The sequence below is a fragment of the Pseudophryne corroboree genome, chromosome 2 (genome assembly GCF_028390025.1).
Source record: "Pseudophryne corroboree isolate aPseCor3 chromosome 2, aPseCor3.hap2, whole genome shotgun sequence".
NCBI classification, from domain to species: Eukaryota; Metazoa; Chordata; class Amphibia; order Anura; family Myobatrachidae; genus Pseudophryne; species Pseudophryne corroboree.
This window is the reverse complement of record NC_086445.1, coordinates 17,693,614-17,948,922: the sequence shown is the minus strand read 5'-3', so window position 1 is coordinate 17,948,922 and position 255,309 is coordinate 17,693,614. Positions and strand designations below refer to the sequence as shown.

At 48.8% G+C, this 255,309-nt stretch overlaps 2 protein-coding genes and 1 long non-coding RNA gene across 3 annotated transcripts; all 3 read left to right on the top strand.

The window, feature by feature from the left end:
- The first annotated feature begins 14,801 nt into the window (after positions 1-14,801).
- On the top strand, positions 14,802-159,392 carry LOC135050458 (uncharacterized). The gene is made up of 5 exons (XR_010241615.1): positions 14,802-14,879; positions 21,268-21,369; positions 22,490-22,594; positions 144,086-144,118; positions 159,182-159,392. It is a non-coding gene; the product is annotated as an uncharacterized LOC135050458 (long non-coding RNA).
- LOC135050418 (ecto-ADP-ribosyltransferase 5-like) lies at positions 100,199-102,339 on the top strand. Its single transcript, XM_063956919.1, has 2 exons — positions 100,199-100,207; positions 101,623-102,339. The coding sequence occupies exons 1-2, from the start codon at positions 100,199-100,201 to the stop codon at positions 102,337-102,339; spliced, it is 726 nt and encodes a 241-aa protein (XP_063812989.1).
- A 33,896-nt stretch (positions 159,393-193,288) lies between the features above and the next one.
- Positions 193,289-195,429, top strand: LOC134989160 (ecto-ADP-ribosyltransferase 5-like). Its single transcript, XM_063950591.1, has 2 exons — positions 193,289-193,297; positions 194,713-195,429. Exons 1-2 carry the CDS (start codon positions 193,289-193,291, stop codon positions 195,427-195,429), a joined length of 726 nt encoding a protein of 241 aa, XP_063806661.1.
- Positions 195,430-255,309: the final 59,880 nt, after the last annotated feature.

Here is a 255,309-nt window from a genome sequence, read left to right as displayed (position 1 = left end):
TCCTGCAGCATAATCCTATCCACCCCTTACTGCAGCCTAACCCTATCTTCCTGCAGCATAATCCTATCCTCCCCTTTCTACAGCCTAACCCTCCCTTCCTGCAGCATAATCCTATCCTCGCCTTACTGCAGCCTAACCCTCCCCTCCTGCAGCATAATCCTATCCACCCCTTACTGCAGCCTAAGCCTCCCTTCCTGCAGCATAACCCTATCCTCCCCTTCCCGCAACTTTACCATCATCACCCCTTCCCGCAGCATAACGTATCCTCCCCTTCCCACAGCAGATCCCTAACCCTCCCTTCCTGCAGCATAATCCTATCCTCCTCTTTCTGCAGCCTAACCCTCCCTTCCTGCAGCATAATCCTATCCACCCCTTACTGCAGTCTAACCCTCCCTTCCTGCAGCATAATCCTATCCTCCCCTTACTGCAGCCTAACCCTCCCTTCCTGCAGCATAATCCTATCCACCCCTTACTGCAGCCTAACCCTCCCTTCCTGCAGCATAATCCTATCCACCCCTTACTGCAGCCAAACCCTCCCTTCCTACAGCATAATCCTATCCTCTCCTTACTGCAGCCTAACCCTCCCTTCCTGCAGCATAATCCTATCCACCCCTTACTGCAGCCTAACCCTCTCTTCCTACAGCATAATCCTATCCTCCCCTTTCTGCAGCATAATCCCATCCACCCCTTCCTGCAGCCTAACCCTCCCTTCCTGCAGCATAATCCTATCCACCCCTTACTGCAGCCTAACCCTCCCTTCCTGCAGCATAATCCTATCCACCCCTTACTGCAGCCTAACCATCTATTCCTACAGCATAATCCTATCCACCCCTTACTGCAGCCTAACCCTCCCTTCCTGCAGCATAATCCTATCCACCCCTTACTGCAGCCAAACCCTCTCTTCCTACAGTATAATCCTATCCTCCCCTTACTGCAGCCTAACCCTCCCTTCCTGCAGCATAATCCTATCCTCCCCTTACTGCAGCCTAACCCTCCCTTTCTGCAGCATAATCCTATACTCCCCTTACTGCAGCCTAACCCTCTCTTCCTACAGCATAATCCTATCCTCCCCTTACTGCAGCCTAACCCTCCCTTCCTGCAGCATAATCCTATCCACCCCTTACTGCAGCCTAACCCTCCCCTCCCGCAGCATAATCCTATCCTCCCCTTACTGCAGCCTAACCCTCCCTTCCTGCAGCATAATCCTATCCTCCCCTTACTGCAGCCTAACCCTCCCTTTCTGCAGCATAATCCTATCCTCCCCTTACTGCAGCCTAACCCTCTCTTCCTACAGCATAATCCTATCCTCCCCTTACTGCAGCCTAACCCTCCCTTTCTGCAGCATAATCCTATCCTCCCCTTTCTGCAGCCTAACCCTCTCTTCCTACAGCATAATCCTATCCTCCCCTTACTGCAGCCTAACCCTCTCTTCCTACAGCATAATCCTATCCTCCCCTTACTGCAGCATAACCCTCCCTTTCTGCAGCATAATCCTATCCTCCCCTTCCTGCAGCATAACCATCCCTTCCTGCAACATAATCCTATCCTCCCTTTACTGCAGCCTAACCCTATCTTCCTGCAGCATAATCCTATCCTCCCCTTACTGCAGCAAAATCCTCCCTTTCTGCAGCATAATCCTATCCTCCCCTTTCTGCAGCATAATCCTATCCTCCCCTTCCTGCAGCATGACCCTCCCTTCCTGCAGCATAATCCTATCCTCCCCTTACTGCAGCCTAACTCTATCTTCCTGCAGCATAATCCTATCCTCCCCTTTCTGCAGCATAATCCTCCCTTTCTGCAGCATAATCCTATCCTCCCTTTTCTGCAGCATAATCCTATCCTCCCCTTACTGCAGCCTAACCCTCCCTTTCTGCAGCATAATCCTATCCTCCCCTTTCTGCAGCCTAACACTCCCTTCCTGCAGCATAAACCTATCCTCCCCTTACTGCAGCCTATCCCTATCTTCCTGCAGCATAATCCTATCCTCCCCTTTCTACAGCCTAACTCTCCCTTCCTGCAGCATACTCCTATCCTCCTCTTTCTGCAGCATAATCCTCCCTTTCTGCAGCATAATCCTATCCTCCCCTTTCTGCAGCATAATCCTATCCTCCCCTCACTGCAGCTTAACCCTCCCTTTCTGCAGCATAATCCTATCCTCCCCTTTCTGCAGCCTAACCCTCCCTTCCTGCAGCATAATCCTATCCCCTTACTGCAGCCTAACCCTCTCTTCCTGCATCATAATCCTATCCTCTCCTTTCTGCAGCCTAAACCTCCCTTCTTGCAGCATAATCCTATCCTCCCCTTACTGTAGCCTAACCCTCCCTTCCTGCAGCATAATCCTATCCTCCCCTTTCTGCAGCCTAACCCTCCCTTCCTGCAGCATAATCCTATCCTCCCCTTACTGCAGCCTAACCCTCCCTTCCTGCAGCATAATCCTATCCTCTCCTTACTGCAGCCTAACCCTCACTTCCTGCAGCATAATCCTATCCTCTCCTTACTGCAGCCTAACCCTCACTTCCTGCAGCATAACTCTATCCTCCCCTTCCCACAGCATAAAACCTCCCACCTCCCTTCCTACAGCATAACCTTAAGGCAGAGATGTGTATAAAGTGCACTACTATTGTGGGCATTATGTGTAAGAGCCATTACTCCGGTGGGCATTCTGTATATAAGTGGCACTTAAGTGGCCATTATGTGTATAAGTGGCACTACTGTGGTCATTATGTGTAAGGGGCATTACTGTGGGAATTGTGTATAAGGAACACTACTGTGGGTACTGTACATAAGGGGCACTACTGTGTGGCATAACATATATAGAGGGTACCGCTGTGAAGTGCAATGTGCATAAAGGGCACTACTGAGTGATGTAACCGGAATAAGGGGTATTACTATGCGGTGTAATGTGAATAAATTTGTGCTACTGTATTGTGCAATTTGAATTGAAAGCACTATTATGTAACCACTTTGCCTCTTTGTGAGATTAATGTCCCTTTAAAAAGTATGGGAAGTAGGGCACTAATTTATATTTTGTAGGGGGGGGGTGCCGAAAACACTACCACTTGCCCTGGCTCCACTTAATGTGGGGGAGGGGGGGGGGGGGGCGGGTAGCTGGGTAAATGAGTTCCACCACCTCTCCAGGACCACTTTAAGCCCTGTATACACACACACACACACACACACACACACACACACACACACACATATAAAAAAAAGTCCAGAAATGAATCACACCCACTTGTATAAGCTCCAAGGGTGCCGTGTCAATTCATTAAGATACAATCCATTCCCTGCGTATACCAAAAACGGTCAAACACAAGGAGCCAGCACACCACCATATAGCAAAAATGAAAAAGGAGTTTAATTTGATAGCAACATTATAAGCAGAGCCGGCCCTAACCAATATGATGCCCTAGGCAAGATTTTGGCTGGTGCCCCCTAGCAGTGCCACTAGTTTTCTACTCTCACCCTGCACCCCTTTCCCTAAACCATCACCCCTCACCCATAGCAGTCATAATTTTGGTGTTCCTACCCCCTATATTTTAAATAAGAACATTGCGAATTTGGTGCACAGTCCAAAAAGGGGTGTGTTCTTGCTGGGAAGGGGCATGGCCACACAATAATACCCCCAATTCAAATTATGCCACATAGTAGTGCAACGTTATTCACACACATAATGCTCCTTACACATATGCCGAACACTACTGCACAACCAACGCACCCGCACACAGCACTTATATGGCCACTGATAAAGCTAAATATTTATCGCATATAAAACCCTTTATGAGGTCTAAGAACACTGTACGCTAATTATGTATGGAGTACCGTAAGGGTACGCAAGTTGCGTAACAATCACTTAGCCGTAGTCGAGACGCTCAAGCGTCACCGACGCTCTGAGAATACTAAACACTATAAGAAATACACAGATACCTGGGCTTAGGGTCCAACGCCTAATATATATATATTATGAATGATATACTTGCAAAAGAATTAACACAATACAAGTCATACACTACAATATAACATAGACTACCTAACCAGATAACTACACAGGAAATACAATACAATACAATTATGTTTTAAGGGAAAATAAGAGAGAAAGAGGAGAAGAGAGAGAGAGAGAGAGAGAAATGGCTCACAATAACAGTAAGAACAATATGGTTGCGGAGAAACACTTACGCACAAGGGGAACGATCGCATGCGCCTCTGGACATCCAGCTCCCGATTTTCAGCAATGATAACCGTTGAAGAGTGAGCTGGATGTGATCGGCTTGTCTATTTATGCCCCACACACAATACAATTCAATGGTCCCTACAATCTCATTGTTCATTGGACACAGGAATTCCTCCTCGCACTATAACAAAAGGTCATAGGTTGATTCATACAGGTGGGCTGTGACGATTTCCAACAGCTCAGGTGGGTGGGATACTGGGTTTCCCGCCACATGGCTAAGTAAGAGTAAATAATAGTAAATGGACATAAACTTCTTATGTCCATAACTATTCGCACGAACGATTAATCCGCTCCAAACCAACACCGGAATATTGCTAATTAAATACTCTTCCGATGGGTACTAAACACCACTGTATGACTCCTGTTAGACCCTTCGTACAATACAAAGAGGGATCCCTCTGTCCAGGAACATGCTATATTAACTAAACTTTCAGAATCTATCAAAGGGACCATGATCTACAAAATACATTATATAGTTAAAATATGTAACGATTGAGTCGCACGCTACGATCACATAAACTCAACCGTAAATACGCATACCGTGCGCCTGCGGGTGCCCGCGACTGTGAGTATGCGCACGCACGGGTGAGCGTACACATGCGCAGCGCGGACGTATATGAGGTGCAAATATGGCAGTGTGTATAGAGATATTTTTCTGACTTTGACAGTCCACCCTTTGGCAGTCAATAATAACTGCCACCTTCTAAAACATTTCAAAAAGAGAAAAATATATGTCAGGGGTTAATACATTTCCATGGTTGGGTAAGGGAGGAGAGAGGAGAAGGTGTGAAGAGGGTATGACCTAGTGAGATAGTAGAAGCATGTGTGTATGAATCCATGTTTGGGGGGTCATGTATCATCGTTCCGTACGTGTTGTACATCAAGCTTCGAGGTATTGCGAAGTATACATTTGAATTCCTTCTTATCCCGTGGTACGGGTCTGTGGATGGGCTGTCAAACTTTACCGAGCTCTTTTCGGCTTTTGGTTGTAACAAAATGGGGGAGCACATTTTAGTTGATGATACATGAATGGGGGAATATGTGATTGCTGATATCTGTGCCTGTATTCCCTATACTATGTGTGTAATTACCTGAAGGTTGTAGAGATGAAGAAAATACATAATTACGGTAAATGCAGTGGTATTCTATGTCAGGTAAATGAACATTTGTCGGTTGAAGTCTTGTTCGGTGTCTGTTGAATGCAGTCTTCTTTGTGCTTTTGCCCATAAGGTGCGAGCAAAAGCTTTGTCAATGTCCATAGATTTACAAAAGTGTTGGGCTAGCGTAATTTTAAAATTTCTAGGGAAACTGGGGATCTATGGCAAAGTTCATCAAAAATCTGTGTATCAGGTTGTCAAAGCTTCTTCTTTAATCCATCTGTTGTCTGTATATCGGCTCATCAAATTCCTCGTCCAAGTGGGTCTTTTTACCTTGGAGGAAACGGAAAAACAGGTGAAAGAAACGGACCGTAGAAATTGCATTTTCATCACATCATTGTTTCTACATTTGGGTCATAAATCAAATCCATTGGAATTACAGTTTCCTCACTCCTCAGACTCATTACCCTAGTACGACGTTTACACTTCGTTAAAGCCTGACCGCATCTAAATATCAAGCCAATCGTTATGATAACACCTAAGATACATAGGAGAAACTTCCCAACATCCATTATGACTCCTTGAGCCCAGTCTCCTAAACCAGAGAACCAATTTCGCGGGTTCAACCATGACACCCAACCAGTCAGCTCATTACCTACAGCAGCAAGAGTGAGATTGTGTCTCCTGCGAAATTCCCACTTCAGTTGGAGAATATCGTCCATCTTTTGGTCTATGACCTCGACCGGGTCCTCGGTGCTATTCGTAATATATGTGCAACATTTCACGCCGTATTGTGTTGCCAGTGTGACACAATATCCGCCTGTCACTGCTGTGAGGTAAATAAGAACCATTCTATGCTGTACCAGTTCTGTTTTATAAGCTTGAAGTTCTCTTCCAGTATACCTAAACGTGTCGTCATACATTTCAGTGATATTATCTAACAAATTTGCAAGCGCAGATATGTATTTATAATTCAACACTCCTCTGGCGGTGCGAGTGATGTCTAACGTGATTAGAAACTGAATCCCGGTGGATTCATGGATCATGTCAGAGGCCAGATGCTCTGTTCTTTCTATCAGGTGCCGTTTAACTACGTGCTCGTAATGGGTGTGAGTATAAGGAGTTTGGGCAACACGGTGTATGTCTTTCATTTTGTCATGTGATACAGTCATTACTTCAGGCAGTACTTTTCCAATATAACACAATCCTTCAGAGTTTGGGGCAAGCCACTTATACGCCTTTCTCCCGCATATGAAATATGCATCATCGGGGAGAACATATGGGACGGAGTAGGACATAACCATATTACACACCTTCCATGTGAAATCTCCTAACCCTAATTCTTCCATCTGCTTAGTACACGTATCAGGTTGTACGATATGTGCACAGTATCCTGGTGATACCTCTCCAACTCTCGTAATCCTATTTCCTAAGGTATACCTATACCGGAAAGATTTTCCTCTACTGGCTATGTGGCGTATAAGCTCTGTATCTGTAGGCATTCTATCTGCTCTATGCGAAAAGGTCATGGTTTGGTTACTCCATGATACTTCCCAATTTCCCGGCTTTCGGGGATTGGAGATGTTAAAACATAATAGGGACCTATCCACATGGTATTGGTGGAGCTTCAAACTAGGAGGGCTGGAGATATTAAACCTCCTGTCCACCGGTCTCCCACCACTTAACTCAAGTACCTCCCCTAACGTTAAAGGAAATGGTACTAGCCCTGATTTGCTATGACCTTGAGGTACTTGAGAGCATACCCAACAATCTGTTTTATTGTCTCTAATTGCTTGAATTCTATCAGCGGTCAGGTGTCTCAGTCCTTGTGTTAGACAGTGTCCCAAATATTTTACCTTAGTTTGGCATAATTGCAACTTGTCTTTGGAAACCTTGTGTCCTGTGTCTGAAAGATGAAACAGGAGCTGTTTCGTATCCTTCAGGGATGCTTCCAATGAATCAGAACACAGTAGTAGATCATCCACGTACTGTATTAATACTGATCCACTCACTGGTTGGAAAGACTGTAAACAATCATGCAAAGCCTGGGAAAATATACTTGGACTATCTATGAATCCTTGTGGTAATCGAGTCCATGTGTATTGGACTCCTCTGTATGTAAATGCGAACAAATATTGGCTGTCAGGGTGCAGAGGTACCGAAAAGAAAGCGGAGCAGAGGTCAATAACAGTGAAAAATTTCGCAGTGGGAGGGATTTGCATTAGGATGACAGCTGGATTTGGCACTACGGGGAACTGACTCTCAACTATTTTGTTAATCCCCCTTAGATCCTGCACTAGCCGGTAACCCCTCCCCCCACTCTTTTTCACAGGGAAGATGGGACTATTGGCAGTGCTGGACGTTCTTACCAGAATGCCCTGTTGTAACAAGCGCTCTATTACTGGGTAAACTCCTAACTCCACCTCTGGCTTCAGAGGGTACTGTGGGATTTTTGGAGCTATCCTACCATCTTTTACTTGTACAACTACCGGAGCTACGTTTGCCATTAATCCAGTGTCCTGTCCATCTTTAGTCCAAAGTGACTCTGGTATCTGAGATGTCATTTCTTCTACTTGGGAGGGAGTCCTATTTGTCATAATGGTATGTGACATTAATTTTGATGGGGAGTCTAACATGTCTCGCACTTCCTGAGCGTGATTCTCAGGTATGTCCAAGAATACACCTTCAGGAGTACAATAAATGATGCACCCCATTTTACACAGTAAGTCTCTTCCCAGGAGATTGGTCGGTGCCGATGCAGCCAGCAAAAAGGAATGCTTGGTATGTAAAGGCCCTATTGTAATCTCGGCTGGCTTGCTAACAGGGTAATGCTGGACTACTCCTGTTACTCCCATGGCTGGAATTGTCCTACCAGTGGTTCTCATGCCCACTGTCGAATTTATCACTGATTTGGCCGCCCCCGTATCTACAAGAAAGTTTAATGATTTACCAGCTACATTAATTGCAACTTCAGGTTCACTTCCAAGGCTTGCAATCAATTTTACTGGCTGCAGATTACAGGTATGGCCACACCCCTATTGGGTATGGTGACCTCCCTGAATCCCGCTGGCAGCAACTACTTGTGAGGGAGTTAGCTGGGAACTACCAGAGGCGTGCCAGTCTCTGTTCGGGGGGTATCTTTTTGTTTCCCCTGTATGTGGCTCATAACTCCGTCTCTGTGGACCCTGATCCCAATGTCGTGTGTCGTGTCGTTGTCTAGGGGGTTGATAAGATTTTTGTACATTTCTCGATCTACAGTCTCGTGCAAAGTGTCCCTGTTTGTGACAAAAATAACATGTTACCACATTTGACTTACCCACAGGGTTTGGTGATATTAACACAGGCTGTTTTGTGGTCAGGGCCTGTATACTTACTGACATTAACTTATCACCTTGTGACTCCCTGTGTCTGGTGATATTCCGGTCGTGATCAATAGCAGCCTCTCTCAAAGTAGCCACAGACAGACCTCGCCAACATGGTTGTGTGGTCTGTACCCTAGTCTTTAATGACTCTTTTAAACCATCCATCAGTACCGATACTGCTACTTCTCGATGGTTTATGTTTGTTTTAATGTCCTCTATGCCTGTGTATTTTGCCATCTCTGATAATGCTCTGTGAAAATACTCTGCAGCTGTTTCTGACTCCTTTTGTTTAATGGAGAATATCTTGTTCCATTTAACTACCGCTGGGAAATACTCCTTTAACTGTAAGCTTATTCTTTTTACATTATCTTTGTTGTACACATCTGTAAGAGGTACATCCTGATCTAATCCACAGTCAGCTAAAAATTGAGCTGCGTCGACATTGGAGGGTAAACAAGCTCTTAGCAGTACTTGCCAATCTTTATTATTGGGCTCTAATGTGTTTCCTAGGTCTCTGATGTATTTTTGGCTAGCAACTAAATCTTTTCTAGGGTCAGGGAATTCAGACACTATGGTCCTTAATTCCATTCGGGTAAACGGGCTATACATGGCGATGTTCCTAACAGGGGTGACTCCTGAAGTGTCCGTTTTCCCATTTGGCACTACTATTACCTTAACAGGATTAATTCTAACAACATCATTCTGTGTAGATTCTGCAGTTTGTGGTGAAATAGTTTCAGCATAGTGTATGGTGCCGTACTTACCCGTTGATACGACCTCACCTGTCCCTCCGCTGGGGGCTTTGTTACTAATTTTATGGGTTGGGCCGTGCCTACTGTTGTTTCTGATATGGTGGCTGCTAGAGAGAGCGCTGATATTGTTGCCGATTCGTCCTCTTGATCACACTCCTGGGGAAAGTTCAAAACAGGGTACAACTTGCACGGGTTAATACTTGCATTGGTTAATTGGTTAACATTATCTTTAACATTTACACAGTTGCTAAGTGTTTGTTTGTTACACCTTAGTGCGTCATTCTCCGCAACCAATTTCTCTCCTGATATGTATGGTGGCGGTGGGGCCGTGGCTATCAGTTTCCTGATCGAGCCAGATCCCGCCGCCTGAGCCAATCCTCTCTGTATGTCACCCTCCTGTTGCCACAACTGCAAATAATCATAATGCTTGATTCATCTCTTTGCTGATTTAATGAGACATATCCTTCTCCTTAAATTCGTTAACACTTCTGTGCTGAAGCTACCTACTCTTGGGAATTTCTCCCCGTCATGTACTGTCATTCTCTCCCATTCATCACATAAAGCTTCTGTGTGACTTCCGTACTTTTCACACATTACGTACCTTGCCGACCCGACTGGTCGGTTTATAGAATCAACCCGAACCGAGGTTGATCGCCCCCTTCCTGAACAACTGGCCCCCATAATTTGCAGGTGTTACGGAACCTTACAAAAAACCAAGATATTCACGATAGGTTGGCGGTGAAGTTTACCGAGCACCTCACTCACTCACTCGCCCACGCCGACCAATGCGACCTGATCACACTGATATAGTGCTGGCGTACTCGACCCAGGGCCCCTATTAACCTTTGTTTACTGGAACATGTGAGTGTGATCCGCAGAGCATTAACCCTTTCCAGTAAAGGTGTGGTTGCCAGATAGTTCCTGAGTGACCAGCGAACTTCCCTTTTTGAAAAAATAAAAAATTACACAAATCACGTTAGAATGTACAAATAGCGTTTATGACCTTCGTACACAAATAGTACCGGTCAGGTTTACTAATGCACACAATTACGTGCGGTACAATCGTTCAGCACATAAGCAACTAATCTTATGTACGGAGCGACCAGCGGAATCGAAAATTGCGGCTGCGAATTCCTTCAGCAAGAGCTTGTATGGCCTATATGGGTGTTGCACCAACCCTTTTTTTGGTGTTGTGCCTGTGGACTCTATAGCGGACTTCCTTGTCTGCTGTACCTAGACCTCCTGGTCTGTTATGACCTCCTGGTCTGCTACAGTATGACCTCCTGGTCTGCTATACTTTAATGCTCAAATTTTATGTTTAACCAAGGATGCCTCCCTAGCCACCGTGCATGTCACTTACACGTATGTACCTCACGAGAACTCGATGATTTCTTTTGGTTCAATCCTCAAAATTGTAAAAACACACTCACTCACCACATATACACTTTTGTTTCTATTTCTATTTCTGCGCAGAAATTTCTCTTTAGACCAGATGTGTTACAAATTAGGAGAAGGATCTATTAATTTAAATTTCGAATTTAAAATAGATTTGCGCTACTTATCGCCTGTTGCGCTATTTATCGCTTGTTGCGCTATTTATCGCCTGTTGCGTTACTTAAAAATCAACACTATCGTGTGACTTGAGTTACGTGGGCGTACCCAGACGCTCCGTTGCGTAATTTACGCTGCGTGCGTCGGCCCTTTGCGTACGCGAGTCTCTCCCTTTGTTAGAGACACGTGTACACCAGTCTTTGTCCACCGTAACCCAACTTACACGTTTATCAATGTAGATGATCCTCGATCATCTACCGCACACCACACCAATCTCTCCTTTTACCTTTAGGTAGAGCTGTGTGTATTTCTATACCTTAACTGTATTACCTTTACTTTTTAACTATGAAATAGCGGCAAATCTCTCTTAGTACGTTTATCAATTATACAATGGCAAACAGGAGAGTGATATATGAAAATACACGAATGAAAAGAAATGCAGATATGCGTGCGTGTGTACGCAAGACAGAAATAAACAGTTTTAAAAAGACACTATCGTTTTGTTCTTACCTCCGGTCCCGGATTCCTTCAGCACCCTTTACTAAGTGAAGCAGACGCTTATCCAAACAGCACTACGAGGAATATGACCTCCCGCCCTTTGCTGCTGGATAATGTCTGCTGAAATTACCTAGTGCAGATATGTGAAGGACGGGCGAGCCGCCAATTGATAAAGCTAAATATTTATCGCATATAAAACCCTTTATGAGGTCTAAGAACACTGTACGCTAATTATGTATGGAGTACCGTAAGGGTACGCAAGTTGCGTAACAATCACTTAGCCGTAGTCGAGACGCTCAAGCGTCACGTTCGCTCACGGCCAAGAGATCACAGGCAGGCACGCTATTGGCTGCCGTCTAACGTAATGATTCGCTATAGCGTAGCGGACGCTCGGGACCACGAGGAGATCACCAGCGGCGCTGACGCTCACAATGTTAAACCTTTATATCTAAACCATAAACCGTATATTATGCAGTAAAACCTTAGTGTAGTGATAGAGTGTAAATGCAACACAGTATAACCTTATTAACTCAAATGCTGTTCGAGCGTCACCGACGCTCTGAGAATACTAAACACTATAAGAAATACACAGATACCTGGGCTTAGGGTCCAACGCCTAATATATATATATTATGAATGATATACTTGCAAAAGAATTAACACAATACAAGTCATACACTACAATATAACATAGACTACCTAACCAGATAACTACACAGGAAATACAATACAATACAATTATGTTTTAAGGGAAAATAAGAGAGAAAGAGGAGAAGAGAGAGAGAGAGAGAGAGAAATGGCTCACAATAACAGTAAGAACAATATGGTTGCGGAGAAACACTTACGCACAAGGGGAACGATCGCATGCGCCTCTGGACATCCAGCTCCCGATTTTCAGCAATGATAACCGTTGAAGAGTGAGCTGGATGTGATCGGCTTGTCTATTTATGCCCCACACACAATACAATTCAATGGTCCCTACAATCTCATTGTTCATTGGACACAGGAATTCCTCCTCGCACTATAACAAAAGGTCATAGGTTGATTCATACAGGTGGGCTGTGACGATTTCCAACAGCTCAGGTGGGTGGGATACTGGGTTTCCCGCCGCATGGCTAAGTAAGAGTAAATAATAGTAAATGGACATAAACTTCTTATGTCCATAACTATTCGCACGAACGATTAATCCGCTCCAAACCAACACCGAAATATTGCTAATTAAATACTCTTCCGATGGGTACTAAACACCACTGTATGACTCCTGTTAGACCCTTCGTACAATACAAAGAGGGATCTCTCTGTTCAGGAACATTCTATATTAACTAAACTTTCAGAATCTATCAAAGGGACCATGATCTACAAAATACATTATATAGTTAAAATATGTAACGATTGAGTCGCACGCTACGATCACATAAACTCTACCGTAAATACGCATACCGTGCGCCTGCGGGTGCCCGCGACTGTGAGTATGCGCACGCACGGGTGAGCGTACGCATGCGCAGCGCGGACGTATATGAGGTGCAAATATGGCAGTGTGTATAGAGATATTTTTCTGACTTTGACACCACTAATACTGTGACCTCTGCCTCTGCTTGGATACAGATGTGTCCTCATACATCTTGCCTCAATACGCCATGCAGCAGGAGATGCCCGGTGCGAGTCAGCTGGCAGCTCTGCTAACGCTGGGTGCCTTTTTTGTTATGAAAATGCCTCTTATTTGCATTACTATGTGGCTAGAATGCACAAGCATCTTCTGCTGATTAAAATGATATGCAGCATAGCTATATTCTGTGTGCAACTGTGACTGTAGCTGCATCCGAAATGCTACGTTACAGTGATATCCAGGAATACACTGTAACGTAGCATTTCATATGCAGATACAGCCGCAATCACTCACAGAATATAGGCATGCTGCATATCATTTTCATCAGCAGAAGCTGCTGGTGCCCCTAGGCCAGGCATTCCCAACAGCAGTCCTCAAGGCACACTAACAGTGCAGCTTTTAGTGATATCCAGGCTGCAGCACAGGTGACTTAATTAGCACCTCAGTTAGTTTGATTTAATCATCTGTGCTGCAGCCTGGATATCACTTAAACCTGCACTGTTGGTGTGCCTTGAGGACCGTGGTTGGGAAAGCCTGCCCTAGGCATTTGCCTAGTTTGCCTATGCCTAAGACCGCCTCTAATTATAAGGCCTTTAGTAAACACATGTTATACTCATCAGTGTTATGTGGAAAAAGTCCATAAAGAGACAAACAGCCATCCCAACGGACCGTTTCGATTGTCACACCTTCATCATGGGGTCAGCTACAACACCACGTTCAAAAGCACGACCTTATGTAGCAGCAAAATTAATGTAAACCACATCCACCTGCTCAACCCAGCCCACAAGTGAAGGAGAGGGCCTCACTGCTCACGTGGCAAGCCGAAGTGGAACCCCAGTGTCAGGACACTGTTCCCAACGACACTGACGTTGGTTCCGCCGTACCGGAAGTGATGTCGCGCAATCGCGGCTGTCAACATCCGCCCGGTCAGGAAACGTCCTCAGGTCGTGGGCAGTGGCTCGGCACCTAGGCTCAATACACAGGGTCTGTCACAGGACCAGGGAGGGGCTGACCAATACATAAACAAAACTAATTGAATCAAAAACAAACAAAACATATAATAGTTCCACCTATAAGAGAATGCATATCCTTAACATCTACATCTATGTAAAATATATTCCTCTAATATTTTACATAGATGTAGATGTTAAAGATCCCGCCCCCCCAGCTTACCTTTATATAAATAGATATAGATAAAGGAGAAAAAAGGCACAGTACTCATATACACAGTCACAGAATGATAAGTATACACATATCTATGTAATGAGAGACAGATCTGAGCCACGCACTGCCTCACATCAGCCAGGTACCTGCCCCCATCTTTCTCTGGCAGTGCTCTCTCTTGTCACTCGCCGCTGGACAGCTAATGTGGGAAAGGAGAGACTGAGCTCAGTGGCGGGCAGTGGACAGGAGACTCGGGTCTGCGCACCGAGAGAAGGAAGCTACTGTCAGGACCGGGAGCATAGCTCATCAGCACTTGCCTGCGCGCTGGTGTGCAACTCTCCAGAGATCCTGGAGCTAATTCCAGGGTCATTCCTGCAGAGGGCGCTGCTGCCTGCAGTGCACCCTATCTTCCCTGGTGTGTGCCTCATGATCCTTCCCACCAACTCCCGACACTGAGCGTCACCATGTTACCTGCAATCAGCTGATCATGATTCAACCAACCACAAGCTCTGCTCCAGTCAACTGACACACTCCTCCAATCACTGCTCAGCAAGGGGGATAAACGGACTGGACTGACACTCAGCAATTGCCGTGAATGTCGCTGTTCCGAGGCTCCAGGTTACTGTGCCCCCTGTAGCTATGCCCCTAGTAGCTATGTCCCCATTAGTTGTGCCCCGTCGCTTGTTGCTTTGCCCCCAGTATTTGTGCCCTCTGTTGCTGTGCCCCCTGTTGCTTTGCCCCCAGTAGTTGTGCCACCTGTTGCTGTGCCCCATTTTGCTTTAACCCCAGTAGATTTGCCCCAGTAGTTGTGCCCCCTGTTGCTTTGCCCCCAGTAGTTGTGCCCTCTGTTGCTGTTACCCCTGTAGATTTGCCCCAGTAGTTGTGCCCCCTGTTGATTTGCCCCCAGTAGTTGTGCCCTCTGTTGCTGTGACCCCTGTTGCTTTGCCCCAATAGTTGTGCCCTCTGTTGCTTTGCCCCCAGTAGTTGTACCCTCTGTTGAGGAGACCCCTGTTGCTTTGCCCCCAGTAGATTTGCCCCAGTAGTTGTGCCCCCTGTTGCTTTGCCCCCAGTAGATTTGCCCCAGTAGTTGTGCCCCCTGTTGCTTTGCTCCCAGTAGTTGTGCCCCCTGTTGCTTTGCCCCCAGTAGTTGTGCCCCCTGTTGCTTTTCCCCCAGTATTTGTGCCCTCTGTTGCTGTGCCCCCTGTTGCTTTGCCCCCAGTAGTTGTGCCACCTGTTGCTTTTCCCCCAGTATTTGTGCCCTCTGTTGCTGTGCCCCCTGTTGCTTTGCCCCCAGTAGTTGTGCCACCTGTTGCTGTGCCCCATTTTGCTTTGACCCCAGTAGATTTGCCCCAGTAGTTGTGCCCCCTGTTGCTTTGCCCCCAGTAGTTGTGCCCTCTGTTGCTGTTACCCCTGTAGATTTGCCCCAGTAGTTGTGCCCCCTGTTGATTTGCCCCCAGTAGTTGTGCCCTCTGTTGCTGTGACCCCTGTTGCTTTGCCCCCAGTAGTTGTGCCCCCTGTTGCTTTGCCCCCAGTAGTTGTGCCCCCTGTTGCTTTGCTCCCAGTAGTTGTGCCCCCTGTTGCTTTGCTCCCAGTAGTTGTGCCCCCTGTTGCTTTTCCCCCAGTATTTGTGCCCTCTGTTGCTGTGCCCCCTGTTGCTTTGCCCCCAGTAGTTGTGCCACCTGTTGCTGTGCCCCATTTTGCTTTGACCCCAGTAGATTTGCCCCAGTAGTTGTGCCCCCTGTTGCTTTGCCCCCAGTAGTTGTGCCCTCTGTTGCTGTTACCCCTGTAGATTTGCCCCAGTAGTTGTGCCCCCTGTTGATTTGCCCCCAGTAGTTGTGCCCTCTGTTGCTGTGACCCCTGTTGCTTTGCCCCCAGTAGTTGTGCCCCCTGTTGCTTTGCTCCCAGTAGTTGTACCCTCTGTTGCTTTGCCCCCAGTAGTTGTGCCCCCTGTTGCTTTGCCCCCAGTAGATTTGCCCCAGTAGTTGTGCCCCCTGTTGCTTTGCCCCCAGTAGTTGTGCCCTCTGTTGCTTTGCCCCCAGTAGTTGTGCCCCCTGTTGCTTTGCCCCCAGTAGTTGTGCCCCCTGTTGCTTTGCCCCCAATAGTTGTGCCCCCTGTTGCTGTGACCCCTGTAGTTGTGCCCTCGGCTGCTGTGCCCCCAGTAGATTTGCCCCAGTAGTTGTGTCCCCTGTTGCTGTGACCCCTGTAGTTGTGCCCTCTGCTGCTGTGCCCCCTGTCGCTGTCAAACACACACAAAAACAATACTTACCACTGCCCCGCTCCTGCTTCCCGACCACTGCTGCTGCTGCTCCGTCTGGCCGCCGCGGCTCCTCTCTATGGGAGATAATGACCTCTAGTGCCTGTCACTGGAGCCGGCTGCAGCGGACGCCCACACAGCCCATGGCGTCTGCTGCAGCCGGGGAGCAGGGTGCAGGTAGGCGGCGGTGACTGCGCCCGTGCCCCCAGGCCGCAGCGCCCCGGGCGCAGGCACTGCTTGCCCGCACCAAGAACCGCTCCTGCTCAGGACCTAATTCAGATCTGATAGCTGTAGTGCAGTTTCGCAAGGCGACTGATTATCGATCGGCTGCACATGCCTAGGGATCATAATGCGCGTGCGCGAGGCCAAACTGTGCACAATTGCAGCGTCTTTTTTGATCTCTAGGCGTTCGCAAGTTGATTGACAGGAAGCGGACATTTGGGGATGGTAACTGCCCATTTTCTGGGAGTGTCTGGAAAAACGCAGGTGTTCCTAAGCATTTTCAGGGAGGGTGTGTGACGTCAGCAGAGCCGGGCCCTAACCAATATGATGCCCTAGGCAAGATTTTGGCTGGTGCCCCCTAGCACCACCGCTAGTTCTGCCTCTGAACCTGCATACCTTTACCAGCACCATCACCCCTCACCCATAGCAGTCCTTATTTTGGTTTTCCTACCCTCTATATTTTAAATAGGAACAAAAAGGAGTGTGTTTTTGCTGCAAGGGGCATGGGCACACAATAATACCCCCAATTCAAATTACGCCACACAGTCCTGCAACTTTATTCACATTTTATCATGCAATGATGTTTCTTATTCATGGTATATCACACAGTAGTACCACTTATAAACGTTACTCCTCACAATAGTGCCCCTTATTCACATTACATCACACTGAATTGATCCTTATTCACATTACACACCATATTTCTCTTTATTCACATTAGACGATACAGCAGTGCCCTTTCTATATGTTACGCCACACAGTAGAGCACCTACCCATCCCCCCCTCCACATTAAGCGGAGCCAGGGCCAGTGCTCGTGTTTTTGGCACCACCCCAACTAAAAATCACTGCCCTACTTTACATACTTTATAAAGTGACATTTATCTCACAATGAAGCATTGTGGTCACATAATAGTACCTTCTGATTCATATTACACCACATAGTAATGCCACTTATTCAGGTAACATCACTCAGTAGTGCCCTTTATTCACATTGCACGTGTAGTGCAATGTGAATAAAGGGCACTCCTGAGTGATGTAACCCTCTATACATGTTATACACCACACAGTAGTACCCCTTAGATACAATTCCCACAGTAGTGCCCCTTATACACAATTCCCACAGAAGTAGTGCCCCTTACACATAATGCCAACAGTTGTAGTGCCCCTTACACATAATGACCACAGTAGTGATACTTACACACATAATGCCCACAGCTGTAGTGCCCCTTACACATAATGACCACAGTAGCGATACTTATATACATAATGCCCACAGCTGTAGTGCCCCTTACACATAATGACCACAGTAGTGATACTTATATACATAATGCCCACAGCTGTAGTGCCCCTTACACATAATGACCACAGTAGTGATACTTATACACATAATGCCCACAGTTGTAGTGGCCCTTACACATAATGACCACAGTAGTGATACTTACACACATAATGCCCACAGCTGTAGTGCCCCTTACACATAATGACCACAGTAGTGATACTTACACACATAATGCCCACATTAGTAGTGCTACTTATATACAGAATGCTCACTGTAGTAGTGCCCCTTACACACAATGTCCACAATAGTAATGTATTCAAGATGCACAGAGCCTGCTCCTCTTCATGGCACATCTTCACTTCAGCAGCGGTGACAGCATGACATCACATACGCCGTGCCAGAAAATAATCCACTGGGACCTGAGGAGGGGATGAATGCTGTCCAACAGACACAGTGTGTGTGAGTACCAGGAGGTGTGGGCTGTAAATGGAGGAGGACCATGGAGCCACCAGGACCTGAGGAAGAGGATATAGGCATGCCGCATATTATTATAATCAGCAGAAGCTGCTTGTGCCCCATGGCATACCAAATGCCCTAGGCATTTTCCTTGTTTGCCTATGCCTAGGGCTGGTTCTGGACGTCAGCTCCAGCCCGATCATCCCGTCTCGATCGAACTGTAGGAGTAGGTCCTGGGCTTTGCACAGACTGGAAAAAACATTTGATGGTGAGTGAGTTGCGAACGGATTTGCAGCTGACTCCCCCTGCAGCATTAACATATTTTTGCATTATCGACGCAAATAGCGTTTACGTTTGAGTCAGGCCCATAGGTGGCGGTAGTTTACTGCCCTGGCACAAGGATTTTATTACAATTAAAGTAAGAATAATAACAAGGAATGGGGATTTGAAATCATATGTTCTTGCAATTCAGCAAGGCAGAACCACCATACTCTTGAATATCTATTAAACAAATTGTACCTTATTAATGTAAGGGGTACAGCTTCATGAACCCTGGTTCAAAATCAACTAAAAACATAAAATAAGTGCACCACCAAAAGTCTGGCCAAACAGAGACTTGCAACCTGTTTAGTCTTTAATGTGTTCTAGAATTTAGTATATTATAAGAATAGTAATTTTGGTGCGGTGGATGTGTGGGGGCCTGAGTCACGGGTAACCCTCCTACTTCAAGATCTTTGCCTTGGGGAGTGAAGTGTAAGAACCAGTATTAGTATGAAGTAATTTTAGTATTAATATTATTCTTCTTCCATACACTCACTGTACATTCTTTGAATATTTACTCTTCCTTTTAGGGGTGATAATAATTATTATTATTATTCTATCTAACATATTGAAGTGTTAAACAGTTATATAGAAGCACAAACATTGCAATGTGATATATAAATACATATTGTGATAACACTCAGAGTCGGCCATAGGCATAGGCAAACTAGGCAATTGCCTAGGGTATTTGATATGCCTGGTGGCACAAGCAGCTTCTGCTGATTAAAATGATATGCGGCATGCCTATATTCTGTGTGTAGCATTTCATATGCAGATACAGCCACAGTCTCACACAGTATATAGGTATGCTGCATATCAGTTTAATCAGTAGAAGCTGCTTGTGCATCCTAGCCACATAGCAATGCAAATAAGATGGATTTTCATAAAAAAAGGTGCCCGATATTAGCATTGAGGCAAGATTTGTGAGGACACATCTGTATCCAAGCAGAGGCAGAGGTCACAGTGTTAGTGGAAGTGTGAGTGCTGTGTGCATGTGAGTGGGTTGGTTGTGCAGTAGTGTTCGGAATATGTGTAAGGAGCATTATGTGTGTCATGTAAAAATGCATTAATAATGTGCAGCAAATGTGTAGGGGGCACTATGTGTGTCATTATGTGTATAGAGGCACTAATAATGTACAGCAAATGTGTAGGGGGCACTATGTGTGTCATTATGTGTATAGAGGCACTAATAATGTGCAGCAAATGTGTAACAGGGTACTACTGTATGTGTGTCATTATGTGTATAGGGGCACTAATAATGTACAGCAAATGTGTAGCGGGCACTATGTGTGTCATTATGTGTATAAGGTCATTATTAATGTGCGGCATATGTGTAACAGGGTACTACTGTATGTGTGTCATTATGTGTATAGGGGCACTAATAATGTGCAGCAAATGTGTAGGGGGCACTATGCGTGTCATTATGTGTATAAGGGCATTAATAATGTGTGGCATATATGTAAGGGACATTATGTGTAAAAGGGCATTAATATAGGTTGTCATAATGTGTAAGGCGCATTATGTTTATAAGGACATTAGTAATGTGTAAGGGGCATTACTGTGTGGAATTATGTGTATAAATGCATTACTAATGTGTGGCATTATGTGTATAAGGTGCTCTACTATGTGGCATTGCGTATAGAAAGGGCACTACTGTGTCATCTAATATGAATAAAGAGCAATGTGTAATGTGTAATGTGTAATGTGTGAATAAGGAGCAATTCAGTGTGACGTAATGTGAATAAGGGGCTCTACTGTGAGGAGTAATGTTTATAAGGTAAAGTGATACTACTATGGAATGTAATATGAATTATGGACACTATTGCATGATCAAATGTGAATAAAGTTGCAGTACTGTGTGGCGTAATTGGAATTGGGGTTACTATTGTGTGGCCATGCCCCTTGCAAGCAAAAACACACCCCTTTTGGGCTGTGCGTCAAATGGGCAAACTGTTCCTATTTAAAATATAGGGAGTACAAACTCCAAAATAAGGACTGCTATGGGTGAGTGGTGATGGTGCTGGGAAAGAGGTGCAGGGTCAGAGGCGGAACCAGCGGTGGTGCTAGGGGGCACCAGCCAAAATCTTGCCTAGGGCATCATATTGGTTAGGGCCGTCTCTGATAACACTGATACTTGTAGAAGTGAGTGTCATTGGATTTAGGGTGCAGCGTTCTTGTGTATTCATACTCTTGTGTCAGTTACTACGTGTACTACTATGCATAGAGGACGAGTGAGAGAGAATAGAGGGGATTCCTGAGGTAATATTCTGTGTACTGAGAAGGGGAGAGAGGTAACTTACCTGTTGGAGTGTCCCCAGGTATACTTCAGTAATAGCGAAAGAGAAGAAAATAACAATTAGATCCTTGGTAATAAACACTATATTATTATCCCTGTAACAGAAAGCAGGTTACAGTACATATTGTGCAATGGCTGCAGCAGCTGTTACACTGAGCTCTAAATATAACGTCTCAGGCACAGGGAGGAGAGATCACTCATTGTTACCATCTACCTGTAATACCGGGACCTGAGAGACGGATCCGAGGACGCTGCAGCTTTAGGGTCACTGCCCACCGGGTAACTAATGTCTTTCTTCTCTGCTCTCTCCCATACTCACCCACTGGGGGGAGATTCAATTGTTTGAAAAGTCAGTTGGGTGTCCGTTATTTCCTATCTAATAGACAGACACCCAACCCACTTTTCAAACATTTGAATTCCCCCCAATATCTGTCTCTCTCTCTCTCTCTCTCTCTCTCTGTGTGTGTTTGGCTGTCTTTTTCTCTTGCTCTCTGTGTCTCTGTCTGTCCCTCTCTGTGTGACTGTCTGCCTGTCCCCCTCTGTGTGACTGTCAGTCTCTCTCTGTGTGGCTGTCTCTCCCTCTATGTGACTGGCAGTCTCTCTCTCTCTCTCTCGGTGTGGCTGTCTCTCCCTCTGTGTGACTGGCAGTCACTGTCTCTCTGTGTGGCTGTATCTCCCTCTGTGTGACTGGCAGTCTCTCTCTCTCGGTGTGGCTGTCTCTCCCTCTGTGTGACTGGCAGTCACTGTCTCTCTGTGTGGCTGTCTCTCCCTCTGTGTGACTGGCAGTCTCTGTCTCCCTGTGTGGCTGACTCTCCCTCTGTGTGACTGGCAGTCTCTGTCTCCCTGTGTGGCTGACTCTCCCTCTGTGTGACTGGCAGTCTCTCTCTCTCTGTGTGGCTGTCTCTCCCTCTGTGTGACTGGCAGTCTCTCTCTCTCTGTGTGGCTGTCTCTCCCTCTGTGTGTGTGGCTGTCTCTCCCTCTATGTGACTGGCAGTCTCTCTCTCTCTGTGTGGCTGTCTCTCCCTCTGTGTGTGTGGCTGTCTCTCCCTCTATGTGACTGGCAGTCTCTCTCTCTCTGTGTGGCTGTCTCTCCCTCTGTGTGTGTGGCTGTCTCTCCCTCTATGTGACTGGCAGTCTCTCTCTCTCGGTGTGGCTGTCTCTCCCTCTGTGTGACTGGCAGTCACTGTCTCTCTGTGTGGCTGTCTATCTCTCTGTGTGACTGGCAGTCTCTGTCTCCCTGTGTGGCTGACTCTCCCTCTGTGTGACTGGCAGTCTCTCTGTCTCTCTGTGTGGCTGTCTCTCCCTCTGTGTGTGTGGCTGTCTCTCTCCTTCTCTGTATGTCTCTCCCCCACTTTCCCTGCCCGTGTCTCATGCCCCCACCCCTCTTGTGTTTGTACAGCTCCTGTCACATTGCAGGATATTTGGGGTGAGCACGTAGCAGGGACCCCCCTTACTGATGACGTGTTTCCAGCTCGCAGCATGGTGCCTCTGGGTCCTCTACATGGTAAATAACCGGGTATAATCTTATCTATATCTGTGATCAGGGGCGGATTGGGATGGGAAAACCAGCCCGGGAAATGGCCGGAAGCAGCCCTACTGTGGGTGGGGCTGTTGAGGGTGTGGTATCTAGTGATGGGTGGGGTCTGTTGAGGGGGGTGGGGCATGCTTACCTCAGATGATAGAGCTTTTACAAAACTGAAACTGCCAATGTGTTTTTGCTGACAGGGCTCTTTTATAGGACTAAGGGGTCATTTACTAAGCGGTGATAAGAGCGGAGAAGTGAGCCAGTGGAGAAATTTCCCCATCAACCAATCAGCAGCTCTGTATCATTTTATAGTATGCAAATTATAGATGTTACTTCAGTGCTGATTGGTTGCCATGGGCAACTTCTCCACTGGCTCACTTCTCCGCTCTTATCACTGCTTAGTAAATGTAACCCTCAGGGGTCTATTTACTAAGTCTTGTATGGAGATAAAGGGGACGGAGATAAAGTACCAGGCAATCAGCTCCCACCTGTCATTATTCAAACATAGCCTGTGACAGTGTGACATGGTATTTAGGAGCTGATTGGCTGGTCCTTTATCTCTGTCCAAAGCTTAGTAAATAGACCCCTAAGAGTAATTCCATAAAATAGGGGATTACATTTAATGGTCAGGTGGCAAATAAATCAAATTTACAATTAGAGATGAAGATTTTGATATCACAAAGGCTTAAAACTACACAACTGACAAAATACTACGTTACATGCATACTGCAATCACACCAGGGCCGGCTCCAGGCCTACTAGTACCCTGAGCGAGAACATGTAAAAGTGCCCCCCCCCCAACCCCTATGCGCGCCCCGAAGGCGCGTGCTCCAGGAAAAGTGGGCGTGGCCTCATAACTTCATATTATTAGACTATAAATAAATTTATTTTCACACCACCTCTACGCACACAATTAGCAGCCTTACACGTAACAGCCACAGTAGTGTTCCTTACACACAATGTCTCCAGTATAGTGTCAGATACACATAATGTCTCCAGTATAGTGTCAGATACACATAATGTCTCCAGTATAGTGCCAGATACACACAATGTCTCCAGTATAGTGTCAGATACACATAATGTCTCCAGTATAGTGCCAGATACACATAATGTCTCCAGTATAGTGCCAGATACATATAATGTCTCCAGTATAGTGCCAGATACACATAATGTCTCCAGTATAGTGCCAGATACACATAATGTCTCCAGTATAGTGCCAGATACATATAATGTCTCCAGTATAGTGCCAGATACACATAATGTCTCCAGTATAGTGCCAGATACACATAATGTCTCCAGTATAGTGCCAAATACACATAATGTCTCCAGTATAGTGCCAGATACACATAATGTCTCCAGTATAGTGCCAGATACACATAATGTCTCCAGTATAGTGCCAGATACACATAATGTCTCCAGTATAGTGCCAGATACATATAATGTCTCCAGTATAGTGCCAGATACACATAATGTCTCCAGTATAGTGCAAGATACACATAATGTCTCCAGTATAGTGCCAGATACATATAATGTCTCCAGTATAGTGTCAGATACACATAATGTCTCCAGTATAGTGTCAGATACATATAATGTCTCCAGTATAGTGCCAGATACACATAATGTCTCCAGTATAGTGCCAGATACACATAATGTCTCCAGTATAGTGCCAGATACATATAATGTCTCCAGTATAGTGCCAGATACACATAATGTCTCCAGTATAGTGCCAGATACACATAATGTCTCCAGTATAGTGTCAGATACATATAATGTCTCCAGTATAGTGCCAGATACACATAATGTCTCCAGTATAGTGCCAGATACATATAATGTCTCCAGTATAGTGCCAGATACACACAATGTCTCCAGTATAGTGCCAGATACACATGTCTCCAGTATAGTGCCAGATACATATAATCTCTCCAGTATAGTGCCAGATACACATGTCTCCAGTATAGTGCCAGATACACATAATGTCTCCAGTATAGTGCCAGATACACATAATGTCTCCAGTATAGTGCCAGATACACACAATGTCTCCAGTATAGTGCCAGATACACATAATGTCTCCAGTATAGTGCCAGATACACATAATGTCTCCAGTATAGTGCCAGATACACATAATGTCTCCAGTATAGTGCCAGATACACCCAATGTCTCCAGTATAGTGCCAGATACACCCAATGTCTCCAGTATAGTGCCAGATACACATAATGTCTCCAGTATAGTGCCAGATACACATAATGTCTCCAGTATAGTGCCAGATACACACAATGTCTCCAGTATAGTGCCAGATACACATAATGTCTCCAGTATAGTGCCAGATACACATAATGTCTCCAGTATAGTGCCAGATACACACAATGTCTCCAGTATAGTGTCAGATACACATAATGTCTCCAGTATAGTGCCAGATACACATAATGTCTCCAGTATAGTGCCAGATACACATAATGTCTCCAGTATAGTGCCAGATACACATAATGTCTCCAGTATAGTGCCAGATACACGTAATGTCTCCAGTATAGTGCCAGATACACGTAATGTCTCCAGTATAGTGCCAGATACACATAATGTCTCCAGTATAGTGCCAGATACACATAATGTCTCCAGTATAGTGCCAGATACACATAATGTCTCCAGTATAGTGCCAGATACACATAATGTCTCCAGTATAGTGCCAGATACACCCAATGTCTCCAGTATAGTGCCAGATACACCCAATGTCTCCAGTATAGTGCCAGATACACATAATGTCTCCAGTATAGTGCCAGGTACACATAATGTCTCCAGTATAGTGCCAGATACACACAATGTCTCCAGTATAGTGCCAGATACACATAATGTCTCCAGTATAGTGCTAGATACACATAATGTCTCCAGTATAGTGCCAGATACACACAATGTCTCCAGTATAGTGTCAGATACACATAATGTCTCCAGTATAGTGCCAGATACACATAATGTCTCCAGTATAGTGCCAGATACACATAATGTCTCCAGTATAGTGCCAGATACACATAATGTCTCCAGTATAGTGCCAGATACACGTAATGTCTCCAGTATAGTGCCAGATACACATAATGTCTCCAGTATAGTTCCAGATACACATAATGTGCAGTGCCAGATACACATAATGTCTCCAGTATAGTGTCAGATACACATAATGTCTCCAGTATAGTGCCAGATACACATAATGTCTCCAGTATAGTGCCAGATACACATAATGTCTCCAGTATAGTGCCAGATACACATAATGTCTCCAGTATAGTGCCAGATACACGTAATGTCTCCAGTATAGTGCCAGATACACATAATGTCTCCAGTATAGTTCCAGATACACATAATGTGCAGTGCCAGATACACATAATGTCTCCAGTATAGTGCCAGATACACATAATGTCTCCAGTGTTGAATTCTTCTTGTAAGGTTAACTAAAGTAACCATCTTGTTGCTGTTTGGGTTGTTAGGTAAAAGAATGAATTGAAAATGGATTTATAAAAATCAATTATTATTTATTCAAAGGGCCACGCCCGTATACAGGGGAGAGGTAGCATTCTCTCGTCCTGTGTCAAATCATTTAACAACAACATACACGTATCAACAATGAGTTTTATATAATACAAAGTAACGCCCCTTTTGTATATCCCTCCCATATGATTTCATTCTTCTGGAATACAATGTTAGGCAATATTGGGACAATTGTCAAGAATACTAACAAGATACTCGTGATATATTGAACTGTGTCCATATTAGGAATTACATCTGGTCTCTATGAGCTTTTAGAAAGTGCGTAGTTGGAAACAATACTCAGCCAACAAAGTTGTTTTTCTCTCAGGGTGTGTATAAAGTTCAAGATGAATTTGCTATATCATCTAGCTAGAAACAAGATGGATTCTGTTATGCTTTCATATTATACTAGTGAATATGAGAACCCTTTGCTTATTGGATGTATACATAATATACGTACTATCCCGTAGTGCACACACATAACTGTTAGGCCTTCAGCAGGTTGCCTCAGTCACAGTATTCGACACCAGTATAGCGCCAGATACACACAATGTCTCCAGTATAGTGCCAGATACACATAATGTCTCCAGTATAGTGCCAGATACACATAATGTCTCCAGTATAGTGCCAGATACACATAATGTGCAGTGCCAGATACACACAATGTCTCCAGTATAGTGCCAGATACACATAATGTCTCCAGTATAGTGCCAGATACACATAATGTCTCCAGTATAGTGCCAGATACACATAATGTCTCCAGCATAGTGCCAGATACACATAATGTGCAGTGCCAGATACACACAATGTCTCCAGTATAGTGCCAGATACACATAATGTCTCCAGTATAGTGACAGATACACATAATGTCTCCTGTATAGTGCCAGATACACATAATGTCTCCAGTATAGTGCCAGATACACATAATGTGCAGTGCCAGATACACACAATGTCTCCAGTATAGTGACAGATACACATAATGTCTCCTGTATAGTGCCAGATACACATAATGTCTCCAGTATAGTGCCAGATACACATAATGTCTCCAGTATAGTGCCAGATACACACAATGTCTCCAGTATAGTGCCAGATACACATAATGTCTCCAGTATAGTGCCAGATACACATAATGTCTCCAGTATAGTGCCAGATACACACAATGTCTCCAGTATAGTGTCAGATACACATAATGTCTCCAGTATAGTGCCAGATACACATAATGTCTCCAGTATAGTGCCAGATACACATAATGTCTCCAGTATAGTGCCAGATACACATAATGTCTCCAGTATAGTGCCAGATACACGTAATGTCTCCAGTATAGTGCCAGATACACATAATGTCTCCAGTATAGTTCCAGATACACATAATGTGCAGTGCCAGATACACATAATGTCTCCAGTATAGTGTCAGATACACATAATGTCTCCAGTATAGTGCCAGATACACATAATGTCTCCAGTATAGTGCCAGATACACATAATGTCTCCAGTATAGTGCCAGATACACATAATGTCTCCAGTATAGTGCCAGATACACGTAATGTCTCCAGTATAGTGCCAGATACACATAATGTCTCCAGTATAGTTCCAGATACACATAATGTGCAGTGCCAGATACACATAATGTCTCCAGTATAGTGCCAGATACACATAATGTCTCCAGTGTTGAATTCTTCTTGTAAGGTTAACTAAATTAACCATCTTGTTGCTGTTTGGGTTGTTAGGTAAAAGAATGAATTGAAAATGGATTTATAAAAATCAATTATTATTTATTCAAAGGGCCACGCCCGTATACAGGGGAGAGGTAGCATTCTCTCGTCCTGTGTCAAATCATTTAACAACAACATACACGTATCAACAATGAGTTTTATATAATACAAAGTAACGCCCCTTTTGTATATCCCTCCCATATGATTTCATTCTTCTGGAATACAATGTTAGGCAATATTGGGACAATTGTCAAGAATACTAACAAGATACTCGTGATATATTGAACTGTGTCCATATTAGGAATTACATCTGGTCTCTATGAGCTTTTAGAAAGTGCGTAGTTGGAAACAATACTCAGCCAACAAAGTTGTTTTTCTCTCAGGGTGTGTATAAAGTTCAAGATGAATTTGCTATATCATCTAGCTAGAAACAAGATGGATTCTGTTATGCTTTCATATTATACTAGTGAATATGAGAACCCTTTGCTTATTGGATGTATACATAATATACGTACTATCCCGTAGTGCACACACATAACTGTTAGGCCTTCAGCAGGTTGCCTCAGTCACAGTATTCGACACCAGTATAGCGCCAGATACACACAATGTCTCCAGTATAGTGCCAGATACACATAATGTCTCCAGTATAGTGCCAGATACACATAATGTCTCCAGTATAGTGCCAGATACACATAATGTGCAGTGCCAGATACACACAATGTCTCCAGTATAGTGCCAGATACACATAATGTCTCCAGTATAGTGCCAGATACACATAATGTCTCCAGTATAGTGCCAGATACACATAATGTCTCCAGCATAGTGCCAGATACACATAATGTGCAGTGCCAGATACACACAATGTCTCCAGTATAGTGCCAGATACACATAATGTCTCCAGTATAGTGACAGATACACATAATGTCTCCTGTATAGTGCCAGATACACATAATGTCTCCAGTATAGTGCCAGATACACATAATGTGCAGTGCCAGATACACACAATGTCTCCAGTATAGTGACAGATACACATAATGTCTCCTGTATAGTGCCAGATACACATAATGTCTCCAGTATAGTGACAGATACACATAATGTCTCCTGTATAGTGCCAGATACACATAATGTCTCCAGTATAGTGCCAGATACACATAATGTGCAGTGCCAGATACACACAATGTCTCCAGTATAGTGCCAGATACACATAATGTCTCCAGTATAGCGCCAGATACACATAATGTGCATTGCCAGATAGACCTGATAAGCCCCCCAGCAGTGCCAGCTACACATGACATGCCCTGCAGCCATGCCAGCTACACACAATATGCCCCCAGCAGTGCCAGCTACACACAACATGCCCCCCAGCAGTGCCAGCTACACATAACATGCCCCGCAGCCATGCCAGCTACACACAATATGCCCCCCAGCAGTGCCAGCTACACATGACATGCCCCCCCAGCAGTGCCAGCTACACATGACATGCCCCCCAGCAGTGCCAGCTACACATGATAGTGTTCACTTTTAAGGGCAGGGTGCTGATCACAGGGAGGGCACATTTTTAAGTTAGGAGGGCAAAATGACGTACATACTGTAATGCTTTGTGCTCATCAACCTACATGGTAAAGCATGGACAGTGCGTGCCTTCGGCGCGCAGCAAAAATTTAGGGGCGTTGCTTCGTGGGGAAGGTGCGTGGCCACATAATAGTGCCAATTCGCATTACACCACACAGTAGTGCAGTTAATACACATTGCACCAGGTAGAACCTCCTACACACTTTGCGCCAGGCAGAGCACGTTAGACACTTTGCGCCAGGCAGAGCACGTTAGACACTTTGCGCCAGGCAGAGCACGTTAGACACTTTGCGCCAGGCAGAGCATGTTAGACACTTTGCGCCAGGCAGAGCACGTTAGACACTTTGCGCCAGGCAGAGCATGTTAGACACTTTGCGCCAGGCAGAGCACGTTGGAGACTTTGCGCCAGGCAGAGCACGTTAGACACTTTGCGCCAGGCAGAGCACGTTAGACACTTTGCGCCAGGCAGAGCACGTTAGACACTTTGCGCCAGGCAGAGCACGTTAGACACTTTGCGCCAGGCAGAGCACGTTAGACACTTTGCGCCAGGCAGAGCACGTTAGACACTTTGCGCCAGGCAGAGCACGTTAGACACATTGTGCCAGGCAGAGCACATTAGACACTTTGCGCCAGGCAGAGCACGTTAGACACTTTGCGCCAGGCAGAGCACGTTAGACACATTGCCTAGCCACAGACGCCTTGCGGGAACACTAAATGATCTGCTCCCCAGCCGTGCCAGCTACACATGACATGCCCCCCACAGTGCCAGATACATAAATGCCCCCACAGTGCCAGATATACCCCCACAGTGCCAGATAAGTGCCCCCACAGTGCCAGATACATAAATGCCCCCACAGTGCCATATACATAAATGTCCCCACAGTGCAGATATGACCCCACACAGTGCAATCCATAAATGCCCCCCCCCCCCCAAAAATAAATAAATATATATATATATATATACCTGCGGCGCTGGGAGGAGTGCTGCTGTCTGCGGGTGCGGGCGGGGATCCGGGTGCTGGGCCGGGCGGGTGGCCTCCAAAGCGCTTGTGTGCGCTATGTGCACTGCCCGGCGCCAGCGTCTGACGTTAGACACCGGCACCGCTCAGCGCGCATAGCACACACAAGAGTTCAAGGCCCTGTGCAGCATTACCCGGCCGGCTCCAGGTTCGAATATGGCGGCGCCCATTAAGGGTGGCGCCCTGCGCGGCCGCTCTATTCGAACATGCCTGGAGCCGGCCCTGATTCACGCCACGTCAGATGTCACATGGGAACAGCCATTCAAAAAGGGTGTAAAATTATTACAAAAAGTATTTCTTTTATTTTTTTAAAGGATATGAGACATTAATTTCCTGAGGAGAATTTCTTAATGCACAAAAAAAATATTTTATATAATAAAAAAGAAACAATAAAATATAGCAAATATAAAGATATATATAGCAGGTGAACAATATTTAAGAGACGATATGGCTATATATTGAAATGATTCATGCATGCAAACAGGTGTGTTTCAATCAACAATACTGTGTTGTATCCAGTAGCGGATGTTGCCACGGGCAAGCAGGACTTTTGCCCGGGGCACCTCCTTCCGGAGGGTGCCGGCGCAATCCGGAGGGCGCCGCACCGTGGCAAGATCCGCTACTCTGCCCCCCACCGCTGTGCCCCCCACTGGTCCCCCGCTCTGAAGGGAACCATACGCTACGCATCTAGTTTCCCTTCGTGGAGGGGATCTTTGCTGTGCAGTGCGCGATGACGTCATCGCGCACCGCACAGCATTGTGGCCAAGACGCTAGGGGTCATAAGTGACCTCTAGTGTCCGAGGAGAGGAGCGGCGCCGGCGGCTGTCTGCAGCGGTCTGGAATCAGGAACGGGGATAGTAAGTATACTTTTTTTTTAATTCTCTCCCAGCGGCGCTACAGGGGGCACAAATGGGGGTGTAACTGACCACGCCCCCGTGTGAAGCCATGCCCCTATAGTTTTGCCCGGAGTACAACAATAGCAAGAACCGACCCTGATTGTATCCGTGGTCACAGATATGTGCATGCGACCAGGTGAAAATGTCAGGTTACCTTGTATTTCTTTAAAATAGTCCAGACTTTTAGGGGACTAATTTCCCCGTCTTCTGACTTAAAGAATCTTTGTTTACAAGGCACAAATTAACGGAAAATAGAATATATGTATTCAGTACTTAACAGACCTAGTGGCGTCCAGCTTCCCTATCCCCCGTACCGGTAAGGTTTTATTCCAGCGTTGCGAGATGCTGTGCTGTATAGTGCTGCTTGACCTCTCCCATCCGGATGTGCTGATTACCAGCTCCGTGTTGGCCCGGTGGGTGTAGACGAGGCTTCTTTTCAGTCTAGCCCCTGCTCCCGAATGTGGACACACCGCCGGTTCCTCTCCTTTCTGGCTGCTGAGTTTGCCAGCGCAACATTGGTCTGGTAGGGTGCGAAGTGCAGATTTTTCGGCGCGTGCTGGCAGCTTGGCAGTGCTTGTGACGGCGGGATTGGAGATAACTCCTGATTGCTCCCAAATGCTTTCTTCTTTAAGTTAGAAGACGGGGAAATGAATCCCATAGAAGATAGATACACCTGTTTGCATGCACCAGCATTTCTGTGGCTATGGATACAATATAGTATTGTTGATTGAAACACACCTGTTTGCATGCATGAATTATTTGGATATACTGTGAATCCATATCGTCTCTTACTAGAGATGTGCAGCGGGCATTTTTCGTGTTTTGTGTTTTGGTTTTGGATTCGGGTCTGCGGTCGTGTTTTGGATTCGGATGCGTTTTAGCAAAACCACCCTTTTGGGTTTTGGATTCGGATGTATTTTGGATTCGGGTGATTTTTTAAACCCCCCCCCCCACAAAAACAGCTAAAATCATAGAATTTGGGGGTAATTTTGATCCTATAGTATTATTAACCTCAATAACCATAATTTCCACTCATTTCCAGTCTATTCTGCACACCTCACATCTCACAATATTATTTTTAGTCCTAAAATTTGCACCGAGGTCGCTGGATGACTAAGCTAAGCGACACAAGTGGCCGACACAAACACCTGGCCCCTCTAGGAGTGGCACTGCAGTGTCAGACAGGATGGCAGATTTAAAAAATAGTCCCCAAACAGCACATGATGCAAAGAAAAAAAGAGGTGCACCATGGTCGCTGGATGGCTAAGCTAAGCGACACAAACACCTGGCCCATCTAGAATTAGACTCCAGTATCATGTGATTTATAATGCAATATCACTGGAATTATTCGTTATAATCAATGGAATTTTTGGTCCAAATCACGGGAAGAAAATGACAAAATCACTGGCATTAAATGGCAGTAATGTTGGGAATTATATAAAATGGCAGTACCACTGGACATATATACGGAAGTGTCAGACAGGATACACTTTAAAAGAAAAAAGTCCCCAAACAGCACATGATGCAAAGAAAAGAGAAAAAGAGATGCACTGACACTGAGCACTGACCAGTGATACTGAGCACTGATGATACTACTGAGCAGTTATACTGAGAACTGACACTGAGCAACACAAGACACTGAGCACTGACCAGTGATACTGAGCACTGATGATACTACTGAGCAGTGATACTGAGAACTGACACTGAGCAACACAAGACACTGAGCACTGACCAGTGATACTGAGCACTGATGATACTACTGAGCAGTGATACTAAGCACTGATGATACTACTGAGCAGTGATACTGAGAACTGACACTGAGCAACACAAGACACTGAGCACTGACCAGTGATACTGAGCACTGATGATACTACTGAGCAGTTTTCACAACTAAAAAACACACACAAATACAGACAGCGCTCACAGACTCCTTTAAGAAGAAAATGTTTCTTTATTTTTATAAAAATTATATACTTTCTTAATATTCTAAAAAACCTTCCCTATTTCTCCTAGAGTAGACCAAACCTGTATGGACATACAACAATATACTACTTAGCTCAACAAAGCAAACATGTATCAGTTTGTCACTAGCAAAATGATAGTTTTAAATGTATCTTTTGCACAAAACCAAGTTTCCTCTTATATCTCAAGCAGCACAATTCCTATTCAGCGTGTTATTATTGATGGCATATACACTTTATAAATAACAAAGCAGCCCCACAAGTTTCCCATGCAGGGAATGCACCGGCATTCAATTATTTCTATGCAGCTGATATTAGTAGCAAATTCTTACCCATCTGCAGTCCTTTAGTAAAGTGACATTTGCGCACACATCAAAGTGGTTATATCCCAGCTGAATATCGTTATGCAAAGAAAACGAAGATGTTTCTTAGGAAGTTCAAAATACTTTTCTGTTTAAATTGCTGATTAGTGTATAGGCATGCAGACGTTTTGAGAGTAACTTGCAATTAGCACTTATCAAGCTTAAATCATGCAAAGCAGTGTTCAGAGCAAAGCTTTTTGCCTACATAGCATGCATGTTCATGCAGATCAACATTTGTTTAACATGGCCATGTTATTCCTATATAATTTTACCACTCTTTCCTCCTGGGTCATGGATCTTTCAAACTCCCGGCTCTGGTGCTGATATAACCAGGGGTTAAAGTGAGCCGGAACGGGGCGGAACTGCGTTCCGTCAGTTCCACCAGGAGACGGAACGCAGTTCCGGCTCACCTAACCCGATGTCCCGGGCGGCACTGCAGGGAGATGCCGGGCGCCCGCTGAGATCGCGTTACCAGCGGGCGCCCGTCTCCCTCTCCGCAGCGGCAGCCGGAGCTCAGTACTGAGCTCCGGCTTCCGCCTCTGTCAGTGCGCGCTATGGGAGAGACGTCATGACGTCTCTCCCATAGTGCCGAGGAGCGGGCGGCGAGAGAGGACTGCGGCGGGAGCGGGGCTTGGTAAGTATGGTGCTCCCCCCCTCCTCCCTCCTATATGTGTACCACTAGCGGCGTTTCTACTGGGGGCTAGTTACTGGGGGGCTTTTACTACTGGGGGGCTTTACTACTGGGGCAAACTACAGAGGGGCAAAACTACTGGGGGGCTTTACTACTGGGGCAAACTACAGAGGGGCAAACTACTGGGGGGCTTTACTACTGGGGCAAACTACAGAGGGGCAAACTACTGGGGGGCTTTAGTACTGGGGGCAAACTACTGGGGGGCTTTACTGCTGGGGCAAACTACAAGGGGCAAACTACTGGGGGCATTACTACAAGGGGGCAAGCTACAAAGGGGCAAACTACTGGCAGCATTACTACTGGGGGCTAAACTACAAGGGGGCATAATTACAGGAGATAAACTACTGGGGGTATAACTACAAGGGGGCAAACTACTGGGGACATTACTAACTTTGGCAAACTACATTGGGGCTAAACTACAGGGGCTAAACAACTGGGGGCACAACTGCAGGGGGCATTACCACTGGGGGATAAACTACATGGGGCAAACTACATGAGGGCAAAACTACTGGGGGCATTACCACTCAGAGGCTAAACTAAAGGGGGGGGGGAGTAAATTGCTGGGGTCATAACTGCAGGGGCATTACCAGTATGGGCATGACTACTGGGGCTAAACTACAGGGGCTAAACGACTAGGGGCAATACTACACAGGGGCATTACCATTAAGGGCATTACTGATGGGGTGCACAGCTAATGAGGGCATTGTAAAGGGGGCACTTCATAAGGGGCACTACTGTTGGGGGCATTGCATAAGGGGCACTACTACTGTGGGCATTGTATAAGGGGTGCTACTGCTGGGGGCATTACTGTATGGGCCGACAAAGAAGCTGCGTTCCCGGTCCGCCCTCCGTCGCTCCACCCCTACCATCGCCGCTGCAGCGGATCTGGGACCAGGCCGGCTTTATTATCCCTGCCGCTGCATCGAGCTCCTGTGACCGCGGCGCTACTAGTTCAAATCTGTCGCTGATTGGCTGCCGGTCCGCAGCAGTTTTGAAATATTAGCGCCGTGGTCACAGGAGCTCGATGCGGCGGCAAGGATAATAAAGCCAGCCTGGTTCCAGATCCACTGCAGCCTCCCTCAGCCTCTTCTGCCGCCCCGCCCTCGGACCTCTGCGCACCTACAGCCTCCTCCTCCGCACTATCTCCGAGGCCCACAGCCTCCTCCACGTCACGCCTACCACAGCCTACTCATCCACAGCACCGCAGACCACCGCCGCTGCTAAACAGGTAATCTAACCTGCTGCCTTTCTCTCTCCCTAGTCCCTACTGTATTCCCCTGCTGTCACTTTCCATGTCCCTGCTGTCACTTTCCATGTCCCTGCTGTCACTCTCCCTGTCACTCTATAATGTGAATTTCGGCTCATACCGTGTGCTATAATGTGAATTTCGGCTCATACCGTGTGCTATAATGTGAATTTTGGCTCATACTGTGTGGTGTAATGTGAATTTCAGCTCATACCGTGTGCTATAATGTGAATTTCGGCTCATACTGTGTGGTGTAATGTGAATTTCGGCTCATACCGTGTGCTATAATGTGAATTTCGGCTCATACTGTGTGGTGTAATGTGAATTTCGGCTCATACCGTGTGGTGTAATGTGAATTTGGCTCATACTGTTTGGTGTAATGTGAATTTGGCTCATACTGTGTGGTGTAATATAATTGTGGCTCATACTGTGTGGTATAAATGTGAATTTCGGCTCATACTGTGAGGTATAATGTGAAAGGGGTCCTACTATTGTGGTGCATAATGTGTATAAGGGGTATATGGTGTGGTAAACTACACTGAAGGGCACGCCCCCTTTTGCGTGGCCACGCCCCCTTGTCAGGAGTGCGCGCGCCTTCGGCGCGCACATAATTGCACCCTTCACTTTTACATACCCCCACTTCAAAATTTCCACTTGGATACTACTACTGTGGGCATTATTACTATTGTGTGACCACGCCCCTTTCTTTTTGAGGCCACACCCCCTTTTTACGGCGCGCGCAATACCTTTATTACGTGGGCACCGTGGGGAGGGGGTGAGTTCCACCACCTCTCTAGGACCACTTTAAGCACTGGATATAACCTTTTGTAAGGAGCCTTATATGGAGGTCCCAGATGAATTCCCCGGCAGACAGTGGAGTGGTAATCACATACAGGAAGGTGAAGGAGCTTTAGGGTCCTCTAAAACGCGTTTCTCCACCTGTACGTAAAATCGTCGGCTTCCTCAGTCAGATAACTGCACTCTGTTTGGCCTCCTATTATCCCCGGCTTTTTGCCGCGGGCGCCTGCGCACACCATGCGCTCCGTGTCTCGTTTTCACTCGCAGCCATAGCAGGCTGTCAGCGGCTCCCCGCCGGTCGTTTATCAGTAATTAGAAGTTTTATTTCTCTCCTCCCAGCTGCATCAGTATTTCTCCCATGCTGCAAATCTACAGACATACTTTGTATATCTCCATAAAACTTATAGATTCTAATTACATATATAGAACAGTTATTGCCAAACACAAAGTGCAGATATATATTTTTACTTATAAAACTCTATTGTAACATAAATAAATATACTGTATATATTCTAAGCCATTATCTAGCCTGTCCTGGAACATTTACATCTTTAATATTTATATAATAAGGACTTATTTTATCATGCTTTCTTGTATTTTTTGGTTCAGACTATTATCATGTCCTAATAAATATAGGACTCTATATCATGTTCTTCGACACATCCAGTTATCTCTATATATAGTTCCCAATAAACAAAGATACCCCCATTTTAACCACCTCTAATCCCCTCTAGACAGAAACAGAGAAGGGGGAGGGGGGGGGGGGATTAAAGGAGGGGTGAAAAAAAAGGAAAATTACAACCCAAAAAGGCTGCAATTAATAATATTTGAACCATGGATATTTCTCTTGTTCTACTCCCTACTTTGGAAGCCCCTGGTTCTAAATATATCCCCTGTTGTTGATATGAAAAATCTTCCTTTCTCACCAAAACAGCCAAAGTTTTTAATATACATACTTTTTACTTGTAACGGTTTTTCAAGACCTAAAATGGCCTTCTCTCTATACACCTATTTACCTACCCCTACCCCTCTTTACAAAAAAAAAAAAAGGGGGGGGGAACTTTCACTTGATATGGTTAAATTCCACCATATCGTTCAAACCGTCAGGATACAGTGTACCCAGTCGGTATATCCAAAAAGCCTCTCTCCGACACAGAGTATTGAACCTATCTCCTCCTCGTATAGTGGGTACAACTTGCTCAATTATAGTTTCAGGTGCAGAGATATTACAGTGTGTCATGTGGCTTGACAGGGGATGGGACCTTACATTTTTATATATATTTCTCCAGTGCTCCATAAATCTCGTGTGGAGCATTCTTGTAGTCCGCCCCACGTATTGCTTGCCACAGCCACATTCCACAATGTAAATCACAAATGTTGATCTGCAGTTAATAAAACTTTTTACTTTAAAATTTTCTCCATTTTTATTTGAGACAAATTCAGTTTTTCTATTTGTATGCATACATGTGTTACATTTGTGTTTTCCACATTTATGAAAACCTATAGGTCTAATAGGTAACCACATATTGCTTGTCTCAGATCTTTCTGTTTTTTGTTTTTTAAAATGACTAGTTGTTAGTTTTTGTTTTAAATTCTCAGACTTTCGAAAAATAACCTTACCCTCCAAATTAACCGTTTCTCTCAAGACCGAATCAAGTTTCAACATTTCTGAATTCTTTTTGATTATCTTCTTAATATCATGTGAGTAGTTATTATATTTTGTCACATATATGGATGATCTATCTTCCCTGGGCCCATCTCCACATTCTACACCGCCATGTAGATCTTCCCCATTTCTTTTTTCTAATAGTTTTACCCTTTCTATTTTTTCCACCTCCCTCCTAGCTCTTTCTAGAATTTCCCTTGGGTAACCCTACCCTAGGAACGAGTCAAATAACACACCTGCATGTCTTTTAAATGATTCCTCTGTTGAACAATTCTGCCTAATCCTAATAAATTGTCCCTTTGGGATATTTATATTCCATGTCTTAGCATGGGAGCTCTTAAAATTTAAGTACTTACTCTGGTCCACCGGCTTTACATATGTCTCTGTCATAATTTCCCCGCTCTCTGTTGATCGTGCAATATCCAAAAAACTTATGCTTGTCTTACTCTTATTCAATGTAAATTTGAGACCAAACTCATTTCTATTTAAACTGTAAAAAAAAGTGTCTTTAGAATGTGTATCCCCATCCCAAACAAAAAATAAATCATCAATAAATCTGCCGTAGAGGACAAGATTTGCGTCGAACCCGCCCCCCCACACACATGTTCCTCCTCAAACCTCCCCATGTATAGGTTGGCGAAGCTCGGCGCGAATCTCGTCCCCATCGCGGTCCCCCGTGTCTGTAAATAAACTTTTGTGTCAAACAAAAAATAATTGTGTTTTAAAATAAACCTTATTGATTCCAATACAAAGCCACGTAGGGAGTCCGAAATTTAAAAATCTCTATCCAAATAATATTTAACCGCTTTCAGTCCCAAATCATGTGGGATATTTGAATAGAGAGATTCAACATCACATGTTTTAAGGGAATACCCCTCTTTCCATTTTACAGTACCTATTAAATTTAGAAAATGTTTGGCATCCTTTATATGGGACTTAAGTTTCCCTACGTGGCCCTGCAAATAATAATCTACAAAAAAGGATAAATTATTAGTGAGTGACCCAATACCCGAAATTATAGGACGACCCGGGGGTGAAATAAGTGTCTTGTGAATTTTTGGTAAAAAGTAAAATGTGGGAGTGACAGGATGTGAACTAAAGAGAAATTTTGATGTTTCATTTGTTATTGCACCATCACAGAAGGCCTTATCAAGGAGATCTTTAAGCTCCTTTTGATATTGGGCGGTGGGATTGTGATCTAATTGCACGTAGAACAGGCCACCATCCAGTTGTTTATAGGCCTCAGTTATATAGTCCTCCAAGTCGAGAATCACAATCCCACCGCCCTTATCTGCCGGTTTGATTATTATATTTTTATCTGAATATAGGGTTTTCAGAGCTTTTCTTTCTCCCTTCTGTAGATTATCTCTGAAGCCCCCCGTTCAGCTTTCTCACACAAGTTCTTAAAGTGACTAAGAGTACTGTTATAGAAGCTCTCAATATACGGGCCCTTATATTGGAGGGGATAAAATTCTGATTTAGCCTTGAATCTGTTCATCCTCCCTGCATCATATATTTTTAATTCCAGATTTTCTGGTTCTTCTATATTATCCTGTAAATCCTCTAAGATTTCCAAAGCCTCTTGATCTCCCACATCCAAAAGGATGGGTGAACCAGCGGTTCTACTTTTTTTTATTGCTTTCAGTGCAAAATATCGTTTCCGACTTAATGTTCGCACATATTTATTAAGATCCACAAAAAGGGTGAACAGATTGGGCTTACTAGCAGGTGCAAAATGTAGCCCTTTTTAAAGCAGTTTTAACTCTTCCTCACGTATTTTTCTAGAGGAGAGATTAAATACCCCTTTTTTTCTTTCGCTACTCTCATCTATCGAATACACTGATTTTTTGTGGGATTTCCTCCTACCTCCTCTCGTTCCCCTTCATCCCTGTCTCTTGTTCTTTTTAGCAGGCCTCTTGTATTCTCCCATTTTTCTAGCGGGCGTCTCCCTAAAAAAGACTTATTATAAGGGGATTCAATTTCCTCATCGCTCTCTGATCTTTTATAACCACGTCTATTTCTCCATCTTGGGGTTCCTATCTCTTGTTATGATTCTAGATTTAAAGGCTCATATCTATTTCCACTTTCATAGCGCCTGTCTTGTTTATTATTTTTGTATTGATGCTGGGGTTTAACATGAAATTTGAAGTTTTCACAACTGAGGGGTGGTGCTGACTGCAGGAAGCCTCAGTTGTAGGGGCTGAGGAATACTTAGACTTAGAAGGCAGGATAGGATTCATGAACATGCGTGTACACTTGTAGTACCAGTGCCCGAAGGCGTGACCACAACAACCAGAGGATAAGTTTCAAAGGTTTTATTAAGTAGACAGCTCACAGGTATATTAGTAGTTGCAGTATGAAAGTCACAAACAATAAGTCACAGTTCCTTAGAGTGCAGTGGATTCTCTAGGTGTGGTTTTAACAGGAGAAAGTCTTAAAGGACCTTGAGGTCCTTACCAACACCCTGCACTGAGTGGTGACTTTGGGAACAGAAGCTGGTGAGTGTGTAACTGCCGGGTTTTACTAGATAGGACTGGTCCAATGGATGAGCTGTGTTGATAGTGCTAGTGAGCACTAATGTAGCTAGGGAGCGGAGATATATACTGATTTGTTCATATGTTTGTAAATCCAGTCATCAGGACACAGAGACATGTGAGTTCACTGCTGTGCTGTTTATTCCATCACCAACTCCAGACACACTGCACACTGGACCACCCACTTCCCAGCATCCCCTTGGTCCCAGGGACCATCACTGAAGATTCAGGCTTACACATATTTGTAAGAGAGTGTCTACAAATATTAAGCATTCCAATACACTAACATCACATCCTCTTTTCTTTAAAGATAAGCCCTGTACGCTTCAATGCAACAATTAACGACGTCATATTAAGAACATCATCTAACACGTTTCAATGAGTCTCTCAGGTCTTCGTATTTCCCTTTTGGGTCTTTCATACACAGTCTATGTTTCATCGAACATGTTGGACCTTTCTAGAATCATGGTTTGTTCACCATTATGAGGATCATCATACATGTCAGCTGAAGGGTATTCTTCAGTCATGTTGTCTTCATTATGCTTAGGTTGAGATCTTAAATCCACCCGATTTCTTCTTACTTCCGTTCCACGCTCTGTACGTATAGTATAAGATCTTGGTGCTACTTGTGCTTGCACAATACCTTTCTACACCCAAATACCTTTCTCGTGATCTCTGAGACGGACTTGGTCACCCGATTTTAGATCAGATAAGCTTTTTGCTCGCCTGTCATGGAACAGTTTCTGTTTCGCCTGTTGACGTTCCTTACTCAGTCTGACCAACGCTGAGTTATGTGTATTAAGCAGTTCATCATGTATCGGGAGATTTGCTCTAATCCTCCTTCCCATCAGCATTTGTGAAGGAGAAAGTCCATTCTGTAAAGGTGTACTGCGGTAGATTAAAAGACTTCTGTAGAAATCTTCTTTCCCTTCTTTAGCTTTATTCATGAGACTCTTTACAGTTTTTACTGAACTTTCCACCAACCCATTTGAGTGTGGATAGTGGGGACCTGACGTAGTATGGACAAATTCCCACTCATCAGCAAATTGTATAAATTCAGCACTGGAGAACTGAGGACCATTGTCAGTGAACACTTCCATAGGAACACCATGCCTTGCAAAGATTGACTTCATGCAATTGACTACGGCCTTACTAGTAGTTGTATGTAGTGTCTTCAACTCAGAGTAGTAAGAGTAATAATCAGTCACGACAATGTACGTTTTTCCATTACAATCAAACAAATCTGCGTCAACTTTCTGGTACGGTCTCTCTGGCACTGCGTGAGGACTCAGTGGCTCGACTTGTTGTTTTGGTCTATACGTAAGACATAATTCACATGTAGCTGTAGTCTGTGCTATGTCTTGGTTCATTCTTGGCCAATACATAACTACACGCGCTCTCCGCTTACATTTTTCTTCTCCTAAGTGGCCTTCATGTATCTTGCACAGCATAGTTTTTCTTAGTCGTGCAGGTATGACAAACCTATTGCCTTTGTAAATAATACCATCGACAACTGTAAGGTCACTGCGGTACATCCAATAATCATGGATAGACAGCGGGCACGCATGTTTTTCTGCTGGCCAACCTTTCAGAATGATATCTTTCAACACTTTCATTGTGTCATCTGTCTCCGTTTCTTTCCTAATCAGTTCTTGTCCATCAAGAGACACTGGTAGAGAAGCTACGATCAAATTAACATAGGCTTTTGTCTCTTCCTCCATCAGACTTTTGGAACCTTCATTTTTGTCCACAGCACAAGAAAGTGTATCAGCAATGTACATGTATTTGCTGGGACAGTACAGCAAGTGTACATCATATTTATGTAGTCTGATAAGCATTCGTTGAATTCTCATGGGACAGTCATGTAATGATTTAGTCATGATAGCTACCAATGGCTTGTGGTCAGTTTCCACTGTAAATGTTTGACCATACACAAACTGATGAAATCGCTCACATGCATATGTGATCGCTAGAAGTTCTTTTTCTATCTGAGCATACCTTGTTTCAGCACTTGTCAGTGCTCTTGATGCATAGATTACTGGTTGCCATGTATCCTCATGTTCTTGTAACAGCACTGAGCCTAGGCCAAATTGTGAAGCATCTGCTGACATTCTTATTCTTTTTGCAGGATCAAAGAATTTTAGCACTGGTTGCTCTGTAATGATCTGTTTCAAGTTTTGCCAACTTTCTTCTTGTTCATGTGACCACATCCACTCGTTATCTTTGTCCAACAACCATCTAAGAGAGGCTGTTCATTCAGAGAGTTGAGATGAGAAATAAACTTTCCTAAGTAAGTAATCATTCCTAGGAATCTTCTGATGTCGTCTTTGTTGTTAGGACGTTCCATGTTCACTATGGCTGATATTTTCCTTGGGTCTGGTTTTACACCTTGATCCGAGACCACGTCGCCCATAAAGGTAAGTGTATTCACGCCAAATTCACACTTGTCCTTGGTTAGCTTTAGATTCACTTTCTTGATAAGTTCCATTACTTGTCTCAATCTAGAATCATGTTCTTCCTTTGTAGATCCCCAGACAATAATGTCATCTATCATTGTTTCAACAGCTGGAATATATTCAAAAATCATGTGTATCTTTTTGTGACTGTTAGGCGCCGGGGTCCGCATGTCCGCGCGGCTCGGCGCCTAGCAACTAGGGACGCCGTGCGCTTTCAGCCGCCGGCTCCCTAGCAACGCTAGACACTGGGCGCGCTGAGCCGCACGGACCCTAGCAACAGGGACGCCACGGGCGGACCGCGTTCCCCGTTGCAGGGCCTAATTAACAAGCACACACACTTGTCCTCTGGCCGTGCAGGAAGGCAGCTGCACGGCATTTATTCCCAATCAGGCTCTAAGCAGCTGATTGGAGGACTCCCTGCTAAATACCTTCCCAGTTCTTCTCACAGACACTGGTAATAGCTTCCTGCATGCTGCTTTGATTTGCTGAGAGTCTGTTCCAGTCCTGCTGTATCCGGTCATTTCTGTCCTCAGAAGTCCTGTATTCGGGAGTTGTCATCTCATCCCAGGAAGTCGTTTGGTCCCCAGTAGTCCTGACTGATCACCTTTGAATATCGAGTGGTGTTTCGTGAGTTGCGGCTCTGCCGTGTGTTGCGGCTCAGCCGCTTTATCTTTATAAGTTCTGTTTTTGGAGCATTTGCGGAGGGTTCCACTTCCACAAGTCCTCTCTGGAACTCGGCGGTGCCGGGTTGGAGAAGTGGACAAGTGGATATTTTGGTTGTCCTTTTCCCTGGCGGTGTTTCCGCACATATTCTAGTTTTAAGTTAGCTTGTAGCCCCTGGCCTGGTTGTTTAGTCAGAGGGACCCTTGTTATCACCCTGTCTCGGATTTCCCTTTGTCTCTCATTAAGACCTGGGGGGGGCATCGGAGTTGGGCAGACATAATCCGCCCTTCAAACGCGGCTGCCATGGGCTCAAGCAACCATAGTCTCGCAGGGGATTTCTGACAGCACGGGTGAGACAACGGAGTTAGGGCGCAAGGGGCTATTTTCCATTCCCGCTCCCTTTCCCAGCATTTCGTTCCAGTGCTCCGGTCCTCGCAATAAGATCTCCTCAGACCAGAGTTCTGGAATCATAACATTATTACCGGCCATACCAAAAAATTAAAATTAAACAGGGCTTTAATTTTTTCCTCTCATTCAGTTTTTGTTAACATTTTTTGGCCTCATGAATCCGAGGTTTAGGGCCAAACCCAGGCCAGCTCTTAGTCAATCAGATTCAAGAACTTACTCAGATGGTTCAGGATCTTTCTCTTCGGGTGAGGTCGCAGGAAGATCTTTTGCGAGCCTCCCCAAAGGTAGTCCCTGAACCAAAGATGCATTTTCCTGACCGTTTTTCTGGCGATAGAAAATAATTTTTTAATTTTAAAGAATCCTGTAAACTTTATTTCCGTTTAAAACCTACTTCCTCTGGTACTGAATCTCAGCGGGTTGGGATTATTATTTCTTTACTCCAGGGGGATCCTCAGACCTGGGCATTCGGTTTAAGGGCAGAGGATCCTGCGTTGTTGTCAGTAGACGCTTTCTTTAAGTCTTTAGGGGTTTTGTATGATGACCCAGATAGAGAGGCGTCCGCTGAAAGTCAGCTGCACGCTCTCAAACAAGGAAGAAATCCTGCAGAGGTTTATTGTACTGAATTTCGCCGTTGGTCGAACGATTGTGGCTGGAATGACCCAGCCCTGCGCAGTCAGTTTCGCCTCGGCTTATCAGAGTCTATTAAAGACAGTCTCCTCCAGTACCCTGCTCCTGAGACTCTCGATAAACTCATGGAGCTTTCTATTAAGAATGAGCGTCGTCTCAGAGAGCGGAGGGCTGAAAGAGGAACACCTATAAGGTCAAGTCCTTGTGTTTATTCCATTCCCGAAGACGTAGAGGAGCCCATGCAGATGGGTCTCTCCCGGCTGTCTCCTGAGGAAAGGGCTAGAAGGCAAAATTCCGGTCTTTGTTTGTACTGTGGTGGTAAGGGACATTTTGCTCGTAACTGTCCGAACAAGTCGGGAAACGCTTTGACCAGGTGAATTGTGAGGGGGTTCACCTAGGTCTGCAGCTTATCTCCTCGAATAACTCTCTTTTAGTCCCAGTTAAGGTTTCCTTTGGCAGCCTCAGTTCTTTGGTGTCGGCTTTTGTTGACAGTGGAGCTGCAGGAAACTTTATGGATTTAACTTGGGCTAAGGCCTTAGGCATTCCTCAGTTACCATTGGGTAGGTGTGTCACCATGCATGGCTTAGATGGGAGTCTGCTTTCCAATGGGGTTATTACTCACCGTACACCTCCCGTAGTACTTACAGTAGGAGCTTTACATTCCGAAAATATCGAGTTCTATCTAACACATTGCCCAGCAGTTCCAGTTGTTCTGGGTCACCCTTGGCTGGCCTTTCATAATCCCACCATTGATTGGCGGTCCGGGGAGATTTCACAATGGGGTACTTTTTGTGCTAAGGAATGTATTTAGTTTCCAGTCAGAGTAGCAGCTATCATTCCAGAACTCATTCCTGTGGAATACCAGGAGTTTGCCGATGTATTCTCCAAAGGCAATGCGGACATTCTGCCTCCCCATCGGCCTTATGATTGTGCTATTGAGCTAATTCCTGGTGCCGCATTGCCAAAGGGGAGATTATATGCATTGTCCGTGCCAGAAACTTCGGCTATGAATGACTATGTTCAGGAGAGCTTACAGAAAGGTTTTATTAGACCATCAAAATCCCCTTTAAGTGCTGTTTTTTTCTTTGTGGAGAAAAAGGATGGCTCGCTTAGACCATGCATAGATTTTAGAGCCCTGAATAAGAACTCAGTCAAAAACACCTATCCTTTGCCGTTGATTTCTGTACTCTTTGATCAGTTACGTTCTGCTGTGATTTTTTCTAAAATTGACCTGAGAGGAGCTTACAACCTCGTCCGAATTAAATCTGGAGATGAGTGGAAGACGGCTTTCAGTACTCAGTCGGGTCACTACGAATACCTGGTGATGCCGTTCGGCCTGTCTAATGCTCCAGCAGTTTTTCAAGACCTCATTAACGATGTGCTCTGTGACTTCCTAGGGAAATTCGTGGTCGTTTATTTAGACGACATCTTGATTTTTTCTGAATCGATGGAACAACATATCACCCAGGTGCGTCTGGTTCTTCAAAAGTTACGTGAGAATCATTTATATGCCAAGCTGGAGAAGTGTGAATTTCACGTCACGAAAGTATCTTTTTTAGGGTACATAATTTCCCCTCAGGGATTTTCCATGGAACCTAAGAAGCTCCAGGCCATCCTTAATTGTGCTCAACCCACCAATTTAAAAGCAATTCAGCGCTTTTTAGGGTTTGCAAATTATTATAGGAGGTTCATTCATTCTTTTTCTGACCTGGTTGCTCCCATTGTGGCTCTGACAAAGAAAGGAGCGGATCCTACCAACTGGTCGCATGAAGCTGAGTTGTCCTTCCGGGCCCTGAAACAAGCCTTTGTCTCAGCTCCAGTCCTCAGACATCCTAATCCGGAATTGCCCTTTGTTGTGGAGGTTGATGCCTCAGAGGTTGGAGTGGGGGCTGTCCTTTCTCAAAAGGATCCGGAGTCTTTGGACTTACATCCTTGTGCCTTTATGTCCAGGAAGTTCTCCTCCGCTGAATCCAATTATGATGTTGGTAATCGGGAGTTACTGGCGGTAAAGTGGGCTTTTGAGGAGTGGAGGCATTGGCTGGAAGGAGCAAAGCATACTATTTCGGTATTGACTGACCATAAGAACCTGCAATGCATTGAATCAGCTAAACGGCTTAATGCCCGGCAGGCACGTTGGGCATTATTTTTTACTCGTTTCAAATTTATAATCACTTTCAGGCCTGGTTCCAAGAATACTAAAGCTGATGCCCTGTCACGTAGTTTTCTTCCGGTTCACAATAACAATCCTGTTGTTACCCCAATACTTCCATCTTCGGTCATCCGGGCAGGCCTCACACAGGATTTATTTACCCAGTTAAACCAGCTTCAACACCAAGCTCCTAGATTTACTCCTGCTGGTCGTCTTTACGTTCCTGAAATTTTGAGAGCTACTGTTTTAACTGAATTCCATGACAGCAAGGTTTCAGGGCATCCGGGAATCACTAAGACATTGGAGTTAGTCTCTCGCTCAGTATGGTGGCCTAGTATGTCTAAAGACGTTAGGGAATTTGTTTTTTCATGTCAGGTTTGTGCATAGCATAAGGTTCCCCATTCCTTGCCTATCGGGCAACTTATGCCCTTAAGTGTCCCTCTCAGGCCATGGTCTCATATTTCCATGGATTTTGTGGTTGACCTTCCCCTTTCAGCCGGATTCCGAGTCATATGGGTGGTAGTGGACCGTTTTAGTAAAATGGCTCATTTTATTGCTCTTCCCCGATTGCCTTCTGCTCAAGGGTTGGCAGTTTTGTTCCTCCGCCATGTGTTTAGGCTTCATGGGTTACCCACTGATATTGTTTTTGATCGGGGTCCACAATTCATCGCACAATTCTGGAGATGTTTTTGTGCTTCATTAAAGATGAAACTGTCATTAACATCCGGTTATCACCCACAATCCAACGGGCAAACCGAACTAGTTAACCAGTCATTAAAACAATATCTGCGCTTGTATTCAGCCAAACTCCAGAAGGATTGGTCCGAGTTTCTTCCTTTGGCTGAATTTGCTTACAATAATTCCTGTCATTCCTCCACTAAAGAGTCTCCATTCTTTTCAGTTTTTGGTTTTCACCCCAGAGCTAATTCTTTTTTTCATCATTCTCCAGTCTCCTCGCTGGCATTGACCTCCCATCTCAGAGCAATTTGGAAAAAAGTGCACCTTGCTCTCAGAAAAGCGGCCTTTCGAGAGAAGAAATTTTCTGACAGGCTCCGACCACCTTGCACTTTTAAGGTGGGAGATAAGGTGTGGTTGTCAACTCGCAATATCAGGCTTCGACAATCCTCGGCTAGACTGGGACCCAAATTTATTGGACCATTTCTTATTATTAAAAGAGTCAACCCAGTTGCCTTTCGGCTACGTTTACCAAGATCTCTCAAGATTGGAAATATGTTTCATTGTTCCCTGTTAAAACAATACGTTTCTTCCAGTAGATTTCCTCGGAGGATCTCTCAGGGTAGATCTCCAGTGGATGTACAGGGACAACAGGAGTTCTTGGTAGAGAAAGTTCTTGATTCCAAATTGTCCCGGGGTCGGCTTTATTTTTTAGTTCACTGGAAAGGCTATGGTCCAGAGGAAAGGTCTTGGGTCCTAGATAAGGATCTTCATGCCCCTAGGCTCAAGAGGGCATTTTTTTGGGAATTTCCTCAGAAACCTGGCTTTAGGGGTTCCTTGACCCCTCCTCAAGGGGGGGGGGGTACTGTTAGGCGCCGGGGTCCGCATGTCCGCGCGGCTCGGCGCCTAGCAACTAGGGACGCCGTGCGCGTTCAGCCGCCGGCTCCCTAGCAACGCTAGACGCTGGGCGCGCTGAGCCGCACGGACCCTAGCAACGGGGACGCCACGGGCGGACCGCGTTCCCCGTTGCAGGGCCTAATTAACAAGCACACACACTTGTCCTCTGGCCGTGCAGCAAGGCAGCTGCACGGCATTTATTCCCAATCAGGCTCTAAGCAGCTGATTGGAGGACTCCCTGCTAAATACCTTCCCAGTGCTTCTCACAGACGCCGGTAATAGCTTCCTGCATGCTGCTTTGGTTTGCTGAGAGTCTGTTCCAGTCCTGCTGTATCCGGTCATTCCTGTCCTCAGAAGTCCTGTATTCGGGAGTTGTCATCTCATCCCAGGAAGTCGTTTGGTCCCCAGTAGTCCTGACTGATCACCTTTGAATATCGAGTGGTGTTTCGTGAGTTGCGGCTCTGCCGTGTGTTGCGGCTCAGCCGCTTTATCTTTATAAGTTCTGTTTTTGGAGCATTTGTGGAGGGTTCCGCTTCCACAAGTCCTCTCTGGAACTCGGCGGTGCCGGGTAGGAGAAGTGGACATGTGGATATTTTGGTTGTCCTTTTCCCTGGCGGTGCTTCCGCACATATTCTAATTTTAAGTTAGCTTGTAGCCCCTGGCCTGGTTGTTTAGTCAGAGGGCCCCTTGTTATCACCATGTCTCGGATTTCCCTTTGTCTCTCATTAAGACCTGGGGGGGGCAGCGGAGTTGGGCAGACATAATCTGCCCTTCAAACGTGGCTGCCATGGGCTCAAGCAACCATAGTCTCGCAGGGGATTTCTGACAGCACGGGTGAGACAACGGAGTTAGGGCGCAAGGGGCTATTTTCCATTCCCGCTCCCTTTCCCAGCATTTCGTTCCAGTGCTCCGGTCCTCGCAATAAGATCTCCTCAGACCAGAGTGCTGGAATCATAACAGTGACATACTTCTGGAGCACACAATATTCCATATGGTAGTCGAAGAAATCTGTATCGACCTACTGATGTTTTAAATGTACAAAGCTTTGAGCTGGCATCATCTATCTTCATTTGCCAGAATCCTGAAGATGCGTCCAATTTACTGAACCATTTTGCTCCCGCAAATTGCGACATGATTTCACCTCTGGTTGGTAGTTTGAAATGTTCTCGTTTAATAGCTTTGTTTAAATCTCTGGGGTCTAGACATATTCTGAGTTGTCCATTTTTTCTTTTCAACAATTACTAAGGAGCTTACCCATTCAGTAGGCTCATCAACTTTCTGTATCACACCCAAGGCTTCCATGCGATTTAACTCTTGTTTCAGTTTTTCTCTCATCGCAAACTGCACTTTTCTACAGGGGTGTATCACTGAAGAAACTTGCGTGTCTATATTTATTTTATGCTCTCAAGGCAAACAACCTAGACCTTCAAACAAGTCTCTGTATTCTGTAAACATCGATTTGCAGTCATCTTCTACTTGTGATGTGACCATAAAAACTTTCTTTAGCAAGCTTAGTTTCTCACAGGAACTTAATCCTAGACTTGGTTGCACATTTTTATCCACAATCAGTAGAGATGTTTTAAACTATTGTCCCTTATATTTCAGTGTCACTAAGCATGTACCTTTCACAGTAATTTCCTCCCCAGGGTACCCTTTAACTTTCACTTTGGCTGGATGAATTTTAGGTTTTACTCTAAAAGTCTTATAGGTCTTATAGTTTTGAAACTATATTAAATTCACCTGCATGCCAGTATCAAGCTTAAAGGGAATGACAATCTCGTTCACAGTTAAAAGGACAATCCATTCTTTCTTATCTGCACTGCAAAGTTCAATGCAATCCACAAAGAATTCCTCTGTTTGTTTAACAGCATGCACATTGGTTGTTTCACTTTTCATTTTACAGCATTTGGCAAAGTGATTAAGGCTACCACATTTCATGCAGGTTTTACCATAAGCCGGGCACATTTTAGGATTGTGAGCATTTCCACATCTACTACACATTTCCTTATTAGACTGTGGCTTAGACTGCTTCATTCTTGAGAATGGAGGTTTGCTTGGCTCTGTTTTCTGCACTACATGGACAGCAGCATCAACTTCCTTGTGTAACGTTTTGGCTTGAAATCTAGTTATTTCTGCAGATCTACACATAGTCACTGCCTTGTCTAGTGTTAGGTCTTGCTCACTCAGCAGTATCTCTCAGAGTCCATTATAAGGTATTCCACAGACAACACAATCTTTAATCAGTGAATCCTTTAAATCACCAAACTCACAGGTTTTACTGAGTGATTGCAGCTCTGTAACTTACTGATCAAATCCATCTACAGACTTCTGATCACATGTGAAAAACATATCTTTCATATGTCACATTTTTCCTTGCCACAAAATAATGTTCAAACTTTTGCATTATAGAAGATAGCACCATATTCTGCCCCTCGTCAAACTGAAAACTATTGTAAATGTCCAGCACATCCTCTCCTATCACATGGAGGAAAATGGATACCTTAGTTTTGACAGCCTCTGCAACAGCTCCACATGCAGCAAGATATATATCAGTGGCGTGCGGTGAGGTCAGTGGCTGGTGAGGCACTACAGCCATAATGTCCACCGGATCCTGCCGATGACCCCTACCGCTGCCGAGCCAATGCCCGCTACTGCCCATGAGCTGATGCCCGCTACCACCGCCAGTGGCATACAAACTTGCCCACCATCAACTGACCCAGCCCTCCGCTACTAATTTGCATCTCAGTCCGATGCCGCCAATGCCCGTTGCCTGCCTGCTCACCATACATGTGATATATTGTACATTTTTATAGAAAATAAAAATAATAATTAGTGTTTGGTACTGGGAAAGGAGTGGGAGGAGGACACAAATGCAATTTTGTTGTCCAGGGCTTCCATTAACTTAATGGAGAACGGTCAGAATGGGTTAAAAAATTAAAAAAAAAAAATGCATGAGGTCCCCCTTCCTAAGTGTAACCAGCCTCGGGCTCTTTGAGCCGGTCCTGGTTGTATAAATACTGGGAAAAAATTGGACAGGGGTTCCCCGTATTTACACAACCAGCACCAGGCTCTTAGTCCGGTCCTGGTTCCAAAAATATGGGGGACAAAAGATGTAGGGGTCCCCCATATTTTTAAAACCAGCACCGGGCTCCACTAGCCAGGGACATAATGCCACAGCCGGGGGACACATTTATGTAGGTCCCTGCGGCCGTGGCATTACCCCCCCAACTAGTTACCCCTGGCCGGGGATCCCTGGAGGAGTAGGGATCCCTTAAATCAAGGGGTCCCCCCCCCTCCAGGCACCCAAGGGCCAGGGGTGAAGCCCGAGGCTGTCCCCAGCACCCCTGGGCGGTGGGTGCCGGGCTGATAGCCATAAGTTTGTAAAAAAAAGAATATTGTTTTTTGTTGTGGAACTACAAGGCCCAGCAAGCCTCCCCCGCTTGCTGGTACTTGGAGAACCTCAAGTACCAGCATGTGGGGAAATAACGGGCCCGCTGGTACCTGTATTTCTACAACAACAAAAAATACCCAAATAAAAACACAACACACACACCATGTAAGTAAAAATTTATTAAAACACACTTACACACTCACACATACTTACCTACATCCAACGCTGAGATTCACGTCCACTTGTCCAGTAGAATCCAATAGGGGTACCTGTAAAAATGAGAGAGATTACTTACCTACATCCCACGCCGGTCACGTCCACTTGTCCAGTAGAATCCAATAGGGGTACCTGTAAAAATGAACATTAAACTTACAAACAAAGTAATCCACAGGAGGTGAGAGAGAGAGAGAGAGAGAGAGAGAGAGAGAGAAATTAATGAATATTATGCACTCGCTGATACGGGAGGACGTTAGCACAGACAGGAGAGAGTGCTGCTGCTGGCTGGGAGGATGGAGCAGGCGCCCCCAGTAGTTGTGACCCCTCTAGCTGTGCCCCCAGTAGAAGTGCCTGAGTAGTTGTGCCCGCTGTCGCTGTGCCCCCTGTCGCTGTGCCCCCTGTCGCTGTGCCCCGAGTAGTTGTGACCCCTGTGGCTTTGCCCCCATGTACCCCTTGTGGCTGTGCCCCCAGTAGTTGTGACCCCTGCAATTGTGCCCCGAGTAGCAGTGCCCCGTCGCTGTGCCCCTTGTAGCAGTGCCCCTTGTGGCTGTGCCCCCAGTAGTTGTGACCCCTGTGATTGTGCCCCGAGTAGCAGTGCCCCCAGTCGCTGTGCCCCAAGCAGTTGTGACCCCTGTAGCTTTGCCCCCAGTAGCTGTGCCCTTTGTGGCTGTGCCCCCAGTAGTTGTGACCCCTGTGATTGTGCCCCCAGTCACTGTGCCCCGAGTAGCAGTGCCCCCAGTCGTTGTGCCCCGTCGCTGTGCCCCCTGTAGCTGTGCCCTTTGTAGCAGTACCCCTGTAGTTGTGCCCCCAGTCGCTGTGCCCTGAGTAGCAGTGCCCCGAGTAGCAGTGCCCCCTGTAGCTGTACCCCCTGTAGTTCCACCCCCAGTCACTGTGCCCCTTGTAGTTGTGCCCCAGTTGCTGTGCCCCATATAGTTGTGCCCCCAGTCGCTGTGCCCCTTGTAGCTCTGCCCCCAATAGCTATGCCACCAGTCGCTGTGCCCCTTGTTGTTGTGCCCCCAGTCGCTGTGCCCCTTGTAGTTGTGCCCCAAGTCACTGTGCCCCATATAGTTGTGCCCCCAGTCACTGTGCCCCCAGTCACTGTGCCCCATATAGTTGTGCCCCCAGTCACTGTGCCCCCAGTCACTGTGCCCCATATAGTTGTGCCCCCAGTCACTGTGCCCCCTGTAGTTGTGCCCCCAGTCACTGTGCCCCATATAGTTGTGCCCCCAGTCACTGTGCCCCATATAGTTGTGCCCCCAGTCACTGTGCCCCATATAGTTGTGCCCCCAGTCACTGTGCCCCATATAGTTGTGCCCCCAGTCACTGTGCCCCATATAGTTGTGCCCCCAGTCACTGTGCCCCATATAGTTGTGCCCCCAGTCACTGTGCCCCATATAGTTGTGCCCCCAGTCACTGTGCCCCCAGTCACTGTGCCCCATATAGTTGTGCCCCCAGTCACTGTGCCCCCAGTCACTGTGCCCCATATAGTTGTGCCCCCAGTCACTGTGCCCCATATAGTTGTGCCCCCAGTCACTGTGCCCCATATAGTTGTGCCCCCAGTCACTGTGCCCCATATAGTTGTGCCCCCAGTCACTGTGCCCCATATAGTTGTGCCCCCAGTCACTGTGCCCCATATAGTTGTGCCCCCAGTCACTGTGCCCCATATAGTTGTGCCCCCAGTCACTGTGCCCCATATAGTTGTGCCCCCAGTCACTGTGCCCCCAGTCACTGTGCCCCATATAGTTGTGCCCCCAGTCACTGTGCCCCATATAGTTGTGCCCCCAGTCACTGTGCCCCATATAGTTGTGCCCCCAGTCACTGTGCCCCATATAGTTGTGCCCCCAGTCACTGTGCCCCATATAGTTGTGCCCCCAGTCACTGTGCCCCCAGTCACTGTGCCCCATATAGTTGTGACCCCAGTCACTGTGCCCCTTGTAGCATTACCCCTTGTGGCGGTGCCCCCCAAAGCCCAAACACATAAAAAAATAAAAAAAAACACACACACACACACACACACACACACACACATACTTACTTACTGATCCTGTAGCGCTGTCCGTCTCCGTCCGCCGGGCGGCTCGTCTCTACTATGGGAGAGACGTCATGAATCATGACGTCTCTCCCATAGTAGCGGCGCTGGCTGCAGCGGGCGCCCACACAGCCCACGGCGCCTGCTGTAGCCGGGAATCGCTAGTGATTGGACAGCGGATCCAGCACTGGATCCGCTGGGCCAATCACATGTGGGGGACTGACAGGGGCGTGCATTCATCGGGGCTGAATGCACGCCCCTGTCATTGCGGCACCAGTATAGGTGCCGCTTCCCCGTGCATTTTCAATGGGCTTTCACAGCCCATTGCTGCACTCCGCCCCCTGCCCGCCCCCCGCTGCCCGGACTGTAATGGTAGCAGCGGGAGGCACCTCTCCCGCTGCCTCCCAGCCCAAGGATGCAGCACAGTGACAGGGGACAATGATTAAAATAATAGAAGAAGATATTTATAACAGACGCTGTGTCATAAATATCTTCTTTTTATTATTTAAATCATTATGACAGGGGAGGCACTGCCTCCTGCCTCCCCTGACTGCACGTCCCTGGTATATATTAAACCTTTGCTTAAATCTTTTCCAGTTTTCAGACATCAGCATGCCTGTTTGAGGAGCCAGTTCTTCCATGGTTACTCACTGTTTGAAGAGAGGAGCACACGGCAGGCTTTGCAGACACTGAGTATCACAACCTTACAGACTTCTGCAAGATTCTTTCACACTCTGAGAGCACTAGCAGTCCCAGTTAAACTTCTTCTGACACCATGTTTTGTTCATATGTTTGTAAATCCAGTCATAAGGACACAGAGACATGTGAGTTCACTGCTCTGCTGTTTCATTCCATCACCAACTCCAGGCACACTGCCACTGGACAACCCACTTCCTAGCATCCCCTTGGTCCCAGGGACCATCACTGAAGATTCAGGCTTACACATATTAGTAAGGGAGTGTCTACAAATATTAAGCATTCTAATACACTAACATCATATATACAGGTGACGCTTGAGAGCATATATAGAAGATGCTTGGGAGCATATATAGGTGATGCTTGGGAGCAGAGCTGTAACTACGTGTGTGCCAAGTGGGCTTGGCACACAGCGCAGTTGCCCGCCGTGCTGTGGAGGGAGAAGAGAGCACAGAGCAGCGCCGGGCATCGGACAAGGAGAAGGAGGGAGGGGGACTGGAGCCGCAGCAGCGCTATTTCATTGGTTGTAAGCACCGCTGCATCAGCCCCCTCTCCTTCCGTATTGGCTGCCCGGCGCTGCTGTGGATGCTGGGATGCGGTTCCTTCATCCCAGCATCCACAGCAGCGCCGGGCAGACAATACGGAAGGAGAGGGGGCTGCTGCAGTGGCGCTTACTACCAATGAAATAGCGCTGCTGTGGCTCCAGTCCCCCTCCCTCCTCCTCCTTGTCCGATGCCTGCACAGAGGGAGCTGCACGAGGAGCCTGACTGCCAGCGGGGAGATGGTAAGTATATCTCTCTTTCTCTCTCTCTATCTCTCTCAGGGGGACACCGTCTGCCATAATGTGTAAAAAGAGGGACTGGCTGCCGCAATGTGTAAAATGGGGGACCGGCTGCCGCAATGTGTAAAAAGGGGGACTGCCTGCCGCAATGTGTAAAAAGGGGGACTGGGGCTGCTGCAATGTGTGAAAAGGGGACTGGCTGCCGCAGTGTGTAAAAAGGGGGACTGGGTGCTGCAATGTGTAAAAAGGGGGACGCTGTCTGCCGTAATGTGTAAAAAGGGGGACGCTGTCTGCCGTAATTTGTAAAAAGGGGGACTGTCTGCTGTAATCTGTGAAAAGGGGGACGCTGTCTGCTGTAATGTATAAAAGGGGCTCTACCTGGAGTAGTGGCGCTACTGTGCAGCGTAATTTGAATAATGGAGACTACTGTGCACCATAGTATGAATTGCTATTATTTTGTGGCCACGCCCCTTCCCCATAAAGCCACGCCCCTATATATTTTTTCACGTGCCTACGGCGCGCACTGCCCCAGTCTTACATTGGGGGGGGGGCGCCAATGTCATTTCTTGCACATAGCGCTAAAATGCCTAGTTACGGCACTGCTTGGTAGCATATAAGGGAGATGCTTGGGAGCATATACAGGAGATGCTTGAGAGCGCAGATAACCGGGAAACTTACTAAGATATGACTTAAGTACTTTATTAGGGATATGAAAAACCTCTTCTGGGTTTAACCAGGATCTTTCAAATAGGGTATTCAACTCTTCCGAAACCTGGAATGTCACTAATGATTTTGCAGTTAGCATACAAGAATTTTCCTCTATTTGTATAGGTATTTCTAACACATCCCTAATGGGGTGGTCTTCTGTATGCCGAATGTCGGGATCCCGGCGCACAGTATACCGGCGCCGGAATCCCAACACCCGGCATAACGACAACTGGAGGGAGAATAAAATAGTGTGGCACGCGTAGCACGCCACCGTGCCCGCAGCGTGGCGAGCGCAGCAAGCCCGCAAGGGGCTCCTTTGCGCTCGCCACGCTGTTGGTATGCCGGCGGTCGGGCTCCCGGCGTCGGTATGCTGGTCGCCGGGAGCCCGACCGCCGGCATTCCATACTACACCCCCCTAATGGCATTGATAAATTGCTGAATTTTATATTCCAATCTATCATATTGTCCCCCTCTAACTTCTGTGTTGATCCCGGTGTCAGCATCGATGTCCGCGTTGGCCTGCAAGACCTGTGTATCAGGAGCTGAGGGTGTCCTAGATGAAATGGACTGATCCATATCTAGAGCATTCTTCGTAGCTTTTTTCCAGCAACTTAATAGAGTATGCCCTAATGAACTCTGAGGAATCTTATTTCCTAGGCTATCCAGCCATTCTGTCTCCATCCTAATGGGATGAAACCTCTCAAGGCAATACTGAGTACCTGGTACAGACTCCTCTGAGGAAGACACCTCCACAACCTACAAAACATTTTGTTCTGACATGACACTGACCAGTGATACTGAGCACTGATGATACTACTGAGCAGTGATACTGAGCACTGATGATACTACTGAGCAGTGATACTGAGAACTGACACTGAGCAGCACGATGCAGCACAAGACAATGAGCAGTTATACTAAGCAGTGAGCACTGATGAGGATACTAGAACTGACAACGAGCAGCGAGAACAGCACTGGACTATTGTACTGTAATATACTGGTCACCACAATGCAGCAGCAAGACAATGAGCACTGGTGATGAGGATACTAGAACTGACACTGGGGAGTGTGTAAAGTACTGGACTATAGTACTGTAATATAATGGTCACCACAATGCAGCAGCAAGACAATGAGCACTGGTGATGAGGATACTAGAACTGACACTGGGGAGTGTGTAAAGTACTGGACTATAGTACTGTAATATACTGGTCACCACAATGCAGCAGCAAGACAATGAGCACTGGTGATGAGGATACTAGAACTGACACTGGGCAGTGTGTACAGTACTGGACTATAGTATTGTAATATACTGGTCACCACAATGCAGCAGCAAGACAATGAACACTGATGAGGATACTAAAACTGACACTGGGCAGCGAGAACAGCACTGGACTATTGTACTGTTATATACTGGTCACCACAATGCAGCAGCAAGACAATGAGCACTGATGAGGATACTAGAACTGACACTGGGCAGCGAGAACAGCAAAGGATTATTGTACTGTAATATACTGGTCACCACAATGCAGCAGCAAGACAATGAGCACTGGTGATGTGGATACTAGAACTGACACTGGGCAGCGAGAACAGCACTGGACTATTGTACTGTAATATACTGGTCACCACAATGCAGCAGCAAGACATTGAGCACTGATGAGTATACTATAACTGACACTGGGCAGCGAGAACAGCACTGGACTATAGTATTGTAATATACTGGTCACCACAATGCAGCAGCAAGACAATGAACACTGATGAGGATACTAAAACTGACACTGGGCAGCGAGAACAGCACTGGACTATTGTACTGTTATATACTGGTCACCACAATGCAGCAGCAAGACAATGAGCACTGATGAGGATACTAGAACTGACACTGGGCAGCGAGAACAGCAAAGGATTATTGTACTGTAATATACTGGTCACCACAATGCAGCAGCAAGACAATGAGCACTGGTGATGTGGATACTAGAACTGACACTGGGCAGCGAGAACAGCACTGGACTATTGTACTGTAATATACTGGTCACCACAATGCAGCAGCAAGACATTGAGCACTGATGAGTATACTATAACTGACACTGGGCAGCGAGAACAGCACTGGACTATAGTACTGTAATATACTGGTCACCACAATGCAGCAGCAAGACAATGAGCACTGATGAGTATACTATAACTGACACTGGGCAGCGAGAACAGCACTGGACTATAGTACTGTAATATACTGGTCACCACAATGCAGCAGCAAGAGAATGAGCACTGGTGATGAGGATACTAGAACTGACACTGGGCAGCGAGAACAGCACTGGACTATTGTACTGTAATATACTGGTCACCACAATGAAGCAGCAAGACAATGAGCACTGATGAGGATACTAGAACTGGCACTGGGCAGCGAGAACAGCACTGGACAATTGTACTGTAATATACTGGTCACCACAATGCAGCAGCAAGACATTGAGCACTGGTGATGAGGATACTAGAACTGACACTGGGCAGCGAGAACAGAACTGGACTATAGTACTGTAATATAATGGTCACCACAATGCAGCAGCAAGACATTGAGCACTGATGAGGATACTAGAACTGACACTGGGCAGCAAGAAAAGCACTGGACTATTGTACTGTAATATACTGGTCACCACAATCCAGCAGCAAGACAATGAGCACTGATGAGGATACTAGAAATGACACTGGGCAGCGAGAACAGCACTGGACTATTGTACTGTAATATACTGGTCACCACAATGCAGCAGCAAGACAATGAGCACTGGTGATTATGATTTTAGAACTGACACTGGGCAGTGAGAACAGCACTGGACTATAGTATTGTAATATACTGGTCACCACAATGCAGCAGCAAGACAATGAGCACTGGTGATGAGGATACTAGAACTGACACTGGGCAGCGAGAACAGCACTGGACTATTGTACTGTAATATACTGGTCACCACAATGCCGCAGCAAGACAATGAGCACTGATGAGGATACCAGAACTGACACTGGGCAGCGAGAACAGCACTGGACTATTGTACTGTAATATACTGGTCACCACAATGCAGCAGCAAGACATTGAGCACTGGTGATGAGGATACAAGAACTGACACTGGGCAGCGAGAACAGCACTGGACTATTGTACTGTAATATACTGGTCACCACAATGCAGCAGCAAGACATTGAGCACTGATGAGTATACTATAACTGACACTGGGCAGCGAGAACAGCACTGGACTATTGTTCTGTAATATACTGGTCACCATTATACAGCAGCAAGTAATGAGCACTGATGAGGATACTCGAACTGACACTGGGCAGCGAGAACAGCACTGGACTATTGTACTGTAATATACTGGTCACCACAATGCCGCAGCAAGACATTGAGCACTGATGAGTATACTATAACTGACACTGGGCAGCGAGAACAGCACTGGACTATAGTACTGTAATATACTGGTCACCACAATGCAGCAGCAAGACAATGAGCACTGATGAGTATACTATAACTGACACTGGGCAGCGAGAACAGCACTGGACTATAGTACTGTAATATACTGGTCACCACAATGCAGCAGCAAGAGAATGAGCACTGGTGATGTGGATACTAGAACTGACAATGGGCAGCGAGAACAGAACTGGACTATAGTACTGTAATATAATGGTCACCACAATGCAGCAGCAATACATTGAGCACTGATGAGGATACTAGAACTAACACTGGGCAGCGAGAAAAGCACTGGACGATTGTACTGTAATATACTGGTCACCACAATGCAGCAGCAAGACAATGAACACTGATGAGGATACTAGAACTGACACTGGGCAGTGAGAACAGCACTGGACTATTGTACTGTAATATACTGGTCACCACAATGCAGCAGCAAGACTGAGCACTGGTGATTAGGATTTTAGAACTGACACTGGGCAGTGAGAACAGCACTGGACTATAGTATTGTAATATACTGGTCACCACAATGCAGCAGCAAGACAATGAGCACTGGTGATGAGGATACTATAACTGACATTGGGCAGCGAGAACAGCACTGGACTATTGTACTGTAATATACTGTTCACCACAATGCAGCAGCAAGACATTGAGCACTGATGAGGATACTAGAACTGACACTGGGCAGCGAGAAAAGCACTGGACGATTGTACTGTAATATACTGGTCACCACAATGCAGCAGCAAGACAATGAACACTGATAAGGATACTAGAACTGACACTGGGCAGTGAGAACAGCACTGGACTATTGTACTGTAATATACTGGTCACCACAATGCAGCAGCAAGACTGAGCACTGGTGATTAGGATTTTAGAACTGACACTGGGCAGTGAGAACAGCACTGGACTATAGTATTGTAATATACTGGTCACCACAATGCAGCAGCAAGACAATGAGCACTGGTGATGAGGATACTATAACTGACACTGGGCAGCGAGAACAGCACTGGACTATTGTACTGTAATATACTGTTCACCACAATGCAGCAGCAAGACATTGAGCACTGATGAGGATACTAGAACTGACACTGGGCAGCGAGAAAAGCACTGGACGATTGTACTGTAATATACTGGTCACCACAATGCAGCAGCAAGACAATGAACACTGATGAGGATACTAGAACTGACACTGGGCAGCGAGAACAGCACTGGACTATTGTACTGTAATATACTGGTCACCACAATGCAGCAGCAAGACAATGAGCACTAGTGATTAGGATTTTAGAACTGACACTGGGCAGTGAGAACAGCACTGGACTATAGTATTGTAATATACTGGTCACCACAATGCAGCAGCAAGACAATGAGCACTGGTGATGAGGATACTATAACTGACACTGGGCAGCGAGAACAGCACTGGACTATTGTACTGTAATATACTGTTCACCACAATGCAGCAGCAAGACATTGAGCACTGATGAGTATACTATAACTGACACTGGACAGCGAGAACAGCACTGGACTATAGTACTGTAATATACTGGTCACCACAATGCAGCAGCAAGACAATGAGCACTGATGAGGATACTAGAACTTACACTGGGCAGTTAGAACAGCACTGGACTATTGTTCTGTAATATACTGGTCACCACAATACAGCAGCAAGACAATGAGCACTGATGAGGATACTCGAACTGACACTGGGCAGCGAGAACAGCACTGGACTATTGTACTGTAATATACTGGTCACCACAATGCAGCACAAGACAATGAGCACTGGTGATGAGGATACTAGAACTGACACTGGGCAGCAAGTAGAGTACTGGACTATTGTACTGTAATATACTGGTCACCACAATGCAGCAGCAAGACAGTGAGCACTGATGAGGATACTAGAGCTGAAACTGGGCAGCGAGAACAGCACTGGACTATTGTACTATAATATACTGGTCACCACAATGCAGCAGCAAGACAATGAGCACTGGTGATGAGGATACTAGAACTGACACTGGGCAGCGAGAACAGCACTGGACTATTGTACTGTTATATACTGGTCACCACAATGCAGCAACAAGACAATGAGCACTGATGAGGATACTAGAACTGATACTGGGCAGCAAGAACAGTACTGGACTATTGTACTGTAATATACTGGTCACCACAATGCAGCAGCAAGACAATGAACACTGCTGATGAGGATACTAAAACTGACACTGGGCAGCGAGAACAGCACTGGACTATTGTACTGTTATATACTGGTCACCACATTGCAGCAGCAAGACAATGAGCACTGATGAAGATACTAGAACTGACACTGGGCAGCGAGAACAGCACTGGATTATTGTACTGTAATATACTGGTCACCACAATGCATCAGCAAGACAATGAGCACTGGTGATGTAGATACTAGAACTGACACTGGGCAGCGAGAACAGCACTGGACTATTGTACTGTAATATACTGGTCACCACAATGCAGCAGCAAGACAATGAGCACTGATGAGGATACCAGAACTGACACTGGGCAGCGAGAACAGCACTGGACTATTGTACTGTAATATACTGGTCACCACAATGCAGCAGCAAGACAATGAGCACTGATGAGGATACCAGAACTGACACTGGGCAGTGGATCCCCTTGATGAAGTCCTGTTGCTGACGGACGAAACGCGTTGGGAGTACCTGCAGACATCTCCTTTTATGGACAGATAAGCTACAAACAATCTTAAATTCTGTACGCATGCATTCCAGCCATTGTTATGGACAGATAAGCTTGACATAATTTTTTATTCTGTACGCATGTTATCCAGCCATTTAATGTGTATTTTTATGTGATTATGTTATTAAATTCTTTGTATTTTTAATATATACACTGCCCAGGCTATATATTTATCTCCTTTGGGAATAAGCTAGTTCCCTAATTAGGCCTGTGAAATTAAGCAGTAACATAATACGAAATATAAACGGTATACACTATGTCAGTTTTCTTCTGTTTTATCCGCATGTTTTTAAGCCACATAAAGAGTGCTGCTTGAGCCGAGTTTCTCTCTACCAGATAAGTGTTTTAAGCTTATCCTTATCATCCCTTCCTCTACACCTTCATTCCCCCTGAATTTAATCACTACACTCTTGGGCGCTTGTTCTCACCTATTCTTGCAATATATATATATATATATATATATATATATATATATATATTAGTGATGAGCGGGTTCGGTTTCTCGGAAACCGAACCCCCCCGAACTTCACCCATTTTACACGGGTCCGAGGCAGGTTCGAACCTTCCCGCCTTGCTCGGCTAACCCGAGCGCGCCCGAACGTCATCATCCCGCTGTCGGATTCTCGCGAGATTCGGATTCTATATAAGCAGCCGCGCGTCGCCGCCATTTTCACTCGTGCATTGGAGATGATAGGGAGAGGACGTGGCTGGCGTCCTCTCCGTTTATTGTTGAACTTGATTGCTTTATTGCTTAATTGTGGGGAGGACTGGGGAGCAGCTGTTAGGAGGAGTACAGTGCAGAGTTTTGCTGATCAGTGACCACCAGTTTTATCCGTTCTCTGCCTGAAAAAAACGCTCCTTATCTGTGCTCAGTGTGCTGCATAATATATCTGTGCTCACACTGCTTAATTGTGGGGACTGGGGAGCAGCTGTATTATATAGCAGGAGTACAGTGCAGAGTTTTGCTGACAGTGACCACCAGTATACGTTGTCTGCCTGAAAAACACTCCATATCTGTGCTCAGTGTGCTGCTTTATCGTGGGGACTGGGGACCACCAGTATAATTAATATTATATAGGAGGAGTACAGTGCAGAGTTTTGCTGACCAGTGACTACCAGTATACTATATATAGCAGTACGATAAGGATGGCCACTGCTGGGCCTACCTCTGTGTCGTCATTAAGTATACTATCCATCTACATTCTATACCTGTGGTGCATTTTAGTTTTGCAGTTTGCTGACACAGTGACCACCAGTATACTATATATAGCAGTACGATACGGAAGGCCACTGCTGTGCCTACCTCTGTGTCATCATTAAATATACTATCCATCTACATTCTATACCTGTGGTGCATTTTAGTTTTGCAGTTTGCTGACACAGTGACCACCAGTATACTATATATAGCAGAACGATACGGAAGGCCACTGCTTTGCCTACCTCTGTGTCGTCATTAAGTATACTATCCATCTACATTCTATACCTGTGGTGCATTTTAGTTTTGCAGTTTGCTGACACAGTGACCACCAGTATACTATATATAGCAGTACGGTACAGAAGGCCACTGCTGTGCCTACCTCTGTGTCGTCATTAAGTATACTATCCATCTACATTCTATACCTGTGGTGCATTTTAGTTTTGCAGTTTGCGGACACAGTGACCACCAGTATACTATATATAGCAGTACGATACGGAAGGCGACTGCTGTGCCTACCTCTGTGTCGTCATTAAGTATACTATCCATCTACATTCTATACCTGTGGTGCATTTTAGTTTTGCAGTTTGCCGACACAGTGACCACCAGTATACTATATATAGCAGTACGATACGGAAGGCCACTGCTGTGCCTACCTCTGTGTCGTCATTAAGTATACTATCCATCTACATTCCATACCTGTGGTGCATTTTAGTTTTGCAGTTTGCTGACACAGTGACCACCAGTATACTATATATAGCAGTACGGTAGGCCACTGCTGTACCTACCTCTGTGTCGTCATTAAGTATACTATCCATCTACATTCTATACCTGTGGCGCATTTTAGTTTTGCAGTTTGCTGACACAATGACCACCAGTATACTATATATAGCAGTACGATACGGAAGGCCACTGCTGTGCCTACCTCTGTGTCGTCATTAAGTATACTATCCATCTACATTCTATACCTGTGGTGCATTTTAGTTTTGCAGTTTGCTGATACAGTGACCACCAGTATACTATATATAGCAGTACGATACGGAAGGCCACTGCTGTGCCTACCTCTGTGTCGTCATTAAGTATACTATCCATCTACATTCTATACCCGTGGTGCATTTTAGTTTTGCAGTTTGCTGACACAGTGACCACCAGTATACTATATATAGCAGTACGATACGGAAGGCCACTGCTGTGCCTACCTCTGTGTCGTCATTAAGTATACTATCCATCTACATTCTATACCTGTGGTGCATTTTAGTTTTGCAGTTTGCTGACACAATGACCACCAGTATACTATATAATATAGCAGTATGATACGGAAGGCCACTGCTGTGCCTACCTCTGTGTCATCATTAAATATACTATCCATCTACATTCTATACCTGTGGTGCATTTTAATTGTGCGCAGTATATATAGTAGTAGGCCATTGCTATTGATACTGGCATATAATTCCACACATTAAAAAATGGAGAATAAAAATGTGGAGGGTAAAATAGGGAAAGATTAAGATCCACTTCCACCTCGTGCTGAAGCTGCTTCCACTACTCATGGCCGAGACGATGAAATGCCATCAACGTCGTCTGCCAAGGCCAATGCCCAATGTCATAGTAGAGAGCATGTAAAATCCAAAAAACAAAAGTTCAGTAAAATGACCCAAAAATCTAAATTGAAAGCGTCTGATGAGAAGCATAAACATGCCAATATGCCATTTATGACACGGAGTGGCAAGGAACGTCTGAGGCCCTGGCCTATGTTCATGGCTAGTGGTTCCGATTCACATGAGGTTGGAAGCACTCATCCTCTTGCTAGAAAAATGAAAAGACTTAAGCTGGCAAAAGCACAGCAAAGAACTGTGCGTTCTTCTAAATCACAAATCCCCAAGGAGAGTCCAATTGTGTCGGTTGCGATGCCTGACCTTCCCAACACAGGACGGGAAGAGCTTGCGCCTTCTACCATTTGCACGCCCCCTGCAAGTGCTGGAAGGAGCACCCACAGTGCAGTTCATGAAAGTCAAATTGAAGCTGTCAGTGTTGAAGTACACCAGGATGAGGATATGAGTGTTGCTGGCGCTGGGGAGGAAATTGACAAGGAGGATTCTGATGGTGCGGTGGTTTGTTTAAGTCAGGCACCCGGGGAGACACCTGTTGTCCGTGGGACGAATATGGGCATTGACATGCCTGGTCAAAATACAAAAAAAATCAGCTATTCGGTGTGGAATTATTTCAACACAAATGCGGACAACAGGTGTCAAGCCGTGTGTTGCCTTTGTCAAGCTGTAATAAGTTGGGGTAAGGACGTTAACCACCTCGGAACATCCTCCCTTATACTTCACCTGCAGCGCATTCATCATAAGTCAGTGACAAGTTCAAAAACTTTGGGAGACAGCGGAAGCAGTCCACTGACCACTAAATCCCTTCCTCTTGTAACCAAGCTCCTGCAAACCACACCACCAACTCCCTCAGTGTCAATTTCCTCCTTACCCAGGAAAGCCAATAGTCCTGCAGGCCATGTCACTGGCAAGTCTGACGAGTCCTCTCCTGCCTGGGATTCCTCCGATGCATCCTTGATTTTAACGCCTACTGCTGCTGGCGCTGCTGTTGTTGCTGCTGGGAGTCGATCGTCATCCCAGAGGGGAAGTCGGAAGACCACTTGTACTACTTCCAGTAAGCAATTGACTGTCCAACAGTCATTTGTGAGGAAGATGAAATATCACAGCAGTCATCCTGCTGCATAGCAGATAACTCAGGACTTGGCAGCCTGGGCGGTGAGAAACGTGGTTCCGGTATCCATCGTTAATTCAGAGGCAACTATAGACTTGTTTGAGGTACTGTGTCCCCGGTACCAAATACCATATAGGTTCCATTTCTCTAGGCAGGCGATACCTAAAATGTACACAGACCTCAGAAAAAGAGTCACCAGTGTCCTAAAAAATGCAGTTGTACCCAATGTCCACTTAACCACGGACATGTGGACAAGTGGAGCAGGGCATACTCAGGACTATATGACTGTGACAGCCCACTGGGTAGATGTATTGCCTCCTGCAGCAAGAACAGCAGCGGCGGCACCAGTAGCAGCATCTCGCAAACGCCAACTCGTTCCTAGGCAGGCTACGCTTTGTATCACGGCTTTCCATAAGAGGCACACAGCTGACAACCTCTTACGGAAACTGAGGAAGATCATCGCAGAATTGCTTACCCCAATTGGACTCTCCTGGGGATTTGTGACATCGGACAATGCCAGCAATATTGTGCGTGCATTACATCAGGGCAAATTCCAGCACGTCCCATGTTTTGCACATACATTGAATTTGGTGGTGCAGAATTATTTAAAAAACGACAGGGGCGTGCAAGAGATGCTGTCGGTGGCCCGAAGAATTGCGGGCCACTTTCGGCATTCAGGCACCGCGTACAGAAGACTGGAGCACCACCAAACACTCCTGAACCTGCCCTGCCATCATCTGAAGCAAAAGGTGGTAACGAGGTGGAATTCAACCCTCTATATGCTTCAGAGGATGGAGGAGCAGCAAAAGGCCATTCAAGACTATACATCTGGCCACAATATAGGCAAAGGAGGGGGAATGCACCTGACTCAAGCGCAGTGGAGAATGATTTCAACGTTGTGCAAGGTTCTGCAACCCTTTGAACTTGCCACACGTGAAGTCAGTTCAGACACTGCCAGCTTGAATGAGATCATTCCCCTCATCTGGCTTTTGCAGAAGAAGCTGGAGACATTGCAGGAGGAGCTAAAACAGAGCGATTCCACTAGGCATGTGTGACTTGTGGATGGAGCCCTTAATTCGCTTAACCAGGATTCACGGGTGGTCAATCTGTTGAAATCAGAGCACTACATTTTGGCCACCGTGCTCGATCCTAGATTTAAAACCTACGTTGTATCTCTCTTTCTGGCAGACTCAAGTCTGCAGAGGTTCAAACACCTGCTGGTGAGAAAATTGTCAAGTCAAGCGGAACGTGACCCGTCAACATCTCCTCCTTCACATTCTCCCGCAACTGGGGGTGCGAGGAAAAGGCTAAGAATTTCGAGCTTTATTTTACCTAAGTTGCCCTCCCTCCAGTGTGTACTCCGAAAGAGTGTTTAGTGCTGCCGCTCATCTTGTCAGCAATCGGCGTACGTGGTTACTTCCAGAAAATGTGGAGAAGATGATGTTCATCAAAATGAATTATAATCAGTTCCTCCGTGGAGACATTCACCAGCAGCAATTGCCTCCAGAAAGTACACGGGGACCTGAGATGGTGGATTCCAGTGGGGACGAATTAATAATCTGTGAGGAGGGGGATGTATACAGTGAAAGGGGTGAGGAATCGGAGAATGATAATGAGGTGGACATCTTGCCTCTGTAGAGCCAGTTTGTGCAAGGAGAGATTGATTGCTTCTTTTTTGGTGGGGGCCCAAACCAACCAGTCATTTCAGTCACAGTCGTGTGGCAGACCCTGTCACTGAAATGATGGGTTCATTAAAGTGTGCATGTCCTGTTTATACAACATAAGGGTGGGTGGGAGGGCCCGAGGACAATTCCATCTTGCACCTCTTTTTTCTTTCATTTTTCTTTGCATCATGTGATATTTGGGGACAATTTTTTTGAAGTGCCATCCTGCCTGACACTGCAGTGCCACTCCTAGATGGGCCAGGTGTTTGTGTCGGCCACTTGTGTCGCTTAGCTTAGTCACACAGCGACCTTGGTGCGCCTCTTTTTTTCTTTGCATCATGTGCTGTTTGGGGACAATTTTTTTGAAGTGCCATCCTGCCTGACACTGCAGTGCCACTCCTTGATGGGCCAGGTGTTTGTGTCGGCCACTTGTGTCGCTTAGCTTAGTCACACAGCGACCTTGGTGCGCCTCTTTTTTTCTTTGCATCATGTGCTGTTTGGGGACAATTTTTTGGAAGTGCCATCCTGCCTGACACTGCAGTGCCACTCCTAGATGGGCCAGGTGTTTGTGTCGGCCACTTGTGTCGCTTAGCCATCCAGCGACCTCGGTGCAAATTGTAGGACTAAAAATAATATTGTGAGGTGTGAGGTGTTCAGAATAGACTGGAAATGAGTGGAAATTATGGTAATTGAGGTTAATAATACTATGGGATCAAAATGACCCCCAAATTCTAGGATTTAAGCTGTTTTTAAGGGTTTTTTGAAAAAAACACCCGAATACAAAACACACCCGAATCCGACAAAAAAATTCGGTGAGGTTTTGCCAAAACGCGTTTGAATCCAAAACACGGCCGCGGAACCGAATCTAAAACCAAAACACAAAACCCGAAAAATGTCCGCTGCACATCACTAATATATATATATATATATATATATATATACAGTAGTGATGTGCACCGGAAATTTTTAGGGTTTTGTGTTTTGGTTTTGGGTTCGGTTCCGCGGCCGTGTTTTGGATTCGGACGCGTTTTGGCAAAACCTCACCGAAAATTTTTTGCCGGATTCGGGTGTGTTTTGGATTCGGGTGTTTTTTTCAAAAAAACCCTCAAAAACAGCTTAAATCATAGAATTTAGGGGTCATTTTAATCCCAAAGTATTATTAACCTCAATAACCATGATTTCCTCTCATTTTCAGTCTATTCTGAACACCTCACATCTCACAATATTATTTTTAGTTCTAAAATTTGCACCGAGGTAGCTGTGTGACTAAGATAAGCGACCCAAGTGGCTGACACAAACACCTGGCCCATCTAGGAGTGGCACTGCAGTGTCACGCAGGATGGCCCTTCAAAAAAATACTCCCCAAACAGCACATGACGCAAAGAAAAAAAGAGGCGCAATGAGGTAGCTGTGTGACTAAGATAAGCGACCCAAGTGGCCGACACAAACACCTGGCCAATCTAGGAGTGGCACTGCAGTGTCACGCAGGATGTCCCTTCAAAAAAATACTACCCAAACAGCACATGACGCAAAGAAAAAAAGAGGTGCAATGAGGTAGCTGTGTGACTAAGATAAGCGACCCAAGTGGCCGACACAAACACCTGGCCCATCTAGGAGTGGCACTGCAGTGTCACGCAGGATGGCCCTTCAAAAAAATACTACCCAAACAGCACATGACGCAAAGAAAAAAAGAGGCGCAATGAGGTAGCTGTGTGACTAAGATAAGCGACCCAAGTGGCCGACACAAACACCTGGCCCATCTAGGAGTGGCACTGCAGTGTCACGCAGGATGGCCCTTCAAAAAAAATACTCCCCAAACAGCACATGACGCAAAGAAAAATTAAAGCAAAAAGAGGTGCAAGATGGAATTGTCCTTGGGCCCTCCCACCCACCCTTATGTTGTATAAACAGGACATGCACACTTTAACGAACCCATCATTTCAGTGACAGGGTCTGCCACACGACTGTGACTGAAATGACTGGTTGGTTTGGGCCCCCACCAAAAAAGAAGCAATCAATCTCTCCTTGCACAAACTGTCTCTACAGAGGCAAGATGTCCACCTCCTCCTCATCCTCCGATTCCTCACCCCTTTCACTGTGTACATCCCCCTCTTCACAGATTATTAATTCGTCCCCACTGGAATCCACCATCTCTGGTCCCCGTGTACTTTCTGGAGGCAATTGCTGCTGGTGAATGTCTCCACGGAGGAATTGATTATAATTCATTTTAATGAACATCATCTTCTCCACATTTTCTGGAAGTAACCTCGTACGCCGATTGCTGACAAGGTGAGCGGCTGCACTAAACACTCTTTCGGAGTACACACTGGAGGGAGGGCAACTTAGGTAGAATAAAGCCAGTTTGTGCAAGGGCCTCCAAATTGCCTCTTTTTCCTGCCAGTATACGTACGGACTGTCTGACGTGCCTACTTGGATGCTGTCACCCATATAATCCTCCACCATTCTTTCAATGGTGAGAGAATCATATGCAGTGACAGTAGACGACATATCAGTAATCGTTGGCAGGTCCTTCAGTCCGGACCAGATGTCAGCACTTGCTCCAGACTGCCCTGCATCACCGCTAGCGGGTGGGCTCGGAATTCTTAGCCTTTTCCTCGCACCCCCAGTTGCGGGAGAATGTGAAGGAGGAGCTGTTGACGGGTCACGTTCCGCTTGACTTGACAATTTTCTCACCAGCAGGTCTTTGAACCCCTGCAGACTTGTGTCTGCCGGAAAGAGAGATACAACGTAGGTTTTAAATCTAGGATCGAACATGGTGGCCAAAATGTAGTGCTCTGATTTCAACAGATTGACCACCCGTGAATCCTGGTTAAGCGAATTAAGGGCTCCATCCACAAGTCCCACATGCCTAGCGGAATCGCTCTGTTTTAGCTCCTCCTTCAATCTCTCCAGCTTCTTCTGCAAAAGCCTGATGAGGGGAATGACCTGACTCAGGCTGGCAGTGTCTGAACTGACTTCACGTGTGGCAAGTTCAAAGGGTTGCAGAACCTTGCACAACGTTGAAATCATTCTCCACTGCGCTTGAGACAGGTGCATTCCACCTCCTTTGCCTATATCGTGGCCAGATGTATAGGCTTGAATGGCCTTTTGCTGCTCCTCCATCCTCTGAAGCATATGGAGGGTTGAATTCCACCTCATTACCACCTACTGCTTCAGATGATGGCAGGGCAGGTTCAGGTGTTTTTGGTGGTGCTCCAGTCTTCTGTACACGGTGCCTGAACGCCGAAAGTGGCCCGCAATTCTTCGGGCCACCGACAGCATCTCTTGCACGCCCCTGTCGTTTTATCAATAATTCTGCACCACCGAATTCAAGGTATGTGCAAAACATGGGACGTGCTGGAATTTGCCCAGATTTAATGCACACACAATATTGCTGGCATTGTCCGATGTCACAAATCCCCAGGAGAGTCCAATTGGGGTAAGACATTCTGCGATGATCTTCCTTAGTTGCCGTAAGAGGTTTTCAGCTGTGTGCGTATTCTCGAAAGTGGTGATACAAAGGGGTTCACTACGGCTGGCCGGCGGTCGGGCTCCCGGCGACCAGCATCCCGGCGCCGGGAGCCCGACCGCCGGCTTACCGACAGCTTGGCGAGCGCAAATGAGCCCCTTGCGGGCTCGCTGCGCTCGCCACGCTACGGGCACGGTGGCGCGCTACGCGCGCCACACTATTTTATTCTCCCTCTATGGGGGTCGTGGACCCCCACGAGGGAAAATAATTGTCGGTATGCCGGCTGTCGGGCTCCCGGCGCCGGTATACTGAGCGCCGGGAGCCCGACCGCCGGCAAACAGAAGACCACCCATACAAAGCGTAGCCTGCCTAGGAACGAGTTGGCGTTTGCGAGATGCTGCTACTGGTGCCGCCGCTGCTGTACTTGCAGCCGGAGGCAATACATCTACCCAGTGGGCTGTCACAGTCATATAGTCCTGAGTCTGCCCTGCTCCACTTGTCCACATGTCCGTGGTTAAGTGGACATTGGGTACAACTGCATTTTTAGGACACTGGTGAGTCTTTTTCTGAGGTCTGTGTACATTTTCGGTATCGCCTGCCTAGAGAAGTGGAACCTAGATGGTATTTGGTAACGGGGACACAGTACCTCAATCAAGTGTATAGTTGGCTCTGAATTAACGATGGATACCGGAACCACGTTTCTCACCGCCCAGGCTGCCAAGGCCTCAGTTATCCGCTTTGCAGCAGGATGACTGCTGTGATATTTCATCTTCCTCGCAAAGGACTGTTGAACAGTCAATTGCTTACTGGAAGTAGTACAAGTGGTCTTCCGACTTCCCCTCTGGGATTACGATCGACTCCCAGCAGCAACAACAGCAGCGCCAGCAGCAGTAGGCGTTACACTCAAGCAGGGCCGGTGCTAGAGTGTTTGGCGCCCCCCTGCAAATTATAAATTGGCGCCCTCCCATCCTTAAAAAAAGAACACATTACTCTGCACAGTAGCGTCCGTTATTCACATTACACCACACAGTAGTGTCCGTTATTCACATTACACCGCACAGTAGTATCCGTTATTCACATTACAACACACAGTAGTGTCCGTTATTCACATTACACCGCACAGTAGCGTCCGTTATTCACATTACACCACACAGTAGTATCCGTTACTCACATCACTCTGCACAGTAGTGTCCGTTATTCATATTACACCGCACAGTAGTGTCCATTATTCACATTACACCACACAGTAGTGTCACAACTGAGGGCCTGAGCTGACGGGAGACAGCCTCAGTTGTAGGGGCTGAGATGTAACGGAACCTGGGAGGTTGTATCAGACCCCTAGACATGTAAGTAACATGTAGAATAACTGCCCGAAGGCGTGACCACGACAACCAGGATAAAAGTCAATGATGTTTATTATGACAAACTCCGTAACACAGCAGCAGTAAAGGAAACACAAAAGTCAACAGAGGATAAATACAATTCCTGGGTACTACAGGGTGGCAAGGGCCACAGGCACTGGTAGTGTGAGACAGTTCTTATAATCTTCTAGTTGGAAAGTCCTTACCAGGCCTGACTGTAGCAATGGAGAGAACCCAGGATCGTACCAGCTGGTGTTCCAGGAAAGGCTGGGCTGCTGAAGATAAAACGGCAGCTGTGGATACTGGCTGGAACCAGACTGTTGTTGGTACGGAGTGGATACTGGCTGGAACCAGTTAAATAATAGACGAACTTGAGAGCGATGAAATAATAATGAAGTTTGGAGTTTGAGAGCGGTGAAATAATAATACCGGTGGAGAGTGGTAAACTGCAGAAAGGACACCGGCCCTTTAAGAGAAGCTGTACACTGCTGGAAGCTGGGCTGGAAGCAGGTGGTTGATAATGAAGTTTGGAGTTTGAGAGTGGTGAAATAATAATACCGGTGGAGAGTGGTAAACTGCAGAAAGGACACCGGCCCTTTAAGAGAAGCTGTACACTGCTGGAAGCTGGGCTGGAAGCAGGTGATTGATAACTGGAAACAGGTGAGTCCAGAATGGATCGGAGAGTCAGGCTACACCGCAGATGGAATGCTGGTGCGGGTCTCTATAGCAGAAGTCTGGAGACAGGAGCTGGAACCTGGAAGACAACCACAGGAGAGAGACAAACTGGATCTAGGTTAGACAACCAAAGCACTGACGCCTTCCTTGCTCAGGCACAGCTTACTTATACCTGCAGCAAGGAAGGGGTTGGCTAGGCAATTATGCAAATCAACAATACAGACAGCAGATTGGTGGAAATGCTCAGATGACAAAATCCAAGATGGCTGCGCCCATGCAGACACTTGGAGGGAAGTTTGGTTTGTAATCCATGTGAGAATTGAAACAGTAATGGCGACGCCGGCCACAGGAGACAGGAGATGCCAGACTGACAAGCGCACATTTAACCACGCGGGCACAGCGGAGGCCGCGGCTGATGAAATCACCACTCTGACATTCTGCATGTGGAAACTCAGGAACAGCGGGATCCGGTCCTGGAACGCTGAGCCAGCCTTAGGAGGCATCTGAAGGGTAAGTAATGGCGTCCAGATACCCGGATCGTGACAGCACCCCCCCCTTTAGGAGTGGCCCCAGGACACTTCTTAGGCTTTAAAGGAAACTTTGCGTGGAAATTTCGGACCAAGGCAGGAGCATGGACGTCTGAGGCATTGGTCCAAGAGCGTTCTTCAGGACCATAGCCCTTCCAGTCAATGAGGTATTGTAACTGACCGTAACGGAAACGTGAGTCCAAAATCTTGGCCACCTCGTACTCGACTCCCCGTTGAGTCTGAACTTTGGGAGCTGGAGGAAGTGCGGAATGAAACCGATTCAGGATCAGCGGTTTCAACAAAGAAACATGAAATGTCCTGGGTATTTTCAAGAAGGATGGTAACTGTAACCTGTAGGCAACAGGATTGATGACTTGTTCAATCTTGAAGGGTCCGATGTAGCGAGGTGCAAATTTCATGCTGGGAACTCTCAACCTCAAATTCTTCGTGGACAGCCACACACGATCACCCACCTTGAGAGCAGGAACCGCTCTACGCTTCCTATCGGCAAACTTCTTATACCTGAATGAGGCTTTAAGCAGGGCTGCGCGGACGTTCCTCCAGTTATTTGAAAACTGACGCAAGGTGACATCCACTGCTGGAACAGAAGTTGCGGGAAGCGGTTGGAATTCTGGGACTTTAGGGTGGAATCCATAATTAATGAAGAATGGTGTAGAAGAAGATGAGGAATGGTATTGATTGTTGTGGCTGAACTCGGCCCAAGGAAGGAGTTGAACCCAGTCATCTTGAGAGGAAGACACATATATACGGAGGAAGGCCTCCAAGTCCTGATTCACCCTCTCGGTTTGACCATTGGTCTGAGGATGGTAAGCCGTGGAAAACTTTAACTTGACTTGGAGGGCTTGACACAAACTTCGCCAAAATTTGGCTACAAATTGTACTCCACGATCCGAGATGATCTCTTCAGGAAGACCGTGAAGTCAGAAGATCTCTTGTATAAACACTTGAGCCAACTTGGAAGCTGACGGAAGACCGGTGAGAGGGATGAAATGTGCCATCTTGGTGAACCGGTCAACTACCACCCAGATGGTATTAAACTTGTTGCAGATAGGTAGATCGGAAACAAAGTCCATCGACAAATGGGTCCAAGGTCGACGGGGAACAGATAATGGAACCAGTTGCCCCGCAGGCGACTGGCGGGAGACTTTGTGTTGGGCACACTTTGGGCAGGAGGCAATAAATTCCATAATGTCCTTCTTCAGAGTTGGCCACCAGTAGGACCTAGAAATAAATTCAAGGGTTTTCTGAATGCCTGTATGTCCAGCAAAACGGGAAGCATGGGCCCAATGCATGAGCTTCTTCCTTAGAACTGGCTTAACAAAACTTTTTCCTGGTGGAGGCGTAGAGTCCATCCCTACCGTGGAGAATGCCAACGGATTAATAATAGGATGCTTGTCTGCAGACTCGGACTCATTTTCTTGCTCCCATGAGCGGGAAAGGGCATCGGCCTTACGATTCTGAGAACCCGGACAGAACTGGAGTTTAAAGTCAAACCTAGAGAAGAAAAGTGCCCATCTGGCCTGACGAGGATTCAGACATTGTGCGCCTTTGAGATATAAAAGATTTTTGTGGTCGGTAAGTATGGTGATTGAGTGGGAAGCTCCCTCCAACAGGTATCTCCACTCCTCCAGAGCGAGCTTGATGGCTAGCAACTCCTGATCGCCAATGGCATAGTTGCGCTCAGCTGGGGAGAACTTCCGGGAGAAGAAACTGCAAGGATGTAGATGTCCATCTTTGGCCCTCTGGGATAACACTGCTCCTACTCCAACGGAGGAGGCATCTACCTCTAAGATAAAAGGAGAGTCGGTGTCGGGCTGTTTCAGAACTGGTGCAGAGATGAACCGTTGCTTCAGAAGGTGAAAGGCTTGTGTAGCTTCCTCGGACCACTTGGACGGATTAGTACCTTTCTTGGTTAATGCAGTGATAGGCGCCACAATGGTGGAAAAGTCTCATATAAATTTTCTATAATAATTGGCGAACCCTAAGAACCTCTGGACCCCTTTGAGGCTTAAGGGTATAGGCCAATTCTGGATTGCTTGGAGTTTCTCAGGATCCATCTCTAGTCCGGAACCGGACACAATGTAACCTAGAAACGGAATGGTTTTAACTTCAAACACACACTTCTCCAATTTACAATAGAGGTGATTGACACGGAGACGGGAAAGAACCTCTTTTACCCAGAAACGATGATCTTCGAGATTATTAGCAAAGATGAGGATGTCGTCTAGATAAACCAAGACATGGCGGTACAAGATGTCCCTGAAAATCTCATTCACGAAGTGCTGGAAGACTGCTGGAGCGTTGCTCAATCCGAAGGGCATGACGAGGTACTCATAATGTCCGTCACGGGTGTTAAAGGCGGTCTTCCACTCGTCACCCTCACGGATTCGGATGAGATTGTAGGCACCCCTCAAGTCCAGCTTTGTGAAAATAGTTGCACCACTAACTCTATCAAAGAGCTCGGTAATCAGGGGTAAAGGGTATCGGTTCTTGACGGTAATGTCGTTCAGACCTCTGTAGTCGATGCACGGACGCAGACCACCGTCTTTCTTCTTAACGAAGAAGAAGCCTGCGCCGGCTGGAGAAGAAGATGGTCGGATGAAACCCTTCGCCAGGTTCTCTTTGATGTACTCTTCCATGGAGTGTGTCTCAGGCAGAGACAACGGATAAGTTCGGCCTCGCGGTGGAACCTTCCCTGGAATGAGGTCGATTGGGCAGTCCCATTCTCTATGAGGAGGAAGGATATCAGCAGAGGCTTTACTGAACACGTCCGTGAAGTCTTGATATGGAGGAGGCGGAACATCAGATGACCTGGGGAAGGAAGAACAAACAGGAAGAACTTTGGCTAAACAAGTCTCAGCACAGGAGGGACCCCATGCCAGTATTTGCGTAGTCGTCCAGTCAATTGATGGGTTGTGGAGACGGAGCCATGGAAGGCCTAAAACCACTGGATATGTGGCTCTTGGAATCACTAAAAAAGAAATATACTCAGAATGAAGAACTCCCACTCTCAGACGAACTGGAAGAGTCCTTAAGGAAATGACTGCGTCAAAAATCTTGCTGCCATCCACGGCAGTCAAAGAGATGGACGAGGACAGTCTCTCGGTGGGTAGGGACCACCGTTTAACATAAGCTTCGGTTATGAAATTCCCAGCTGCTCCGGAATCAAGGAGGGCAATGACGTTCCTGTAACGTTGAGCAATTTGGAGCGACACTGGGAGGTTACAGTCATGAGGAGATGGAGAGGAGATCATTACTCCTAGCCGGCCCTCTCCTTGGCGAGCTAGGATCTGGAGTTTCCCGGACGTTTGGGACAGGCATTGATAGTGTGCGACGGAGCTGCACAGTAGAGACAGAGAGACTCAGAGAGACGTCTTCGGCGCTCAGCGGGAGATAGACGGGAACGACTAATTTGCATAGGCTCATCCTTGGATGGAGATGGTTGACGAGGAGGAGGAGCAGAAGATTTAGGAGTAGATGATCTTCCTCGCTCGGTTGCTCTCTCTGAAACGTAGATCAACCTTCGTGCAAAGAGAAATTAGCTCATCCAACTTAGAGGGCAAGTCTCTGGTAGCTAACTCATCCTTGATGCGTTCTGATAAGCCATGCCAGAATGCAGCATACAGGGCCTCGTCGTTCCATGCCAGTTCGGATGCCAGGATTTTAAACTGTATAAGATACTGTCCCACAGTACGTGTTCCCTGGCGTAAACGGAGAATCTCAGATGAAGCAGATGTTATCCGGCCTGGCTCGTCGAAGATGCGCCTGAATGTAGCTACAAAGTCAGTATAGGAGGATAGCAGGGGATCAGACTTCTCCCATAAAGGTGATGCCCAGTCAAGGGCTGAGCCACTGAGAAGGGAGATGATATAGGCAATTTTGGTACGGTCACTGAAGAAATTGCCAGGTAGAAGCTCAAAGTGGATTTCACATTGATTGAGAAATCCCCTGCAGAACCTTGGAGATCCATCAAATTTTGCTGGCGTTGGAAGATGAAGATGTGGACTGGAAATGGGTAAGGTGGTGTCACTGTAGTGGATGCACCGGACGTGCCAGGTCCACGGAGGGTCGTTTGAACCCCATCCAGCCGTGTAGAGAGATCCTGGAGACAGCGGATGATGTGGCCCTGTGCAGCCTCCTGATGTTCAAGTCGGGCTGCCAGTTCTTGCATCGGCCTGGCCGCTTGATCCTGGTCTCCGGCTGGATTCATTAGGTCAGTGCTTACTGTCACAACTGAGGGCCTGAGCTGACGGGAGACAGCCTCTGTTGTAGGGGCTGAGATGTAACGGAACCTGGGAGGTTGTATCAGACCCCTAGACATGTAAGTAACATGTAGAATAACTGCCCGAAGGCGTGACCACGACAACCAGGATAAAAGTCAATGATGTTTATTATGACAAACTCCGTAACACAGCAGCAGTAAAGGAAACACAAAAGTCAACAGAGGATAAATACAATTCCTGGGTACTACAGGGTGGCAAGGGCCACAGGCACTGGTAGTGTGAGACAGTTCTTATAATCTTCTAGTTGGAAAGTCCTTACCAGGCCTGACTGTAGCAATGGAGAGAACCCAGGATCGTACCAGCTGGTGTTCCAGGAAAGGCTGGGCTGCTGAAGATAAAACGGCTGCTGTGGATACTGGCTGGAACCAGACTGTTGTTGGTACGGAGTGGATACTGGCTGGAACCAGTTAAATAATAGACGAACTTGAGAGCGATGAAATAATAATGAAGTTTGGAGTTTGAGAGCGGTGAAATAATAATACCGGTGGAGAGTGGTAAACTGCAGAAAGGACACCGGCCCTTTAAGAGAAGCTGTACACTGCTGGAAGCTGGGCTGGAAGCAGGTGGTTGATAATGAAGTTTGGAGTTTGAGAGCGGTGAAATAATAATACCGGTGGAGAGTGGTAAACTGCAGAAAGGACACCGGCCCTTTAAGAGAAGCTGTACACTGCTGGAAGCTGGGCTGGAAGCAGGTGATTGATAACTGGAAACAGGTGAGTCCAGAATGGATCGGAGAGTCAGGCTACACCGCAGATGGAATGCTGGTGCGGGTCTCTATAGCAGAAGTCTGGAGACAGGAGCTGGAACCTGGAAGACAACCACAGGAGAGAGACAAACTGGAACTAGGTTAGACAACCAAAGCACTGACGCCTTCCTTGCTCAGGCACAGCTTACTTATACCTGCAGCAAGGAAGGGGTTGGCTAGGCAATTATGCAAATCAACAATACAGACAGCAGATTGGTGGAAATGCTCAGATGACAAAATCCAAGATGGCTGCGCCCATGCAGACACTTGGAGGGAAGTTTGGTTTGTAATCCATGTGAGAATTGAAACAGTAATGGTGACGCCGGCCACAGGAGACAGGAGATGCCAGACTGACAAGCGCACATTTAACCACGCGGGCACAGCGGAGGCCGCGGCTGATGAAATCACCACTCTGACATTCTGCATGTGGAAACTCAGGAACAGCGGGATCCGGTCCTGGAACGCTGAGCCAGCCTTAGGAGGCATCTGAAGGGTAAGTAATGGCGTCCAGATACCCGGATCGTGACAAGTAGTGTCCGTTATTCACATTACACCGCACAGTAGCGTCCGTTATTCACATTACACCACACAGTAGTGTCCGTCAGTCACATTACACCACACAGTAGTGTCCGTTACTCACATTACACCGCACAGTAGTGTCCATTATTCACATTACACCACACAGTAGTGTCCATTACTCACTTTACACCACACAGTAGTGTCCGTCAGTCACATTACACCGCACAGTAGTGTCCATTATTCACACTACACCACACAGTAGTGTCCGTTACTCACTTTGCACCACACAGTAGTGTCCGTCAGTCACATTACACCACACAGTAGTGTCCGTTATTCACATTACACCACACAGTAGTGTCCGTTACTCACATTACACCACACAGTAGTGTCCGTCAGTCACATTACACCACACAGTAGTGTCCGTTATTCACATTACACCATACAGTAGTGTCCATTATTCACATTACACCGCACAGTAGTGTCCGTCAGTCACATTACACTGCACAGTAGTGTCCTTTATTCACATTACACCACACAGTAGTGTCCGTTACTCACATTACACCACACAGTAGTGTCCATCACTCACATTACACCGCACAGTAGTGTCCGTTATTCACATTACACCACACAGTAGTGTCCGTTACTCACATAACACCACACAGTAGTGTCCGTTATTCACATTACACCGCACAGTAGTGTCCGTTACTCACATTACACCACACAGTAGTGTCCGTCAGTCACATTACACTGCACAGTAGTATCCGTTATTCACATTACACCGCACAGTAGTATCCGTTATTCACATTACACCGCACAGTAGTGTCCGTTATTCACATTACACCACACAGTAGTATCCGTTATTCACATTACACCGCACAGTAGTGTCCGTTATTCACATTACACCACACAGTAGTGTCCGTCAGTCACATTACACCGCACAGTAGTGTCCGTTATTCACATTACACCGCACAGTAGTGTCTGTTATTCACATTACACCACACAGTAGTATCCGTTATTCACATTACACCGCACAGTAGTGTCCGTTACTCACATTACACTGCACAGTAGTGTCCATTACTCACATTACACCGCACAGTAGTGTCCGTCAGTCACATTACACTGCACAGTAGTGTCCACACAGGAGAGCACCTTATACACATTATGCGGCCAGGTAGAGCCCATTATACATATTATGCCAGGTACATCCCTCATTACTTCCACAGAACTGCCCCAGTACCTGCAGGAGGTCCCGACTCCGGCGCTGCTCCTCCTCTTCCTCCTCCTCATGTCTCCCGGAGGCACCGTTATCCCTGCAGCAGCGGCTCTGTAGGATGTCGGCAGTTATGCCGAGAGGGAGGGAACGGGTACTAATTACTCGGGCCACGGACTGATGGAGGGCTCGATGGGGCCCTGGTCCACCGCACTCCCTACCCCCTCCCTCCTTATTGGGCAGCAGCATAAGCAAGCATTTTGGCAGCACAGCACATGCTGCAGTGTGCTGTGCTGCAGTGAGGCTGCTACTACTGCTAAGCCTCTGCCTATTTGGGTAGTGGGGGGAAGTGATCACACTCCCCCCTCAAATTGACTCGGTCTCAGGGCTCATCGGGGCTCATCAAGGCTCAGGCCTCATCAGGGCTCAGGCTCAGGGCTCATCAGGGCTCAGGCTTAGGGCTCATCAGGGCTCAGGCTCAGGGCTCAGGCTCCGGGCTCATCAGGGCTCGGGCTCAGGGCTCCCTCCCTCCCCGGAACCCTACACCCTGCTCGGCACTCCAAAGTTATAAAAAAACAAACTTTCCCATAAGGGGGCGTGGCCTCACCTCCCGCGATTAGGCCATGCCCCCGAAATTATGCCCTGCTCTTCGTTGTGTCGTGTGTGGGCTGAGGCCGCTCTCTGGGGAAGGATGGGGGGAGAGAGCCGCGCTACACGCTGCCAGCATCAGCTGGGTTGCAGAGCAGGACGGTGTCTCCCTTCAGCACAGCGCCTCCCTGCACTGCATCCCCTTGCTGAGCGGGTAGCGCCGGCTCTGCACTCAAGGATGCATCGGAGGAATCCCAGGCAGGAGAGGACTCGTCAGATTTGCCAGTGACATGGCCTGCAGGACTATTGGCTTTCCTGGGTAAGGAGGAAATTGACACTGAGGGAGTTGGTGGTGTGGTTTGCAGGAGCTTGGTTACAAGAGGAAGGGATTTAGTGGTCAGTGGACTGCTTCCGCTGTCGCCCAAAGTTTTTGAACTTGTCACTGACTTATGATGAATGCGCTGCAGGTGACGTATAAGGGAGGATGTTCCGAGGTGGTTAACGTCCTTACCCCAACTTATTACAGCTTGACAAAGGCAACACACGGCTTGACACCTGTTGTCCGCATTTGTGTTGAAATAATTCCACACCGAAGAGCTGATTTTTTTTGTATTTTGACCAGGCATGTCAAGGGCCATATTTGTCCCACGGACAACAGGTGTCTCCCCGGGTGCCTGACTTAAACAAACCACCTCACCATCAGAATCCTCCTTGTCAGCGTCAGCAACACCCATATCTTCATCCTGGTGTACTTCAACACTGACATCTTCAATTTGACTATCAGGAACTGGACTGCGGGTGCTCCTTCCAGCACTTGCAGGGGGCGTGCAAATGGTGGAAGGCGCAAGCTCTTCCCGTTCAGTGTTGGGAAGGTCAGGCATCACAACCGACACAATTGGACTCTCCTTGGGGATTTGTGATTTCGAAGAACGCACAGTTCTTTGCTGTGCTTTTGCCAGCTTAAGTCTTTTCTTTTTTCTAGCAAGAGGATGAGTGCTTCCATCCTCATGTGAAGCTGAACCACTAGCCATGAACATAGGCCAGGGCCTCAGCCGTTCTTTGCCACTCCGTGTCGTAAATGGCATATTGGCAAGTTTACGCTTCTCCTCAGACGCTTTTCATTTTGATTTTTGGGTCATTTTACTGATCTTTTGTGTTTTGGATTTTACATGCTCTGTACTATGACATTGGGCATTGGCCTTGGCAGACGACGTTGAGGGCATTTCATCGTCTCGGCCATGACTAGTGGCAGCAGCTTCAGCACGAGGTGGAAGTGGATCTTGATCTTTCCCTATTTTTTTAACCTCCACATTTTTGTTCTCCATATTTTAATGCGCACAACTAAAAGCCACCACAGGTATACAATGTAGATGAATGGATAGTATACTTATGGACGACGAGTGACGACACAGAGGTAGGTACAGCAGTGGCCTACCGTACTGCTATATACAGTATAATGGACCTGGTGGACAATGTCAGCAGACTGCTAAACTAGTACTACTAGTATAAAGAAAATAAGACACCACAGGTATAAAATGTAGATGGATGGATAGTATACTTATGGATGACGAGTGATGACAAAGAGGTAGGTACAGCAGTGGCCTACCGTACTGCTATATACAGTATAATGGACCTGATGGACACTGTCAGCAGACTGCTAAACTAGTACTACTAGTATAAAGAAAAAAAGACACCACAGGTATGCAATGTAGATGGATGGATAGTAAACTTATGGACGACGAGTGACGACACAGAGGTAGGTACATGTTACGCACACCAGTGCTAACAGGAGTATACCGGTGTATGAACAGAGAGGGATGCGAAGCAAACGAACTCACAGACAGTATAACATAACATACACAGGAGGTGATGGAATAACTAATAAACACAAAGTGAACGGAGAAGCCCAAAGGCTCAGGAACTGGGTGTCTCCCTAGTGCCAGGAATGCTCAGATGGAATAGAGCGGACAATGAAGCGAGATGTAGTGATTTAACATGTGGAGCACCCGAAATGATGTTGCTAAGAGCAACAGAAAGAACCCCAAAGGGTTACCAATGGGTGTGGGAATAAACTCCTTGGTCAGAGATAGTAATATAGACACAAGGAGAGTATCCACAATCCTAACCCCCACTTGCAGGGCACAGGTTAAGCTTACTGCCACTAAACTGACACCTGGACGCCCTGCACAGTGAGGGAGGATTAAGCAAGCAGGTCTGAGAGTACAGCCGCAAACCTGCTGGGTTCACAGAATAGCAAAAGAACCCCAGCAGGTTAAACAACTGACTCCAGTCTTACTGCTAGGTCCGGATTGGCAGAATGAAGTACCGAATCCCAAGGCCTATTTGCAGTAAGCAACAAGTAAATACAAAGTCACACAGTACTAGCTAACTCTCTGGAACTGACTAACAAACAAAGATTCAGCAGCATTTGCCTAGCCTGAGAGGATGGTTTATATAGCAGGTGCTGTCCACGCCCCACTCAGACCTCACAGACTGTGAGCACAAAACCAGCGCCGGATTCCCTGCCGTGCACAGAGCCTGTAACCACTGCACAGTAAAAACCCGGACCGGAGTATAAGCTGCGCTCAGGTTACTTCGCTAACACGTGCCTCCCGGTTGCCATGGTGACATGGCAGCACAGAGCAGGAGATCCTAACAGTAACCCCCCTCTGACGAGGGGTCAAAGAACCCCTACCACCGGGTTTATCGGGGAACTGCGAGAAGAAAGAGCGTATCAGTCTGAGGGCATGAAGATCACAACTGCGCACCCACGACCGCTCCTCCGGGCCATTCCCCTTCCAGTGCACCAAAAATGACAGCCGACCCCGAACCATCTTGGAGTCAAGAACCCTTTCAACCACAAACTCCCTCTGACCCCGTATCAGAAGAGGAGAAGGTCTTCCACTGGAAGAAGGATTACTAACAGCCAGTTTTAAAAGGGAACAATGAAATGTTTTATTGATACCCAATGAACGGGGCAGATCTAACTGAAATGCCACCGGATTGATAACCCTGGCGATCTTATAAGGGCCGATGAACCGGGGGCCTAACTTATGAGATGGCTGTCTCAACTTCAAATTCTTGGTGGACAACCAGACGAAGTCTCCTAATTTGAAGCTGCAGGGTCTTCTCCGCTTATAAAAAACCCTTTTGGTCACTAATGACACAGACACAAGGGCTTTCTTCACTTTCCTCCAAATACCCCTAAGGGCCGAAACCACAGAGGAACCACCAGCCGTGGAATCCAGGGGGTCAAAAGAATTGGCCTTAGGATGATGCCCATACACACAAAGGAAGGGAGAGATCCCTGTAGCAGAGTGAGCCGCGTTGTTATAGGCAAACTCCGCCATGGACAGATGAGTAACCCAGTCAGTATGACACTTGGAGACATAACACCTGAGGAACTGCTCCAAGGACTGGTTCACCCTCTCAGTCTGCCCATTAGACTGTGGATGGTAGCCTGACGACAAGCTCACAGAAATCTGGAGATCAGAACAAAATGCCCTCCAGGACTTGGCCACAAACTGGGATCCACGGTCAGAGACCACATCAAGTGGCAACCCGTGGAGGCGCACAACATGCTGCATAAATAACTCAGACAGGCGTCTGGCCGATGGCAACCCAACCAGTGGAACAAAATGCGCCATCTTCGAAAACCTGTCAACGACAACCCAAATGGCTGTCATCCCCGAGGATTTGGGCAAGTCCACCACAAAATCCATGGAAATGTGGGTCCATGGCTTCGATGGAATAGAGAGTGGATGTAATGGGCCGACAGGAACCCCTCTAGGAGTTTTATTTCGGGCACAAACGTCACATGCCCGAACCCATTGATCCACATCCCTAGCCACCGAGGGCCACCACACCGCCCTAGACAGTAACTCCCGAGTTCTGGCAATACCCGGATGCCCTGCCGACCTCTTGGCATGGAATTCCAGGAACACTCGCTGTCTTAACCTAGGAGGCACAAACAAGAGACCTACCGGAAGGTCTGGAGGAGCCTGCTCCTGTGCTCTAAGGACTAATGAAAAGAGGTCCTGGGTAATACCCACTTTAATACATGATGGGGACACAATGGGCAATGGCTCCTCGGTGGTCTCTTGGACTGGAGCAAAACTCAGCGAGAGCGCATCAGCCTTGATGTTTTTTGACCCAGGGCGATATGTTATCAAAAAATTAAAGCGAGCAAAAAACAAAGCCCATCGTGCCTGCCTGGCATTGAGCCGCTTCGCTGACTCTAAATATGCCAGATTCTTATGGTCGGTGAGAATTGAGACCACAAACTTAGCCCCCTCAAGCCAGTGTCTCCACTCCCCGAGTGCATCCTTTATAGCCAACAATTCCCGGTTACCCACATCATAATTCATCTCGGCAGACGAAAATTTACGGGAAAAGTAAGCACAGAGATGATGGCGATTATCAGACACCCCCATCTGAGAGAGCACTGCCCCAATAACTATCTCAGAGGCATCCACTTCTACCACAAAAGGAAGCTCTGGATCTGGGTGTCGCAGCACCTTGGCCGAGACAAATGCCCTTTTGAGACGGGCAAAGGCCGCTTTGGCCTCACAAGACCAGTGAGCTACATCCGCCTCTTTCTTAGTGAGTGCCACCAAGGGGGCCACTATAGACGAAAATCCAGCGATAAATCGTCTATAAAAATTCGCAAAGCCCAGAAAACGCTGAAGCGCCTTCAAACTAGGGGGCTGCACCCAATCCAGGACTGCCTGTACCTTAGAACCCTCCATTTGGAAACCTTCTGAGGAGATAATATACCCTAGAAATGCGATTTGCTGGACTTCAAATTCGCACTTCTCCAGCTTCGCCCCAAGCTGGTGGTCTCTGAGTTTCTGGAGGACTAAGCGTACATGCTTCCGATGTTCCTCCAGGGAATGGGAGAAGATTAGGATGTCATCTAGATAAACAACTAAGAATCTATCCAAATATTCCCTGAGCACATCGTTCATGAATTCCTGGAAGACTGCCAGGGCATTAGAGAGCCCAAAAGGCATCACCAAATATTCATAATGCCCTGAGTGGGTATTAAAAGCAGTCTTCCATTCATCCCCCTCTCTTATTCGGATTAGATTGTAAGCACCGCGTAGGTCAATCTTAGAAAAAATGGTGGCAGTACGAAGCTGGTCAAACAAAACCGAAATGAGAGGCTGTGGGTACGAGTTTTTAATCGTGATACGGTTCAATTCCCTGAAGTCGATGCAGGGTCGCAACGAACCGTCCTTTTTACCCACGCAGAAGAACCCCGACCCAACTGGGGACTGTGAGGGTTTGATAAATCCCTTAGCCAAGTACTCCTGAATGTACTCTGTCATAGCCTGAGTCTCAGGATGTGACAGGGAGTACAACCTGCTCTTGGGAAGCTTAGCATCCGGCAACAAATCAATGGCACAGTCATAGGGGCGATGGGGAGGTAGTACCTCCACAACTTTTTTGGAGAACACATCCGCAAAATCTGCATAACATCCTGGCAATCCTGGCAAAGTTAGCTGCGAGAGCCTGACTAGAAGGCTCAAGCAACTCCTGAAACAATCACTACCCCAACTAAGAATCTCCCCAGAGACCCAGTCAAATTGAGGGTTATGGGCCCTTAACCAGGGTAACCCCAAAACCAATGGGGCAAAAGAACAGACAGTCACATAGAAAGACAATTTTTCAGAGTGTGTGTCTCCAATAAACAAAGGAATTTGGCTGGTGCAGGAGGTAATTTTACCCTGGGACAATGGTTCCCCGTTTAACCCACAGATCTCAATCTCTGATGCCAAAGGTACTGAGGGAACAGAGTGTTCCAGGGCGAATTGACGGTCCATGAAAACCCCATCGGCCCCACTGTCAACAAAGGCCTCAGTCTTGACAGTTTGGCCGAGGATCTCCAAAGTCACCGGAATGAGAAAAGTCTTTTTGGGAAGTTCTGACTTCTGGCCTGACAGGATATTTCCCACCACCCTCAGGCCCTGAAGTTTTCCGGCTTTTCTGGGCATGATACTACAACATGACCTTTATTCCCACAGTACAAACACAAACCCTGCTTTCTCCTCCGCGTCTTCTCACGCGAGGAGAGGCGGGTAGCCCCAATCTGCATAGGCTCCTCGGAATATTCCTCAGAGTCTGAGGTTCCCTTGGGAAAAAAGGAAACTGCGGTCTCCCTTTCAAGCCTACGCTCTCTCAGCCGTCTATCCACTCGGATGGATAACTGCATGAGCTGATCTAAGCTATCAGGCAAGGGATATTGTATCAGTTGGTCCTTTATCTGGTCAGAAAGGCCCCTTCGGTACTGGTTTCTCAGGGCTGGGTCATTCCACTGGGTATCATGAGCCAACCTCCGAAACTCCGTACTATAAACCTCAGCTGGCAGTCGCCCTTGCTTAAGGACCGTAATCTGAGCCTTGGCTAAAGCCATCTTGTCAGGGTCATCATACAAAATGCCCAGTGCTGTAAAAAAAGCATCAACACTTTTAAGCGACGGACAGTCAGGCTGCAACCCATATGCCCAGACCTGTGGGTCTCCTTGTAGCAAGGAAATCACCATGCCCACCCGCTGAATCTCCGACCCAGAAGACTGGGGCCTAAGCCTGAAATATAGCTTACAGCTCTCCTTGAAACAAAAGAACTGCGAGCGATCTCCAGAAAAACGATCCGGGAGATTTACTTTCGGCTCCTTAACCCCTGAACTTGCCGCTGCTGCTGCGGGAGCTCCGCTAGCGGCCTGCGGGGTGTTCATTTTAATGGACATCTCATTAAATTGTCGAGTCAGGAGTTGCACCTGATCGACCACCTGTTGCAAAGTATTATGAGGGGTATGCTCCATATTCCCACAAAATTTCAACAGGAGGAGGGCTGCTGAATATGTTATGCACACCAGTGCTAACAGGAGTATACCGGTGTATGAACAGGGAGGGATGCGAAGCAAACAAACTCACAGACAGTATAACATAACATACACAGGAGGTGATGGAATAACTAATAAACACAAAGTGAACGGAGAAGCCCAAAGGCTCAGGAACTGGGTGTCTCCCTAGTGTCAGGAATGCTCAGATGGAATAGAGCAGACAATGAAGCGAGATGTAGTGATTTAACATGTGGAGCACCCGAAATGATGTTGCTAAGAGCAACAGAAAGAACCCCAAAGGGTTTCCAACGGGTGTGGGAATAAACTCCTTGGTCAGAGATAGTAATATAGACACAAGGAGAGTATCCACAATCCTAACCCCCACTTGCAGGGCACAGGTTCAGCTTACTGCCACTAAACTGACACCTGGACGCCCTGCACAGTGAGGGAGGATTAAGCAAGCAGGTCTGAGAGTACAGCCGCAAATCTGCTGGGTTCACAGAATAGCAAAAGAACCCCAGCAGGTTAAACAACTGACTCCAGTCTTACTGCTAGTTCCGGATTGGCAGAATTAAGTACCGAATCCCAAGGCCTATTTGCAGTAAGCAACAAGTAAATACAAAGTCACACAGTACTAGCTTACTCTCTGGAGCTGACTAACAAACAAAGATTCAGCAGCATTTGCCTAGCCTGAGAGGATGGTTCATATAGCAGGTGCTGTCCACGCCCCACTCAGACCTCAGAGACTGTGAGCACAAAACCAGCGCTGGATTCCCTGCCGTGCACAGAGCCTGTAACCACTGCACAGTAAAAACCCGGACCGGAGTATAAGCTGCGCTCAGGTTACTTCGCTAACACTTGCCTCCCGGTTGCCATGGCGACATGGCAGCACAGAGCAGGAGATCCTAACAGTACAGCAGTGGCCTACCGTACTGCTATATACAGTATAATAAATGGACCTGGTGGACACTGTCAGCAGACTGCAAAACTAGTACTACTAGTATAAAGAAAAAAGACACTATAGGTATACAATGTAGATGGATGGATAGTATACTTATGGACGACGAGTGACAACACAGAGGTAGGTACAGCAGTGGCCTAAAGTACTACTATATACAGTATAATAAATGGACCTGGTGGACACTGTTAGCAGACTGCTAAACTAGTACTACTAGTATAAAGAAAAAAAGACACCATAGGTATACAATGTAGATGGATGGATAGTATACTTATTATTCTTAATGGATGACGAGAGACTGACGACACAGAGGTAGGTACAGCAGTGGCCTACCGTACTGTGCTATATACAGTATAATGGACCTGTTGGACACTGTCAGCAGACTGCTAAACTAGTACTATTAGTATAAAGAAAAAAAGACACCACAGGTATACAATGTAGATGGATGGAAAGTAAACTTATGGACGACGAGTGACGACACAGAGGTAGGTACAGCAGTGGCCTACAGTACTGCTATATACAGTATAATGGACCTGGTTGACACTGTCAGCAGACTGCTAAACTAGTACTACTAGTATAAAGAAAAAAAGACACCACAGGTATACAATGTAGATGGATGGATAGTATACTTATTATTATTAATGGATGACGAGTGACTGACGACACAGGGGTAGGTACAGCAGTGGCCTACCGTACTGTGCTATATACAGTATAATGGACCTGTTGGACACTGTCAGCAGACTGCTAAACTAGTACTATTAGTATAAAGAAAAAAAGACACCACAGGTATACAATGTAGATGGATGGAAAGTAAACTTATGGACGACGAGTGACGACACAGAGGTAGGTACAGCAGTGGCCTACCGTACTGCTTTATACAGTATAATAAATGGACCTGGTGGACACTGTCAGCAGACTGCTAAACTAGTACTACTAGTATAAAGAAAAAAGACACCACAGGTATACAATGTAGATGGATGGATAGTATACTTATGGATGACGAGTGACGACACAGAGGTAGGTACAGCAGTGGCCTACCGTACTGCTTTATACAGTATAATAAATGGACCTGGTGGACACTGTCAGCAGACTGCTAAACTAGTACTACTAGTATAAAGAAAAAAAGACACCACAGGTATACAATGTAGATGGAAGAATAGTATACTTATGGATGACGAGTGACGACACAGAGGTAGGTACAGCAGTGGCCTACCGTACTGCTATATACAGTATAATGGACCTGGTGGACACTGTCAGCAGACTGCTAAACTAGTACTACTATTATAAAGAAAAAAAAAACCCACAGGTATACAATGTAGATGGATGGATAGTATACTTATTATTATTAATGGATGACGAGTGACTGACGACACAGAGGTAGGTACAGTAGTGGCCTACCGTACTGTGCTATATACAGTATAATGGACCTGGTGGACACTGTCAGCAGACTGCTAAACTAGTACTACTAGTATAAAGAAAAAAAGACACCACAGGTATACAATGTAGATGGATGGAAAGTAAACTTATGGACGACGAGTGATGACACAGAGGTAGGTACAGCAGTGGCCTACCGTACTGCTATATACAGTATAATAAATGGACCTGGTGGACACTGTCAGCAGACTGCTAAACTAGTACTACTAGTATAAAGAAAAAAAGACACCACAGGTATACAATGTAGATGGATGGATAGTATACTTATGGACGACGAGTGACGACACAGAGGTAGGTACAGCAGTGGCCTACTGTACTGCTATATACAGTATAATAAATGGACCTGGTGGACACTGTCAGCAGACTGCTAAACTAGTACTACTAGTATAAAGAAAAAAAGACACCACAGGTATACAATGTAGATGGATGGATAGTATAATTATTATTATTAATGGATGACGAGTGACTGATGACACAGAGGTAGGTACAGCAGTGGCCTACCGTACTGTGCTATATACAGTATAATGGACCTGGTGGACACTGTCAGCAGACGGCTAAACTAGTACTACTAGTATAAAGAAAAAAAGCCACCAAAGGTATACAATGTAGATGGATGGATAGTAAACTTATGGACGACGAGTGACGACACAGAGGTAGGTACAGCAGTGGCCTACCGTACTGCTTTATACAGTATAATAAATGGACCTGGTGGACACTGTCAGCAGACTGCTAAACTAGTACTACTAGTATAAAGAAAAAAAGACACCACAGGTATACAATGTAGATGGATGGATAGTATACTTATGGATGACGAGTGACGACACAGAGGTAGGTACTGCAGTGGCCTACCGTACTGCTATATACAGTATAATAAATGGACCTGGTGGACACTGTCAGCAGACGGCTAAACTAGTACTGCTAGTATAAAGAAAAAAAGACACCACAGGTATACAATGTAGATGGATGGATAGTATACTTATGGATGACGAGTGACGACACAGAGGTAAGTATAGCAGTGGCCTACCGTACTGCTATATACAGTATAATAAATGGACCTGGTGGACACTGTCAGAAAACTGCTAAACTAGTATAAAGAAAAAAAGCCACCACAGGTATACAATGTAGATGGATGGATAGTATACTTATTATTATTAATGGATGACGAGTGACTGATGACATAGAGGTAGGTTCAGCAGTGGCCTACCGTACTGTGCTATATACAGTATAATAAATGGACCTGGTGGACACTGTCAGCAGACTGCTAAACTAGTACTACTAGTATAAAGAAAAAAAGACACCACAGGTATACAATGTAGATGGATGGATAGTATACTTATGGACGACGAGTGAAGACACAGAGGTAGGTACAGCAGTGGCCTACCGTACTGTGCTATATACAGTATAATAAATGGACCTGGTGGACACTGTCAGCAGACTGCTAAACTAGTACTACTAGTATAAAGAAAAAAAGACACCACAGGTATACAATGTAGATGGATGGATAGTATACTTATGGATGACGAGTGACGACACAGAGGTAGGTACAGCAGTGGCCTACCGTACTGCTATATACAGTATAATGGACCTGGTGGACACTGTCAGCAGACTGCTAAACTAGTACTACTAGTATAAAGAAAAAAAGACACCACAGGTATACAATGTAGATGGATGGATAGTATACTTATTATTATTAATGGATGATGAGTGACTGACGACACAGAGGTAGGTACAGCAGTGGCCTACCGTACTGTGCTATATACAGTATAATGGACCTGGTGGACACAGTCAGCAGACTGCTAAAGTAGTACTACTAGTATAAAGAAAAAAAGCCACCACAGGTATACAATGTGGATGGATGGATAGTATACTTATGGACGAGTGACTGACGACACAGAGGTAGGTACAGCAGTGGCCTACCGTAATGCTATATACAGTATAATGGACCTGGTGGACACTGTCAGCAGACTGCTAAACTAGTATAAAAAAAAGCCACCACAGGAGTGTTTTTCAGGCAGACAAACGTATACTGGTGGTCAAGGTCAGCAAAACTGTGCACTGTACTCCTGCTATAACTGCTCCCCAGTCCCCACAATTAGGCAGTGTGAGCACTCAGCACAGATATATATCATGCAGTACACTGAGCACAGATATGGTATGGAGCATTTTTTTCAGGCAGAGAATGGATAAAAAAAAACTGGTGGTCACTGTTAGCTAAACTCTACACTGTACTCCTCATAACAGCTGCTCCCCAATCCTCCCCACAATAGTAAAATAAACAGAGCAAAAGCAATCAACTGTCTCGTATAACGGAGAGGACGCCAGCCACGTCCTCTCCCTATCAATCTCAATGCACGTGTGAAAATGGCGGCGACACGCGGATGCTTATATAGAATCTGAATCTCGCGAGAATCCGACAGCGGGATGATGAAGTTCGGGCACCCTCTGGTTAACTGAGCCATACGGGAGAATCCGAGTATGGCTCGGACCCGTGTAAAAAGGGTGAAGTTCGCGGGGGTTCGGTTTCCGAGAAACCGAATCCGCTCATCACTAATACACAGTGGGGCAAAAAAGTATTTGGACAGCCACTGATTGTGCAAGTTGACCCACTTAAAAAGATGAGAGAGGTGTGTAATTTCCATCATAGGGACACTTCAACTGTGAGAGACAGAATCTGAAAAAAAAAACAGGAAATCACATTGTATGATTTTTAAACAATTTATTTGTATATTCCTTTGGAAAATAAATATTTGGACAATCAAAAAGTTTAACTCAATACTTTGTAATATAACCTCGGTTGATAATTACAGAGGTCAAACGTTTCCTGTAGTTCTTGACCAGGTTTGCACACACTGTAGCAGGTATTTTGGCCCACTCTTCCATGCAGATCTTCTCTAGATCTGTCATGTTTTGGGGCTGTCGCCGGGCAACTCCAGGACCTTGAAATGCTTCTTACGGAGCCACTCCTTAGTTGCCCGGGCGGTGTGTTTGGGGTCATTGTCATGCTGGAAGACCCACCCACGTTCCATCTTCAATGCTCTTACTGAGGGAAGGAGGTTTTTGCTCAAAATCTTACGATACATGGCCCCATTCATACTCTCCTTAATACGGATCAGTCGTCCTGTCCCCTTTGCAGAAAAGCAACCCCAAAGCATGATGTTTCCACCCCCATGCTTCACAGTGGGTATGGTGTTCTTGGGATGTCATTCATCATTCTTCTCCCTCCAAACACAGCGAGTGGAGTTTACACCAAAAAGTTTGATTTTGCTCTCATCTGACCACATTACATTCTCCCAATCCTCCTCTGGATCATCCAGATGGTCACTGGCAAACTTTAGATGGACCTGGACATGTGCTGGCTTAAGCAGGGGGACCTTTCGGGCGCTGCAGGATTTCAATCCATGACGATGTAGTGTGTTACTAATGGTAACCTTTGTGACTGTGGTCCCAGCTCTCTTGAGGTCATTGACCAGGTCCCCCCATTTAGTTCTGGGCTGATTCCTCACCGTTCTCAAGATCATTGATAAGCCACAAGGTGAGATCTTGCATGGAGCCCCAGGTCGAGGGAGATTGTCAGTGATCTTGTATTTCTTCCATTTTTTTATAATTGCGCCAACAGTTGATCTCTTCTCACCAAGCTGCTTGCCTATTGTCAAGCAGCTCATCCCAGCCTTGTGCAGCTCTACAATTTTGTCCCTGGTGTCATTAGACAGCTCTGTGGTCTTGGCCATGGTGGAGAGGTAGCAGTCTGACTGTATGAGGGTGTGGACAGGTGTCTTTTATACAGATAACCAGTTCAAACAGGTGCCATTAATACAGGTAACGAGTGGAGGATAGAAGAGCTTCTTAAAGAAGAAGTAATAGGTTTGTGAGAGACAGAAATCTTGCTGCTTGGTAGGTGTCCAAATATTGATTTTCCACAAGAATATACAAGTAAATTGTTTAAAAATCATACAATGTGATTTCCTGGGTGTTTTTCCACAGATTCTGTCTCTCACAGTTGAAGTGTCCCTATGATGGAAATTACAGACCTCTCTCACCTTTTTAATTCGGTCAACTTGCACAATCGGTGGCTGTCCAAATACTTTTTTGCCCCACTGTGTATATATATATATATATATATATATATGAAATGTGTTTATGTATGTATATATATGTGTGTGTATATGTTTGTATGGGTGTAGTATGGCTGACTGGCGGTCTCCTGACCGCCGGTCAGCTTACCGACGCCGGGATCCCGGCGGGGAGGGGCGAGTGCAGCAAGCCCCTTGCAGGATCGCTGCGCTCGCCACGCTGCAGGCTCGGTACGAGTTCTATTCCCACTCTATGGGTGTCGTGGACACCCACGAGTGGAAATTGTCCCTGTTGGTCGGCATGCCGACCATCGGGATACTGAGCCGTCGGGATGGTGGAGGAGGTCATGTGACTGTCAGTCAGCAGACCGCCGGTCACATGAATACCACCCGTTTGTATATATACACTGTGTTATATATACACAGTTAGTTTGGGTTTTGTGTTATAGCAGCATAGCACCTTGAAAAAAACGCCATATCGCCATTGAAACGTCGGTGATTCTCACTATGCCACAGTCTGATTGTTTTTGTTCACCATACCTGTTGAATGTATTGTTGAAAAATCTCAGGAGCGCCGCCTGGTTCTTTTACTGTAAGGATAGGAGCAGCCATACATTCAAGAGATCCCCTTCATCTCTCTCTCTCTCTCTCTCTCTCTCTCTCTCTATATATATATATATATATGTGTCTGTGTGCGTATATATGTAAGTATGGGATCAGGTCCCGGCAGTTGAAATACCAACACTGGAATCCCGAACAAATGTTTGCCAGGCCACCAGAGAAGTAAACCTGGGGGGGGGGAAGGGTTAGGGTTAGGCTGCGGGAAGGGGGTGAGGTTTAGGCTGCCGAGGTGGGGGAGGGTTAGCTTTAGTCTGCAGGAAAAAAAAGGGTTAGGGTGGCATTGGGGAAAGTAATTATACCTACCTTGCCCCTGTCGGGATTTTCATCATCAGGATGCCGCCGAAATATCAGACCCACCCCATATGTGTATATATGTGTGTGTATATATATATATATATTAATGATGTGCACCGGAAATTTTTCGGGTTTTGTGTTTTGGTTTTGGATTCGGCTCCGCGGCCATGTTTTGGATTTGGACGCGTTTTGGCAAAACCTCCCTGAAATTTTTTTATCAGATTCGGGTGTGTTTTGGATTCCGGTGTTTTTTTACAAAAACCCCTCAAAAAGATCTTAAATCATAGAATTTGGGGGTCATTTTGATCCCATAGTATTATTAACCGCAATAAACATAATTTCCACTCATTTCCAGTCTATTCTGAACACCTCACACCTCACAATATTATTTTTAGTCCTAAAATTTGCACCGAGGTCGCTGGATGGCTAAGCTAAGCGACACAAGTGGCCAACACAAACACCTGGCCCATCTAGGAGTGGCACTGCAGTGTCAGACAGGATGGCCGATTTAAAAACTAGTCCCCAAACAGCACATGATGCAAAGAAAAAAAGAGGTGCAATGAGGTAGCTGTGTGACTAAGCTAAGCGACCCAAGTGGCCGTCACCAACACCTGGCCCATCTAGGAGTGGCACTGCAGTGTCAGACAGGATGGCCGATTTAAAAACTAGTCCCCAAACAGCACATGATACAAAGAAAAAAAGAGGTGCAATGAGGTAGCTGTGTGACTAAGCTGAGCGACCCAAGTGGCCGACACAAACACCTGGCCCATCTAGGAGTGGCACTGCAGTGTCAGACAGGATGGCCGATTTAAAAACTAGTCCCCAAACAGCACATGATACAAAGAAAAAAAGAGGTGCAATGAGGTAGCTGTGTGGCTAAGCTAAGCGACCCAAGTGGCCAACACAAACACCTGGCCCATCTAGGAGTGGCACTGCAGTGTCAGACAGGATGGCAGATTTAAAAACTAGTCCCCAAACAGCACATGATGCAAAGAAAAAAAGAGATGCACCAAGGTCGCTGGATGGCTAAGCTAAGCGACCCAAGTGGCCGACAAAAACACCTGGCCCATCTAGGCGTGGCACTGCAGTTTTCTAGCGAGAGGATGAGTGCTTCCATCCTCATGTGAATCTGAACCACTAGCCATGAACACAGGCCAGGGTCTCAGCCAATCCTTGCCACTCCGTGTCGTAAATGGCATATTTGCAAGTTTACGCTTCTCATCAGACGCTTTTAATTGAGATTTGTGGGTCATTTTACTGAACTTTTGTTTTTTGGATTTTACATGCTCTCTACTATGACATTGGGCATTGGCCTTGGCAGACGACGTTGATGGCATTTCATCGTCTCGGCCATGACTAGTGGCAGCAGCTTCAGCACGAGGTGGAAGTGGATCTTGAGCTTTCCCTATTTTACCCTCCACATTTTTGTCCTCCATTTTTTAATGTGTGGAATTATATGCCAGTAATATATCAATAGCAATGGCCTACTGTACCGTACTGCTATACAGCAAAATTCTGCACTGTCCTCCTACTATATATACTGCGCACAACTAAAATGCACCACAGGTATGGATGGATAGTATACTTGACGACACAGAGGTAGGTAGAGCAGTGGCCTACTGTACCGTACTGCTATATATTATACACTGGTGGTCAGCAAAATTCTGCACTGTCCTCCTACTATATAATACTGCGCACAACTAAAATGCACCACAGGTATGGATGGATAGTATACTTGACGACACAGAGGTAGTAGAGCAGTGGCCTACTGTACCGTACTGCTATTTATTATATACTGGTGGTCAGCAAAATTCTGCACTGTCCTCCTACTATATATACTGCGCACAACTAAAATGCACCACAGGTATGGATGGATAGTGTACTTGACGACACAGAGGTAGGTAGAGCAGTGGTCTACTGTACCCTACTGCTATATATTACATACTGGTGGTCAGCAAAATTCTGCACTGTCCTCCTACTATATACTACAATGCAGCACAGATATGGAGCGTTTTTCAGGCACAGAAAGTAGATATTTTCAGCACATTGAGTACCGATATTTGCAAGCACACTGAGCACATATATTTGCAGCACACTGAGCACAGATATTTGCAGCACACTGAGCACAGATATTTGCAGCACACTGAGCAGATATTTGCAGCACACTGAATACAGAAACTGAGAGAACGCTGCACGTCCTCTCCCTATCATCTCCAATGCACGAGTGAAAATGGCAGCGACGCGCGGCTCCTTATATAGAATACGAATCTTGCGAGAATCCGACAGCGGGATGATGACGTTCGTGCGCGCTCGGGTTAACCCGAGCAAGGCGGGAGGATTCGAGTCTGCCACGGAACCGTGTTTAATGGGTGAAGTTCGGGGGGGGGGGGGGGGTTCGGATTCTGAGGAACCGAACCCGCTCATCACTAATATATATACACACACACACACACACACACACACACACACACACACACACACACACAAGTCCTGCACTCTCACCCAGGAGACAACTGCTGGGGTGCCATACTAATGAATATAAAAATATCCACATAATATATAGATCTGCAATCCCCAAAGGGGAATGAGATGGCACTCACCAGACTTCAAACCAAATAATTTCAATAATTTATTCAAAGATCACGCCAGCCAACGTTGCGGTCCATACATAGACCTTTATCAAGGCTCCAGCAGGTGCAAAAGTCAAACCAAGACAGGGGGAAACAGGTACATCCATACAGAGACTGCCACAATTTTTTGTAAATGTAATAAATAGACTCCAAAACCCCATGAGCCATAAGGATATTGCCCCGCAATGCGCCTATTTGTCTGCGTCTCAGAAGACACGCCCACTTCCCAATCCTCTGCGCTGCACCTAGTCTTGCTGAATCCACATGAAAGAAGGGTAAATGTTTCCTGGTACGACCTGTTGTCCCTTTATAACCGTCCCATCCTTTCTGAGCTACAATAATGACTGGGCTGAGGGCCTGATTGTCATGACTGAGGTTTTTGTGAACCCGGTGTAGTGAAGTCTGTGCGGGCGACTGGAGGACTATGTGAATACTACCACTGACCTGGTTTGGAAATGTTGTGGACTCGAGGATTCTTCCGATGACTGGGAAGAGGAACCGCGGCAGAGATGGCTGAATCTAGGCTCTCCTCATACAGGATTAGATCGGCAGACAGGAAGCACGTGGGGGCGCTGAAGGTCTCCTGAAAGACAGAACTGGAAAGGCTCTGATGAATCAGTGAAGAATACCAGGTTCAACTGTGCTAAAGGGCACGGGGTGCTTGGAGGCACTGAGGTGCTTGGGGACACTGAGGTGCTTGGAGACACTGAGGTGCTTGGAGACACTGAGGTGCTTGGAGACACTGAGGTGCTTGGAGACACTGGGGTGCGTAGAGGCACTGGGGTGCGTAGAGGCACTGGGGTGCTTGGAGACACTGGGGTGTGTAGAGGCACTGGGGTGCGTAGAGGCACTGGGGTGCTGGAAGCACGGAAATGCTGAGGCACGGAGGTGCTGGAAGCACGGAGATGCTGAGGCACGGAGGTGCTGAGATACTGAGGCACGGAGGTGCTGGAAGCACGGAGGTACTGAGGCACTGAGGTACGGAGGTGCTGGAGGCACGGAGGTACTGAGGCACAGGGGTACTGGAAGCACGGAGATGCTGAGGCACGGAGGTGCTGAGATACTGAGGCACGGAGGTGCTGGAAGCACGGAGATGCTGAGGCACGGAGTTGCTGAGATACTGAGGCACGGAGGTGCTGGAAGCACGGAGGCACTGAGGCACGGAGGTGCTGGAAGCACGGAGGTACTGAGGCACGGAGGTACTGAGGTACTGGAAGCACGGAGGTACTGGAAGCACGGAGGTACTGAGGCACTGGAAGCACGGAGATGCTGAGGCACGGAGGTACTGAGGCACAGAGGTGCTGTGGCACGGAGGTGCTGGAAGCACGGAGGTACTGAGCTCTGGCGATCCCAACTACAACAGTAGTAAAACTGAAACACGACAGCTGTGGTTTTCAGTGGAGAACACGGAATTCAGTACTGTACCTTTAAGACAAAACATTGCAGCTGTGCCTTTACATTGAGACTCAGGGAAATGGTGAAATCAAATGGCGACACACAAGTAAACCAAACGGTAACAAGGGAACAGAGTTTCCACAGGAACTTAGGTACAAAGGTTACCTTAAGGGAGCTCAGCTTTTCAGACTCACACAAGGCTGTATGTGACACAAGGAACTGGCCCAGATTCCAACTCAGCCTCCTGATTTATACTTCCTGGTCCTTGATGATTGGTGGGCAGGATTAGGTGATGTCACTGTCATGTGACTACTCTAGCCAAGGCTGTGATGTAGAATGAGGCCTAGCAGGCCAAGAGAACACTGAAGCCTGGACTTCTGCAAAACACAGGATGCTTGCTTTTAGATTACTGAATTCAGCCTCACACAGGAGATCACCACAGGTGGAGCTGATTACCTCTCAGGCAGAGAACTCAGGAAAACTCATAGTGCTGACAAGCTGTTTAACTCCGTGAGTGAAAAGACACAGGATCCAGGACAGATGGCAGGGGTAAGTCACCAAATATAAACCTACAGTCAGGATTGTGACACTGATTCAGCAACAGTGGTAAAAGTGCTGAAATCACTATGCTCAAACGCCACTGCACGCATGAATGAGGTCTTAAATTGCGATCGCAGTTCTAGTCCCTGCGGGGGGCGGGAACAGGGCATTGATGCGTTTTGTAGGCATCGATGTGCCGTTCAGGGGGGCGGCGCGGTCTGCACAACAGAGGTGTGTCTGAACCATTTGTGGGGTGGGCAGTGGCGTCACAAGGGGGGTGCGGGGGGTGCGGCCCGCTCCCGGGTGTCACCCGCCGAGGGGTGACACCAAAATGCCAGCTCCTGCTTAGAGACAGGAGCTGGGTGCTGCACTGTTACATTATGTGCAGCACTCGGCTCCTGTCACTCTGTAGGAGCCAGCACTGCAAGCACAGCACTCCCCGGGAGTGAGCCTACACCTCCTAAACCCCCCAAGTGACAAAAAAAACCGGGTGTCGGGACGCGAAGCTCCGCCCCTTCTCAGAAAGCACCGCCCCTTTCCAGTCATTCAAGCAGTGAAAACGGATGCCAGCCCGTGAAGCCCCGCCCCTTCTCGCGAAGCCCCGCCCCCTCTTTTGCCGCCGCACCGGGTGTCCAAGAGGTGAGTGACGCCTCTGGGGGTGGGCCACAGTGGCTGCGTGATGTCACACGCAGCCACTGCGACCCAAAACATGGCTGCCCGGCAACTGCCTTCGTAGATAGGCTACGTAGGTAGGGGGTAACCCTTAAGATGTGAGCGCATCGCTGTATAGCGATGTCCTCGCATTTTAGCATAGGGGTGGACCTGGCATGCGGGGCGGCCTTTTCCCTGTTCTCGCCGGACCCCCACATGCTAGAGACATAAGTTGAAGTTTTGCGATTTCTCCCAAAACTACAACTCACGCTGAATCTGACCTTTAGCCTCATACATTCCTTTCTTTCTTTACTTACTTCCTTTCTTTCTTCCCACTCACTGCTTGACCCATTCCAGTCTGGCTTCCGTCCTCTCCACTCATCTGAAACTGCCCTCACAAAAGTCTGCAATGACCTCCTTTCTGTTAAATCTAAGGGCCACTACTCTCTACTTATTCTTCTTGACACTCTCTGCTGCTCTCTCTGTTGCTTTTGACACTGTGGACCATCCTCGCCTACTGCAAATCCTTCACTCCATTGGTCTGCCTGATGCTGCCCTCTCGTGGCTGTCTTCCTACCTCTCTGACGGTTCATTCTCCCCAACCCACCCAGACACAAGATGGTGTACTCCCACAGACACTGTTACCTTGGCCTACAAATATGTGCCCTTGTCTGTAACCTCAGAGTTGGGCACCTAATGATGATGTCAGTGTTTGCACGTTGATAAATAAGCCTTAAAGAGCCTGAACACAATAATGACACTTGTTTTCACAGGTGGACGCTCAGTGGGGGCAGCTGGGAATGTTTGAGTATTCCTTTGACGACCAATATGTTGGATGCCTCAACCAAATGGAGGCCCTAGTGCCAGATTTACTGAGGAAGGAAAGGCAGAATGACAAGGCATTGGACAATGCTTGGAAAAATGCTTCTGAAACTTGGCTGATAAAAAAGTCCTCAATGAAAACTCTTCCTGAGGGATTTAAAGATGAACATGGGATAGCACTATTAGTGCACGTCAATAATGAAACTAAGTTAAAACACGCTGTAGTGCAATATGAAATGGATCCCCAATCATTCATGTACCACTCATTCCATTTTTACCTCACCAGAGCCTTGACTTTGCTCCGAGCCGGGTGTGATGGGAAACCACTGACCACCTATATGGGGACCAACATTATCAGTTATCCGCCTCTTGGGTCCCTGCACCATGTCAGACTCGAACATTTTCTTTCTACAACTGCTGACCTCAGTCTGGCGCAGACGTTTGCAAACGGGTCTTTCTTCAATATCACCACATGCTTCGGGGTAGAAGTACACAACTTCTCCATTAGACCTTTCGAGAAAGAGGTGGTGATTCCAGTGAATGAGGTGTTTCATGTCTCTGAAAACATCAAGGAGGGGAACATATTCATCCTGCAGAGCAGTAAGAAGAGGTGCAGCTACTACAACTGTGCCTACCTGGGAGGTAAATTACTGAGTAATGAGGTCTAACAGACACAATAATGTCAGTGTCACCAACCACTACCTCCCAACGTCCACCATGCTTTGTGGGGTTTGACTGGTTGTCGGCCCCTTGCCATTACCAAATGGTCCTACTGGGCACTCAGGTGTCATTCCAGTGGGTTTTTTTTTTCTGCACTAATTATCACAAGGTGCATACTGTATATGGCTGAATAAACATTAAATGAATGAGCAAAAAACAGGTTTTATTACTACAACAGTAAAAACATATACAGTATGTAGGCAATCGATTGCAACAATTAATAATATCAAGTTAATATCATGTGGCCTTTCATCAACAAAAGTATCCAGTATTACCCACAACTCTTCTATTCCTGATTTATATTTGCAAACGGATAGAAGTATTGCACATGAATATTTAAAAAGCGTGCGTCTCTCCTTGGACACGTTCCTGAATAAAAATTTTCCTCTGCGGTGGCTCAGCCGTTTATGGAGGTATATATTATAAGGGCACGGTCGTGCCCTTATATTAAGGCTGAATTGAACAAACAGAATTCTCCCATAGGGAACTTCTGAGATAGGGACATGGTGTTTGAGGGACTACACCTTAAAAGTGATTGGACGTACTCAGCTGAAATTTGGCATGGACGCGTAGAATCGTCACCCGGTGCTGCATGCCAAATTTCAGGGCAAAATAATAAAAAAAATAGGAATTGGGAGCAACCTAAAGTTTCAACTGTCAGTTTTTTTCTGCTACTTCCTGTATGGCTTTTTGGCACCGTTTTCCCATGTAGTCTATGAGAAAGATTTTTGGGAAGGCATAACTCATGGTAGAGTAATAATTAAGACTCTGGGTTTGTTTTATTAGATAGAGCATGTCCCAGTGTAGTGCCTTTTGGGGTTGTGGTTTTTCAGAAAGTTACAGTTTTTTTTAATTAAGTAAAATATGCCCCATTTTAAAGATAGGGCAAATCAATTTGTTGCGCCTGCGCAGTGCTGCCTGGAGGGAGTGTACTAAGAGTACCTTCAAATGGGTGTACAAATATGGACGACTTTGAAGATTTACGATTTGCACAGAAGCGGACATTTGATCTGCCATCCTCCTCGCAGCCAGAACACTCTGCCGGTCCCCTCCTTAGACTGTCGCTTGGCCAGCAATAAGGTATCCGGGGGTGGGGCAGTAAGTGAGCTGCGCTGGCGGATCATTTATACACCGGGCGCCCTGGTCTGTGGTGTAATATTCCCCCCCTCTGCCGCGTGTGCTCTGACCCGGGAGTGGAGATGTGTGCATTGCTGTCACAGGAGTGCAGACTACCTCTCTGGCTGATGGGTGATAAGAGGTATCTGTTGTGCATGGGCGGCACCCCAGCCCCGCTGCTAGTGCGGAGTGAGTGCGGCTGTACAGTATGAATGAGGAATGTTGCTGGGTCTTTTGGGTACAGCCGCCTGCCTGTAGAGAGAAGGATGGCTTGCACTATGACATTGCAGTGTCACCTGGTGGCCTCTCGCAGCGGAGAGGTGTGCATTGCTGGCACAGGAGTGCAGACTACCTCTCTGGCTGATGGGTGATGAGAGGTATCTGCAGTGCATGTGAATTGGCTGAGTCAAAGTTTGAAACATAGTCAGATCCTGATAATGAAGGGGTTAATGTAAGCACTGGTTCAGAGTTAGAGGGTGACATGCGAAAAGGTTAAGGAAGCTCTTCAGCATGGCATGCTGGCAGTGAGGCTCCACTGTGCTGTGTGATACTGATACATGCATGAGCGTGGTAAGGGTGCACTGAGTGCAGCACCCGCACTGGCAGTGTAGGGGTGATGAGATCTGCTGCACTTTGGATGCTCTCCTGTGGCAGAGAAGGCCGCTCTCTGCTTGCTCAGGGCCAGGCTGCTGTGGGATGAAGACATCTATGTATGAAGGGTACTGGGTACACACTGGCAGATATATTGGCCGATCAATTGATCGGCCCATATATCGTTAACCATACCTCCCAACATCGAACCCTGTGGACGAGGGACATCAACGCGGTGAAACCACGCCCGTTTTTGTCACTGAGGGCTGCTGGCATGCCATCTCTCCCTCTGTCACCTGTGAAAAGACGCTGTGCGCATGCGCACAGTGTCTATTCACTGCTGCTCTGCTAAGCTCTGCTCTATTCACTGCTGCTCTGCTAAGCTAAGCGGGTGGGACAGCGGGACAGTCACCAAACACCGGGACTGTCCCGCAAAAATCGGGACAGTTGGTAGGTATGCGTTAACTGTTCGGCCAGTATGTAGTGTACAAATGATATGTCTGTGAACAAAGTCGTTCACAGACATATCGCGTCGGCCCTGCAGCACAGCCCATGACCAATATATCTGTAGATACATTGGTGCATCGTGCTGTGTGTATGGCCGACCTGTGATAGGTCAGCCTTTATGCCCATCATAAGGTGGGCTGGGTTATGTAAATACATAACCCAGCCAGCTCATAGTGTTGCGAGGAGAGCAGTACGCTTCTGGCAGGGAGCGGAGCGCTGTTACTGCCGGCGGGAGGCTGTTGTTGGCTGGGTTACCTGGCGGAAGCCTTGGTCATCATTCCAAGCACTGTTGAGAGATAAGCTGGACTCCTCTTCCAGTTCCTTCAGCGCCACAGGTCTGCCAGGCATGCAGTCCCCTTCCAGGTCCACCGGTGCCACAGCCATTGCCAGGTCCGCCGTTCCCCATTCAGGTCCGCAAGGTCAGCAGCTCCCTCTAAGGTCCTTAGTTCCTCTTCTGGTCCATCAGGCCACCAGTTCCCCTTCAGGTCCAAATTTCCCATTAAGGCCTGCAGTTCTCTTTAAGGTCCGCAGTTCCATTTCAGGTCTGTCTGCCAGCAATTTACTAGCAGATCGCATTTCAATTTAAGGTCTGCAGCTCCCTTTATGGTCCGCAGTTCCCCTTCAGGTCCACAGATCCTCTTGAGGTCACCAGGTCCCTTTACGATCAGTAGTCCAACCCCCCTCAAGGTCCGCCAGGTCCGCAGTTCCTCTTCAGGTCTGCATGCAATGCAGTTCTCTTACAGCATGGGGTGCATGAGCACAGAGAGGAGTAGTGGGGGTGCATAAGCAGTGCGAGATGGCAGTGAGGGTGGCAAGTAGTGCGGATGCAAGAGAACCGTGAGGGAACAGTGTGGGTGCCGTGAGCACAATGATGGGACGAGATAGATTTCCCATCCCAATGGATGGGATAGTGGCGGTCAGGTGACTGATGCCGGAATCCCATCACTGATCGCAGGACCGGCGCTGGAAACCCTGACCGCCGACACCCCCCACCCCCCATGAGTATTAGGGTTGCTTTTAGGGTTAGGGTCCTGGGGAGGGTTAGGCATCATAGTTGGGTTAGGATTAGGCACTATGGGGGTGGTCACCTGTAGCCGCCACCGCCTGAACTTTAGCAGTAGCTGCCACCCCACTAGATTTAGCCCTAGCTGCCACCAAGGTAGAGGGTGGGGGTGGAGGGTGGAGTGTTAGGTTAGTTATCCCCCAAAACAGTCGGTATTATAACATTCGGGATTCCGGGTCAGTCATCGCTGGCATCCCAAACACCAGCAACATGTATCACACCTGATGGGACAATGTGGGTGTATGAGCACAGGAGGGCGCAGTGTGGGTGTATGAGCACAGTGAGGGCGCAGTGTGGGTGTATGAGCACAGTGAGGGCGCAGTGTGGGTTTATGAGCACAGTGAGGGCGCAGTGTGGGTGTATGAGCACAGTGAGGGCGCAGTGTGGGTGTATGAGCACAGGAGGGCGCAGTGTGGGTGTATGAGCACAGTGAGGGCGCAGTGTGGGTGTATGAGCACAGTGAGGGCGCAGTGTGGGTGTATGAGCACAGTGAGGGCGCAGTGTGGGTGTATGAGCACAGTAAGGGTGCAGTGTGGGTGTATGAGCACAGTGAGGGTGCAGTGTGGGTGTATGAGCACAGTGAGGGCGTAGTGTGGGTGTATGAGCACAGTGAGGGCGCAGTGTGGGTGTATGAGCACAGTGAGGGCACAGTGTGGGTGTATGAGCACAGTGAGGGCACAGTGTGGGTGTATGAGCACAGTGAGGGCACAGTGTGGGTGTATGAGCACAGTGAGGGTGCAGTGTGGGTGTATGAGCACAGTGAGGGCGCAGTGTGGGTGTATGAGCACAGTGAGGGTGCAGTGTGGGTGTATGAGCACAGTGAGGGCGCAGTGTGGGTGTATGAGCACAGTGAGGGCTCAGTGTGGGTGTATGAGCACAGTAAGGGCGCAGTGTGGGTGTATGAGCACAGTGAGGGTGCAGTGTGGGTGTATGAGCACAGTGAGGGCGCAGTGTGGGTGTATGAGCACAGTGAGGGCGCAGTGTGGGTGTATGAGCACAGTGAGGGTGCAGTGTGGGTGTATGAGCACAGTGAGGGCGCAGTGTGGGTGTATGAGCACAGTGAGGGCGCAGTGTGGGTGTATGAGCACAGTGAGGGCGCAGTGTGGGTGTATGAGCACAGTGAGGGCGCAGTGTGGGTGTATGAGCACAGTGAGGGTGCAGTGTGGGTGTATGAGCACAGTGAGGACGCAGTGTGGGTGTATGAGCACAGTGAGGGCGCAGTTTGGGTGTATGAGCACAGTGAGGGCGCAGTGTGGGTGTATGAGCACAGTGAGGGCGCAGTGTGGGTGTATGAGCACAGTGAGGGCGCAGTGTGGGTGTATGAGCACAGTGAGGGCGCAGTGTGGGTGTATGAGCACAGTGAGGGCGCAGTGTGGGTGTATGAGCACAGTAAGGGTGCAGTGTGGGTGTATGAGCACAGTGAGGGTGCAGTGTGGGTGTATGAGCACAGTGAGGGCGTAGTGTGGGTGTATGAGCACAGTGAGGGCACAGTGTGGGTGTATGAGCACAGTGAGGGCTCAGTGTGGGTGTATGAGCACAGTAAGGGCGCAGTGTGGGTGTATGAGCACAGTGAGGGTGCAGTGTGGGTGTATGAGCACAGTGAGGGCGCAGTGTGGGTGTATGAGCACAGTGAGGGCGCAGTGTGGGTGTATGAGCACAGTGAGGGTGCAGTGTGGGTGTATGAGCACAGTGAGGACGCAGTGTGGGTGTATGAGCACAGTGAGGGCGCAGTGTGGGTGTATGAGTACAGTGAGGGTGCAGTGTGGGTGTATGAGCAAAGTGAGGGCGCAGTGTGGGTGTATGAGCACAGTGAGGGCGCAGTGTGGGTGTATGAGCACAGTGAGGGCACAGTGTTGGTGTATGAGCACAGTGAGGGCGCAGTGTGAGTGTATGAGTACAGTGAGGGCGCAGTGTGGGTGTATGAGCACAGTGAGGGTGCAGTGTGGGTGTATGAGCACAGTGAGGACGCAGTGTGGGTGTATGAGCACAGTGAGGGCGCTGTTTGGGTGTATGAGCACAGTGAGGGCGCAGTGTGGGTGTATGAGCACAGTGAGGGCGCAGTTTGGGTGTATGAGCACAGTGAGGGCGCAGTTTAGGTGTATGAGCACAGTGAGGGCGCAGTGTGGGTGTATGAGCACAGTGAGGGCGCAGTGTGAGTGTATGAGTACAGTGAGGGCGCAGTGTGGGTGTATGAGCACAGTGAGGGCGCAGTGTGGGTGTATGAGCACAGTGAGGACGCAGTGTGGGTGTATGAGCACAGTGAGGGCGCAGTTTGGGTGTATGAGCACAGTGAGGGCGCAGTGTGGGTGTATGAGCACAGTGAGGGTGCAGTTTGGGTGTATGAGCACAGTGAGGGCGCAGTGTGGGTGTATGAGCACAGTAAGGGCGCAGTGTGAGTGTATGAGCACAGTGAGGGCGCAGTGTGGGTGTATGAGCACAGTGAGGGCGCAGTGTGGGTTTATGAGTACAGTGAGGGCGCAGTGTGGGTGTATGAGTACAGTGAGGGCACAGTGTGGGTGTATGAGCACAGTGAGGGCGCAGTGTGGGTGTATGAGTACAGTGAGGGCACAGTGTGGGTGTATGAGTACAGTGAGGGCGCAGTGTGAGTGTATGAGTACAGTGAGGGCACAGTGTGGGTGTATGAGCACAGTGAGGGCGCAGTTTGGGTGTATGAGCACAGTGAGGGCGCAGTGTGGGTGTATGAGCACAGTGAGGGCGCAGTTTGGGTGTATGAGCACAGTGAGGGCGCAGTGTGGGTGTATGAGCACAGTGAGGGCGCAGTGTGGGTGTATGAGCACAGTGAGGGTGCAGTGTGGGTGTATGAGCACAGTGAGGGCGCAGTGTGAGTGTATGAGCACAGTGAGGGTGCAGTGTGGGTGTATGAGCACAGTGAGGGCGCAGTGTGGGTGTATGAGCACAGTGAGGGCGCAGTGTGGGTGTATGAGTACAGTGAGGGCGCAGTGTGGGTGTATGAGTACAGTGAGGGCGCAGTGTGAGTGTATGAGCACAGGAGGGCGCAGTGTGGGTGTATGAGCACAGTGAGGGCGCAGTGTGAGTGTATGAGCACAGGAGGGCGCAGTGTGGGTATATGAGCACAGTGAGGGCGCAGTGTGGGTGTATGAGCACAGTGAGGGCGCAGTGTGGGTGTATAAGCACAGTGAGGGCGCAGTGTGGGTGTATGAGCACAGTGAGGGCGCAGTTTGGGTGTATGAGCACAGTGAGGGCGCAGTTTGGGTGTATGAGCACAGTGAGGGCACAGTGTGGGTATATGAGCACAGTGAGGGCGCAGTGTGGGTGTATGAGCACAGTGAGGGCGCAGTGTGGGTGTATGAGTACAGTGAGGGCGCAGTGTGGGTGTATGAGTACAGTGAGGGCGCAGTGTGGGTGTATGAGCACAGTGAGGGCGCAGTGTGGGTGTATGAGCACAGTGAGGGCGCAGTGTGGGTGTATGAGCACAGTGAGGGCGCAGTGTGGGTGTATGAGCACAGTGAGGACGCAGTGTGGGTGTATGAGCACAGTGAGGGCGCAGTGTGGGTGTATGAGCACAGTGAGGGCGCAGTGTGGGTGTATGAGCACAGTGAGGGCGCAGTTTGGGTGTATGAGCACAGTGAGGGTGCAGTGTGGGTGTATGAGTACAGTGAGGGCGCAGTTTGGGTGTATGAGTACAGTGAGGGCGCAGTGTGGGTGTATGAGTACAGTGAGGGCGCAGTGTGGGTGTATGAGCACAGTGAGGGCGCAGTGTGGGTGTATGAGCACAGTGAGGACGCAGTGTGGGTGTATGAGCACAGTGAGGGCGCAGTTTGGGTGTATGAGTACAGTGAGGGCGCAGTGTGGGTGTATGAGTACAGTGAGGGCGCAGTGTGGGTGTATGAGCACAGTGAGGGCGCAGTGTGGGTGTATGAGTACAGTGAGGGTGCAGTGTGGGTGTATGAGCAAAGTGAGGGCGCAGTGTGGGTGTATGAGCACAGTGAGGGCGCAGTGTGGGTGTATGAGCACAGTGAGGGCACAGTGTGGGTGTATGAGCACAGTGAGGGCGCAGTGTGAGTGTATGAGTACAGTGAGGGCGCAGTGTGGGTGTATGAGCACAGTGAGGGTGCAGTGTGGGTGTATGAGCACAGTGAGGACGCAGTGTGGGTGTATGAGCACAGTGAGGGCGCAGTTTGGGTGTATGAGCACAGTGAGGGCGCAGTGTGGGTGTATGAGCACAGTGAGGGCGCAGTTTGGGTGTATGAGCACAGTGAGGGCGCAGTTTAGGTGTATGAGCACAGTGAGGGCGCAGTGTGGGTGTATGAGCACAGTGAGGGCGCAGTGTGAGTGTATGAGTACAGTGAGGGCGCAGTGTGGGTGTATGAGCACAGTGAGGGCGCAGTGTGGGTGTATGAGCACAGTGAGGACGCAGTGTGGGTGTATGAGCACAGTGAGGGCGCAGTTTGGGTGTATGAGCACAGTGAGGGCGCAGTGTGGGTGTATGAGCACAGTGAGGGTGCAGTTTGGGTGTATGAGCACAGTGAGGGCGCAGTGTGGGTGTATGAGCACAGTAAGGGCGCAGTGTGAGTGTATGAGCACAGTGAGGGCGCAGTGTGGGTGTATGAGCACAGTGAGGGCGCAGTGTGGGTGTATGAGTACAGTGAGGGCGCAGTGTGGGTGTATGAGTACAGTGAGGGCACAGTGTGGGTGTATGAGCACAGTGAGGGCGCAGTGTGGGTGTATGAGTACAGTGAGGGCACAGTGTGGGTGTATGAGTACAGTGAGGGCGCAGTGTGAGTGTATGAGTACAGTGAGGGCACAGTGTGGGTGTATGAGCACAGTGAGGGCGCAGTTTGGGTGTATGAGCACAGTGAGGGCGCAGTGTGGGTGTATGAGCACAGTGAGGGCGCAGTTTGGGTGTATGAGCACAGTGAGGGCGCAGTGTGGGTGTATGAGCACAGTGAGGGCGCAGTGTGGGTGTATGAGCACAGTGAGGGTGCAGTGTGGGTGTATGAGCACAGTGAGGGCGCAGTGTGAGTGTATGAGCACAGTGAGGGTGCAGTGTGGGTGTATGAGCACAGTGAGGGCGCAGTGTGGGTGTATGAGCACAGTGAGGGCGCAGTGTGGGTGTATGAGTACAGTGAGGGCGCAGTGTGGGTGTATGAGTACAGTGAGGGCGCAGTGTGAGTGTATGAGCACAGGAGGGCGCAGTGTGGGTGTATGAGCACAGTGAGGGCACAGTGTGGGTGTATGAGTACAGTGAGGGCGCAGTGTGAGTGTATGAGTACAGTGAGGGCACAGTGTGGGTGTATGAGCACAGTGAGGGCGCAGTTTGGGTGTATGAGCACAGTGAGGGCGCAGTTTGGGTGTATGAGCACAGTGAGGGCACAGTGTGGGTATATGAGCACAGTGAGGGCGCAGTGTGGGTGTATGAGCACAGTGAGGGCGCAGTGTGGGTGTATGAGTACAGTGAGGGCGCAGTGTGGGTGTATGAGTACAGTGAGGGCGCAGTGTGGGTGTATGAGCACAGTGAGGGCGCAGTGTGGGTGTATGAGCACAGTGAGGGCGCAGTGTGGGTGTATGAGCACAGTGAGGGCGCAGTGTGGGTGTATGAGCACAGTGAGGACGCAGTGTGGGTGTATGAGCACAGTGAGGGCGCAGTGTGGGTGTATGAGCACAGTGAGGGCGCAGTTTGGGTGTATGAGCACAGTGAGGGTGCAGTGTGGGTGTATGAGTACAGTGAGGGCGCAGTGTGGGTGTATGAGCACAGTGAGGGCGCAGTGTGGGTGTATGAGCACAGTGAGGGCGCAGTTTGGGTGTATGAGCACAGTGAGGGTGCAGTGTGGGTGTATGAGTACAGTGAGGGCGCAGTTTGGGTGTATGAGTACAGTGAGGGCGCAGTGTGGGTGTATGAGTACAGTGAGGGCGCAGTGTGGGTGTATGAGCACAGTGAGGGCGCAGTGTGGGTGTATGAGCACAGTGAGGACGCAGTGTGGGTGTATGAGCACAGTGAGGGCGCAGTTTGGGTGTATGAGTACAGTGAGGGCGCAGTGTGGGTGTATGAGTACAGTGAGGGCGCAGTGTGGGTGTATGAGCACAGTGAGGGCGCAGTTTGGGTGTATGAGCACAGTGAGGGCGCAGTGTGGGTGTATGAGCACAGTTAGGGAACAGTGTGGGTGTATGAGCACAGTGAGGGCGCAGTGTGGGTGTATGAGTACAGTGAGGGCGCAGTGTGGGTGTATGAGCACAGTGAGGGCGCAGTGTGGGTGTATGAGCACAGAGTTATGGTGAAATTATATAAGGCTAAAGGACCTTTGACATCACTACCACGTGATCCACGACAAGAGGGGGAGGAGCAAAGTCGGAACATGGAACCCAAAATTTACCCTCGCAGGGTTCACTTTGCTCACCACACTTTGGGCTGGGTGGCTCACTTCACTTGCCACCAGGTTACTAACTGGAATAGTTGGTGATGTGGATAGTGAAAGTACTATCCCACCAACCTCGCTCCTCTCCCTGATGTCAATGGCCCTTTAGCCGACTAGGAACTAGCACCTACCATGAGCATAGTGACAGGGCAGTGTTGCTGCATGCGCACAAAGGGGGGGTATCAGTGTGGTGCTATGAGCTGAGCAGTGTCAGTTTCCCAGGATATATCATTTTATCTTTCTAGATATGGAGGGGTGGGGGGGCATCCACAGTCACCCACACTAAAAGCTCTATAGCAAAGTGACAGGGAGACAGTTGGTTAGCCACAGTTCCTGTGACTGCCCAGCATCTGTACTGTTACCATGGGGGGGAGGGGGGTTGTGTCCACTAGGGCGAGGAGTGCTGCAAGCGGATGTATGAGTGTGTTAGCGTGCGGATGTATGAGTACGTCAGCGTGCGGATGTACGAGAGCGTCAGCGTGCATGATGTATGAGTGCGTCAGAATGCAGGATGTATGAGTGCGTCAGCGTGCAGGATGTATGAGTGCGTCAGCGTGCAGGATGTATGAGTGCGTCAGCGTTCAGGATGTATGAGTGCGTCAGCGTGCAGGATGTATGAGTGCGTCAGCGTGCAGGATGTATGAGTGCGGCAGCGTGCAGGATGTATGAGTGCGGCAGCGTGCGGATGTATGAGTGCGGCAGCGTGCGGATCTATGAGTGCGGCAGTGTATGGATATATGGATGTATGAGAGCGGCAGTGTATGGATATATGGATGTATGAGAGCGGCAGTATATGGATGTATGAAAGATGCAGTGTACGGATATATGGATGTATGAGAATGGCAGTGTACGGATATATGGATGTATGAGAGCGGCAGTATATGGATGTATGAGAGATGCAGTGTACGGATATATGGATGTATGAGAGATGCAGTGTACGGATATATGGATTGTCAAAGTCGAAAAATATCTAAACCTACATTGCCTTGTTTTCTCTCCATGCGTGTGCACGCTGCACGTGCATGAACCCTCCCGTGCATGCGCATACTCGCCGTCACGGGCGCACGGTATGCGCATTTACGGTAGAGTTTGTGTGCGTCTAGCATGCGACTCGATCGTTACATATTTTAGTCATATAATGTATTTTGTAGATTATGGTCCCTTTGATAGAATCTGAAAGTTTAGTTAATATAACATGTTCAGAGACAAAGAGATCCCTCTTTGTTTGATACGAAGGGTCAGACAGGGGTTACGCAGTGGTGTTTAGTATCCATCGGAAGAGTATATAATTAGCAATATTCCGGTGTTGGTTAGAAACAGATTAATCGCTCGTGCGTATAGTTATGACTATAAGAAGTTTATGGACATTTACTATATTTGCAGTTTATTACCCATGCGGCGGGAAACCTGAGTTTCCCTCCCACCTGAGCAGTTTGAAATAGTCACAGCCCACCTGTATGAACCAACCTATGACCTTTTGTTATAATGCGGGGACGGATTCCTGTGTCCAATGAACAATAAGAATGTAGGGACCATTGTACTGTACTGTGTGTAGTGTATATAAAGACAAGCCGACCTGGGCCAGCTCCACTCTACTCTTCTCAACGGTTCACATCACTGATAATCGGGAGCTGGATATCCAGGAAGGCGCTTGCGATTGTTTCCCCTTGTGCGTAAGTTCTCTGCAGCCATTTTACTTCCTATTTGTTGTAAGCCATTCTCTCTCTCCTTCCCCTTAAATGTAATTGTGCCACAATTGTATTTTAACGTGTAGTAATTCTGTTAGGTATTTATGTTAGCATGGTAGTATATAAACTGTATTGTATATTCTTTTGCAATTGAACGTTCATTCTCTCCCTTAAAGGTGTTAGAACCTTAGACCGGTATTTGAGTGTTTATTATATTGCTAAGGGTTCTCTGAGCGTCTCAGTTGCTCATACAGCTTTTGAACTAACAAGGTTACACTGCATTGCATCTACACATTATCACTGCACCAAGGTTTACAGTATAAGTACATTCCTTAAGGTATAGTTATTAAGGTTTTATTCTGTGAGCGTCAGCGCCGCTTGTGATCTCCTTGTGGTCTCGAGCGTCCGCTACGCTGGTAGCGTATCATTACGGTAGTCGTCAGCCTATAGCGTGCTTGACTCTACGCATTAAGCCGCGAGCGAAAGTGCCGCTCGTGCGTCTCGACCACGGCTAAGCGTCTGCTACGCTAAGTGCGTACCCTTACGGTATCTCATACGCCAATTGCGTACTGTGTCTATTAACCTTTTAGAGTGTTTAATATAGGATACATATTAGACTTTATCAATTGGGGGCTCCTCCGCTCTTCACATATCTGCACTAAGTAACTTTAGCAGACATTATCGGTCAGCAAAGGGCGGGAAGGTGCTATCCCTCGTAGTGCTGACCAGATAAGCGTCTACTTCGCTTAGTAAGGAGTGCTGAGGGAATCCGGAACCGGAAGGTAGGAACAGTACGTTATTGTCTTTTAAAACTGTTTAGTTTCTGTTTTGCGTACGTATGCATAAGCACACACACCTGTATTTCTTGCTTAGTAGTATTTGTCCGTATCTTATTCTCCTGATTGCCACATACCATTGATAACGTGCTGAGAGATTTGTTGTTATTAATAGTTAAAAGATAAAAAGTAATATTTAAGGGAATAGTTGTAAAGGCACGCACACAGTCTCGCCTAGAAAGACAAGGGAGATTTGGGTGGTGTCCAGTAAATGATTACACTTAAAGATCATTTACATTGATAAACGTGTAGTTGTGTTACTGTGGACGTACTTGGTCTGTGTACACGTGTCCTTACAAGGGCGGGGCGTACACGACGCAAGGGTCGACGCACGGAGCGTATATTACGCAACGGAGCATACGGATACGCCCACATAATACAAACCGCACGATAGTATTGTTTTAGTAGGCGATAAGGAAGTAATGCGATAATAACGCAAATCTATCTCAAATCCAAAAGTTAAAGTTAAAAGAAAAAAAACCTTCTCTGTTGCAATTCTTCTGGGTTAGACTAATACCGAATAAAAGGAATTCTGTACAGAAATAAGAGTGTTCGAATGTAAGAGTGTGTATATATAAGATTTCTCTCTTTTTACGGACGTGGGAACCATAGGAAATTAGAAAGAGGTACACCAGCGAAAGTGATAGCGTGGGGTGGCTTGGGAGGCGTCCCTTGTTAGTCTCGACATATTATGAGCAGTAGAGTCTGCTGTACATAACAGACCAGGAGGTCACGGACCAGGAGGTTCAGGTACAGTAGACTAGAAGTAGAGAACACAACCGAAGAGGGTTGGTGCGAGACCCATATAGGCCAACAAAGCTCATTGCTGAAGGAATTTGCAGCCGAAATTTTCAATTCCGTTGATCGTTCCGCACATAAGATTAGTTGCTTGTGTGCAGATACGATTGTACCGCATGTGATTATGTGCATTGGCGTGTCTTGAATATTCATAAGAACGCTACTTGCACATTGTTAACGTGATTTGTGTAATTTTTTTTATTTTAAGGGAGGTAGCCTGATCACTCAGGGACACTCCAACGACTGATACTTGCTGGGGAGGGTAACATACTCCCACACGCCCGAGAAAGTAGACGTTCATAGGGGCCCTAGGTTGGGTACGGAACCTCTGGGAACTTTGGTCGCCGTATTGGCCAGCGTGGGCGGAGTTTAGTGGGCGGACCTCGGTGCAAAACCCCCACCGCAGCCTTACCCCGGACATCTTGGTTTTTGTAAGGGTTGCCGAAGACCCTGATTTGAAGTCAGAGGTAGTGAAAGCAGCACCTGCAAAGATGGGGGCCAGTTGTTCAGGTAAGGGGCGATCAACCGAGGTTCAGGTTGATTTGGTAAACCGACCAATCGGGTCGGCAAGGTATATCATGTGTGAGAAATATGGTCATCACACAGAGATGTTGTGCAATGAATGGGAAAGGATGACTGTGCATGACGGGGAGAAGTTTCCCCGGGTAGGTAGTTTTAACCCAGAAGTATTACAGAATTTAAGGAGTAGAGTTTGCCTGATTAAATCTTCAAAAAGGCGTATTAGACATTATGACTATTTAGCATTGTGACAACAGGAAGGTGAAATACAAAGGGGGTTGGCGCAAGCCGCTGGATCTAACCCTATCAGGAAACTGATAGCCACTGCACCCCCACCACCATACATACCTGGAGAGAAATTGGTTGCAGAGAATGGCACACAGGGTTATGATAAATGTATAGAAGTTAAAGATAATGTAACCAAAGTAATTAATGCTAAGACTAATCCGTGCAAGTTGTACCCAGTTTTGAACTTTCCCCAGGATTATGACCAAGAGGATGAGCCCACTACAATATCAGCACTCTCCCTAGCAGCCACCATAAGAGAGACTACCGTTGATACAGCCCAACCCCCCAGAGCGGTAACAAAAGCCCCTAGCAGAGGGATAGGTGAGGTATCGTCGACTGGTAAGTACGGTACTGTACATTATGCAGAAACCATTACACCAAATATTGTAGAATCTACACAGAGTGATATAATTGAGCTTAATCCTGTCAGGGTAATTGCGGTCCCAAATGGGCGAACTGACGCTTCAGGAGCAACTCCTGTCAGGAACATCGCCATGCACTGTCCCTTTTCCCGAGCAGAATTAAGATCAATGATTATAAAACGAATAACAAGTGGCGCTAGACAACCAGAATGTGATAAAACATTTATTTTCTAAAATGCATATAGAAATTACAACAACCTCCCGGGGGTAATAAATCTTAAAACATCACAATATGTGAATTAGCACTAAATATGCCTTATTTGTTTATAAACAATAATAATTAAAGCATCAATAGTGGATAATCCTATTATCATATAATTAATTTATAAGTAACACCTGGAAGGTAAAAAGCCTTTTGTGGGTTCTGTATGTGCACACTGATACTGCTAGTTGATAGAGCAAAAAGTCACTAGCAACTGTGTTCTATTAGACAGTTGCAAAAATCATAAGTTCATGGCAATGGATGGCTATTGCAAAAAAAAGACACGTGTATTAATAGCTGTGTGCACACAGTTACCACTGGGCAGGAGTTCCTTCGGTCTCTGCTCCCTGGTGCTGTCCCGCAGTCCGGATGGAGACACTCACCAGAGCCTCAGTGGACAATCTGGAAGCCGCGCCGTGCGGGGTATCTCAATGAGCCGTCCTAGCTCAATCCACACCGTCTCCGGTACCTCCGTGTTTTGCAGACGGGGACTAGTAGCTGGTCGATCCGGAGTTAAATGGGATGAACGTTCCTGGTGTGTATGACCCGCAGTGAGCCTGTCTTCTATTGGGCGGGCATCCGACAGGGGCTCCGTTCGCCGGTCTGCGCCGGACTTAAAGAGAAGGCACCTGCCTTTCGAAAAAGACGCCCTGCTGGCGTTGAAACGCGTTAAGGATACAGGCTTCCTACTATAAGGATTTACACCTTAAAGTTACGGGGAGCTTTATTCACAACAGTGACAAGCCCTGCTTATTTGGATTCACTGCCTACTCTTGCGGTTAGGAACACCTGTGCTGCATCTTCTCATCTCTGCAGCCCGACCGCATACTCCAAGTTGGAGCGGTGGAAACTACGGGTGCCTTCTCTTCAAGTCCGGCGCAGACCGGCGAACGGAGCCCCTGTCGGATGCCCGCCCAATAGAAGACAGGCTCACTGCGGGTCATACACACCAGGAACGTTCATCTCATTTAACTCCGGATCGACCAGCTACTAGTCCCCGTCTGCAAAACACGGAGGTACCGGAGACGGTGTGGATTGAGCTAGGACGGCTCATTGAGATACCCCGCACGGCGCGGCTTCCAGATTGTCCACTGAGGCTCTGGTGAGTGTCTCCATCCGGACTGCGGGAGAGCACCAGGGAGCAGAGACCGAAGGAGCTCCTGCCCAGTGGTAACTGTGTGCACACAGCTATTAATACACGTGTCTTTTTTTTGCAATAGCCATCCATTGCCATGAACTTATGATTTTTGCAACTGTCTAATAGAACACAGTTGCTAGTGACTTTTTGCTCTATCAACTAGCAGTATCAGTGTGCACATACAGAACCCACAAAAGGCTTTTTACCTTCCAGGTGTTACTTATAAATTAATTATATGCTAATAGGATTATCCACTATTGATGCTTTAATTATTATTTTTTATAAACAAATAAGGCATATTTAGTGCTAATTCACATATTGTGATGTTTTAAGATTTATTACCCCCGGGAGGTTGTTGTAATTTCTATATGCATTTTAGAAAATAAATGTTTTATCACATTCTGGTTGTCTAGCGCCACTTGTTATTCGTTTTATAGTTTCTGTTTTAAGGGACTGGCAATTCCCTTTTTCAAGAGGCTGCTGACAACCATAGTGCAGTGCTATCCACCTGAGCGCATAGTTTTTTTTCTATTTTTAAGATCAATGATGTCTGAATTCCCTGATCCTAGGAAAGACTTAGTTGCATGTCAAAAGTATATTAGAGAGCTAGGAAATTCTGCAGAGCCAAATAACAAAGATTGGAGGACAGTTTTGAGGGCATGTTTACCCCCCAATGTTGATTCATTAAAGTTTATCGCTGATTGCAAGTTAGATGAGGAAGTACCACTAACAGACGAGTATAATCAGGATAATGTAAAGAGAATCAACTTACAGTTAGGAGTATATTTTCCTGCAGTAGTAAAGTGGAACAAAATCTTTACAATAAAACAAAAAGAAGGTGAATCCACACCAGAGTATTTTCACCGGGCTCTGCAGGATATGGCTAGGTACACTGGTATAGATGACATTAAAACTAATGTACACCACAGGGAAGTAGCTGTTTCTGTATTAATGGACGGTTTAAAAGAGGTTTTAAGGAATAGAATACAAACCACTAGGCCTGATTGGAGAGGTATGTCGGTGGATGCATTGGGAGAGGCTGCTGCTGGGCATGATCGGAATATCATCAGACACAGGGAGTCACAGAGTGATAAGTTAATGGCTGTGAGCATACAGGCCCTTACTACCAGGCCACCTCAGCCCAGAACTGTGACCCCTGAGGGTAAGTCAAGAGGTATAAAATGTTATTGTTGCCACAGAGAGGGACACATGGCACGTGATTGTAAAGCAAGACAAATACAAAATTCATATCAATCCCCTAGACAACGACCTGATACGAGACATTGGGATCAAGGACCACAGAGGCGGAGCTATGAGCCACATGCAGGGGAAACAAAAAGGTATCCCCCAAGAAGAGACTGGCAAATCTCTGATAGTTCCCATCTACCCCCACCACAAGTAATTGCTGCTAGCACGATTCAGGGAGGTCACCATACCCAATAGGGGTGTGGCCACACCTGTAATCTGCAGCCAGTGAAATTAATTGCGAGTCTTGGAAGTGTAACCGAGGTCACAATTGATGTAGCTGGTAAACCATTAAATTTCCTTGTAGATACAGGGGCGGCCAAATCAGTGATAAATTCAACAGTGGGCATGAGAACCACTGGTAAGACAATTCCAGCCATGGGAGTAATGGGAGTAGTGCAGCACTACCCTGTTAGCAAACCAGCAGAGATTACAATAGGGCCTTTGCATACCAAGCATTCCTTTTTGCTGGCTGCATCGGCACCGACTAATCTCCTGGGAAGAGATTTATTGTGTAAAATGGGGTGCGTCATATATTGTACTCCTGAAGGTGTATTCCTAGACATACCTGAGAACCACGCTCAGGAAGTACAAGATATGCTAGACTCCCCATCAAAATTAATGTCACATACTGTTATGATAAATAGGAGTCCATCCCAGGTAGAAGAAATGACATCCCAAATACCAGAGTCACTTTGGACTAAAGATGGACAGGACACTGGATTAATGGCAAACGTAGCTCCAGTAGTTGTGCAAGTAAAAGATGGTAGGATAGCTCCAAAAATCCCACAATACCCTCTGAAGCCAGAGGTGGAGTTAGGAGTGTATCCCGTAATAGAGCGCTTGCTACAACAGGGCATTCTGGTAAGAACATCCAGCACTGCCAATAGTCCCATCTTCCCTGTTAAAAAGAGTGGGGGGAGGGGTTACAGATTAGTGCAGGATCTAAGAGGGATCAACAATATAGTTGAGAGTCAGTTCCCCGTAGTGCCAAATCCAGCTGTCATCCTTATGCAAATCCCTCCCACTGCGAAATTTTTCACTGTAATTGACCTCTGCTCTGCCTTCTTCTCGGTACCTCTGCACCCTGACAGCCAATATTTGTTTGTATTTACATACAGAGGAGTTCAATACACCTGGACTCGCTTACCACAAGGTTTCATTGACAGTCCGAGTATTTTCTCACAGGCCTTGCATGATTGTTTACAGTCTTTTCAACCTGAGAGTGGATCAATATTAATACAGTATGTAGATGATCTACTTCTGTGTTCTGATTCACTCGAATCGTCCCTGAGAGATACAAAACAACTCCTGATTCATCTCTCAGAAACTGGACACAAGGTTTCAAAAGACAAGTTGCAATTATGCCAGACTAAGGTAAAATATTTGGGACACTGTCTGACACAAGGACTGAGACACCTGACCGCTGATAGAATTCAAGCAATTCGTGACATGACTCTGCCACAAACCCAGCAACAGATCAGAACGTTTTTAGGAATGTGTGGGTATTGCCGTAACTGGATCCCAGGTTTTTCCATACTAGCATTACCTTTGCAGGTCTCATCAAACAAACCTGATCGGATTTCGCATACAGACGAGTCCGAGATGGCATTTGAGAGACTTAAACAGTGCCTAACGCAGGCACCAGCATTAGGTATGCCAGACTATGGGAAACCCTTTGAGCTGTACGGAACAGAAAGTGCTGGTTGTGCGGCAGGCGTCCTAACCCAAAAGCATGGTGATGCCAGCAGGCCGGTAGCATACTACAGCGCTCAGCTAGATACGGTAGCGCGATCCCTCCCCACATGCTTGCGAAGTGTTGCTGCGATAGCATTGCTAGTAACGAAAAGCGAAGATGTAGTGCTAGGACACAACCTCACAATCCATACACCGCATGCAGTGTCAGCCTTACTGAATTCTGCCCAAACCAGACACGTCTCATCAGCGCGGTTTACAAGATGGGAATTGGCATTAATGGCCCCCGTAAACATCACCATAAGGAGATGCAGTGCATTAAATCCTGCAACATATCTCCCAGGTGTGCCTGGACAGGCACAAAGGGTGGAGGATGAGAGTGATGGTGAAGGAGGATTTAGTATAGGAAAAGACATGCATGATTGTATGGAATATTTGACCCAAAATTTCACGGCAAGGCCTGACATCAGTGACAACCCACTGGAAGATGTAGATTTTACTTTCTACACTGACGGTAGTTGTCACAGACAGACGGACTCGGGAGACTTGTGTACTGGATACGCAGTCGTAGATGACCAAGGCACCATAGAAGCAGAACCGCTAGGCCCACCTCACTCAGCCCAGGTTGCTGAACTGGTCGCCCTAACCAGAGCATGTGAATTGGCTAAGGGAAAGTCAGCCAATATCTATACGGATTCTAGATACGCCTTCGGGGTAGTCCATGATTTCGGAGCCCTATGGCGCCTCAGAAATTTCATGACGGCAGCTGGTACACCGGTAGCGCATGCAGCCCACATCAAAAGGCTTCTAACAGCGATACAGGAACCCGACAGAGTGGCTGTTATCAAGTGTAAAGCACATACATATAGCCAAGACCCGGTATCACTTGGTAACAGCCGAGCAGACAAAGCTGCTAAGTTAGCAGCTGGCACCCCCAGACAGACAGACATCACACAACTGATGGTATTTAATACTGTCAATACACAGAAATTGTGTGAAATGTAAAATTTGTATTCCCCACAGGAAAAGGCAGTTTGGAGGGCAAAAGGATATGGCCAGGAGTCCTCAGGACTCTGGACAGATGGACAGGGTAAACCAGTGGCACCAAGAGCATACCTTCCAAGTCTAGCGGAAGCAGCACACGGGCTGACTCATCTGGGCAAAGAAGGGATGTGTAAGCTAGTAAGAGCTTATTGGTGCGCCTCAGGATTTTCTTCCCATGCGGGTAAGAGAGCGATGACATGCCTCACCTGCTTGAGGAAGAATATCGGAAAGGCAATACCAACAGAGCCATCTCATATCCCATCTACAGACGGCCCTTTTCAGGTAATACAAATTGATTTCATACAATTACCCCCTTGTCGAAATTTGATGTACTAGTTTGTATAGATGTGTTTTCAAATTGGGTCAAAGCATTTCCTGAGGCCACAAATACCGCTATGTTTACTGCTAAGAAAATTGTGCAAGAACTTGTGAGTAGATACGGTATCCCTAGAATAATTGAAAGTGATAGGGGTACCCATTTTACAGGTGATGTCTTTCAAGGAATGTGTAAGTTGATGGGAATTAATAGTAAGCTGCACACTCCGTACCGCCCCCAGGCGAGTGCGAAGGTAGAAAGAGTGAACAGCACTATTAAAAACAAATTGAGCAAAGTTATGGCAGAAACAGGATTGACATGGCCAGAAGTTTTGCCCATTGTACTATACAGCATCAGAACCACTCCCAGGTCCCCTCTTAATCTGTCCCCCTTTGAAATTCTGTTTGGTCGACAACCGCATGTTATGATTAACCCTCAGGATGATTTGAAGTGTAACAATGAAGTGACTGTAAAGTATTTGGTTAAGATGAGTAAACAGCTAAGGAATCAGAATGATAATTTGAAGTTGGTGATTCCTGATCTGCCAGATAGTAATTGTCATGACATTGAACCTGGGGATTATGTAATTATATGGAATTTTCTACGCTCAGGTTGCCTTATTGACAGATGGGAAGGACCATACCAAGTCTTATTGATTAGCACAACAGCATTGAAGGTTGCCGAGAGAGAGACTTGGGTTCATTCGTCCCATTGTAAGAAGGTTGCTGATCCAGAGAGGTCTCGTGATAAAGAACAGACGGTAGAGGAAGTTGTATCACTGGAGTGTCTGTTTCAGGAAGATTGAGACGGCACCTGAGCATTGAGAATAATAAGATCGGAGGCAGTTGTCGATCCCGTGTTCCCTTTTATTGTTTTCCTCCACTTCCCATCCCATCTCCCTCAAATTATTTCTTTCCCCCTTCTCATTTTTCTCCATTTCCTCCTATAAGATGGACTTGCCCCAAGAGACTGTGATCCGGATTTTCCTGTTGACCATAATGTTGACCAGAGCAGTCTGTTCCGGCGAGAGTACCATGGAGGTCGAGAGAGGTTCTGGAATGGGTTCTGATGACAGAGATGGAGGCTTAGATTTCCAAGAACAACATAATCACCAAGCAAAGGCGAGTATCAGAAAACGATCTGGTAGCATTGACCATAGAAGGAATTGTGAAGGAATGTTAGCTGAAGAAAATTGCATCTGTAGGCATTGTGATAACTTAGTTGAGGATGGGTGTATCAAGAAATGTCAGTCCAGTTTTAACATTAACATGGACCGGCATCCATTGGGTGACTATCACTCATTAGTGGGTAAGGTGTTAAACCAAACAGACTGTTGGGTATGCTCTCAAGTACCTCAAGGTCACAGCAAGTCAGGACTAGTACCATTTCCTTTAACGATAGGGGAGGTACTTGAGTTAAGTGGTGGGAGGCCGGTGGACAAGAGGTTTAATATCTCTAGTCCTCCTAGTGTGAAGCTCCACCAATACCATGTGGATAGGTCCTTAGTGTGTTTTAACATTTCCAATCCCCGAAGGCCGGGAAATTGGGAAGTGTCATGGAATAACAAAACCATGACCTTTTCATATAGAGCCAATAGAATGCCTACAGATACAGAACTTATACGCCACATAGCCGGTAGTGGAAAATATTTCCGATATAGGTATACCCTAGGAAGTAGGACCATGATAGTTGTAGAAGTATCACCAGGATACTGTGCACTTATCATACAACCGGATACGTGTACTAGACAGATGGGAGAATTAGGGTTAGGAGGGTTCACATGGAAGATGTGTAACATGGTTCTAACATATTCAGTCCCATATGTTCTCCCCGATGACGCATATTTCATATGCGGGAGAAAGGCGTATAAGTGGCTTGCCCCAAACTCAGAGGGATTATGTTATATTGGAAAAGTATTGCCTGAGGTAATGACTGTATCGCATACCAAAATGAAAGATATTCACCGCAGTGCCCCAGCTCCTTATACTCACACCCATTACGAGCACGTAGTTAAAAGGCACCTGGTAGAAAGGACAGAGCATCATGCCTCTGACCTGATCTTTGAGTCCACCGGGATTCAGTTTCTCCTCGCAATGGATATCACTCGTACCGCCAGGGGGGTGATACATTTCAAATACATAAACGCGCTCGCGTATTTGATAGACAATATCACTGAAATGAATGACGACACTTTTAGGTATACTGGAAGGGAGCTCCAAGCTTATAAAACAGAACTGGTTCAGCATAGGATGGTTCTCAATTATCTCACGGCAGTGACAGGTGGATATTGTGTCACACTGGCAACTCCGTACGGCGTAAAGTGCTGCACTTATATTACAAACAGCACCGAGGACCCGGTCGAGGTTATAGACCAAAAGATGGATGACATTCTTCAATTAAAGTGGGAGTTCCGCAGGAGACACAATCTCACCCTTGCTGCTGTGGGTAATGAGCTGACCGGTTGGGTGTCATGGTTGAACCCGCGAAATTGGTTCTCCGGTTTAGGAGAATGGGCTCAAGGAATTATAATGGATGTAGGGAAATTTCTTCTGTGTATCTTGGGTATCGTCATATTGATTGGTTTGGTATTTAGATGCGTTCGGGCTTTAATGAAGTGTAAACGAAGTACTAGGGTGATGAGTCTGAGGAGTGAGGACATTGTAATTCCAATTGATTTGATTTACGACCCAACCATTGAGACCACGCTGTGATAAAATGTGATTCCACGACCCGTTTCTTTCACCCGTTTCTCCTTTGTTTTCCTCTAAGGTACAAGGACTCGCTTGGAAGAAGAATTTGAGGACTACATTTATACAAAGATTTTCTTTTATGGACTATGCTGCCAGCCCCAATATCCCTAGTGACTTTAATGAAAACGCTAGCCCAGAACTTTAGAGTTAGTAAAAAAAATTTTATGGACATTGGAATGGCTTTTTGCTCGCATTCTAGCAAAAGCCCAAAGAGACATCCGGCAACATATACATCGAGACCAGACTTCAGACAAGACTTCAGTTGGAGAAATGTAAATTAACCTCACATAATGGTATCTCTACCCCGCAACGACACTTCTCATTTTTCACCTTTACAACCTCTAGGTAACGACACACATAGTTGATAGGGAATATAGACACAGATATTAGCACTCACATATTCCCCCATTCATGTATCACCAACTAAATGTGCTCCCCATTTGTTGCAACCAAAAGCCAAGAAGAGCTCGGTAAAGTTTGACAGCCCATCCACAGACCCTTAATACGGGATAAGAAGGATTCAAATGTATACTTCGCAATACCTCGAAGCTTGATTTAAAACACGTATGGCACGATGATACATGACCCCTCAAGACATGGATTTCATACACACACGCTTTGCTATCTCACTAGGTCATAACTTTTCCCACCTTCTCCTCTCCTTCTCTTCCCAATCATAAAAAGGTATTTGATGATGACATATATTTTTCTGTTTGAAATGTTTAGAAAGTGGCAGTTATTGGTGACTGCCAAAGGGTGGACTGTCAAAGTCGAAAAATATCTAAACCTACATTGCCTTGTTTTCTCTCCATGCGTGTGCACGCTGCACGTGCATGAACCCTCCCGTGCGTGCACATACTCGCCGTCACGGGCGCACGGTATGCACATTTACGGTAGAGTTTGTGTGCATCTAGCATGCGACTCGATCGTTACATATTTTAGTCATATAATGTATTTTGTAGATTATGGTCCCTTTGATAGAATCTGAAAGTTTAGTTAATATAGCATGTTCAGAGACAAAGAGATCCCTCTTTGTTTGATACGAAGGGTCAGACAGGGGTTACGCAGTGGTGTTTAGTATCCATCGGAAGAGTATATAATTAGCAATATTCCGGTGTTGGTTAGAAACAGATTAATCGCTCGTGCGTATAGTTATGACTATAAGAAGTTTATGGACATTTACTATATTTGCAGTTTATTACCCATGCGGCGGGAAACCTGAGTTTCCCTCCCACCTGAGCAGTTTGAAATAGTCACAGCCCACCTGTATGAACCAACCTATGACCTTTTGTTATAATGCGGAGACGGATTCCTGTGTCCAATGAACAATAAGAATGTAGGGACCATTGTACTGTGCTGTGTGTAGTGTACAATGTACAATGTAGTGGCCACCTGGGCCAGCTCCACTCTACTCTTCTCAACGGTTCTCATCACTGATAATCGGGAGCTGGATATCCAGGAAGGCGCTTGCGATTGTTTCCCCTTATGCATAAGTTCTCTGCAGCCATTTTACCTCCTATTTGTTGTAAGCCATTCTCTCTCTCCTTCCCCTTAAATGTAATTGTGCCACAATTGTATTTTAACGTGTAGTAATTCTGTTAGGTATTTATGTTAGCATGGTAGTGTATAAACTGTATTGTATATTCTTTTGCAATTGAACGTTCATTCTCTCCCTTAAAGGTGTTAGAACCTTAGACCGGTATTTGAGTGTTTATTATATTGCTAAGGGTTCTCTGAGCGTCTCAGTCGCTCATACAGCTTTTGAACTAACAAGGTTACACTGCATTGCATCTACACATTATCACTGCACCAAGGTTTACAGTATAAGTACATTCCTTAAGGTATAGTTATTAAGGTTTTATTCTGTGAGCGTCAGCACCGCTTGTGATCTCCTCGTGGTCTCGAGCGTCCGCTACGCTGGTAGTGTATCATTACGGTAGTCGGCAGCCTATAGCGTGCTTGACTCTACGCATTAAGCCGTGAGCGAACGTGCCGCTCGTGCGTCTCGACCACGGCTAAGCGTCTGCTACGCTAAGTGCGTACTCTTACGGTATCTCATACGCCAATTGCGTACTGTGTCTATTAACCTTTTAGAGTGTTTAATATAGGATACATATTAGGCTTTATCAGGATGTATGAGAGCGGCAGTGTATGGATATATGGATGTATGAGAGCGGCAGTGTATGGATATTTGGATGTATGAGAGCGGCAGTGTATGGATATATGGATGTATGAGAGCGGCAGTGTGTGGATGTATGAGAGCGGCAGTGTGTGGATGTATGAGAGCGGCAGTGTGTGGATGTATGAGAGCGGCAGTGTATGGATATATGGATGTATGAGAGCGGCAGTGTATGGATATATGGATGTATGAGAGCGACAGTGTATGGATATATGGATGTATGAGAGCGGCAGTGTGTGGATGTATGAGAGCGGCAGTGTGTGGATGTATGAGAGCGGCAGTGTACGGATATATGGATGTATGAGAGTGGCAGTGTATGGATATATGGATGTATGAGAGCGGCAGTGTATGGATATATGGATGTATGAGAGCGGCAGTGTGTGGATGTATGAGAGCGGCAGTGTATGGATATATGGATGTATGAGAGCGGCAATGTGTGGATGTATGAGAGCGGCAGTGTATGGATATATGGATGTATGAGAGCGGCAGTATATGGATGTATGAGAGCGGCAGTGTACGGATCTATGGATGTTTGAGAGTGGCAGTGTACGGATAAATGGATGTATGAGAGCGGCAGTGTATGGATGTATGAGAGCGGCAGTGTACGGATATATGGATGTATGAGAGCGGCAGTGTACGGATATATGGATGTATGAGAGCGGCAGTGTATGGATATATGGATGTATGAGAGCGCCAGTATATGGATGTATGAGAGATGCAGTGTAAGGATATATGGATGTATGAGAGTGGCAGTGTGTGGATGTATGAGTGCGGCAGTGTATGGACATATGGATATATGAGAGCGGCAGTGTACGGATATATGGATGTATGAGAGCGCCAGTATATGGATGTATGAGAGATGCAGTGTATGGATATATGGATGTATGAGAGCGGCAGTGTACGGATATATGGATGTATGAGAGCGGCAGTGTATGGATATATGGATGTATGAGAGCGGCAGTGTATGGATGTATGAGAGCGGCAGTGTGTGGATGTATGAGAGCGGCAGTGTATGGATATATGGATGTATGAGAGCGGCAGTGTATGGATGTATGAGAGCGGCAGTGTGTGGATGTATGGATGTATGAGAGCGGCAGTGTATGGATGTATGAGAGTGGCAGTGTACAGATATATGGATGTATGAGAGCGGCAGTGTACGGATATATGGATGTATGAGAGCGGCAGTGTATGGATGTATGATAGCGGCAGTGTACGGATACAGTATATGGATGTATGAGAGCGGCAGTGTACGGATATATGGATGTATGAGAGCGGCAGTGTATGGATGTATGAGAGCGGCAGTGTACAGATATATGGATGTATGAGAGCGTCAGTGTACGGATATATGGATGTATGAGAGCGTCAGTGTACGGATATATGGATGTATGAGAGCGGCAGTGTATGGATGTATGAGAGTGCCAGTGTATGGATGTATGAGAGCGGCAGTGTACGGATATATGGATGTATGAGAGCGGCAGTGTACGGATATATGGATGTATGAGAGCGGCAGTGTATGGATGTATGGATGTATGAGAGCGGCAGTGTGCCTCACAGTTACCCACTAATTCCCTGTCACCCCTGCCTCAGTCACTCACTGTCTCCCTGTCACCCCTGCCTCAGTCAACCACTATCTCCCTGTCACCTCTGCCTCAGTCACCCACTATCGCCATGTCACTCCTGCTTCAGTCACCCACTATCTCCCTATTACTCCTGCCTCAGTCACCAACTATCTACCGGTCACTCCTGCCTCACTCGCCCACTATCTCCCCGTCACCCCTACTTCAGTCACCCACTATCTACCGGTCGCTCCTTCCTTACTCGCCCACTATCTCCCCGTCACCCCTACTTCAGTCACCCACTATCTCCCTGTCACCCCTGCTTCAGTCACCCACTATCTCCCTGTCACCCCTGCTTCAGTCGGGATCCGGTCTGAAGATCGACAATGTTTAGGTCGACCACTATAGGTCGACAGTCACTAGGTCAACAGGGTTTGAAGGTTGACAAGGTTTCTAGGTTGACATGTTCTAGGTAGACAGAACCTGTGCTGAGCGCACGCCAGCCACGCGAGGGGACGCGGTGCACTAATTGGGCTTCCTGGTTGACCTTTTGACCTGTCGACCTAGAACATGTTGACCTAGAAACCCTGTTGACCTTCAAACCCTGTCGACCTAGTGACTGTTGACCTATAGTGGTCGACATAAACATTGTCGACCTAGACACTGTCGACCTAATGATCCACACCCCTCCTGACACCCACTATCTTCCTATCACCCCTGCTTCAGTCACCCACTATCTCCCTGTCACCCCTGCTTCAGTCACCCACTATCTCCTTGTCACCCCTGCCTCATTCACCCACTCTCTTTCACCCTGCCTCAGTCACCAAGTCTACCTGTCACCCTGCCTCAGTCACCAACTCTACCTGTCACTCTGCCTCAGTCATCTACTCTATACTTGTCACCCCTGCCTCAGTCACCCACTATTTCCCTGTCATCCCTGCTTCAGTCACCCACTATCTCCCTGTCACCCCTGCCTCAGTCACCCACTATCTCCCTGTCATCCCTGCCTCAGTCACCCATTCTCTGTCACCCTGCCTCAGTCACCAACTCTACCTGTCACCCTGCCTCAGTCATCTACTCTCTACTTGTCACCCCTGCCTCAGTCACCATTGCATCAGTCACCCACTATCTCCCTGTCACCCCTGCCTCAGTCACCCATTCTCTGTCACCCTGCCTCAGTCACCAACTCTACCTGTCACCCTGCCTCAGTCACTAACTCTACCTGTCACCCTGCCTCAGTCATCTACTCTCTACTTGTCACCCCTGCCTCAGTCACCCACTATCTCCCTGTCATCCCTGCTTCAGTCACCAACTCTACCTGTCACCCCTGCCTCAGTCACCCACTCTCTGTCACCCTGCCTCAGTCACCAACTCTACCTGTCACCCTGCCTCAGTCACTAACTCTACCTGTCACCATGCCTCAGTCATCTACTCTCTACTTGTCACCCCTGCCTCAGTCACCCACTATCTCCCTGTCATCCCTGCTTCAGTCACCAACTCTACCTGTCACCCCTGCCTCAGTCACCCATTCTCTGTCACCCTGCCTCAGTCACCAACTCTACCTGTCACCCTGCCTCAGTCACAAACTCTACCTGTCACCCTGCCTCAGTCATCTACTCTCTACTTGTCACCCCTGCCTCAGTCACCCACTATCTCCCTGTCATCCCTGCTTCAGTCACCAACTCTACCTGTCACCCCTGCCTCAGTCACCCACTCTCTGTCACCCTGCCTCGGTCACCAACTCTACCTGTCACTCTGCCTCAGTCATCTACTCTCTACTTGTCACCAATGCCTCAATCACCCACTATCTCCCTGTCACTCCTGCCTCACTAGTCACCCACAATCTCCCCGTCACCCCTACTTCAGTCACCCACTATCTACCGGTCGCTCCTTCCTTACTCGCCCACTATCTCCCCGTCACCCCTACTTCAGTCACCCACTATCTCCCTGTCACCCCTGCTTCAGTCACCCACTATCTCCCTGTCACCCCTGCTTCAGTCGGGATCCGGTCTGAAGATCGACAATGTTTAGGTCGACCACTATAGGTCGACAGTCACTAGGTCAACAGGGTTTGAAGGTTGACAAGGTTTCTAGGTTGACATGTTCTAGGTAGACAGAACCTGTGCTGAGCGCACGCCAGCCACGCGAGGGGACGCGGTGCACTAATTGGGCTTCCTGGTTGACCTTTTGACCTGTCGACCTAGAACATGTTGACCTAGAAACCCTGTTGACCTTCAAACCCTGTCGACCTAGTGACTGTTGACCTATAGTGGTCGACATAAACATTGTCGACCTAGACACTGTCGACCTAATGATCCACACCCCTCCTGACACCCACTATCTTCCTATCACCCCTGCTTCAGTCACCCACTATCTCCTTGTCACCCCTGCTTCAGTCACCCACTATCTCCTTGTCACCCCTGCCTCATTCACCCACTCTCTTTCACCCTGCCTCAGTCACCAAGTCTACCTGTCACCCTGCCTCAGTCACCAACTCTACCTGTCACTCTGCCTCAGTCATCTACTCTATACTTGTCACCCCTGCCTCAGTCACCCACTATTTCCCTGTCATCCCTGCTTCAGTCACCCACTATCTCCCTGTCACCCCTGCCTCAGTCACCCACTATCTCCCTGTCATCCCTGCCTCAGTCACCCATTCTCTGTCACCCTGCCTCAGTCACCAACTCTACCTGTCACCCTGCCTCAGTCATCTACTCTCTACTTGTCACCCCTGCCTCAGTCACCATTGCATCAGTCACCCACTATCTCCCTGTCACCCCTGCCTCAGTCACCCATTCTCTGTCACCCTGCCTCAGTCACCAACTCTACCTGTCACCCTGCCTCAGTCACTAACTCTACCTGTCACCCTGCCTCAGTCATCTACTCTCTACTTGTCACCCCTGCCTCAGTCACCCACTATCTCCCTGTCATCCCTGCTTCAGTCACCAACTCTACCTGTCACCCCTGCCTCAGTCCCCCACTCTCTGTCACCCTGCCTCGGTCACCAACTCTACCTGTCACTCTGCCTCAGTCATCTACTCTCTACTTGTCACCAATGCCTCAATCACCCACTATCTCCCTGTCACTCCTGCCTCACCAGTCACCCACTATCTCACTGTCACCCCTACTTCAGTCACCCACTATCTACCAGTCACTCCTTCCTTACTCGCCCACTATCTCCCCGTCACCCCTACTTCAGTCACCCACTATCTCCCTGTTACCCCTGCTTCAGTCACCCGCTATCTCCCTGTCACCCCTGCTTCAGTCACCCACTATCTCCCTGTAACCCCTGCTTCAGTCACCCGCTATCTCCCTGTCACCCCTGCTTCAGTCACCCACTATCTCCCTGTCACCCCTGCTTCAGTCACCCACTATCTCCCTGTCACCCCTGCTTCAGTCGGGATCCGGTCTGAAGATCGACAATGTTTAGGTCGACCACTATAGGTCGACAGTCACTAGGTCAACAGGGTTTGAAGGTTGACAGGGTTTATAGGTTGACATGTTCTAGGTCGACAGATCAAAAGGTCGACCTGAGTTTAAAAAATAATAATAATAATCTTTTTTGGAACTTTTTAATTCTTAACGAACCACACGGACTACGATTGGGAATAGTAACCTGTGCCGAGCGCACGCGAGCCAAGCGAGGGGACGCGGTGCACTAATTGGGCTTCCTGGTCGACCTTTTGACTTGTCGACCTAGAACATGTCGACCTAGAAACCCTGCTTACCTTCAAACCCTGTCGAACTAGTGACTGTTGACCTATAGTAGTCGACCTAAACATTGTCGACCTAGACACTGTCGACCTAATGATCCACACCCCTGCTGACACCCACTATCTTCCTGTCACCCCTGCTTCAGTCACCAACTATCTCCCTGTCACCCCTGCTTCAGTCACCCACTATCTCCCTGTCACCCCAGCCTCATTCACCCACTCTCTTTCACCCTGCCTCAGTCACCAAGTCTACCTGTCACCCTGCCTCAGTCATCTACTCTCTACTTGTCACCGCTGCCTCAGTCACCCCTGCCTCAGTCACCCACTATCTCCCTGTCACCCCTGCCTCAGTCACCCACTATATCCCTGTCACCCCTGCATCAGTCACCCACTCTCTGTCACCTTGCCTCAGTCACCAACTCTACCTGTCACCCTGCCTCAGTCACCAACTCTACCTGTCACCCTGCCTCAGTCATCTACTCTCTACTTGTCAACCCTGCCTCAGTCACTCCTGCCTCAGTCACCCACTATCTCCCTGTCATCCCTGCTTCAGTCACCCACTATCTCCCTGTCACCCCTGCCTCAGTCACCCACTATCTCCCTGTCATCCCTGCCTCAGTCACCCACTCTCTGTCACCCTGCCTCAGTCACCAACTCTACCTATCACCCTGCCTCAGTCACTAACTCTACCTGTCACCATGCCTCAGTCATCTACTCTCTACTTGTCACCCCTGCCTCAGTCACCCACTATCTCCCTGTCATCCCTGCTTCAGTCACCCACTATCTCCCTGTCACCCCTGTCTCAGTCACCCACTCTCTGTCACCCTGCCTCAGTCACCAACTCTACCTCTCACCCTGCCTCAGTCATCTACTCGCTACTTGTCACCAATGCCTCAATCACCCACTATGTCCATGTCACCCCTGCCTCAGTCACCCACTATCTCCCTGTCACTCCTGCCTCACCAGTCACCCACTATCTCACTGTCACCCCTACTTCGGTCGCCCACTATCTACCGGTCACTCCTGCCTTACGCGCCCACTATCTCCCCATCACCCCTACTTCAGTCACCCACTATCTCCCTGTCACCCCTGCTTCAGTCACCCACTATCTCCCTGTCACCCCTGCTTCAGTCACCCACTATCTCCCTGTCACCCCTGCTTCAGTCGGGATCCGGTCTGAAGATCGACAATGTTTAGGTCGACCACTATAGGTCGACAGTCACTAGGTCAACAGGGTTTGAAGGTTGACATGGTTTCTAGGTTGACATGTTCTAGGTCGACAGATCAAAAGGTCGACCTGATTTTTCACATTTTTTTCTTTTTTGGAACTTTTTCATTCTTAACGATCCACACGGACTACGATTGGGAATAGTAACCTGTGCCGAGTGCACGCGAGCCACGCGAGGGGACGTGGTGCACTAATTGGGCTTCCTGGTCAACCTTTTGGCCTGTCGACCTAGAAAATGTCGACCTAGAAACCCTGTTGACCTTCAAACCCTGTTGACCTAGTAACTGTTGACCTATAGTGGTCGACCTAAACATTGTCGACCTAGACACTGTCGAACTAATGATCCACACCCCTGCTGACACCCACTATCTCCCTGTCACCCCTGCTTCAGTCACCCACTATCTCCCTGTCACCCATGCTTCAGTCACCCACTATCTCCTTGTCAACCCTGCCTCATTCACCCACTCTCTTTCACCCTGCCTCAGTCACCAAGTCTACCTGTCACCCTGCCTCAGTCACCAACTCTACCTGTCACCCTGCCTCAGTCATCTACTCTCTACTTGTCACCCCTGCCTCATTCACCCACTCTCTGTCACCCTGCCTCAGTCACCATCTCTACCTGTCACCCTGCCTCAGTCATCTACTCTCTACTTGTCACCCCTGCCTCATTCACCCACTCTCTGTCACCCTGCCTCAGTCACCATCTCTACTTGTCACCCCTGCCTCAGTCACCCCTGCCTCAGTCATCCACTATCTCCCTGTCATCCCAGCTTCAGTCACCCACTATCTCCCTGTCACCCCTGCCTCAGTCACCCACTCTCTGTCACCCTGCCTCAGTCATGAACTCTACCTCTCACCCTGCCTCAGTCACCAATTCTACCTGTCCCCCTGCCTCAGTCATCTACTCTCTACTTGTCAACCCTGCCTCAGTCACCCACTATCTCCCTGTCATCCCTGCTTCAGTCACCCACTATCTCCCTGTCACCCCTGCCTCAGTCACCCACTATATCCCTGTCATCCCTGCTTCAGTCACCCACTATCTCCCTGTCATCCCTGCCTCAGTCACCCACTCTCTGTCACCCTGCCTTAGTCACCAACTCTACCTGTCACCCTGCCTCAGTCACCAACTCTACCTGTCACCCTGCCTCAGTCATCTACTCACCCCTGCCTCAGTCACCCCTGCCTCAGTCACCCACTATCTCCCTGTCATCCCTGCCTCAGTCACCCACTATCTCCCTGTCATCCCTGCTTCAGTCACCCACTCTCTGTTACCCTGCCTCAGTCACCAACTCTACCTGTCACCCTGCCTCAGTCATCAACTCTACCTGTCAATCTGCCTCAGTCATCTACTCTCTACTTGTCAACCATGCCTCAGTCACCCACTATCTCCCTGTCATCCCTGCTTCAGTCACTCACTATGTCCCTGTCACCCCTGCCTCAGTCACCCACTATCTCCCTGTCATCCCTGCCTCAGTCATCCACTCTCTGTCACCCTGCCTTAGTCACCAACTCTACCTGTCACCCTGCCTCAGTCACCAACTCTACCTGTCACCCTGCCTCAGTCATCTACTCTCTACTTGTCAACCCTGCCTCAGTCACCCCTGCCTCAGTCACCCACTATCTCCCTGTCACCCCTGCCTCAGTCACCCACTCTCTGTCACCCTGCCTTATTCACCAACTCTACCTGTCACCCTGCCTCAGTCACCAACTCTACCTGTCACCCTGCCTCAGTCATCTACTCTCTACTTGTCACCCTTGCCTCAGTCACCCCTGCCTCAGTCACCCACTATCTCCCTGTCATCCCTGCCTCAGTCACCCACTCTCTGTCACCCTGCCTTATTCACCAACTCTACCTGTCACCCTGCCTCAGTCACCAACTCTACCTGTCACCCTGCCTCAGTCATCTACTCTCTACTTGTCACCCCTGCCTCAGTCACCCCTGCCTCAGTCACCCACTATCTCCCTGTCATCCCTGCTTCAGTCACCCACTCTCTGTCACCCTGCCTCAGTCATCCACTATCTCCCTGTCATCCCTGCTTCAGTCGCCCACTCTCTGTCACCCTGCCTCAGTCATCCACTATCTCCCTGTCATCCCTGCTTCAGTCACCCACTATATCCCTGTCATCCATGCCTCAGTCACCCACTATCTCCCTGTCATCCCTGCTTCAGTCACCCACTCTCTGTTACCCTACCTCAGTCACCAACTCTACCTGTCCCCCTGCCTCAGTCATCTACTCTCTACTTGTCAACCCTGCCTCAGTCACCCCTGCCTCAGTCACCCACTATCTCCCTGTCATCCCTGCTTCAGTCACCCACTATATCCCTGTCATCCCTGCCTCAGTCACCCACTATCTCCCTGTCATCCCTGCTTCAGTCACCCACTCTCTGTTACCCTGCCTCAGTCACCAACTCTACCTGTCACCCTGCCTCAGTCATCAACTCTACCTGTCAATCTGCCTCAGTCATCTACTCTCTACTTGTCAACCATGCCTCAGTCACCCACTATCTCCCTGTCATCCCTGCTTCAGTCACTCACTATCTCCCTGTCACCCCTGCCTCAGTCACCCACTATCTCCCTGTCTTCCCTGCCTCAGTCATCCACTCTCTGTCACCCTGCCTTAGTCACCAACTCTACCTGTCACCCTGCCTCAGTCACCAACTCTACCTGTCACCCTGCCTCAGTCATCTACTCTCTACTTGTCAACCCTGCCTCAGTCACCCCTGCCTCAGTCACCCACTATCTCCCTGTCACCCCTGCCTCAGTCACCCACTATATCCCTGTCATCCCTGCTTCAGTCACCCACTATCTCCCTGTCATCCCTGCCTCAGTCACCCACTCTCTGTCACCCTGCCTTAGTCACCAACTCTACCTGTCACCCTGCCTCAGTCACCAACTCCACCTGTCACCCTGCCTCAGACATCTACTCTCTACTTGTCACCCTTGCCTCAGTCACCCCTGCCTCAGTCACCCACTATCTCCCTGTCATCCCTGCTTCAGTCACCCACTCTCTGTCACCCTGCTTCAGTCACCCACTATATCCCTGTCATCCCTGCTTCAGTCACCCACTATCTCCCTGTCATCCCTGCTTCAGTCACCCACTCTCTGTTACCCTGCCTCAGTCACCAACTCTACCTGTCACCCTGCCTCAGTCACTAACTCTACCTGTCAATCTGCCTCAGTCATCTACTCTCTACTGGTCAACCCTGCCTCAGTCACCCACTATCTCCCTGTCATCCCTGCTTCAGTCACTCACTATCTCCCTGTCACCCCTGCCTCAGTCACCAACTCTGCCTGTCACCCCTGCCTCAGTCACCCCTGCCTCAGTCACCCACTTTCTCCCTGTCATCCCTGCTTCAGTCACCCACTATCTCCCTGTCACCCCTGCCTCAGTCACCCACTCTCTGTCACCCTGCCTCAGTCATCCACTATCTCCCTGTCATCCCTGCTTCAGTCACCCACTATCTCCCTGTCATCCCTGCTTCAGTCACCCACTATCTCCCTGTCATCCCTGCCTCAGTCACCCACTCTCTGTCACCCTGCCTCAGTCACCAACTCTACCTGTCACCCTGCCTCAGTCACTAACTCTACCTGTCACCCTGCCTCAGTCATCTACTCTCTACTTGTCAACCCTGCCTCAGTCACCCCTGCCTCAGTCACCCACTATCTCCCTGTCACCCCTGCCTCAGTCACCCACTCTACCTGTCACCCTGCCTCAGTCATCTACTATGTCCATGTCACCCCTGCCTCAGTCACCCACTATCTCCCTGGCACTCCTGCCTCACCAGTTACCCACTATCTCACTGTCACCCCTACTTCGGTCGCCCACTATCTACCTGTCATTCCTGCCTTACTCATCCACTATCTCCCTGTCACCCTGCCTCAGTCACTAACTCTACCTGTCACCCTGCCTCAGTCATCTACTCTCTACTTGTCATCCCTGCCTCAGTCACCCCTGCCTCAGTCACCTACTATCTCCCTGTCACCCCTGCTTCAGTCACCCACTATCTCCCTGACACCCCTGCTTCAGTCACCCACTATCTCCCTGTCACCCCTGCTTCAGTCACCCACTATTTTCCTGTCACCCCTGACTAAGTCACCCACTATCTCCCTGTCACTCCTGCCTCACCAGTCACCCACTATCTCCCTGTCACTCCTGCCCCACCAGTCACCCACTATCTCCCTGTCACCCCTACTTTGGTCGCCCACTATCTACCTGTCACGCGTGCTATCCCTATTTTTAATAAAGGAGAGGGGCCCAATGCATATTTTTGCACCTGGGCCCACCATTCTCTAGTTCTGCCACTGCCCTTGTCTGTCTCTGTCTCTCTCGCTGCCCCTGGTACCTCTGTCTCTCTTGCTGCCCCTGGTATCTCTGTCTCTCTCGCTGCCCCTGGTCGGTCTGTCTGTCTCTCTCTTGCTGCCCCTGGTCTGTCTGTCTCTCTCTTACTGCCCCGGTCTGTCTGTCTCTCTCTCTCTCTCTTTCGCTGCCCCTGGTCTGTCTCTCTCTCACTGCCCCTGGTCTGTCTCTCTCTCGCTGCCCCTGGTCTGTCATTCTCTCTCTCTCTCACTGCCCCTGGTCTGTCTCTCTTACTGCACCTGGTCTCTGTGTGTATGTGTGTATGTGTGTGTGTGTTTGTGTGTGTGTGTGTGTGTGTGTGTGTGTTTCTCTGTCCCTGGTCTTTCTGTCTCCTCTCTCTCTTCCCCCATGTCTCCCAGTATCTCTCTGGCCCTGGTCTCTCTGTCTCCTATGTCTCCCAGTCTCTGTCTGGCCCTAGTCTGTCTCCCTCTCTCTCTCTACCTCTAGTCTGTCTCTGTCTCCCCCACCTCTCTCTCTCCTATTTCTTCCATTGGCCTTCTCTCTGGCCCATGTCTCCCTCTCTTTCTGTCCATCATCTCTCGCTGTCTCTGCCCCTGGTATCTCCCCCATGTCTCCCTCTCGCTGTCTGGCCCAGGGCTCTGTCTCCGTCTCTCATGTCCCCTCTCACTGCCCCTGGTCTCTCTCTCTCTGCTCCTGATCTCTCTCTCATGTCTCCATCTCTTTCTGCCCCTGGTCTGTCTCTTGCTGCCCCTGGTGTCTCTCTCTCTCTGTCTCTCTCTGTAATGGCCCCCGGTCTCTCTCTGTTTCCCCCTCTCTCTCCCCATCTATCTCTCGCTCTAGTCTCTCTCTCTGCCCCTGATCTCCGTCTGTCTCTCCTCCCCTGGTCTCTATCTGTCTCCCCCCCATGTCTCCCGGTCTCTTTGCCCCTGGTCTCTCTCTGTATCCCCGTCTCTCTCTTCCCCCACGTCTCCCAGTGTCTCTCTGGCCCTGGTCTCTCTCTCTGTCTCTGCCCTTGGTCTCTCTCTGTCTCTGCCTCTGGTCTCTCTCTATCTCTCTCTGTCTCTCTCTATCTTCCCCATATCTCCCTCTCTCTGTCTGGCCCTGGTCTCTGTTTTCCCTCTCTCCCATGTGTCCCTCTCACTGCCCCTGGTCTCTCTCTCTCTGCTCCTGATCCCTCCCTCTCTCTCTGTCTCCATCTCTCTCTCTCATTTCTCCATCTCTTTCTGCCTCTGGTTTCTCATCTCTTTCCAGTGTCTCCCCCTCTCTCTTTGCCCCATGCGTCTCCCTCTCTCTCTCTGCCCCATGTGTCTCCCTCTCTCTCTCTGCCCCATGTGTCTCCCTCTCTCTCTCTGCCCCATGTGTCTCCCTCTCTCTCTCTGCCCCATGTGTCTTCCTCTCTCTCTCTCTCTGCCCCATGTGTCTCCCTCTCTCTCTCTGCCCCATGTGTCTCCCTCTCTCTCTCTCTCTCTGCCCCATGTGTCTCCCTCTCTCTCTCTGCCCCATGTGTCTCTCTCTCTCTCTGCCCCATGTGTCTCCCTCTCTCTCTCTCTGCCCCATGTGTCTCCCTCTCTCTCTCTGCCCCATGTGTCTCCCTCTCTCTCTCTCTGCCCCATGTGTCTCCCTCTCTCTCTCTGCCCCATGTGTCCCCCTCTCTCTCTCTCTCTGCCCCATGTGTCTCCCTCTCTCTCTCTCTGCCCCATGTGTCTCCCTCTCTCTCTCTCTGCCCCATGTGTCTCCCACTCTCTCTCTCTGGGCGAGATTTACTATAAGTTATTGCCACCTCTCGCCGCCTACCGCAGCGATACTAATCGCATATGTACTAATATATGCGATTAGTATCGCAATGCGGTCTAGGAGACCCCCGCGATGTGGTCTGCGGGGGTCTGCGGGGGGTCAGCGGGGGTCTCCGTCACCTCCCAGACTCGGGAGGTGACGTGGGCAGGGAGTCCCCGGCTCCTCCTCCTCCCCCTGCAGCCGGAAGGAGACAAGGCTGTGATGCGGGGGAGAAGGAGGAGGGGGGCCGCACCAGCAGCACAGGTATGCGGGGGTGGGGGTCGTCGTGAGTGGCGCGGGGCGGCGGCGGCGGTAACAATCCCATAGGCTTCCATAGGGTATCGCCATACAAAGATGGCGATACCCTATGAGGCGAAAAAGCGGCGGTCGGGACTTAGTACATATGAAAATGTGGTAAAACGGGGGTTTTACCGCATTTTACCTTTAGTAAATCCCGCCCTCTGCCCCATGTGTCTCCCTCTATCTCTCTCTGCCCCATGTGTCTCTTTCAGTTACTCACCAAAACAGTGATAATGCCCATCTCCAGCTGACCATGTCTGTTTTTTGGAAGTGCGCAAATTATTTTTTTTGGGTGGGGGGAGGGGGGCATTCTTCAACTTGCCCTGGGCACCAAAGACCCTAGTTACGCCCTTGTCTTGGCGTATATATATGATAGATGCAGCACATGTCCGATTTCAGAAAACTACCGAATACCACTAAAACCAGTACACTGTACTGCTGCTGGAAGTCAATCTTCCAGCATCCAACAATCTTAGAGGAATCTCCTGGTCCCTCTGCACCATGGCTTCTCTCCCAGTGTGTCCCTGATCTCAGTAATCGGGCAGCCCAGGGGAGCTGGAGACACCCCCTCTCCACCCAGCACTCTGCTGCTGTTGAAAAGAGAAGCAGCCACCTGGGAAATGGAAATACACAATGAGCTGCCCCCAGTGTATTCCCAGCAGCCATTGGGGAAATGTAAAAGCTGCAGAATGCTCTGCCCCAGGCAATGGGCGTGGTCTCGCTAAAATGGGCGTGACCTCACTGGAAAAGACTACCTTACACCCCAGTTTTTGGCCCTGTACCAACAAACCTTGGCCACCACAGGGAAAGAAAATGTCACCATATTAAGCACCATACAGTAATGTCCCCTGCACAATATGCCCTACACTGCAATGCCCGTGATACATTATGTCCTACAGTAAAGCTTCTACACGCTGGGTGTCATGCTCGTTACCAGGGGTTTAATGGGCTGGGTGTGGTGTCATACTCATTGCCAGGGGTTTGTAATGCTTGTGGCCAGGGGTAATGCTCGTTGCCAGGGGTGTGTTATCGTTAAACATTTTTAAAAAAATCAAATGTTTATTCTTACAGGGAAATTTTACATTTCTGAATTTAAAATAAATAATTGAAAAAAAGCGATGAAATTCCATAGACAAAAAATCTTACGGTTTCACATGTCCCATTAAGGCTTTTTACACATGATCTGGCATTTCAGAAACCTGTTGTAACTCTTCCAATCAAACTCCAAAAAGCAATGAAATTCCGATCATTAAGGCTGATGCCTTAATGGACTTGTTCCTTGCACAATACAGATATGGTATGCCTTCACAGCCTGTGGGTAAGTGCAGATTCAGCACTCTCACAGAGTGAGATTGCTGTCACTCACACAATGGTGGAGCTGCTAAATCACACATGCAGTCTATGCAACTGAAGGTCTTAGCAGAAGACAGCTGCTCAGATGAGGTAAGAGTGGTGTTGAGTGGAGTGAGGAGACAGAGAAGTGTGGATGGGGGAACAGAAATGTGTGGATAGGGGGAAGACTAGGCTGCACTGATGGGGGGACAAACCAACAAAGATAGGTGGAAAACAGTGATGCAGTTGGGGGGAGGTAAGACAGTGATGCAGTTTGGGGGGAGACAGAGCGCAAGAGATGGGGAAAGAGAGTGCCACAGATGGGGAAAGAAAATACTGCAGATGGGGGAAAGACAATGGAACAGATGGTGGGGAGACAGAGCGGTGTGGATGGGTGGACAGTGTCGTATGGATGAGGGCAACAGAGCAGCACAGATGGATAGGGGTGAGACCAGTACAGATGGAAAGAAACAGTGGCACAGATGGTGGGGAGACAGAGCGGTGTGGATGGGTGGACAGAGCAACACGTGGGGATAAGGGCAACAGAGCAGCACAGAAGCAGAGGGGTGAGAGAAGTTCAGATAGAAAGAAACAGTGGCACAGATGAGGGGGGCAGAGCAGAATGGATAAGAGGAATACAGTCCGACATCGGAGGGGTTAAGTATTTTCAACTACCCTTGGTGGGTGGCAGCTAGGCCTAATCCTTGTGGGTGGTGGCTAGGGCTAACCCCCCCAATCCCACCCTGGGCCATGAACCTAACAGTGACCCCAATACTTACCATCAGGATGTCAGCTACATGAATGGGGTAAGAGTGGTGAGAATAGGTGGGAGATTAAGCAGCATGTATGGGAAGGGAGACAGAGTGGTGCAGATGAGGGGCAATGATGCAGATGGGTTGAAAACACTGGCATGGATGGGTAGAAAACTAGTACAGATGGGAGAGAAGACAGTGTGGCGTATATGGGAGGAGGCAGAATGACGTTGAAGAGGGAAACACTAAGCAGCGCAGAGAGAAGGAAACGGTGGTACGGTCAAGGCACAGGTGGGGAAAGACAGAGGGTGCAGATAAATTAGTACAGACTAGCACAGATCGGAGAACACAGCAGTAGGGATGGGGGAAGACATAGCAGCATGGAAGTGTATAGGGGAAGTAAGTGTAGATGCATAGACCTTAGATGGGGTATTATAGTTTTAGCAATTGTATTCTAAATGAGATGGATGTATGGAGTGAGAAGGATGTTGGAACAAGGTGGGGTTGCTGTGGTGACTGAATGGGATGGTTGTGGGGACTGAGTGGGATGGGAGCACCACATAACTGCTCAGACCTTCAGTTGCATAGACTGCATGTGTGTATTCCAATGAGCACACAAATCTGTGGATTAGCAACTCCACCATTGTGTGAGTGACAGCAATCTCACTCTGTGAGAGTGCTGAATCTGCACTTACCCACAGGCTGTGAAGGCATACCATATCTGTATTGTGCAAGGAACACGTCCATTAAGGCGTCAGCCTTAATGATCGGAATTTCATTGCTTTTTGGAGTTTGATTGGAAGTGTTACAACAGGTTTCTGAAATGCCAGATCATGTGTAAGAAGCCTCAATGGGACATGTGAAACCGTAAGGTTTTTTGAGCAGTGTATATATTGTTTTGGACTGGTTGGTTGGTGACCTTTGCACAAATGTGCTCTGTTCACATGAATCTAGGGCACTTTGGTCCACGGTCTCTCTCTGCGCTCCCGGCATGACTAGGCGGATGGATCAACTAGTCATGCCGGGAACGCTGGTAAACATGGAAACATAGAATTTGTCTGCAGATAAGAACCACTTGGCCCATCTAGTCTGCCTTTTTTTTTTTTTTTTTTTTTTTATCTCTAACCTTATTTGATCCTTATTTCTATGTAAGGATATCCTTATGTCTATCCTATGGTATGCGATGGAGCCGCATCAGATGAGCGCGGCTCAATCTGTAGATTACTATCAGTTTAGAGAAGAGCAACAACATACTAGTGCAGCAGATGCTGCCACCAGTCATGATAACAATGCTAGTCCAGCAACGTCATCTACTAAAGCTAATGCCCAAGTGCATAGCGGGTCTAAGTCAAGGCATCTAAAATCAAAAGCCCAATATACAGCATTAAAGACAAAGACACCTCTTATAAAGGGAAGGTTTGGTGCAGAAAAACATACAATTGCCAACATGCCATTCACCACACACAGTGGCAAGGAAAGGCGCTGACCATGGCATTTATTTCTGAGTCATGGTTCTGCAACTGTCAGTGAGGCATCTTCATCTGCCTCTCATGATGATGCAAGAACTTTTTACTTTTTAAGGCAGTAGAACAAACTGTGCATTCAGAACTGTCAGACATCCCTGAGGAGAGTCTAGGAGTGTCCATGTTAGCGATGTGTGAGCCTGACATTTCTCACACTGTACTCATAGAGAAGCCTCTTTTGCTTCCTTCCTCCCTTTCTACAATATCTGCACATGTGGGGAGTAGAACAAGTATAGTTATTATGAGGACATGATAGAAATTGAGGATTCTTGTGTGGAAGTGGAACATTAAGATGTACGTGGACACATCTGTACTTCATATTGTTACATATTTCTGTCTGCAGGAAAAGCAGCCACAGACTCTATGTAATTATCCCAAACTGACTGTGTCTCCTTTGTACTTTCAGGTAATAAGAGCCGATACTGCAAACTCAGAACAGGTTAGCAGCTGTTATCTCCTTATAATACCTTATAACCGGTGCAGTGATCACTGTTGTAGTTTTATCATTTCCAACATGTTATGTAGTTGCTGAAGGACATTTCACTGGTAACAGAATCTCCTCTTACAGTTATAACCTCCATTCATCATACAGCTGCCACCTCTAATGTCACCAAATCATAACCAGGGGCAGAACCTCATACCAGGAGACCAGGAGCTAAATAGCTGTTGGTGCCCCCATCCTCGCTCACATTCACTACCAACACCAAAGTCTCAGCAGCACCCAGATACACACTGCCCCAAACCCACATTCTCTACCAACACCCAAACAGATACACCCATACACGCCTTCACTACCAACACCCACCCAAATACACCCTAACCCACATTCACTACCAACACCCCAGCACCCAGATACACCCATACCCGTCTTCACTACCAACACCCCAGCAGCAGCCAGATACACACTGCCCCAAACCCACATTCTCTACCAACACCCAAACAGGTACACCCATACACGCCTTCACTACCAACACCCAACCAAATACACCCACCTTCATTACCAACACCCCAGCAGCACCCAGATACACCCATACCCACCTTCTCTACCAACAACCCAGCAGCATCCAGATACACCCATACCCGTCTTCACTACCAACACCCCAGCAGCACCCAGATACACCCATACCCACCTTCACTACCAACAACCCAGCAGCACCCAGATACACCCATACCCACCTTCACTGCCAACACACCAGCACCCAGATACACCCATACCCACCTTCACTACTCACACCCCAGCAGCACCCAGATACACCCATACCCACCTTCACTACTCACACCCCAGCAGCACCCAGATACACCCATACCCACCTTCACAACTCACACCCCAGCAGCACCCAGATACACCCATACCCACCTTCACTACTCACACCCCAGCAGCACCCAAATACACCCATACCTACCTTCACTACTCACACCCCAGCAGAACCCAGATACACCCATATCCACCTTCACTACTCACACCCCAGCAGCACCCAGATACACCCATACCCACCTTCACTACCAACACATCAGCAGCACCCAGATCCACCCATACCCGCCTTCACTATCAACACCCCAGAAGCACACAGATACACCCATACCCACCTTCACTACTCACACCCCAGCAGCACCCAGATACACCCATACCCACCTTCACTACTCACACCCCAGCAGCACCCAGATACACCCATATCCACCTTCACTACCAACACATCAGCAGCACCCAGATCCACCCATACCCGCCTTCACTATCAACACCCCAGAAGCACACAGATACAGTGGCGGATCCAGGGGGGGGGGCACTCAGTTCCATACCTCCCTGTCTTTTGTGGCCTCTGTCCCTCCCAGTGCCGGAGCCGCACAGGGAGATGATGGGCGCCCGGTGAGATTGTGTTACAAGCGGGCGCCCGTCTCCCTGCACAGCGGCAGCCAGAGTCAGGAGCTCAGTACTGAGCTCCGGCTTCCGGCGCTGTCATTGTGCGGTATGTCTCTCTCATAGTGCTGACTGAGGAGCGGACGCCCAGGGAGGAGGAGGACTGCAGCGGTCTGGAAGCGGGAACGGGGCTTGGTAAGTATGTGCTATTTTCTCTTTCTCAGTGCAGCGGGGGCATCTACTGGGGGCAAACTACGGGGGGGGGCATTACTACTGAGGGGCATCAACAAGGGACATTACTATTTGGGGGGGCATTACTACTGGGGACATTATTACTGGGGGAGCATCTACTGGGGGCATTACTACTGGGGGCATCAACAAGGGGCATTACTACTGGGGGCATTATTACTGGGGGGCATCTACTGGGGGCATTAATACAGGGGGGTCATCTATTGGGGGCATTACTACTGGGGGCAGCTACTGGGGGACATTATTACTGGGAGGGAATCTACTGGGGGCACACTACTGGGAGACATTATTACTTGGGGCCAACTACAAAGGGGCTAACTACAGGAGGGCATTACTACTGGCGGCGTAACTACAGGGGCATTACTGCTAGCGGCATAACTACAGGGGCATTACTACTTGGGGGCTAAACTACAGGGGTGCATAACTACAGGGGCCACACTACTGGGGGATAACTACAGGGGCCAAACTACTGGGGGCATTACTTCTGAGGGCTAAACTACAAATGGGGCATAACTACAGGGGCTAAACTACAATGGGGCAAACTACAGGGGGGCATTGCTACTGGTGGCTAAACTACAAGCAGGCAAACTACTGGGGGCATTACCACTAGGAAGCTAAACTAAAGGGGGGGGAGGTAAACTACTAGGGTCATAACTGCAGGGGCATTACCACTGGGGGCATAACTATTAGGGCGCTAAATGACTGGGGGCATTACTACAGGTAACATTACCACTGGGGACAATACGGGTATTGCATAAGGGGCACCACTACTATGGGGTCTATATAAGGGGGAAGATAAGTGGACATTGCATAATGAGCGCTACAACTGTGGGCATTGCATAAGAATAGCCACCTCACATGCAGCGAAGCCGCACGCAAATGTACTTGCCCCTTCCATGGTGCCCCCCCTATCATTTTCTTCTGGATCCGCCCCTGCCCAGATACACCCATACCCACCTTTACTACAAACACCCCAGCACCCACCAAGATATACCAATACCCACTTTCACTAATAACATCCCAGCACCCACCCAGATACACCCATACCCGCCTTCACTACCAACCCCCAGTATCACGCAGATACACCCATACCCACCTTCACTACCAACCCCCAGCATCGCCCAGATACACCCATACCCACCTTCACTACCAACCCCCAGAATCGCCCAGATACACCCATACCCGCCATGACTACCAACACCCCAGCAGCACCCAGATACACCCATACCCACCTACACTACCAACACCCCAGCAGCACCAGATACACCCATACCCGCCTTCACTACCAACACCCCAGCATCACCCAGATACACCCATACCCACCTTCACTACCAACCCCCAGCATCACCCAGATACACCCATACCCGCCTTCACTACCAACACCCCAGCAGCACCCAGATACACCCATACCCACCTTCACTACACACACCCCAGCAGCACCCAGATCCACCCATACCCGCCTTCACTACCAACCCCCAGTATCACCCAGATACACCCATACCCACCTTCACTACCAACACCCCAGCAGCCACCCAGATACACCCATACCCACCTTCACTACCAACCCCCAGCATTGCCCAGATACACCCATACCCACCTTCACTACCAACCCCCAGAATCGCCCATATACACCCATACCCGCCATGACTACCAACACCCCAGCAGCACCCAGATACACCCATACCCACCTACACTACCAACACCCCAGCAGCACCAGATACACCCATACCCGCCTTCACTACCAACACCCCAGCATCACCCAGATACACCAATACCCACCTTCACTACCAACCCCCAGCATCACCCAGATACACCCATACCCGCCTTCACTACCAACACCCCAGCAGCACCCAGATACACCCATACCCACCATCACTACCAACCCCCAGCATCACCCAGATACACCCATACCCGCCTTCACTACCAACACCCCAGCAGCACCAGATACACCCATACCCGCCTTCACTACTAACACCCCAGCAGCACCCAGATACACCTATACCCACCTTCACTACCAACACCCCAGCAGCACCCAGATACACCCATACCTGCCTTCACTACCAACCCCCAGCATCGCCCAGATACATCCATACCTGCTTTCACTACCAACCCCCAGCATCATCCAGATATACCCATACCCACCATCACTACCAACAACCCAGCACCCAGATACACCCATACCCACCTTCACTACCAACCCATAGCATCACCCAGATACACCCATACCCACCTTCACTACCAACCCCCAGCATCGCCCGGATACACCCATACCCGCCATCACTACCAACACCCCAGCAGCACCAGATACACCCATACCCGCCTTCACTACCAACACCCCAGCAGCACCCAGATACACCCATACCCGCCTTCACTACCAACCCCCAGCATCGCCCAGATACATCCATACCTGCCTTCACTACCAACCCCCAGCATCACCCAGATATACCCATACCCACCATCACTACCAACACCCCAGCACCCAGATACACCCATACCCACCTTCAGTACCAACCCATAGCATCACCCAGATACACCCATACCCACCTTCACTACCAACCCCCAGCATTGCCCAGATACACCCATACCCGCCATCACTACCAACACCCCAGCAGCACCAGATACACCCATACCCGCCTTCACTTCCAACACCCCAGCAGCACCAGATACACCCATACCCCCTTCACTACCAACACCCCAGCAGCACCCAGATACACCTATACCCACCTTCACTACCAACACCCCAGCACCCAGATACACCCATACCCACCTTTACTACCAACCCATAGCATAACCCAGATACACCCATACCCACCTTCACTACCAACACCCCAGCAGCACCCAGATACACTCATACCCACCTTCACTACCAACACCCAGCATCACCCAGATACACCCATACCCACCTTCATTACCAACACCCCAGCAGCACCCATATACACCTATACCCGCCTTCACTACCAACACCCCAGCAGTACCCAGATACACCCATACCCGCCTTCACTACTCACACCCCAGCAGCACCAGATACACCCATACCCGCCTTCACTTCCAACACCCCAGCAGCACCAGATACACCCATACCCCCTTCACTACCAACACCCCAGCAGCACCCAGATACACCTATACCCACCTTCACTACCAACACCCCAGCACCCAGATACACCCATACCCACCTTTACTACCAACCCATAGCATAACCCAGATACACCCATACCCACCTTCACTACCAACACCCCAGCAGCACCCAGATACACTCATACCCACCTTCACTACCAACACCCAGCATCACCCAGATACACCCATACCCACCTTCATTACCAACACCCCAGCAGCACCCATATACACCTATACCCGCCTTCACTACCAACACCCCAGCAGTACCCAGATACACCCATACCCGCCTTCACTACTCACACCCCAGCAGCACCCAGATACACCCATTCCCACCATCACTACCAACACCCCAGCAGCACCCAGATACACCCATACCCACCTTCACTACCAACACCCCAGCAACCAGATACACCCATACCCACCTTCACTGTCAGTGAGGACAGGGCTGCATGTGACAGGGGCAGTGACATGATGTGAGGAGGGGAATGGAGGCAGCAGGAAGCCACAGACTGAGAGTTATATAGTGGGAGGAGCAGGGTCCTCAGCAGCACAGAGTATATCAGGAGATGAGTGATGTGTCAGTGAGGACAGGGCTGCATGTGACAGGGGCAGGGACATGATGTGAGGAGGGAAATGGAGGCAGCAGGAAGCCACACACTGAGAGTTATATGGTGTAAGTAGCACGGTTCCCCAGCAGCACAGAGTATATCAGGAGATACATAATGTGCTGTGCTATTTTTAAATTGGGTTTTCATTTTATTGATGTGTATAACATTTTACATTCTTTTTTATACTATGTTATTTATACTGTGTGTTTAATATTTAAATACATTTTTGTAAACAAACATTCTGAAAATCCCGGGCAACGCTGGGTACTCCAGCTAGTATATATATATATATATATATATATATATACTAGGTGCTTCATCGTGCCCTACGGGCGCTCTTCACACCGTTGCAAGGGGCTACACCCCCTTAACCCTTGCATGCCTTTCTGGGGTTCAATATTTGTATTATATGGAGTATTACCTGCATTCCTTTATTAGTGGTTAAATATTGCACAATGAAAGGGCGTGCGATGGTGAAGGAGGCACAGCCCCTTGCGATGGCGTGAACAGTAGGGGGTCTGGAGGCGCCGTGGGTTGGGGAGGGGCAGGTACGGGTTGTGCGGCGGATGGGGAAGGGGGTCTGGAGGCGGTGGAGGGGTAGGTGCGGGGGCGCCATGGGTGGGGGAGGGGTGGGTGAGAGGGGACCGCAGATGGAGGAGGGTGTCTGCAGATGCTGCGGGTGGAGGGGGGCAGGTGTGGGGGAAGACATATATGGGGGGTGGATGGTGGAGGGGGTCTGGAGGTGCTGTGGGTGGTGGGGGAGTGAGTGGGAGCCACGGGTGGTGTAGGGGTTCTGGAGGCACAGCGTGTGGGGGAGGGGTGGAGTGCCGCATGTGGTGGAGGGGAAGGTGCAGAGGTGTGGTGCATTGCGGAGGGGTCTGAAGGCGCTGCGGGTACTGTATCTGCCAAAAAGGTAGATGGAGGGCATGCAGTAACAGGGCCAGGACAGGAGTGACAGGGTCAGAACAGGGATGACAGTGCCAGGATAGGGGTAACAGGGCCAGCATAAGGGTGAAAGGGCCAGGATAAGGGTGACGGGGCAAGGCCAGGGGTGACAGGGACATGACGGAACACAGGGCACGGGAGAGATTGGTATTAGGGACAAAACAGTGGTGACAGACAGATGTGTCTTACCGGAGTCACTGCTGCTGGCTGCTGCTGTTCCACTCCAACCTGTTGGGATCTGCTGCTGGTGGAGACTTGGCATGGCTGACTCTCTCAGGCTGGAGTCCTGCTTCCCCTGCCCGTCCGCGTCCCTACCCCCCTCCTCAGTTACACACCGCAGACCTCGCGCAGCTGCCAGGCACTGCGGCTTGAGGGAGGAGGGGGTCGGAGCCTGCAAGCAGCTCGGACTTCTGCAGCGCTACCCACTGGCTAAAGTACAGAACCTGCACAGCGACAGGTGCCCCACAAAACTGCAGCTAAGAAGTGTGGAGTGTGCTAGAAAGTGACGCTCCTCCGCACCAGAGAGACCCTGCTGAGTATGCTGATGTGGGGGGTCAAGCACACAGTGAGCCGGTGCCCGTCTGTCTGTCCGGCATACCACCTCACACACCCCCATACCTCCCAACTGTCCCGGGGTTCCGGCAGCAGAGCCGGATATAGGGGGGGCCAGGGGGTACGTCATACTTGCCTACAGTTTAATTCTCCTCTCCGGGAGAAGCCCGGAGAGGAGACGCAGCTGGTGCCTTCGGGGGGCGGGGGCGGATGGTGACATCACTAAGCCCCACCCCCGCATCGGGAAATGCCGCGATTCGTGGGTCTGCGGGAAGGGGGCGGGGCTAAAATGACGCGATTTGCGTCAATTTAACCCCTTCTCCACCCGCCGGACCCGCGGGAGGTTAGCTCTCATCCTGCCCGCATCACTAGGGTGCGAGCAGGATGCGGGAGACCTGCCCACTCTTCCGGGGGTGCGGGAGGCTACCCCAAAAAACGGGAGCCTCCCGCAGCTTCCGGGAGAGTAGGTAAGTATGGGGTACGTACCATGGGCCCCACAGTTTTAGGGGACCCCCCGGCTGGAGTAGCTCTGTCCCAGCTCAGAAGCTCCTCCGTCCTGCCAGTAACAGCGGCAGCATTGTGCTACAGTCAGCACACGCTGCTGCGTGTTGGCAGGTCTGTGGTGTTGCATGGAGGCAGCAGCCTCCCTGCTTTCTTCTGCCTGTGCGGGTGTGTAGGGGATAGCGACCACCTCCTCTGGATTTACCCCTAGCTGAGGGGCCAAAATTCCATAAAAAATAAAAATCCCGGAATTTGAATAAGGGGGCGTGGCCACGCGGGGCGCGATTAGGCCACGCCCCCAGTCCCACAGCAGATACAGCCATGAGATATGGCTCCCCTGTCTCAAGTGCCCTGGCCCCCCCGGACTCATAATCAGCCCCGGGGGGCATGCCAGCAGCTCACAGAGCGCTGGTCATGCCCCCTCACTGACGAAAACGGGGGCCCTCCCGTGAAGCCACGCCCCCTTTTCGTCGAGAGCGAGTGTGTGTGCGCCCTCCTTCTGCCTGAAGAAAGTTGGGAGGTATGCACCCCTGCCTGTGCCATGCCCATACCATCTGCTTCTGCTCCTAGTCTCCTATAGATTTGCCCAGATCTGTGACTCATTTGACTAACTCCACCCAGTTTTGTGACTCCGCCCAGCGTTAGCAAATGAAGCACAAAGTCACAGATCTGGGCTATTATATAGGAGATATATATATATATATATATATATATACTAGGTTCTTCATCGCGCCCTACGGGCGCTCTTCACACCGTCGCAAGGGGCTACGCCCCCTTAACCCTTGCATGCCTTTCTGGGGTAGAATATTTGTATTATATGGAGTATTACCTGCATTCCTTTGTTAGTGGTTAAATATTGCACAATGAAAGGGCGTGCGATGGTGAAGGAGGCACAGCCCCTTGCGACGGCGTGAACAGCACCTGCAGGGCACGATGTACAGAATGTAGCGGGTGCGGGGGGGACTGCGGATGGTGTATGTAGATGCTGCGGGTGGAGGGGGGGCAGAAGTGGGGGTGGGGCCCGGATGGGGAAGGTTCGGGAGGTACTGCGGGTGGGGGAGAGGCAGAGGAGTGGGGGATGCAGATGGGGGAGGGGTCCGGAGGCACTGCAGGTGGGGGAGGGGCAGGGGTGCCACAGGTGGGAGAGGGGCAGGTGTGGGGATGCTGTGGATGGGTGAAGGGTTCCGGAGGTGCTGTGGGATGGGAAGGGATGGGAGTGCCGGGGGTGGGGTAGGGGACCGCAGGCACCATGGGTAGGGTAGGGGCAGGTACGGGTGGTGCGGTGGATGGGAAAGGAGGTCCGGAGGTGGTGGAGGGGCAGGTGCGGGGGTGCCATTGGTGGGGGAGGGGTGGGTGAGGGGGGGACCGCGGATGGAGGAGGGTGTCTGCAGATGCTGCGGGTGGAGGGGGGCAGGTGTGGGGGGGAGACATATAAGGGGGGTGAATGGTGGAGGGGGCCTGGAGGTGCTGTGGGTGGTGAAGGGGGCGGAGGAGTGGGAGCCGCGGGTGGTGTAGGGGGTCTGGAGGCACAGCATGTGGGGGAGGGGTGGAGTGCCGCATGTGGTGGAGGGGAAGGTGGGGAGGTGTGGTGCACTGGGGAGAGGTCTGGAGGCGCTGCGGGTACTGTACATGCCATAAAAGGTAGTTGGAGGGTATGCAGTAACAGGGCCAGGACAGGGGTGACAGGGTCAGAACAGGCTTGACGGGGCCAGGACAGGGGTGACAGGGTCAGAACAGGGGTGACGGGGCCAGGACAGGGGTGACGGGGCCAGGACAGGGGCGACGGGGCCAGAACAGAAATGACATAGACAGGATAGGGGTGACAGGGCCAGGGTAGGGGCGGCAGGACCAGGACAGGGGTGATGGGGCCAGTATAGGGTTGACAGGGCAAGCACAGGGGTGACAGGGCCAGGATAGGGGTAACAGGGCCAGGATAAGGGTGACAGGGCCAGGATAAGGGTGAAAGGGCCAGGATAAGGGTGGCAGGGCAAGGCCAGGGGTGACAGGGACATGACAGAACACAGGGCATGGGAGAGATTGGTATTAGGGACAAAACAGTGGTGACAGACAGATGTGTCTTACCGGAGTCACTGCTGCTGGCTGCTGCTGTTCCACTCCAACCTGTTGGGATCTGCTGCTGCTGGAGACTTGGCATGGTTGACTCTCTCAGGCTGGAGTCCTGCTTCCTCTGCCCGTCCGCATCCCTCCCCCCCCCCTCCTCAGTCACACACCGCAGACCTCGCGCAGCTGCCGGGCACTGTGGTAAGGTGAGACTGGAAATGACTGGTTAGCCCCCAGGAGATGCTGCGGCTGGAGGGAGGAGGGGGTCATAGCATGCAGCTTGGATTTCTGCAGCGCTACCCGGCAGCTAAAGTGTGTGAATGAGCTGGGCGCACCTCACTGCGGGTGGCAGCGCTGCAGCTAGCGGTGGGGTTGCCGGGGCTGGAGATAACAGAGGCAGTACGGAACCTGCACAGCGGCAGGTGCCCCACAAAACTGCAGCTAAGAAGCGTGGAGTGTGCTAGAAAGTGACGCTCCTCCGCGCCAGAGAGACCCTGCTGAGTATGCCGATGTGGGGGGTCAAGCACACAGTGAGCCGGTGCCCGTCTGTCTGTATGACATACCCCTCACCCACCCCCATACATCCCAAATGCCCCAATTTTCGCGGGACAGTCCCATTTTTTGGGGTCTGTCCCGCTGTCCCACCCGCGGGTCGCAGTGTCCCGCGGTGGGGGGGCAGTTGGAAAGCTCCTGTACTCGTTCTGCTTAGCAGAGCAGCGGTGAATAGTGGAGACAGAGGGAGAGGGGGCATCAGGGGGTACGGATTAAGGGGGGGTTCCAGCAGCAGAGCTGGATTAGGGAGGGGGGGGGGGCAGGGGGTACGTACCGTTGGCCCCACAGTTTTAGGGGGCCCCCCGGCTCGAGTAGCTCTGTCCCATCTCAGAAGCTCCCCCGTCCTACCAGCAACAGCATTGTGCTACAGTCAGCACACGCTGCTGTGTATTGGCAGGTCTGTGGTGTTACAGGGAGGCAGCAGTCTCCCTGCTTTCTTCTGCCTGTGCGGGTGTGTAGGGGGGAGCGACCACCCCCTCTGGATTTAGCCCTAGCTGAGGGGCCAAAATCCCATTTAAAAAATAAAAATTAAAATCGGAATTTGCATAAGGGGGCGTGGCCGCGCGTCCCGCGATTAGGCCACGCCCCCAACCCCACAGCAGGCACAGCAATGAGATAGGGCTCCACTGTCTCAAGTGCCCTGGGCCCCCCGGACTCATAATCAGCCCCTGGGGGCATGCCAGCAGCTCACAGAGCGCTGGGCATGCCCCCTCACTGACGAAAACGGGGCCCTCCCGTGAAGCCACGCCCCCTTTTCGCCGAGTGTGTGTGTGTGTGTGTGTGTGTGTGTGTGTGTGTGTGTCCCTCCTTCTGCCTGAAGACAGCTCCTGCAGAAAGCTGGTAGGTATGCACCCCTGCCTGTGCCATGCCCATACCATCTGCTTCTGCTCCTAGTCTCCTGTAGATTTGGCCAGATCTGTGACTCATTTGACTAACTCCGCCCAGTCTTGTGACTCCGCCCAGCGTTAGCAAATGAATCACAAAGTCACAGAATAGGGCTATTATATAGGAGATATCTCCACAACCTCTTCATCTCCCACTCTCTTAAGCTGGTACACGCGGCATAATTGCCTACTTTTGAAAACTAGTTTCAGGGAGATTGTAGGTGTAAGCAGAATGCAGCGTGTCATGCTCCTCCCAAAGGGCGTGTCTAACTCCACCTATGGGCATGTCTATTGCCACAAAGGGGCGTGTCCTTCATTGTTAGGCGCACATTCCGGTGACTATATGGGAATTAATATGTTTTGATTGTTTTTGTCTCACCCAAAATGTGAGACAATGGTGGTCATTCCGAGTTGATCGCAGCCAGCAACTTTTAGCTGCTGCTGCGATCAATAGCCCACACCTATGGGGGAGTGTATTTTAGCTTAGCAGGGGTGCGATCGCTTGTGCAGTCCTGCTAAGCTAAAAAAAATTTAAAGCAAAACTAGACTAGGCCTGTACCTATTGCGTGCGAATGGGTCGGAATGACCCCCAATATCCTTAAAACATGGATTTTCGGAGGGCAGCATTTAAACCTAGCTTTTACTACAGATCTGCTAACACATAATAAGCCATGTTTAGGGATATCCATGCTTGAAAACAAACCGTGACATCACATATGCTAAAAAAAACCTCTATTAGGTCACCTGTGCTCAAGCAGGGCTAGACTTAAAACATGGATTTTCAGTGGCAGCATTTTAATATAGCTTTTACAACAGACCTGCTAACACGGTATGCAGGTAAAATACCGCCCGTCGGGATCCTAGTGATCGCAATACCGACTCCTTTATACCGACAGGGCTACAATCCCGCCGCCAGAATACTGGTGAGGTAAGTGTTTCATCCTCTGTGGGTGTCCACGACATCCATAGAGGGACAATAGAACCTGTGGTGAGCGAAGCAAGCCACCATGCCTGCAGCATGGCGAGTGCGAGCACGCAAGGGGCCTCGATGCACTCGCCCCCCTGCCGGCATTCTGGCGGACGGGATGCTGCTGTTGGTATAGTGACAGCCGGCATCCCATATGCTGGGATACCATACCGATCCCGCTACCACATGACAATCCTAACCAATGACAGAGCATCACTTTCCAAACGCTCACCCTAGTACCCTAACATAACCATAAACATTTACCCTAACACCCTATCCCTGGTCCTAATAGCCTAACAACCCTAACCCAACTGTAATTCCAAACCTCTCCCTTACCATAACCCCTAACCCAACTGTCATTCCAAACCTCTCCCTTACCATGACCCCTAACCTTACTGTCATTCCAAACCTCTCCCTTATCATGACCCCTAACCTTACTGTCATTCCAAACCTCTCCCTTACCATAACCCCTAACCCAACTGTCATTCCAAACCTCTCCCTTACAATGACACCTAACCTTACTGTCATTCCAAACCTCTCCCTTACCATAACCCCTAACCAAACTGTCATTCCAAACCTCTCCCTTACCATAACCACTAACCCAACTGTCATTCCGAACTTCTCCCTTACCATAACCTCTAACCTTACTGTCATTCCAAACCTCTCCCTTATCATGATCCCTAACCTTACTGTCATTCCAAACCTCTCCCTTACCATAACCCCTAACCCAACTGTCATTCCAAACCTCTCCCTTATCATGACTCCTAACCTTACTGTCATTCCAAACCTCTCCCTTACCATGACCCCTAACCCAACTGTCATTCCGAACTTCTCCCTTACCATAACCTCTAACCTTACTGTCATTCCAAACCCTTCCCTTACCATAACCCCTAACTTTACTGTCATTCCAAACCTCTCCCTTACCATAACCCCTAACCCAACTATCATTCCAAACCTCTCCTTTACCATAACCTCTAACCTTACTGTCAATCCAAACCTCTCCCTTACCATGACCCCTAACTTTACTGTCATTCCAAACCTCTCCCTTACCATGACCCCTAACCCAACTGTCATTCCAAACCTCTCCCTTACCATAACCCCTAACCCAACTGTCTTTCCAAACCTCTCCCTTACCATAACCCCTAACCTTACTGTCATTCCAAACCTCTCCCTTACCATGACCCCTAACCCAACTGTCATTCCAAACCTCTCCCTTACCATAACCCCTAACCCAACTGTCTTTCCAAACCTCTCCCTTACCATAACCCCTAACCTTACTGTCATTCCAAACCTCTCCCTTACCATAACCCCTAACCCAACTGTAATTCCAAACCTCTCCCTTACCATAACCCCTAACCTTTCTGTCATTCCAAACCTCTCCCTTACCATAACCCCTAACCTTACTGTCATTCCAAACCTCTCCCTTACCATAACCCCTAACCCAACAGTCATTCCAAACCTCTCCCTTACCATAACCCCTAACCCAACTGTCATTCCAAACCTCTCCCTTACCATAACCCCTAACCTTACTGTCATTCCAAACCTCTCCCTTACCATAACCCCTAACCCAACTGTAATTCCAAACCTCTCCCTTACCATAACCCCTAACCTTTCTGTCATTCCAAACCTCTCCCTTACCATAACCCCTAACCCAACTGTAATTCCAAACCTCTCCCTTACCATAACCCCTAACCTTTCTGTCATTCCAAACCTCTCCCTTACCATAACCCCTAACCCAACTGTCATTCCAAACCTCTCCCTTACCATAACCCCTAACCCAACTGTCATTCCAAACCTCTCCCTTACCATAACCCCTAACCTTACTGTCATTCCAAACCTCTCACTTACCATAACCCCTAACCAAACTGTCATTCCAAACCTCTCCCTTACCATAACCCCTAACCCAACTGTCATTCCAAACCTCTCCCTTACCATAACCTCTAACCTAACTGTCATTCCAAATCTCTCCCTTACCCTAACCCCTAACCTTACTGTCATTCCTAACCTCTCCCTTACCATAACCCCTAACCTTACTGTCATTCCAAACCTCTCCCTTACCATAACCCCTAACCTTACTGTCATTCCAAACCTCTCCCTTACCATAACCCCTAACCTTACTGTCATTCCTAACCTCTCCCTTACCATAACCCCTAACCCAACTGTCATTCCAAACCTCTCCCTTACCATAACCCCTAACCTTACTGTCATTCCTAACCTCTCCCTTACCATAACCCCTAACCCAACTGTCAATCCAAACCTCTCCCTTACCATAACCCCTAACCTTAATATCTAAACCCCAACCGCTGAACCAACCCTAATATCTTATCCCTAATACCCAAACTTCTAAAACCAAACTGAACCTAATACCCTACACCCATCCCCTAAACTAACCCTTATACCCTAACCCAAACCACTAAACTAACCCTAATACTCTAACCCTAAAGGGCACAGTGGATGGACCATTGGTTCTTATCTGCCGTCAATTTCTCTGTTTCTCAAAAAACTATAATACAAAGAGCAGCATACCACAGAGTATATGTGTGTGTGTAGCATACTACCAGAGAATACTGTAACGCTGACCCTGTCCCTATAACACAGCACTGACCCTGTCCCTATAACACAGCACTGACCCTGCCCCTATAACACAACACTGACCCTGTCCCTATAACACAACACTGACCCTGTCCCTGTAACACAACACTGACCCTGTCCCTGTAACACAACACTGACCCTGTCCCTATAACACAACACTGACCCTATAACGCTTACTATAATACTGACCCTATTCCTGTAACTCTGACCCTATTCCTGTAACACTGGTCCTGTCCCTATAACCCTATCCCTCTTACACTGCCCCTGCCCCTATAACGTGACCCTATCCCTGTAACACTGCCCCTGCCCCTATAACGCTGACCCTATCCCTGTAACACTGACCCTGCCCCTATAACGCTTACTATAACGCTGACCCTATTCCTGTAACACTGACCCTGCCCCTATAACGTGACCCTATATGTTATATGTATATGTTTTTATTCAGTATTTTCATGAATACATTTCTTATGATTCGTACAATCAAGAATTGATTTTAGTGTAAGCAATTATCTAAACAGTACTACACTCTTAGCGCCCTCAGATTTGTTTTATATATATATATATATATATATATACTGTATATATATATACTGTATATATTAATATAAGTTGTATCTTTCAGATCCAAATACAGCAAAGTCCAGTGAAGCAGCGACGGTGCCCCTGCTGGTTGGTTTGGGTATTGGTGTCAGTTTCGTGACACGCTGATTCTATAACGGTGGTTCTGATCCACGCTGGATAGAGATGTAGGTGGCTGCATCGTAGTGGAGGTCCCGCAGCAGTAATCCACCGAATGGGACGGCTTCTATCTTCTGATACATAATAAAGATTTCTGCATAACGTTCATTTGTCGGAGCTTATTTCCTCCTCTTCCTCATAGCTGTAACACAAGGAAATATTATACTAGAAGATAAATGTGTGGTAGTGATTGTAAGTAACACGTTACTAACATTACAGCACAAATAGCTGAATTCAGTTGTTTTTTTGTTTTTACCGTGGCCGCCACTGGAGAGCGCCCAGTGGCAGTAATTCAATTGTTCTACTATTCGGGCGCCGGGCAGCCGCGGAGAGCACATTTTTCCTCGCAGCCTCCTGAGGTGTGAGTAAAAATGTGTCCAAACCCAGCGTTTTGGGCATCCAAATGGGCATTTGGATGCCCAAAACAGGAGTTTAGACGGGTTTAGCTGTTTTACGCGACTAAACCCTGTCTGTCTGGGCGCGATGTGCGTGGGCAACCAAACAACAGGATTTTTAGACTACCAAAACAATTGAATTGCCCCCAAAGAGTGAATGAGAAAGGAGCATATTTATGAAATTTCAATTTTGTATTCAATTTTAAATTTGAATCGAATCGACATTCTTTTTCACTCATCAATCCCACATTTACTACGATGTGATTATGACTAGTGATTTTCTCTTCGGTTTAGGACAGGGATGGGGAACCTTCGGCCCTCCAGCTGTTGTTGAACTACACATATCAGCATGCCTTGCTACAGTTTTGCTATTTCGCCATGCTAATACTATTGCAGGGCATGCTGGGATGTGTAGTTAAACAACAGCTGGAGGGCCGAAGGTTCCCCATCCCTGGTTTAGGATATCAATTTCAGAAACACCTATAAAATCAAATACAAAATCAAATAACAAATAAAAAAAGTCCTCATTTATTGCTATTGCTCCGAATACTGTATATCACATGCTAGAAGCTGCTGTGGTTCCTATCACTACGGCTTGCGTACACCTCAGATGGTGAGGCACCTGCCTGTGCGCAGGACCTGTTCTCTGCATGTGCTGAATGGGTTCTGCCACGTCGCACACACTTCCCCCTAAGCTGCAGCCTGTCACCGCGGGTAATGCAAAGACGCTGGAGTGCTGTGCACCGCGTGAATGAGGCCCGTAATTCCTGCAGCCGCAGTGACCCACATGGTTGGGTCCCTATTTATTACAGATGTGCGCAGATCCTTAGGTGTTTCTTGATGTCTTTAAAACGTGATAAAAACATCTAAAATCCTGTATGATGAACCGGTCACACGGAGCATTTAGGGCGGGATGTATTAAGATACATCGCCGCCCCTCGCCACTTATCGCAGCGATGTTGATCGCATACATACTATCATATGCGATCAATATCGCAATGCGGTGACGGAGGCCCCCGGCGCCTCGTCCCTCCCAATGCAGCCGGAAAGACCTCCGGCTGCGTTGCTAAGGGGAGGAGTAGATTACCTTGCGGGTCCAGGGCAGCCTGGAGGAAGGTATGCCGGGGGAGAGGGGGGGAGGAGTCTGCGGCGTGTTGCGGCGGTATAGGGTATCGCCATCCAAACATGGCAATTTGAAAATGCGGTAAAACTCCTGTGGGTTTTACCGCATTTTCCCTTTAGTACATCCCGCCCTTACAGTGTTATTAGTATCTGGCCTGATTCATTGATGGACGCTATGGCGACCGCAGCTGCGATTGTGCGCAATTATTTAATAAAACCCAGCAGCCCTGAATAGTACAGAGACGCCCAGCGGAGCGGAGCCATCGCAAAGCCCCAGCAACTGTGCGCACATTCCCAGCGCACATGCAGATCCTTCTGTTATTGGCAGCGCAATTAAATCAACGGCAACGCAACCCGGACAGAGATGGCAGAGACACCCTGCTTGAGTACGGATTTGCAGGCACACCCAGCATCACGCCCCAAAAATGACACGTCTGCCTTCGTGCCACCAATCCCTCATCAATGCTCACCAATGGTGCCTGACTGTCAATCACTCTGTGTAAAGGTGAGCGCTGCAAGTGGCATCGCGAGTGGGCTAAATTTCAGAAACATGGGCATAACATCCGTCATCGCTGCGTTTATAGTAACGGGGTTAGAGAACAGAATGGGGTCTAGAAGATAAAATCCCCTGTCTCTTATCAGTCTATTATTTTGGGGATTTGTAGTTCAATTTTTAATTCAAATGTTAGTAAATCAGGGCAGTGGCGGAACTAGCGAGCGGTGGGCCCAGGTGCGACAAAATGCTTTGCCCCCCTGCCCCCCCATCCCATCCAAGTCCACCCCCTCACCCCTGGAGAGGATCTGGTGAGGGGGACTTGCTCAGGGCCAGAGAAATAGATACCTAGCAACAATGCCGTAACTAGACATTTTAGCACCGTGTGCAAGAAACGGCATCAGAGTCCCACCCCTGCATGCAAAACGGGTAGTGCGCGCCGTAGGCGCACACAAAAATAAATAGGGGCGTGGCTTCGTGGGGAAGGGGTGTGGCCACAAAATAATACCAATTCATAACACGGTGCACTATTCAAATTACGCCGCACAGTAGTACCACTACACAAGGTATAGACCCTTTTACACCTTACTGTGAACAGATTCCCCTTTTTACACATTATGGCAGACAGCGCCCCTTTTTTACACATTACGGCAGACAGCATCCCCTTTTTACACATTACAGCAGACAGCGTCCCTTTTTACACATAGCGGCAGACAGCATGCCCTTTTTACACATTACGGCAGGCAGATTCTCCCTATTTACACATAACGTCAGACAGCGTCCCCTTTTTTACACATTACGGCAGACAGAGTCCCCTTTTTATAAATAACAGCAGACAGCGTGCCCTTTTTACACATAACGGCAGACAGCATGCCCTTTTTACACATTACGGCAGGCAGATACTCCCTATTTACACATAAAGGCAGACAGCGTCCCCTTTTTTACACATTACGGCAGACAGCGTCCCCTTTTTACACATAACAGCAGACAGCGTGCCCTTTTTACACATAACGGCAGACAGCGTGCCCTTTTTACACATAACGGCAGACAGCGTGCCCTTTTTACACATAACAGCAGACAGCGTGCCCTTTTTACACATAAAGGCAGACAGCGTGCCCTTTTTACACATAACGGCAAACAGCGTGCCCTTTTTACACATAACAGCAGACAGCATGCCATTTTTACACATAACGGCAGACAGCGTGCCCTTTTTACACATAACAGCAGACAACGTGCCCTTTTTACACATAACGGCAGACAGCATGCCCTTTTTACACATAACAGAAGACAGCGTGCCCTTTTTACACATAACAGCAGACAGCGTCCCCTTTTTACACATTACGGCAGACAGCGTGCCCTTTTTACACATTACGGCAGGCAGATACTCCCTATTTACACATAAAGGCAGACAGCGTCCCCTTTTTACACATTACGGCAGACAGCGTGCCCTTTTTACACATTACGGCAGGCAGCGCCAGGGACGTGCAGTCAGGGGCAGCGTCTCCTGTGATTAATGAGTAAAATAATACAAAGAAGATACTTATGACACATAAGTATCTTCTTTATTATTTTACTTATCATTAACGTGCGTATAAGTAGTTTGGGAGGCACCGATCATGGTGCCTCCCGTAGTGCTTGGGAAAAGATATGGGCGCGGGGGGTGGGTGTGGGTGGGGCCTAGCAATGGGCAGGAAAAGCCCATTGAAATAACATGGGAAAGTGGCACCATTAGAGGTGCCGCTTTCCTACAGGGACGTGCTTTCAACCTATGAAAACCTCCGCTGACTTATATAAGTCAGCGCGAGGCAGCGGCTGTCAGTCCGACGGCGGAGGAGGAGCTGAGAAGAACTCCTGAAGACCGAAGACGCCGTGGAAGTCCTGGATGGGCGGCGGCTATGCAAAAGAGCTTAGCAGCCGCCACCCACCAGGTGAAGACGCCGGAGGAAGACGCCAGAAGCCATGGGGAGTGGCGCCCCCCAGGTGAAGACGCCAGAAGCCCTGGGAAGGCGGCGGCCGCGCAAAAGAGCTTAAAGGCCGCCGCCCCCAGGTGAAGACCCTGTTTAATAAAGGTTTTTTTAAAGTAGTGTAGTGTGTTTTTTTTTATATTTTCTTTGCAGGTGGACTACAGGTGCCAGCGGGCCCTTTATGTTCGGGCATGCTGGCACTTGTGGTTCTCCAAGTGCCAGCATGCTGGGGCAGGCTTGCTGGGACCTGTAGGCCACCTGTAAAGAACAGTATTCGCATACAATGAACCCCGCACCCACCGCCACCAGGGGTGCGGGGCATATTACTGGGCTATCAGCCCAGTGCTGGTTATTGCTCGGGAGGGGGGACCCCATTTTAGTTTTTTGGGGGCCCCACTTTCCGAGGAATTCCAGCCCTGGGCTGACTGGTTTGGGGGGGTGTTTAATGGCACGGCAGGGGGACCCCACACTGAGTGTCTCCCCTGCTATGGCTGGTTCTGCCTGGTGCTGGTTTTAGTGGTGTGGGGGGACTGCACTTTTTTTCTTTCCGGGGGTGGTGGGGTGTTTAGCTGCAGTGCCTCCCCAGACCCTGAACTCACCGCACGTCACTGGGAGAAAGAAAGAAAGAAAGAAAGAAAGAAAGAAAGAAAGAAAGAAAGAAAGAAAGAAAGAAAGAAAGAAAGAAAGAAAGAAAGAAAGAAATGAATGAATTATACTTACTCTCTCCGCTGGCTCAGGCTCCTCGGTGCAGCTTCTGGCAGAGATTCCGGGCAGGAGAGAAGGAGGAGGAGGGAGGTGGAGGAGGGAGCCGCAGCAGCGCTGTGTTATTGGTGGAGGCGCTGCTGTCCCAGTCCTTCACCATAGTCTGTTCTGGGCTGCTGTGAATACTGGGATGCGCTTCCCAGCGGCGGAAGACATCCTACAGTGAAGCAGAGGGACAGCAGCAGCAGCGCCTCAACCAATAACTCAGCGCTGCTGCGGCTCCCTCCTCCACCTCCCTCCTCCTCCTTTCCCCCGTGCCGCTGCGCTCCTCTCCAGGCGGCTGTGTGCTGCGGGCGGCGGTTGCCCGCGGCACACAGCGTCATGTACTGAGTCAGTTTGACTCATTACATGCTTTGGGCCCCTGGACAGTGGTGGGCCCCAGTGCAACGCATTGGTTGCCCTTGCAGTAGTTCCGCCTCTGAATCGGGGGATCCTATATTCGTCTACAGTATGTAAAAGTACCGATGTTTTGCTGATATTCGAATTTGACTGAGATTTGGTTTTATATTCGATTTTACTTTCAGTTTTGCCTTTAGTAAATCTCCAAATGCAAAATCGCAATAGCCCAAAACTGAACATTAGTAAATATACCCCAGAATTTGTCATTTGTCAGAAAAGAGTTATTTATATTAGAATTATAAGGTTGTTGCAGTAATGATTTCCCAGAATCACTGAGGCTTCCAGTAAATCACACTTTCCCTACATAATATTGAAGTTAATAAGCTGGTAACAATATTGTTTCACCCTCCAGACTGATTGCAAAGAGTCTCTTCAACCTTCAATCTTTTATTTTGTCATTGTCACAGCACCCTGGAGCATGGTTCCTGCTTTCCAGGTCCAGTGGAATTGGTCCCCCCCAGGGCTCCATTGCGGGTGCTGCAGTGGGGTGCCCTCCTTGCTGACTGGTGGTCACATCCCCGTCTACTGCAGGGGCCGCTGGCAACTCTGCCTAGTGTGGGCAGCTCTCCTATTCCTGGCTGCTGCGGGCGGCTGTATCTCCGGGCGGCTGCAGCTCCCAAATGACATCCCATTTTGCACCAATTTTTAATCTCCTCTATATAAAACAGAGGCCCTCATTCCGAGTTGTTCGCTCGCTAGCTGCTTTTAGCAGCATTGCACACACTAAGCCGCCGCCCTCTGGGAGTGTATCTTAGCTTTGCAGAATTGCGAACGAAAGAGTCGCATAATTGCGAATAGAAATTTCTTTGCAGTTTCTGAGTAGCTCCAGACTTACTCCTACACTGCGATCAGTTCAGTCAGTTTCGTTCCTGGTTTGACGTCACAAACACACCCAGCGTTCACCCAGACACTCCCCCGTTTCTCCAGCCACTCCCGCGTTTTTCCCAGAAACGGTAGCGTTTTTTCGCACACACCCATAAAACGGCCAGTTTCCGCTCAGAAACACCCACTTCCTGTCAATCACACTCCGATCACCAGAACGATGAAAAATCCTCGTTATGCCGTGAGTAAAATACCTAACTGTTTAGCAAATTTGCTTGGCGCAGTCGCACTGCGAACATTGCGCATGTGCAGTAAGCGACTAATCGCAATATAGCGAAACTCGGCAATGAGCGAACAACTCGGAAAGAGGGCCGGAGTCTCTGGGCCAGGGGCCTGATCGCAGAAGCAAAATCTTTCTCTAATGTGCAAAACCATGCGCACTGCAGGTGGGGCAGATGTAACATGTGCAGAGGGAAAGTTAGATTTGGGTGGGGTGAGTTCAAACTAAAATCTAAATTGCAGTGTAAAGATAAAGCAGCCAGTATTTACCCTGCACAGAAACAATATAACCCACCCAAATCTAACTCTCTCTGCACATGTTACACCTGCCACACCTGCAGTGCACGTGGTTTTGCCCATTAGCTAACAAATTTGCTGCTGCGATCAGGTCTGAAATAGGCCCTATGAACACTATATGAAGCTACTTGTACTTTGTAAAAAAAAACAAAAAATCAGCATTGCAATTGAGCAGATCTATGTAGTGTGCAGCCGCACATCCAATCCCTAGCAGACACACTACATAGATCTGCTCAGCTGCAACACTGATCACCCCTTCACAAAGTACAAGGTAACCTTCAAATAGGTAGAATTCTCTATCTTAGAATTATCTACCTTTCTATACAAGAGCAATAGCTCAACGAATAGAATGTCTGACTACATTGCCACAGGCAATGGGTTCAAATCCCAGGTATGTCAGCATCTTGAAATGTAATAAAGGACAGTGTGACTGAATAACAAAGAGCTATTAAGTCAAGTCCATGAATACTTTATAGGTTTTAGTGATGGAAGAGGAGAGGACAGGAGACAGGGGCAGTCAGGAGATACTGGGCTTCAAAAAGGGGGGAAGCTGCAAGTGAAAGTAATTAAACAAATAATTGACAAGTGCCGCCAACAGCGCCCCCTACCCTGCAGTGCTATGTGCAGTGCCCCCTCCGCACACACCTAGTTATGGCCCTGAGCTGGAGGCGGGGTTAGCTTCTTCCTTCTCAGCTGACAGGAAGTGGCTCGCTCCTCTGGCCACAGTCCCTTTGGATGGCGGCAGCAGCACTTTCCAGAGTGAGGGGCTTATTGCCAGTGGTACTTGTGGATCTCTTCAGGCATTGCTCCGCCTCCTCTTCTGGCAGGCAGTCAAGCTGCTGTTCCCACTGGTCTGGTTCCGTCACTGGTCTCGGCACCGCTCTTGCAACAGCCACCTCCTCTTTTTATCCCAGCCTCCTCCCCCACCTCCGTGCTGGTTTCCTTGCTCACTAACTGGTCAGGGTTTCCTAATGACAGGCAACAAAAGTGCTCTTCTGCACCATAACAGAAGCCCCCAATCAGTGTGGAAGTCACATGCCTGCCCTTGTCAGTTGCTGAGGCCCAAGGTGAAGTCTTCTCCACTTTGCCAGCTATCACAACCTGTGCAGTTTCTCTTCCCTGCCTGTGGTCTAGTCTGTGATCTTACAGGTCCCTATAAGGAAGATGTGGGCTGCCCCTGGCGACTGTCTATTCATGAGTGCTCTGTGCAGTAACCAGTGCCAGTTCATTCATTCATGCATGTTTCCACTGACTGCACCCTAGATCATGTTCTTCTACCAAGTTTGGTGTGTATGTGGATCTGAGTCCTCGATCAGTGCACAGGAGAAGAAAGCAGCTACCAGGAAGAAGAGACAGGAGCCTTACCATGTGGTGGGAGAATGCGTGCTTAGGAAGTGCAGTACTGGTTCTATTTAGAGATGAGCGCCGGAAATTTTTCGGGTTTTGTGTTTTGGTTTTGGGTTCGGTTCCGCGGCCGTGTTTTGGGTTCGAACGCGTTTTGGCAAAACCTCACCGAATTTTTTTTGTCGGATTCGGGTGTGTTTTGGATTCGGGTGTTTTTTTCAAAAAACCCTAAAAAACAGCTTAAATCATAGAATTTGGGGGTAATTTTGATCCCAAAGTATTATTAACCTCAAAAAACATAATTTACACTCATTTTCAGCCTATTCTGAACACATCACACCTCACAATATTATTTTTAGTCCTAAAATTTGCACCGAGGTCGCTGTGTGAGTAAGATAAGCGACCCTAGTGGCCGACACAAACACCGGGCCCATCTAGGAGTGGCACTGCAGTGTCACGCAGGATGTCCCTTCCAAAAAACCCTCCCCAAACAGCACATGACGCAAAGAAAAAAAGAGGCGCAATGAGGTAGCTGTGTGAGTAAGATTAGCGACCCTAGTGGCCGACACAAACACCGGGCCCATCTAGGAGTGGCACTGCAGTGTCACGCAGGATGTCCCTTCCAAAAAACCCTCCCCAAACAGCACATGACGCAAAGAAAAAAAGAGGCGCAATGAGGTAGCTGACTGTGTGAGAAAGATAAGCGACCCTAGTGGCCGACACAAACACCGGGCCCATCTAGGAGTGGCACTGCAGTATCACGCAGGATGTCCCTTCCAAAAAACCCTCCCCAAACAGCACATGACGCAAAGAAAAAAAGAGGCGCAATGAGGTAGCTGTGTGAGTAAGATTAGCGACCCTAGTGGCCGACACAAACACCGGGCCCATCTAGGAGTGGCACTGCAGTGTCACGCAGGATGGCCCTTCCAAAAAACCCTCCCCAAACAGCACATGACGCAAAGAAAAAAAGAGGCGCAATGAGGTAGCTGTGTGAGTAAGATTAGCGACCCTAGTGGCCGACACAAACACCGGGCCCATCTAGGAGTGGCACTGCAGTGTCACGCAGGATGGCCCTTCCAAAAAACCCTCCCCAAACAGCACATGACGCAAAGAAAAAAAGAGGCGCAATGAGGTAGCTGACTGTGTGAGTAAGATTAGCGACCCTAGTGGCCGACACAAACACCGGGCACATCTAGGAGTGGCACTGCAGTGTCACGCAGGATGTCCCTTCCAAAAAACCCTCCCCAAACAGCACATGACGCAAAGAAAAAAAGAGGCGCAATGAGGTAGCTGTGTGAGTAAGATTAGCGACCCTAGTGGCCGACACAAACACCGGGCCCATCTAGGAGTGGCACTGCAGTGTCACGCAGGATGTCCCTTCCAAAAAACCCTCCCCAATCAGCACATGATGCAAAGAAAAAGAAAAGAAAAAAGAGGTGCAAGATGGAATTATCCTTGGGCCCTCCCACCCACCCTTATGTTGTATAAACAAAACAGGACATGCACACTTTAACCAACCCATCATTTCAGTGACAGGGTCTGCCACACGACTGTGACTGATATGACGGGTTGGTTTGGACCCCCCCCAAAAAAGAAGCAATTAATCTCTCCTTGCACAAACTGGCTCTACAGAGGCAAGATGTCCACCTCATCTTCACCCTCCGATATATCACCGTGTACATCCCCCTCCTCACAGATTATCAATTCGTCCCCACTGGAATCCACCATCTCAGCTCCCTGTGTACTTTGTGGAGGCAATTGCTGCTGGTCAATGTCTCCGCGGAGGAATTGATTATAATTCATTTTAATGAACATCATCTTCTCCACATTTTCTGGATGTAACCTCGTACGCCGATTGCTGACAAGGTGAGCGGCGGCACTAAACACTCTTTCGGAGTACACACTTGTGGGAGGGCAACTTAGGTAGAATAAAGCCAGTTTGTGCAAGGGCCTCCAAATTGCCTCTTTTTCCTGCCAGTATAAGTACGGACTGTGTGACGTGCCTACTTGGATGCGGTCACTCATATAATCCTCCACCATTCTATCAATGTTGAGAGAATCATATGCAGTGACAGTAGACGACATGTCCGTAATCGTTGTCAGGTCCTTCAGTCCGGACCAGATGTCAGCATCAGCAGTCGCTCCAGACTGCCCTGCATCACCGCCAGCGGGTGGGCTCGGAATTCTGAGCCTTTTCCTCGCACCCCCAGTTGCGGGAGAATGTGAAGGAGGAGATGTTGACAGGTCGCGTTCCGCTTGACTTGACAATTTTGTCACCAGCAGGTCTTTCAACCCCAGCAGACCTGTGTCTGCCGGAAAGAGAGATCCAAGGTAGGCTTTAAATCTAGGATCGAGCACGGTGGCCAAAATGTAGTGCTCTGATTTCAACAGATTGACCACCCGTGAATCCTTGTTAAGCGAATTAAGGGCTGCATCCACAAGTCCCACATGCCTAGCGGAATCGCTCCGTGTTAGCTCCTTCTTCAATGCCTCCAGCTTCTTCTGCAAAAGCCTGATGAGGGGAATGACCTGACTCAGGCTGGCAGTGTCTGAACTGACTTCACGTGTGGCAAGTTCAAAGGGCATCAGAACCTTGCACAACGTTGAAATCATTCTCCACTGCACTTGAGACAGGTGCATTCCACCTACTATATCGTGCTCAATTGTATAGGCTTGAATGGCCTTTTGCTGCTCCTCCAACCTCTGAAGCATATAGAGGGTTGAATTCCACCTCGTTACCACTTCTTGCTTCAGATGATGGCAGGGCAGGTTCAGTAGTTTTTGGTGGTGCTCCAGTTTTCTGTACGTGGTGCCTGTACGCCGAAAGTGTCCCGCAATTCTTCTGGCCACCGACAGCATCTCTTGCACGCCCCTGTCGTTTTTTAAAAAATTCTGCACCACCAAATTCAAGGTATGTGCAAAACATGGGACGTGCTGGAATTGGCCCAGATTTAATGCACACACAATATTGCTGGCGTTGTCCGATGCCACAAATCCACAGGAGAGTCCAATTGGGGTAAGCCATTCCGCGATGATCTTCCTCAGTTGCCGTAAGAGGTTTTCAGCTGTGTGCGTATTCTGGAAAGCGGTGATACAAAGCGTAGCCTGCCTAGGAAAGAGTTGGCGTTTGCGAGATGCTGCTACTGGTGCCGCCGCTGCTGTTCTTGCGGCGGGAGTCCATACATCTACCCAGTGGGCTGTCACAGTCATATAGTCCTGACCCTGCCCTGCTCCACTTGTCCACATGTCCGTGGTTAAGTGGACATTGGGTACAGCTGCATTTTTTAGGACACTGGTGACTCTTTTTCTGAGGTCTGTGTACATTTTCGGTATCGCCTGCCTAGAGAAATGGAACCTAGATGGTATTTGGTACCGGGGACACAGTACCTCCAACAAGTCTCTAGTTGGCTCTGCAGTAATGATGGATACCGGAACCACGTTTCTCACCACCCAGGATGCCAAGGCCTCACTCAGTTATCCGCTTTGCAGTAGGATGACTGCTGTGATATTTCATCTTCCTCGCAAAGGACTGTTGAACAGTCAATTGCTTACTGGAAGTAGTACAAGTGGGCTTACGACTTCCCCTCTGGGATGACCATCGACTCCCAGCGGCAACAACAGCAGCGCCAGCAGCAGTAGGCGTTACACGCAAGGATGCATCGGAGGAATCCCAGGCAGGAGAGGACTCGTCAGACTTGCCAGTGACATGGCCTGCAGGACTATTGGCATTCCTGGGGAAGGAGGAAATTGACACTGAGGGAGTTGGTGGTGTGGTTTGCAGGAGCTTGGTTACAAGAGGAAGGGATTTAGTGGTCAGTGGACTGCTTCCGCTGTCGCCCAAAGTTTTTGAACTTGTCACTGACTTATGATGAATGCGCTGCAGGTGACGTATAAGGGAGGATGTTCCGAGGTGGTTAACGTCCTTACCCCAACTTATTACAGCTTGACAAAGGCAACACACGGCTTGACACCTGTTGTCCGCATTTGTGTTGAAATAATTCCACACCGAAGAGCTGATTTTTTTTGTATTTTGACCAGGCATGTCAAGGGCCATATTTGTCCCACGGACAACAGGTGTCTCCCCGGGTGCCTGACTTAAACAAACCACCTCACCATCAGAATCCTCCTTGTCAGCGTCAGCAACACCCATATCTTCATCCTGGTGTACTTCAACACTGACATCTTCAATTTGACTATCAGGAACTGGACTGCGGGTGCTCCTTCCAGCACTTGCAGGGGGCGTGCAAATGGTGGAAGGCGCAAGCTCTTCCCGTTCAGTGTTGGGAAGGTCAGGCATCACAACCGACACAATTGGACTCTCCTTGGGGATTTGTGATTTCGAAGAACGCACAGTTCTTTGCTGTGCTTTTGCCAGCTTGAGTCTTTTCTTTTTTCTAGCAAGAGGATGAGTGCTTCCATCCTCATGTGAAGCTGAACCACTAGCCATGAACATAGGCCAGGGCCTCAGCCGTTCCTTGCCACTCCGTGTCGTAAATGGCATATTGGCAAGTTTACGCTTCTCCTCAGACGCTTTTCATTTTGATTTTTGGGTCATTTTACTGATCTTTTGTGTTTTGGATTTTACATGCTCTGTACTATGACATTGGGCATCGGCCTTGGCAGACGACGTTGAGGGCATTTCATCGTCTCGGCCATGACTAGTGGCAGCAGCTTCAGCACGAGGTGGAAGTGGATCTTGATCTTTCCCTATTTTTTTAACCTCCACATTTTTGTTCTCCATATTTTAATGCGCACAACTAAAAGCCACCACAGGTATACAATGTAGATGAATGGATAGTATACTTATGGACGACGAGTGACGACACAGAGGTAGGTACAGCAGTGGCCTACCGTACTGCTATATACAGTATAATGGACCTGGTGGACAATGTCAGCAGACTGCTAAACTAGTACTACTAGTATAAAGAAAATAAGACACCACAGGTATAAAATGTAGATGGATGGATAGTATACTTATGGATGACGAGTGATGACAAAGAGGTAGGTACAGCAGTGGCCTACCGTACTGCTATATACAGTATAATGGACCTGATGGACACTGTCAGCAGACTGCTAAACTAGTACTACTAGTATAAAGAAAAAAAGACACCACAGGTATGCAATGTAGATGGATGGATAGTAAACTTATGGACGACGAGTGACGACACAGAGGTAGGTACATGTTACGCACACCAGTGCTAACAGGAGTATACCGGTGTATGAACAGAGAGGGATGCGAAGCAAACGAACTCACAGACAGTATAACATAACATACACAGGAGGTGATGGAATAACTAATAAACACAAAGTGAACGGAGAAGCCCAAAGGCTCAGGAACTGGGTGTCTCCCTAGTGCCAGGAATGCTCAGATGGAATAGAGCGGACAATGAAGCGAGATGTAGTGATTTAACATGTGGAGCACCCGAAATGATGTTGCTAAGAGCAACAGAAAGAACCCCAAAGGGTTACCAATGGGTGTGGGAATAAACTCCTTGGTCAGAGATAGTAATATAGACACAAGGAGAGTATCCACAATCCTAACCCCCACTTGCAGGGCACAGGTTAAGCTTACTGCCACTAAACTGACACCTGGACGCCCTGCACAGTGAGGGAGGATTAAGCAAGCAGGTCTGAGAGTACAGCCGCAAACCTGCTGGGTTCACAGAATAGCAAAAGAACCCCAGCAGGTTAAACAACTGACTCCAGTCTTACTGCTAGGTCCGGATTGGCAGAATGAAGTACCGAATCCCAAGGCCTATTTGCAGTAAGCAACAAGTAAATACAAAGTCACACAGTACTAGCTAACTCTCTGGAACTGACTAACAAACAAAGATTCAGCAGCATTTGCCTAGCCTGAGAGGATGGTTTATATAGCAGGTGCTGTCCACGCCCCACTCAGACCTCACAGACTGTGAGCACAAAACCAGCGCCGGATTCCCTGCCGTGCACAGAGCCTGTAACCACTGCACAGTAAAAACCCGGACCGGAGTATAAGCTGCGCTCAGGTTACTTCGCTAACACGTGCCTCCCGGTTGCCATGGTGACATGGCAGCACAGAGCAGGAGATCCTAACAGTAACCCCCCTCTGACGAGGGGTCAAAGAACCCCTACCACCGGGTTTATCGGGGAACTGCGAGAAGAAAGAGCGTATCAGTCTGAGGGCATGAAGATCACAACTGCGCACCCACGACCGCTCCTCCGGGCCATTCCCCTTCCAGTGCACCAAAAATGACAGCCGACCCCGAACCATCTTGGAGTCAAGAACTCTTTCAACCACAAACTCCCTCTGACCCCGTATCAGAAGAGGAGAAGGTCTTCCACTGGAAGAAGGATTACTAACAGCCAGTTTTAAAAGGGAACAATGAAATGTTTTATTGATACCCAATGAACGGGGCAGATCTAACTGAAATGCCACCGGATTGATAACCCTGGCGATCTTATAAGGGCCGATGAACCGGGGGCCTAACTTATGAGATGGCTGTCTCAACTTCAAATTCTTGGTGGACAACCAGACGAAGTCTCCTAATTTGAAGCTGCAGGGTCTTCTCCGCTTATAAAAAACCCTTTTGGTCACTAATGACACAGACACAAGGGCTTTCTTCACTTTCCTCCAAATACCCCTAAGGGCCGAAACCACAGAGGAACCACCAGCCGTGGAATCCAGGGGGTCAAAAGAATTGGCCTTAGGATGATGCCCATACACACAAAGGAAGGGAGAGATCCCTGTAGCAGAGTGAGCCGCGTTGTTATAGGCAAACTCCGCCATGGACAGATGAGTAACCCAGTCAGTATGACACTTGGAGACATAACACCTGAGGAACTGCTCCAAGGACTGGTTCACCCTCTCAGTCTGCCCATTAGACTGTGGATGGTAGCCTGACGACAAGCTCACAGAAATCTGGAGATCAGAACAAAATGCCCTCCAGGACTTGGCCACAAACTGGGATCCACGGTCAGAGACCACATCAAGTGGCAACCCGTGGAGGCGCACAACATGCTGCATAAATAACTCAGACAGGCGTCTGGCCGATGGCAACCCAACCAGTGGAACAAAATGCGCCATCTTCGAAAACCTGTCAACGACAACCCAAATGGCTGTCATCCCCGAGGATTTGGGCAAGTCCACCACAAAATCCATGGAAATGTGGGTCCATGGCTTCGATGGAATAGAGAGTGGATGTAATGGGCCGACAGGAACCCCTCTAGGAGTTTTATTTCGGGCACAAACGTCACATGCCCGAACCCATTGATCCACATCCCTAGCCACCGAGGGCCACCACACCGCCCTAGACAGTAACTCCCGAGTTCTGGCAATACCCGGATGCCCTGCCGACCTCTTGGCATGGAATTCCAGGAACACTCGCTGTCTTAACCTAGGAGGCACAAACAAGAGACCTACCGGAAGGTCTGGAGGAGCCTGCTCCTGTGCTCTAAGGACTAATGAAAAGAGGTCCTGGGTAATACCCACTTTAATACATGATGGGGACACAATGGGCAATGGCTCCTCGGTGGTCTCTTGGACTGGAGCAAAACTCAGCGAGAGCGCATCAGCCTTGATGTTTTTTGACCCAGGGCGATATGTTATCAAAAAATTAAAGCGAGCAAAAAACAAAGCCCATCGTGCCTGCCTGGCATTGAGCCGCTTCGCTGACTCTAAATATGCCAGATTCTTATGGTCGGTGAGAATTGAGACCACAAACTTAGCCCCCTCAAGCCAGTGTCTCCACTCCCCGAGTGCATCCTTTATAGCCAACAATTCCCGGTTACCCACATCATAATTCATCTCGGCAGACGAAAATTTACGGGAAAAGTAAGCACAGAGATGATGGCGATTATCAGACACCCCCATCTGAGAGAGCACTGTCCCAATAACTATCTCAGAGGCATCCACTTCTACCACAAAAGGAAGCTCTGGATCTGGGTGTCGCAGCACCTTGGCCGAGACAAATGCCCTTTTGAGACGGGCAAAGGCCGCTTTGGCCTCACAAGACCAGTGAGCTACATCCGCCTCTTTCTTAGTGAGTGCCACCAAGGGGGCCACTATAGACGAAAATCCAGCGATAAATCGTCTATAAAAATTCGCAAAGCCCAGAAAACGCTGAAGCGCCTTCAAACTAGGGGGCTGCACCCAATCCAGGACTGCCTGTACCTTAGAACCCTCCATTTGGAAACCTTCTGAGGAGATAATATACCCTAGAAATGCGATTTGCTGGACTTCAAATTCGCACTTCTCCAGCTTCGCCCCAAGCTGGTGGTCTCTGAGTTTCTGGAGGACTAAGCGTACATGCTTCCGATGTTCCTCCAGGGAATGGGAGAAGATTAGGATGTCATCTAGATAAACAACTAAGAATCTATCCAAATATTCCCTGAGCACATCGTTCATGAATTCCTGGAAGACTGCCAGGGCATTAGAGAGCCCAAAAGGCATCACCAAATATTCATAATGCCCTGAGTGGGTATTAAAAGCAGTCTTCCATTCATCCCCCTCTCTTATTCGGATTAGATTGTAAGCACCGCGTAGGTCAATCTTAGAAAAAATGGTGGCAGTACGAAGCTGGTCAAACAAAACCGAAATGAGAGGCTGTGGGTACGAGTTTTTAATCGTGATACGGTTCAATTCCCTGAAGTCGATGCAGGGTCGCAACGAACCGTCCTTTTTACCCACGCAGAAGAACCCCGACCCAACTGGGGACTGTGAGGGTTTGATAAATCCCTTAGCCAAGTACTCCTGAATGTACTCTGTCATAGCCTGAGTCTCAGGACGTGACAGGGAGTACAACCTGCTCTTGGGAAGCTTAGCATCCGGCAACAAATCAATGGCACAGTCATAGGGGCGATGGGGAGGTAGTACCTCCACAACTTTTTTGGAGAACACATCCGCAAAATCTGCATAACATCCTGGCAATCCTGGCAAACTTAGCTGCGAGAGCCTGACTAGAAGGCTCAAGCAACTCCTGAAACAATCACTACCCCAACTAAGAATCTCCCCAGAGACCCAGTCAAATTGAGGGTTATGGGCCCTTAACCAGGGTAACCCCAAAACCAATGGGGCAAAAGAACAGACAGTCACATAGAAAGACAATTTTTCAGAGTGTGTGTCTCCAATAAACAAAGGAATTTGGCTGGTGCAGGAGGTAATTTTACCCTGGGACAATGGTTCCCCGTTTAACCCACAGATCTCAATCTCTGATGCCAAAGGTACTGAGGGAACAGAGTGTTCCAGGGCGAATTGACGGTCCATGAAAACCCCATCGGCCCCACTGTCAACAAAGGCCTCAGTCTTGACAGTTTGGCCGAGGATCTCCAAAGTCACCGGAATGAGAAAAGTCTTTTTGGGAAGTTCTGACTTCTGGCCTGACAGGATATTTCCCACCACCCTCAGGCCCTGAAGTTTTCCGGCTTTTCTGGGCATGATACTACAACATGACCTTTATTCCCACAGTACAAACACAAACCCTGCTTTCTCCTCCGCGTCTTCTCACGCGAGGAGAGGCGGGTAGCCCCAATCTGCATAGGCTCCTCGGAATATTCCTCAGAGTCTGAGGTTCCCTTGGGAAAAAAGGAAACTGCGGTCTCCCTTTCAAGCCTACGCTCTCTCAGCCGTCTATCCACTCGGATGGATAACTGCATGAGCTGATCTAAGCTATCAGGCAAGGGATATTGTATCAGTTGGTCCTTTATCTGGTCAGAAAGGCCCCTTCGGTACTGGTTTCTCAGGGCTGGGTCATTCCACTGGGTATCATGAGCCAACCTCCGAAACTCCGTACTATAAACCTCAGCTGGCAGTCGCCCTTGCTTAAGGACCGTAATCTGAGCCTTGGCTAAAGCCATCTTGTCAGGGTCATCATACAAAATGCCCAGTGCTGTAAAAAAAGCATCAACACTTTTAAGCGACGGACAGTCAGGCTGCAACCCATATGCCCAGACCTGTGGGTCTCCTTGTAGCAAGGAAATCACCATGCCCACCCGCTGAATCTCCGACCCAGAAGACTGGGGCCTAAGCCTGAAATATAGCTTACAGCTCTCCTTGAAACAAAAGAACTGCGAGCGATCTCCAGAAAAACGATCCGGGAGATTTACTTTCGGCTCCTTAACCCCTGAACTTGCCGCTGCTGCTGCGGGAGCTCCGCTAGCGGCCTGCGGGGTGTTCATTTTAATGGACATCTCATTAAATTGTCGAGTCAGGAGTTGCACCTGATCGACCACCTGTTGCAAAGTATTATGAGGGGTATGCTCCATATTCCCACAAAATTTCAACAGGAGGAGGGCTGCTGAATATGTTATGCACACCAGTGCTAACAGGAGTATACCGGTGTATGAACAGGGAGGGATGCGAAGCAAACAAACTCACAGACAGTATAACATAACATACACAGGAGGTGATGGAATAACTAATAAACACAAAGTGAACGGAGAAGCCCAAAGGCTCAGGAACTGGGTGTCTCCCTAGTGTCAGGAATGCTCAGATGGAATAGAGCAGACAATGAAGCGAGATGTAGTGATTTAACATGTGGAGCACCCGAAATGATGTTGCTAAGAGCAACAGAAAGAACCCCAAAGGGTTTCCAACGGGTGTGGGAATAAACTCCTTGGTCAGAGATAGTAATATAGACACAAGGAGAGTATCCACAATCCTAACCCCCACTTGCAGGGCACAGGTTCAGCTTACTGCCACTAAACTGACACCTGGACGCCCTGCACAGTGAGGGAGGATTAAGCAAGCAGGTCTGAGAGTACAGCCGCAAACCTGCTGGGTTCACAGAATAGCAAAAGAACCCCAGCAGGTTAAACAACTGACTCCAGTCTTACTGCTAGTTCCGGATTGGCAGAATTAAGTACCGAATCCCAAGGCCTATTTGCAGTAAGCAACAAGTAAATACAAAGTCACACAGTACTAGCTTACTCTCTGGAGCTGACTAACAAACAAAGATTCAGCAGCATTTGCCTAGCCTGAGAGGATGGTTCATATAGCAGGTGCTGTCCACGCCCCACTCAGACCTCAGAGACTGTGAGCACAAAACCAGCGCTGGATTCCCTGCCGTGCACAGAGCCTGTAACCACTGCACAGTAAAAACCCGGACCGGAGTATAAGCTGCGCTCAGGTTACTTCGCTAACACTTGCCTCCCGGTTGCCATGGCGACATGGCAGCACAGAGCAGGAGATCCTAACAGTACAGCAGTGGCCTACCGTACTGCTATATACAGTATAATAAATGGACCTGGTGGACACTGTCAGCAGACTGCAAAACTAGTACTACTAGTATAAAGAAAAAAGACACTATAGGTATACAATGTAGATGGATGGATAGTATACTTATGGACGACGAGTGACAACACAGAGGTAGGTACAGCAGTGGCCTAAAGTACTACTATATACAGTATAATAAATGGACCTGGTGGACACTGTTAGCAGACTGCTAAACTAGTACTACTAGTATAAAGAAAAAAAGACACCATAGGTATACAATGTAGATGGATGGATAGTATACTTATTATTCTTAATGGATGACGAGAGACTGACGACACAGAGGTAGGTACAGCAGTGGCCTACCGTACTGTGCTATATACAGTATAATGGACCTGTTGGACACTGTCAGCAGACTGCTAAACTAGTACTATTAGTATAAAGAAAAAAAGACACCACAGGTATACAATGTAGATGGATGGAAAGTAAACTTATGGACGACGAGTGACGACACAGAGGTAGGTACAGCAGTGGCCTACAGTACTGCTATATACAGTATAATGGACCTGGTTGACACTGTCAGCAGACTGCTAAACTAGTACTACTAGTATAAAGAAAAAAAGACACCACAGGTATACAATGTAGATGGATGGATAGTATACTTATTATTATTAATGGATGACGAGTGACTGACGACACAGGGGTAGGTACAGCAGTGGCCTACCGTACTGTGCTATATACAGTATAATGGACCTGTTGGACACTGTCAGCAGACTGCTAAACTAGTACTATTAGTATAAAGAAAAAAAGACACCACAGGTATACAATGTAGATGGATGGAAAGTAAACTTATGGACGACGAGTGACGACACAGAGGTAGGTACAGCATTGGCCTACCGTACTGCTTTATACAGTATAATAAATGGACCTGGTGGACACTGTCAGCAGACTGCTAAACTAGTACTACTAGTATAAAGAAAAAAGACACCACAGGTATACAATGTAGATGGATGGATAGTATACTTATGGATGACGAGTGACGACACAGAGGTAGGTACAGCAGTGGCCTACCGTACTGCTTTATACAGTATAATAAATGGACCTGGTGGACACTGTCAGCAGACTGCTAAACTAGTACTACTAGTATAAAGAAAAAAAGACACCACAGGTATACAATGTAGATGGAAGAATAGTATACTTATGGATGACGAGTGACGACACAGAGGTAGGTACAGCAGTGGCCTACCGTACTGCTATATACAGTATAATGGACCTGGTGGACACTGTCAGCAGACTGCTAAACTAGTACTACTATTATAAAGAAAAAAAAAACCCACAGGTATACAATGTAGATGGATGGATAGTATACTTATTATTATTAATGGATGACGAGTGACTGACGACACAGAGGTAGGTACAGTAGTGGCCTACCGTACTGTGCTATATACAGTATAATGGACCTGGTGGACACTGTCAGCAGACTGCTAAACTAGTACTACTAGTATAAAGAAAAAAAGACACCACAGGTATACAATGTAGATGGATGGAAAGTAAACTTATGGACGACGAGTGATGACACAGAGGTAGGTACAGCAGTGGCCTACCGTACTGCTATATACAGTATAATAAATGGACCTGGTGGACACTGTCAGCAGACTGCTAAACTAGTACTACTAGTATAAAGAAAAAAAGACACCACAGGTATACAATGTAGATGGATGGATAGTATACTTATGGACGACGAGTGACGACACAGAGGTAGGTACAGCAGTGGCCTACTGTACTGCTATATACAGTATAATAAATGGACCTGGTGGACACTGTCAGCAGACTGCTAAACTAGTACTACTAGTATAAAGAAAAAAAGACACCACAGGTATACAATGTAGATGGATGGATAGTATAATTATTATTATTAATGGATGACGAGTGACTGATGACACAGAGGTAGGTACAGCAGTGGCCTACCGTACTGTGCTATATACAGTATAATGGACCTGGTGGACACTGTCAGCAGACGGCTAAACTAGTACTACTAGTATAAAGAAAAAAAGCCACCAAAGGTATACAATGTAGATGGATGGATAGTAAACTTATGGACGACGAGTGACGACACAGAGGTAGGTACAGCAGTGGCCTACCGTACTGCTTTATACAGTATAATAAATGGACCTGGTGGACACTGTCAGCAGACTGCTAAACTAGTACTACTAGTATAAAGAAAAAAAGACACCACAGGTATACAATGTAGATGGATGGATAGTATACTTATGGATGACGAGTGACGACACAGAGGTAGGTACTGCAGTGGCCTACCGTACTGCTATATACAGTATAATAAATGGACCTGGTGGACACTGTCAGCAGACGGCTAAACTAGTACTGCTAGTATAAAGAAAAAAAGACACCACAGGTATACAATGTAGATGGATGGATAGTATACTTATGGATGACGAGTGACGACACAGAGGTAAGTATAGCAGTGGCCTACCGTACTGCTATATACAGTATAATAAATGGACCTGGTGGACACTGTCAGAAAACTGCTAAACTAGTATAAAGAAAAAAAGCCACCACAGGTATACAATGTAGATGGATGGATAGTATACTTATTATTATTAATGGATGACGAGTGACTGATGACATAGAGGTAGGTTCAGCAGTGGCCTACCGTACTGTGCTATATACAGTATAATAAATGGACCTGGTGGACACTGTCAGCAGACTGCTAAACTAGTACTACTAGTATAAAGAAAAAAAGACACCACAGGTATACAATGTAGATGGATGGATAGTATACTTATGGACGACGAGTGAAGACACAGAGGTAGGTACAGCAGTGGCCTACCGTACTGTGCTATATACAGTATAATAAATGGACCTGGTGGACACTGTCAGCAGACTGCTAAACTAGTACTACTAGTATAAAGAAAAAAAGACACCACAGGTATACAATGTAGATGGATGGATAGTATACTTATGGATGACGAGTGACGACACAGAGGTAGGTACAGCAGTGGCCTACCGTACTGCTATATACAGTATAATGGACCTGGTGGACACTGTCAGCAGACTGCTAAACTAGTACTACTAGTATAAAGAAAAAAAGACACCACAGGTATACAATGTAGATGGATGGATAGTATACTTATTATTATTAATGGATGATGAGTGACTGACGACACAGAGGTAGGTACAGCAGTGGCCTACCGTACTGTGCTATATACAGTATAATGGACCTGGTGGACACAGTCAGCAGACTGCTAAAGTAGTACTACTAGTATAAAGAAAAAAAGCCACCACAGGTATACAATGTGGATGGATGGATAGTATACTTATGGACGAGTGACTGACGACACAGAGGTAGGTACAGCAGTGGCCTACCGTAATGCTATATACAGTATAATGGACCTGGTGGACACTGTCAGCAGACTGCTAAACTAGTATAAAAAAAAGCCACCACAGGAGTGTTTTTCAGGCAGACAAACGTATACTGGTGGTCAAGGTCAGCAAAACTGTGCACTGTACTCCTGCTATAACTGCTCCCCAGTCCCCACAATTAGGCAGTGTGAGCACTCAGCACAGATATATATCATGCAGTACACTGAGCACAGATATGGTATGGAGCATTTTTTTCAGGCAGAGAATGGATAAAAAAAAACTGGTGGTCACTGTTAGCTAAACTCTACACTGTACTCCTCATAACAGCTGCTCCCCAATCCTCCCCACAATAGTAAAATAAACAGAGCAAAAGCAATCAACTGTCTCGTATAACGGAGAGGACGCCAGCCACGTCCTCTCCCTATCAATCTCAATGCACGTGTGAAAATGGCGGCGACACGCGGATGCTTATATAGAATCTGAATCTCGCGAGAATCCGACAGCGGGATGATGAAGTTCGGGCACCCTCTGGTTAACTGAGCCATACGGGAGAATCCGAGTATGGCTCGGACCCGTGTAAAAAGGGTGAAGTTCGCGGGGGTTCGGTTTCCGAGAAACCGAATCCGCTCATCACTAATACACAGTGGGGCAAAAAAGTATTTGGACAGCCACTGATTGTGCAAGTTGACCCACTTAAAAAGATGAGAGAGGTGTGTAATTTCCATCATAGGGACACTTCAACTGTGAGAGACAGAATCTGAAAAAAAAAACAGGAAATCACATTGTATGATTTTTAAACAATTTATTTGTATATTCCTTTGGAAAATAAATATTTGGACAATCAAAAAGTTTAACTCAATACTTTGTAATATAACCTCGGTTGATAATTACAGAGGTCAAACGTTTCCTGTAGTTCTTGACCAGGTTTGCACACACTGTAGCAGGTATTTTGGCCCACTCTTCCATGCAGATCTTCTCTAGATCTGTCATGTTTTGGGGCTGTCGCCGGGCAACTCCAGGACCTTGAAATGCTTCTTACGGAGCCACTCCTTAGTTGCCCGGGCGGTGTGTTTGGGGTCATTGTCATGCTGGAAGACCCACCCACGTTCCATCTTCAATGCTCTTACTGAGGGAAGGAGGTTTTTGCTCAAAATCTTACGATACATGGCCCCATTCATACTCTCCTTAATACGGATCAGTCGTCCTGTCCCCTTTGCAGAAAAGCAACCCCAAAGCATGATGTTTCCACCCCCATGCTTCACAGTGGGTATGGTGTTCTTGGGATGTCATTCATCATTCTTCTCCCTCCAAACACAGCGAGTGGAGTTTACACCAAAAAGTTTGATTTTGCTCTCATCTGACCACATTACATTCTCCCAATCCTCCTCTGGATCATCCAGATGGTCACTGGCAAACTTTAGATGGACCTGGACATGTGCTGGCTTAAGCAGGGGGACCTTTCGGGCGCTGCAGGATTTCAATCCATGACGATGTAGTGTGTTACTAATGGTAACCTTTGTGACTGTGGTCCCAGCTCTCTTGAGGTCATTGACCAGGTCCCCCCATTTAGTTCTGGGCTGATTCCTCACCGTTCTCAAGATCATTGATAAGCCACAAGGTGAGATCTTGCATGGAGCCCCAGGTCGAGGGAGATTGTCAGTGATCTTGTATTTCTTCCATTTTTTTATAATTGCGCCAACAGTTGATCTCTTCTCACCAAGCTGCTTGCCTATTGTCAAGCAGCTCATCCCAGCCTTGTGCAGCTCTACAATTTTGTCCCTGGTGTCATTAGACAGCTCTGTGGTCTTGGCCATGGTGGAGAGGTAGCAGTCTGACTGTATGAGGGTGTGGACAGGTGTCTTTTATACAGATAACCAGTTCAAACAGGTGCCATTAATACAGGTAACGAGTGGAGGATAGAAGAGCTTCTTAAAGAAGAAGTAATAGGTTTGTGAGAGACAGAAATCTTGCTGCTTGGTAGGTGTCCAAATATTGATTTTCCACAAGAATATACAAGTAAATTGTTTAAAAATCATACAATGTGATTTCCTGGGTGTTTTTCCACAGATTCTGTCTCTCACAGTTGAAGTGTCCCTATGATGGAAATTACAGACCTCTCTCACCTTTTTAATTCGGTCAACTTGCACAATCGGTGGCTGTCCAAATACTTTTTTGCCCCACTGTGTATATATATATATATATATATATATGAAATGTGTTTATGTATGTATATATATGTGTGTGTATATGTTTGTATGGGTGTAGTATGGCTGACTGGCGGTCTCCTGACCGCCGGTCAGCTTACCGACGCCGGGATCCCGGCGGGGAGGGGCGAGTGCAGCAAGCCCCTTGCAGGATCGCTGCGCTCGCCACGCTGCAGGCTCGGTACGAGTTCTATTCCCACTCTATGGGTGTCGTGGACACCCACGAGTGGAAATTGTCCCTGTTGGTCGGCATGCCGACCATCGGGATACTGAGCCGTCGGGATGGTGGAGGAGGTCATGTGACTGTCAGTCAGCAGACCGCCGGTCACATGAATACCACCCGTTTGTATATATACACTGTGTTATATATACACAGTTAGTTTGGGTTTTGTGTTATAGCAGCATAGCACCTTGAAAAAAACGCCATATCGCCATTGAAACGTCGGTGATTCTCACTATGCCACAGTCTGATTGTTTTTGTTCACCATACCTGTTGAATGTATTGTTGAAAAATCTCAGGAGCGCCGCCTGGTTCTTTTACTGTAAGGATAGGAGCAGCCATACATTCAAGAGATCCCCTTCATCTCTCTCTCTCTCTCTCTCTCTCTCTCTCTATATATATATATATATGTGTCTGTGTGCGTATATATGTAAGTATGGGATCAGGTCCCGGCAGTTGAAATACCAACACTGGAATCCCGAACAAATGTTTGCCAGGCCACCAGAGAAGTAAACCTGGGGGGGGGGGAAGGGTTAGGGTTAGGCTGCGGGAAGGGGGTGAGGTTTAGGCTGCCGAGGTGGGGGAGGGTTAGCTTTAGTCTGCAGGAAAAAAAAGGGTTAGGGTGGCATTGGGGAAAGTAATTATACCTACCTTGCCCCTGTCGGGATTTTCATCATCAGGATGCCGCCGAAATATCAGACCCACCCCATATGTGTATATATGTGTGTGTATATATATATATATATTAATGATGTGCACCGGAAATTTTTCGGGTTTTGTGTTTTGGTTTTGGATTCGGCTCCGCGGCCATGTTTTGGATTTGGACGCGTTTTGGCAAAACCTCCCTGAAATTTTTTTATCAGATTCGGGTGTGTTTTGGATTCCGGTGTTTTTTTACAAAAACCCCTCAAAAAGATCTTAAATCATAGAATTTGGGGGTCATTTTGATCCCATAGTATTATTAACCGCAATAAACATAATTTCCACTCATTTCCAGTCTATTCTGAACACCTCACACCTCACAATATTATTTTTAGTCCTAAAATTTGCACCGAGGTCGCTGGATGGCTAAGCTAAGCGACACAAGTGGCCAACACAAACACCTGGCCCATCTAGGAGTGGCACTGCAGTGTCAGACAGGATGGCCGATTTAAAAACTAGTCCCCAAACAGCACATGATGCAAAGAAAAAAAGAGGTGCAATGAGGTAGCTGTGTGACTAAGCTAAGCGACCCAAGTGGCCGTCACCAACACCTGGCCCATCTAGGAGTGGCACTGCAGTGTCAGACAGGATGGCCGATTTAAAAACTAGTCCCCAAACAGCACATGATACAAAGAAAAAAAGAGGTGCAATGAGGTAGCTGTGTGACTAAGCTGAGCGACCCAAGTGGCCGACACAAACACCTGGCCCATCTAGGAGTGGCACTGCAGTGTCAGACAGGATGGCCGATTTAAAAACTAGTCCCCAAACAGCACATGATACAAAGAAAAAAAGAGGTGCAATGAGGTAGCTGTGTGGCTAAGCTAAGCGACCCAAGTGGCCAACACAAACACCTGGCCCATCTAGGAGTGGCACTGCAGTGTCAGACAGGATGGCAGATTTAAAAACTAGTCCCCAAACAGCACATGATGCAAAGAAAAAAAGAGATGCACCAAGGTGGCTGGATGGCTAAGCTAAGCGACCCAAGTGGCCGACAAAAACACCTGGCCCATCTAGGCGTGGCACTGCAGTTTTCTAGCGAGAGGATGAGTGCTTCCATCCTCATGTGAATCTGAACCACTAGCCATGAACACAGGCCAGGGTCTCAGCCAATCCTTGCCACTCCGTGTCGTAAATGGCATATTTGCAAGTTTACGCTTCTCATCAGACGCTTTTAATTGAGATTTGTGGGTCATTTTACTGAACTTTTGTTTTTTGGATTTTACATGCTCTCTACTATGACATTGGGCATTGGCCTTGGCAGACGACGTTGATGGCATTTCATCGTCTCGGCCATGACTAGTGGCAGCAGCTTCAGCACGAGGTGGAAGTGGATCTTGAGCTTTCCCTATTTTACCCTCCACATTTTTGTCCTCCATTTTTTAATGTGTGGAATTATATGCCAGTAATATATCAATAGCAATGGCCTACTGTACCGTACTGCTATACAGCAAAATTCTGCACTGTCCTCCTACTATATATACTGCGCACAACTAAAATGCACCACAGGTATGGATGGATAGTATACTTGACGACACAGAGGTAGGTAGAGCAGTGGCCTACTGTACCGTACTGCTATATATTATACACTGGTGGTCAGCAAAATTCTGCACTGTCCTCCTACTATATAATACTGCGCACAACTAAAATGCACCACAGGTATGGATGGATAGTATACTTGACGACACAGAGGTAGTAGAGCAGTGGCCTACTGTACCGTACTGCTATTTATTATATACTGGTGGTCAGCAAAATTCTGCACTGTCCTCCTACTATATATACTGCGCACAACTAAAATGCACCACAGGTATGGATGGATAGTGTACTTGACGACACAGAGGTAGGTAGAGCAGTGGTCTACTGTACCCTACTGCTATATATTACATACTGGTGGTCAGCAAAATTCTGCACTGTCCTCCTACTATATACTACAATGCAGCACAGATATGGAGCGTTTTTCAGGCACAGAAAGTAGATATTTTCAGCACATTGAGTACCGATATTTGCAAGCACACTGAGCACATATATTTGCAGCACACTGAGCACAGATATTTGCAGCACACTGAGCACAGATATTTGCAGCACACTGAGCAGATATTTGCAGCACACTGAATACAGAAACTGAGAGAACGCTGCACGTCCTCTCCCTATCATCTCCAATGCACGAGTGAAAATGGCAGCGACGCGCGGCTCCTTATATAGAATACGAATCTTGCGAGAATCCGACAGCGGGATGATGACGTTCGTGCGCGCTCGGGTTAACCCGAGCAAGGCGGGAGGATTCGAGTCTGCCACGGAACCGTGTTTAATGGGTGAAGTTCGGGGGGGGGGGGGGGGTTCGGATTCTGAGGAACCGAACCCGCTCATCACTAATATATATACACACACACACACACACACACACACACACACACACACACACACACACACACACACACACACAAGTCCTGCACTCTCACCCAGGAGACAACTGCTGGGGTGCCATACTAATGAATATAAAAATATCCACATAATATATAGATCTGCAATCCCCAAAGGGGAATGAGATGGCACTCACCAGACTTCAAACCAAATAATTTCAATAATTTATTCAAAGATCACGCCAGCCAACGTTGCGGTCCATACATAGACCTTTATCAAGGCTCCAGCAGGTGCAAAAGTCAAACCAAGACAGGGGGAAACAGGTACATCCATACAGAGACTGCCACAATTTTTTGTAAATGTAATAAATAGACTCCAAAACCCCATGAGCCATAAGGATATTGCCCCGCAATGCGCCTATTTGTCTGCGTCTCAGAAGACACGCCCACTTCCCAATCCTCTGCGCTGCACCTAGTCTTGCTGAATCCACATGAAAGAAGGGTAAATGTTTCCTGGTACGACCTGTTGTCCCTTTATAACCGTCCCATCCTTTCTGAGCTACAATAATGACTGGGCTGAGGGCCTGATTGTCATGACTGAGGTTTTTGTGAACCCGGTGTAGTGAAGTCTGTGCGGGCGACTGGAGGACTATGTGAATACTACCACTGACCTGGTTTGGAAATGTTGTGGACTCGAGGATTCTTCCGATGACTGGGAAGAGGAACCGCGGCAGAGATGGCTGAATCTAGGCTCTCCTCATACAGGATTAGATCGGCAGACAGGAAGCACGTGGGGGCGCTGAAGGTCTCCTGAAAGACAGAACTGGAAAGGCTCTGATGAATCAGTGAAGAATACCAGGTTCAACTGTGCTAAAGGGCACGGGGTGCTTGGAGGCACTGAGGTGCTTGGGGACACTGAGGTGCTTGGAGACACTGAGGTGCTTGGAGACACTGAGGTGCTTGGAGACACTGGGGTGCGTAGAGGCACTGGGGTGCGTAGAGGCACTGGGGTGCTTGGAGACACTGGGGTGTGTAGAGGCACTGGGGTGCGTAGAGGCACTGGGGTGCTGGAAGCACGGAAATGCTGAGGCACGGAGGTGCTGGAAGCACGGAGATGCTGAGGCACGGAGGTGCTGAGATACTGAGGCACGGAGGTGCTGGAAGCACGGAGGTACTGAGGCACTGAGGTACGGAGGTGCTGGAGGCACGGAGGTACTGAGGCACAGGGGTACTGGAAGCACGGAGATGCTGAGGCACGGAGGTGCTGAGATACTGAGGCACGGAGGTGCTGGAAGCACGGAGATGCTGAGGCACGGAGTTGCTGAGATACTGAGGCACGGAGGTGCTGGAAGCACGGAGGCACTGAGGCACGGAGGTGCTGGAAGCACGGAGGTACTGAGGCACGGAGGTACTGAGGTACTGGAAGCACGGAGGTACTGGAAGCACGGAGGTACTGAGGCACTGGAAGCACGGAGATGCTGAGGCACGGAGGTACTGAGGCACAGAGGTGCTGTGGCACGGAGGTGCTGGAAGCACGGAGGTACTGAGCTCTGGCGATCCCAACTACAACAGTAGTAAAACTGAAACACGACAGCTGTGGTTTTCAGTGGAGAACACGGAATTCAGTACTGTACCTTTAAGACAAAACATTGCAGCTGTGCCTTTACATTGAGACTCAGGGAAATGGTGAAATCAAATGGCGACACACAAGTAAACCAAACGGTAACAAGGGAACAGAGTTTCCACAGGAACTTAGGTACAAAGGTTACCTTAAGGGAGCTCAGCTTTTCAGACTCACACAAGGCTGTATGTGACACAAGGAACTGGCCCAGATTCCAACTCAGCCTCCTGATTTATACTTCCTGGTCCTTGATGATTGGTGGGCAGGATTAGGTGATGTCACTGTCATGTGACTACTCTAGCCAAGGCTGTGATGTAGAATGAGGCCTAGCAGGCCAAGAGAACACTGAAGCCTGGACTTCTGCAAAACACAGGATGCTTGCTTTTAGATTACTGAATTCAGCCTCACACAGGAGATCACCACAGGTGGAGCTGATTACCTCTCAGGCAGAGAACTCAGGAAAACTCATAGTGCTGACAAGCTGTTTAACTCCGTGAGTGAAAAGACACAGGATCCAGGACAGATGGCAGGGGTAAGTCACCAAATATAAACCTACAGTCAGGATTGTGACAGTATCCCCCTCTTCAAGGGTGGACTCCGGACACCCATCTTGAATCTTAGAGGAACTTGATGAATAACTTGTACACAAAGCTTCTAAAAAGTGGAAACCAGAGGGTCCAGAACAAAACTTAAGCTGGATTCTTTAGAAGTCTTCCTGATCTTCATCTTCAGAACAGGTAGACCATCCATCATAGACAAGACTGGAATTTCCTTCATCCGAAAGGACTGAGGAATAAACTGTAGAAGGTTCCTCTCCTCATTTTGTAGTGCGAGAAGATTGTGCTTTCGAAGCTAGCACTCCACTGAGGCTTAAATTAAACCTTGTTCTATAACGAGGACTTTTCATACAGAGACCTGTAGAGCTTTTTGGTGATTCTGGAACCTCTTCATGCATGGAAGCATAACAGGAAGGAACAGCACCTCCCAGGAAAGGAGTAGCATCATAAACTGGATCAAATTCAGAGTCTGAGTCCAAGTCTAACGGAAAATACGAATCTCCTTTAGATACACAGTTTGAAAATGACCTAGAAGTGCACTGTAACTTTAAATTCTTTGGCGGAGAACTTAGTATTGAGCTAGGAGAGACTCCTACATGACCAACCTGAATGGTCGGATTCCTACGGAAGGAGATACTTGGACTATCTTTGGCAGGCTTAGAGGATGAAACTGAAGAAAGCTTTGGCTGGACGAGTAGGACTGGATTGGATCCGAGGATACTTGAATTGGCTGGAGCCAAAGGAGACGGACCAGGCTGGTCCTGGAGTATTGCTGGACCGGCTGTAACCGGGACGGACTGACCAGGCGGAACCTGGAGTATTGCTGGACCGGCTGGAACCGGGACGGACTGACCAGGCGGAGCCTGGAGTATTGCTGGACCGGCTGGAACCGGGACGGACTGACCAGGCTGGGCCTGGAGTATTGCTGGACCGGCTGGAACCGGGACGGACTGACCAGGCAGGGCCTGGAATATTGCTGGACCGTCTGGAACCGGGACGGACTGACCAGGCAGGGCCTGGAGTATTGCTGGACCGGCTGGAACCGGGACGGGCTGAGCCCTTTCTTCACAGGGCTGGGCTGAGGCAGGAGCCCCCACTTCACGGGGCTGGGCTGAGGCAAGAGCCCCCTCTTCACGGGGCTGGGCTGAGGCAAGAGCCCCCTCTTCACGGGGCTGGGCTGAGGCAAGAGCCCCCTCTTCACGGGGCTGGGCAGCACTCTGTAGAATCTCTGGCTGGGCAGCACTCTGTAGAATCTCTGGCTGGGCAGCACTCTGTAGAATCTCTGGCTGGGCAGCACTCTGTAGAATCTCTGGCTGGGCAGCACTCTGTAGAATCTCTGGCTGGGCAGCACTCTGTAGAATCTCTGGCTGGGCAGCACTCTGTAGAATCTCTGGCTGGGCAGCACTCTGTAGAATCTCTGGCTGGGCAGCACTCTGAAGACTCACTGGCTGGGCAGCACTCTGAAGACTCACTGGCTGGGCAGCACTCTGAAGACTCTCTGGGGCTGGACGCTCTGAAGACGCCCCTCCTGGGGCTGGACGCTCTGAAGACGCCCCTCCTGGGGCTGGACGCTCTGAAAACGCCCCTCCTGGGGCTGGACGCTCTGAAGACGCCCCTCCTGGGGCTGTGGACACGGACTCCTCTGTGACTGTAAATGGCTTGAACATTCTTCTCTGGACACCCAACTTGGGATAAGGTCTTTTAACCACCGGACCCCAGTCATAAATTTGAGTCTCTCTCAGAAGAGTAGCCTTCTTGATACCCCCGTCAGCAGCAGAAGGATCGGATACTGTGGATGACTTGTAGACATGAGCACTATGATACTGAGATTTGTCACTATTACCTGGCTTGCGAAGAATGCAGTCTTTAACAAAATGACCAGAATTTCCACAGTAAAGACAGAGATGTAGCTCCTTACGCCGCTGACGTTCAGCTTCAGAGAGCTTGGGCCGTGGATAGCTCTGATGAAAAACTTTCCCTTGCGCAGAGGAAGAGACTCTATTAACTGGATGGGACAAAACAGGATCAACAACGTTGGTAGTATTCCTGAGGAGATCAGGCATCACAGAGAGAATACTAGGCAAAAGTTCTTGTAACTGTAGTAACATCTGGTAGAAAATCTGCAGTTGGTCAGGAGTCTTAGAGCAGAAGGTCATAGAATCTCTGGAGGACGAATTCCGCTGCAGACACTGTGCCAATCGATGCTGAGTCGACTCCAGACCTTCCAAGCGTCCTGCAATATTGCTTAGGAGGTCATGCGTCAGACTAACACTTTCGGCCGGGTCCATGTGGCCAGTTCCTACTGTCATGACTGAGGTTTTTGTGAACCCGGTGTAGTGAAGTCTGTGCGGGCGACTGGAGGACTATGTGAATACTACCACTGACCTGGTTTGGAAATGTTGTGGACTCGAGGATTCTTCCGATGACTGGGAAGAGGAACCGCGGCAGAGATGGCTGAATCTAGGCTCTCCTCATACAGGATTAGATCGGCAGACAGGAAGCACGTGGGGGCGCTGAAGGTCTCCTGAAAGACAGAACTGGAAAGGCTCTGATGAATCAGTGAAGAATACCAGGTTCAACTGTGCTAAAGGGCACGGGGTGCTTGGAGACACTGAGGTGCTTGGGGACACTGAGGTGCTTGGAGACACTGAGGTGCTTGGAGACACTGAGGTTCTTGGAGACACTGAGGTGCTTGGAGACACTGGGGTGCGTAGAGGCACTGGGGTGCTTGGAGACACTGGGGTGCTTGGAGACACTGGGGTGTGTAGAGGCACTGGGGTGTGTAGAGGCACTGGGGTGCGTAGAGGCACTGGGGTGCTGGAAGCACGGAGATGCTGAGGCACGGAGGTGCTGAGATACTGAGGCACAGGGGTGCTGGAAGCACGGAGGTACTGAGGCACTGAGGTACGGAGGTGCTGGAGGCACGGAGGTGCTGGAGGCACGGAGGTACTGGAAGCACGGAGATGCTGAGGCACGGAGGTGCTGAGATACTGAGGCACGGAGGTGCTGGAAGCACGGAGATGCTGAGGCACGGAGTTGCTGAGATACTGAGGCACGGAGGTGCTGGAAGCATGGAGGCACCGAGGCACGGAGGTGCTGGAAGCACGGAGGTACTGAGGCACGGAGGTACTGAGGCACGGAGGTACTGGAAGCACGGAGGTACTGGAAGCACGGAGGTACTGGAAGCACGGAGGTACTGAGGCACTGGAAGCACGGAGATGCTGAGGCACGGAGGTACTGAGGCACAGAGGTGCTGTGGCACGGAGGTGCTGGAAGCACGGAGGTACTGAGCTCTGGCGATCCCAACTACAACAGTAGTAAAACTGAAACACGACAGCTGTGGTTTTCAGTGGAGAACACGGAATTCAGTACTGTACCTTTAAGACGAAACATTGCAGCTGTGCCTTTACATTGAGACTCAGGGAAATGGTGAAATCAAATGGCGACACACAAGTAAACCAAACGGTAACAAGGGAACAGAGTTTCCACAGGAACTTAGGTACAAAGGTTACCTTAAGGGAGCTCAGCTTTTCAGACTCACACAAGGCTGTATGTGACACAAGGAACTGGCCCAGATTCCAACTCAGCCTCCTGATTTATACTTCCTGGTCCTTGATGATTGGTGGGCAGGATTAGGTGATGTCACTGTCATGTGACTACTCTAGCCAAGGCTGTGATGTAGAATGAGGCCTAGCAGGCCAAGAGAACACTGAAGCCTGGACTTCTGCAAAACACAGGATGCTTGCTTTTAGATTACTGAATTCAGCCTCACACAGGAGATCACCACAGGTGGAGCTGATTACCTCTCAGGCAGAGAACTCAGGAAAACTCATAGTGCTGACAAGCTGTTTAACTCCGTGAGTGAAAAGACACAGGATCCAGGACAGATGGCAGGGGTAAGTCACCAAATATAAACCTACAGTCAGGATTGTGACACTGATTCAGCAACAGTGGTAAAAGTGCTGAAATCACTATGCTCAAACGCCACTGCACGCATGAATGAGGTCTTAAATTGCGATCGCAGTTCTAGTCCCTGCGGGGGGCGGGAACAGGGCATTGATGCGTTTTGTAGGCATCGATGTGCCGTTCAGGGGGGCGGCGCGGTCTGCACAACAGAGGTGTGTCTGAACCATTTGTGGGGTGGGCAGTGGCGTCACAAGGGGGGTGCGGGGGGTGCGGCCCGCTGCCGGGTGTCACCCGCCGAGGGGTGACACCAAAATGCCAGCTCCTGCTTAGAGACAGGAGCTGGGTGCTGCACTGTTACATTATGTGCAGCACTCGGCTCCTGTCACTCTGTAGGAGCCAGCACTGCAAGCACAGCACTCCCCGGGAGTGAGCCTACACCTCCTAAACCCCCCAAGTGACAAAAAAAACCGGGTGTCGGGACGCGAAGCTCCGCCCCTTCTCAGAAAGCACCGCCCCTTTCCAGTCATTCAAGCAGTGAAAACGGATGCCAGCCCGTGAAGCCCCGCCCCTTCTCGCGAAGCCCCGCCCCCTCTTTTGCCGCCGCACCGGGTGTCCAAGAGGTGAGTGACGCCTCTGGGGGTGGGCCACAGTGGCTGCGTGATGTCACACGCAGCCACTGCGACCCAAAACATGGCTGCCCGGCAACTGCCTTCGTAGATAGGCTACGTAGGTAGGGGGTAACCCTTAAGATGTGAGCGCATCGCTGTATAGCGATGTCCTCGCATTTTAGCATAGGGGTGGACCTGGCATGCGGGGCGGCCTTTTCCCTGTTCTCGCCGGACCCCCACATGCTAGAGACATAAGTTGAAGTTTTGCGATTTCTCCCAAAACTACAACTCACGCTGAATCTGACCTTTAGCCTCATACATTCCTTTCTTTCTTTACTTACTTCCTTTCTTTCTTCCCACTCACTGCTTGACCCATTCCAGTCTGGCTTCCGTCCTCTCCACTCATCTGAAACTGCCCTCACAAAAGTCTGCAATGACCTCCTTTCTGTTAAATCTAAGGGCCACTACTCTCTACTTATTCTTCTTGACACTCTCTGCTGCTCTCTCTGTTGCTTTTGACACTGTGGACCATCCTCGCCTACTGCAAATCCTTCACTCCATTGGTCTGCCTGATGCTGCCCTCTCGTGGCTGTCTTCCTACCTCTCTGACGGTTCATTCTCCCCAACCCACCCAGACACAAGATGGTGTACTCCCACAGACACTGTTACCTTGGCCTACAAATATGTGCCCTTGTCTGTAACCTCAGAGTTGGGCACCTAATGATGATGTCAGTGTTTGCACGTTGATAAATAAGCCTTAAAGAGCCTGAACACAATAATGACACTTGTTTTCACAGGTGGACGCTCAGTGGGGGCAGCTGGGAATGTTTGAGTATTCCTTTGACGACCAATATGTTGGATGCCTCAACCAAATGGAGGCCCTAGTGCCAGATTTACTGAGGAAGGAAAGGCAGAATGACAAGGCATTGGACAATGCTTGGAAAAATGCTTCTGAAACTTGGCTGATAAAAAAGTCCTCAATGAAAACTCTTCCTGAGGGATTTAAAGATGAACATGGGATAGCACTATTAGTGCACGTCAATAATGAAACTAAGTTAAAACACGCTGTAGTGCAATATGAAATGGATCCCCAATCATTCATGTACCACTCATTCCATTTTTACCTCACCAGAGCCTTGACTTTGCTCCGAGCCGGGTGTGATGGGAAACCACTGACCACCTATATGGGGACCAACATTATCAGTTATCCGCCTCTTGGGTCCCTGCACCATGTCAGACTCGAACATTTTCTTTCTACAACTGCTGACCTCAGTCTGGCGCAGACGTTTGCAAACGGGTCTTTCTTCAATATCACCACATGCTTCGGGGTAGAAGTACACAACTTCTCCATTAGACCTTTCGAGAAAGAGGTGGTGATTCCAGTGAATGAGGTGTTTCATGTCTCTGAAAACATCAAGGAGGGGAACATATTCATCCTGCAGAGCAGTAAGAAGAGGTGCAGCTACTACAACTGTGCCTACCTGGGAGGTAAATTACTGAGTAATGAGGTCTAACAGACACAATAATGTCAGTGTCACCAACCACTACCTCCCAACGTCCACCATGCTTTGTGGGGTTTGACTGGTTGTCGGCCCCTTGCCATTACCAAATGGTCCTACTGGGCACTCAGGTGTCATTCCAGTGGGTTTTTTTTTTCTGCACTAATTATCACAAGGTGCATACTGTATATGGCTGAATAAACATTAAATGAATGAGCAAAAAACAGGTTTTATTACTACAACAGTAAAAACATATACAGTATGTAGGCAATCGATTGCAACAATTAATAATATCAAGTTAATATCATGTGGCCTTTCATCAACAAAAGTATCCAGTATTACCCACAACTCTTCTATTCCTGATTTATATTTGCAAACGGATAGAAGTATTGCACATGAATATTTAAAAAGCGTGCGTCTCTCCTTGGACACGTTCCTGAATAAAAATTTTCCTCTGCGGTGGCTCAGCCGTTTATGGAGGTATATATTATAAGGGCACGGTCGTGCCCTTATATTAAGGCTGAATTGAACAAACAGAATTCTCCCATAGGGAACTTCTGAGATAGGGACATGGTGTTTGAGGGACTACACCTTAAAAGTGATTGGACGTACTCAGCTGAAATTTGGCATGGACGCGTAGAATCGTCACCCGGTGCTGCATGCCAAATTTCAGGGCAAAATAATAAAAAAATAGGAATTGGGAGCAACCTAAAGTTTCAACTGTCAGTTTTTTTCTGCTACTTCCTGTATGGCTTTTTGGCACCGTTTTCCCATGTAGTCTATGAGAAAGATTTTTGGGAAGGCATAACTCATGGTAGAGTAATAATTAAGACTCTGGGTTTGTTTTATTAGATAGAGCATGTCCCAGTGTAGTGCCTTTTGGGGTTGTGGTTTTTCAGAAAGTTACAGTTTTTTTTAATTAAGTAAAATATGCCCCATTTTAAAGATAGGGCAAATCAATTTGTTGCGCCTGCGCAGTGCTGCCTGGAGGGAGTGTACTAAGAGTACCTTCAAATGGGTGTACAAATATGGACGACTTTGAAGATTTACGATTTGCACAGAAGCGGACATTTGATCTGCCATCCTCCTCGCAGCCAGAACACTCTGCCGGTCCCCTCCTTAGACTGTCGCTTGGCCAGCAATAAGGTATCCGGGGGTGGGGCAGTAAGTGAGCTGCGCTGGCGGATCATTTATACACCGGGCGCCCTGGTCTGTGGTGTAATATTCCCCCCCTCTGCCGCGTGTGCTCTGACCCGGGAGTGGAGATGTGTGCATTGCTGTCACAGGAGTGCAGACTACCTCTCTGGCTGATGGGTGATAAGAGGTATCTGTTGTGCATGGGCGGCACCCCAGCCCCGCTGCTAGTGCGGAGTGAGTGCGGCTGTACAGTATGAATGAGGAATGTTGCTGGGTCTTTTGGGTACAGCCGCCTGCCTGTAGAGAGAAGGATGGCTTGCACTATGACATTGCAGTGTCACCTGGTGGCCTCTCGCAGCGGAGAGGTGTGCATTGCTGGCACAGGAGTGCAGACTACCTCTCTGGCTGATGGGTGATGAGAGGTATCTGCAGTGCATGTGAATTGGCTGAGTCAAAGTTTGAAACATAGTCAGATCCTGATAATGAAGGGGTTAATGTAAGCACTGGTTCAGAGTTAGAGGGTGACATGCGAAAAGGTTAAGGAAGCTCTTCAGCATGGCATGCTGGCAGTGAGGCTCCACTGTGCTGTGTGATACTGATACATGCATGAGCGTGGTAAGGGTGCACTGAGTGCAGCACCCGCACTGGCAGTGTAGGGGTGATGAGATCTGCTGCACTTTGGATGCTCTCCTGTGGCAGAGAAGGCCGCTCTCTGCTTGCTCAGGGCCAGGCTGCTGTGGGATGAAGACATCTATGTATGAAGGGTACTGGGTACACACTGGCAGATATATTGGCCGATCAATTGATCGGCCCATATATCGTTAACCATACCTCCCAACATCGAACCCTGTGGACGAGGGACATCAACGCGGTGAAACCACGCCCGTTTTTGTCACTGAGGGCTGCTGGCATGCCATCTCTCCCTCTGTCACCTGTGAAAAGACGCTGTGCGCATGCGCACAGTGTCTATTCACTGCTGCTCTGCTAAGCTCTGCTCTATTCACTGCTGCTCTGCTAAGCTAAGCGGGTGGGACAGCGGGACAGTCACCAAACACCGGGACTGTCCCGCAAAAATCGGGACAGTTGGTAGGTATGCGTTAACTGTTCGGCCAGTATGTAGTGTACAAATGATATGTCTGTGAACAAAGTCGTTCACAGACATATCGCGTCGGCCCTGCAGCACAGCCCATGACCAATATATCTGTAGATACATTGGTGCATCGTGCTGTGTGTATGGCCGACCTGTGATAGGTCAGCCTTTATGCCCATCATAAGGTGGGCTGGGTTATGTAAATACATAACCCAGCCAGCTCATAGTGTTGCGAGGAGAGCAGTACGCTTCTGGCAGGGAGCGGAGCGCTGTTACTGCCGGCGGGAGGCTGTTGTTGGCTGGGTTACCTGGCGGAAGCCTTGGTCATCATTCCAAGCACTGTTGAGAGATAAGCTGGACTCCTCTTCCAGTTCCTTCAGCGCCACAGGTCTGCCAGGCATGCAGTCCCCTTCCAGGTCCACCGGTGCCACAGCCATTGCCAGGTCCGCCGTTCCCCATTCAGGTCCGCAAGGTCAGCAGCTCCCTCTAAGGTCCTTAGTTCCTCTTCTGGTCCATCAGGCCACCAGTTCCCCTTCAGGTCCAAATTTCCCATTAAGGCCTGCAGTTCTCTTTAAGGTCCGCAGTTCCATTTCAGGTCTGTCTGCCAGCAATTTACTAGCAGATCGCATTTCAATTTAAGGTCTGCAGCTCCCTTTATGGTCCGCAGTTCCCCTTCAGGTCCACAGATCCTCTTGAGGTCACCAGGTCCCTTTACGATCAGTAGTCCAACCCCCCTCAAGGTCCGCCAGGTCCGCAGTTCCTCTTCAGGTCTGCATGCAATGCAGTTCTCTTACAGCATGGGGTGCATGAGCACAGAGAGGAGTAGTGGGGGTGCATAAGCAGTGCGAGATGGCAGTGAGGGTGGCAAGTAGTGCGGATGCAAGAGAACCGTGAGGGAACAGTGTGGGTGCCGTGAGCACAATGATGGGACGAGATAGATTTCCCATCCCAATGGATGGGATAGTGGCGGTCAGGTGACTGATGCCGGAATCCCATCACTGATCGCAGGACCGGCGCTGGAAACCCTGACCGCCGACACCCCCCACCCCCCATGAGTATTAGGGTTGCTTTTAGGGTTAGGGTCCTGGGGAGGGTTAGGCATCATAGTTGGGTTAGGATTAGGCACTATGGGGGTGGTCACCTGTAGCCGCCACCGCCTGAACTTTAGCAGTAGCTGCCACCCCACTAGATTTAGCCCTAGCTGCCACCAAGGTAGAGGGTGGGGGTGGAGGGTGGAGTGTTAGGTTAGTTATCCCCCAAAACAGTCGGTATTATAACATTCGGGATTCCGGGTCAGTCATCGCTGGCATCCCAAACACCAGCAACATGTATCACACCTGATGGGCGCAGTGTGGGTGTATGAGCACAGTGAGGGCGCAGTGTGGGTGTATGAGCACAGGAGGGCGCAGTGTGGGTGTATGAGCACAGTGAGGGCGCAGTGTGGGTGTATGAGCACAGTGAGGGCGCAGTGTGGGTGTATGAGCACAGTGAGGGCGCAGTGTGGGTGTATGAGCACAGTAAGGGTGCAGTGTGGGTGTATGAGCACAGTGAGGGTGCAGTGTGGGTGTATGAGCACAGTGAGGGCGTAGTGTGGGTGTATGAGCACAGTGAGGGCGCAGTGTGGGTGTATGAGCACAGTGAGGGCACAGTGTGGGTGTATGAGCACAGTGAGGGCACAGTGTGGGTGTATGAGCACAGTGAGGGTGCAGTGTGGGTGTATGAGCACAGTGAGGGCGCAGTGTGGGTGTATGAGCACAGTGAGGGCTCAGTGTGGGTGTATGAGCACAGTAAGGGCGCAGTGTGGGTGTATGAGCACAGTGAGGGTGCAGTGTGGGTGTATGAGCACAGTGAGGGCGCAGTGTGGGTGTATGAGCACAGTGAGGGCGCAGTGTGGGTGTATGAGCACAGTGAGGGTGCAGTGTGGGTGTATGAGCACAGTGAGGGCGCAGTGTGGGTGTATGAGCACAGTGAGGGCGCAGTGTGGGTGTATGAGCACAGTGAGGGCGCAGTGTGGGTGTATGAGCACAGTGAGGGCGCAGTGTGGGTGTATGAGCACAGTGAGGGTGCAGTGTGGGTGTATGAGCACAGTGAGGACGCAGTGTGGGTGTATGAGCACAGTGAGGGCGCAGTTTGGGTGTATGAGCACAGTGAGGGCGCAGTGTGGGTGTATGAGCACAGTGAGGGCGCAGTGTGGGTGTATGAGCACAGTGAGGGCGCAGTGTGGGTGTATGAGCACAGTGAGGGCGCAGTGTGGGTGTATGAGCACAGTGAGGGCGCAGTGTGGGTGTATGAGCACAGTGAGGGTGCAGTGTGGGTGTATGAGCACAGTGAGGGTGCAGTGTGGGTGTATGAGCACAGTGAGGGCGTAGTGTGGGTGTATGAGCACAGTGAGGGCACAGTGTGGGTGTATGAGCACAGTGAGGGCTCAGTGTGGGTGTATGAGCACAGTAAGGGCGCAGTGTGGGTGTATGAGCACAGTGAGGGCGCAGTGTTGGTGTATGAGCACAGTGAGGGCGCAGTGTGGGTGTATGAGCACAGTGAGGGTGCAGTGTGGGTGTATGAGCACAGTGAGGGCGCAGTGTGGGTGTATGAGCACAGTGAGGGCGCAGTGTGGGTGTATGAGCACAGTGAGGGTGCAGTGTGGGTGTACGAGCACAGTGAGGACGCAGTGTGGGTGTATGAGCACAGTGAGGGCGCAGTGTGGGTGTATGAGTACAGTGAGGGTGCAGTGTGGGTGTATGAGCACAGTGAGGGCGCAGTGTGGGTGTATGAGCACAGTGAGGGCGCAGTGTGGGTGTATGAACACAGTGAGGACGCAGTGTGGGTGTATGAGCACAGTGAGGGCGCAGTTTGGGTGTATGAGCACAGTGAGGGCGCAGTGTGGGTGTATGAGCACAGTGAGGGCGCAGTGTGGGTGTATGAGCACAGTGAGGGCGCAGTGTGGGTGTATGAGCACAGTGAGGGCGCAGTGTGGGTGTATGAGCACAGTGAGGGCGCAGTGTGGGTGTATGAGCACAGTAAGGGTGCAGTGTGGGTGTATGAGCACAGTGAGGGTGCAGTGTGGGTGTATGAGCACAGTGAGGGCGTAGTGTGGGTGTATGAGCACAGTGAGGGCACAGTGTGGGTGTATGAGCACAGTGAGGGCTCAGTGTGGGTGTATGAGCACAGTAAGGGCGCAGTGTGGGTGTATGAGCACAGTGAGGGTGCAGTGTGGGTGTATGAGCACAGTGAGGGCGCAGTGTGGGTGTATGAGCACAGTGAGGGCGCAGTGTGGGTGTATGAGCACAGTGAGGGTGCAGTGTGGGTGTATGAGCACAGTGAGGACGCAGTGTGGGTGTATGAGCACAGTGAGGGCGCAGTGTGGGTGTATGAGTACAGTGAGGGTGCAGTGTGGGTGTATGAGCAAAGTGAGGGCGCAGTGTGGGTGTATGAGCACAGTGAGGGCGCAGTGTGGGTGTATGAGCACAGTGAGGGCACAGTGTGGGTGTATGAGCACAGTGAGGGCGCAGTGTGAGTGTATGAGTACAGTGAGGGCACAGTGTGGGTGTATGAGCACAGTGAGGGTGCAGTGTGGGTGTATGAGCACAGTGAGGACGCAGTGTGGGTGTATGAGCACAGTGAGGGCGCTGTTTGGGTGTATGAGCACAGTGAGGGCGCAGTGTGGGTGTATGAGCACAGTGAGGGCGCAGTTTGGGTGTATGAGCACAGTGAGGGCGCAGTTTAGGTGTATGAGCACAGTGAGGGCGCAGTGTGGGTGTATGAGCACAGTGAGGGCGCAGTGTGAGTGTATGAGTACAGTGAGGGCGCAGTGTGGGTGTATGAGCACAGTGAGGGCGCAGTGTGGGTGTATGAGCACAGTGAGGACGCAGTGTGGGTGTATGAGCACAGTGAGGGCGCAGTTTGGGTGTATGAGCACAGTGAGGGCGCAGTGTGGGTGTATGAGCACAGTGAGGGTGCAGTTTGGGTGTATGAGCACAGTGAGGGCGCAGTGTGGGTGTATGAGCACAGTAAGGGCGCAGTGTGAGTGTATGAGCACAGTGAGGGCGCAGTGTGGGTGTATGAGCACAGTGAGGGCGCAGTGTGGGTTTATGAGTACAGTGAGGGCGCAGTGTGGGTGTATGAGTACAGTGAGGGCACAGTGTGGGTGTATGAGCACAGTGAGGGCGCAGTGTGGGTGTATGAGTACAGTGAGGGCACAGTGTGGGTGTATGAGTACAGTGAGGGCGCAGTGTGAGTGTATGAGTACAGTGAGGGCACAGTGTGGGTGTATGAGCACAGTGAGGGCGCAGTTTGGGTGTATGAGCACAGTGAGGGCGCAGTGTGGGTGTATGAGCACAGTGAGGGCGCAGTTTGGGTGTATGAGCACAGTGAGGGCGCAGTGTGGGTGTATGAGCACAGTGAGGGCGCAGTGTGGGTGTATGAGCACAGTGAGGGTGCAGTGTGGGTGTATGAGCACAGTGAGGGCGCAGTGTGAGTGTATGAGCACAGTGAGGGTGCAGTGTGGGTGTATGAGCACAGTGAGGGCGCAGTGTGGGTGTATGAGCACAGTGAGGGCGCAGTGTGGGTGTATGAGTACAGTGAGGGCGCAGTGTGGGTGTATGAGTACAGTGAGGGCGCAGTGTGAGTGTATGAGCACAGGAGGGCGCAGTGTGGGTGTATGAGCACAGTGAGGGCGCAGTGTGAGTGTATGAGCACAGGAGGGCGCAGTGTGGGTATATGAGCACAGTGAGGGCGCAGTGTGGGTGTATGAGCACAGTGAGGGCGCAGTGTGGGTGTATAAGCACAGTGAGGGCGCAGTGTGGGTGTATGAGCACAGTGAGGGCGCAGTTTGGGTGTATGAGCACAGTGAGGGCGCAGTTTGGGTGTATGAGCACAGTGAGGGCACAGTGTGGGTATATGAGCACAGTGAGGGCGCAGTGTGGGTGTATGAGCACAGTGAGGGCGCAGTGTGGGTGTATGAGTACAGTGAGGGCGCAGTGTGGGTGTATGAGTACAGTGAGGGCGCAGTGTGGGTGTATGAGCACAGTGAGGGCGCAGTGTGGGTGTATGAGCACAGTGAGGGCGCAGTGTGGGTGTATGAGCACAGTGAGGGCGCAGTGTGGGTGTATGAGCACAGTGAGGACGCAGTGTGGGTGTATGAGCACAGTGAGGGCGCAGTGTGGGTGTATGAGCACAGTGAGGGCGCAGTGTGGGTGTATGAGCACAGTGAGGGCGCAGTTTGGGTGTATGAGCACAGTGAGGGTGCAGTGTGGGTGTATGAGTACAGTGAGGGCGCAGTTTGGGTGTATGAGTACAGTGAGGGCGCAGTGTGGGTGTATGAGTACAGTGAGGGCGCAGTGTGGGTGTATGAGCACAGTGAGGGCGCAGTGTGGGTGTATGAGCACAGTGAGGACGCAGTGTGGGTGTATGAGCACAGTGAGGGCGCAGTTTGGGTGTATGAGTACAGTGAGGGCGCAGTGTGGGTGTATGAGTACAGTGAGGGCGCAGTGTGGGTGTATGAGCACAGTGAGGGCGCAGTGTGGGTGTATGAGTACAGTGAGGGTGCAGTGTGGGTGTATGAGCAAAGTGAGGGCGCAGTGTGGGTGTATGAGCACAGTGAGGGCGCAGTGTGGGTGTATGAGCACAGTGAGGGCACAGTGTGGGTGTATGAGCACAGTGAGGGCGCAGTGTGAGTGTATGAGTACAGTGAGGGCGCAGTGTGGGTGTATGAGCACAGTGAGGGTGCAGTGTGGGTGTATGAGCACAGTGAGGACGCAGTGTGGGTGTATGAGCACAGTGAGGGCGCAGTTTGGGTGTATGAGCACAGTGAGGGCGCAGTGTGGGTGTATGAGCACAGTGAGGGCGCAGTTTGGGTGTATGAGCACAGTGAGGGCGCAGTTTAGGTGTATGAGCACAGTGAGGGCGCAGTGTGGGTGTATGAGCACAGTGAGGGCGCAGTGTGAGTGTATGAGTACAGTGAGGGCGCAGTGTGGGTGTATGAGCACAGTGAGGGCGCAGTGTGGGTGTATGAGCACAGTGAGGACGCAGTGTGGGTGTATGAGCACAGTGAGGGCGCAGTTTGGGTGTATGAGCACAGTGAGGGCGCAGTGTGGGTGTATGAGCACAGTGAGGGTGCAGTTTGGGTGTATGAGCACAGTGAGGGCGCAGTGTGGGTGTATGAGCACAGTAAGGGCGCAGTGTGAGTGTATGAGCACAGTGAGGGCGCAGTGTGGGTGTATGAGCACAGTGAGGGCGCAGTGTGGGTGTATGAGTACAGTGAGGGCGCAGTGTGGGTGTATGAGTACAGTGAGGGCACAGTGTGGGTGTATGAGCACAGTGAGGGCGCAGTGTGGGTGTATGAGTACAGTGAGGGCACAGTGTGGGTGTATGAGTACAGTGAGGGCGCAGTGTGAGTGTATGAGTACAGTGAGGGCACAGTGTGGGTGTATGAGCACAGTGAGGGCGCAGTTTGGGTGTATGAGCACAGTGAGGGCGCAGTGTGGGTGTATGAGCACAGTGAGGGCGCAGTTTGGGTGTATGAGCACAGTGAGGGCGCAGTGTGGGTGTATGAGCACAGTGAGGGCGCAGTGTGGGTGTATGAGCACAGTGAGGGTGCAGTGTGGGTGTATGAGCACAGTGAGGGCGCAGTGTGAGTGTATGAGCACAGTGAGGGTGCAGTGTGGGTGTATGAGCACAGTGAGGGCGCAGTGTGGGTGTATGAGCACAGTGAGGGCGCAGTGTGGGTGTATGAGTACAGTGAGGGCGCAGTGTGGGTGTATGAGTACAGTGAGGGCGCAGTGTGAGTGTATGAGCACAGGAGGGCGCAGTGTGGGTGTATGAGCACAGTGAGGGCGCAGTGTGAGTGTATGAGCACAGGAGGGCGCAGTGTGGGTATATGAGCACAGTGAGGGCGCAGTGTGGGTGTATGAGCACAGTGAGGGCGCAGTGTGGGTGTATAAGCACAGTGAGGGCGCAGTGTGGGTGTATGAGCACAGTGAGGGCGCAGTTTGGGTGTATGAGCACAGTGAGGGCGCAGTTTGGGTGTATGAGCACAGTGAGGGCACAGTGTGGGTATATGAGCACAGTGAGGGCGCAGTGTGGGTGTATGAGCACAGTGAGGGCGCAGTGTGGGTGTATGAGTACAGTGAGGGCGCAGTGTGGGTGTATGAGTACAGTGAGGGCGCAGTGTGGGTGTATGAGCACAGTGAGGGCGCAGTGTGGGTGTATGAGCACAGTGAGGGCGCAGTGTGGGTGTATGAGCACAGTGAGGGCGCAGTGTGGGTGTATGAGCACAGTGAGGACGCAGTGTGGGTGTATGAGCACAGTGAGGGCGCAGTGTGGGTGTATGAGCACAGTGAGGGCGCAGTTTGGGTGTATGAGCACAGTGAGGGTGCAGTGTGGGTGTATGAGTACAGTGAGGGCGCAGTGTGGGTGTATGAGCACAGTGAGGGCGCAGTGTGGGTGTATGAGCACAGTGAGGGCGCAGTTTGGGTGTATGAGCACAGTGAGGGTGCAGTGTGGGTGTATGAGTACAGTGAGGGCGCAGTTTGGGTGTATGAGTACAGTGAGGGCGCAGTGTGGGTGTATGAGTACAGTGAGGGCGCAGTGTGGGTGTATGAGCACAGTGAGGGCGCAGTGTGGGTGTATGAGCACAGTGAGGACGCAGTGTGGGTGTATGAGCACAGTGAGGGCGCAGTTTGGGTGTATGAGTACAGTGAGGGCGCAGTGTGGGTGTATGAGTACAGTGAGGGCGCAGTGTGGGTGTATGAGCACAGTGAGGGCGCAGTTTGGGTGTATGAGCACAGTGAGGGCGCAGTGTGGGTGTATGAGCACAGTTAGGGAACAGTGTGGGTGTATGAGCACAGTGAGGGCGCAGTGTGGGTGTATGAGTACAGTGAGGGCGCAGTGTGGGTGTATGAGCACAGTGAGGGCGCAGTGTGGGTGTATGAGCACAGAGTTATGGTGAAATTATATAAGGCTAAAGGACCTTTGACATCACTACCACGTGATCCACGACAAGAGGGGGAGGAGCAAAGTCGGAACATGGAACCCAAAATTTACCCTCGCAGGGTTCACTTTGCTCACCACACTTTGGGCTGGGTGGCTCACTTCACTTGCCACCAGGTTACTAACTGGAATAGTTGGTGATGTGGATAGTGAAAGTACTATCCCACCAACCTCGCTCCTCTCCCTGATGTCAATGGCCCTTTAGCCGACTAGGAACTAGCACCTACCATGAGCATAGTGACAGGGCAGTGTTGCTGCATGCGCACAAAGGGGGGGTATCAGTGTGGTGCTATGAGCTGAGCAGTGTCAGTTTCCCAGGATATATCATTTTATCTTTCTAGATATGGAGGGGTGGGGGGGCATCCACAGTCACCCACACTAAAAGCTCTATAGCAAAGTGACAGGGAGACAGTTGGTTAGCCACAGTTCCTGTGACTGCCCAGCATCTGTACTGTTACCATGGGGGGGAGGGGGGTTGTGTCCACTAGGGCGAGGAGTGTGCGGCCGCTGGTGCTGCAAGCGGATGTATGAGTGTGTTAGCGTGCGGATGTATGAGTACGTCAGCGTGCGGATGTACGAGAGCGTCAGCGTGCATGATGTATGAGTGCGTCAGAATGCAGGATGTATGAGTGCGTCAGCGTGCAGGATGTATGAGTGCGTCAGCGTGCAGGATGTATGAGTGCGTCAGAATGCAGGATGTATGAGTGCGTCAGCGTGCAGGATGTATGAGTGCGTCAGCGTGCAGGATGTATGAGTGCGTCAGCGTGCAGGATGTATGAGTGCGTCAGCGTTCAGGATGTATGAGTGCGTCAGCGTGCAGGATGTATGAGTGCGTCAGCGTGCAGGATGTATGAGTGCGGCAGCGTGCAGGATGTATGAGTGCGGCAGCGTGCGGATGTATGAGTGCGGCAGCGTGCGGATCTATGAGTGCGGCAGTGTATGGATATATGGATGTATGAGAGCTTCAGTGTATGGATATATGGATGTATGAGAGCGGCAGTATATGGATGTATGAAAGATGCAGTGTACGGATATATGGATGTATGAGAATGGCAGTGTACGGATATATGGATGTATGAGAGCGGCAGTATATGGATGTATGAGAGATGCAGTGTACGGATATATGGATGTATGAGAGATGCAGTGTACGGATATATGGATTGTCAAAGTCGAAAAATATCTAAACCTACATTGCCTTGTTTTCTCTCCATGCGTGTGCACGCTGCACGTGCATGAACCCTCCCGTGCATGCGCATACTCGCCGTCACGGGCGCACGGTATGCGCATTTACGGTAGAGTTTGTGTGCGTCTAGCATGCGACTCGATCGTTACATATTTTAGTCATATAATGTATTTTGTAGATTATGGTCCCTTTGATAGAATCTGAAAGTTTAGTTAATATAACATGTTCAGAGACAAAGAGATCCCTCTTTGTTTGATACGAAGGGTCAGACAGGGGTTACGCAGTGGTGTTTAGTATCCATCGGAAGAGTATATAATTAGCAATATTCCGGTGTTGGTTAGAAACAGATTAATCGCTCGTGCGTATAGTTATGACTATAAGAAGTTTATGGACATTTACTATATTTGCAGTTTATTACCCATGCGGCGGGAAACCTGAGTTTCCCTCCCACCTGAGCAGTTTGAAATAGTCACAGCCCACCTGTATGAACCAACCTATGACCTTTTGTTATAATGCGGGGACGGATTCCTGTGTCCAATGAACAATAAGAATGTAGGGACCATTGTACTGTACTGTGTGTAGTGTATATAAAGACAAGCCGACCTGGGCCAGCTCCACTCTACTCTTCTCAACGGTTCACATCACTGATAATCGGGAGCTGGATATCCAGGAAGGCGCTTGCGATTGTTTCCCCTTGTGCGTAAGTTCTCTGCAGCCATTTTACTTCCTATTTGTTGTAAGCCATTCTCTCTCTCCTTCCCCTTAAATGTAATTGTGCCACAATTGTATTTTAACGTGTAGTAATTCTGTTAGGTATTTATGTTAGCATGGTAGTATATAAACTGTATTGTATATTCTTTTGCAATTGAACGTTCATTCTCTCCCTTAAAGGTGTTAGAACCTTAGACCGGTATTTGAGTGTTTATTATATTGCTAAGGGTTCTCTGAGCGTCTCAGTTGCTCATACAGCTTTTGAACTAACAAGGTTACACTGCATTGCATCTACACATTATCACTGCACCAAGGTTTACAGTATAAGTACATTCCTTAAGGTATAGTTATTAAGGTTTTATTCTGTGAGCGTCAGCGCCGCTTGTGATCTCCTTGTGGTCTCGAGCGTCCGCTACGCTGGTAGCGTATCATTACGGTAGTCGTCAGCCTATAGCGTGCTTGACTCTACGCATTAAGCCGCGAGCGAAAGTGCCGCTCGTGCGTCTCGACCACGGCTAAGCGTCTGCTACGCTAAGTGCGTACCCTTACGGTATCTCATACGCCAATTGCGTACTGTGTCTATTAACCTTTTAGAGTGTTTAATATAGGATACATATTAGACTTTATCAATTGGGGGCTCCTCCGCTCTTCACATATCTGCACTAAGTAACTTTAGCAGACATTATCGGTCAGCAAAGGGCGGGAAGGTGCTATCCCTCGTAGTGCTGACCAGATAAGCGTCTACTTCGCTTAGTAAGGAGTGCTGAGGGAATCCGGAACCGGAAGGTAGGAACAGTACGTTATTGTCTTTTAAAACTGTTTAGTTTCTGTTTTGCGTACGTATGCATAAGCACACACACCTGTATTTCTTGCTTAGTAGTATTTGTCCGTATCTTATTCTCCTGATTGCCACATACCATTGATAACGTGCTGAGAGATTTGTTGTTATTAATAGTTAAAAGATAAAAAGTAATATTTAAGGGAATAGTTGTAAAGGCACGCACACAGTCTCGCCTAGAAAGACAAGGGAGATTTGGGTGGTGTCCAGTAAATGATTACACTTAAAGATCATTTACATTGATAAACGTGTAGTTGTGTTACTGTGGACGTACTTGGTCTGTGTACACGTGTCCTTACAAGGGCGGGGCGTACACGACGCAAGGGTCGACGCACGGAGCGTATATTACGCAACGGAGCATACGGATACGCCCACATAATACAAACCGCACGATAGTATTGTTTTAGTAGGCGATAAGGAAGTAATGCGATAATAACGCAAATCTATCTCAAATCCAAAAGTTAAAGTTAAAAGAAAAAAAACCTTCTCTGTTGCAATTCTTCTGTGTTAGACTAATACCGAATAAAAGGAATTCTGTACAGAAATAAGAGTGTTCGAATGTAAGAGTGTGTATATATAAGATTTCTCTCTTTTTACGGACGTGGGAACCATAGGAAATTAGAAAGAGGTACACCAGCGAAAGTGATAGCGTGGGGTGGCTTGGGAGGCGTCCCTTGTTAGTCTCGACATATTATGAGCAGTAGAGTCTGCTGTACATAACAGACCAGGAGGTCACGGACCAGGAGGTTCAGGTACAGTAGACTAGAAGTAGAGAACACAACCGAAGAGGGTTGGTGCGAGACCCATATAGGCCAACAAAGCTCATTGCTGAAGGAATTTGCAGCCGAAATTTTCAATTCCGTTGATCGTTCCGCACATAAGATTAGTTGCTTGTGTGCAGATACGATTGTACCGCATGTGATTATGTGCATTGGCGTGTCTTGAATATTCATAAGAACGCTACTTGCACATTGTTAACGTGATTTGTGTAATTTTTTTTATTTTAAGGGAGGTAGCCTGATCACTCAGGGACACTCCAACGACTGATACTTGCTGGGGAGGGTAACATACTCCCACACGCCCGAGAAAGTAGACGTTCATAGGGGCCCTAGGTTGGGTACGGAACCTCTGGGAACTTTGGTCGCCGTATTGGCCAGCGTGGGCGGAGTTTAGTGGGCGGACCTCGGTGCAAAACCCCCACCGCAGCCTTACCCCGGACATCTTGGTTTTTGTAAGGGTTGCCGAAGACCCTGATTTGAAGTCAGAGGTAGTGAAAGCAGCACCTGCAAAGATGGGGGCCAGTTGTTCAGGTAAGGGGCGATCAACCGAGGTTCAGGTTGATTTGGTAAACCGACCAATCGGGTCGGCAAGGTATATCATGTGTGAGAAATATGGTCATCACACAGAGATGTTGTGCAATGAATGGGAAAGGATGACTGTGCATGACGGGGAGAAGTTTCCCCGGGTAGGTAGTTTTAACCCAGAAGTATTACAGAATTTAAGGAGTAGAGTTTGCCTGATTAAATCTTCAAAAAGGCGTATTAGACATTATGACTATTTAGCATTGTGACAACAGGAAGGTGAAATACAAAGGGGGTTGGCGCAAGCCGCTGGATCTAACCCTATCAGGAAACTGATAGCCACTGCACCCCCACCACCATACATACCTGGAGAGAAATTGGTTGCAGAGAATGGCACACAGGGTTATGATAAATGTATAGAAGTTAAAGATAATGTAACCAAAGTAATTAATGCTAAGACTAATCCGTGCAAGTTGTACCCAGTTTTGAACTTTCCCCAGGATTATGACCAAGAGGATGAGCCCACTACAATATCAGCACTCTCCCTAGCAGCCACCATAAGAGAGACTACCGTTGATACAGCCCAACCCCCCAGAGCGGTAACAAAAGCCCCTAGCAGAGGGATAGGTGAGGTATCGTCGACTGGTAAGTACGGTACTGTACATTATGCAGAAACCATTACACCAAATATTGTAGAATCTACACAGAGTGATATAATTGAGCTTAATCCTGTCAGGGTAATTGCGGTCCCAAATGGGCGAACTGACGCTTCAGGAGCAACTCCTGTCAGGAACATCGCCATGCACTGTCCCTTTTCCCGAGCAGAATTAAGATCAATGATTATAAAACGAATAACAAGTGGCGCTAGACAACCAGAATGTGATAAAACATTTATTTTCTAAAATGCATATAGAAATTACAACAACCTCCCGGGGGTAATAAATCTTAAAACATCACAATATGTGAATTAGCACTAAATATGCCTTATTTGTTTATAAACAATAATAATTAAAGCATCAATAGTGGATAATCCTATTATCATATAATTAATTTATAAGTAACACCTGGAAGGTAAAAAGCCTTTTGTGGGTTCTGTATGTGCACACTGATACTGCTAGTTGATAGAGCAAAAAGTCACTAGCAACTGTGTTCTATTAGACAGTTGCAAAAATCATAAGTTCATGGCAATGGATGGCTATTGCAAAAAAAAGACACGTGTATTAATAGCTGTGTGCACACAGTTACCACTGGGCAGGAGTTCCTTCGGTCTCTGCTCCCTGGTGCTGTCCCGCAGTCCGGATGGAGACACTCACCAGAGCCTCAGTGGACAATCTGGAAGCCGCGCCGTGCGGGGTATCTCAATGAGCCGTCCTAGCTCAATCCACACCGTCTCCGGTACCTCCGTGTTTTGCAGACGGGGACTAGTAGCTGGTCGATCCGGAGTTAAATGAGATGAACGTTCCTGGTGTGTATGACCCGCAGTGAGCCTGTCTTCTATTGGGCGGGCATCCGACAGGGGCTCCGTTCGCCGGTCTGCGCCGGACTTAAAGAGAAGGCACCTGCCTTTCGAAAAAGACGCCCTGCTGGCGTTGAAACGCGTTAAGGATACAGGCTTCCTACTATAAGGATTTACACCTTAAAGTTACGGGGAGCTTTATTCACAACAGTGACAAGCCCTGCTTATTTGGATTCACTGCCTACTCTTGCGGTTAGGAACACCTGTGCTGCATCTTCTCATCTCTGCAGCCCGACCGCATACTCCAAGTTGGAGCGGTGGAAACTACGGGTGCCTTCTCTTCAAGTCCGGCGCAGACCGGCGAACGGAGCCCCTGTCGGATGCCCGCCCAATAGAAGACAGGCTCACTGCGGGTCATACACACCAGGAACGTTCATCTCATTTAACTCCGGATCGACCAGCTACTAGTCCCCGTCTGCAAAACACGGAGGTACCGGAGACGGTGTGGATTGAGCTAGGACGGCTCATTGAGATACCCCGCACGGCGCGGCTTCCAGATTGTCCACTGAGGCTCTGGTGAGTGTCTCCATCCGGACTGCGGGAGAGCACCAGGGAGCAGAGACCGAAGGAGCTCCTGCCCAGTGGTAACTGTGTGCACACAGCTATTAATACACGTGTCTTTTTTTTGCAATAGCCATCCATTGCCATGAACTTATGATTTTTGCAACTGTCTAATAGAACACAGTTGCTAGTGACTTTTTGCTCTATCAACTAGCAGTATCAGTGTGCACATACAGAACCCACAAAAGGCTTTTTACCTTCCAGGTGTTACTTATAAATTAATTATATGCTAATAGGATTATCCACTATTGATGCTTTAATTATTATTTTTTATAAACAAATAAGGCATATTTAGTGCTAATTCACATATTGTGATGTTTTAAGATTTATTACCCCCGGGAGGTTGTTGTAATTTCTATATGCATTTTAGAAAATAAATGTTTTATCACATTCTGGTTGTCTAGCGCCACTTGTTATTCGTTTTATAGTTTCTGTTTTAAGGGACTGGCAATTCCCTTTTTCAAGAGGCTGCTGACAACCATAGTGCAGTGCTATCCACCTGAGCGCATAGTTTTTTTTCTATTTTTAAGATCAATGATGTCTGAATTCCCTGATCCTAGGAAAGACTTAGTTGCATGTCAAAAGTATATTAGAGAGCTAGGAAATTCTGCAGAGCCAAATAACAAAGATTGGAGGACAGTTTTGAGGGCATGTTTACCCCCCAATGTTGATTCATTAAAGTTTATCGCTGATTGCAAGTTAGATGAGGAAGTACCACTAACAGACGAGTATAATCAGGATAATGTAAAGAGAATCAACTTACAGTTAGGAGTATATTTTCCTGCAGTAGTAAAGTGGAACAAAATCTTTACAATAAAACAAAAAGAAGGTGAATCCACACCAGAGTATTTTCACCGGGCTCTGCAGGATATGGCTAGGTACACTGGTATAGATGACATTAAAACTAATGTACACCACAGGGAAGTAGCTGTTTCTGTATTAATGGACGGTTTAAAAGAGGTTTTAAGGAATAGAATACAAACCACTAGGCCTGATTGGAGAGGTATGTCGGTGGATGCATTGGGAGAGGCTGCTGCTGGGCATGATCGGAATATCATCAGACACAGGGAGTCACAGAGTGATAAGTTAATGGCTGTGAGCATACAGGCCCTTACTACCAGGCCACCTCAGCCCAGAACTGTGACCCCTGAGGGTAAGTCAAGAGGTATAAAATGTTATTGTTGCCACAGAGAGGGACACATGGCACGTGATTGTAAAGCAAGACAAATACAAAATTCATATCAATCCCCTAGACAACGACCTGATACGAGACATTGGGATCAAGGACCACAGAGGCGGAGCTATGAGCCACATGCAGGGGAAACAAAAAGGTATCCCCCAAGAAGAGACTGGCAAATCTCTGATAGTTCCCATCTACCCCCACCACAAGTAATTGCTGCTAGCACGATTCAGGGAGGTCACCATACCCAATAGGGGTGTGGCCACACCTGTAATCTGCAGCCAGTGAAATTAATTGCGAGTCTTGGAAGTGTAACCGAGGTCACAATTGATGTAGCTGGTAAACCATTAAATTTCCTTGTAGATACAGGGGCGGCCAAATCAGTGATAAATTCAACAGTGGGCATGAGAACCACTGGTAAGACAATTCCAGCCATGGGAGTAATGGGAGTAGTGCAGCACTACCCTGTTAGCAAACCAGCAGAGATTACAATAGGGCCTTTGCATACCAAGCATTCCTTTTTGCTGGCTGCATCGGCACCGACTAATCTCCTGGGAAGAGATTTATTGTGTAAAATGGGGTGCGTCATATATTGTACTCCTGAAGGTGTATTCCTAGACATACCTGAGAACCACGCTCAGGAAGTACAAGATATGCTAGACTCCCCATCAAAATTAATGTCACATACTGTTATGATAAATAGGAGTCCATCCCAGGTAGAAGAAATGACATCCCAAATACCAGAGTCACTTTGGACTAAAGATGGACAGGACACTGGATTAATGGCAAACGTAGCTCCAGTAGTTGTGCAAGTAAAAGATGGTAGGATAGCTCCAAAAATCCCACAATACCCTCTGAAGCCAGAGGTGGAGTTAGGAGTGTATCCCGTAATAGAGCGCTTGCTACAACAGGGCATTCTGGTAAGAACATCCAGCACTGCCAATAGTCCCATCTTCCCTGTTAAAAAGAGTGGGGGGGAGGGGTTACAGATTAGTGCAGGATCTAAGAGGGATCAACAATATAGTTGAGAGTCAGTTCCCCCTAGTGCCAAATCCAGCTGTCATCCTTATGCAAATCCCTCCCACTGCGAAATTTTTCACTGTAATTGACCTCTGCTCTGCCTTCTTCTCGGTACCTCTGCACCCTGACAGCCAATATTTGTTTGTATTTACATACAGAGGAGTTCAATACACCTGGACTCGCTTACCACAAGGTTTCATTGACAGTCCGAGTATTTTCTCACAGGCCTTGCATGATTGTTTACAGTCTTTTCAACCTGAGAGTGGATCAATATTAATACAGTATGTAGATGATCTACTTCTGTGTTCTGATTCACTCGAATCGTCCCTGAGAGATACAAAACAACTCCTGATTCATCTCTCAGAAACCGGACACAAGGTTTCAAAAGACAAGTTGCAATTATGCCAGACTAAGGTAAAATATTTGGGACACTGTCTGACACAAGGACTGAGACACCTGACCGCTGATAGAATTCAAGCAATTCGTGACATGACTCTGCCACAAACCCAGCAACAGATCAGAACGTTTTTAGGAATGTGTGGGTATTGCCGTAACTGGATCCCAGGTTTTTCCATACTAGCATTACCTTTGCAGGTCTCATCAAACAAACCTGATCGGATTTCGCATACAGACGAGTCCGAGATGGCATTTGAGAGACTTAAACAGTGCCTAACGCAGGCACCAGCATTAGGTATGCCAGACTATGGGAAACCCTTTGAGCTGTACGGAACAGAAAGTGCTGGTTGTGCGGCAGGCGTCCTAACCCAAAAGCATGGTGATGCCAGCAGGCCGGTAGCATACTACAGCGCTCAGCTAGATACGGTAGCGCGATCCCTCCCCACATGCTTGCGAAGTGTTGCTGCGATAGCATTGCTAGTAACGAAAAGCGAAGATGTAGTGCTAGGACACAACCTCACAATCCATACACCGCATGCAGTGTCAGCCTTACTGAATTCTGCCCAAACCAGACACGTCTCATCAGCGCGGTTTACAAGATGGGAATTGGCATTAATGGCCCCCGTAAACATCACCATAAGGAGATGCAGTGCATTAAATCCTGCAACATATCTCCCAGGTGTGCCTGGACAGGCACAAAGGGTGGAGGATGAGAGTGATGGTGAAGGAGGATTTAGTATAGGAAAAGACATGCATGATTGTATGGAATATTTGACCCAAAATTTCACGGCAAGGCCTGACATCAGTGACAACCCACTGGAAGATGTAGATTTTACTTTCTACACTGACGGTAGTTGTCACAGACAGACGGACTCGGGAGACTTGTGTACTGGATACGCAGTCGTAGATGACCAAGGCACCATAGAAGCAGAACCGCTAGGCCCACCTCACTCAGCCCAGGTTGCTGAACTGGTCGCCCTAACCAGAGCATGTGAATTGGCTAAGGGAAAGTCAGCCAATATCTATACGGATTCTAGATACGCCTTCGGGGTAGTCCATGATTTCGGAGCCCTATGGCACCTCAGAAATTTCATGACGGCAGCTGGTACACCGGTAGCGCATGCAGCCCACATCAAAAGGCTTCTAACAGCGATACAGGAACCCGACAGAGTGGCTGTTATCAAGTGTAAAGCACATACATATAGCCAAGACCCGGTATCACTTGGTAACAGCCGAGCAGACAAAGCTGCTAAGTTAGCAGCTGGCACCCCCAGACAGACAGACATCACACAACTGATGGTATTTAATACTGTCAATACACAGAAATTGTGTGAAATGTAAAATTTGTGTTCCCCACAGGAAAAGGCAGTTTGGAGGGCAAAAGGATATGGCCAGGAGTCCTCAGGACTCTGGACAGATGGACAGGGTAAACCAGTGGCACCAAGAGCATACCTTCCAAGTCTAGCGGAAGCAGCACACGGGCTGACTCATCTGGGCAAAGAAGGGATGTGTAAGCTAGTAAGAGCTTATTGGTGCGCCTCAGGATTTTCTTCCCATGCGGGTAAGAGAGCGATGACATGCCTCACCTGCTTGAGGAAGAATATCGGAAAGGCAATACCAACAGAGCCATCTCATATCCCATCTACAGACGGCCCTTTTCAGGTAATACAAATTGATTTCATACAATTACCCCCTTGTCGAAATTTGATGTACTAGTTTGTATAGATGTGTTTTCAAATTGGGTCAAAGCATTTCCTGAGGCCACAAATACCGCTATGTTTACTGCTAAGAAAATTGTGCAAGAATTTGTGAGTAGATACGGTATCCCTAGAATAATTGAAAGTGATAGGGGTACCCATTTTACAGGTGATGTCTTTCAAGGAATGTGTAAGTTGATGGGAATTAATAGTAAGCTGCACACTCCGTACCGCCCCCAGGCGAGTGCGAAGGTAGAAAGAGTGAACAGCACTATTAAAAACAAATTGAGCAAAGTTATGGCAGAAACAGGATTGACATGGCCAGAAGTTTTGCCCATTGTACTATACAGCATCAGAACCACTCCCAGGTCCCCTCTTAATCTGTCCCCCTTTGAAATTCTGTTTGGTCGACAACCGCATGTTATGATTAACCCTCAGGATGATTTGAAGTGTAACAATGAAGTGACTGTAAAGTATTTGGTTAAGATGAGTAAACAGCTAAGGAATCAGAATGATAATTTGAAGTTGGTGATTCCTGATCTGCCAGATAGTAATTGTCATGACATTGAACCTGGGGATTATGTAATTATATGGAATTTTCTACGCTCAGGTTGCCTTATTGACAGATGGGAAGGACCATACCAAGTCTTATTGATTAGCACAACAGCATTGAAGGTTGCCGAGAGAGAGACTTGGGTTCATTCGTCCCATTGTAAGAAGGTTGCTGATCCAGAGAGGTCTCGTGATAAAGAACAGACGGTAGAGGAAGTTGTATCACTGGAGTGTCTGTTTCAGGAAGATTGAGACGGCACCTGAGCATTGAGAATAATAAGATCGGAGGCAGTTGTCGATCCCGTGTTCCCTTTTATTGTTTTCCTCCACTTCCCATCCCATCTCCCTCAAATTATTTCTTTCCCCCTTCTCATTTTTCTCCATTTCCTCCTATAAGATGGACTTGCCCCAAGAGACTGTGATCCGGATTTTCCTGTTGACCATAATGTTGACCAGAGCAGTCTGTTCCGGCGAGAGTACCATGGAGGTCGAGAGAGGTTCTGGAATGGGTTCTGATGACAGAGATGGAGGCTTAGATTTCCAAGAACAACATAATCACCAAGCAAAGGCGAGTATCAGAAAACGATCTGGTAGCATTGACCATAGAAGGAATTGTGAAGGAATGTTAGCTGAAGAAAATTGCATCTGTAGGCATTGTGATAACTTAGTTGAGGATGGGTGTATCAAGAAATGTCAGTCCAGTTTTAACATTAACATGGACCGGCATCCATTGGGTGACTATCACTCATTAGTGGGTAAGGTGTTAAACCAAACAGACTGTTGGGTATGCTCTCAAGTACCTCAAGGTCACAGCAAGTCAGGACTAGTACCATTTCCTTTAACGATAGGGGAGGTACTTGAGTTAAGTGGTGGGAGGCCGGTGGACAAGAGGTTTAATATCTCTAGTCCTCCTAGTGTGAAGCTCCACCAATACCATGTGGATAGGTCCTTAGTGTGTTTTAACATTTCCAATCCCCGAAGGCCGGGAAATTGGGAAGTGTCATGGAATAACAAAACCATGACCTTTTCATATAGAGCCAATAGAATGCCTACAGATACAGAACTTATACGCCACATAGCCGGTAGTGGAAAATATTTCCGATATAGGTATACCCTAGGAAGTAGGACCATGATAGTTGTAGAAGTATCACCAGGATACTGTGCACTTATCATACAACCGGATACGTGTACTAGACAGATGGGAGAATTAGGGTTAGGAGGGTTCACATGGAAGATGTGTTACATGGTTCTAACATATTCAGTCCCATATGTTCTCCCCGATGACGCATATTTCATATGCGGGAGAAAGGCGTATAAGTGGCTTGCCCCAAACTCAGAGGGATTATGTTATATTGGAAAAGTATTGCCTGAGGTAATGACTGTATCGCATACCAAAATGAAAGATATTCACCGCAGTGCCCCAGCTCCTTATACTCACACCCATTACGAGCACGTAGTTAAAAGGCACCTGGTAGAAAGGACAGAGCATCATGCCTCTGACCTGATCTTTGAGTCCACCGGGATTCAGTTTCTCCTCGCAATGGATATCACTCGTACCGCCAGGGGGGTGATACATTTCAAATACATAAACGCGCTCGCGTATTTGATAGACAATATCACTGAAATGTATGACGACACTTTTAGGTATACTGGAAGGGAGCTCCAAGCTTATAAAACAGAACTGGTTCAGCATAGGATGGTTCTCAATTATCTCACGGCAGTGACAGGTGGATATTGTGTCACACTGGCAACTCCGTACGGCGTAAAGTGCTGCACTTATATTACAAACAGCACCGAGGACCCGGTCGAGGTTATAGACCAAAAGATGGATGACATTCTTCAATTAAAGTGGGAGTTCCGCAGGAGACACAATCTCACCCTTGCTGCTGTGGGTAATGAGCTGACCGGTTGGGTGTCATGGTTGAACCCGCGAAATTGGTTCTCCGGTTTAGGAGAATGGGCTCAAGGAATTATAATGGATGTAGGGAAATTTCTTCTGTGTATCTTGGGTATCGTCATATTGATTGGTTTGGTATTTAGATGCGTTCGGGCTTTAATGAAGTGTAAACGAAGTACTAGGGTGATGAGTCTGAGGAGTGAGGACATTGTAATTCCAATTGATTTGATTTACGACCCAACCATTGAGACCACGCTGTGATAAAATGTGATTCCACGACCCGTTTCTTTCACCCGTTTCTCCTTTGTTTTCCTCTAAGGTACAAGGACTCGCTTGGAAGAAGAATTTGAGGACTACATTTATACAAAGATTTTCTTTTATGGACTATGCTGCCAGCCCCAATATCCCTAGTGACTTTAATGAAAACGCTAGCCCAGAACTTTAGAGTTAGTAAAAAATTTTTTATGGACATTGGAATGGCTTTTTGCTCGCATTCTAGCAAAAGCCCAAAGAGACATCCGGCAACATATACATCGAGACCAGACTTCAGACAAGACTTCAGTTGGAGAAATGTAAATTAACCTCACATAATGGTATCTCTACCCCGCAACGACACTTCTCATTTTTCACCTTTACAACCTCTAGGTAACGACACACATAGTTGATAGGGAATATAGACACAGATATTAGCACTCACATATTCCCCCATTCATGTATCACCAACTAAATGTGCTCCCCATTTGTTGCAACCAAAAGCCAAGAAGAGCTCGGTAAAGTTTGACAGCCCATCCACAGACCCTTAATACGGGATAAGAAGGATTCAAATGTATACTTCGCAATACCTCGAAGCTTGATTTAAAACACGTATGGCACGATGATACATGACCCCTCAAGACATGGATTTCATACACACACGCTTTGCTATCTCACTAGGTCATAACTTTTCCCACCTTCTCCTCTCCTTCTCTTCCCAATCATAAAAAGGTATTTGATGATGACATATATTTTTCTGTTTGAAATGTTTAGAAAGTGGCAGTTATTGGTGACTGCCAAAGGGTGGACTGTCAAAGTCGAAAAATATCTAAACCTACATTGCCTTGTTTTCTCTCCATGCGTGTGCACGCTGCACGTGCATGAACCCTCCCGTGCGTGCACATACTCGCCGTCACGGGCGCACGGTATGCACATTTACGGTAGAGTTTGTGTGCATCTAGCATGCGACTCGATCGTTACATATTTTAGTCATATAATGTATTTTGTAGATTATGGTCCCTTTGATAGAATCTGAAAGTTTAGTTAATATAGCATGTTCAGAGACAAAGAGATCCCTCTTTGTTTGATACGAAGGGTCAGACAGGGGTTACGCAGTGGTGTTTAGTATCCATCGGAAGAGTATATAATTAGCAATATTCCGGTGTTGGTTAGAAACAGATTAATCGCTCGTGCGTATAGTTATGACTATAAGAAGTTTATGGACATTTACTATATTTGCAGTTTATTACCCATGCGGCGGGAAACCTGAGTTTCCCTCCCACCTGAGCAGTTTGAAATAGTCACAGCCCACCTGTATGAACCAACCTATGACCTTTTGTTATAATGCGGAGACGGATTCCTGTGTCCAATGAACAATAAGAATGTAGGGACCATTGTACTGTGCTGTGTGTAGTGTATATAAAGACAAGCCGACCTGGGCCAGCTCCACTCTACTCTTCTCAACGGTTCTCATCACTGATAATCGGGAGCTGGATATCCAGGAAGGCGCTTGCGATTGTTTCCCCTTATGCATAAGTTCTCTGCAGCCATTTTACCTCCTATTTGTTGTAAGCCATTCTCTCTCTCCTTCCCCTTAAATGTAATTGTGCCACAATTGTATTTTAACGTGTAGTAATTCTGTTAGGTATTTATGTTAGCATGGTAGTGTATAAACTGTATTGTATATTCTTTTGCAATTGAACGTTCATTCTCTCCCTTAAAGGTGTTAGAACCTTAGACCGGTATTTGAGTGTTTATTATATTGCTAAGGGTTCTCTGAGCGTCTCAGTCGCTCATACAGCTTTTGAACTAACAAGGTTACACTGCATTGCATCTACACATTATCACTGCACCAAGGTTTACAGTATAAGTACATTCCTTAAGGTATAGTTATTAAGGTTTTATTCTGTGAGCGTCAGCACCGCTTGTGATCTCCTCGTGGTCTCGAGCGTCCGCTACGCTGGTAGTGTATCATTACGGTAGTCGGCAGCCTATAGCGTGCTTGACTCTACGCATTAAGCCGTGAGCGAACGTGCCGCTCGTGCGTCTCGACCACGGCTAAGCGTCTGCTACGCTAAGTGCGTACTCTTACGGTATCTCATACGCCAATTGCGTACTGTGTCTATTAACCTTTTAGAGTGTTTAATATAGGATACATATTAGGCTTTATCAGGATGTATGAGAGCGGCAGTGTATGGATATATGGATGTATGAGAGCGGCAGTGTATGGATATTTGGATGTATGAGAGCGGCAGTGTATGGATATATGGATGTATGAGAGCGGCAGTGTGTGGATGTATGAGAGCGGCAGTGTGTGGATGTATGAGAGCGGCAGTGTGTGGATGTATGAGAGCGGCAGTGTATGGATATATGGATGTATGAGAGCGGCAGTGTATGGATATATGGATGTATGAGAGCGACAGTGTATGGATATATGGATGTATGAGAGCGGCAGTGTGTGGATGTATGAGAGCGGCAGTGTGTGGATGTATGAGAGCGGCAGTGTACGGATATATGGATGTATGAGAGTGGCAGTGTATGGATATATGGATGTATGAGAGCGGCAGTGTATGGATATATGGATGTATGAGAGCGGCAGTGTGTGGATGTATGAGAGCGGCAGTGTATGGATATATGGATGTATGAGAGCGGCAATGTGTGGATGTATGAGAGCGGCAGTGTATGGATATATGGATGTATGAGAGCGGCAGTATATGGATGTATGAGAGCGGCAGTGTACGGATCTATGGATGTTTGAGAGTGGCAGTGTACGGATATATGGATGTATGAGAGCGGCAGTGTATGGATGTATGAGAGCGGCAGTGTACGGATATATGGATGTATGAGAGCGGCAGTGTACGGATATATGGATGTATGAGAGCGGCAGTGTATGGATATATGGATGTATGAGAGCGCCAGTATATGGATGTATGAGAGATGCAGTGTAAGGATATATGGATGTATGAGAGTGGCAGTGTGTGGATGTATGAGTGCGGCAGTGTATGGACATATGGATATATGAGAGCGGCAGTGTACGGATATATGGATGTATGAGAGCGCCAGTATATGGATGTATGAGAGATGCAGTGTATGGATATATGGATGTATGAGAGCGGCAGTGTACGGATATATGGATGTATGAGAGCGGCAGTGTATGGATATATGGATGTATGAGAGCGGCAGTGTATGGATGTATGAGAGCGGCAGTGTGTGGATGTATGAGAGCGGCAGTGTATGGATATATGGATGTATGAGAGCGGCAGTGTATGGATGTATGAGAGCGGCAGTGTGTGGATGTATGGATGTATGAGAGCGGCAGTGTATGGATGTATGAGAGTGGCAGTGTACAGATATATGGATGTATGAGAGCGGCAGTGTACGGATATATGGATGTATGAGAGCGGCAGTGTATGGATGTATGATAGCGGCAGTGTACGGATACAGTATATGGATGTATGAGAGCGGCAGTGTACGGATATATGGATGTATGAGAGCGGCAGTGTATGGATGTATGAGAGCGGCAGTGTACAGATATATGGATGTATGAGAGCGTCAGTGTACGGATATATGGATGTATGAGAGCGTCAGTGTACGGATATATGGATGTATGAGAGCGGCAGTGTATGGATGTATGAGAGTGCCAGTGTATGGATGTATGAGAGCGGCAGTGTACGGATATATGGATGTATGAGAGCGGCAGTGTACGGATATATGGATGTATGAGAGCGGCAGTGTATGGATGTATGGATGTATGAGAGCGGCAGTGTGCCTCACAGTTACCCACTAATTCCCTGTCACCCCTGCCTCAGTCACTCACTGTCTCCCTGTCACCCCTGCCTCAGTCAACCACTATCTCCCTGTCACCTCTGCCTCAGTCACCCACTATCGCCATGTCACTCCTGCTTCAGTCACCCACTATCTCCCTATTACTCCTGCCTCAGTCACCAACTATCTACCGGTCACTCCTGCCTCACTCGCCCACTATCTCCCCGTCACCCCTACTTCAGTCACCCACTATCTACCGGTCGCTCCTTCCTTACTCGCCCACTATCTCCCCGTCACCCCTACTTCAGTCACCCACTATCTCCCTGTCACCCCTGCTTCAGTCACCCACTATCTCCCTGTCACCCCTGCTTCAGTCGGGATCCGGTCTGAAGATCGACAATGTTTAGGTCGACCACTATAGGTCGACAGTCACTAGGTCAACAGGGTTTGAAGGTTGACAAGGTTTCTAGGTTGACATGTTCTAGGTAGACAGAACCTGTGCTGAGCGCACGCCAGCCACGCGAGGGGACGCGGTGCACTAATTGGGCTTCCTGGTTGACCTTTTGACCTGTCGACCTAGAACATGTTGACCTAGAAACCCTGTTGACCTTCAAACCCTGTCGACCTAGTGACTGTTGACCTATAGTGGTCGACATAAACATTGTCGACCTAGACACTGTCGACCTAATGATCCACACCCCTCCTGACACCCACTATCTTCCTATCACCCCTGCTTCAGTCACCCACTATCTCCCTGTCACCCCTGCTTCAGTCACCCACTATCTCCTTGTCACCCCTGCCTCATTCACCCACTCTCTTTCACCCTGCCTCAGTCACCAAGTCTACCTGTCACCCTGCCTCAGTCACCAACTCTACCTGTCACTCTGCCTCAGTCATCTACTCTATACTTGTCACCCCTGCCTCAGTCACCCACTATTTCCCTGTCATCCCTGCTTCAGTCACCCACTATCTCCCTGTCACCCCTGCCTCAGTCACCCACTATCTCCCTGTCATCCCTGCCTCAGTCACCCATTCTCTGTCACCCTGCCTCAGTCACCAACTCTACCTGTCACCCTGCCTCAGTCATCTACTCTCTACTTGTCACCCCTGCCTCAGTCACCATTGCATCAGTCACCCACTATCTCCCTGTCACCCCTGCCTCAGTCACCCATTCTCTGTCACCCTGCCTCAGTCACCAACTCTACCTGTCACCCTGCCTCAGTCACTAACTCTACCTGTCACCCTGCCTCAGTCATCTACTCTCTACTTGTCACCCCTGCCTCAGTCACCCACTATCTCCCTGTCATCCCTGCTTCAGTCACCAACTCTACCTGTCACCCCTGCCTCAGTCACCCACTCTCTGTCACCCTGCCTCAGTCACCAACTCTACCTGTCACCCTGCCTCAGTCACTAACTCTACCTGTCACCATGCCTCAGTCATCTACTCTCTACTTGTCACCCCTGCCTCAGTCACCCACTATCTCCCTGTCATCCCTGCTTCAGTCACCAACTCTACCTGTCACCCCTGCCTCAGTCACCCATTCTCTGTCACCCTGCCTCAGTCACCAACTCTACCTGTCACCCTGCCTCAGTCACTAACTCTACCTGTCACCCTGCCTCAGTCATCTACTCTCTACTTGTCACCCCTGCCTCAGTCACCCACTATCTCCCTGTCATCCCTGCTTCAGTCACCAACTCTACCTGTCACCCCTGCCTCAGTCACCCACTCTCTGTCACCCTGCCTCGGTCACCAACTCTACCTGTCACTCTGCCTCAGTCATCTACTCTCTACTTGTCACCAATGCCTCAATCACCCACTATCTCCCTGTCACTCCTGCCTCACCAGTCACCCACAATCTCCCCGTCACCCCTACTTCAGTCACCCACTATCTACCGGTCGCTCCTTCCTTACTCGCCCACTATCTCCCCGTCACCCCTACTTCAGTCACCCACTATCTCCCTGTCACCCCTGCTTCAGTCACCCACTATCTCCCTGTCACCCCTGCTTCAGTCGGGATCCGGTCTGAAGATCGACAATGTTTAGGTCGACCACTATAGGTCGACAGTCACTAGGTCAACAGGGTTTGAAGGTTGACAAGGTTTCTAGGTTGACATGTTCTAGGTAGACAGAACCTGTGCTGAGCGCACGCCAGCCACGCGAGGGGACGCGGTGCACTAATTGGGCTTCCTGGTTGACCTTTTGACCTGTCGACCTAGAACATGTTGACCTAGAAACCCTGTTGACCTTCAAACCCTGTCGACCTAGTGACTGTTGACCTATAGTGGTCGACATAAACATTGTCGACCTAGACACTGTCGACCTAATGATCCACACCCCTCCTGACACCCACTATCTTCCTATCACCCCTGCTTCAGTCACCCACTATCTCCTTGTCACCCCTGCTTCAGTCACCCACTATCTCCTTGTCACCCCTGCCTCATTCACCCACTCTCTTTCACCCTGCCTCAGTCACCAAGTCTACCTGTCACCCTGCCTCAGTCACCAACTCTACCTGTCACTCTGCCTCAGTCATCTACTCTATACTTGTCACCCCTGCCTCAGTCACCCACTATTTCCCTGTCATCCCTGCTTCAGTCACCCACTATCTCCCTGTCACCCCTGCCTCAGTCACCCACTATCTCCCTGTCATCCCTGCCTCAGTCACCCATTCTCTGTCACCCTGCCTCAGTCACCAACTCTACCTGTCACCCTGCCTCAGTCATCTACTCTCTACTTGTCACCCCTGCCTCAGTCACCATTGCATCAGTCACCCACTATCTCCCTGTCACCCCTGCCTCAGTCACCCATTCTCTGTCACCCTGCCTCAGTCACCAACTCTACCTGTCACCCTGCCTCAGTCACTAACTCTACCTGTCACCCTGCCTCAGTCATCTACTCTCTACTTGTCACCCCTGCCTCAGTCACCCACTATCTCCCTGTCATCCCTGCTTCAGTCACCAACTCTACCTGTCACCCCTGCCTCAGTCACCCACTCTCTGTCACCCTGCCTCGGTCACCAACTCTACCTGTCACTCTGCCTCAGTCATCTACTCTCTACTTGTCACCAATGCCTCAATCACCCACTATCTCCCTGTCACTCCTGCCTCACCAGTCACCCACTATCTCACTGTCACCCCTACTTCAGTCACCCACTATCTACCAGTCACTCCTTCCTTACTCGCCCACTATCTCCCCGTCACCCCTACTTCAGTCACCCACTATCTCCCTGTTACCCCTGCTTCAGTCACCCGCTATCTCCCTGTCACCCCTGCTTCAGTCACCCACTATCTCCCTGTAACCCCTGCTTCAGTCACCCGCTATCTCCCTGTCACCCCTGCTTCAGTCACCCACTATCTCCCTGTCACCCCTGCTTCAGTCACCCACTATCTCCCTGTCACCCCTGCTTCAGTCGGGATCCGGTCTGAAGATCGACAATGTTTAGGTCGACCACTATAGGTCGACAGTCACTAGGTCAACAGGGTTTGAAGGTTGACAGGGTTTATAGGTTGACATGTTCTAGGTCGACAGATCAAAAGGTCGACCTGAGTTTAAAAAATAATAATAATAATCTTTTTTGGAACTTTTTAATTCTTAACGAACCACACGGACTACGATTGGGAATAGTAACCTGTGCCGAGCGCACGCGAGCCAAGCGAGGGGACGCGGTGCACTAATTGGGCTTCCTGGTCGACCTTTTGACTTGTCGACCTAGAACATGTCGACCTAGAAACCCTGCTTACCTTCAAACCCTGTCGAACTAGTGACTGTTGACCTATAGTAGTCGACCTAAACATTGTCGACCTAGACACTGTCGACCTAATGATCCACACCCCTGCTGACACCCACTATCTTCCTGTCACCCCTGCTTCAGTCACCAACTATCTCCCTGTCACCCCTGCTTCAGTCACCCACTATCTCCCTGTCACCCCTGCCTCATTCACCCACTCTCTTTCACCCTGCCTCAGTCACCAAGTCTACCTGTCACCCTGCCTCAGTCATCTACTCTCTACTTGTCACCGCTGCCTCAGTCACCCCTGCCTCAGTCACCCACTATCTCCCTGTCACCCCTGCCTCAGTCACCCACTATATCCCTGTCACCCCTGCATCAGTCACCCACTCTCTGTCACCTTGCCTCAGTCACCAACTCTACCTGTCACCCTGCCTCAGTCACCAACTCTACCTGTCACCCTGCCTCAGTCATCTACTCTCTACTTGTCAACCCTGCCTCAGTCACTCCTGCCTCAGTCACCCACTATCTCCCTGTCATCCCTGCTTCAGTCACCCACTATCTCCCTGTCACCCCTGCCTCAGTCACCCACTATCTCCCTGTCATCCCTGCCTCAGTCACCCACTCTCTGTCACCCTGCCTCAGTCACCAACTCTACCTATCACCCTGCCTCAGTCACTAACTCTACCTGTCACCCTGCCTCAGTCATCTACTCTCTACTTGTCACCCCTGCCTCAGTCACCCACTATCTCCCTGTCATCCCTGCTTCAGTCACCCACTATCTCCCTGTCACCCCTGTCTCAGTCACCCACTCTCTGTCACCCTGCCTCAGTCACCAACTCTACCTCTCACCCTGCCTCAGTCATCTACTCGCTACTTGTCACCAATGCCTCAATCACCCACTATGTCCATGTCACCCCTGCCTCAGTCACCCACTATCTCCCTGTCACTCCTGCCTCACCAGTCACCCACTATCTCACTGTCACCCCTACTTCGGTCGCCCACTATCTACCGGTCACTCCTGCCTTACGCGCCCACTATCTCCCCATCACCCCTACTTCAGTCACCCACTATCTCCCTGTCACCCCTGCTTCAGTCACCCACTATCTCCCTGTCACCCCTGCTTCAGTCACCCACTATCTCCCTGTCACCCCTGCTTCAGTCGGGATCCGGTCTGAAGATCGACAATGTTTAGGTCGACCACTATAGGTCGACAGTCACTAGGTCAACAGGGTTTGAAGGTTGACATGGTTTCTAGGTTGACATGTTCTAGGTCGACAGATCAAAAGGTCGACCTGATTTTTCACATTTTTTCTTTTTTGGAACTTTTTCATTCTTAACGATCCACACGGACTACGATTGGGAATAGTAACCTGTGCCGAGTGCACGCGAGCCACGCGAGGGGACGTGGTGCACTAATTGGGCTTCCTGGTCAACCTTTTGGCCTGTCGACCTAGAAAATGTCGACCTAGAAACCCTGTTGACCTTCAAACCCTGTTGACCTAGTAACTGTTGACCTATAGTGGTCGACCTAAACATTGTCGACCTAGACACTGTCGAACTAATGATCCACACCCCTGCTGACACCCACTATCTCCCTGTCACCCCTGCTTCAGTCACCCACTATCTCCCTGTCACCCATGCTTCAGTCACCCACTATCTCCTTGTCAACCCTGCCTCATTCACCCACTCTCTTTCACCCTGCCTCAGTCACCAAGTCTACCTGTCACCCTGCCTCAGTCACCAACTCTACCTGTCACCCTGCCTCAGTCATCTACTCTCTACTTGTCACCCCTGCCTCATTCACCCACTCTCTGTCACCCTGCCTCAGTCACCATCTCTACCTGTCACCCTGCCTCAGTCATCTACTCTCTACTTGTCACCCCTGCCTCATTCACCCACTCTCTGTCACCCTGCCTCAGTCACCATCTCTACTTGTCACCCCTGCCTCAGTCACCCCTGCCTCAGTCATCCACTATCTCCCTGTCATCCCAGCTTCAGTCACCCACTATCTCCCTGTCACCCCTGCCTCAGTCACCCACTCTCTGTCACCCTGCCTCAGTCATGAACTCTACCTCTCACCCTGCCTCAGTCACCAATTCTACCTGTCCCCCTGCCTCAGTCATCTACTCTCTACTTGTCAACCCTGCCTCAGTCACCCACTATCTCCCTGTCATCCCTGCTTCAGTCACCCACTATCTCCCTGTCACCCCTGCCTCAGTCACCCACTATATCCCTGTCATCCCTGCTTCAGTCACGCACTATCTCCCTGTCATCCCTGCCTCAGTCACCCACTCTCTGTCACCCTGCCTTAGTCACCAACTCTACCTGTCACCCTGCCTCAGTCACCAACTCTACCTGTCACCCTGCCTCAGTCATCTACTCACCCCTGCCTCAGTCACCCCTGCCTCAGTCACCCACTATCTCCCTGTCATCCCTGCCTCAGTCACCCACTATCTCCCTGTCATCCCTGCTTCAGTCACCCACTCTCTGTTACCCTGCCTCAGTCACCAACTCTACCTGTCACCCTGCCTCAGTCATCAACTCTACCTGTCAATCTGCCTCAGTCATCTACTCTCTACTTGTCAACCATGCCTCAGTCACCCACTATCTCCCTGTCATCCCTGCTTCAGTCACTCACTATCTCCCTGTCACCCCTGCCTCAGTCACCCACTATCTCCCTGTCATCCCTGCCTCAGTCATCCACTCTCTGTCACCCTGCCTTAGTCACCAACTCTACCTGTCACCCTGCCTCAGTCACCAACTCTACCTGTCACCCTGCCTCAGTCATCTACTCTCTACTTGTCAACCCTGCCTCAGTCACCCCTGCCTCAGTCACCCACTATCTCCCTGTCACCCCTGCCTCAGTCACCCACTCTCTGTCACCCTGCCTTATTCACCAACTCTACCTGTCACCCTGCCTCAGTCACCAACTCTACCTGTCACCCTGCCTCAGTCATCTACTCTCTACTTGTCACCCTTGCCTCAGTCACCCCTGCCTCAGTCACCCACTATCTCCCTGTCATCCCTGCCTCAGTCACCCACTCTCTGTCACCCTGCCTTATTCACCAACTCTACCTGTCACCCTGCCTCAGTCACCAACTCTACCTGTCACCCTGCCTCAGTCATCTACTCTCTACTTGTCACCCCTGCCTCAGTCACCCCTGCCTCAGTCACCCACTATCTCCCTGTCATCCCTGCTTCAGTCACCCACTCTCTGTCACCCTGCCTCAGTCATCCACTATCTCCCTGTCATCCCTGCTTCAGTCGCCCACTCTCTGTCACCCTGCCTCAGTCATCCACTATCTCCCTGTCATCCCTGCTTCAGTCACCCACTATATCCCTGTCATCCATGCCTCAGTCACCCACTATCTCCCTGTCATCCCTGCTTCAGTCACCCACTCTCTGTTACCCTACCTCAGTCACCAACTCTACCTGTCCCCCTGCCTCAGTCATCTACTCTCTACTTGTCAACCCTGCCTCAGTCACCCCTGCCTCAGTCACCCACTATCTCCCTGTCATCCCTGCTTCAGTCACCCACTATATCCCTGTCATCCCTGCCTCAGTCACCCACTATCTCCCTGTCATCCCTGCTTCAGTCACCCACTCTCTGTTACCCTGCCTCAGTCACCAACTCTACCTGTCACCCTGCCTCAGTCATCAACTCTACCTGTCAATCTGCCTCAGTCATCTACTCTCTACTTGTCAACCATGCCTCAGTCACCCACTATCTCCCTGTCATCCCTGCTTCAGTCACTCACTATCTCCCTGTCACCCCTGCCTCAGTCACCCACTATCTCCCTGTCTTCCCTGCCTCAGTCATCCACTCTCTGTCACCCTGCCTTAGTCACCAACTCTACCTGTCACCCTGCCTCAGTCACCAACTCTACCTGTCACCCTGCCTCAGTCATCTACTCTCTACTTGTCAACCCTGCCTCAGTCACCCCTGCCTCAGTCACCCACTATCTCCCTGTCACCCCTGCCTCAGTCACCCACTATATCCCTGTCATCCCTGCTTCAGTCACCCACTATCTCCCTGTCATCCCTGCCTCAGTCACCCACTCTCAGTCACCCTGCCTTAGTCACCAACTCTACCTGTCACCCTGCCTCAGTCACCAACTCCACCTGTCACCCTGCCTCAGACATCTACTCTCTACTTGTCACCCTTGCCTCAGTCACCCCTGCCTCAGTCACCCACTATCTCCCTGTCATCCCTGCTTCAGTCACCCACTCTCTGTCACCCTGCTTCAGTCACCCACTATATCCCTGTCATCCCTGCTTCAGTCACCCACTATCTCCCTGTCATCCCTGCTTCAGTCACCCACTCTCTGTTACCCTGCCTCAGTCACCAACTCTACCTGTCACCCTGCCTCAGTCACTAACTCTACCTGTCAATCTGCCTCAGTCATCTACTCTCTACTGGTCAACCCTGCCTCAGTCACCCACTATCTCCCTGTCATCCCTGCTTCAGTCACTCACTATCTCCCTGTCACCCCTGCCTCAGTCACCAACTCTGCCTGTCACCCCTGCCTCAGTCACCCCTGCCTCAGTCACCCACTTTCTCCCTGTCATCCCTGCTTCAGTCACCCACTATCTCCCTGTCACCCCTGCCTCAGTCACCCACTCTCTGTCACCCTGCCTCAGTCATCCACTATCTCCCTGTCATCCCTGCTTCAGTCACCCACTATCTCCCTGTCATCCCTGCTTCAGTCACCCACTATCTCCCTGTCATCCCTGCCTCAGTCACCCACTCTCTGTCACCCTGCCTCAGTCACCAACTCTACCTGTCACCCTGCCTCAGTCACTAACTCTACCTGTCACCCTGCCTCAGTCATCTACTCTCTACTTGTCAACCCTGCCTCAGTCACCCCTGCCTCAGTCACCCACTATCTCCCTGTCACCCCTGCCTCAGTCACCCACTCTACCTGTCACCCTGCCTCAGTCATCTACTATGTCCATGTCACCCCTGCCTCAGTCACCCACTATCTCCCTGGCACTCCTGCCTCACCAGTTACCCACTATCTCACTGTCACCCCTACTTCGGTCGCCCACTATCTACCTGTCATTCCTGCCTTACTCATCCACTATCTCCCTGTCACCCTGCCTCAGTCACTAACTCTACCTGTCACCCTGCCTCAGTCATCTACTCTCTACTTGTCATCCCTGCCTCAGTCACCCCTGCCTCAGTCACCTACTATCTCCCTGTCACCCCTGCTTCAGTCACCCACTATCTCCCTGACACCCCTGCTTCAGTCACCCACTATCTCCCTGTCACCCCTGCTTCAGTCACCCACTATTTTCCTGTCACCCCTGACTAAGTCACCCACTATCTCCCTGTCACTCCTGCCTCACCAGTCACCCACTATCTCCCTGTCACTCCTGCCCCACCAGTCACCCACTATCTCCCTGTCACCCCTACTTTGGTCGCCCACTATCTACCTGTCACGCGTGCTATCCCTATTTTTAATAAAGGAGAGGGGCCCAATGCATATTTTTGCACCTGGGCCCACCATTCTCTAGTTCTGCCACTGCCCTTGTCTGTCTCTGTCTCTCTCGCTGCCCCTGGTACCTCTGTCTCTCTTGCTGCCCCTGGTATCTCTGTCTCTCTCGCTGCCCCTGGTCGGTCTGTCTGTCTCTCTCTTGCTGCCCCTGGTCTGTCTGTCTCTCTCTTACTGCCCCGGTCTGTCTGTCTCTCTCTCTCTCTCTTTCGCTGCCCCTGGTCTGTCTCTCTCTCACTGCCCCTGGTCTGTCTCTCTCTCGCTGCCCCTGGTCTGTCATTCTCTCTCTCTCTCACTGCCCCTGGTCTGTCTCTCTTACTGCACCTGGTCTCTGTGTGTATGTGTGTATGTGTGTGTGTGTTTGTGTGTGTGTGTGTGTGTGTTTCTCTGTCCCTGGTCTTTCTGTCTCCTCTCTCTCTTCCCCCATGTCTCCCAGTATCTCTCTGGCCCTGGTCTCTCTGTCTCCTATGTCTCCCAGTCTCTGTCTGGCCCTAGTCTGTATCCCTCTCTCTCTCTACCTCTAGTCTGTCTCTGTCTCCCCCACCTCTCTCTCTCCTATTTCTTCCATTGGCCTTCTCTCTGGCCCATGTCTCCCTCTCTTTCTGTCCATCATCTCTCGCTGTCTCTGCCCCTGGTATCTCCCCCATGTCTCCCTCTCGCTGTCTGGCCCAGGGCTCTGTCTCCGTCTCTCATGTCCCCTCTCACTGCCCCTGGTCTCTCTCTCTCTGCTCCTGATCTCTCTCTCATGTCTCCATCTCTTTCTGCCCCTGGTCTGTCTCTTGCTGCCCCTGGTGTCTCTCTCTCTCTGTCTCTCTCTGTAATGGCCCCCGGTCTCTCTCTGTTTCCCCCTCTCTCTCCCCATCTATCTCTGGCTCTAGTCTCTCTCTCTGCCCCTGATCTCCGTCTGTCTCTCCTCCCCTGGTCTCTATCTGTCTCCCCCCCATGTCTCCCGGTCTCTTTGCCCCTGGTCTCTCTCTGTATCCCCGTCTCTCTCTTCCCCCACGTCTCCCAGTGTCTCTCTGGCCCTGGTCTCTCTCTCTGTCTCTGCCCTTGGTCTCTCTCTGTCTCTGCCTCTGGTCTCTCTCTATCTCTCTCTGTCTCTCTCTATCTTCCCCATATCTCCCTCTCTCTGTCTGGCCCTGGTCTCTGTTTTCCCTCTCTCCCATGTGTCCCTCTCACTGCCCCTGGTCTCTCTCTCTCTGCTCCTGATCCCTCCCTCTCTCTCTGTCTCCATCTCTCTCTCTCTCATTTCTCCATCTCTTTCTGCCTCTGGTTTCTCATCTCTTTCCAGTGTCTCCCCCTCTCTCTTTGCCCCATGCGTCTCCCTCTCTCTCTCTGCCCCATGTGTCTCCCTCTCTCTCTCTGCCCCATGTGTCTCCCTCTCTCTCTCTGCCCCATGTGTCTCCCTCTCTCTCTCTGCCCCATGTGTCTTCCTCTCTCTCTCTCTCTGCCCCATGTGTCTCCCTCTCTCTCTCTGCCCCATGTGTCTCCCTCTCTCTCTCTCTCTCTGCCCCATGTGTCTCCCTCTCTCTCTCTGCCCCATGTGTCTCTCTCTCTCTCTGCCCCATGTGTCTCCCTCTCTCTCTCTCTGCCCCATGTGTCTCCCTCTCTCTCTCTGCCCCATGTGTCTCCCTCTCTCTCTCTCTCTGCCCCATGTGTCTCCCTCTCTCTCTCTGCCCCATGTGTCCCCCTCTCTCTCTCTCTCTGCCCCATGTGTCTCCCTCTCTCTCTCTCTGCCCCATGTGTCTCCCTCTCTCTCTCTCTGCCCCATGTGTCTCCCACTCTCTCTCTCTGGGCGAGATTTACTATAAGTTATTGCCACCTCTCGCCGCCTACCGCAGCGATACTAATCGCATATGTACTAATATATGCGATTAGTATCGCAATGCGGTCTAGGAGACCCCCGCGATGTGGTCTGCGGGGGTCTGCGGGGGGTCAGCGGGGGTCTCCGTCACCTCCCAGACTCGGGAGGTGACGTGGGCAGGGAGTCCCCGGCTCCTCCTCCTCCCCCTGCAGCCGGAAGGAGACAAGGCTGTGATGCGGGGGAGAAGGAGGAGGGGGGCCGCACCAGCAGCACAGGTATGCGGGGGTGGGGGTCGTCGTGAGTGGCGCGGGGCGGCGGCGGCGGTAACAATCCCATAGGCTTCCATAGGGTATCGCCATACAAAGATGGCGATACCCTATGAGGCGAAAAAGCGGCGGTCGGGACTTAGTACATATGAAAATGTGGTAAAACGGGGGTTTTACCGCATTTTACCTTTAGTAAATCCCGCCCTCTGCCCCATGTGTCTCCCTCTATCTCTCTCTGCCCCATGTGTCTCTTTCAGTTACTCACCAAAACAGTGATAATGCCCATCTCCAGCTGACCATGTCTGTTTTTTGGAAGTGCGCAAATTATTTTTTTTGGGTGGGGGGAGGGGGGCATTCTTCAACTTGCCCTGGGCACCAAAGACCCTAGTTACGCCCTTGTCTTGGCGTATATATATGATAGATGCAGCACATGTCCGATTTCAGAAAACTACCGAATACCACTAAAACCAGTACACTGTACTGCTGCTGGAAGTCAATCTTCCAGCATCCAACAATCTTAGAGGAATCTCCTGGTCCCTCTGCACCATGGCTTCTCTCCCAGTGTGTCCCTGATCTCAGTAATCGGGCAGCCCAGGGGAGCTGGAGACACCCCCTCTCCACCCAGCACTCTGCTGCTGTTGAAAAGAGAAGCAGCCACCTGGGAAATGGAAATACACAATGAGCTGCCCCCAGTGTATTCCCAGCAGCCATTGGGGAAATGTAAAAGCTGCAGAATGCTCTGCCCCAGGCAATGGGCGTGGTCTCGCTAAAATGGGCGTGACCTCACTGGAAAAGACTACCTTACACCCCAGTTTTTGGCCCTGTACCAACAAACCTTGGCCACCACAGGGAAAGAAAATGTCACCATATTAAGCACCATACAGTAATGTCCCCTGCACAATATGCCCTACACTGCAATGCCCGTGATACATTATGTCCTACAGTAAAGCTTCTACACGCTGGGTGTCATGCTCGTTACCAGGGGTTTAATGGGCTGGGTGTGGTGTCATACTCATTGCCAGGGGTTTGTAATGCTTGTGGCCAGGGGTAATGCTCGTTGCCAGGGGTGTGTTATCGTTAAACATTTTTTAAAAAATCAAATGTTTATTCTTACAGGGAAATTTTACATTTCTGAATTTAAAATAAATAATTGAAAAAAAGCGATGAAATTCCATAGACAAAAAATCTTACGGTTTCACATGTCCCATTAAGGCTTTTTACACATGATCTGGCATTTCAGAAACCTGTTGTAACTCTTCCAATCAAACTCCAAAAAGCAATGAAATTCCGATCATTAAGGCTGATGCCTTAATGGACTTGTTCCTTGCACAATACAGATATGGTATGCCTTCACAGCCTGTGGGTAAGTGCAGATTCAGCACTCTCACAGAGTGAGATTGCTGTCACTCACACAATGGTGGAGCTGCTAAATCACACATGCAGTCTATGCAACTGAAGGTCTTAGCAGAAGACAGCTGCTCAGATGAGGTAAGAGTGGTGTTGAGTGGAGTGAGGAGACAGAGAAGTGTGGATGGGGGAACAGAAATGTGTGGATAGGGGGAAGACTAGGCTGCACTGATGGGGGGACAAACCAACAAAGATAGGTGGAAAACAGTGATGCAGTTGGGGGGAGGTAAGACAGTGATGCAGTTTGGGGGGAGACAGAGCGCAAGAGATGGGGAAAGAGAGTGCCACAGATGGGGAAAGAAAATACTGCAGATGGGGGAAAGACAATGGAACAGATGGTGGGGAGACAGAGCGGTGTGGATGGGTGGACAGTGTCGTATGGATGAGGGCAACAGAGCAGCACAGATGGATAGGGGTGAGACCAGTACAGATGGAAAGAAACAGTGGCACAGATGGTGGGGAGACAGAGCGGTGTGGATGGGTGGACAGAGCAACACGTGGGGATAAGGGCAACAGAGCAGCACAGAAGCAGAGGGGTGAGAGAAGTTCAGATAGAAAGAAACAGTGGCACAGATGAGGGGGGCAGAGCAGAATGGATAAGAGGAATACAGTCCGACATCGGAGGGGTTAAGTATTTTCAACTACCCTTGGTGGGTGGCAGCTAGGCCTAATCCTTGTGGGTGGTGGCTAGGGCTAACCCCCCCAATCCCACCCTGGGCCATGAACCTAACAGTGACCCCAATACTTACCATCAGGATGTCAGCTACATGAATGGGGTAAGAGTGGTGAGAATAGGTGGGAGATTAAGCAGCATGTATGGGAAGGGAGACAGAGTGGTGCAGATGAGGGGCAATGATGCAGATGGGTTGAAAACACTGGCATGGATGGGTAGAAAACTAGTACAGATGGGAGAGAAGACAGTGTGGCGTATATGGGAGGAGGCAGAATGACGTTGAAGAGGGAAACACTAAGCAGCGCAGAGAGAAGGAAACGGTGGTACGGTCAAGGCACAGGTGGGGAAAGACAGAGGGTGCAGATAAATTAGTACAGACTAGCACAGATCGGAGAACACAGCAGTAGGGATGGGGGAAGACATAGCAGCATGGAAGTGTATAGGGGAAGTAAGTGTAGATGCATAGACCTTAGATGGGGTATTATAGTTTTAGCAATTGTATTCTAAATGAGATGGATGTATGGAGTGAGAAGGATGTTGGAACAAGGTGGGGTTGCTGTGGTGACTGAATGGGATGGTTGTGGGGACTGAGTGGGATGGGAGCACCACATAACTGCTCAGACCTTCAGTTGCATAGACTGCATGTGTGTATTCCAATGAGCACACAAATCTGTGGATTAGCAACTCCACCATTGTGTGAGTGACAGCAATCTCACTCTGTGAGAGTGCTGAATCTGCACTTACCCACAGGCTGTGAAGGCATACCATATCTGTATTGTGCAAGGAACACGTCCATTAAGGCGTCAGCCTTAATGATCGGAATTTCATTGCTTTTTGGAGTTTGATTGGAAGTGTTACAACAGGTTTCTGAAATGCCAGATCATGTGTAAGAAGCCTCAATGGGACATGTGAAACCGTAAGGTTTTTTGAGCAGTGTATATATTGTTTTGGACTGGTTGGTTGGTGACCTTTGCACAAATGTGCTCTGTTCACATGAATCTAGGGCACTTTGGTCCACGGTCTCTCTCTGCGCTCCCGGCATGACTAGGCGGATGGATCAACTAGTCATGCCGGGAACGCTGGTAAACATGGAAACATAGAATTTGTCTGCAGATAAGAACCACTTGGCCCATCTAGTCTGCCTTTTTTTTTTTTTTTTTTTTTACATTATTTTTATCTCTAACCTTATTTGATCCTTATTTCTATGTAAGGATATCCTTATGTCTATCCTATGGTATGCGATGGAGCCGCATCAGATGAGCGCGGCTCAATCTGTAGATTACTATCAGTTTAGAGAAGAGCAACAACATACTAGTGCAGCAGATGCTGCCACCAGTCATGATAACAATGCTAGTCCAGCAACGTCATCTACTAAAGCTAATGCCCAAGTGCATAGCGGGTCTAAGTCAAGGCATCTAAAATCAAAAGCCCAATATACAGCATTAAAGACAAAGACACCTCTTATAAAGGGAAGGTTTGGTGCAGAAAAACATACAATTGCCAACATGCCATTCACCACACACAGTGGCAAGGAAAGGCGCTGACCATGGCATTTATTTCTGAGTCATGGTTCTGCAACTGTCAGTGAGGCATCTTCATCTGCCTCTCATGATGATGCAAGAACTTTTTACTTTTTAAGGCAGTAGAACAAACTGTGCATTCAGAACTGTCAGACATCCCTGAGGAGAGTCTAGGAGTGTCCATGTTAGCGATGTGTGAGCCTGACATTTCTCACACTGTACTCATAGAGAAGCCTCTTTTGCTTCCTTCCTCCCTTTCTACAATATCTGCACATGTGGGGAGTAGAACAAGTATAGTTATTATGAGGACATGATAGAAATTGAGGATTCTTGTGTGGAAGTGGAACATTAAGATGTACGTGGACACATCTGTACTTCATATTGTTACATATTTCTGTCTGCAGGAAAAGCAGCCACAGACTCTATGTAATTATCCCAAACTGACTGTGTCTCCTTTGTACTTTCAGGTAATAAGAGCCGATACTGCAAACTCAGAACAGGTTAGCAGCTGTTATCTCCTTATAATACCTTATAACCGGTGCAGTGATCACTGTTGTAGTTTTATCATTTCCAACATGTTATGTAGTTGCTGAAGGACATTTCACTGGTAACAGAATCTCCTCTTACAGTTATAACCTCCATTCATCATACAGCTGCCACCTCTAATGTCACCAAATCATAACCAGGGGCAGAACCTCATACCAGGAGACCAGGAGCTAAATAGCTGTTGGTGCCCCCATCCTCGCTCACATTCACTACCAACACCAAAGTCTCAGCAGCACCCAGATACACACTGCCCCAAACCCACATTCTCTACCAACACCCAAACAGATACACCCATACACGCCTTCACTACCAACACCCACCCAAATACACCCTAACCCACATTCACTACCAACACCCCAGCACCCAGATACACCCATACCCGTCTTCACTACCAACACCCCAGCAGCAGCCAGATACACACTGCCCCAAACCCACATTCTCTACCAACACCCAAACAGGTACACCCATACACGCCTTCACTACCAACACCCAACCAAATACACCCACCTTCATTACCAACACCCCAGCAGCACCCAGATACACCCATACCCACCTTCTCTACCAACAACCCAGCAGCATCCAGATACACCCATACCCGTCTTCACTACCAACACCCCAGCAGCACCCAGATACACCCATACCCACCTTCACTACCAACAACCCAGCAGCACCCAGATACACCCATACCCACCTTCACTGCCAACACACCAGCACCCAGATACACCCATACCCACCTTCACTACTCACACCCCAGCAGCACCCAGATACACCCATACCCACCTTCACTACTCACACCCCAGCAGCACCCAGATACACCCATACCCACCTTCACAACTCACACCCCAGCAGCACCCAGATACACCCATACCCACCTTCACTACTCACACCCCAGCAGCACCCAAATACACCCATACCTACCTTCACTACTCACACCCCAGCAGAACCCAGATACACCCATATCCACCTTCACTACTCACACCCCAGCAGCACCCAGATACACCCATACCCACCTTCACTACCAACACATCAGCAGCACCCAGATCCACCCATACCCGCCTTCACTATCAACACCCCAGAAGCACACAGATACACCCATACCCACCTTCACTACTCACACCCCAGCAGCACCCAGATACACCCATACCCACCTTCACTACTCACACCCCAGCAGCACCCAGATACACCCATATCCACCTTCACTACCAACACATCAGCAGCACCCAGATCCACCCATACCCGCCTTCACTATCAACACCCCAGAAGCACACAGATACAGTGGCGGATCCAGGGGGGGGGGCACTCAGTTCCATACCTCCCTGTCTTTTGTGGCCTCCGTCCCTCCCAGTGCCGGAGCCGCACAGGGAGATGATGGGCGCCCGGTGAGATTGTGTTACAAGCGGGCGCCCGTCTCCCTGCACAGCGGCAGCCAGAGTCAGGAGCTCAGTACTGAGCTCCGGCTTCCGGCGCTGTCATTGTGCGGTATGTCTCTCTCATAGTGCTGACTGAGGAGCGGACGCCCAGGGAGGAGGAGGACTGCAGCGGTCTGGAAGCGGGAACGGGGCTTGGTAAGTATGTGCTATTTTCTCTTTCTCAGTGCAGCGGGGGCATCTACTGGGGGCAAACTACGGGGGGGGGGGCATTACTACTGAGGGGCATCAACAAGGGACATTACTATTTGGGGGGGCATTACTACTGGGGACATTATTACTGGGGGAGCATCTACTGGGGGCATTACTACTGGGGGCATCAACAAGGGGCATTACTACTGGGGGCATTATTACTGGGGGGCATCTACTGGGGGCATTAATACAGGGGGGTCATCTATTGGGGGCATTACTACTGGGGGCAGCTACTGGGGGACATTATTACTGGGAGGGAATCTACTGGGGGCACACTACTGGGAGACATTATTACTTGGGGCCAACTACAAAGGGGCTAACTACAGGAGGGCATTACTACTGGCGGCGTAACTACAGGGGCATTACTGCTAGCGGCATAACTACAGGGGCATTACTACTTGGGGGCTAAACTACAGGGGTGCATAACTACAGGGGCCACACTACTGGGGGATAACTACAGGGGCCAAACTACTGGGGGCATTACTTCTGAGGGCTAAACTACAAATGGGGCATAACTACAGGGGCTAAACTACAATGGGGCAAACTACAGGGGGGCATTGCTACTGGTGGCTAAACTACAAGCAGGCAAACTACTGGGGGCATTACCACTAGGAAGCTAAACTAAAGGGGGGGGAGGTAAACTACTAGGGTCATAACTGCAGGGGCATTACCACTGGGGGCATAACTATTAGGGCGCTAAATGACTGGGGGCATTACTACAGGTAACATTACCACTGGGGACAATACGGGTATTGCATAAGGGGCACCACTACTATGGGGTCTATATAAGGGGGAAGATAAGTGGACATTGCATAATGAGCGCTACAACTGTGGGCATTGCATAAGAATAGCCACCTCACATGCAGCGAAGCCGCACGCAAATGTACTTGCCCCTTCCATGGTGCCCCCCCTATCATTTTCTTCTGGATCCGCCCCTGCCCAGATACACCCATACCCACCTTTACTACAAACACCCCAGCACCCACCAAGATATACCAATACCCACTTTCACTAATAACATCCCAGCACCCACCCAGATACACCCATACCCGCCTTCACTACCAACCCCCAGTATCACCCAGATACACCCATACCCACCTTCACTACCAACCCCCAGCATCGCCCAGATACACCCATACCCACCTTCACTACCAACCCCCAGAATCGCCCAGATACACCCATACCCGCCATGACTACCAACACCCCAGCAGCACCCAGATACACCCATACCCACCTACACTACCAACACCCCAGCAGCACCAGATACACCCATACCCGCCTTCACTACCAACACCCCAGCATCACCCAGATACACCCATACCCACCTTCACTACCAACCCCCAGCATCACCCAGATACACCCATACCCGCCTTCACTACCAACACCCCAGCAGCACCCAGATACACCCATACCCACCTTCACTACACACACCCCAGCAGCACCCAGATCCACCCATACCCGCCTTCACTACCAACCCCCAGTATCACCCAGATACACCCATACCCACCTTCACTACCAACACCCCAGCAGCCACCCAGATACACCCATACCCACCTTCACTACCAACCCCCAGCATTGCCCAGATACACCCATACCCACCTTCACTACCAACCCCCAGAATCGCCCATATACACCCATACCCGCCATGACTACCAACACCCCAGCAGCACCCAGATACACCCATACCCACCTACACTACCAACACCCCAGCAGCACCAGATACACCCATACCCGCCTTCACTACCAACACCCCAGCATCACCCAGATACACCAATACCCACCTTCACTACCAACCCCCAGCATCACCCAGATACACCCATACCCGCCTTCACTACCAACACCCCAGCAGCACCCAGATACACCCATACCCACCATCACTACCAACCCCCAGCATCACCCAGATACACCCATACCCGCCTTCACTACCAACACCCCAGCAGCACCAGATACACCCATACCCGCCTTCACTACTAACACCCCAGCAGCACCCAGATACACCTATACCCACCTTCACTACCAACACCCCAGCAGCACCCAGATACACCCATACCTGCCTTCACTACCAACCCCCAGCATCGCCCAGATACATCCATACCTGCTTTCACTACCAACCCCCAGCATCATCCAGATATACCCATACCCACCATCACTACCAACAACCCAGCACCCAGATACACCCATACCCACCTTCACTACCAACCCATAGCATCACCCAGATACACCCATACCCACCTTCACTACCAACCCCCAGCATCGCCCGGATACACCCATACCCGCCATCACTACCAACACCCCAGCAGCACCAGATACACCCATACCCGCCTTCACTACCAACACCCCAGCAGCACCCAGATACACCCATACCCGCCTTCACTACCAACCCCCAGCATCGCCCAGATACATCCATACCTGCCTTCACTACCAACCCCCAGCATCACCCAGATATACCCATACCCACCATCACTACCAACACCCCAGCACCCAGATACACCCATACCCACCTTCAGTACCAACCCATAGCATCACCCAGATACACCCATACCCACCTTCACTACCAACCCCCAGCATTGCCCAGATACACCCATACCCGCCATCACTACCAACACCCCAGCAGCACCAGATACACCCATACCCGCCTTCACTTCCAACACCCCAGCAGCACCAGATACACCCATACCCCCTTCACTACCAACACCCCAGCAGCACCCAGATACACCTATACCCACCTTCACTACCAACACCCCAGCACCCAGATACACCCATACCCACCTTTACTACCAACCCATAGCATAACCCAGATACACCCATACCCACCTTCACTACCAACACCCCAGCAGCACCCAGATACACTCATACCCACCTTCACTACCAACACCCAGCATCACCCAGATACACCCATACCCACCTTCATTACCAACACCCCAGCAGCACCCATATACACCTATACCCGCCTTCACTACCAACACCCCAGCAGTACCCAGATACACCCATACCCGCCTTCACTACTCACACCCCAGCAGCACCCAGATACACCCATTCCCACCATCACTACCAACACCCCAGCAGCACCCAGATACACCCATACCCACCTTCACTACCAACACCCCAGCAACCAGATACACCCATACCCACCTTCACTGTCAGTGAGGACAGGGCTGCATGTGACAGGGGCAGTGACATGATGTGAGGAGGGGAATGGAGGCAGCAGGAAGCCACAGACTGAGAGTTATATAGTGGGAGGAGCAGGGTCCTCAGCAGCACAGAGTATATCAGGAGATGAGTGATGTGTCAGTGAGGACAGGGCTGCATGTGACAGGGGCAGGGACATGATGTGAGGAGGGAAATGGAGGCAGCAGGAAGCCACACACTGAGAGTTATATGGTGTAAGTAGCACGGTTCCCCAGCAGCACAGAGTATATCAGGAGATACATAATGTGCTGTGCTATTTTTAAATTGGGTTTTCATTTTATTGATGTGTATAACATTTTACATTCTTTTTTATACTATGTTATTTATACTGTGTGTTTAATATTTAAATACATTTTTGTAAACAAACATTCTGAAAATCCCGGGCAACGCTGGGTACTCCAGCTAGTATATATATATATATATATATATATATATATATATATATACTAGGTGCTTCATCGTGCCCTACGGGCGCTCTTCACACCGTTGCAAGGGGCTACACCCCCTTAACCCTTGCATGCCTTTCTGGGGTTCAATATTTGTATTATATGGAGTATTACCTGCATTCCTTTATTAGTGGTTAAATATTGCACAATGAAAGGGCGTGCGATGGTGAAGGAGGCACAGCCCCTTGCGATGGCGTGAACAGTAGGGGGTCTGGAGGCGCCGTGGGTTGGGGAGGGGCAGGTACGGGTTGTGCGGCGGATGGGGAAGGGGGTCTGGAGGCGGTGGAGGGGTAGGTGCGGGGGCGCCATGGGTGGGGGAGGGGTGGGTGAGAGGGGACCGCAGATGGAGGAGGGTGTCTGCAGATGCTGCGGGTGGAGGGGGGCAGGTGTGGGGGAAGACATATATGGGGGGTGGATGGTGGAGGGGGTCTGGAGGTGCTGTGGGTGGTGGGGGAGTGAGTGGGAGCCACGGGTGGTGTAGGGGTTCTGGAGGCACAGCGTGTGGGGGAGGGGTGGAGTGCCGCATGTGGTGGAGGGGAAGGTGCGGAGGTGTGGTGCATTGCGGAGGGGTCTGAAGGCGCTGCGGGTACTGTATCTGCCAAAAAGGTAGATGGAGGGCATGCAGTAACAGGGCCAGGACAGGAGTGACAGGGTCAGAACAGGGATGACAGTGCCAGGATAGGGGTAACAGGGCCAGCATAAGGGTGAAAGGGCCAGGATAAGGGTGACGGGGCAAGGCCAGGGGTGACAGGGACATGACGGAACACAGGGCACGGGAGAGATTGGTATTAGGGACAAAACAGTGGTGACAGACAGATGTGTCTTACCGGAGTCACTGCTGCTGGCTGCTGCTGTTCCACTCCAACCTGTTGGGATCTGCTGCTGGTGGAGACTTGGCATGGCTGACTCTCTCAGGCTGGAGTCCTGCTTCCCCTGCCCGTCCGCGTCCCTACCCCCCTCCTCAGTTACACACCGCAGACCTCGCGCAGCTGCCAGGCACTGTGGTAAGGGGTGACTGGTTAGCCCCCAGGAGACGCTGCGGCTTGAGGGAGGAGGGGGTCGGAGCCTGCAAGCAGCTCGGACTTCTGCAGCGCTACCCACTGGCTAAAGTACAGAACCTGCACAGCGACAGGTGCCCCACAAAACTGCAGCTAAGAAGTGTGGAGTGTGCTAGAAAGTGACGCTCCTCCGCACCAGAGAGACCCTGCTGAGTATGCTGATGTGGGGGGTCAAGCACACAGTGAGCCGGTGCCCGTCTGTCTGTCCGGCATACCACCTCACACACCCCCATACCTCCCAACTGTCCCGGGGTTCCGGCAGCAGAGCCGGATATAGGGGGGGCCAGGGGGTACGTCATACTTGCCTACAGTTTAATTCTCCTCTCCGGGAGAAGCCCGGAGAGGAGACGCAGCTGGTGCCTTCGGGGGGCGGGGGCGGATGGTGACATCACTAAGCCCCACCCCCGCATCGGGAAATGCCGCGATTCGTGGGTCTGCGGGAAGGGGGCGGGGCTAAAATGACGCGATTTGCGTCAATTTAACCCCTTCTCCACCCGCCGGACCCGCGGGAGGTTAGCTCTCATCCTGCCCGCATCACTAGGGTGCGAGCAGGATGCGGGAGACCTGCCCACTCTTCCGGGGGTGCGGGAGGCTACCCCAAAAAACGGGAGCCTCCCGCAGCTTCCGGGAGAGTAGGTAAGTATGGGGTACGTACCATGGGCCCCACAGTTTTAGGGGACCCCCCGGCTGGAGTAGCTCTGTCCCAGCTCAGAAGCTCCTCCGTCCTGCCAGTAACAGCGGCAGCATTGTGCTACAGTCAGCACACGCTGCTGCGTGTTGGCAGGTCTGTGGTGTTGCATGGAGGCAGCAGCCTCCCTGCTTTCTTCTGCCTGTGCGGGTGTGTAGGGGATAGCGACCACCTCCTCTGGATTTACCCCTAGCTGAGGGGCCAAAATTCCATAAAAAATAAAAATCCCGGAATTTGAATAAGGGGGCGTGGCCACGCGGGGCGCGATTAGGCCACGCCCCCAGTCCCACAGCAGATACAGCCATGAGATATGGCTCCCCTGTCTCAAGTGCCCTGGCCCCCCCGGACTCATAATCAGCCCCGGGGGGCATGCCAGCAGCTCACAGAGCGCTGGTCATGCCCCCTCACTGACGAAAACGGGGGCCCTCCCGTGAAGCCACGCCCCCTTTTCGTCGAGAGCGAGTGTGTGTGCGCCCTCCTTCTGCCTGAAGAAAGTTGGGAGGTATGCACCCCTGCCTGTGCCATGCCCATACCATCTGCTTCTGCTCCTAGTCTCCTATAGATTTGCCCAGATCTGTGACTCATTTGACTAACTCCACCCAGTTTTGTGACTCCGCCCAGCGTTAGCAAATGAAGCACAAAGTCACAGATCTGGGCTATTATATAGGAGATATATATATATATATATATATATATATATATACTAGGTTCTTCATCGCGCCCTACGGGCGCTCTTCACACCGTCGCAAGGGGCTACGCCCCCTTAACCCTTGCATGCCTTTCTGGGGTAGAATATTTGTATTATATGGAGTATTACCTGCATTCCTTTGTTAGTGGTTAAATATTGCACAATGAAAGGGCGTGCGATGGTGAAGGAGGCACAGCCCCTTGCGACGGCTTGAACAGCACCTGCAGGGCACGATGTACAGAATGTAGCGGGTGCGGGGGGGACTGCGGATGGTGTATGTAGATGCTGCGGGTGGAGGGGGGGCAGAAGTGGGGGTGGGGCCCGGATGGGGAAGGTTCGGGAGGTACTGCGGGTGGGGGAGAGGCAGAGGAGTGGGGGATGCAGATGGGGGAGGGGTCCGGAGGCACTGCAGGTGGGGGAGGGGCAGGGGTGCCACAGGTGGGAGAGGGGCAGGTGTGGGGATGCTGTGGATGGGTGAAGGGTTCCGGAGGTGCTGTGGGATGGGAAGGGATGGGAGTGCCGGGGGTGGGGTAGGGGACCGCAGGCACCATGGGTAGGGTAGGGGCAGGTACGGGTGGTGCGGTGGATGGGAAAGGAGGTCCGGAGGTGGTGGAGGGGCAGGTGCGGGGGTGCCATTGGTGGGGGAGGGGTGGGTGAGGGGGGGACCGCGGATGGAGGAGGGTGTCTGCAGATGCTGCGGGTGGAGGGGGGCAGGTGTGGGGGGGAGACATATAAGGGGGGTGAATGGTGGAGGGGGCCTGGAGGTGCTGTGGGTGGTGAAGGGGGCGGAGGAGTGGGAGCCGCGGGTGGTGTAGGGGGTCTGGAGGCACAGCATGTGGGGGAGGGGTGGAGTGCCGCATGTGGTGGAGGGGAAGGTGGGGAGGTGTGGTGCACTGGGGAGAGGTCTGGAGGCGCTGCGGGTACTGTACATGCCATAAAAGGTAGTTGGAGGGTATGCAGTAACAGGGCCAGGACAGGGGTGACAGGGTCAGAACAGGCTTGACGGGGCCAGGACAGGGGTGACAGGGTCAGAACAGGGGTGACGGGGCCAGGACAGGGGTGACGGGGCCAGGACAGGGGCGACGGGGCCAGAACAGAAATGACAGGGACAGGATAGGGGTGACAGGGCCAGGGTAGGGGCGGCAGGACCAGGACAGGGGTGATGGGGCCAGTATAGGGTTGACAGGGCAAGCACAGGGGTGACAGGGCCAGGATAGGGGTAACAGGGCCAGGATAAGGGTGACAGGGCCAGGATAAGGGTGAAAGGGCCAGGATAAGGGTGGCAGGGCAAGGCCAGGGGTGACAGGGACATGACAGAACACAGGGCATGGGAGAGATTGGTATTAGGGACAAAACAGTGGTGACAGACAGATGTGTCTTACCGGAGTCACTGCTGCTGGCTGCTGCTGTTCCACTCCAACCTGTTGGGATCTGCTGCTGCTGGAGACTTGGCATGGTTGACTCTCTCAGGCTGGAGTCCTGCTTCCTCTGCCCGTCCGCATCCCTCCCCCCCCCCCTCCTCAGTCACACACCGCAGACCTCGCGCAGCTGCCGGGCACTGTGGTAAGGTGAGACTGGAAATGACTGGTTAGCCCCCAGGAGATGCTGCGGCTGGAGGGAGGAGGGGGTCATAGCATGCAGCTTGGATTTCTGCAGCGCTACCCGGCAGCTAAAGTGTGTGAATGAGCTGGGCGCACCTCACTGCGGGTGGCAGCGCTGCAGCTAGCGGTGGGGTTGCCGGGGCTGGAGATAACAGAGGCAGTACGGAACCTGCACAGCGGCAGGTGCCCCACAAAACTGCAGCTAAGAAGCGTGGAGTGTGCTAGAAAGTGACGCTCCTCCGCGCCAGAGAGACCCTGCTGAGTATGCCGATGTGGGGGGTCAAGCACACAGTGAGCCGGTGCCCGTCTGTCTGTATGACATACCCCTCACCCACCCCCATACATCCCAAATGCCCCAATTTTCGCGGGACAGTCCCATTTTTTGGGGTCTGTCCCGCTGTCCCACCCGCGGGTCGCAGTGTCCCGCGGTGGGGGGGCAGTTGGAAAGCTCCTGTACTCGTTCTGCTTAGCAGAGCAGCGGTGAATAGTGGAGACAGAGGGAGAGGGGGCATCAGGGGGTACGGATTAAGGGGGGGTTCCAGCAGCAGAGCTGGATTAGGGAGGGGGGGGGGGCAGGGGGTACGTACCGTTGGCCCCACAGTTTTAGGGGGCCCCCCGGCTCGAGTAGCTCTGTCCCATCTCAGAAGCTCCCCCGTCCTACCAGCAACAGCATTGTGCTACAGTCAGCACACGCTGCTGTGTATTGGCAGGTCTGTGGTGTTACAGGGAGGCAGCAGTCTCCCTGCTTTCTTCTGCCTGTGCGGGTGTGTAGGGGGGAGCGACCACCCCCTCTGGATTTAGCCCTAGCTGAGGGGCCAAAATCCCATTTAAAAAATAAAAATTAAAATCGGAATTTGCATAAGGGGGCGTGGCCGCGCGTCCCGCGATTAGGCCACGCCCCCAACCCCACAGCAGGCACAGCAATGAGATAGGGCTCCACTGTCTCAAGTGCCCTGGGCCCCCCGGACTCATAATCAGCCCCTGGGGGCATGCCAGCAGCTCACAGAGCGCTGGGCATGCCCCCTCACTGACGAAAACGGGGCCCTCCCGTGAAGCCACGCCCCCTTTTCGCCGAGTGTGTGTGTGTGTGTGTGTGTGTGTGTGTGTGTGTGTGTGTGTCCCTCCTTCTGCCTGAAGACAGCTCCTGCAGAAAGCTGGTAGGTATGCACCCCTGCCTGTGCCATGCCCATACCATCTGCTTCTGCTCCTAGTCTCCTGTAGATTTGGCCAGATCTGTGACTCATTTGACTAACTCCGCCCAGTCTTGTGACTCTGCCCAGCGTTAGCAAATGAATCACAAAGTCACAGAATAGGGCTATTATATAGGAGATATCTCCACAACCTCTTCATCTCCCACTCTCTTAAGCTGGTACACGCGGCATAATTGCCTACTTTTGAAAACTAGTTTCAGGGAGATTGTAGGTGTAAGCAGAATGCAGCGTGTCATGCTCCTCCCAAAGGGCGTGTCTAACTCCACCTATGGGCATGTCTATTGCCACAAAGGGGCGTGTCCTTCATTGTTAGGCGCACATTCCGGTGACTATATGGGAATTAATATGTTTTGATTGTTTTTGTCTCACCCAAAATGTGAGACAATGGTGGTCATTCCGAGTTGATCGCAGCCAGCAACTTTTAGCTGCTGCTGCGATCAATAGCCCACACCTATGGGGGAGTGTATTTTAGCTTAGCAGGGGTGCGATCGCTTGTGCAGTCCTGCTAAGCTAAAAAAAATTTAAAGCAAAACTAGACTAGGCCTGTACCTATTGCGTGCGAATGGGTCGGAATGACCCCCAATATCCTTAAAACATGGATTTTCGGAGGGCAGCATTTAAACCTAGCTTTTACTACAGATCTGCTAACACATAATAAGCCATGTTTAGGGATATCCATGCTTGAAAACAAACCGTGACATCACATATGCTAAAAAAAACCTCTATTAGGTCACCTGTGCTCAAGCAGGGCTAGACTTAAAACATGGATTTTCAGTGGCAGCATTTTAATATAGCTTTTACAACAGACCTGCTAACACGGTATGCAGGTAAAATACCGCCCGTCGGGATCCTAGTGATCGCAATACCGACTCCTTTATACCGACAGGGCTACAATCCCGCCGCCAGAATACTGGTGAGGTAAGTGTTTCATCCTCTGTGGGTGTCCACGACATCCATAGAGGGACAATAGAACCTGTGGTGAGCGAAGCAAGCCACCATGCCTGCAGCATGGCGAGTGCGAGCACGCAAGGGGCCTCGATGCACTCGCCCCCCTGCCGGCATTCTGGCGGACGGGATGCTGCTGTTGGTATAGTGACAGCCGGCATCCCATATGCTGGGATACCATACCGATCCCGCTACCACATGACAATCCTAACCAATGACAGAGCATCACTTTCCAAACGCTCACCCTAGTACCCTAACATAACCATAAACATTTACCCTAACACCCTATCCCTGGTCCTAATAGCCTAACAACCCTAACCCAACTGTAATTCCAAACCTCTCCCTTACCATAACCCCTAACCCAACTGTCATTCCAAACCTCTCCCTTACCATGACCCCTAACCTTACTGTCATTCCAAACCTCTCCCTTATCATGACCCCTAACCTTACTGTCATTCCAAACCTCTCCCTTACCATAACCCCTAACCCAACTGTCATTCCAAACCTCTCCCTTACAATGACACCTAACCTTACTGTCATTCCAAACCTCTCCCTTACCATAACCCCTAACCAAACTGTCATTCCAAACCTCTCCCTTACCATAACCACTAACCCAACTGTCATTCCGAACTTCTCCCTTACCATAACCTCTAACCTTACTGTCATTCCAAACCTCTCCCTTATCATGATCCCTAACCTTACTGTCATTCCAAACCTCTCCCTTACCATAACCCCTAACCCAACTGTCATTCCAAACCTCTCCCTTATCATGACTCCTAACCTTACTGTCATTCCAAACCTCTCCCTTACCATGACCCCTAACCCAACTGTCATTCCGAACTTCTCCCTTACCATAACCTCTAACCTTACTGTCATTCCAAACCCTTCCCTTACCATAACCCCTAACTTTACTGTCATTCCAAACCTCTCCCTTACCATAACCCCTAACCCAACTATCATTCCAAACCTCTCCTTTACCATAACCTCTAACCTTACTGTCAATCCAAACCTCTCCCTTACCATGACCCCTAACTTTACTGTCATTCCAAACCTCTCCCTTACCATGACCCCTAACCCAACTGTCATTCCAAACCTCTCCCTTACCATAACCCCTAACCCAACTGTCTTTCCAAACCTCTCCCTTACCATAACCCCTAACCTTACTGTCATTCCAAACCTCTCCCTTACCATGACCCCTAACCCAACTGTCATTCCAAACCTCTCCCTTACCATAACCCCTAACCCAACTGTCTTTCCAAACCTCTCCCTTACCATAACCCCTAACCTTACTGTCATTCCAAACCTCTCCCTTACCATAACCCCTAACCCAACTGTAATTCCAAACCTCTCCCTTACCATAACCCCTAACCTTTCTGTCATTCCAAACCTCTCCCTTACCATAACCCCTAACCTTACTGTCATTCCAAACCTCTCCCTTACCATAACCCCTAACCCAACAGTCATTCCAAACCTCTCCCTTACCATAACCCCTAACCCAACTGTCATTCCAAACCTCTCCCTTACCATAACCCCTAACCTTACTGTCATTCCAAACCTCTCCCTTACCATAACCCCTAACCCAACTGTAATTCCAAACCTCTCCCTTACCATAACCCCTAACCTTTCTGTCATTCCAAACCTCTCCCTTACCATAACCCCTAACCCAACTGTAATTCCAAACCTCTCCCTTACCATAACCCCTAACCTTTCTGTCATTCCAAACCTCTCCCTTACCATAACCCCTAACCCAACTGTCATTCCAAACCTCTCCCTTACCATAACCCCTAACCCAACTGTCATTCCAAACCTCTCCCTTACCATAACCCCTAACCTTACTGTCATTCCAAACCTCTCACTTACCATAACCCCTAACCAAACTGTCATTCCAAACCTCTCCCTTACCATAACCCCTAACCCAACTGTCATTCCAAACCTCTCCCTTACCATAACCTCTAACCTAACTGTCATTCCAAATCTCTCCCTTACCCTAACCCCTAACCTTACTGTCATTCCTAACCTCTCCCTTACCATAACCCCTAACCTTACTGTCATTCCAAACCTCTCCCTTACCATAACCCCTAACCTTACTGTCATTCCAAACCTCTCCCTTACCATAACCCCTAACCTTACTGTCATTCCTAACCTCTCCCTTACCATAACCCCTAACCCAACTGTCATTCCAAACCTCTCCCTTACCATAACCCCTAACCTTACTGTCATTCCTAACCTCTCCCTTACCATAACCCCTAACCCAACTGTCAATCCAAACCTCTCCCTTACCATAACCCCTAACCTTAATATCTAAACCCCAACCGCTGAACCAACCCTAATATCTTATCCCTAATACCCAAACTTCTAAAACCAAACTGAACCTAATACCCTACACCCATCCCCTAAACTAACCCTTATACCCTAACCCAAACCACTAAACTAACCCTAATACTCTAACCCTAAAGGGCACAGTGGATGGACCATTGGTTCTTATCTGCCGTCAATTTCTCTGTTTCTCAAAAAAACTATAATACAAAGAGCAGCATACCACAGAGTATATGTGTGTGTGTAGCATACTACCAGAGAATACTGTAACGCTGACCCTGTCCCTATAACACAGCACTGACCCTGTCCCTATAACACAGCACTGACCCTGCCCCTATAACACAACACTGACCCTGTCCCTATAACACAACACTGACCCTGTCCCTGTAACACAACACTGACCCTGTCCCTGTAACACAACACTGACCCTGTCCCTATAACACAACACTGACCCTATAACGCTTACTATAATACTGACCCTATTCCTGTAACTCTGACCCTATTCCTGTAACACTGGTCCTGTCCCTATAACCCTATCCCTCTTACACTGCCCCTGCCCCTATAACGTGACCCTATCCCTGTAACACTGCCCCTGCCCCTATAACGCTGACCCTATCCCTGTAACACTGACCCTGCCCCTATAACGCTTACTATAACGCTGACCCTATTCCTGTAACACTGACCCTGCCCCTATAACGTGACCCTATATGTTATATGTATATGTTTTTATTCAGTATTTTCATGAATACATTTCTTATGATTCGTACAATCAAGAATTGATTTTAGTGTAAGCAATTATCTAAACAGTACTACACTCTTAGCGCCCTCAGATTTGTTTTATATATATATATATATATATATATATATATATACTGTATATATATATACTGTATATATTAATATAAGTTGTATCTTTCAGATCCAAATACAGCAAAGTCCAGTGAAGCAGCGACGGTGCCCCTGCTGGTTGGTTTGGGTATTGGTGTCAGTTTCGTGACACGCTGATTCTATAACGGTGGTTCTGATCCACGCTGGATAGAGATGTAGGTGGCTGCATCGTAGTGGAGGTCCCGCAGCAGTAATCCACCGAATGGGACGGCTTCTATCTTCTGATACATAATAAAGATTTCTGCATAACGTTCATTTGTCGGAGCTTATTTCCTCCTCTTCCTCATAGCTGTAACACAAGGAAATATTATACTAGAAGATAAATGTGTGGTAGTGATTGTAAGTAACACGTTACTAACATTACAGCACAAATAGCTGAATTCAGTTGTTTTTTTGTTTTTACCGTGGCCGCCACTGGAGAGCGCCCAGTGGCAGTAATTCAATTGTTCTACTATTCGGGCGCCGGGCAGCCGCGGAGAGCACATTTTTCCTCGCAGCCTCCTGAGGTGTGAGTAAAAATGTGTCCAAACCCAGCGTTTTGGGCATCCAAATGGGCATTTGGATGCCCAAAACAGGAGTTTAGACGGGTTTAGCTGTTTTACGCGACTAAACCCTGTCTGTCTGGGCGCGATGTGCGTGGGCAACCAAACAACAGGATTTTTAGACTACCAAAACAATTGAATTGCCCCCAAAGAGTGAATGAGAAAGGAGCATATTTATGAAATTTCAATTTTGTATTCAATTTTAAATTTGAATCGAATCGACATTCTTTTTCACTCATCAATCCCACATTTACTACGATGTGATTATGACTAGTGATTTTCTCTTCGGTTTAGGACAGGGATGGGGAACCTTCGGCCCTCCAGCTGTTGTTGAACTACACATATCAGCATGCCTTGCTACAGTTTTGCTATTTCGCCATGCTAATACTATTGCAGGGCATGCTGGGATGTGTAGTTAAACAACAGCTGGAGGGCCGAAGGTTCCCCATCCCTGGTTTAGGATATCAATTTCAGAAACACCTATAAAATCAAATACAAAATCAAATAACAAATAAAAAAAGTCCTCATTTATTGCTATTGCTCCGAATACTGTATATCACATGCTAGAAGCTGCTGTGGTTCCTATCACTACGGCTTGCGTACACCTCGGATGGTGAGGCACCTGCCTGTGCGCAGGACCTGTTCTCTGCATGTGCTGAATGGGTTCTGCCACGTCGCACACACTTCCCCCTAAGCTGCAGCCTGTCACCGCGGGTAATGCAAAGACGCTGGAGTGCTGTGCACCGCGTGAATGAGGCCCGTAATTCCTGCAGCCGCAGTGACCCACATGGTTGGGTCCCTATTTATTACAGATGTGCGCAGATCCTTAGGTGTTTCTTGATGTCTTTAAAACGTGATAAAAACATCTAAAATCCTGTATGATGAACCGGTCACACGGAGCATTTAGGGCGGGATGTATTAAGATACATCGCCGCCCCTCGCCACTTATCGCAGCGATGTTGATCGCATACATACTATCATATGCGATCAATATCGCAATGCGGTGACGGAGGCCCCCGGCGCCTCGTCCCTCCCAATGCAGCCGGAAAGACCTCCGGCTGCGTTGCTAAGGGGAGGAGTAGATTACCTTGCGGGTCCAGGGCAGCCTGGAGGAAGGTATGCCGGGGGAGAGGGGGGGAGGAGTCTGCGGCGTGTTGCGGCGGTATAGGGTATCGCCATCCAAACATGGCAATTTGAAAATGCGGTAAAACTCCTGTGGGTTTTACCGCATTTTCCCTTTAGTACATCCCGCCCTTACAGTGTTATTAGTATCTGGCCTGATTCATTGATGGACGCTATGGCGACCGCAGCTGCGATTGTGCGCAATTATTTAATAAAACCCAGCAGCCCTGAATAGTACAGAGACGCCCAGCGGAGCGGAGCCATCGCAAAGCCCCAGCAACTGTGCGCACATTCCCAGCGCACATGCAGATCCTTCTGTTATTGGCAGCGCAATTAAATCAACGGCAACGCAACCCGGACAGAGATGGCAGAGACACCCTGCTTGAGTACGGATTTGCAGGCACACCCAGCATCACGCCCCAAAAATGACACGTCTGCCTTCGTGCCACCAATCCCTCATCAATGCTCACCAATGGTGCCTGACTGTCAATCACTCTGTGTAAAGGTGAGCGCTGCAAGTGGCATCGCGAGTGGGCTAAATTTCAGAAACATGGGCATAACATCCGTCATCGCTGCGTTTATAGTAACGGGGTTAGAGAACAGAATGGGGTCTAGAAGATAAAATCCCCTGTCTCTTATCAGTCTATTATTTTGGGGATTTGTAGTTCAATTTTTAATTCAAATGTTAGTAAATCAGGGCAGTGGCGGAACTAGCGAGCGGTGGGCCCAGGTGCGACAAAATGCTTTGCCCCCCTGCCCCCCCATCCCATCCAAGTCCACCCCCTCACCCCTGGAGAGGATCTGGTGAGGGGGACTTGCTCAGGGCCAGAGAAATAGATACCTAGCAACAATGCCGTAACTAGACATTTTAGCACCGTGTGCAAGAAACGGCATCAGAGTCCCACCCCTGCATGCAAAACGGGTAGTGCGCGCCGTAGGCGCACACAAAAATAAATAGGGGCGTGGCTTCGTGGGGAAGGGGTGTGGCCACAAAATAATACCAATTCATAACACGGTGCACTATTCAAATTACGCCGCACAGTAGTACCACTACACAA